Source organism: Diadema antillarum, unplaced genomic scaffold, assembly GCF_040938485.1.
Source record: "Diadema antillarum isolate AM-2024a unplaced genomic scaffold, OU_Dant_1.0 seq00001951_RagTag, whole genome shotgun sequence".
Taxonomy (NCBI): Eukaryota; Metazoa; Echinodermata; class Echinoidea; order Diadematoida; family Diadematidae; genus Diadema; species Diadema antillarum.
Window position 1 is genome coordinate 2,658 of NW_027272611.1, and position 260,148 is coordinate 262,805.

Consider the following 260,148-nt stretch of genomic DNA (forward strand, 5'->3'; position numbering starts at 1 on the left):
CTGACAAACTGTTACAAGCCAGTGAAATCCTTGCATCTGATTGGTTGAGAGCAAATTTGCCCGACAACTTTGTCGGACAAAATGCTTCATGAAATGCCCCCCCCCCCCCGATCTGTAGAAAGGTTTTCTACTTACACTACAGAGATAATTGATTCGTAGGCAGAGTAAAATAGCGCAACAAGTGACGTGTATCGTATTTGTATCTAGACAACTATAGTAAAGATGGACCAATAAATCGACCAGTCATGTTGATAGACTAAGCTACGGATGAGTTCGTTACAATTTTTTTAAAAAATACATCTGTAGGGCCTATAGGCCCTATATATATATATATATATATATAATATTTTTTTTTTGGGGGGGGGGGGGTGCTGTCAAAGTTAATTTGTGTCAATAAACAAAGCAAAATCAAATAAGCAAAATCATCTCTAAGTCCCAATACAATATATCAGATCCAAAACAAGAGTTCTGGAATTTCATGCTTCATAAATTGTTTCACCGAATCGTGATACGAGTCACAAAGTACAGTATATAGCCTACCCAACAGTTAACAGCAGTGTCGATGTCATCTACGAGTCGCTTCTCTCCAATTAGACTGAGGAGAAATATATCAAAACTAGTCATCAGAACTAGTTGCAACACAACTAAAATCGATGCAAAGATCACCAGTTTTTGAAATTTCATATATCAGTGTCAAAACAGGACATTTTGTGAAGATGACCTTGAACAAGAGGGAGAGACTTGAGAGAATATACTATTCATCTCATTGAATCGGCATAAAAATGCGGTTGCTCCTAAAATAACTGTTTCTTAAAAACATGCAAAACTTAAAGATTCCTTTCTCCAAACTTGATGAAACCTTAAAACCATATAGTCTTTTATCAAAACCAAGGTGAACATGGTGTGGGTGTTACGGGAAATTCGGCTTTTGGCGGAGGCGATCGTCGAGCACTAACCTCTGTGTTAAACAAAGTTTATTTGATGAAAATCGGTTTTAAAATGGCTGAGATAATTATCCAAAAGAGAAAGTACATAATTATGTAAAACAAGTGCTCCTAATAAAACGTGGGTCCCATCTTTTATTAGGAACTCTTTTCTTTACGATATCTTAGCCATTTCAAAACCAATTTTCATCGAATAAACCTTGAAAAGCTCTGTCTTAGAATGTATTATATGCTCTTTTCTATTTCATAAGAAATTTCTCTTTATCTCATAACGGAAAACCTGAAGCCCCATCTCAACCAAATCTATTGGGTCTACCATCCCTTTAGACCCCGGAGTCACTTGCCTATGAAACGCGAATTTATATCTTTGGGCAATGCTATAACCTCAACGTATAGATCTGCTACGTTGAGATTGGGTTAAGATTGTTAGAGAGAATTACGATGAGGCATCATTGTCAAAAGTGGCAGTACTCAGTGGCGGATCCAGAGGGGGGGGGGGGGGGGGGGGGGGGGCGCACTCGGCGCACGCCCCCCCCCCCTTTATTTTTCGTTAAAAACAAAAGAAATAAAAGAAAAAATGATATGAAACCCGGAAGTGGCACCAGAAATATTAGTTGCGCCCCCCCCCCCCCCCTTTACAGAATTCCTGGATCCGCCATTGCATGATTTGTTGTTCTATAAGCAGTATAAGAATTGCAGGAGTCTTTTTTTTTTAAAGCTTCCAGCGATTTTAAAATCATGCTAATGCCAAGCTTAACACGATCTAAATAACCAGGTGTCCATTGCAGTGTTGTCTTGTATACATATTAATCTTTATTCAATGAAGTCCTATCCAGACTGTTGCTTTGGACTCCACGATAATTTGTGATTTCGTGTAGCTCGCGGCTAATTCTTCAACATGAAGTGCATGTGAAGGCCTACTTCCTGAACACAATATTGACAACAATCATAACATCCCGGATCCTCGATCCCGGATCATTGTCGACTAAAAGGCGCACATCAATTTTGTCTGCCCCTAGCCCCCCCCCCCCCCCCCCCCAAAAAAAAAAAAAAAAAAAAAAAGAGGGGGAAAACAACAGCCATAACAAAAGGCGTAATAATAACGGCACTGTCAAGGTAAATGCGATAACTTACAGAATAAACTAAAATTGTCGTCGTGGTGTTTATCGAAAATAAAGAAGAAATAACAATTTGGGGAGCGAACTCCATAAAGAAATGCTGTGGTTTTACTTGATGGACCATTATTTTGTCGCTTCAATAAAAACAATCAAAATAAAAGGCCAATTTTTTTGTTTCCTTTCCGATATATTAGTTTGTCTTGTGCTCCATTCAAAGCTAGAATATAATGCCCACTTTGTTCAGTGTCGTTACAAGTTTAGGCCTATACCAGGGTATTTATTTTATTTCCTATACATAGTTGCTGTCGGGCCAATAACACACAGTCATTACCTCCTCTTGTGAAGTCCAGAGATAAAACTATCATACATTTGCTTTAAAGACAATCTTATGACTGAGCTGCTCATACAGGTTTGATGATAAACGGAAGAATAAATGTGCTTATTCAAACAGAAAATCACAATAAAACAGATTGATGATAATCAAGAATTGGGAAGCTCTGAATACATCGAAGGGTATTAGCAGTATCCACAAGTACTTAAGAATAAGACAACAAAATAAATGCATATTTTGCTACTATCAGTAAAGATTACTGCATGCACAAAACACAATACAAAGCAATTCCCATGCGCAGCTTATACTATACATCGGTCCCATGGTGTAATGGTTAGCACTCGAGACTCTGAATCTCGCGATCCGAGTTCAAATCTCGGTGGGACCTCACTCTTTTACTTGTTTTTCCAAACAGCTGGATTATCTCGTGATTAAAATGAATGGTCAGACAACGATCGTCTTTCCCGGAGATGCACATGTTGCTTTAATTATTTTTGCTAAATCCTTAGCTTAGTGTGTGTCCCGCTCTACGTCCATTGCTTTTATGGCATCAATTTTTTTTCGATTACAATATAATGTATGGAAGATATGATAGGTAATGGAAAATGAAAATCAGATTTAGTGTTGTAAAGCGACATTTTGTATGAAGATTTTTTTTTTCTAAATGCTATTGACAGACGTCTTGCTCATCCCTCACCCCTATAAAAAGTGTGTGTGTGTGAAGGGGGGGGGGGGGAGTGGTGAGTGTTCGTCTTTTAAATACTGTATACTGATGGATATAAATGTATAATCATCATTAATTATTGCTGTTACTAAAATGAAGTTCATGGGCAGATTGCACACAGTGTAAACGTGACAGCAGCGGGGGACAGTATCAAATAGTCGTATCTCAAGATGGTCGTTGTCTTCTGTTTGTTTGTTTGTCTGTTTGTTTGAGTTGGCAACATCTACATGCACACGTGGATCATAGTATCAAATCAGACTAAAATAGTGTGTAGCTTTGCTCTTTGATATCCTGGTTTGCTTTTTTTACTATAATTAATCACTTACTTCCTTCTATCATTCTCTGTATTAGGCCCTATTATTTTTTTTTTCTATTCTCTTGCAAGCGTTTCAAGGTTTACTCTTCAATACCGCGTTGACTGCAATTCAAATAAAAACAAAGCAACGTCAATAAATACTATATTAAAATGAGGATAATGGTAGAGGATTTATCAAAATCGGGCACCAGATGGGAAAGTTATTTCATGATTACATTGGTGTACATGTTTTTAAGGAAACAGGGAATATGTTGATGTAATCACCTCCTATATCTCCTGTCGAATTGTCTTGAATAAACTTCCCTTTTTTGTTGTTGTTGAAAAAAAAACATTACATCACATCAAGATCCGCAATGTTGAAATTATACCACGCGACACTGATGACCTTTTAGTGAGGAGACGAAACATATCAATCGTATATAATAACGTTTTTACGTATAATAGGCTTATAACGTTGTAGTTCAACTAAATGCCGGATTGGAGAATTGCAAAGTGGCATTTGTGGTTGCGACATGCAGCATTACAGTTTTATTTACACAAGTATGTGAAACTTCTCATTGCCTTAAAGGGTGTGTACAGTTCTGGTTGAGGTGAGGATTTAGCTTTTAACGTTTTGCGAGATATTCAGAAACCACTCGATGAGATGTCAAAGAGCATGCGATTCTAAGGGGTAGTTTAGTTGATGAAAATCGGTTTTGAAATGGCTGAGATATCCAAAAACAAGGTGAAACAAAGAGATCCTAATAAAAGGCGTGGCCTGTCGCCTTTTATTATTAGTGCTTTTTTTTGAATATCTCAGCCATTTGAACACCAATTTTCATCAAATAAGCATTGAATCCTTCTTAAAATTACATGCTCTTTCATATTTCATAAGAGGTTTCTCATTATCTCACGTAGGAATGTTCAAAACCTGAATCCCTACCTCAACCAGTACTGTACAGTTCCTTTAAAGGGATGGTATAGTATTGGATGAGGTGAGAATTCAGCTTTTAACTTTTTACGAGATACTTAGAAACCACTTTACGAAATGTTAAAACGTTTACAATTCTGAAAGGAATTCAAACTTGATTTTATGATAATCGCTTTTGAAGTGGCTGAGATATCCAAAATCCATGTAAAACTAGCTAAAGTAATCCTAATAAAAGATGGGTCCCACCTTTTATCAGGATTGCTTTGTTTCGGATATCTCAGCCATTTCAAAACCAATTTTCATCAAATAAAATTTGAATTCCTCTTAGAATTACATGCTCTTTCATATTTCAGAAGAGGTTTCTCATTATCTCCAAAAAAAAAAAAATCATCAAAAACCGTCAGAAACCTCAAGCCCCATCTCAACCAAAACTGATGTACAATCCCTTTAACCTCCAATGTCATGTAAAGGGGAAAATCCAGTCCAGATAATATAAGTTAGTCTGATAAGAAAGAGTAAAATATTATGAGTTCAACAGTATGATTTTGATCGAAATCGGATGAAAAATAAGGAAGTTATGACATTTTGAAGTTTGCTATTTTTCGGGGAAACAGTTCTTGAACAGTCAATATGAATATGCAAATGGCAAAGTGAGCATGTCATCCCCTCACAACTTTACCTTATATAGTTTGTACATACAATTTTGAAATTTCCAGTTTTTCATTCAAACACAATTATGCCCGAGGCTCAAATCCTTGTATATCTATGGCTGCGTTTATCAACTTTCCCCAGTTTAAACGACTTTCGAAAGCCCTTTCGATAGCCCTTTCGATAGCCCTTTCCATAGCCCTTTCGAAAGCCCTTTCCATAGCCCTTTCGAAAGCCCTGTCCACTCCCTGTACCATTAATGTGCCGCTTGTTTTCGTCGGCTGCGTTTATCAACTTTCGATAGCCCTTTCCATAGCCCTTTCCATAGCCCTTTCGAGAGCTCTTTCCAAAGCCCTGACTGCCTGTACTATTAATGTGCCGCTTGTTTTCTAAGAAGGGACGGCGAAAAGCAATTACCATCATAAAGACATATCTTCCTTTGAGAGTGAGGAGTCATGATACAATGCCGCATGAATCAATTGTCTTCCTATCTGTGAGGCAGCTCCAGTTTAGCACATACTTCAAATATTTCTGAGTAGCGGCATGAGACATGGGATCAAAGGGAATGAGACTGTTGTTACTTTATTTCTCAAACCTTGTTGGTGAGAGAAACATCTCCTTGTTCCAAGCATATGCGTGCATTACACACAGCTGTATGTATACACCTGTACACGTACTCGTGTGCACTTTACGTACGTGGCGCGCGTCTTATTCAGAAACTGGAAACGCATGGTTGCGCAACCGCAGTATAGGGCGACCTAAAGGGCTTTCAAAACAGCTTTGCGTTTATCAACTTCGAAAGGCTTTTACAAACAGGTTTCTGATAACCTGTTTAGGAAACCTGTTTGGATCGTCACAAATTTCGGGCTTTCGAAAAGGCTTTCCTAAAGGGCTTTCAAAACAGCTTTGCGTTTATCAACTCGTGAAAATTCCTTGAAAGCTGTTTGGATAACCTGTTTCTGCCGAGAAAGGAGAGTTGATAAACGCACCCTTTCGTAAAAGGCTTTCCTAAAGGGCTATCAAAACAGCTTTGCGTTTATCAACTCGTAAAAATTCCTTGAAAGCTGTTTGGATAACCTGTTTCTGCCGCGAAAAGGAGTTGATAAACGCACCCTATATCTGATCATTATTCTGAAGTTATTCAACCAGGGCCCCATTTCATAAAGAGTTGATATGATAGCAACTCTTGCTGGAATGGCAATTGTCATGGTAACGACAAGAATCCAGCTTCCTGATTGGCTGTTGCTATTGGAAGTTGCCATTCCAGCAAACTTTGCTATCCTATGAAATGGGGCCCAGGAATAACATGTTTCAGACTTCCATGAGAGAAACGTTGAATTTTTGTAATTTTTGGTACACGATGAATGGAAAATTGTGAGGGTATGACATGGTTAGCTCACTCATTTGCATATTCATATCCACTGTACAAGAACTGTTTTGCAGAAATTAGCAAAACTTCAAAAGGTCATAACTTCCTTTTAATATTTTTCATTCGATTTCAGTCAAGATGTTTACCATTGAACTCTTAAGATTTTACTTTTTTTTTGTCAGACTAACTTATATTTGGACTGGATTTTCCCCTTTAAAGGAGACCTCCGGGTGATTCTCAGATTTTTACTTTTGTACAACTATGAATTAGTTATACTGAGGACAGAGTTTCAGAATTTATGATAATTGGGATGAAGAATAAGAATATTTTCAAAAAATAGAACAAATTGCAATGAACAAGGATGATGACATGGCAGAGTCACCATAAGAATGCGTGAGTTGGGGCTCAATAAGGCATGCATAGATTATAGACAGGTGAACTCGCTAGCAAGCGGTATTGTTATAGAATTACACTGCTATCATTTCTGAAATATGTGAACCTTCTATGTCATCATCCTTGTTCAGTGTAATTTGTTTAAGGTTTTTCAAAGTATTGTTTCTCTGCTCAAGAACCACAATAAATTCCAAAAATCTATACAGGGAGTTATCGATTTATGTACTATATGATGTGAAATTATGAAAATCGTCTGGAATGTCCCTTTAATGACCTGTCTACCATAATTTTGTTTGCATGACTTGTATATTCCTATTAACTTCAACATCGAGTGGCAATGCACGGCATGCATGCAACAAGTTCGCAAGCCATCCAAGCCGGCGCAAATAAAATGATTGGGGTTTTCCCGCAATAAGATACACCAAGGTCCCATGGTGTAATGGTTAGCACTCGAGACTCTGAATCTCGCGATCCGAGTTCAAATCTCGGTGGGACCTCATTTTTTTTTTTCCTTTTCCAGCTCGTTCAGTTCAAATCGAAAGTTTTGTTTTGGTTGTTGTTGTTGTTGTTTTTGCTTGTTGTTGTTTTTTTACGGTCAAAAATTTCGAAAATGATTGCGATTTTAACAAAGTTATTTTACGCATAGGCCTAATTGTACTGTTGGTCAATATGTAGGTCTATAACGTTCCATTTGCATATGCACACTTCGAATCCTTAGATTGTTCTTGAAGTTTTAGAAACGATAGATATCTTAAGAACATTTCTTAATTTCCTTTAAAAAATGCTTAAGAATCTTTATATTCTATTCCTGTACAATGATTCATGCAATTCTATCATAATTGTGTTCACACTATCATGATTGTGTTCACATTCTCCTGCGGCCCAAACTACCACTTCGTTGTGACAATCGAGAGAGGTAAATTCGTTGTGATGTATATAGGCCTACAATGTCGCTACTTCGAGATGGAACAATATTTGTATAGGCCTGATCATAAAATAAAAAGCGTTTTTTATCATTATTATTAATGGATAAACAGTTGGAGTGTTGCTTGGATGATAGATTGAGAATGATGCCCCTTTTGCCGGCTACTTGTATTGAATGCCCCAACCGCTCCCCAACAATGAACACAGTCGGAGATAAATAATGAAATGGCATTATCAAATAATGGTGAGAATCTTCTATCTCCCACACGTCATTGGCACAAGGAATGAATAAAATATTCACTGTGGTGCTAGAGCATATTATTAATTATACCAAGTTAAATCCACAGGCAACACAGAATAACTCTGTTTTTTCCTATCAGAGATATCAGCCGAGACACTGTTTGAATACCAACGACCAAACAAGAAGTTATTATGGGGAAATCATCTACTAGTATATGTACAACATCAGAATGATTCTGCCGTGTTCACAGAATGGGGGCAATGTCCTTTTGCGCCGATTGTACAAGTTGTCTGTATAATGAGCATTGATGAGAGAATTCATCTCACGTTTGTTGAATGGCTTAGGGGAAAAAAACACAATGAGATGAGGGACCCTGCAGATGATTAACGCAAAGGAAATTGATCTAATTCTTCAAGCGCGAGGTCGCTCTAAATCGGCACTTTTGGCCATCCTCTAAATCTTATAAGACGGAACGCAAAAATTCAAATCAGAATTTCCGGTAATCATGTCTAAATTTAGAACAAAAAACAAAACAAAACACTGTCCGCAGAGAATCAGCTCAAAGTGACCTCTTCATGAAATAACAGAATAGTAAATCAGTCTGCGTTGTGGTTTATATAAGAGAAATATATAAAAATACATAGTTGTTGTTGACCGCAAGCATATTCGTAATTGAATTAGACACATTCTGTTACACATCTCGACTCAAATTGTAAATGCGGGTAAGCAAGAAAATTGCCTAACTAACTTTATCCAACAGGGGATGATGGAAATATAGGAATGATTTATAATTGCAAGTTTTGTACATCCATGACTGTATTGTCTTGCCTAATTCTGATGACATTCGCGTTGAGAAAGGGATACGAAGTGATTCGCTTTCTCTCAATGAAGCTCTTCCAGCTATACGAATTATGTGGAGATGATATTGTTTTCTGTATTCTAAACTCGTGCTCTATTCCGTTGATTCTTTTTTTTTCCCGGTCTCTACACGATCGTCTAAAAGAAAGAGGGAGGGAAAGAGGGAAAGGGAGAGAGAGAAAAAAAAACCCCTCAAATGTTATAGCTTTGCAACGTTACACTGAAAAACCACGATAAGAGTGGATTCGTGTTATTATTCTAGTCACGTACTCTTGTATATTTTCTTTGCGCAAATCGTGTCTGAAAAGCCGCTCATTACACGTTCGTCTATACCTCTCCTAATTCAGTTTCAGCGCTACATTCGATTTTTATAGTTCCTTGGTTGGACATAAAGCAAGACTTGAGCAACCTGCCTTAAATATATCTGACCTTGAAAAATGAAGTCGGTTACTAACAAATCCGGCTTACTAACAAAATCCGGCTCACTAACAAAAATAAGTTAAGAAATAAGAAATGCAATGATAGTTGAATACAGACAAATATAATGTAATTGCAGCCCGAGATCTCTACGTCGTTAATGTTGTTGTTAGTCATTGTTGATGAGTTTTCCCTTCTTTCTTTTGAGAGGTTATCTGTTGTTTATCTGTTGTTGGGTTTTGTTTTCCGCAAAAAAAAAAAGGTCTTTGCTCGAGCGGAATCCATTCCATTGTTAGTGTTCAGAGATTCTTTATTAACCTTATTGTTTCTTTACATGAGGCCTATAACGTATACAAATCGTGCTATTGACGTAGGATGCCACTATATGTTGTTCTAGATCTGCTATATCTTTCCTTCATTTTTTTAATCATTGACATTGTAATCATTATTGTTATCATATCGATTGTTATTATCATTTTCATCGCTATTGTTGTTAGGCGTCAACAGGATCTATATTGTCATTTTCTACTACAGACTGTGCATGCTATACTACTATTCTGTTCATTAAAACTGTAATTAAGTGCTCTGAAAAAGGTATATCGCAAATTAACCTTCTATATCAATCAATCAATCAATCAATCAATCAATCATTCATCCAACCATTCATTCATTCAGTCCATCAAAATATCAAGCAATCAATCAATCAATCAATCAATCAATCATTCATTTATTCAATCAATCATGCAATCAATCAATCTATCTATCTATCTATCTATCTATCTATCTATCTATCTATCTATCTATCTATCTATCTATCTATCTATCTATCTATTGTATCTGTCTCGTATCTAGCTACCTATCTGCCTATACATAAACCTACATGTACCTATACTTATCTATCGTTTTTCTGTCTTATTTTGAACTGCAGCCGAAAGCTCGGGGCGGGAGCAGCGCAAAGGCTATAGAGAAGCGGTTATAAAGACATCAGGCTGGTTGCAGCTGTTGATTAGTGTGTGTCAAATTACCGGCGGTGAGAATGATACACGGACTAACATTCCTGGCAGTCCAGTGAAGATGGACGCCATGTCATGTTTATCACCAGCAAAGCCATGCCGCATGGTCGGCACACACAAACACACACACACAAGACGATCTATCAGCCAAAGGGTAGAGGGGTTAACGACAAAGTAGGCGGCGTGAAAGAAAGGGGGGGGGGGGGAGCTGTCACACGAAGTTCATGGATGCACACCCGCGGGGGTGGGGGTCTCTCTGACTACTGGTATTACGGTAATGTGGTGAACTTAGCCTGTGCGGAATAAGCATGAAAGCTGTTCCATTACAACCGCTTCTGGGCAGAGGATCCGACAAACAATTTAAAGGGGGGGGGGGGGGGGGGGTTGGTAAACTAGAAATAGAATCTTTCAATTCCCTTTATCAAGACATACTATATTTTGATTAAATCACACATATTCTCATTCTTTCTCTAAGGAGACAAATATCTACACATACATGTATACATAAAACAGAAAGCACACAAAAGTATTAAAAGCACCATAAGGAGGCACCAGTTTCACTGTAGCTTTTCTGTTTTTTCTCAGATTCAGGTCACCGATAATACAATATGTGTATGTGAAATTATAAGTGATTACTGCCACCATGCACTCATCTTCAGACAAAAAGAGAACACAAAATCCTCTCGATGTTCTGGTAAACATAGCACACACACACAAAAAGAGTTGCACCCCCCATTAAAAAAGAGGACATTATAACTTACATATCAATCATTGACATAAATACATTACTTAACTATTTTATCTAAAAAGCATATGGTGCTCAACATCATTTCGATCATCATCATCATCATCATCATCATCAACCTTAATGTCATCATCATATTGAATTAAAACCATCATCATATTGAATTAAAACCATCATCATCATCATCATCATCATCACATACACAATTTTACTGGGTTACAAAAACTCGCATGAAGTCGTACTGGAACATGACCTCTTCCACAAATAAAGAAATTGCTCTTTTTTCTTTTTTTTTTTTTTTTTTTTTTTTTTTTGGCTGCGAGTCACATTAGAAGGATGCCCGGGTTAAGTGGTCTGACAGATGCAGGCTAATTGTAGCTGAAGGGGTATTGAGTCCTCATTTCCAAAACATCACATGCAGGGAGGTCTCTCTCAAAGAGATTGGCAGGCTGTAGCTTGAGTTATATTGATGACTCATCATGTACAAATGTTGATACATTCATGTAATTTGAAGTTTTGGATGTTTTTGTTTGTTTTTGCGTTCTTTCTTTTTCTTTTACACTTTATGACTGAACTTGATGTGGTAAATTGATTAAACCATTCCCTGTTCATACTGACTTCACTAATGATCAAAACTCATACAAATTGAATGGTTAGATGTTTCATAGAAGTAGTATATAGACAAAGAAAGTTATTCTAGAATTTCCCATTTGTTTTGCTGAAATTATGATATCAGTCGGAATCATATTTGCAAATAATGACATTGAGTTACAGCTTCCCGGTTTGGTTGTTAACAAAAATGATATCAAAACCATGTTTTGGTCATCATTGCCATGATACTTCTACAATCATTTGGATATGAAGTAAATAATCTAGTATCTTTCATTTCAATTTAAAAGAATGAAAATACTGGTGTATATGTAAATGGAAGGATTTGGGTGCACTCTGACCAAGGAAAAGTGCCGACTGAAGCAATGGAAATCTCAAACCCTATTGGTTTGTATTTGCCACTGCAACACACGTAAAATGATTTATGGAAACATGAAAGATTTTAAAATTCTGCAACTTTCTTCTTTCATGCCTATTCTCAATAGAACTTCTTTCCACTGTTTGTTTGAATTTACTAGATTCACAATTAGGCCAAAAAAAGAAAAAAATGGTTTATTTGCCCTTCGCGACCGACCGAAAATCACGGAAATTCCGGTTCGGTTTTGTTGTTGGTTTTTTTTTTTGTTTCTTTTTTTTGCTCTTTCAAGTTTATTTTTTCCCACAAATTTCATCTTCTGCAAATTTGTGAACGGTTTTAAACCCAAACTTATCCATTTTAAGCTAAAGAAAGAATTAAAAAAAAGTCTAAAAATGTTTTTTCATCTTATCGACCCGTCGTAATCGTGTTCGGGCGGGGCCGCAGGCTACGTTTTATAGCATGCATTGCATGCTAGCTACCTTTTTGGCTCACGTGTGCATATAGGTAATGCGCTAGCCTAGCTAGCTACAGTACCGGCCGCGGCGCAGCGCAGCGCGACTGCCAAGATGGCTACTTGTGCAGCATCCGTTACCAGCTCTCATGGCACCAAAACTGTTAGGAGTTGATTTGCCAGCATCTCACTGGAAGGTACTTTTTTGGAGCTGTTTGCAAAATTAAACAAAGGCTGCGTTTATCATCTTTCCCCTGTTTGAAACGGATTTCAAAAGCCGTTTCCAAAGCCCTTTAGAAACGGCTTCCAAAAAAGTTGCATTTTATCAACTCATCGCGAACACGAAAACTGGCCTTGTCACTTCGCTGCTGCATTGCGCAATTTGACTTAGAGGAGAAGGGGTCCATACTGTAGCCGTAGTAGGCCTACAAAGCCGTTTCAAAAGAGCTTGGAGTTTATCTTGCTTCAAAGGGCTTCTAGAAACAGGTTTCTGGAAACCTGTTTCGGAAACCTGTTTCTGAAAGCACAAATTTGCGGCTTTCGAAAAGGCTTTCTGAACCCCATAATCAAAACAGCTTTGCGTTTATCAACCCGTAAAAAATTCCTTGAAAGCCGTTTGGAAAACCTGTTTCTGTCGAGAAAAAGAGTTGATAAACGCACTAAAAGATGAACGTTATAAGTGTTTGTCAGTGAGTGTTTCTGCCTCGCCTATACCGGGCCCTGGCAAGACGTAAATTTGAATGAATTCCTTGGAGTTTTGAGCGCATTAAACTTGCACCACATCCTGTACAAAGTTGAACTAGAACTCGAAGTACAGTCAACCTCGCGTAAGTCGACATAATCGGGACTGAGAAAAACACGTCGACTTACGCGAAAGTCGACTTATAAATGAAAACTAATTTCCCCTATACAGAGTAAGATCACGATGCGGATCGCTGCCAAAGTCTTACTCCTTTTGCCGCCAAAACATACCTATACTGACATTAGCAACAATTATGTTTTAGTTCATGCATAAATCTCGCGCGGATTAGTAACGACAACGTACAATAATTCCCAAATCTCTAGAGAGATTTTGAGAGAGCGGGATCGGAAACCTGGGCCCGTTTTTAGACACTGTACGTTTTAAATTTGATTTGAAAAATCAAACGCATATTCCCCAAATTGCAAGCAACTTTGCGATTTAAGTGCGTTGCTGCGAAGATATGCGTGTGAATTCGTATGATTCTGTCGAAATTTTTCAGTGCCGACTGAATTGAAATAGGATGTGCGATTTTCCTTCCCTAAGTCGCCATATTTGTTTTGCTTAAATTTGTATTGCCATACTCTGAAAATTAATTGTTCTCTCGCTCCGATTCGCAACATTACCGCTCTGCACGGCGCGGCCAGTCTGAAATAAAAAGAAGAAGAAAACTTTCTTAATCCAAAAACGACATCTTTCGGATTACAACCTTCGTAAAAACAAATCTCTTTCCATCGTCGGACTAATTTAACTTTGGACTGAGATTTAAACCTTCGGCATAGCGAACTGTAACAATAATTTGCTACTATTTTTTCATTGACATTTCGTGAAGCAGCATGCGTTTCGGTAGTTTGAAACGTGTAAATGTTGAGATGTCATTCCCCTGCTACTGCAGACTAAGTTCGGTCACGGCGAAAGTTCCGTTACGAAATAAAAAACAATGCAAGTCTTTTCAACAATAAAACACTCTCGTATAGATTTTTATGCGTTTAAACGCAGTTTCTAGTTTCGTACAAACACCGCAAGTCTTTTCTGCAACACTCTTGTGTTTTAAATACAGCATTGCTTGTGATTTGCTGGACTTGCATTTGACTTTTAGAATTGCGTTAAAACGCAATTGAGTTTAAGTTTCTTACAACTTTCTCGTTTCGGAAGAATATCAAACGCAAGCCTTTTCAGCGTTCCGGGTGATTTGACGGACTTGCATTTGATTTCGGGGTGACGTTTAATTTTTAATTTTGCGTACGAAATAAAAAATAATGCAAGTCTTTTCAACAATCACGCACTTCCGTAGATGTTTACACATGCGTTTAAACGCAGTTTCTAATAGTTTCGTACAAAAACTGCAAGTCTTCTCTGCAACGCTCTTGCGTTTAAATATGTAGCGTTGCGTGTGAATTGATGGATTTGCATTTTATTTTTAGAATCGCGTTTAAACGCAATTGAGTTAAAAAAAAATTCCCTACAATTTTCTAGTTTCGTATGATTATCAAACGCAAGTCTTTTCAGCGTTCCGTGTGATATGATGAACTTGCAATTGCATTTGACTTTCAGAGTTGCGTTTAATTTTTAATTTTGCGTACAAAAAAAAAATAATAATGCAAGACTTTTCAACAATAACGCACCTCCGTAGATGTTAAGAGATGCTTTTAAACGCAGTTTCTAATTTCTTACGAAAACCGCAAGTCTTCTCCGCAACGCTCTTGCGTTTGAATACAGCGTTGCGCGTGATTTTGATGGACTTTATTTCTAGAGTTGCGTTTAAACACAATTGAGTTTCAGGTTCGTATTTTCTAGTTTCATATGATTATCAAAAGCAAGTCTTTTCAGCAACGCACTTGCGTTTATGTGCAAAGTTGCTCGTGATTTGATACACCTGCAGTTGATTTTTAGTTGCATTTAATTACATGTAGTTGCATTTTAATTAATTTTCTAAAAACGGGTCCAGGTTTCTAATACCGCTCAGGAATAATTATCGTTAGAATATTCGGATAAACGGGGAAACACCTACTCATTTCATGTTCTGATAATGATTCTCTACTAGGACCTGTAGGTGTACAAAATTTGTGCGTCTTGACAATAACAAGAAGGAGAAAAGGGGGAAAGTGAACTGCTTTGGGTATACTACATGTAATTCTCCAGTGTAAATGAGTGATTGCCCTTTCTATTCTGGCGTACAAGGCAATGGACGCAAGGCGCGAACGCTACCGCGCCGTACACAATTACCGAGTAGTAATGCTGCGAATCATAGCGGGAAAACAATTCTTTTTCAGAGAATGGTGATAAGATTTTGAGACGAGGGAGTAAACACGTATTTCAGCTCAGTTGGCACTCAAAAATCAGGTCGACTTACGCGAGTTGTCGACTTATAAATGTCGACTAAGACGAAGAAATTTTCAAGGAATAACAAAGGCAAAAATCGGGACTTTTTTATCCTGTCGACTTAAGCGAGGTTTACTGTATTGCCAGACGGATGAGTGTACGAGATGACCTGCCAAAGTTACAAAATTACATGGGTAAAAAGGTATTAAAAAAACAAACAACCGACCTACCGACCCTCTTGGGTTTTGACAATTAAGGGCAAACAAACTTTTTTTTTTTTTTTTTTTTTTTTTTTGCCTTACTATCATTTCATTTGCCAACTTTCATGGCGGTGGATCAATAATAAATCAGCACATTTACCCACTGGAACGTCAGATTGAATTCCTCTGGAAATTACTTGGGGATAGGATTGCAATAGATGGTTATCATACTTTATACATTATTCAGGGTATGGCAGGTTTCCATCTGTGCAAAACATGGGAGGGGGGGGGGGGCACAGAGAGTATGACCAATCACATGCCTACTAAAAATGTAAAATTCTTTGCACTTAGAGATAAACCAGTGACATTTATACCTTTCTAAAAATTCAAAGAAAATAAGAGATTGGAACTACATATTTCAATTTTGACTCCCGACACAAATAAAATGGGGGAATTCGATTGAAAAATTTGACATAAATTTGTCATAAACGGGTTTACTTCTATTCACCTTCAGAGATGCCAAGTTCAAAAAAAAATTATGAGTGAGATTTTCATAACTTGGCATTTCGGCATGCTAATGTGCGCGCGAGCGAGGGCGTGGGAGGTTTTTCACCCCTGTGGCCTCCCACAGTAGGGAGCTTTTTCAATTTTAGCTCTTAATGGTGCGATCAGGTGCATACTGAAGTGACTATTTTTTACTTATTTTGAAAGACAAAAGGAAAATATACCTTCATTTGCAACAATCACTTTAATCTTTTGAGCTATGCTCATTATCATAGGACCAAGTTGCAGACTTCGCCCGACAGTATGCGTGAGAAAAATGGGTGCCATGCGTGAGATCGTGAGATGGCCCCTAAATGCTTGAGTCTCACGCAGAATGCGTGAGACTTGGTAGCTCTGCACCTTTGTAATAACACATCAAATATTATTCTGTGGAAGCTAAATTCATTTAGGCTTTGTCCAATTCTATATATAAATTTTTGCATCCTATTTGCAGACTATTACAATATAACAAAAATATATCCTACAATTTCATATTTCCTACCAGGCCAGAAATGAAAGAGGACACCATACTATAACCCCCTTAGATGCCTCATTGGTTTGGAAATGGTAACTTACTAGATCCTTTTCATGTTCACTAAACAAAGTGATTGATTACATTAAAACCAGTGTTCAAAACTTGGTACATATGTTTAAACTTAAATGTACAGGTGACCAAATAGAATAAACAAGCAAGACATTGGGAGGTCAGTTGAAGCAAAATTAAAATTTTTATTTATCACAGCATGCTGCCATATTCTAAAACATGTAAATATAAACACGATCAAGACGTCAATACCAGTTAAAACCTTCCTGTGATCTGGGCATCATAAATATTGCATCTGTCCAGATAAAAGCTCTCGGCTGTATGGTCCTACCCGAAACTTGGTTGTCACACCTCACATGAATCTACCAGTCATCTCTTCAGGCAGATTCACCATAAATGCCCCTTTCAACGGTTGATGGATCTTGGGGTGCCAATATTTTGACATATTTCACACCAAATGCAAATGTTGCCCCCACAACCCTGACAAGATCTGCAATGCTGACCACAGTAATGCACAACATCATGAACATACATGTAGATCTTTACGAAGCCAGCCCCATCTAAGCAGTGCCTGTTTGCAGAACATACCCGCTGGAAATAAGGTAAGCAAACTACAACATACAACCAGTCAATAATCTTCAGGGAACTGACCTTTGGATAAATTGGTGGTGGTCAACGATGATTGTCTATTATTTCATTAATTGTCATGGAATATCATAAGAATATTGTATCTTTATGATGAAAAAAACCCCACATGCAGTATATCAAGACAGGTTTAAATTTGAATTAGTTATTTTGTTTCATTACTGAGTGAAAAAGAACAAAGAAAACAAGAGACTTGGTGAATTCATCAATTTCACACAGGATGCACATCCTGATAGCAATCCTGCACACACCTGCTGTTTTAAAAACTTAGGCCAGCAAAGGTCCGACCATATATCATGTGTGAATTGGGTTACAGGACTTGCAGATATAATCCACAGTGACCACAGAAAGGGTGGGAGCACTTTAATGTTCTATATTGATGACTGGTAGACTTTCACCTTAAAAAATTAAACTCTTTTTGTTTGCTTGTTTGTTTAATGCCCAACGACATCATTTCACATTTTCAACACTGTTCACATCCATTCAGCATGTGCGCTATTGTGGGAGAACATACTTTGGGTATAGCAATATCAAGTATGGAGTGCATGCACTTTGGAAAGCCAATATAGCAACAATTTTTGGCACTGACTACAGAGAACGACGATGCAGCGTTTGATGGAACTGCTCTGTGATATGTCTTCTCCAAGGCTGCAAACAGTCACACTTTTAAATCAGAACTTAATCTTTATTTATAAAGTCAATCTAGCAGGGCAACCAGTGATGTAAATAAGTAATGAAGCTCGAGAGATCGAGAAGTCATGCACATGATATGAGAATGTCAGACTACCCAAATAGGAAAATAGAGAAAACCATCCAGGAATAGTCTAAAGTCAGCAGGACTTGCAATTTACGTACTGGAAATTGCTTTCAGTGACAAATGTACACTGTAAATGTGCAAAATGAAACCACCATCTCATTTTTGTCGCACTGAAATTACACAAAGTTGTACTGCCCCACCCCCCCCCCCCCATCCCCATAGCAACCTACATTTGTAGTATCCCAAGAGCAACCTTTCCTGTTCAGCTCTCATGAAAGATCGCCTTTCTCATGGACCCTTGGTTTTCTACACCTGCGAGGACTGCATTTGTGACACTGTGTTACTTTCAACATGCCTCTCTGTGAGGTTTAGAGGGGGTCAAATGTGTTTCACGCTTGGACACTTTATTGTCCTTCCAACACGTTACAGCATTCCACGACAGCATACGTCAAAAGGCAGGCAATAGCACAGTGTATGGTATGTGAGAGAATATTAATACAGACAATTGACAGGAAAGTTTAAACTGGCATTGAGTGCCTACAACATTTATTCATTTTTTAATGTGTCAATGGCTTTGTGTATTAGGGAATGAAGACATGCGTATTTATCATCCATGTTGAAATGGTTGCGAGAGGCACAATTCACATTTAAAACTATTCTCTTTTTTCAGTGTGATTTAAAAAGAAAAACGGGATTTACCTGCAATATGACATCAAAGCGCACACAGCATCATCTGGTGAACATCTTTAAGTGGTAAGACTGTGAGGCAAGCTACCCATATAGCATGTGTCTGTTTAAAAATCACAATTTTCGTCACTTCCGTGCGAGTCTGATACAATCTTGCCATAGCAATTAGGTTTTGTCCTCATTCATACATGTGTGTGACGTAAGAAATGGAGAATGGAATTTACTGGGCTACATCTTGCACATTTTGTTTGTGTTCTTTAGAAATAATTTGCAATCCTATGCACTATTCTGTGAGAATTGACCACACTTCTAGTTTATTCAGATTTTCATCAGCATTTATAATCATGTAAATGTGTGTGTGTGTGTGTGTGTGTGTGCACATGTGTATTGTCATCCCTGCAGATAGCAATGTTAGTTTCGACATATAAGACCTATGTTAGTCAACAACAGGTGTTTTTTTCTTTAACTTTCCCTCACCTTACATTTTCAGTAAATTCCCTTTTCCTACCCAAATCTACAACTATTTGTAACAAGTTACAACAAGTAAAGTGTTAGTTAAGCCGTGGCAATTGATGGCGCTGTATATATTTATGTACAATTAAATTTCCCTTGAAAAAGTTCTCTCTGCATAAGAACCACTTTCAATTCCTCATTTGATAATTCAGGTTTGAATTATTCTAATCTAAATACATTCAAATTTCTCTGAACATCTTTGAAAAGAGATATTGTACAAATTATATTAGTTATGTACAAATTTTCAACTGTATATACACACTTTGTAAAGTATAGGTTTGTAGATAATACATAGCATATTATGTTGATAGCAAGATGATATAAGCGAACGTAAATTCAGATTGTAAACAATGGGGTCACATTAGGTTGTAAAAAGTATGCATGCTGGTATGTTGAAAAGCATAAAACATGTGGAATAAAGACATTAAGAGCAAGGACGAGAAAGTTACAATCAGAACATTTAAACAGACCGCATGAAAAGGTTGAAATGGCAGGAATCTCGAAAAATTAAGTTTCACATAAAATGTAAAAGCTTATGGGATGAGCTTCATACGAGACCAGAGTTCAACGTTTCTAGGTCCTTTAATATCATGAGTCTTAATCCCAAGGGTAAAACATAAAAATTGACATTTGCGAATTTGACTGATATTGGATTGGCTAAAATACAAATGTGAGCAAACATCATTTTGTTTCTGGAATATCTAATTTTTAAGTACTTGCTTGTCTTTAAAAATATATCTGAGAATTATTCATAAAACGTTCTATGTGTAACGACATGGCCTAACTTTAAATGATATGAAAACTAGGCATGAAAAACAGAGAGAGAGAAAGAGAGAGAGATGGAACAAGATGGACATGTGATTCACCTTAGATTACATAAAAACTTTGAATTACTCACTGTTTAAATGTACTCTTGCTTACACACAAAAGAACAGGATACTAGACGCATTTCAGTTAGTAGCAGCAAACTTGCACATACACCGAGAAATTCTTATGATACTTGTTTTTCTTCCCCCTCCCCAATTCTGACATTCCTGGGAATAATTGCTCCACCTGACACATCGATATCACAGACATGTAAAGTTTCTTTGCTTTGAAGGGTGAATGTTGTTTGCTAGAGGATGTACACGGAGCATTTCAGTCGACATAACGTTGGAGTGTCGACACAACAAAACCATTTAGTCCTAACTGTCATTTTCCCTTTTTTCTACTTAGCTCCTTGTTTTTACAGAACTACATGTAGATACCATGCACTCCTGTGAAGTTTTTTTATTACTATTATTATCATTATTCGATTACATGCACAAATGTCAAAGCTTGCATCAGCAGACTATGTTATTGAAATCATGCCGGACACAAATATTTATTTCTTGTTTTTTTGAAAAGTAAATTTCTTTCATCAAATGTCGCGTAGGAGACAATGACAACCTGTGCTTATCCAAAACTCTGATACAACTAGCAAATATTTTTGCTGGCAGACACGAGACTAGAAAGCTAGCTCTGGTTGCTAAGTGATCTTAAAATGATGACACGGTGAGTGCCCCCCACCTACCTGGCAGGATTCATCAGCAAAAACATCATCCACGCAACCGCTACGCCTCCCATTAAGTGTGTTTTGCACGTACACACCAGATTATTTACACTGGAACGGAATGATCTGCATATTACTGAATCTCATCATAGTTTCACTTCACCAATGTGCAATTTTTTTTTTTTTAGCATCTCTTTTCTTTTTACAGACACCATACATCACAAAACACACAAGAAGCTATGGGGTTTGTACATTGACACGTTTGTCTGTCTGTCACACACAGGTACTCAAATGGCTCCGTCTCAGATGGATGTAAATAGTGTTCCCCGTTTTTTTTTTTAATTCTTTTGCGTTTTGTATATTACAGAAAATCGTACATACACTGACAAGCAAGTAAGTTCTGCCATCAACTTTTTATGTTTGTGTCAGTTCACGGCCATCTCCAGGAAGGAAAAAAAGATGGTGATACAGAGAAGCACCATGCCGACTCGTTTCCTCTCGCTTCAAGAACAAGACCCCAAGACAGCGCAGGAAGCAACGTCCAGAGGATCTACCAGGCTACGGAATCTGTTGGCGGCGTGAAGCAAGGGGGAACGTTAGTCCACCTGGCCAGCAATCTGCCAGACGATGAGGTGACTGCGCTCGCTGCGCGCCGCCCTGGAGGAATTAGTCAGGACGTCACCATAGCTACCGGATCCCTCCTCCTCATCCTCTCCATCTCCTGTACACAGATTAAAAAGAAGCAGAGATAACTAGATATATCGCTACGGCTACTGATATGCCTCCGCCATAATGCATGGTTCTCCTAATAGGTCTATAGTACAATGTCTTGACAATGTGTGATGACAGTTTCACACAACTGGCAAAATATTAAAATGACAGGTTTGACACAAATGTGCTGAATGTTCACTTTCCTAGAACTAGGTTCCATTGGATGAATGATTAAAATGTCAGAGTGCAGGTATTTGGGGAACTGATGATTTTTTCTTGACTTTTGACCCTTTTATAAGTTTATGCATTGAGTAATTTTCAAGGTATTGAGAAAAAGTATAATTTCAGTATCAAATGGGAAAATAGCATTATCTAAACCTGGCCTTGGACCTTTGACCTCACAGTTCCAAAGAGAATCACTGTTAGGTTGAACATGCATAAATATGTAAGTTTCATGATGATACCTTGAGTTACTTTCGAGATATGGAGGAAAAAGTGCAATTTAGCACTTTCACTTGACCTTTGACCTTTTGACCTTTGACCTTTTGGCAAGAAACTTCCCCACAAATATTTATTGGGTAATACATGCCATACATCAAGTTTTTAAAAAAACACCTTCAGGCATATTGCATTTTAAGGAAAGTAGTGATATTTTGAGGAGTTGACCTTTGACCCCCTGACCTTTGACCCATGACCCCCAACTTCCCTAGATAATCACTGCCCATCGGTACAAGCATATATACTAAGTTCCATGAAGATACCTTGAACCATGTGCGAGATATGGAGAAAAACATGAAATTTCAAATTTTTTTTCACAAAATGACCTGTGACCTTTGACCTTTAACCCTGTGACCCTAAAATCCACACAAAGTATTATCCCCCAAGGATATACCCTCATACCAAGTTTGATGTAAAACCACCACACGGTTCTTGAGATATCGACCAAAACAAAACGGGACGGACGGACGTACGGACGGACGTACGGACGGACGTACGGAAGTACGGACGGACGGACGGACGGACGGACGGACGGACGGACGACCCGAAAACATAATGCCTCCGGCCACTTCGTTGCGGAGGCATAAAAATGAAATATCATTCAACACCTAAAAAGAATGTAGCTATCAAACTGGTCGATTGCCAATCATGTGACATTTACTTAATAGTACAATCGCATGCTGTGGCTGTCAGCTGTGCAACTTTGTTTGCGCAAAAATGGATAGCGCATGGCTGACATCACCAATTTTCATTGACTCTCGTGTTAAACTCACAACTGACTCAAAGTTTTTGTTCCATTGCACGGCTCTGATGTCACAATAAAGAAACATTTGCCGCATGCACTCAACAATTACAAGTGCGCTTGCAAGTGCATACTTATGATACTCATTTTCTACACAACTTCAACCGTTCGGTTTTGCGTATGTACGTACACGGTCTTTCACGGAAAATAGTTGCCATTTCTGTGCTAAATTCAAGAATCTGTATGGACCACATCTATTGATGTTCGAGGTGTTGTATAAAACAAACAGTATCATGGTCTTTACTCGTGCAATGGAACAAGATTTTGCACTCAGTGAAAGATGAGAGGCACCATTCAACTTGGCTTTGCCTTGTTGAATAGAGTGCCTCTATCTTTCACCTCTGTGCGAAATCTTGTACTGTCGCACTTGTGACCATTATGTTTTCTTCATTGCTTTTTTTGACAAGTAGCACGGTGGTCCACAACTTGAAATTTGAACATGTTGCAAGGTCTGAATGTGAAAATATTGCGGAAATTGTGGGCTCCGTCAAGCCTGCATCGCGCGCATTATTGCGCGACTTATTTCTCGTCGTGCTCTTTATATGTATGTTTGATGTTCTGTCTCATGTTTTGTGCACAAATTTGCTAAGTAGTTTGATGTTTCTCAAGTTTTGCATATTTTTTTAAACATGTTTGAACACATTTTATTTTGAACATGTCACCAATTTTCGAGGATGTTGCGCATTGCATGACTCCACCTTTCTGGGATGTTGCACAAGAATTTGAGCATGTTGCAGCAACATGCTCAAACCCCTCACGGACCAACCTAAAGTGGTATTGAATATTGCTTCCTGTGACAGGATTCATGACACACTTTTCTACCATAATTAGCATAAAATTAATCAAAGTGATCAATAGTAAAAAGTAATCAGGCTTTTATGAGTTTCATAACAGAGCACTGTTTACCACAGGATATGTACACAAAATCACAAAATTGTGCCCATTTGGGGGTTACAAAAATGGGCTTGGCTTTACAAAAGTATGCGCGGACGTTGCAAATTTGGTCTAAAAAGTTGTGCGAGACTTGAACAAAGAATGTCTAAAGCCTTGTGATGAGACCTTCTGGCGTTACAGAATTATAGCGCAAAACGTCGAGGGAGGGGGGGGGGGCGGATTCTTTTTAGCGAACCCTTTTAGGGTTAAGACACTCACCAAGTCTGAAATCGATGTACCCCTCCCCACCACTCAGCACCAGCATGTTCTTGGTTGCCAGGTTGTCCGGGGGTGGCTGCTCGTTGTTGGGTGGGGGCGGGGCAGACCCAACGCTGCCAGTTGCTACCCCACTCGGAGAACCTATCAATCAGGCAGCAAGCAAACCACGTTTGTGGACTCAATGTCATTTCATAACAGACAAAAGAGAATTAAATTTATGTGAATCTTGCATGAGTTAGAGTACTGTAAAACCAGAAATTTTTGTTGCCTAAACCTTTCGCAAATTTCATGAGGAGCCAAGATTCGCAAAAGTAAAATGCACACGAAAGCGTTTGTCTACACAATGCATTGAATGCCAGTTCTGATATGTGACACTTTCGTGCCACAAATGTTTCTGGTTTTACAATACTACTCCTCAATTCAGATGGACTTCACTATCAAATGCATGGATAGCTCTACATGAAGATTGAATAGGAAGTTCTGAGAGCAATTCAACCTATTATAAGTGATAGAGCAAGCTTTAAATCCTCGTAGGAAACTATTAGTATCTTTTTATTCATTCTATGAGAGACAATTCGTTACCACTGATTTTGTTTTTGAGAAGTACTATGTGAAATATTTGCTTATACATGATACATACAATGAAACTGCTGCACAGTTTATAGCACCTTGGTTATTCAAGAGGTCTTGCTAGTTATATCATCACTATTAAAACAGTGTTGAATTAAGGATAATCATATGTATAATAAATGTGAGAGATTCTTTCTTTATCTCTGTGTGAATTTCTAGGCATTTTCTACAAAGTTCTTCAATAAATAGGCAGCCTCTATTTTGACCCTTGGCACATTTTTCTAAAATATTGTCTAAATCTCAACGATGGCATTGTCACCGATAGTAAGACATAATTTCAACCATAAGTCTCTTCATGAAGTCTGGTTGACGGCTGATCAATAGCTCAGACAGTTTCCATCGAAACCATTGCCTAATAATCTCTAATTCTTTTATGACAGTGCCATCTACCATGAGGGCATAGGCTACTGATGATGAGAACAATATCTACTAGCTGAGAGCTGGCTATACCAAAGAACATCATGGAAAATTACAAGTGTCATTCCATATCATGTTCTTATTGGAATGTAATAAACGATGTAAATCCAAACAAATGAAATGGTAGAAGTTTCATCAAAACTGCACCTAAAAAGGCAAAGTTATAAAATTTTAGAATTTCACAATTTCTCACAAAATTATGATGTTGACTGCAACATGCGCATATTACACGAGTCAATGCAGTCAAAACCTCACAACACTACCACAGGTTTATGCTCCCCCCCCAAAAAAAAAAAGAGTACAAAAAGCATGGTTTTTGGTTGATATATTAGCACCTTCAACCAAACCACCTGAAAAAAAAATCATTGTTGCTAGATTCTGACAACAATGCGATAATTTGATGTGAAGGATACAGGATATTCTTATAGGTAACGGGTTTCATTTCAAACTTGGACATTTCAATAGTGAAAATCTCACATCTTCACCCCTCTGCTTTATCATCTCTCGCTTTCAACGTGAAACCACGAATCCTAATTTTCTGTCCAAATTTAATCAGACTTCTACCATTCCGTATGTTTGAGTTTAACTGTACCCATTTGCAGTCAAATTGAACATGAAGCTGAATTGCCCAAAATGAAAGACGATGATGATGAACACACAAGACAGAGAGGAATGTTTGTGCTTGGAGCCCTAATCAAATTCACTGCAAAAATGGCCTACGTCTCCTTGAAGTGTGGGACCTTTTGTTTGTTTGTTTGTTTGTTTGTTTTTGTTTCATTAAACTCTTAAAGGGAAATTCTGGACCAGTTAAAAGTTAGTCTCATAACAAAGAGAAGAATGCTATAAGCACAACAGTGAAAATTTGATCAAAATCAAATAAAAATTAAGAAAGTTATGAAATTGTGAAGTTTTGTTAACTTTACAATACACTTCTTGAAAAGCCCCCCCCCCCCAAAAAAAAAAAAAAATTATTATTGATATCAGTACCTGCTCTATGCAATGAAACTCACAGATTTCAATTGCGATCACATCCATCCAATTTAACATCATATTAATAGCCAAAACATTTTTAAACCAACTCCATGTGGACATAATGATATTAACTGTTACTGAAGTCAGATTTCAAGTTCGTTTGCGTGTTCTGGTGAGTGTGCAGAACAGATATGGGGTGGGGGTAGGGTTGGGGGTGGGGAGCAAAATTCAATTGGCAAGCACGCAAATCTGCATATAAAAAGCAAACAAAAGCAAACAAAGCAAAATGATGTGGTACAGGTCCAAAACCAAAGAGCTGTTTTACTGGAGGTATGGCTGCTCACTTAGCAATGTGTGTGTGTGTGTGTGCACATATCAATTTTATTGAAATCAGTATTTCCTGTGATATGTGTGTTTTATGGAATATAAAATCAAATCTGTACAGAAAAAAAAAGCCATTCTTGTAATAGGTGGCATGCTAATCTTGCACGCAGTCAGTTTTTAGTTTGGGGTTATTTTCATTTGTCTCTTATCTTCTGTCTTTTCTATGTTCAAGCCAAAGGGTGACTGTAAGGGAGAATACAGCGTGGGTCATGTGATAAGCAATAGGTAAGATATTCCCAGAAGTAAGATGCCCACCTCAACCTTAGGCAGGGGGAAAAAACATAGAGGGGTGTATAATTGTGGTCAGTGGACATTAAATATGTATAGGACATTTGGCAGGAAGTTTCTGCGCAGAGAGCAAATAAAGTGCAAAAAATTATACAGCAGGGACAGAAGTCTTCAACTAAAAAAAATACAGCAACAGAAACCAGAACAGAATTGGAAGCACAGAGGAACCAAGAGCACCGAAAAAAGAATATAAAGAAAAATCCAAACAAGGGGAGCAATGTAACGATAAATTGAGGTGTAAACGTAAAAAGTGTAGGAAAGGGTGTGGTTAATTCTCACCGTCCACGCAAACCAACTTACTGGGATTACCTGGGACAGACACAAAGAATTTGACGGCGTCGCGGTGGCCGTGGAACGAGAGCTGGGCCTGGGTGATGCTGCAGTAGGGAATAATGCTGCCCGCCCTCACACTGTCCGTTTTGTTGTCGGTGTAGACACGGATCACCCCTCCCGGTCGAGTGCCCCCTGTAGAGGTCGGTTTCTTGCCTGAAAATAATTTATGACAGTTGTTTTTGCATTACACATCTTCATCACACCATTGTCCTCTTAGTGGTTTAAAACTTATTGTAACATCAAATGGAATCAAATCTACATACACATTTGTACAGGGTGCATTACCTCACGTCCTTAGACAGCATTTCAGCGAGGATGCAACATTCTGAGGCATGCGCGTCAAAATTGGATACTGTAAATCCAAAAATTTTCGCTTTCATTGAATTATGCAAATTTTGCAAGAGCACAGATTTGCAAAATTAAAATGCACATGAAAGTTCTTGTTTACACTATATGAATTGAATGCCAGTGGCAATTCCCAAATATTTGCATGCCCGAAAATGGCACTCGGCGTCAATTTGTGAAAATTTTATGCTGTGAATATTTCTGGTTTGCAGTAAGCTGATGATCACATCACCACACATGTCTCCTGATCTCTTGTACACAAATCTTTCAAGGAATTTGCCCTTTCTTGACATGAAATCAAAGAGAACTCTAGCATCCTTTGCATTAAATCATCTTGATTGCATCACTATAATCAGAATAATAGTCACAACTGTATGTTTGTTTGCTTGGGTTTTTTTTGTGTTTGTATTGGAGGGATGATAGTAATATTGTCAATCAATAATGTCAATATTACAAACAAGAGTAATATCATTCATTTGTGAAAACACTTCAAACTTATAAGCTCCAATAACCTTGTTGTCAAATGTCCCATTTCCAGAAACTTCAATCACTCTATTATTCTGACTTTTACGAATCTGAAATTTTTGGTTAAAAAAAAAGTTACTTGATTTCACAAAACAACAACAACTATGAATTAGAACAAGAGTTGAATCTAAAAAATGAAGTTTGATTAACTGTGGAAGCTGAGATTAATATGTTGAGGTGATATAAATAGGTGATGTCACACTCATGAATAATCTTTTTTTTCATGTATACAGGAAATACTTCAAGTATACTTCCATTAAGAAAGGAGTCAAAATCATGTGTTGATATGTTTACAAATAACTGTTTATACATCTATTCATTATGTTTCTATATGTTTCTCTCTGCATGTTTGTGAAATTTTAAATATATGAAATGAAATGAAGTCCCTCGAAAGAGGATAAAGAAAAAAAAGATATCAGACTTTATTCCGTATAAGCTGGATATGGATTGGAGCCACACTGTAACTCCCGATATCCAGGAAGTTTTGGTGGTTTCAACAGTGATCCATTCCCCCCCCCCCCCCCCCAACCCCTATGTACTTACTCTCTGTGAGCGGTATTGAAATGATGACACCGTTTCCCGTTCCGACCCACAACCTGTTGCATGCCATCATGACTGACGTGATGCGGACGAAGGAGAATCCCAGCTTCCCGGTCCCTGGGTAGGTTGGCAGCGACATAATACAGACGATCTCACATCGTAAGTTCTAGTTAATGAATCATTTTGTGAATATTTCAACATCGCCTCTTCGAAACTCTGTAAGGGTTGCTAGACAGACATTGATAGTCCTGACAACACTGATAACATGAAGATTACTACTGACTTGATAATGTTAATAGAAATAACACATTTTATACAATTGTGTTTTGTTATGCTTGCAGGCTTCCCAGCATTTCAAGAAAACAAAAATTCTTTGATTTTTCCCTGATGAAGTCTCAAAACTCCATGATAATTATTTCAACTCATTTCCATTCCCAGTCATCCAATGGATGTTGTTGCAACAAAATACTAGAAAAGCACTCTGAAAGCGCAGACCTCCGCCAAGCATGCAACCCATTTCCACCCGCACTGATCTTGTTTGAGATTAGCAATTTCCACCCATACGTACTGCATTGTGTGATGAAAGCCGCCTGATTTACCAATATAGAAGCCTTTGTTACGTCATAAACCCTCAGCTGCACAGCGCGCCTCGCCCTAGCAGAAACTAGAGCACGCGCTTTCATAGTGCGCGCATGCAAACCTCAAATACGCGCAGCCTGAACTCCCTAGTTCATTGACCCTACCTGCCAAAATATCAAAAATCCTTCATAAATTCCCCCAAAATTCTCGGATCACTACCAAAAGTTAATCGTTTCTTACTTGTGTCATTCTTAACCTTTCCTGCAAGTTTCATCACAATCCGTTCACTACTTTTTTAGTTATTTTGCACACGGACAAACGAACGAACGAACCAACTAACAAACAAACCAATGGTAACGAAAACATAACCTCCCCCCTTGGCGGAGGTAATAACAGAGTCTGACTGACTACTTTCAATTTTCGGGCCAATCAAAATTCCCTGACTTTTCCCTGATTGCCAAAAGTAAAATAATTTTTCCCTGATTTCCCCGATGGACTGGGAATCCTGGCATGACAAAGCTATCTCTTCTTGAATATGAAATGAAATATCAGCATAGTTTCAGATTCCCTATTTGTCACTGCTCTTAACACAAAATTGAGATGATTATCCTCCTGTGATAAAATAAAGAAATCCTTCCACTTCAGTAATTCTAAATGAACACTTTGGCACTTCTGTCGCCATGGCTTATACAGTTCCTGAATATTACAGCTGTAAAGTATAAGACTCAACAGTGCATCTGCATTCATTCTATGTTTGACTGGGAACACAAAAATCCTTCGCGAGCAACCCCCAGTTTTGTTTCTCTGCCACCAGAGGGTGCTGTTTAGACTCACCCAGCATCTTGCTGACGTATGGCTCGATGTCAACGTCCTGTAGGTGCTGGTGTGTGTGTGCGTGGTAGAGGCGCAGGGTGCTGTCCAGTCGGATGGACACCCAGACCCCGTCACCTTGCCAGGCCAGCAGGCGCACTTGACTCTCCTTGCGTGGGTGGGCATCAAAGGATTTCTGGCCACAAAAAAAAAAATTGATCCACATGATCAAATTTAGAGATTTGAATAAAACCTCAGCAATTTGACAGCTGTGCAGAGTTGACAGGGATATCTCCACCATTTTATGCCTTCTCTTTACTCAGCCAAAAGCATGGCCACTATCAAGTACATCTAAATAAAGTTCATTGATCATGACCTTTCATCTTGGGAATTGACCTTTGACCCATAGGCGTGCACAAGTACTTCCTCATTAATTTCTGTACTTCCTACCACATGTCCATTTCACTTGGCTTTTTCTACTTGAAGCTGTGGGAAGAAGACATTTTTGTTGTGTGCTCAAGTTCAGTGACCTTTCGACCTTTTACCTGAAGAAACTTTACCCAAAATATAATCAACACATACACACTTCATGTAGCATATCTGGGCCAAGTATTAATCAAATAAATCAATAAAAATCTTTCTTAAATCAAGATAATGAGATCTGGGGGTGAGGGGATAGTAGGACAACAGAAATACCGGCTTGCACAATGGGATAATTCACACAAAGACACGACATTTCCTCCTGTGATAATTGCTCCAGTCTTATTTTCCGCAGGGACTTAGAGTTAGGGTTAGGGTTGTGTTTGGGTTTTTGGTTTAGTTTGATGTGAGATTAGGATTACGGTTGGGGTAATGTTTGTGGGTAGAATTTATGCTTGGCTTAGTGTGCACATGTATCATGGGAGCAATTGTCCCAGGAGCAAATGTCATGGAACCAAGTCACCCACTAATTTGTTGGGATCACAGCAAACAATCAACTTTATTTTGTCTGCCAGGGTTCAAACCACTGATGAGAGATGACAAGAACTTGCTATGAAAATGTATTCTATGAATTAATTGTTCTGTCTTCTCTCAGGCTTAAAGGGGCTGTACAGTACTGGTTGAAGTAGGGATTCATGTTTTGAACATTCCTAAGTGAGATAATGAAAAGCTCTTATGAAATATGAAAGAGCATGTAATTTTAAGAAGGATTCAACATTTATTTGATGAAAATTGGTTTTCAAATGGCTGATATCCAAAAAGTGCTAATAATAAAAGGCGACATGCCACAACTTTATTAGGATCTCTTTGTTTCACCTTGTTTTTGGATATCTCAGCCATTTCAAAACAATTTTCATCGAATAAACTTTTGATATCCCTTAGATATATCTATATCAGATATATCTGAATATCTCGCAAAACGTTAAAAGCTAAATCCTCATCTCGACCAGAACTGTACACACCCTTTAAGTCCTACAGAAAAAAAAAAATGAGATCATTCCCTGGGCAGATCAGAAATTTTGTTTTGTTTTGTTTTGTTTTTGTTTTTTGAGGGGGTGGGGAGCTAAAACAAAACATAGTAAAAAAACAAACAAAACAAAACTGTCAAGCCAGCAGATGTCAATATTTTTTAGATGAGGAAACTACTTCTCATTTCCATGTTTGCTTTACCAAGAGATATTATCTGAGACTTTCACAACTTGGCTATAATCTTGTCACAGAATAAAACTGACCTCCACTTTGAGGGTCTGCGGGTGGATGACGTGGATCTTATTCCTGAGTCCGCACCAGACCCGGTCCAGGACCACCACCATGCAGCGGATTGAGTTCTGTGGTCGGCCCAGGTCCAGTACATGGTAGTTGTTCATGTCCCACTGGCCATCTTCAATGGAGTGACAAAGACCGACAGATACTTGTTTGAATCTCAGACAATGACCGAATGTAATACATGATGTGACAGCATTCTGAATATCAACACTTGCTATACTTTGTAATCAGCAATAGCAGTGCGACAAGAGAGTTACAGAAATTGTTTCTACAGGAATCAAGTCTGCCTAAGTCAGTGCTTCTCAACCGGAGGGCAGCAACGTGGTCTTCGTATTAGATCTAACTCAGCCTCAAAAAAACTGCAGGAGCCAAAGTAGGTTTCAGGTTAGAAAATAAAGTTGAGAAGCACTGGCCTATAAAGTGATGTCTCTAAAATTGATTTGATCCAAAGACTTGCCAGTTTTCTATTCTCCCCACATGACAGCTTTTCCTGCCTATGTTCAGGCAACTGATATATTTGCCGATGTGTCATTGAGACTAGGCTGCTTAGCACCCTACTCATTCCAGGACAGATAGTGATCCTGCTATGCATGGGTATATGATGCTTCCGTATACTTTTTTGATTATTTCCCCAACATGGTCAAAACTGTACTATATACATATATAAGAGCTTACAGTACACAGAAAAGGCAGATAAGAGAGGGAGATAGAAAGATTCCTTACCCATGTCCTGGCAAAAACTTGTGAACAAATACCAGTAAAGAACTAGAAAAGCACTCGAAGAGCGCAGACCTCCGCCAAGCATGCAGCTCATTTCCACCACTTATCTTGTTTTTCCATAGAGATCAGTGATTTGCACCCATACGTACTTATAGCATTGTATGCTGAAAGTCGCCCGATTTCCCAATATAGAAACGTTTTGTTACGTCATAAACTTCCAGCTGCGCGGCGTGCCTCACCCTGGCAGAAACTAGAGCACGCACTTTAGAGCGCGCATGCAAACCTCAAATATGCGCAGCCTGAACTCCCACGTTCATTGACCCTACCTGCCAAAATATAAAAAATCCTCCATAAATTCCCAAAAAATTCTCGGATCACCACCAAAATTTCATCGTTTGTTACTTGTCTCATTTTCAACCTTTCCTGTAAGTTTCATCCAAATCCGTTAAGTACTTTTTGAGTTATTTTGCACATGGACAAACCAACAAACAAACAAACTAACAAACCAACGCTAACGAAAACATATACTCCTCCCTTGGCGGAGGTAAAAATAAGCTACCAAGAGGTTCACACAGCAGTATGTACACACGCACTCACCAGCAGATCGGTGGAAGACTGCGACTGTGCCATCAGCCAGGGCTGCTAGCACACGGCCCTTGATGTGTCTGCCGGAGTGAAGAGAAGTAGAAACAAATCAAATCTTATCATTTGCACGAAACAAGTATCAATCTCGTCTTGAATGTAGGAGACATTGGACAGGATTATTATACAAATGTCAATGGAAACAAAATTTCTATGTCCCATCACAGACCAATAAAAGATGAATCTAAAAAGATGAATCTGACATTTCTTTTTCTCTCCAATCGATAATGGATGCTAGCAAACACACTTTCCACATAATCAGTATTGTTCAGTAATATCACAGCACAGTTTTTCATGTTAATGCACTGCTTTCATGAACTGGATGCTTCTAATATTGAATCAATGAACAAGTGCCACGTGACAGAGGCGATGGGTTGGCAGGCTTTACAACATGAAATAAGATGTAATCTTAAAAAGGGGAAGTCCACCCTGAAAATGAGGTTCCATGACATTTGCTCCTGTGACAATTGCTCCCATGAAATATCTGCACGCTAAGCCAAACATAAATTCTAACTATAAACATAACCCTAACCCTAATCGTCACATCAAACTAAACCTAAAACCCTATTACAACCCTAACCCCAACCCTATGTCCTCGGAGAAAATAACAACAAAGCAATTGTCCCAGGCACAAATGTTGCGTCACTGAAAATTAGTTGATGTGAATAGAAGCAGAAAAGTGAAAAGAAATGTTTGAAAGTTTTGTCTCCTCCAGGACAGTAATTGAAAATTGGAATGGATAAAAGTCCCCTGCGAGGACAGGATCTCGACACTTACACAATGGCAAAGATGGCGTCCTTTAGTTTGATGGCGTGAAGACACCTCCTCCACTGGGACACGGCTGAGTGGACGTAGAGACTTGGGTGAGATGAAAGGAGATATGAACCGTAAAGAATAGAGTCATGGCAGTTTCAACAATGGTCAAGCTCAGGGAACTACTTTCACTTTACAAATCTGTTTTCATGCAGTAGTAACTAATCATCAGCAAAGTGGTTTGAAAGTGTCTGAAACTACCTGCATTAGTCCATTAGAGTATATCTTACGATATTAATCCTCCACCAAAGTTATGTTTTTGCCGGCATTTGTTTGTTTGTCTGTGTGCAAAATAATTCAAAAGTTGTGAACAGATTTGGAGGAAACTTGCAGGAAAAGTTCATAATGACACAAGGAACAGATCATTAAATCTTGGTGGTGATACGGGAATTTTTATGAATTTTTGAAGGATTTTGTACCATTTGGCAAAAAAGGTCAATGAACTTGGGAGTTCAAGATGAGCATATTTAAGGTTTGCGTATGCGCACTAAAGCATGCCCTCTGCTTGAGGCACCATGCCAAGCAGGAAGCTGATGAAGTATTACTAACACAAGGCTTCTTGCTTTTAAATATCACTAATTTTGGAGTTTGGGTAATTTTCAGCATACGTGTATGAATGGAAATTAGCTACTTGGCACACTGTATGTGCTCTCCGAGTGCTTTTCTAGTTTCTCTCTTTTTTTTTTGTGAGGATGGCCTATTCTGCAGTTTCTCCTTACAAGAGCTTAACACTTCATGGTGTTTGAAAACGAAAAAGACAGACTCAAAGAAGACTCACTTGAGATGTCATTGTGTTTAGGAACATTTGGTGAGACAAGAGCCTATTACAAGACGATTATTGCTGAACAAGATGGTCAGGTTTGTCAGTTTGTTGCTATGTGCATCAAACTAGTATCCATTCATTCACTATGATATCAGAGTGATTATTTCAAAGTTGATGAAAGTCTCACTAATGTAACATTAACAAGCTTAAAATGTTGTGAATAGCCTAGAAACTAGGAACAAAGACTTTCCTCTTTGCTGGCAATGTGTACATCATTAATACACACAAACAAAACATGAAGAAGGTCATTTACTCCAGCTTACTTTCCATTTTGAGCCCCCAGCCACATGGTGGGCTTGACGCTGGTCATCTTCTCCGCCACCTCGTGCATGGCGTCGCTGACCGGCGGCGCGTCCGACAGGCCGTCCTTCAGCAGGTCGCTGGACGTCCCGCGCCGCTGGCTGGCCACGATGGTCTCGGTGGGGATGGGTTCCGTGGTGGCGCCCAGGGGATCTGTGGGGGAGCCCTCTGTTTGATAAGTCATGGGGAGGGGAGATGGTGGGGGAGGGGGAGGGGGTTGATGTTTGATGGATGTTACATTGGTACAGTGCAAAAAAAAAAATATGTTTCATCATAAAAGACATAGGAGGTGGCCATTAGAGGTGATGCAATAGAGGGGAAAAAAGGATTCCATAATGATGGAAGGTAACACAAACATGAAAAAGAATAAAAAAATACAAGAAGAAATAAAGCAATATATAATAGAGAAGAAGATATACAGTACAAAGAATAGAGAGAAAAAGGGACAGACAAAGAAAGGGAAAGAATATGGAATAACTTCAACAAGCCCTTTACCACACAGAGAACTTGGTTTACAGCAGGGAGGTGTTAGAGAAGGAGAGACAACTACTGCTCTCCTTTGAAGTCATGCGCGGCACCGCCGAGAAGTTGTTACCCATGTGCTTTGACAACAGAGAGCATCAATAATCGGGACTAGCGCTCTCACATCAAGAAATACTTGCCCCTACTGCAATTCGCTCTCTCTTTCAATGTGATGGCAACAATGAATTTGTGTACCTTGAATTGGAGCAGCGAATCAAAATGCAGTGTAAAACTAACAATTTTAACAGCAAATAGTTTAAAAGCATGCTGGAGTACTTTATTTGAAAGATCAAAATATCCCAGATTAAAAGATAGAAAACTAACATGCGCAAATGTGCGCATTATAGCAAAATATTAGGTTTTTAAGAGGGCCTAATTTTCATTTCATTTCGATTTGCGCATTACGAAAAAACTAGAAATACATGTTTATGACATGGTATTCTCTCCTAAACTATTCTAAATCAATTCAAGTATTTTATTTGAAATTTTACGGTGAAATAAAGCTTGTAATGCAACGAAAGGTGAAATGCGTTCTTCGTCTATGAACTTCGTCTTGCAACAAGAGCGGTGCCGAGCATGACATCAAAGTGTAGTGGAATGCTAGACATCCCATTGTAATGCCTTGAACCCAAACATGTGTTTGCATGAATTATGACGAGTTGCCACTCCATCTCTGTAACACATCCCTGTTTACAGTTATAATCACTTTTTTCACCATCATGACTAATATCCAGCAATAAACATTTGGTGAATACCAGTCAACATGTGGAAACACAGGTGCAATCCTGGGCCCCATTTCATGAAAAGCTGATAAGCAACTCTCACTGGAATGCCAACTGTCACATTAACGACAAGAATCCAGCTTCCTGATTGGCTGTTGCAATTGGAAGTTTCCATTCCAGCAGGAGTTGCTATTCTAACATCTTTTATGAAATGGGGCCCTTTCTGGGGCCTTTTCTGTTCAGCTGTGATGAAATTTTGACCCACCAAAAGAAAACTGTTAGTCCTGAGGACTTCAGTAACAAACCAGCATGCATGCCACCATTTGATCATAATCAGCATTCCACCTTTAAAAAACAACAAAAGTGTTTATGCCCACTAGAGAGAAAACCATGGCGACAGGTGTTTGCAGCATTTTTACATCTGCACCACATCTCTCCACTCACGCACCTGGCACAGGGGCAACTCATAAAGTTCACGTTAACAGTGCATCAAGAAGCACTGATATGGCATAGCAATCCTGATTGTTAACAGTAGTTTTACAATCAGAGGGTGAAAAGGAAAGAATGTACATCGCTTTCCACCCTCTGGAATTTCAAGACTTTCCTAATTTGACAATGCCGCATCAGCTTTTATTGCCTGTAAATGAGCTCACTGGCTTCTTTTCAACATGTAGAAGAGGGAAAACCAGTAATATCCTCATATATCTGGACACATGTTTCCTTCTTTGTCACTGTAGGTAGAAAGCTACTAATCCCATAATTTTGAGACTTGAATAAATCTGTCTTTCTGTCTTTCAATACCTTTCTACTTCCCTAACTACATAAATATCAATTTGTTGCCTCCACAATTCATACCTCTCACCTTTCTCCCTATTCACTCAGCGACCTGTTGCTTTATTTCTTTCCTCTATCCATCTAAGCTCTATCAAAGCTATCTACCCATCTATACCCCCCTACCCATTTATTCTTCCAGATATCAATTTTCTTTTCTCTCTTCCTTTTATATCTGCCTATGATATTTGCTGTTTGTTGTATCATTCTCTGATGAGGGTTTAATTACTTACAAGCCAAGCATTTTAGTGGATCCCTCCAGTTCCATCACAATCATCAACTTGTACAACAGTGTATGATTACATTTTTGAACTAGAGAAGCACTCTGAGAGTGCAGACCTCCGCCAAGCATGCAGCTCATTTCCACCACTGATCTTGTTCTTCCATAGAGATATCAGTGATTTCCACCCATACGTACTTGTAGCATTGTGTGCTGAAAGTCTTCCGATTTCCCAATATAGAAGCCTTTGTTACGTCATAAACCCTCAGCTGCACAGCGCGCCTCGCCCTAGCAGAAACTAGAGCACGCACTTTAGTGCGCGCATGCAAACCTCAAATACGCGCAGCCTGAACTCCCAACTTCATTGACCCTACCTGCCAAAATATTAACAAATCCTTCATAAATTCCCCCAAAATTCTCAGATCACTACCAAAAGGTAGTCATCTGTTACTTGTATCAATCTAAACCTTTCCTGCAAGTTTCATCCAAATCCGTTGACTACTTTTTGAGTTATTTTGCACACGAACAAACTAACTAACTAACTAACAAACAAACAAACCAACGGTAACGAAAACATAACCTCCTCCCTTGGTGGAGGGAACAAGAATTATGTATTTTGCTAGTTTGGTTTTATTTCAATCTTTTGTATACCATTTTATACACACACATATCATATATGTGACCCTGCACCTCAAAACAAACAAAAAGTCGCCAGACATGAATTTTTAGTTAAGACCATATTCTGAAAGAGCAGACTTTAAGCTTTAAAATGATGTATAACTCAAATCAAATGGACTCTCCTAACCTATCTAAATATTGGAAAGAAAGCACAAACTCAGGAAAAGTGTGAACTGAGAAAAGAGGCTCTGAAGTACAGTGTCTATTCAAGCGCTTAATCTTTACCAAACCGTGCTGGCTGTGCGATGAATGGGACAAAAAACAGGAAGTAAACCACCAGAGTAACAACAATGAAGGGATTATCAGATTAAACTGAAATTAAGCATGCCTCATTAACACATTCTGTCCATAATTAATGCCAACTTTCAAAGCAGTAGCACTATTCTTTCAAAAGTTATTAGAGTTGAAAGTGAAGAGTGTGGACAAGGTTTTTCAGAAATGAAAAAGGGATTCTAGAGACACACCTAATCACACTATTCTCCCAAAAATGTTCGAGATAAACTGCTAAAAAAACACACTTTCCTGCCTGTTTTATGATACCAAATTGTAGCATAATGTAAAAGAAGACCCGCTCTTTCAGAAAATATGAAAAAGTCAAGTTCGGCTAGGTTGACCCATTTCACTTATTTTCAGTCCTCACGCAAAATCAGTGTGTGCAACTTTATGTTCGTTTTGAGATGCACGGTCACATATACAGTATATATGCCTGTGGAAAAAAAAAAATCTGTTGCTGATGGAAATGAAATAGACTTTAAAAAATACATTCTAGCACTTTTGAGACTCAGTGTCTCCCCACCTGAGTCGCTGCCCTCGTTTGAGTCTGTTTTCTGGAGAACGTTTTCCTTGATGACCCCCTCCATGCCCACGGTGTCTGGGAGGGGGTCGGCCGCCGCCGCGTCCGCCAGGGCCTTCTCCGCGTCCGTCACCGACTCGATGTTGGTGCTGACGTTGGCCTCGCTCACCTCTGCCTTGAACGTGGCCTCGCCGTCCTCTACGCTAACTCCTGCAGGCGAGGAGATGGTTGTGAGGTAGGGGGTAGAGGAATACACCAGTTTGGGGTTCCAATTAGCACATGAGCAGAAAAAGGTCATTTGTACCAACAGGGCATATTGGCTTTTAACTTCACTGAGATAAGCATCTGTGATATAAAGATTATCCAAGTGATCCTTATATAATTGGCACTTGGCAGCACATCCACCTGAGAGTAAAAAGTGGTACTTGGCAACATCAACAGAAAGAGAGTGTAAATACATGCAATGCAAAATGATGACATGGATGCTGTCCCGAGTAGTAACTAACAGACCATTCTGGTCACCTGGTCTATGCAAGTTGATCTTTGGTTGAACGTGATTAATGAATTGCATAAATTGTTATGTCAGGCAAGCACATGCATCATGTCACTTAGTAAACAAGTGAAGTGGGTGCCTAACCAACTGAGAAAAAAAGAAAGGTCAAAGATAAAGAAAAAAAAAACAACTCTTGGTTTGCTTCAGAGTGGATGAAGGAAGGGGTTAGATATAGTCTAAGCAACCAAAAATAACTAAACTAGCTAACTATGCTGACATTCATTAAGACTTGTTGTAGAGTCTGCCTTGCAAATCTATGAGCTCAATGAGCCCATTATTATTGAAGCTAACGGATTTAAAAGACATACTGGCAAATTTTCTTGACTCCTCTCTTACTTTCATTTGAAGCATACACAAACTTCCTTCATGGTACTGATATGTGCTGTACAAGCACTGTTCATTATCATTTAGAATTAGGTGCTATTTCATTTATGTATTATCAAACAGAGGATTATTGCAAATATCGATGAAGATTAATCTTTAACATGCTTTTTGTTTTGCTCCTTGATTGACATGCTGGACTGACTAGATATGCTGCAAATAAAGGGCCACTCATCAATCACTGTTTCTGATTGACAAAATTTATAAGAAGTTACAATCAGGGCCCCGTTTCATCAAGATAAAGTTAACGTCGATTGTGAAATCAATGATAATTTTGATAGACTTAAAATCCGCCATAACTTTCAATCGACAATAAGTTTCTGTTTTACGAAGAGACTTAATAGTCGATTACAGTTATAGCTGATCACCATGACTTATCATTGATTTAGTCAAAATAAAAAACACAGGACGAGGCTGGTTTCCGGTACTGTCTGCTTAAAAACAATACAATACATAAAGCAAAACAAACAACAAAACCACAAATGTACATGATGATTGTTTGCCACGGCAACGGAAGCGTAGTCTGTTAGTGCGCCGCAGTAGCGCTACGGCCGCTGAATTAGAAGTATGTTTGCAACAGAACTGCAAAATACGTTGCGTAGGTTGATAGATCTACTACACCTCGAGCTCAACAAAAATCTGCGTACGCGCTTACCGTGAAGATCCAGCACATCATACGTAGGATAACTGAATACTACATAATCATTGACATGGATAATCTGACACAGAGGATTTCTGCAGCGGGACTGAAGGTGAAGGTCGTGTATGCATTGTTTCATATCTTGTGTGTTAGGATTATGGAAACTTGGGAGAATGTGGTGACTAGCTTTTTTTTTTTTCTTCTTCTTCTTTTTTTACATCAACAAGCGTCTACAGCGCAGATCAGCTTTGTAAAGAATAGATCGCAAGTCTACATGACGAAATTCTAGACCTAGTACCTAGTAGTCTAACAGTGCACGCTAAGTACAAACGACCCGCTGTAACGTTAGGCCTAACTGGTGAAGATCTAGATGATAGATCTTAGTGTCATATTTGTTGCACTATCGAATAAAACTCTTTACTTTTTGTATAGGCCTATTAAACTATTAATTAGTATCTATTGACGAACTAGCTCTACGTAGGCCTACACGAGTCAGAAATCACTGTTTTCCTCGCATATTCTTTGGCAAGATATGCATTGTACACAGACGCAGTTCCAGCGCTCGGTTACTTGCCCTTTGCTGGCGATGGCTTGATAGGCAGGCGGGCTGAGGCGCCGGGCGCGCAGGATGGGATTGAGGCTGCTTTAGATTCTAGGTGTTTGCGTGCAGCAGTCGCGTAAGCAATGCATGCCAATCGTGAATTTCATGCAAGGGAAAAAACATAAATAGATGAAAGAAACGTAACTAAATGTTAGAAAAAGTCAGCAGTTAACAGACAAACATTTGTGACAAGACCCCAGCTAGACTTGGAAAGTGTGACAGTCATCTTTCTTCTGTAAATTGTCTTACAATTGAGTCTACCTAGACTGTCTCTATCTATAGTTGATTTTTTTATCAACTATAGAGTTATCATGGATTTGGAGCAGTTGTGAAAACTTATAGTTGATTTGGGAGAAAGTTAAAGTTGACTTCAACTTTTGGTCTCTTGATAAAAGGGACTTATCGTTGATTTGGGAGTTAATCATTGATTTATGGACTTATAGTTGATTTGGGAGACTAATTATTGATTTTCTGGACTTAAAATCAATTTTATCTGCTGATAAAATGGGGCCGAGGTGATTTACCATTGGCAGAAATTGTGAAATGAAATATTTTTGTAATCATTATAAGATGGACAGTACATTCTGTTGATGCTGTTACAGTGCACTGCCATGACCACAAACACAGCTATAATGAAATTCTTTATACAAAGAAGTAAAAATCCAGGCCCTAGAATTATCATCTATGTATGTTTACATACTTTCCTGTTCAGTTAGAATGAAATTTTGACATAACGAAAGAAAACTGGTGGTCCTGAGGACTTCATTTTAACGGGAGTTGTCTGTACTAACATTAATGGTATTGTTTACCATTGGGAGCAGTGATCTAAAAAATGTTCAAGCTATCAGTTGATGCATAGGGCCTATGTGTAGGTCAGTTGTATCACAAAACATCCTACAATATAATTTTTTGCGATAAAGCCTAAAAGGACATATCACTATTTTTCTCACTAAACCATAACTGTAGATGGTTTAGTGTAAAGATAATTTTATTACAACTATTGTTCACATTTTGTATATCAAACAATACACTACTTAACACTGATTATACTGATCAGCTTTTTACACTGGTTGTTTCTATCTCTAACTCACATTTTAGAACTATTTTGAAGCACTAAAGCTGGGGTTTTGTTTAATCTGCAAATGGCAAATAATGCCTCTAAGTTAGAAGAGATATGGTGTGTGCATGATTCAAACACTGAGCATATTAAAGTCACCCTCTAGAGCATGGCATTGCGAGCTTGACATGACGACTTACCCCGTTCTGATGTGGGAGAGGTTCCACTGGGTGTGGCTGGTATGCTGGCTGTTACCAAGGTTACTGTTCCAAAGCCGCTGTCACTCCCTCCACTGGACACTGATGCAGTGTCGTCTGTCGTTTCTGATGGTAGGTTCTCATCTGTAGGGTAGTCTGACTCCATTGCACCTAAGGGGAAAAAAAAATAAAGCCAAAAAAAAAAATACTTAGACGTACCAAAACATAACTCAATCCTTTCTGACCTAGGGACTTGGGGCAGTGTGTAGGGTTTTCTCTGCCAACCTACACTGGAAGCACAAAGACGGTTAAAGGGACTGTACAGTACTGGTTGAGGTGGGGATTCATATTTTGCACATTCCTAAGTGAGATAATGAGAAACCTCTTATGAAATATGAAAGATCATGTAATTTTAAGAAGGGTTCAACGTTTATTTGATGAAAATTGGTTTTCAAATGGCTGAGATATCCAAAAAAGTGATAATAATAAAAGGCGACATGCCACAACTTTATTAGAATCTCTTTGTTTCACCTTGTTTTTGGATATCTCAGCCATTTCAAAACTGATTTTCATCAAATAAACTTTTGATACCCCATGGAATTGCGTGCTCTTTGACATCTCATAGAGTGGTTTCTGAATATCTTGCAAAACGTTAAAAGCTAAATCCTCACCTCAACCAGAACTGTACACACCTTTTAATACCAAATAATTTGCAAATATAGTTTCTAGTAATTAGCTTAATTAGTGTGATGCTTATTCACACACACATGCACACAAAAAATGCCAATATGATAGAGATACAAGAACTTCAAGAGAGAGGGAGAGAGAAAGAGGAGGATCACAGAGAGGGAGAGATAGACAGAGACATGGAAAGAGAGAGAGAGAAGAAAGAGATAAGGAGAGATATATGCAAGATACAGAAAGAGAGAGAAAAAAATAATGAGAGATATATACAAGATACAGAGAGAGAGAGAAAGAGATAAGGAGAGATATAAACAATATACAGACAGAGAGAAGAGATAAGGAAAGATATATACACCATACAGAGAGAGAGGAAAAATATAAGGAGAGATATATACAACATACAGAGAGAGAGGGAAAGAGAAGGGAAGGAGAGAGAACCATCTCTCACCTGGCACTGAGGCAATGCAGAGGACGTAGGACGTGCTGACGGGGAACATGTCCAGGATGCTCTGGGGCTGGTTGGCGTCGATCACCGTCACCTTAGTGGTGCTCTGGTTGCTGGTGCAGATCCAGACCAGGGAGGAGAGCCGGTTCTTTCTCTGCTTGTCCAGCTCCTTCTGCTGTTTCTGTGTCATTCAGTGAAGGATCAGATGGATGAAGATATTGAGAAGAAATGATGACGACAAAGCAAAGAAAAGCAGATTGAAGAAATAGAACATCTGAAAAGTATACTAGTATGCTTTCCACTACTAGTGTGCTTTTTTTGAGTCTTTGATTTAAAAAAAAAAAAGGTGGTCTAACCCTTTTCCATTGGCAAAAAAAAATGAAGAAACTGACAAAGCTCCCTCTTTCAATAATCTATGCAAAAATTTGTTTATGAAAAGCAGAAGAAATAGAACATCTGAAAATTTTACAAGTATGCTTCCCAGCGTATTAGAAGAAGAAGCCATCAAACAAGAAAATAAAACTGATTTTGAGTCTTTGATTAAAAGAAAAGGTTTTTTTTTTCCATTGGCAAAAAAGAAGAAGGAATTGATGAAGCTCCCTCTTTCAATAATCTATGCAAAAATGTGTTCATGAAAAAACAAAACAAAACTGTCAATTCCTTTTGACCAATCAGATAGGCATCAAGGCTTTATTCATTAACCACATGATAAGAAATTAAATGATCTTTGAGTTTACAAACAGAATGCGTAACTCTCTCTTTAACAGTCTATATGTCTACCAAATCTTGCTGCATTACACATCTTACCAAATTCTGAAAATATTTACAAACTTTTTGAAGATGAGCATCTGTTTTCAAACATCTATGCATATCAGAGGTATCCAAGAATATAAGAATACTTACCGTGATTTCTTCATCTAATCTATCAAGCTCAGACCCCTCCTTGCTGCTCCTGTTGGAGACCTCTGCATCTGGGTCAGGGCTGGAGTAGAAGACGCTGGCTCCGATGATGGAGCCTCCGTCCCTGGTCCTTCCTCCGTTGAGATCTACTCCGGCAGCACACCAAATCTGTCCAAAAAGAAACGGCAAGTACAGATACAGACTGCCATGTAGGACACATCAGCGGTGGTATCATCTACATCTCTTTAAAATATTGAGGCTGATAGAAAGATATTATTCAGAGGGGTAAAGGTTCCTTTTTTTCGACATGTTTATCAATTTACAGATCAGCAGTTGCGATCTGAACAAATCTAATTTGTAGAGGGAGACAAAGTGAAGAAACTAACGCCTGAATATTGAGGCTGTAAGTACACTTGGATAGCATAGGAAAACACCTGTGGTTGGTATAAGGTCATAATTGATGTCAGCTTAGGACTAAAACGACATCAGAGTATGATGTGTTATCATGAGTTCTACCCTGTCCTTTGGCATCTCAAAGGATGGCAAGGATTTGTTAAACTTGGCGGATGAACCAGCTTGAATGGTGCATATGTTGCAAGCTGACAATGGTTATTTTTGCTGCTATGGGTTACTGTGGTTAACCATGATATACACAGAAAGATGTATACAAATATTCACCACACCAGTAGCACTAATATACCGAGGTATCTCCATCAAAATGTCGCTCAATAATTAAAATTATCCGAAAGATATCATGTTGGAAACGATTGCAGTGGAAAGGAGAGAGATTAGTGCGTAACTTTGTTGTCAAGAAGGGATAAGGAACAATTTCTGCTTCAATAATGGGACAATCCCACAGTGTAGTCCCATCTATGCATATTTGTGTGCTCACTTTGTAGCTCACAAAAATGATATGCATTACAAAGATTGTACAATAACATCGAATGGCAAGTGATTTGGGGAATTCACTGTAGGTATGGTATCCTCCAAGCTCTGAACATGAGCTTAAATATCTTAAGAGCTCGTAAGCTTTGCTGCATTAAAGTAAACACTATGGTGAAGAGATGTGTTTTTGGTTGATTGACAAGGTTCGTATAAAATTTTCAGTAATTCCAGTGCGAATACGCCTTTTGTTACAATGACAGTAAATATGATAATACTATGAAGTAGATATTATTCTGTATACATTGTTTAGAGTAACCGCACACCCATGGAATGAAAATGAGACACATCTATGGTGACTAGTTAGTGCATTAGCTCCTTATCATATAAAAAAAAAAAAGGAAAAAATGTACATTTGAAATTTGATGACAAATTTCTGATTTAATGGTTACTGGCACAACAACACCAACAAATGAAAAAGAGAACAAAAACAATATTAAACTTTTTCCTCCTTGTGTGACTGTTCTTGAACATCTTGACATTTCAAATGAATTTCCAGATTTGAACTTGGCAGTGTAATAGATCCATACACTGGCAAATGTTTTGAATATCACAAACAATACTGTGGTACAGCAAATACAGCAACAACTTTGGATATGGGAAAAAAATGACTATAACGTCAGAATAAATATAACACCTAATACATTTTTGCAAAACTCATTTTCCAAGGGTAAAATTATTTTTGAAAATTTTCTCCATGTCTTCTAGAAAACTGTTACAGATGAAGTGGTGTCTGTACAGTACTATCTTCAAAGAACTAATTGTACATGTTTTGTAAATTTTCATAAATTTTAGAAATGTTTAATATGACACATTACTGAGCACATTCATTCAAGGAAGAAATCTATGAATATGGTACACATAACTACAATGGTTAAATAGAAACATATTCTGACTTTTATGAATTTTTGGTTTTTGACAGTGATCTTTTATATAAATGTCAAAACATTCTAAATATGACTGACACACTGAACGTCTGAATCTGAATGCAGTCTAGATTCTGCTGATTTGACAGACAGACTGGTACAATTTGTTTAACAAATTATGTGACATAGTCTTCAGACAAAGTTATATCTTTTAACTGGTTTTAATGATATAAATATAAGGGATAGATGACTTTTGAAAATATATTTTCCATTTGTAGCATTCACTTTTAAAGCACATACATGCAGATCACTGCCTGGATTTATTTTATGGATGAAGATGTATACAGTTTATACAATTTGGAAATGTGGCAGTATATACGATGGCAAAATCTCCTAGATGATTTACAAGCTTTGTTGTGTTGCTTTTAGCAGTGACTTTTGTAAAAATGAGTCATAATCATGAGATGGTAAGAATTTAGTTAAGTTTTCTAACCATGATAGGGAATGAATTAGCAGTGTAAGAAGTTTAATGCAAGTGAAAAACAAACTCCAAAAGCACATCATACTAGGGTACTGCCAGAGTGGACTGACCCGGAGACAGATGCTACTATCCCTCACACGACATAAATTCTAGTGCAGAACTTGTCATGTGACTCCTTAAGAGCAACCTTTACCAAGGCGAGTTAGCATCGAACCAAAAATGTACTGGCTACAGAGCTAGATCCGAGAATTCTAAACAATATACACATATATACCAGGTGTACGTCACTGTGCATCACAAAACCAACAAAAAATCGCATGACTTAATTTTATGTGAGAACTCAAATTAGGTGAAATGGGTCCTGTAGTCAATTTCAGTTTGTTTTTGTTTTGTTTTGTTTTATATTTTGTGAAAGAGCATTTCTTCATTCATATAATTCTTAAGTTTGGGATCATAAAATAAATGAAAAATTGCTTTCTTCTTAAATAGTGTGATTGGGTATGTCTTAGAGGTCCCTTTTTATTTCTGAGAAACCCTTTACACAATCTTCACTTCTAACTCCAATAAGTTTTAAAAAGATGATGCTATTGCATTGGAAATTGGTTATCAGTCATGGAAAGAATATATTATCGATGAGTGTGCAAATTTTCAGTTGAATCTGATAATCCCTTCATAGTAGCTGCTATGGAGTTTGACAGCATTAAGCACTTGAAAATATCCTACACTTCTGGAAGGCCTTTTTTCATAGTATTTCCCTCTGTTCTCATCACTTTTCCAGAGAGGGTAATTTCTATGCATTACTGTATTTAGATGGGTTGTAGTATTACTCACACAACAAAACTAGTCGACCTGAAAATGACAAGGGCTGAGGGATAGAGTAATGATGTGATTATAGCAAAACGCTTTTGGGGCGACAAGACCTTGTATCTAAAAAATGTCAAATGTTCAGGAGAGCGAAAAAAAATGGCAGCCAAAGCACAATTTAACAAATGGGAGTGCCTTTCCTTTCTCATACCATGGTGGTTTAATTTTTTGGGTAAGATGGCCAGGATTTGGACAGGACATCATTTATCTGATTACTGACATTTAATTTAAAAAAAAAAAAAAGGATTTTCACCAAAATCTGAGATACATGGTCTCATCACTCCAGCAAAAAAAAAAAAAAAAATCATGAATCTTAACATTACCAAACAGTACTTCTCTTTCACTCCAAGCCTACATCCTAGGTAACTTGGTTTTGGTAACATGCTCATCCACATCCAACATGTTTTGTGATAAATCACATTGATACATATGACAACGCATTTTTCATTCAAATGGATAAAATGTGTACATTAATGTGTCGAGTGGAGAAACAAAGAAGCTATTGAATGAAAGCAGAGTGAAAGCTGATGTTTACTGTTATTCTTTTTTTTGTTTTTGTTTCAGCAAGAAACAATGTTTGTTTCCCCCTTTATAAAGATCAAGTTAGGGGTGTGCCTTATATACAACATTTTATAGATGATGGGTGATTCTGTCATGCAGCTTGTTTCTCATCCAGATCATCATAACACATTGCTGTTGTTTCCACAGTGTTTACACAAGTTTCTTCACTACTTGCACATATACATGTAGCTCAATAGACCCAAGAAAAAAGCCTTCTAAAGATAATAACTACAACATCTGCAGTGTGTGGAAGCATGTAGTGATTATGAGGGCACACAGAGCAACACACCACAGCCGAGAGCGTGGGAGAGAGTGTGTGGGAGAGCGTTGGAGAGTGGTGAGCATCGCTTCTAAGGCAGGTAATGGGAAGACAATCATCTGTCTTCAGTTCATACTCACACTTTTCATGGTGTTTTCAAACTGCTTCTTGATATTTGTGAAGTGGAAAGAGGGAATGCTTTGTTACATTTCAAGCATTGAGCATTAGTCAATGCAAAACCATCATTTTTGTCTTTAAACAACTGGATTTTAATCATTTGATAAAGATGTTATAAATTAAACCTAAATGTATAATCCTATCTCTTTGCAATTTTCTATTGAAATAGAATTAAAATATTTGATTTTGAGTGATTGCTTGTGTTGATGCGTGAAAGAGAATTTCTGACATGACCATCTCTATGCAGTACATGTTGACCTAAGTTACCCAGCCATCACTATTCCAGATCTATTATCATGACATGGACTAGCATGTGATTTGTCTTTGCATTTTATGTGCGAAACTTTACTCAACATTCAAATGATTATTCTGGCAAATACAAGAAATTCAGGACGTAAATGTTGATCCCTGTGACACAATTTATACCCATACCAAGCAAGATCCTGTTGCTAAAAGTGACAAGGACCAAGAGGAAGATGTACTTACACTCATGTTTCATTTCATTTCCATCACATTTGGAAAGTAAGCTGTCAATATCATGTAAATCATTGGTGTAAATAGTACAATAACAATGCCCTATGCATACCCCAATACAACATCTTTTGTTATACTGAAGAATAAATATGTAAATAGTAGGTATACATGATATGGCTTTATCATAGAATGAGAGAGGTAAGATAGTCTCGCACAAATTACAAAATTTTAGAAGGATGGAAAAGGCAAGGAAAAATGGGGCACCAAACCAAATCACAGCAGCACTTATTAAATTAACACCACTGAAACTAGGGCACCAATGCATCAGAAATTTTCCCAATTCCGTTAGCACCATTGTTTTCATGCTCCTGCCTGGCATCCTCAAGTAAAAACTGACAACTGAAACTTGATAAATAAAATCTCTCTCAATCTACCTTAATCATGGCTTTCAAAAGACTAACTCACAGAAAAGGGATATCAGGAAAGGGGTGTATGATTCATGTATTTCACGCAGATTATGACGACATCATGCAGACTTACTGGAACAACATCATCGGGAAACAAGCCATAGAAAGGTCTAATATACTCAGTAGACTTTAAAGAAGATGAAATGGTTTTCCACTGACAAAATGAGGACCTTTTTTTTTTTTTTTTTTTTTTTTTGGGGGGGGGGGGGGAAGACTGACCCATCTCCCCCTACCCCTCCCCCCCCCAAAAAAAAAAAACAAGGGGGAAACGTGACGTACCTTTGTGCCTGGTTCTTTCTCCAGGAGAGGTCTGCAGAAGACCGGCACCGGCACTCCCACCAGACCACGCCCGGTTCCACTCGTGCTGGCCCCAGTGCCACTGCTGCACTCAGGCTGGCCTTGGTTGGAGGCGGGGCTTCTGGAAGGGGAGGGGTGCTTGGCTGGTAGGCTCCACCCATAGGCCTGGACACGCCCATCATCCTTTCTGACATGGGCCTTCACCTTCTTGTACTGCTCCCGCTTGTCCTTCATTCGCTGACTCCCTTCACTGTCAAGACAGTTAGAAAATACTTTTAGAAATGTCACTGCTGTTTCTAATTGCATGAGTACTGTAAAAGCTTTTTATTTTTGCAAGGGTTTAATTTTTGCAAATTTTGGGAATCACTGTTGGGCTGCAAATTTAACAAGATGCACAAATATCATGAACAGACAGGCACTAGTGCAATCACGACAGCCTCAGTGTCAAATCATGAAAACAAAATCGTGTGAAAATGTCTATGACCTCCTCATTCGCGAAAATATCTGTATGCTAAAATCACTGCTTTTAAAATACAACATCTATCTTCCATTCTGGAACAAAGCATTCAATGCTCAATGAAGCCAAATTAACATACCCATCCTCAAGGAAGTCAAATGCTTTGGTCTTGTTGTCTAGCGAGGCAATCGTCTGGGTGCGCTGCTTGTTGTTCGGCGCCACGTTGCCCGTGGGGGCATTGTACCTCACGTTGGCGGCAGGGTAGTTCCTCCGAGGAGCCGTGGCCACTGCTGAAGACGACGTGGACGAACTGGTGAAGAGGTTGCTGAAGCTGTGCCAGAAAATAGGAAATAAGGTGCAAACTACATTTAAGCCAGCGATCATCCAGATCGCGAGCACATGCAACCTGTGATCGTGCACGCAATAGAACACGATTAGTGATTGCATGCTGAAATGTACTGTGAGCATTGATTAACATTTAGCAAATAGTGCCACCTGTAGGCATTTGTTGATAATTTTCTCCTTCCTTTTTTTTCTCGCAACTTTGGGTAGGATTCCAGACCACTCAGACCTGCTTACTTACATAGCATTGACTGAGCAAGTTGCACAAAGCTCTTAAAGCATCAAAACAAAGCACACTTGTGCGCCTGATTTTTTTTTTCGATTAAGTTGGTGAAGCATCCTGATTGTGATGATATTTTTCCTTCTTACACTACATTTAATCGGCATATTGTTCTCTCACACACCTACACTCATACAATCTTCACATTCACTGTGTGTAACCTTAACAAATCATGTTTGTCCATCAGATACTGCTGACATCTTCGTATTCCAAACTGATAAACTGGTACGGGTGACAAGCTGCTAAGTACACTGCTTGCAAATGCAGAAATCATAACAAAATAGGTTTAGATGACCAGCAGCATGGGATATTGACAGACAGATGATAAAAGAAATGTTCTACATTTGTACATGCCATACTTAGCAATATCATAGCCTGATTTCAAAAACTGCGATCTCACCAACCCTTCTCAGAGATGCAATCTCGACAAATAATGTATGCCTATAAAAATCAAAGCCATTACTACAATGCTGGCACCAATGTAACTAATAGTCACTGTTTGGTCATAAAATGAAATAGAAAGATCTTCACGTACAACTTCCAAATCGATGACTTGTTCTTCTTCCCCTCAAACGATGGATGCTCCCTTGATGCCCTGTAGACACAGAAGAGAGGGAGAGAATCAATGGTTAGAGAAACTGAAAAGACAATTTCTATATTCTGCTAATTCTACCTCCTCTGGTTTTTAATGAAGTGCATTTTACAACAGTTAAATTCCAACTGCGTGAACACATTAGAAACCAATTTCTTAACTTTTGTTCACAAATTCTGAATAGGTCTACAGCTTTCTACAGGGGAAAACAACAAAATCCCTTTTGAAATTGCAGCATGGAACCTGGTCTCGTGCTTCTAGGTCTTGCTACAATACAACTTTGTGTATCAGAAACTACCATGGCAACAGTCCTCATATGTTCATACTTCCTTGTTGTTACAATCATCATCATCATTTTGATGTGATCCTTACTATTGCACTCATCATCATCATCATCACCAGCATCACCATCATCACCATCATCACCATCATCATCACCACTATCATCACCATCATCACCATCATCATCACCATCATCACCATCATCATCATCACCATCATCACCATCATCATCATCACCAGCATCACCATCATCACCATCATCACCATCATCACCACCATCATCACCATCATCACCATCATCATCACCATCATCATCACCAGCATCACCAGCATCACCATCATCACCATCATCACCATCACCACCACCACCACCACCACCACCATCATCACCATCACCATCACCATCACCATCATCATCATCACCAGCATCACCAGCATCACCATCATCACCATCATCACCATCACCACCATCACCACCATCATCATCACCATCATCATTATCATCATCTTCTTTGTGCCACCCTGACCTGATCATCTCGGTCCACCTAACCGCCTCCTGTAGCTCCATCAGCCTCTCCTTGTACTGGTTCCTCTCCATCAGGACCCGGGCCATCTCCACCCGGGTGAACCTCTTCCGCTGCGCCATAGGGACGCCCTCCTCGTCATCAATTTCCCGCATCTTCTCGTTCTCTTCCCTTGCCCTGGAATGACAGCAAAGATGAGGAAGTAGAGCGAGTCTCCATTTAAATCTATGCATGATGGTTACTGAATTAAACAAATTCAACAATTGCAGTGTCCTTCAGTACTGCCAGTTTTAAATAAGATCCAGAAAGGCACTTATGTTGGAAAGTTTTCATATTCAACTTCATCCCAAATCCATTATCAACGTTGTATATGACAAGTTGAGAAGACACTCCTATACTTAACAATGTCTCCTTTTAGACATCTGTGTATCACATCCTCTGAATGTCAGAGGTCATGTAAAACTCATCACTCTCTCTTCTTGTTCTCCCTCATGGAACTTTGCACAATACAAGTGTATTTCCACGCATAATATATCTATCTATCTGATCAGAAAACCACAGGTAAAGAGAGAGAAGTGATAAAAATAATCTTCAAGCTGCTGCAATCCTTCAAAAACTATGATATAAAGAAATATTACTTGAAAACTGAAAAAAGAAAATTTTTTGAATGATGATGCAAACCTAGATACTGATAATAAATCACACCTTTCTAATTACAATAAGCAGCGACAGGAAAACTTGCAATGTTTTATACTATGTGCCCTCATTACTCTGAAAACTTGCAATGTTAGCTTCAACTAAAAAAAAATTGTGAAGTTTTGGAAAAATCTTGGCATGCCCAATTTACTCATTCACCATGCGCTAACAGAAGAGCTAATGTGAAAATCATGTGAGTCAAATTTGTGACTTTCTTGCTGTGTGCATTCTCAAAATACAAAACACTGCACACAGTCAGAAACTTCACACTCTGACTTGGGAGTTTTTAATCAAAGTCTCAAGTAATATTTGGCTCAGTTGCTTGGCAACTTTCATCCTAACTTGCCAAAGTTTTCTAATTTGGTGAGTTTTCAAGCCCAATGAGAATGGGCTAGTTGCTAGTAAAATTTGGTACATTTCCTTGGCAACTTTCATCCTAACTTGGCAAAGTTTTACAATTTGTGAGTTTTTAAGCCCAATGAGAATGGGTTAGTTTCTAGTAAATTTTGGCACAGTTGCTTGGCAACTTTCCCCCTACTAACTTGGCGAGTTTTCTAGCCCAATAAGAATGGGCTAGTTGCTAGTAAAATTTGGTACATTTCCTTGGCAACTTTCATCCTAACTTGGCAAAGTTTTACAATTTGTGAGTTTTCAAGCCCAATAAGAATGGGTTAGTTTCTAGTAAATGTTGGCACAGTTGCTTGGCAACTTTCCCCCTAACTTGGCGAGTTTTCTAGCCCAATAAGAATGGTCCTATGGAGGCCTACTTCTTCAGCTCCTCCTCCAGGTCAGCGATGCGGGTGTTGAGGCGACCCTTGCCGTTGTTGATGGTGACAATCTCCTGCTTCAGCATCTCCGTCTCTGACGTCAGCTCGTCCACCTGGGCGATCAGGTCGTCCTTCACCACGTTCAGCGCATTTCTGGTAGGTGGATAGAGCACAAAACAAAATGAAAATGCATAACAGTGCTGACAGTCCCACACCACGAGATGCTGAGCTGCTTTATTGTTGTTGTTTTTTTCCATATTTGAGTGTCATGGCAAGTGCAAAATGGATTTGGTTATTTCTATCACTATGGTTTGCTTCAGGTTCTCCAGTTTTTGAACTGTTTTTTCCCTCTGCGTTCTGGAAATAAGTGGTCTTTGGAAGAAAATAGAGCAATAGTGTGTCGCTAATACCATAAATATCAATTAATCAGTGTTTAACCGTGAGAGATAAAAAGTGTTGGTATACAAGAATTTGATATTTTCCAACGCATACAAGATGTACTTTGAGATGTAATTTTTCTTTTAAACGGTCACACCTATGTGCAGTGCTGTTAAGGTGCTTTTATTTTCATTGTTTGCACACAGACTCTTACCAATACCTTCTATATGATGTCATCATAAAAGTTTGAGTGTAAAATGTTTGCTGTGAGTATTAATAGTACAGAGTAGAAGACACCATTCTTGAATTAAAACTAGATATATCGCTACGGCTACTGATATGCCTCCGCCATAATGCATGGTTCTCCTAATAGGTCTATAGTACAATGTCTTGACAATGTGTGATGACAGTTTCACACAATTGGCAAAATATTAAAATGACAGGTTTGACACAAATGTGCTGAATGTTCACTTTCCTAGAACTAGATTCAATTGGATGAATGATTAAAATGTCAGAGTGCAGGTATTTGGGGAACTGATGATTTTTACTTGACTTTTGATCCTTTTATAAGTTTATGCATTGAGTAATTTTCAAGGTATTGAGAAAAAGTATAATTTCAGTATCAAACGGGAAAATAGCATTATCTAAACCTGGCCTTTGACCTTTGACCTCACAGTTCCAAAGAGAATCACTGTTAGGTTGAACATGCATAAATATGTAAGTTTCATGATGATACCTTGAGTTACTTTCGAGATATGGAGGAAAAAGTGCAATTTAGCACTTTCACTTGACTTTTTACCTTTTGACCTTTGACCTTTTGGCAAGAAACTTCCCCAAAAATATATATTGGGTAATACATGCCATACATCAAGTTTAAAAAAAACAACCTTCAGGCATATTGCATTTTAAGGAAAGTAGTGATATTTTGAGGAGTTGACCTTGACCTTTGACCCATGACCTTTGACCCATGACCTTTGACCCATGACCCCCAACTTCCCTAGATAATCACTGCCCATCGGTACAAGCATGAATACTAAGTTCCATGAAGATACCTTGAACCATTTGCGAGATATGGAGAAAAACATGAAATTTCAAAAAAAAAATTCACAATATAACCTGTGACCTTTGACCTTTGACCCTGTGACCCTAAAATCCACACAAAGTATTATCCCCCAAGGATATACCCTCATACCAAGTTTGATGTAAAACCACCACACGGTTCTTGAGATATCGACAAAAACAAAACGGGACGGACGGACGTACGGACGTACGGACGTACGGACGGACGGACGGACGGACGGACGGACGGACGGACGACCCGAAAACATAATGCCTCCGGCCACTTCGTTGCGGAGGCATAAAAATACCAGTTATCATTTTCAGCATCCCACTGCTATTTAGTTAAAGACGTCAAAACACAGATATCAATGCTTTAAACAGCCAGGAAAATTTCATCTGAAGAGTGGTTTACAAACTTTGTCCCATACCTTGTAAACTATCATCCAGACCAAACAACAAGCTAAAATATCTAAGGATATCTCGGTATATCTGACATAGCATAGAGGTAAAGAAAGCGACATCATACCCAAATAAGGCATTCCATGTATTCTTAACATTCAACACCGTCTATGTTTCTCCAGATTACACCACTATACCAGAGTGCACAAATCAATGATAACCTATCCCTCCTTCTAGTTTGTAGATTGACTTACTTTGTCTGTCTGAGTTCTGCATTCTCCATCAGTATATTCTCCACTTCCTTGCCCATTCCTGAATAATATCAAGAAAATGGAATAAAAATCCAAGAGGACAGAGATTATAAAACTGTACAATAATCCCACTGACTGAATTGAAAAAAAGAAGAAGTGTATTCTACGTCTGGAGTTATGTGAAGAAGTGCAGTTGCTTGTTCTCTTTGTGTTCTCTGTCAAATCAAAAGTAGCACTTATTTTTGGTTTGACCACATTATTTCCTATGGAATCTAGTCTGCCATCGCTGTGGGGTACAGTGAGGACAGCATATGAACATATGCAGAATACAAACTTCATCAAAGAATGCCAAACACTCACATCAAGATACTACCATGTCGGAAAAACATAGAATATAAATGCCTGCAAACGATATACAAGATAGACAGCTTTATTTGAGTGACTACATTAAAACCAAACAGGTGAAAGATATCGCCTGTTTGGTCATAATGATTGAAAAATACAAGTCTTTAAAAAGAGTGCACATACATAGAAAACTAACTTTGCACTATGCATGCAAAAAGACATCTACAAACATCAGTACACACTTTGACACATGGCAAAACAAATTTTTCCCCACTTTCCCAAAAGAGCATTTGGGCAAGCTTCCTACACATTTTTAAAGCAAGAACCCATTTATTTTACTTGCCCACTATAAGGTTTTAGTTGCCCGGGCAAACAGGCCTGTGGGTTTCGAGCACCCTGAGATGTATAGTCATATCATACAAATAATGCACATCAGTGAGAGCATTAGTAAGAATTACCAACATAAGGTACTTATGGAACAGTCTAACACGCCCAAGGTAAAAGCTGAATGCTTGGATTGTTCCAAAGGTACCGAGTGTGGGTAATTGTACTAATGCCCAAACAAACTGATGCGTATTATTTATTTTGTAAAATAAAGAAAGCGATCCTTGTAGCTGAAAGAATTTCAAACATGACGGGCATGCTAAATCAAATTTAAGTTAAGTTTAATCAAATAATGAAGTTTCGCTGGGTTATCATTGCGATGTGACAAGCTACTGACCAGCCATTATACCTTTTAATTTTCACTGGTCATAAGCAAAATTACCTATTAGGAAAATTACGTGCCTGGTCACATGTACGTGCTCAACCAATCACTTGATTAGGATCTGTTTCATCATTTTGTGGGGAACAAACATTTTAGCACAACGGGGAAGCTGTTCACAATGATAGGCTAAGACACTGAACCAAATAATTCCTCTTAACATCAGTACCCTCAAAAATTTTTAACAAAGCAGACAATGCATAAGCGGCCAAAAAGTCCTTTTGCTTGTGTTTATGTGTGTATATAGGTGTGTGCATACGTGTGCATATCTATGTTTATCAGAGTCAAGTGTTGGTATCAAAGTTCTGGGGCCTGTTTCATAAGAAAGAATTGTGCAATTATATTGTAAGATCCTGTGGCTACAGTTACTATGACAACAGCTTGAATACTCACATATAATTGGCTTTTTAATTTTACTGCTGCCATTGTCATTGCAATTATCGTTGCTCATAGTAAAGTGCAAACCTCTAAATGAAACAGGCCCAATGATTATGCAGCAACTGGTTAATTTCAGATCCACATTGATGGTACTGTATAAGCTGTTATTTTCGCGTATACATATTTTCGCGAATGAGGAGATCACAGACATTTTCGCGGGATGTTTTTGCGAATGGACACCAATGCTAACATAAGTGCACTATTACCATGGCGAATGGCGATATTTTCGCATGTTTTTAAATTTGCGGTCCAACGATGATTCGCGAAATTCACGATGATTCGCGAAATTCACGAAAATTAAACCCTCATGAAAATAACAGCGTATACAGTAACAGGTGAATTCAGGACTTGTCCATTAATACCGGCAATACATTCTAGACCCTGAAAACTGTGTGTACAGATGTTATTTTGTATCTACAATGTGGAAGCAATGTACACTATAAAAAAGGACAGTGGAGTGTGAAGTTCACAAAAATTTCCACATCACAAAACATTCCATCTTGATGGTAATGCTAATCTACGCATGCAACAAATAAACACATAGCCATTTATTCACATCTATACATCGCTACAAGCACAAGGCACAAGTCCACTAATTCTCTACACAAAATACACTGACAATGTATTTTTCTTTGTTCAAAGAAAATCATTAAATCATTCTTAATGGAAGTTACACAGCAGTTGATAAATGCTGCCGGTATAGAGATGTTTAGAATATGTAGTTAGAGCGAAGGAACAGCCAGCATAAAAGTTATGGTTTGTACTTATGAGTGGAAGATTTGGCAGGATTAGGGCAGAATGTCTGTGATTGCAATTAATATTATTAGTTCTTTTTTTTTCTTTCTATAAAATCAAACAAGACTAAAATGCAAATGATGTGGTTATGTAATCATAACAAAGAGGGAATATGAAAAAAAGTTTTTAATAGCATTTACTGAAAGAGAGAAAATTCAAAACAGAACAAACAAGTTGACACTTAATAGTGTATGATTTCTGCCCTGAAATTTAATCACTGTGTATGCACCAAAAGCAGTCTGCAAAATGCAGCTTGAATTGATAAAGAAAAAAAAAGACTAAAATTTTGACATGTACTGTGTGAAAGGAACTGACTTGGAGACATGAGTAAATGCTCTAGATAGAAGAGCAAAGAAGTTGTTCAAACATCAGCTGAGTAAATACTTATCCATCAATACTTGCAACTATACAACATACTGAAGTGTGCTATGCTAAATTAAGCTGCACATACACTGAGCTATGTAGAAACACACATCGAAGAGCTTTAGCCCCCCCCCCCATACCAGCACGATTGATAACAACTGCCCTAACTCCCAAACATGACACAGACTATTGCAAAAGAACACTTTGCCGTGATACATAACTCCCTTTAATAGCTCCTGTCACATTTATCAATGCATTTTAGACTTAAAGCTCAATTGAAATCAAACCTCCAGGAACAACATAAGCATGTTTAATACCAAATGATAGCTGTTAGATCCCATAATCACTACACATTCTTTTGCTATTTCTTCAGCACTCTTGATTTTTTTTTAAAAAGATGGCTTGTCAACAAATTTGAATCTTCTGGAGCAACAAGTGGCACACAAATTGATTTTGTTTCAAAATGAAAAATACATTTTTGCCAGGTGAGCAGAGACTTCTGTTTAAATATGAAGTAAAGAGATTAAGACTTTCAGACAAACTGCAAAGAAATGTCTGATCACACAGTACTTGCAAGGTACACGTGTATAATATACCATTTTCACTACATCTAAGGCTTCTCTTTTTATCTTTATAAAATAGAAATCATCTTTCTTTAATTTGAGCCTGATTGCCAAATGATAATTTTCAATAGAAATGACGTTTGCAATTTGATAATTTAAAATTGACCATTTCTTCAGTTTGACAGGGTTCTTCACCAATTTGCAACTTTTGGTCTGTCTACTGAAAAAGCAGCAAGAAAAAAGACAGACTACCCACGACCTACTACAGATGGACCAGACAAACCACTCACAAGAGAGACAGACAGACAGACATACAAACATACAACGCCTGCTGGCATCTTACCATAGAAGTTATCAGGGCTCATCACTGCATGTTTAACGTGTGGTAAGGAATGAGGTGAGAATGGGTGTGCATGGTGTGGAGTTAATAGAAATTATGCAAAACTGGTTAAACAAAAAAGTTTCAGAATTTACCCCAAAAATATGAGCAAGAATTAAAATGTCACATGTGTATGTCTGAATCCAAATGATTCCTTTCATTCATTTGAAAAACATATGAAACATATCTCTATGGGAAACTGGCTTGAGTATTTCACCTTTGCAAAACAAACAAACATAAGTTTAAGTAATCTGGGAATATCGATGTCAACAAGAGAGACCAACTTATAGGTACTAGTTTTCAACTGAGAGTTAGTAACAAGGTATCTGACAATATGTACATGCCTACAGGAAACCTATAGATTTTAGTCTAAAGTGTCCCAAAGTGTTGCTACAGGCCTGTTTGTCACACTCTATGACTAGACATCCCACATAAACCTATGCAGAGCCACATAGAACATGCTGAATTATAAAAGAGAAACCTAAAAACCATGAGAAAAAGAAAATGATAACCATGCGATACGGAGATCTAACCCTGAATGTTTGTGTGAGCCAGCTGCACCATGGTCAGAACTATGATACACATACACATGGATGCTTCTATTGCTTAATTTACATGGCAAAGGCAATAGAGCTACAGCACATCCAGTTGGGTGGTTCTAAGCATTTTTTTCCCCCTGAAGCTGACGTAACATGAAAGAAATATTCAAAACTAATCTCTGTTTATCTTGGTATATTCATGTTTAGCTAATTAGCAGTCAAAACCAGATATGATGTTTCCTCTCCTTTTTATTCCCGCAGACTTTGAGTTGAAGTTTACAGTTTTCTCTCTCCAGCTAAATCTAGTGTTAAACTCCTGTTACAATACAAGGCTTTTAACCATGGGTATAAATATATGTTTCATGCCCTCTCTGGATATTCCAAGTTATAAAGTATCCAGTTCTGCATGAAATTTCGTAACTATGCTTATCCTTTGTTTTCGACAATGATCAAGCTCACTATACCATGAATGGTTTAGTTCAGTGTATGATACAAACTCAGGCCCTATATGTGGCTATATACCAGTTACACACAATTACACAGACACCCCACACATATCATCTATACAGATTCCTGATATATGCCATCATATCAACATGGCTGTGAAAGTAAATACACTAAAACAAACAGCTAAGAAGTAGGGCAAACTATGTAGCAATTTCAAATGATATCCCTCCGGTGCATGATATATCTTATCTTTTCATTTTTAGGTAACAGCTTTTCTAACATTTCCAATACTTTGTCAACTATAACAAGTCAAATATCCCTGCTATATATGGTATGCTGATACACCAGCTTGTATGAACTGTCACCCATTTCTTGTGCTTTTAATGTATAAATAGATTCCATAACTTTGCCTCAAACTCTTGAGCTGTACTAGACTTTCATCTGAGGTCAGTTCATGAAGAGCTATTTAAAGTGCGATCTTTTCCATGTTGATACAATTTTGTCCATGACTTCAAAGTTGTCACTGAAACGTCAGATTTTGACAATGACAGCCATCTCTTTGCTTTTTCAAATTCATGAATTTGCTTTTTATAGTTATTGCATAGACAATAACTTTGCACAGGAAAATGGACAGCCTCCCCCCCCCCCACACCCCCACTAAAATCAAGAAATACCAAAGACAATAATTTATGAAATATCAAAGTAATACACTATAAACATTGAAAAATGGTATGCACTTGAATATTATCGTGACTGACATATATATATATATATATATATGCACACAACAAACCGAATGAGTTTTATTTGGAAATGTCAAAAGCAAGCTTTACACAAGCTGAATGTAATGCATGTATATATAGTACATATTTGCAAGTAAATGCTGCAACCATTATTACACATATGCAGTAAACAGGGATAGGACACTGAAAAGGGCATGGCTTGTTCTTGGATTTATCCAAAGTAGCTTCTTGAGTAACACAAAGGCAGTTTCAGCATAGTGCTCAGGTACAGCTTCCCACAAGAGGAAATGAAAAAAAAAAAAAATGGGGAGCGGAAGGGTGATACACGGCTCCATAAATCTTTTATGTCTCTCGTGCAGAGTTTTGGTCGTTTGCTGCTGTGTGGCACTATGGTTACATAAACACTATCACAAAGTGATAGGCAATCATATGGTGACTGTTAATCAGTGTGGCACAACTGGGTTGAATGTTATGTGTACCGCAAGCACATAATGCAGCTCTTTACATGATATGGAAGTAAACGAGGTTCCTTCTACGAAATTTTGACTGGATTTCTTGGGGTTTAAAATCAAACTGTGTTCTCTATTTCATTCGGCCATAATCTTGAATGTGTCAGCTTTGTATGCGCTGGGCTTGACACCAACTTTTTTTCTCTGGTGTTTGGGCCACTAAAATCTTTGAATTTGAAATTTTGGAGGCTCGAAAAAGGAAGTGCAGAGGCCTGAAATAAAAGGAAATGTGAAATTAATTTTGAATTTTAACTGCCCAATTGGGCCATCAAAAGATAGCCTTTTTAGAAATTTTGTGACTCGACATAATTTTAAGTGGCCTCGGGCTGCCAAGCAAGCCACCATTAATGCTGAGTCCTGGTATATGTATATACAAGGCTCGACACCAACTTTTTCTTTTCGTAGGCCAACAATGAAATTTGATGGCCCGATTGGGCTGCCAACACATATCTTTCCTCAAAGAGTGGTGGCCCAGCATCCATTTCTGGTGGCCCTGGGCCACCACGCCACCGGGCCAACACTAATCTCTAGCCTTGGTATACATGTAAAAAAAAAAATTTGCTAATTGTGCAAGCAGTGAGCATAACCATTGCACCAAGAGTGCCTCTATCTTTGGATTGCTAGGAGGAGTCAGGAAAACATGAGGTACTTGGGCAACAAACCTGACATCAACGCATTGTCAGACTCGCTTTCTTCGTCACTAGATTGCTCATCTTAGGAGGGAGGGCGGAGACAGAGGGGAGGAAACGGGGGAAGCGAAGGGGTGAAAAGACACATGACGTGGAGGCGTAAAACAAAATATAACAACATAATACACATGTTAGTGGTTAAATGAGGGATAAACACATGTGTAAAGAGACTGATACAAGATACACATTATTGATGTTCAAGATGGTTTGTATCATATATGTACATGTATATACACAATGACACATGACTTGAGAATTGAATACACAATGAGCTTTATGTGAAGCTACACACAAACAAAACAAAACAGAAGCAAACAAATTTGGTGAGACGACCAAGAAAATGTTGAGATAATTTTGAATCAGTTGCTTTCAGTCAGAGTGAACATCCATATGGTTTTTGAAGAGATATCATAGGAATTATTGGCCGTGCAAGTGACTATAAATGCACAGGTGCACTTGTGACGATCATGATCCTCTACGGAGTATGGAGGGCGTGGGAGCAAAAAGCTTGAGAAACTTGGTGATGAGTAGCATCCTTGATTTTAAGGTGGACAATGAATAAGGCAAGGGTACATGTTTCATGATAAAGGAGTCTTTTCGTAGTGCCCCATGGAGCATTAATGAAAAATATACAGCTACTACAACAGGCATACTACATTAGAACCCCCCACAAAAAAAAAAATGAAAAAAAAAATGTAAGTAATTAGATGGTGGAAAGTGATCTAATGAGCTTCATGATACAGAGAGAATTTGATTGTGTTCATTCTAGGCTACTCAATTCACTGGATTAAAAAATGAATACTTTCTTTTCACAGAAGATAAACAGTGAAAATATACCCACAAATTACATGAGTTGCAAAAGGTCAGAGTGACAGCTTCTCCTTATTCATGTAGAGGATAATGTCTTTCTTCTGCAAGTTCTGACATTTTCCAAACTTCATCACAGACAGGACTAAAATAAGATTAACCATTGGCCAAATTTTAGTTGAGGGTGGGTTACTCTGCATTCCTTTCATTTCCTTCGATTGTATGGCCTCATTTTAATGATTCCCAACAGCTACAAAATGTAAATTGACAAAAACACCTCAAGTTTTCATAAAAGAATTCAAGTAATAAAAATATGATAAAACTAGAAAAGCACTCTGAGAGCGCAGACCTCCGCCAAGCAGCTACTTTCCACCGATGATCTTGCTCTTTCCAAAGAGATTTTTCTCCTCTCCACCACTGGGGAAAAGTTCTTTGGGCTCTTCCATAGAGATCAGTGATTTCCACCCATAGGTATACATGCTAAAAAATTGCCCAATTTCCCAATATAGAAGCCTTTGTTACGACATAAACCCTCAGCTGCAAGGCGTGCCTCGCCCTAGCAGAAACTAGAGCACGCACTTCAAAAATGTGCAGCTTGAACTCCCAAGTTCATTGACCCTACCTGTCAAAATATCAAAAATCCTTCATAAATTCCCCAAAAATTATTGGATCACTACCAAAATTTAATCATTTGTTACTTGTGTCATTCTCAACCTTTCCTGTTAAGTTTCAAATAAATCTGCTGACTACTTTTTTAGTTATTTTGCACACGGACAAACAAACAAACCAACGGTAACGAAAACATAACTTCCTCCCTTGGCGGAGGTAAAAAAACAGAAAACAGATTTGGATACAATTTCTAGAGAGACACAATATCTAGACGAGGATTCATCTTGACACAGGTACAAAGATTCTGATTTTGTGCATGATTTATGCAAAACTCCCCCCCCCCCCCCCCCCCCCCCCCCCAGCAACATCCACAACTGAAAGGTTATGACTGGAAAATAATATGGCTGATGTCTGAGCGTTTGAATGGGGGCTGAGCAAATGGGATGAAAAAGGCATTATAACATTCTTAGTGCAAAGTTATATATTATTTCTTGCCATTCTGACTAGTGACCTACTTCTTGCTATAAACTAGTTATTGCCAGGCATGTGGTGGATAGGATCCAGTGCTGTCTTCTGCCATACATGCCAGACTTTAATATACTGTGACTACAAAGCTCATGCTAACATCATCACATAACAGAAAGGGCAATGGGTGGGACCATACTCTACAATTATGTAAAATGGCAGGGCTGCCAACCTCTGCAGATGAAAAATCATAATGATAATGATCATGATAATGAATAACATTTATATAGCGCTTAACACTGATGTTTCTAAGCGCATAATACAAACTAAAAAAAAAAAAAAACAAAAACATAGTTACTCTCAAGGCATTGAAATCCATGTAAAATTTGGGAATATTGCACGTATTAAGCATGGGTAATCAAAATAAATTTAAGCAAAAAAAAAAAAAAAGATTAAAAAATAAAGAATAAAGAATTTAAAGGAAGAGAAATCTAAAAACATATGATGCCATTTCCAAACCATATATTCTTCTTTTGGATGATGACACAAAATATACTAAATACGATAGAAACATTAAAGCTGGCAGCTCCGCACAGGGCAACTACATCTAGCTGCATCTACAGCCACAAAATGCACAATACTAATGGAACTACAGCTACAGGAATATAGTCACCACGGAGCACATGTGCAAATACACACCGGAAAATTCCCCAGGATCCACTAATTGGAATGGATAGAAAAGGTGAGATACAAAGACAGTCAGAGGTTATACAAACAGAGCATGACAATTTTGGCATAATGTCGAGTGACCTTTGACATATTAAAGGGATTACGACCCAAATGTACACTCGTGTCGGATATACAAAGGGTAGGCATCAACGGGATCCATATAAGTATGTTACTTTTAAAAAGCTTGTAATATGGTGTACAGACAGACAGACAGACAGACAGACAGTCCCCAAATTACCTTGCCCCTGGCACCCTTCTTGGGTGGAGACTAACAAAGAAAAGGTCAATGCACTCTAAGGTACTAGTTTAAATGAAGGACTGTGGTAAAGTTCACATGATACACTGTTACAGATTTTAAGATGAGGAATAGGGACAGATGACCAAATGACCCAGGAATTTCAATGCAATATCCAGAAAGACAGGCATGCGTTGATGAACACAGAGCGCATCACTCCATCCAAATGCTAGAGTTGATTACCGTAAGACACACGTATTCAAGTTTTCTCAGATGATAGGCAACAGAGAGTGCATATATTCTGTATGTTTGCATTCTCCCATAGATTATTATCAAGCCATGCACTCAACATAACCTTACTAGGGTACTCTATTGTGAATGCTACGGCTGAATACCGAAGCATTGCAACCACACATCTCTGAACATCCATACGAAGCTGCATGCTGGACAATGCTATGTTTTTCTACCATTCATATACAGTCAAACCTGTGTACAGCAACCAGTCAGAGAAAACTTGTAAGGTTGCCTTTATGGACAGGTTGGTAGCAAATCTCATTTTGTTACATAATATTTGTTATATGTGTCAAATATGTCCCCCATAGATGTCTGGTCATGAATGCAAAAGGTCATAAGAAGTTACTAGTTCTGGCATCTCAGACATAGAGAAGTGCAAAGGAGCAGTGGTGTGGTTTTAGCTTCTTTCACTTTCTGTGAATTATTTGACCCCCCCCCCCCCCCCCAAAAAAAAAAAAGAAAAAAAAGAAAAAAAAAAGAAGAAGGTTGTTTTGTGGGACACAGAAACTCTAGGAGAATTAGTATACAGACTGAGATTGAGATACACAGTGAAATATTATACATGGGAGATGAATTTGGTACCTGTTTTACATCTTAGACAGATGTCCCCAATATGTAAGATCTTTGACATATAATTTCTGTCTGAGGGAGTTTGTAAAGCAGGAGGACAGCTCGTCAAGTTATAATGACACGTTTTACTACACTACCTTTTTTAGATTTTCGCGTAAAACTGACCAACTGCTTTAATTATTTTCAGAGCATCAAAGCAGAAAGTTGGCAAGAATAGTTGTTTCCTTCTCACATTTTGTTTAGACTGTCTGGCCTTTTCACTTTCATATGCTCACAGTCCTGTTTACCCGGAAATTTGATATACAGCACTCGAAGATGGATAATATGTCCTGTATAAAAGTGAAATTTCCTCTTTATTATCAACATTTATACAAGTTTACCCATATCTAAAATACCATTCTCATCTCCTCAAAAGCAGTAACAACCAACATTGCTCATGAAAGATTTGTAAAAGATTTGCTTGCAGTTTTCACCCACTTCATGACATAAGGGATGTATGCAAAGTACCAGTACCCCTGATTTTACATTAATGCATGCAATCCAAGCAGATACATGTATGTATATATAATTTTCATTTCAGCACGTGAGAATTGCGCCAAAGAATTCTACTGAGAAGAAGAAGTAGAAAAAAAAGAGAGGCATGAACAAATGTTGTATTCTGCAGCACACAAAACCAGACATATCAGAGATCCTATCCTAGATTTTTTTTCTTTTTTTAAAGGACAAGTTCACCTTCATTAACATAAGGATTGAGAGAATGTAGCAATATTAGTAGAACAAATCATTGAAAGTTTGAGGAAAATCAGACAATCCGTTCAAAAGTTATGAATTTTTGAAGTTTTTGTGCAGTCACCGCTGGATGAGAAGAGTACTGCAGTGTATGATGTCACATGCATACAACAATATAAGGAAAATATAAAGAGAATTTCACAAAATTTCATCTTTTGAAAAAAGTACACATTCCCTTGACTCGTCACTGACATATGTTATGGGTAATATTATTCCCATTGCCTTTGGAAAGAGGCAAGTCAAGTGCTCTTTTATTATGCGAAAAAAGTGAAAATATGTTGAATTTTCATTACATTTTCTTTAATACTGTTGTACTCATATGACATCATGAGCCTTAGTAGTCTCCTCATCCAGCGGTTCCAACACAAAAGTTTTGAAAATTCATAACTTTCGCATCAATTGTCCAATTTTCCCTCAAATTTTCACTGATGTGTTCTACTAATATTGCTGCATTCTCTTAATCCTTATGTTAATGAAGGTGAACTTGTCCTTTAATAGGAAAGAAGTGCAGATGAGAGAAGCAGACATGGAGTAGATTTCCCTCTTGATCACTGATAGCCTTAAACTCTAAAGTTTCACTTTCCCTACTACTCGTCCAGGTCTAGTCTGACCACCCCAGATTACAGGTTAAAGGTATGGCATATTTTTAGTTTAGATGGGTATGTCAGATTTTAACTTTTGTGAAATAATTAGAAACCACTTATAAGAAATAATAAAGGGCATGCACTTCTAAGAGGAATTCAAAGTTTATTCGATGAACATTGTTTTTTTCTTCAAAACTTCAAAATTTTCATCAAACAAACTTTGAATACCTCTTAGAACTGTATGCTCTTTCACATTTTCATAGAGGTTTCTCATTATCTCACAAAAAAGTCGGAAAACTGAAGCCCCATCTCAACTAAAACTATACTGTTTCTTCAAAGGTAAAACATAGTTTCCATATGACTGCAGAAATTGTCTATTTTGCACTACAATGGGCACATATGCATATGCTGTGATAACACAATCTCAGATGGGCATGATGAAAATGTGAAATATTACCCCAAAAGCTACACCAGAAGTAATTGCAATCTCAGAGCATTCCCAATCGTGGTTGCTACATGATGGTTTTGAATCAATTACAGGATTACAATATATCGGGTCATAGCAGTATCCATTGCATGAGAGTGAATCGCAAGCACAGCTTGTTAGCCGCATGCAATTCAATACTACAGCTAGGACACGTTTCGATCATTATGCACCAGTAATGTTCAACCTACCCACAACTAAACAGAGATGGCACTTCAGGAATGAGGGTCAGAGACCCTGACTTTTATTATTCAAAACTTTCAATCTCAAAATACTCCAAACCAAGTCATTGTCCTATCAAATCACATCAGCCAGACAAGTTTCTTTGTAGAGCCTTTTGATGTAATGCACGCAAATTCCAAATGGTGGAAGATTTATTTCAAGCCCTTTTGAGAACTATATTTTACCTTTAACAAGACGCAAACTGACTATAGCTTCCATTCATATGCAGGATGTAGATGGAAAGGCTGTAAACCTCTACACATGATAAGACATACCAGAACTAATTCTCACAAGAGAAAGAAACTAAAATTTGGGAAGCAAAAACATGAAGCTCCGGGCTACATAATTTCATAACAACTCGGGCCATGTAGGGTTAATACAAAATGTAGTATGCACACCACTGTTTTTTTTCCTCCCTTTTATTTTTAATAATTAGTATCATTACTGTCATAACACTACTACAATGCATTTGTTGCAATATGGGAACAGGGTTTGCTATTTACTAAATTGTTGGAAATCTTTTTTTTCTCTCTCTCTCTCTCAAAGGCACGAGTTCCTCCTCATTACGGTCTTTCATCTTTTTTTTTCTTCTTTGTGTGTGTGTGTGTGTGTGTGTGTGTGTGTGTGTGTGTGACTTCCCATGGCAGCAGATACTCATTATTTCATTCTGGGTCTCTTCAAATATTCTGCAAACATGAGCACTGAAATCCAGCTCCATAACTAAGGCCAAGTAAACAAGAAAAGTTTTTTGTCCTTTATTTAAAAAAAAGGAGAATAAGGGCAATTTTTTTTTTCTCTTTTGTTTTTTCCTGGACGCTATTGGAGTAGTCTAAAATCCAGTCGTTTTTAAGTACAATACGATATGTAGGCTGTGCTCGTGTGTGCTCGTGTGAGGTTCAACAGCTGGAAACAGTGAAAATCAATCAAAATTTTGTCTTCTTATAACTTTTTTAATCATTATTATCTTCTCTTTTTTTTTTGGATGTGGCGGCAATAAACAATGACGGCGGGGATGAGTAACTAATATATATTTTTTCTACTTGGCCTAAAGTATTAGATCATAAGTGTTGAAACACACTGTTTTTCTCTGCCTCCAATGCTCTTCCATTTGTGATACTGAGTAAAATTTCTATGCCTTACTTAACTGACAGACCTACTTGTATGCTCAGTTATCCCACTCCTAGCTGATGCAACATCAGGACAAAACTTTCTGAGTAGATTCCTGACAAAGTATAATGTTGCACAGGCTAGGCCATCTACACAGTTTGAAAAGAAGCAGACTTGTATACCAATAACTATGATTTACACTCTGCACTCAACCACACACATGCTTTTGGATTTCATTCAATGTCGGTTTGTCCACTATGACATGCAAGAAAACCGCCATGCTCTGCGCATCCCGGCACCAACGAACCTGCCGTTATACATACCTACGATGTTTGCACCTTCGTCCATTTCACTGATGACGGATGGATCCAGCTCGTCAAAGATGGTAGCTGTTCTAGGATCACGGCTATCGAAAATAAAACATTCGATTGAAAATAAAACATTTAAAAAATTATCACGTAAGGGAAGATGTCAGTCAGGAAAACACTTGTGGTTAGAGATTTCTTCCTAAAAAAAAAAAAAAAAAAAAAAAAAAAAAAAATCACACAGCAACTGCAGTTCTTTGACAAACAGTAACTTCTTTAATACATGGAATCATTCTAGATAAGTAATGTCATATTAATTCAAAACAATAATTCTTATCCTGACATCATCTATGACTGCAATTGAAAATGTAAAAAAAAGAACTAGACAGGCAGTTACTTATATTCTTCAATACTCTAAGCCTTTGGCTATTTGTAAATTACTTAACACTGTCAAACTTTGTCTTAAAAACCTTGCTGCATGTGTGTATGGAACAGTATATCTTTGGAATAAATTGTAAATTACAACCCTGCAGTACAGCACTTCAGAAAAGAAATACATAAGTAGTATGTTATGGTCTACTGCAACAAAAGTCACAGTGCCATTTACAATTGCAGCAAATATTATAGTAAAGTCAAATTAATTACGAAATATGCAACATCCTGCATTCTATATTGCAGTATTATCACAAATACCTAATGTTCTTGATATAAAATATCTGGCATGGGGATATGCATGACAGTTTTGAGATACAATTTGTATATGTCCCTTGGTAAAAATGCGTTAGCTATTAAAAAGCATTAAAATCCCCTGGAGATCATCACTGCAACAAAAATGCTACAATTTTGACCTGGATAATCCATAGGATTTCTCACAACAGGTGAAAGGCACTGTTGTAAATCTACATGCACAAAGTGCACCAGTGAAACGCCACTTTCATTCACATTGTTACATATCTATTACGAACGTCACATCTTAAGACAATGTTTGGGAGTGAGTGCCCCACCCTTTGACCGGCAGGTTGGCTGGCCTCGATATACTGCCCTCGAGTTCTGGCGTGCTGGCGATGATGTCCCTAAGGGCGGGGTTCATGTGCTTGGCATCTGTCTGTGGTGTCATCACTGTTTTGATCGAGAGAGAAAAAGGAACACAGCTGTTATTTGTACTTGCTATAAAATATGACAAATCAAGAGTTTGCATTGGTCAAAATCATAATGATAATAGGGTGAGTGTCTTGCTGGATGGATGAAAATAAAGTAGAATTGAATTGGGGGGGGGGGGGAAGTAGCAAGGCACTAAAAACCCACCTGCCCGCTTGCCAAGGGCATCTAAGACTAACTGTCAGGAGAGTAATTTGAATGGATGCTTGCCAGTTCAAAAGTATGGCTGCCCTTGACTGTCCAAATGCTCACTTGGGCAAGTGGAAAAAATATCGTTTGTACCGCCCTGAAATAATAAATCCATCCATTTGGAGTGCATCTATTTGACAGAAAACTGTCCACATTGCTGGTGTAATTTAACATTACACTCTCAGTTGGGTGAATCCGATGCCTCAACCATGTTGTTTATAAAGAGGTCGAATGCAGTGAAAAAAGTCTTCTCACACATATGCATCCCTTCTTCACGCTTCAGTCGGCAGAAGCTGAGGGTGACCTCACAATCTGTAATCACCTTTATTTGCCGGCCTGCTAACCGCACATTTGTACTGGCAGGAAATTCCTAAAAATTGCAAAGTGGGGTAGGAGAGGGTTGTTCATCTTAATACCAAAATCTGTGTGCTGAAAGACAGTCTATGTCTAAAGAAGATCACTCTAATAATAAGTTCTGGTTGCATAAATATGTACAACAGAAAGTATTATGTAGTATGTTGGTAGGCATTCCAAATGATATTTCTCAATTACAGAGGCTTAGAAAGGTACAGCCAACATGTTTCAGTTCCTGCCTAGTTTCTGAGCACTGCTTGGCGCTTTTATGGCCATTATTACCCACCCTAAGAATATAACACCTGAAACAATGAGTGGGACTATGCACACCACAGAGACACTACCTTCATCTTCTTCATATGGCACACACTGTGCCTGGATGATACTGTTTGCTGACTATTGCTAGTCACCTGGGGCAAACCATGAGGGGTTTGCACCACTTGCCCATTTTATTTATGGTGTAGGCATGTGGGAAACCACTTCACCGGGTTGGCACCCTGCTCTTTGGGATGAATGAATGAAGTGGGATCTTTTACGTGCATGACGAGTCGTGAGTCCCTCATACACATGACCACCATTTAATGTCCTATCCAAGGAACAGAATGTTTCTGCCTCTTACCAGAAGGAATGGCATGATTACATATAACAGTGCTCAGCTAGATTAAGCGGGAATGAACATCAGTTGATTGTGAGGCAGACGACTGAGCCACCCCAGAGACACTAACAAAATAAAACCCACAAAGAGGGTCTAAGAATATTTTCCCCACTTCGCAGGGCTGGCCCCTACATTCGGGACTACAGGGAAATGCATGGATGAAAGGCTTTTGATGATGATTTATGGACTACTTCAACGCACAGCAATGTCCTCAGGGCTTACTTGACTGGATATCAATAGAGAATAATCAGGTAGATTATCATTACCTCGGTGATAGTATGTTTTCTTCTAAAGATTTTGATAACGGAATTGTAGATGCAGAGCTCACAAAACATGTGGGGAATGTTCATAGTTAAGTGGTTGCTTATAACTGAAATCATCACCAACACTGGATCACTTCAAACAAAACTTGAAGACCTATTTATTTTGATATCCCTATATGTGCACTGGACTTGCACTGTTGCTGCCTGGTAATTTGTATATATTTTATCTCCTATGGCGACCAGGGATGACATCTCATAGCTCTTTGTATCCAGTGGAAAAGGCGCTCTAAAAATGTCTACTATTATTGTTATTATTATTATTGCTTTTTGTGCCAAACTTGAGGCCAAAAGTTTTAGAGATAAACTATATTAGGTACCAAATATTTCAGCCTTCATGCAATATCATTACGCATGTCTGACGTCAATCATTAGACACAAAGAAAACAAAACATTTGGGTGTACAAATACCTGTTACAGTTACTGTACCAACACAGAACTTTTTTTTTTTAAAGGGCCAGAAGCTGGGGTATGATTACTACATGTGTGCAGTGAACTACTGTAAACGTCAATATTTTCGCGCGATTAATTTTTCGCGCTGAGCGGCTCGAAAACGTATTCGCGGGTTCTTAAATTCGCGCTCCGCAGCAGGTTACTTTACTGTAGTACACATTCACTGCTTTCATCCAAAGCCTCTGCTACATAGCTTGCTATGCCAGCGTACGACAAGCGACGTAGCGAGCAGCTCGACTGCGAGTACAAGCACTCAAATACGTAGTACAGCTGTGACTGTAGTACCGTAGTCACGGGGGAATGTAGCATCGGTGCGCGCGGTGCACACTGCATGCTACAGTACACAGCAATCTATCGTCTCTTCGCACAGTACTAGTAGCGTAAACATGCCTGTACATTGTACTACATAGCAGTATCATCGATGAAGCGCACACAATTCATCCCGTTCAAAATGTGCATAGAAAATTGTGAAGATATATTCGCACGTTTTTGAATTCGCGCTAGCCGAACGTAGCGCGAAATCCGCGAAAATTAATGTACCGCGAAAATTTCCACGTTTACAGTAGTCCTTGTCCTTGTGTGATAATGTCAGCACATTTCCAGAGACTGCTGCTAGCTCGTGTGATATTAGCATATGCTGCCTTCTTTCTTAGAATCATGACAGAATCCCCTAAAGACTTTGGTAAAATTTGAGATCCCTTCCAGGAGATAATTTGATGTCACCACCCTGCAGCTCATGTCTATGAAACAAATCAATGTACAGTATTATGGGGCTTTTATACTGCTTTTGATTGCGTGAGCACTCTCATTTCTATGGAAGATCAAAAGAAGTCAGAAACCAGATTCATGTTCCATTTTTTGTATACCTTAATGTTTTTACATATCAATTCAATTTTTTAGTTTGTACATACATTAAAGTCCATATCTATCAATTGTTTTATATTTACACCACAGAGTTTTCAGTGTGTAATTCAGTGTAATCAGCTTGGGTTATTGTGAAGTATAAACAGCAATTCAGCCTGTTGGCTGCTATGTTTTACTGTGTACATTTTTATCAATAAACCACTTCAATTCAATTCAATTCAATTCAATTCCATTCAATCCTAGGATCACCAGACCTGTCTCCGCATTGCTGGTTGCCACGGTAGCCTGCGTCTCAATTGTGCTCTTCTCCGTTCCCATGGTGATGGGTGAGGTCATCGTCTCCGTCATCTCCTTCTCCAGATCCTTGTCGTTGGTCTTCTCGCTGAACTTGTTGTAGTTGTTGGTGGGCGTGACGCCCGGCGACTGGGGATCGCTGTCGATGCCACGATCTTTGGTCGGCGTCAGCTGGTCGTCATCGTAGCCATCCACCAATTGGTGCTTCTGGATGTTTATCCTGGAATAAAGTGAGGTACAGCCATCAGAACTTGGTCTATTGTAAACAATCTCTTCATCTACTGTATACTTCCCACGCAAATGTACACCCTCATTTCCAACATTCGAATTCAAAACGAACCTTACTCCATAAAGACTTAGGGCATTCCGACATTTGGCTCATGACATGAAAGAAAATGCATTTTCTTCTCAATCATTTCTTTGATGGGAATCACAATGAAATAAAACATGATACAAACAAACAAATTTCAATCATTATGATTTAAGATGGAAATGAATTCATCACCTTAGAATCAGTGGTAATGTCATTGACGGGGTTGTGAATGAAGCTATGATATTGACTCTTAAACCCTACCATACTCAAAGATTACACTACTGCACATAATTATAATACAATTTTGAGACAGAGATGCTCATGTCATTGCAGATTTCTTTTTTTCCACATCATAACTGAAAGTCATATCTCACTGCTGTACTGTAACTTGACAACATTTAGGTAGTTGCTTAAGGCATGTTGCTTCTACATGAAGAAAATGTTTCTCTCCTATATAGCAACCATTTAGCACTTTATATCTCTAATTAATGGAAGACATAATTTCACACTTCCACATTTTTTCAGTCCACTTATATCTATCTTTTATAGCAGTGGGATATTGGTTACAATGTTATCTTGCTGTCATTTGAGAACATTTAAAAAGAATGTTGCAGCTGTACCTGACTGGCCAACATGAATACAAACTTGTTTCCGAGGTTCTCTGTTTATACGTCTTAAAATGATTAGGACAAGTTTGAACGACAAGCCACCCAAACGTAAAGTGCAAAAAGGTGCTAAATAAGTCAACTGCACACTATACTGAAATTAATTTCAGTGCTCGCAAAATACAGAGTTCTTTTGGCAAAAAAAAATATAGATATATAAATCAAATAAATAATGTGTTGCTTTTAGATAGGAATATTCTAATATTCCACAAGTAGTGCATATTTCTATAGCAACTAAAGAGTAGGGGGGTGCATTGTGTCAGGTGAAAAATTTGCAAAACAAAAACTGCAAATGATGACTGAGCAAAACCTCATGACAATGTAGCAAGTTCTGGTAAATATCATTAGTCATCAAAACAAGAGTATATTGTAATGATGGATTTAAGAAATGGGTGGTCAAATGAATTAAGCGCCAAATCATGGTTTCACTAGAGGATGGGTTCAACATGGCTGTTTGGTTTGAAGTTTCAGTCACAAAAGCACACATTTTGAATAGACTCAAATCAGCATACAAGCATAATACAGTGTACTGCTATTTGCAGCATTATAATTTGTAAACCCGAGAACAGAAGAGCGCAAAATGACTATCTACCCAGTTTATTGATTTATCCATTCTATTGTGAATGGTCTATCCATTTTTCATCTGTTGTGAGAACAAAGTCTTCTTAGAGGTTAAAATTGTACATTGAAATGCATTAAATATTGTTAATGGTGATTAATCAACCTTCAAATGTTGATGACATGTGAATTGAAAAAATGTCAGTGCAATGTGAGTTTCATTCAGACTAAAGTAGTCTAGACTGAGCAAAAAGAAAAGGGAAAAATGAAGATACATTTGTAATAACAACAATATAGATGCCCTGTTTGAATAGCATGGTTTAAAGTGCAGAATGCATAATGATAGACCACCACAAACATTATATGTATTTTTGCATTCTTTCGCACTCACAATTGTATACATGTTCTTATGTGCAAATTCTTGTCAGTTCCCTATTCCAGGTGATCCTATCATGAGAGCTAAACATTATTTTTTCCCCTAGCATGTTGCTGCTGCTTGCTGGCTACAATGTCTTGCTGAAATTAAATCCAAGGAGGGCAATTCACAGCGCACAAAATTGAATATGCAAATTAAACCATCAAAACATCGAGAAAAATCAAGTAAATTCCCTTTTCTTCCACCTTCTTAAATTGCAGAAAGAGACACAAATTCCCGGGAATGGTGGGGAGGGGGGGGGGGGGGGGGGGAGGGTCGTGCATCACAAACATGCCATGATGTGGGTCTATGATGGAAAGGTACATTGAACTTGCAGGTAATATGACATGTACTATCACCAATGCACAAAATGAGAGTGGAGTCATGCAACTGAGGTATAGTCACTCTACAGTATCAAATGGCCATGCTAATCCAAATGTATGATATAGAATGGTGTACTCTTCTAGACATTTTTCTTTTTCTTTTTGTTTTGTTTTGTTGTTTTTTTTTTTGGGGGGGGGTTGTCGATTTTGACATGGTCAAGGGTCTTATAACAGAAATCCATCTTTCTTTTTTCTTGATTGACATAAAGATTTTTTCAGAATCTGAATTTTGCTTTTTGACTTTCATACAACATGGACATGACAAGTGCAGACATATATAGAACAAGCATTGTTACACACTGACTTTTGTTCAGCACTGATCTACCATGGAGAATGTATACCATATATGCATCACATGATAATCAAATTTGGCCCCTACAGTTTTCCAGGGTCAGGCAAGATCATGGTGAATAACAACTGTACATCTCCGAAGGGGCAACTATCTTTAATCATTGCTGCCCATAGCCAATTTCTCAAGTTTCACCATGTTACTTTAAAAATACATGTGGGACTATAGGCTCTTTAGGACATACTTTTTAAATGCATGCTGCAAAATGGTTTACAAATGCGAGACTTGGTGAATTTTAGTACCAGTTCTATTGAAACTGATTTTGCCTAAAAGCTTTTATCATTTATATCTATTTCTCTGTTGAATGATAGGGATAGTTCAGCAAATTACTGAAAGGGGATATTTGATCATTCTCTATGGCTGACCAGTGCTACACATAATATCATCTTCGTCATTTAAAACAAATATTAAAGGATTTAAAAAAAAATAAAGAAAATGAAACAATAATTACACTTGATTTCCAACTTTTTTCTGTTTCATGTTTCTGTACTAGAACACACATGGGGCTGGACAAGAAATACCTAACAGCCTAAGAAGGATGCCTTTTTTTCATTACATTTTTTTTTTTTTTTTTAATTTGAAGTGAATACCTATGGTCATCAGATGAACATCAAATCATCATTCCACAACGATGCATAAAAAAAAAGATGTGCAATTCTTATATGCTGATAGATTACAATTGGCAATCATATCATCGTAAAGTTTAAAATCCCTATGAGCAAGACATCTGAAACATATGTATTTGTATAGAGACTGCCTGAATTCACTAGGTCTGAAACTTCCAAAACAGCTCAAACTTCAAAATCACATGAAACACACAGACTTCCTTTCCAGCATTTTGATTTTGATTTAGTTTATTTCTCCGTTTCTGCACAGTCGCAGGCTCTTGAGGGGGTCTGTCTACGAAAAAGTTGGAATCCAAGGAGAGACAAAACAAAAATAAATTCAAGAAAAAAAAAGAAGAAAATGAATACAATGAAATCAAACTTAGCCTTGGTGACTGAGAGCCAAAGAGTTGTAGAGTTAGTTATGCAAGCAGGCAGTGCATGTACCACAACACAAACATTCTCTCTTTTCTACATTTCTCTCTCATCTACATGAAGATCTACAAAATGGGAGATAATCTGCAAACAAACGAGAAAAAAGAACAAGTCGGTTGGAACAAACAAAGGAAAGGGGGAAAAAAGAAGGGAAACACTCATAAATACATGATGCATAAAAACAGAACAATAATGGGAGTTCTTTTTTCCCCCTTAATTCAACTTCTTTGCTCCCAACATATTACCATAATGACACCTGAGTAAATACAATGTGCATAATATGTTCTAAATGTGTGTTAGTAAAAAGCCCCATTTTTAAAGCAAAAAACTACACCATCTTCGAGTTAACCTTTATAGTAAATAGAGTAATACAAAGAAATGGGATGGTCAAGTATCATTAAGATTGAACATAAACTACATAACGCGAAAAAAAAAAATCTAAAATTTAAAATATTTTAATGAAGCAGCAATGGTGGTCAACATCTCCTATATCAATTGGACATTGTGATGATGTCATTACCTCATATGCCTCCTACTGACTTGAACAGATGTTTTCAAAGAATTGCCAAATATTTTGATAGAAATCAAGGGGAGTCAAGAGACTTATGTCAGGACATTAATTAATCAATTCATTCATTCATTCATATTAATCATTCATTGTACTAACATCAGCCAGGGCAGTTTACAGTCAGTACAAAATCACCAAAATGATCACAGATTTGTAGCAACATGGCACATGACTACATTTGAGAAGGAGATTATAGATTTTATTTTGATACCCAAACATACGAGAATTGTGAGGCAATATGTCACCATGAACCCATCTAATTTGCATTGGTGGTTGTGTTTAATTTCAACATTTTGTAACTTCCCTACTGAATGTCGAATTTTGATGCAAACCTGCACGATTTCGTTTGCTTTGATGTCATTCTACCCATTACGGTCAACTTGAACATGGAGTAGTTTTCCACTTTAAGATCAGGGGAAAGAACTGCTAGTGTAAGAAGGCACCCCATGACATTAACAGGCTAAAACGGGTGTATGCGGCCGGTTTACTAATGTATTCAAATTCATGCAGATTTCCGTCATTCCTGAAGGCCTTGTAGAGCACTGGTATTCAGTAGACCTGTACTTATTGAATACCTGTACAGTCCACGAGTCTATGTATTGTTACATGCATAAGCTGAAACTATGTTAGGCAAGCTTCCGGGCAAGCTTACTGGCTGCCAGGGACAACCATTGATAATGTGGTATAAATAAAATTTGAATATATTAGTGAACCGACTACTTAGACTGTCTCAGAGCAGGAACAAACAGATTTTCTTCATGATATAAATGTGATTTATATTTTCATGAGCAGCTGCTATTCATTTTAAAATGAACCTTCAGCAAAGTGAATAATAATGAATTTGCACATGAGCATTTAGCATTTTGATTTTATTCAGATCATGTTTGTATTTGTCAAATTAAACTGCTGCAAGTCAGTGGTGTACTTCCTTTATTCTTTCCCTATTTACATTTGTAATTATTATTATCATCAATACTATCATAACACTTTGTAATCATTATTAATATCATCATCATCATTATCAGCATAACTATTTGTTATTGTTATGGTTACTAGTCACTATTTTTACCCTACTTCTCAAGTATTTTCTTTAAATAAATATATTTTTTTATATAAATATATCTTTTTATTATATTTCCTCAGAGGGGTAATGTAAACTACTTTTTATTTTCAATTGGTCAATAGAAATATATATGTCTCTGGTTTAAATGCTTGTTGTCTTAATAGTGGTCATTTCTTCATCATTAAAAAGGGGAAGGGCCAACAGGTAGTACATTCACACATATCATTCACCAAAAAATGACATGCATTGAAAAAGACCTTTTCAGGTAGAAATAAACTAACCATATATTAGCAGCTTTTCCTCAATCTATGCTAGCTTTTGATTGCATCCTTTAAATCATTGCTACTGCTCCTTACAGATTAATATCTAGATGAATATGAATTGATAAATTCTCTCTAGGTGAGCATTGTTAAGGGTCAAAGATATATACACCAATTATGTGCCTAAAATATAATACTTATTCTAATTTTTGACAAAAGCTCCTAGGACCCCCAATATTAAAATGTTGCATTCGAGCAGCAGTGCCATTAGATGATTTAGTAATGGTGCTTGTGCAGAATGCTGGATAATGCAATAAAATGCCTGAAATAATTATGAACGTGTGAAGGAGCATAAAATATCCATTCCATAATTACCTTGGGCTTTTATTACTTATCAATTCAATTTGGGAAAAAAGAATAGGACAGTTGAGAGTATATGTAATCATTGACACTGGAATAAGGTTGCTTAAAAAGAGAATTAACTTAAAAAAATGACAAATAAACAACTCAACATGCTGCCATTGATATGTCAAATATACAAACATCACAATTCTGAAAAGTCAAAACGATATTGACTTAGGGCTACTCCTACATGGAAATCAATTTGACTTTCTACATGGAGTCAACAGAGTCTAAATCATATCAAACAATAATAATGACAAGATTTTTATAAGAATGTACAGCTAAAAGTTAACTTTGCTACTGGAACATAATAAATGGCTAAACAGCAAATGTCCATTCCCACTTTTTGAAGAGAGATATTCTACTAGACATCAGCACTCTTTTGGATAAGTAGAAAACTGTAGAATAAATATAATCTTATGGCATACCAATACTGCTTACTTCGAATGAAATAGATATTTTGTTATCCCCACATTTTCTCTTCTTTTCATTCAACTGCTGTATACTCCATGAAAATGTGTCATGTACACACATGACTTAATATCAAGACAAACAAAATATTGTGATGAAAATAAAATGAATGATTTGCAATTCATTGAGGTTGGCAAAACATCTGGTTAAATTCAAGACATGACAGAAACTCTGCCTGTCAAATTTTTGTCTTTAAAGGGTTTGTAAGAAAGGGTGTTTCAAGGAAATTGGCTGAAATCAATGTTAATCACACTGAATAAATATGTCACACAGTATATCTAAGAATGAAGTAAAGCATAAATTATTATGTTCAAGGAAGATTTCCCAACAAGGCAGCAGAAGCATGTAAGAGACCGACTTTGAGTCCAAGCTAGGGTTCAATTTTCTAGGATAATTGATATCATGTTGAATATTACTTTACTTGCTCGTTTTGTTCTAAACATTTTTTTTCTTTTTACGGGGGTGGGTTCGAAGGAAGGGTTGTATATAAATATTTTGATAGGATTCACAGCACAACATGAAATCTAATACACCTTTTATTAAGTGCCCATGGGGGAAGGAATACTACATGCAGAGTGGTTAGTCTCATACCTAAACCTTTGGTGTGAGGAGGTATCAGTTTGGCCCATTATCTTCACACGGTCCACGTATTCCAAGTACTTCTGGACAACCTGAGTTTCACAAAATGAGAATGGTAACATCACAGAGTAATAAACATTTGATGGTTATTAAACATTGATGATTTACAGAACATGGACTCCTGTTAAAACAAAGTGATGCCAGGAAATGAAATATTCACGAGAGATAAGAGAAAAGGAAAAATGGAGTGATGCACACACAGTTCATGGAGATCAAAGAGATCAAGTCCTTGGATTGATATCAGCAGCTAAGGTTCTGCTCTGCTCTTTTTAGATGAAGAAATTAAAACTAAGCAAAAACTCAACTCAGAATGTGCCTATTCTGATTATTCACTTTTATAGAATTGCTGTGTGAGGAGTTATCTCTACATCACATCTCTTTCAAATATCTCTTTCAAATATCAAGCGGTACTCACACAAGTGGAGGAATTAGACAAAGGAAGAATTATGTGGGCTTTAACTTTGACCAGCATATTTCTCTGTAAATATATAATTTCATATTTTCTAAGAGAGTGCAACAGTAAAAGAGGGAAATATGTAAGAGTTCAGTGTTGACCACTGTCTGCTCTGCTGCTCTGACAATACCGCAGTGAAGTACAGCTGAGTTGTGTTGTGTACACTGAAAAGGTTCTGTGTACAATACATCTCCACCGACGACACACAATGGTTGTGTGTGGCTCTGCACGGCACAAGCACACGCTGCACTCAAAATATGACTATTCATTAGATTCTGCTCATGAATATTCATGAGCTCCTCACCAGTGCACACTTGGGTACGGAAATGCTATCATTTCAGTGTGCTTTTAATTTTCCTTTCACACGCCTTCGCCAACATGAGTGCTAAATATATTTATGAAAACAATTTCATGGCTAAAGATTTACTGGTCAGGTTATACATATCATATATTGATTTCAGTCATACACATAGTTATGTGTAGTAACCACACCTACAATTTTATTCAGATATATATGACTTATGCAACTTCTCACCATTGTTTAAAAAGGGCTTCTGCCACTGCATGGCACATGGGGAGCCATGTGGTTTCCTGTGCGGAATCACTATCAAGAGATTTCGGAAGCATAATATTTGTAATCTGTGGCTGTTGGTTGCCTCTTGCACTGACGCCCAATAGAGTAATGTAAAAGACAGATCTTTACTAATATTGTGAAGGAATGGTTTCCATTCAACCAATGGTGAATTCAGACATTAAGTCAAAATGGTTAAAGTCAACCTTGCTCAATTCAACCTCACATAAGTCCAATAATCATCTAAGTTGAAGGTCTTTTCAAGAACTCTTCTCTTTATATTCTGTTGATTTTAATCATTCATAAGTCAAATTTTCTCTAAGTCAAAGCTATTTCTTAGTCCAAATAGATTCGCCTTGGCAAGGTTGATGTATATGCGTGTATGTGTGCATATGATTATTTTATGTTGCTGACTGGATTGCTACAACTTAACACAGACACCAGCACTCTTGCAACTTGCATCCTTACTGTCAAAAGAAGTTCCATGCACATATTGGGTTATTCAGTGATCTTCATGATTTGACTTTCATAAAGCAAGGTGCTACATAAGCACTTGCCTGACTGCCCAGGGCAAGTGAAAGCCAAAATTGGTCAAGTGTTTAGGAACAATGAGAACAAATGCTTGCCCAAATTGGGTAAGCCAAAAGTTTTAAAGCCACCTTTTTTCACCCCCCCTCCCCCAACCCACAAAGTCAACCATACAGAGGCCCAAAGATAATGCAATGCACTTCAATTTCATTTCAGCAACTTTTCAACACTTGCGTGAAGAAGCCCCAATACAACGCAACACCAACAATCAAAGCAAGTTTGCTGCTCTAACGTAATCGAAGCGTGCAAATCAATATGTGCTGTTTATCAAAATGATTGTGTTTTTGTATCAAGCATTTGATTTGACTTTATTGTTTTCACTTAAAGATATTTTTGGACTTTCTTTTCGGGCAAGTAAAATTCATGTTTGGGCAAGTGTTCTGCAAGAATTTGAAAATCTCCTTGCCTGACCTGGCAAGTGGTTAAAAAAAAAGTTATGTAGCATCCTGCATTAGGATGACTGAAGGATCATCATGATTTCATAATCTTATAAACAATGATATCAACCCCCCCCCCCCCCTCTTCCTTGCTGAAAAAAAAAAAGTGACCTTGTATAGAGCTTTGGTAGGGTTTTTGTTTTTGTTGTCAATGTCTGACATTTTGTTGTCACTATATGTACAGTATAACACACATTTCTCTGTAGCCAATATTTTTCTGTACCTTATTAAAATTTGCTCTGAGGGGAATGCATACTACAATACTGATTCTTAGCTTCCCCTCCATTTTCAACATTAAAGCAAATGTCATGCATCTTTGCTTTACAACCTTTCATATTGTGATTATAGTATATTTTGTCATATCTAGAATATATATTCTTTAAATTAGCATGGTATGTTTTATACATTTAGAATTTTATTGTTGAAAATGAAGATTAATTTAGTATAAATGAAACAAAATGAAATAAAACCACATGAATATCACTTCGGGTAAAGCATTCCTACGACTGTGATTTCTGTGCGACGCAAACTCCACAGGTAGCTCGCTGTCCCCAAGTACACACACTCCTCATTCGTCCCTTTAAGGAGGAAAAACTGGAGTGCTGAGTCAGTGCTCAGAATTTCGCAGACTGTGCATTCGCCACGCCACCGAGGGGGCTCCTGCAGGCCTGCGAAACGAATTCCGAATGCGGATCATCGAGTCCGAGTGAAACGGGAGTGGGACGTGTCAATGACTGGGGTCTGACCGTGATGGCTTTTGCAGAACCCCTCAGCGTCTGTCTGGGGCGGGGAGCTGGGAAAGCCTCATTGTTTTCTGCACAAATGCATTAAAACTACCTCTCCCTCTCCAACCCCCCCCCCCCCTTCTCTCTCTGCATTCTCTTTCATATTTCAGCCATCTCCAAAAGACTCTCAATTGCTTCTTCTTCCGACATCATCCATGTCCTCCCCCGTCTCTGTGGCTGTCTGTCTGTCCCTCGGTATGTTTTTCCATAATCCAATCTCGGCCTTTGTCCTCTACTGTGGGCAGCACATGCTACATTAATTCACAAGATGGAGCCGCGCGAGGGGACAGCACATAATGAGTCGATGCGACTCTTGATATTGACGCATGACACATGAAGGGTTTTACGCTGGCCACACTATCATGCCAGCAGGGCTGCTTACATACAACACTCCCTGCGGTCACTGTCACCCTGAATGAATAGTTTGTGCATTTTCTCTACTCAACTCAATCTGATATGTTGATTTAAGAGTATCTTCTATCATGATGCTATTGAATCCATTCTTTTCTTTCTCTTGTTGCAAGAAAAAACAACAACACAGTGCTAATTTCAATAGTAAATTGATAGGAAATCTAGGCTTGTTTTCTTTTATATTGTAATTTTGATGTTTGTATGTTTTGTTTTTGATATCTTATTATCAGATAGTGGAAATACATGAAATAGAATTTAAGAATGAAATTCAAAGAGACAAAGTCAAAATTGTGATGGTCTATAGGGGCAGCATTCTAACACAGGATTGGTTTTCTAACTCCAAAATATTCCATGTGAATTGAGCATATAAATGGAACTGTTAGACTGTCATGCTTGCATATTATTTTGTAGAACTAATAATAAAGTTCCATCATGCTCAGGTAAAAGATTTAATTTGGTTTGAATTACAAAACAAAATCAGATGTTGATCTCAGAATTGCATGGTTTTTTCAACAACAACAAAAAATCATAACAAACAATCAAGCCTAAATCTTGATAAAAGCTTCCATGCCAGTCCCTTCCCAACCTATATCTGCCTCCTCCACCATCCTTAGAAAGGGTGAAGTTTCCCCAAATACACATAATACTGTAAAACGAGGAATGTTTGCGTGCATTTTAATTTCGCGAGCGCCAAGATTTTCAAAATTAAAATGCACGCGAAAGTTCTTGTCTGCACTATATGCACTGAAGGCCAGTGGCAGTTCGCAAAAATTTCATGCCGAAAAAAAAGACTGTCAGCTCCAATTCGCGACAAAGTCATGCCACGAATATATCATGTTTTACAGTATGTGGATTCAATGAAAGCGCTGCCAGATGAGTTACCTGTTCTTGTCTTCTTCTTTGCATTTTTTTTGGTTTTTTGTATTCATCCCATTTTTTTCAAGATGTGCAGCTTCTACAAAAGTCAAATATGAAGCCTTTGCAAAGGACTAAAGGTACATGTATAATATGCTCCATGGGGTTAATGTCTTAGAACTGCAATTCAACTATTTATCTACTGCAAGTGCAGCATCTTCCTGTTCATGCCAGCTTAGTTCACCCACTGCTATCTGCCCGCATAGCTCCTTGGTCTGTACTTCCCCTTTTGTTCTTTGCTTAATTCCCAGACCCATGTCATCATCCCAAATACTTGTATTATAATTAATGACACTGGGATTAGACGAATGATGCTATCAAAATAAAATCCTGCAGAATTTAGGCGCCCGACTGCTATAATTGGCCACAATTAACCTGCTGTCTAATAGTCACCATTGAGACGACAGATGAGCAATCTAAATCACATGACATCATTATCACCTGATGTAGCAAAACACTTTGCCTCCAGAGAAGATGGTCATAATTTGAGATGGGGATTTTCCAGAAATTCTGTTTCAAATTGGCAAAAAAATGTAAAATCATTTTTTTTCATTTTTTTTTTTTTTTTTTTTTGGGGGGGGGGGGGGGGGGGGGAAGGATACAGACTTTGTACATTTAATGCCCCTCTTCCCCCCCCCCCCCCAAAAAAAAAAATACATTTACATATCTGCACACAAACATCAACCTGTCAAATATATTTCAATAATGATTCCAACATCACCAAATCAGACCTGTCTTTTAAGTTGTACTTTTGAACCTGTTTTCATGCTATGGCAATGGTAGAAGTGGTGATCCTGAGTAGGCTGATCTTTGACCTTTATGGATTTACAAAGGGTATATTATTTTCAATACAAGGTGAAGTCTCACATATCATGCTTGGATCCAACAAAAATCTTCACCCTGAATCTTTGCCCAACTTGCAAAGATCAGAGGCTAGGAAAATAAATGTAGTTGTTGTCATAGTTGATCGATAAATGATGCTACTGTACATTACCACCCATGTAGTGTACAGTATAGGCCTACCCCTATTTTGACACTACACAAAACAGGATAATCAATCCAAAACAGGTGAAATATCTACTGTAATTGTGAAAATATGGTTTTCTTTAAATGAAATAAAAAGTAGTATCTTAAATTCTATATTTACTGACATATTTGGCATGAATATCACAATTTTCCACATACAAATATGTGCATTTATGGCACCTCCCCCTTTAATGATAACAGACAATATTGTCTATGCCTAGAAATAACAAGAAGTATCTTAAATTACACATTCTACAGACATCTCTGGTGTTGAAGTCACTATTTCCACATATATGTTTAGGGACATTTCCCCTTTAATGCTAACAGGAGCTCTCTATGTCTAAATTGATTGCCAATTTTGCAGGACAGGCCATATTTGGAAGCTTGGACACCGGTAATGACCAACCTCCTCTCTCTTTCCCTCTATTTCTCGTCCCCTGTAATTGCAAGCTGAGAGAGCAAGATCCCTGTTGGGGGGCTGAGAGTAAAGATGACACCACCCACGATTGAGTCAGGTTCATCTGGGATGTGAGGTCATCCCAGGTCATCACATGTCTGAGGCCACAAACTAAAAAACAAAACAAAAACAAAACAAAAAAACCACCCCACAACAACAGAAAAACAAAACGAAAACACAGCTACAGCCCCTGCAAGTGTTACCACCTGCCAGCACTTAACACCTTATTTACCTCAATGTTTGTAGAAGTCAACATTGAACTTTCCTTGACTCTTTAAATCAATACAAATCACATCCAGATGTTTTTGTGCCATGGAAGAAAGAAAAAAAGAATGCACCTCAATTGCAATTCAGCTCTCCTATTCTCATCATGTCTGTGACATTTCAAATAACTGTTACTATTTCATCTGCATTCTGTGACGAAGATGGTGTCACAAATGTACACACTAGTAGTTATGTACAGTATGATGTACTGTATGCATGGCTGTTTTAATGTGTATGTACACAGGTTGACCAGATTAATGGAGAACATTCTATGTGGTATAGATATAGTACATACAGGCTGACCAGATAAGTGGAGAATTTTCTAGGTGGTATACAATGTAGCTATACAGTACATGCATGTAACAGGAAATACATTATAGCTCACTCAATCTAGAATGATTTCACCCATTCCAGAAAGTTCTGGGAAGTGCTAACATATTTGGCTGAGTGAGGCACTGTCCCTGTAGCCCAATGTGATTGGTAGTTATTCTTGGCAGTGATGTTTTGTACATAGTTAGGCAGTGAGTCATCCAGGTTTCCTTTAACTTAGACTGGCCAGTAGGTTGGAGAGAGTTATAGAATGTACTAGAAGGGGTGAATAGATAGTATATAAGCTAGAGAAATTCTGCAGTAGGCAGAGTACCTAACACCTCTGCTCTGAGAGTTACGTCACTTCTGGCTCTGAAGCGACTTGTTATAGTCATTCCTGTGTTACCTGCTGACCTGTTATGTTTGTGGAGATACTTGGCCTGGGAGACATTTTGCCTGCAGAGAATTAATGTGCCTTCATTGGACTCCATATTTTAATGTCAATGGACATTGCTACGGCAAAGCTGTGACGGGCTGGATTCATAGCTGGACAATATAAAGTGAATCATCATTCAACGCATCAACTGGACGTGGTCGTCACAACATTTGGACTCTGCACGTTTCGCCGTGGACGTATATCGTGGATTTTACCCCGGATCTACACCGTGGACTATATTGTAACCTGTGCCTCTGGATTTACGTCGCAGGAATCATTCATCGGTGCATCGCGGATCATTCATTTGTGCATCGAACATCATATCTGGACACTACCAGGGAACTGTAGCGACTTTGTGATAGTTTGGATGCATGTAAGTGATCCCATTACCGATTTGTAATTGTTTCTATTGATCATTGTTGTACTGATATGACGCCGATTACCAGTCTGTACCCTCAATATCACTGTTAATAAACCGCCTGAACATCAGTTGATTGTTTCTTTTGTGCGATCATTCTCAGAGTGATTTTGGTCGTAACAATGGTCTTTTTCTAAATTTGGGAGTTTTGATCAGAAGACGGCTATAGCTCAGCCCTATTCCCATTCTCTTCAAATCCTTTAAAAGTTTGTTGTTTGAAAGAAGACAAACAACATCAGACAGAACCTTTCTTTTCAAAGATTTGTGCATAGAGTCTGCCATTCCCTAATGTTTTTCAGTATTTGTTTGTGTGACCAAGTTTGAAAGCTGGAATATCACAGAACATGGGGTGAATGCCAGCTATACATCATTGCCCAAGGAGAGCAGTGGCTTAGCAATGACTAGTTTGAATAGTTTGAAACAGAAAATATGTTTTCTATGAACAGAGGGGGAAAAAAATTGATAAACTTTAATGCACATTAAAATCATAGCAAGAATGAATAGTTCACTGGAGCTGTGGTCTTTAATCAATTAACGTTCGACCCGTGTTGAGACTTGTTTGTATGTCTGGAAGTGTGTAGTAGCCTCATTCGATTACATTTAATTTGATGTCGCTCAGAAGGTAAACAGCTCGCGCTCTGTCTACTACTGCATACCTGCCTGACCCTGGACAGACTGGTACCATGCCACCTCTCCAGTCATATCTACCTAGCTGTTGGATCACTGGTTCACCTCGTAAACAGTGACCATTCTGTGTATCACTACTCCACATAATATCAATCACCATTAATCAGTGTGAAGAGTGTGCCAAAGCCCGTGTACAAAAGCGTGGGCTACACGTTGGTGTTGTGTACATTATCCTCTTCACATGTGATAATTGTTCAGACATGCAATTAAAGCGCTGTTCTGCTCCATCTTCCAGTTGACATCAGTCAATAGTGTAAAGCTGAATGAACAGAATGGTTAAAAGCTAAAATAAGGCATAATACAGTGTATGGAATAAAATACATACCAGGTAGACATATAAATTTTTTATTTAGTTATTCTATCATTATTTTATAGTGTCATTTTACGATTTCACCTGTTTTTACAAAATTGTGATACTTGTATCTGTCTCAATTACTAGTATACTTAATAACGATAATCATAATTATAATGATCACCAGACAGGCCTCCTATCCACTAGACCACTGAGCTTCCCCCGAAAGCCAGTGCTGGTTCTAATCATTATAGCATGTAGCGGGTACTGCATATTTATTTTACTTAAAATGAAATTCATTAACTCAAATTACAATAGTGTAATAGTTTAATAGTGATAATGATAATAATAACGATGATGATGATGGTGATGCTGATGATAATAATGATAATGATAATGAATAACATTTATGTAGTACCTAATACATATGTAAATTAGATGCAGAGATGCTATTGCCTCATGAATTTCTCATTGATCAATACACAAATCTGCACCAAGAGTTATATATACCTTTTGGAATGAACTATTACAAAACATATCTTTGGCATTATGTTACTATTGTGACATAATAACCAAAAATAATGAATTTCAAAGATAAAGGGGTGTACCACTGGGCAAAGACACAATCTTTATATATATATATATATATATATATATATATATATATATATATATATTATATTTTGTGAAAAAAAAAACCGATAAAACAAAAGGTTGAAAAACAAAGAAACACATAAGAAATTCATTAAACAGTATAATACATAAAAAAATAATTTTGATACCAGATTTTTTTTTTGAGGACATTTCTTAGGGATGCTACAAAGAATTTTATCACCAAAAATTAGGATTCCAGGAGCTTTATTTTCTGAAATGTATGATTTTATGCATATATCAGCATAATTAATCAATGAAAATTTCAATTTCTTTTTTTATAGTTTGGTAGATACCGCCACAGGTAATGTATGTGCCAATTTTCATGGTGATTGCACGATTGACGGCTGAGATCTCGGGGGGTGGGGGAGTTGATTCAACTTTCCTCCGGCCACAGAACAGCCAAAAAAGCCTGGACTGGTTAGAGTTGAGGTGGACTGCTGCTTGCACTAAAAATTTCACAAGTGTGACTCAAAGCAGATGTCATCTTTCCTCTCCAGTTGTTTGAAACATGGCATACATGTAGTGTGAAAAGGTTTCAACCTTAAAAAAAAAAAAAACCAAACAAACACACAAACAAACCTCTGAAAAGGGAAATGATATAGGAACAGAGCAAAGCACCGGATCAGGATGGCAAGATTACTTTCTGGATTCCACTTAAAACAGGAAATACCCAGCAGGGATAAAGCATGCGTTGTCAACTGACTAAATAACAGTCATCCTCCCGTACCCCAAAAACGTAAATTCCAAGGGAAAATCGAGTGACTAATTTTTCCTCTCGTCCTGCATTACAATGACTGATAATCGCTCTGCTAAATCATCGCTGATATTCTTACATTTTGGTTGGTTGTTGTGAGAATTTGATACTCAAATAATTGCTATAATACAGATCTGCAAATAGTGTACAGAAAAGTTCTTGGTCAAAACCAGTACAAACCACCTACATGTATGTCCTGATAGGGACATTCTGCACTACATGCAATTGCAATTATACTTTACTCATAGAATTTTACAAGAATTCTTTAAAATAGATGCTCATGCATCACAAACAACATGGTACTGTAAAAATAAGAATTTCAAATTTTGTTTGTGAAATTATGAAACAGTAGCAGTCATTAATGCAAATTGACTTGCCATATCCTTGATTACAGGGAATAACAAAAGTATGGCACAATCACACAACTTGCCTGGCCAGTTGAAGTTGCAGATCATTTTATTTTGTTAATTGAAATATATATTTTTTAAGAAACTGATTTCAAAGCAATTTTGCTCTCTAAACCTCATCTTAAGATATAATTTTTGATGTCACTTTTAGCATAATAAAATGAGTTTATTTTTATTTTATTTTTTTTTGGGGGGGGGGGGCGAGGTTGGGACAAATAAAAAAGAAAACAGATTCTAGTGGTTTTCCTCTCAAATTGAATTGAGCTATGATACTGCGATGTGTCAAGTTTAAAGCATCTGACAATTAAATCAGTAGAATTTTGAGGGAAAGAAATAATCTATTTCTCTATTATTGACCAGGAAAATATTTGTTGTCAAATTGAATGAGCCATAAGAGACAGATCTTACACAGTGCATAAATTAACAATGTGTATTTCTTTCACACATTGCAATGTAATCTGATGTGCTTTCATTAATTTTTGAGAAACACTTACCTGAACTCAAAATTCCTTCACTAAACATGTCAATGCCCACTAACAACACAAAGAGTTTTTACAATCAGCATCTCAATTTACGTAAGTGCAGTTTTCATATATTTTTCCCCCTGTTCTCCCCACCCCTGAGAACAATTCTATCTTGCAGTCAAATTCAATTCAAATCAGATTTTCATGACAGTGCCAAAACGAAGTGATGAAAAACATGTGAAGTGATTTTGCAGTCAGTTTGAACATGTACAGTAGGTCCATGGTTTGAAGCTGTAGAGTTGCAGAGGCAGAGAGAGCCGGGGAGTGACATTCGATACATCTGCCCAGTGGCGCTAATTGAATGGTAAACCTGCTAGATTGATGCACGCCTGACAGGAAAAATTAAATGATAATTAACTTGATGGTGGCTGTGCCGTACACGCGCAACCTTTTTCTCTCATAAAGGGCTTTCCTGTGGAGCCCACTGCTCAGCTTTAGTGTGGGCTCAATTTCGGTGATTATTATTCCAAATGAATGTCGGGGGTGACCTCTCCATAATAAACCAAAGGACACATCTATAGATGCGATGCTCTACTGCAATATCAACAGAAATTGAACTCAGAGATATGAGATGCTCAGATTGATCGCACATCGAAAAACAGACTGGCTACATCAGCCAAGCTAGACTGGACAAATATTGAGAAGGTCACTGTGTCTGTATTCCATCCAAAACTATTTACTATGAGATTGCTGAAATATGGCAGCACTGGTCTTGATACTGCTCGTGCACAAATCATTGTTTCTGTAAACAACAAAGGATTGTTTTTAGGATTCATTCGCCAGAATGAAAGAATGTGTAAGGACAATGAATCCTAGCTGTCTCATTCATGCCAAAAAGAAAACAAACAAACAAACACACCTTTTTCTCAGAAAATGTAAAATATGTGGCATTTCACATATACAAAAAAACCACAAAAAAAAAAACAACGAAAAGGCTGGAGTCATAACCATGAAACTGAATCACCTGCACGATGCCCACTGTATATCATCCTTTATCATCATTATCATTATTTTATCATCATTGTTATCAGTAGTAGTAGTAGTAGTAGTAGTACTTTCATAATCATTACCTTAATCATCATTATGATATTATGACTTATATATTTATTATTATCATCATTATTTTACTGCTAATTTTACTATCATTATTGTCATTGTTGTCATAGCTATAATCACTATCACTGCTTTTCATTCAACTGTAGAACAGACATCCAGCATTTACAATACAAGTATAGAAATTTGATAAATCTGAGAGAGAAGAATAAAAAGTAGGGAAACACGCAAGCCTGGGGGCCATGAAGCTAAATCTAGAGTGCTCTGTGTCTCCAGAAGGCATGAGACCTTGTACTCATTCCATCAACTCCCAAAATATAGCACTTCCTATGCTATGCACGCATGAAAAAAAAAATCAAATAAACAAACATTTTTTTCTTTCACATTTGAAGGTATTAGATGCGTTCCTAATATTGAAATGTTCATCACAACTGTCTTGAAGTATGTCTGATATTGCTCGAAACTAATCCTCCTCAATTGCCTGTGTTAAAAGGTTTGTGTGTGATAAACTGTACACGCCCTATATATTAGTGAATCTAATTTCTTGCGAACCAGAACTTCCCATCGATTCTGCGAGTGGTTAAATTGGAGCTCAGTAAATATGAACAGAGAAATGTACGCGTGCACGCTACATTCATGTTGGGATCAGACCTAATATTTTGCACATTGTTGAATGTGGAAATAGCACCCGACTTGCGAAGTTCCCAAAAATAAAAACCTCATGAAATATCCAGGATACATCTCTCACAATGGCAAACTTCCTAAAGAGGAGACTTTAAAGTGCATCATCCGTAGAAAACACTGTGAAGCTTTCCAATCAATTAAGGATGATTCACAACGTCAGAACAGTCCAGAGCCATACACACTGGAGTTTCAATGTAGATCATTCATACATTATAGGAATGTAATTATGTTATGACCAAGCATCTATGTTGGCAGAAACATGACTGCAAATGTTATGAACATGAGTTACCATGGTAAATGTCTGTGAACTAGATGTTCCCAGAGCATCAATGATATAAAATTAATTTGGCTCCAAGCGATAGTAGTTTTCATGGCTGTTGTGTGTAACACGTCTCTTGGGGAAAACAGTTGTTGCAGTTGCTCATATACAGATGTATAACATAATGTGTATGTACTGTATAGATGTTATTTGTGTATGTTCACTTGAATTTATTTGGGGATCTCATCTTGTCATTGTATGCTCATTTAGCCAAAATCAGCTAGATAAGCTAACAGAATAATGACAAAGACTTAAAAATCTACCTAGGTTGACATCATAGAGGAAATAAGATCTCATTTATTTTCCTTGTCTTTTTTGTTTTAAAGGATCAACTACAAGGTAATGGGCTTTCAAGACGACTCCTGATGATTAAATGTACATGATAAGCTAACCTCACATTTTTGCAAGTCATTGTTACTGAATGACTTAGTACTTGTTCATGATCATGTTTCCAAATATGAAGTTCAAAGAACAATATCATTTTTCAGTGTATCAGCTGTGGGGAGTTCACGATATAAGATTTGACACGCACGGCTGGAAAAATTAACGACATTTTCAAATATCAGGTGAAACTATATTCTTGGGAAGGAAGGCAAGTCTTGCATTTAATGTCATTTAAAAGCATCTTTTTAAGTGTAGAACTTGTGCTTATAGATACAGGGATGGAAGGCAGACACTCCAACTCTCCCGTTTTCGACGGGAGATCTCCCGCCGAAAACCCATTTTTGCGAAATCTCCCGTTCTCCCGTTTGAGATTTAATTTCTCCCGCCCTGGCTCAATGTCTCCCGTTGGAAAGGATTTCTTACTTATTGCTATTGTATGTTGAAAAATAAGCCTTAGTGTTACGACCAAAATCACTCTGAGAATGATCGCACAAAAGAAACAATCAACTGATGTTCAGGCGGTTTATTAACAGTGATATTGTGGGTACAGACTGGTAATCGGCGTCATATCAGTACAACAATGATCAATAGAAACAATTACAAATCGGTAATGGGATCACTTACATGCATCCAAACTATCACAAAGTCGCTACAGTTCCCTGATAGTGTCCAGATATGATGTTCGATGCACAAATGAATGATCCGCGATGCACCGATGAATGATTCCTGCGACGTAAATCCAGAGGCACAGGTTACAATAGTCCACGGTGTAGATCCGGGGTAAAATCCACGATATACGTCCACGGCGAAACGTGCAGAGTCCAAATGTTGTGACGACCACGTCCAGTTGATGCGTTGAATGATGATTCACTTTATATTGTCCAGCTATGAATCCAGCCCGTCACAGCTTTGCCGTAGCAATGTCCATTGACATTAAAATATGGAGTCCAATGAAGGCACATTAATTCTCTGCAGGCAAAATGTCTCCCAGGCCTTATCTCCACAAACATAACAGGTCAGCAGGTAACACAGGACTGACTATAACAAGTCGCTTCAGAGCCAGAAGTGACGTAACTCTCAGAGCAGAGGTGTTGGGTACTCTGCCTACTGCAGAATTCCTCTGGCTTATATACTATCCATTCACCCCCTTCTAGCACATTCTATAACTCTCTCCAACCTACTAGCCAGTCCAAGTTCCAGGAAACCTGGATGACTCACTGCCTAACTATGTACAAAACATCATTACCAAAAATAACTACCAATCACATTGGGCTACAGGGACAGTGCCTCACTCAGCCAAACATGTAAGCACTTCCCAGAACTTTCTGGAATGGGTGAAACCAATCTAGATTGAGTGAGCTATGATGTATTTCCTGCTACATGCATGTACTGTATAGCTACATTGTATACCACCTAGAAAATTCTCCACTGATCTGGTCCACCTGTGTACATACACATTAAAACAGCCAGGCATACAGTACATCATACATGTACGTGTACATAACTACTAGTGTGTACATTTGTGACACCATCCCCCATGGGAAAAAGAAAGCCTTGCTGTAGCAAGGGTTTCTTTTACCTTCACAATTTCTCATTGTTATTTGCAACGAATGTGAGGTAAAGTCCAAGTCAAGCAACAATAATCACATACTATCACATGCCTTTTGGATAGCTGTATTAATTCCATGTTCTCTTTTCATGGATACTATTTACAATGATATTGCTTGGATTCTCGGAGCTTATATAATCATATCAAACTGTTTTGCACACATTAATGAATATGCTAAACACATACACTGGAAACAATATGCGGTGAAAACTTTTCACCTTTGATACTCTCTTCATGTTACACTCTTGACAGAGCGTCGGCAATTACATTGTTTTTGCCTGCCACATGTTTGATTTTGAGTGCATATGGCTGCGTCATCATGCTCCATCTGAACAACCTGTTGTTCTTCATTTTGAACCGGTCTAAAAAGACCAAGGGGTTGTGGTCAGTATAGACCGTGATCTCCCCTTTGCTATTTGTCAAGTACACTTCGTATTGCTGGAGGGCAAGGATGAGACTGAGAGCCTCCTTCTCAATTGTGGAGTACTTCTTCTGGTATATGTTCAATTTTTTGGAGAAGTAGCTAACTGGTCGTTCAGTGCCTTCTTCATCTTCTTGGAGCAAAACCGCTCCCACTCCTACATCGCTAGCATCTATTGCCACCTTGAATGGCTTTGCGAAGTCAGGAGCTGCCAAAACAGGCTCATTAGCAAGGACTGCCTTTAGTTTCTCGAAGGCTCTTTGACACTCATCAGTCCACGTGTACTTCGCCTTGCCCTTCAGCAGGTTTGTTAGGGGGGTGACTACAGTGCTGAAATTCGGTACAAATTTCCTGTAGAAACCAGCCATGCCCAGAAATCTGAGCAACTCCTTCTTGGATTGGGGAATGGGAAAGCCTAGTATAGCCTCTACCTTGGCTTCTCTTGGCAATACTTGTCCCTGACCGACTACATGCCCGAGATACACCACTTTGGCCTTTGCAAATTCACTCTTTGCCAGATTAATCACCAATCTGGCCTCCTTGAGTCGATCGAAAAGTTGCCGCAAGTGTGTAATGTGCTCCTCCCACGTGTCACTATACACTAGGATGTCATCAATGTATACGACACAGTTGTTAAGTCCGGCAATGATTTGGTTTGTCAGCCGTTGGAAGGTGGCCGGAGCATTTTTCATGCCGAATGGCATTACTTTGCATTGGAACAAGCCATCTGGTGTAGCAAAGGCAGAAATCTCTCTGGCTTTGTCGGTCAAGGGCACTTGCCAATATCCCTTTAGAAGGTCTATTTTACTGACATATGCAGAATTTCCGACCCTGTCAATGCAGTCTTCAAGTCTGGGAATGGGGAAAGAATCTGTTTTCGTCACGGCATTTACCTTGCGGTAATCTATACAGAATCTTTGAGACCCATCCGGTTTGGGTACCATGACGATTGGGGAGCTCCAACTGCTTTTACTCGGTTCTATTATGTCATTGTCTAGCATGTATTGAACCTCTTCCCTTACTTTTTGCAGTTTGCTTGGGTTTAGTCTGTAAGGGTTTTGCTTGATAGGGTCAGCATCTCCTACATCAACATCATGTACAGCCAGAGGGGTGCAACCTGGTTTGTCTTTACACAGTTCTTTGTACTCATGTAACAGACTAGTCACATCTTTCTTCTGATTTTCAGGTAGGTAGTTCAGTGCCTCATCTACTTTCCCTAACATCTCTGAGTTAGACAACCTGGCACTAGAGGGCTCACTTCCATTCTCATCTTGAGTTTCTCCCTCTTCATCTACTTCTTCTTCTACCACCTGAGCTACACCTACCGGCTGACTAGCCTTTCTCTCATAGTACTCTTTCAGCATGTTTATGTGACACACCCTCTGATCTTTTCGTCTGTCTGGCGTACTGATCACATAGTTCACATCATTGAGTTTCTTTTTGACACTGTATGGGCCACTGAACTTGGCTTTCAGTGGTTCACCTTGTATGGGCAGCAGTACAAGAACTTTGTCACCTGGGTTGAAAGTTCGGGCTTTGGCATTTTTGTCTGCCTTTCTCTTCATAGAGTCTTGTGATACTTTCAAGTGTTCCCTAGCTACCTCACAAGCCTTTGAAAGCCTTTCACGAAACTTTGACACGTAGTCAAGTAGGTGGACCTCATCATCCTCAGTCATGAATTTCTCTTTGATGAGCTTCAGTGGGCCCCTAACTTCATGACCATACACCAACTCAAATGGGCTGAAACCCGTCGACTCATTTGGGGAGTCCCTCGTTGCGAACAGCAGGAAAGGGATGCCCTTATCCCAATCCTCGGGATACTCCTCGCAAAATGCCCTAATCATTGTCTTTAGGGTCTGGTGGTAGCGCTCCAACGCACCTTGGGATTGGGGATGATAAGCTGACGACTTCAGCTGCTTCACACCCAAACGATACATCACCTCTTGAAATATGCCTGACATGAAATTTGACCCTTGGTCAGACTGCACTTCCTTGGGCAACCCATACCTAGTGAAAAACTGCACTAGAGCATCTACCACAGTCTTAGCAGTGATATTTCGCAATGGGATAGCCTCTGGAAACCGTGTAGACACATCCATGATTGTCAAGAGGTACTTGTGACCTGACCTAGTCCTAGGCAAAGGTCCAACACAGTCAACTACAACCCGACTGAATGGTTCTTCAAACGCAGGTATCGGAATCAATGGCGCCGGCTTCACCGAATGCTGTGGTTTACCAGCCACCTGACATGTGTGACAAGTCTTGCAAAACTCAGCCACATCCACATTCAACCCCGGCCAATAAAAATGCCTCATGATCCGATCCTTTGTCTTTCTGACGCCTAAATGGCCGCCAACAGGTAACTCGTGAGCAATTCTCAAGATCTCACCGCGGTAACTAGGAGGGACAACAACTTGACGGACCACCGTCCAATCCTCATCAGCTGGCCTATGGGGAGGTCTCCACTTCCTCATCAAAATGCCATCTTTGACATAATAGCACTCAGGGACCTTTTCAGCCTCAGCCTCAGAACACGCCGTCTGAGACAAGCCTTTCAACTCAGAGTCTGCCTGCTGTGCTTCAACCAAGGAAGACTTGCTAAACAGCCCATCACTGTTAGCCTCGGAGCCTAATACAGCAACCCCATCATTTAAATCCTTGAAAAAGGTTTCTGCCAACCAAACACCGGAATTCTCCTCCACATCAACAGAATCCGCATCATCTTGAACAGCTCTACGAGCCTGAGACCTAGTCACAACACAATCTGGGAAAATCCCAGGAAATTCCTCCTGCAACTGCTCAGTTTCAGCAACCACCACTGGTTTCTCCGAAACAACTGGAGACGCAACCACCTTGTCCCCAGCCAAGTCATTCCCCAACAAGAAGTCAATGCCTGCCATGGGCAACTCAGGAACAACTCCAACAGTGACAGGACCAGAAACTAGGTCACACTTCAAATCCACTCTATACAGTGGCACTGACATATAACTGCCATCAACAGTCTGAATCAAGACTTTTGCATTAACTGCACTATCTGGTGGAAAAGTCATACCACCATCCACCATCAACGACTGAGAGGCCCCCGTATCCCGCAGGATGACCACTGGCTTACCTGCCTCACCAGAAGTACATGGGGTCACCTCACCATCAAACAAAAAGCTACGATAGCTCTCATCCACCTGCTTCATCCTATCTTTGAATTTGGGAGATTGACTTTCAATGGCCTGTGTTTCACTGAACGGGACACTGTTTTCGGGTAGGACACTTTTTGACATAACAAATCCCAAGTCCTTCTTTGTTTTGTTTTGCAACTTCCAACATTGTGACTTTACATGCCCTATCTTGTTACAGTGAAAACATTTGATGACATTTGCACTTGTACTGGACCCTTTGTCAGATTGAGGCTTTGGTGCTGATGAAGTTTCAGAACTCGTGCCTTTTTCAGAACCAACATTCTTTGGACTGCTCGACTGAATTTTGTCTCTCTTGTTTCCAGAGAAATTCCTGAAAGGTGGTCTGTTGTCATTTCTGTGGGTCAGCTCATACTCATCAGCCATCAAGGCTGCTTTATGCAAACTTGTCACTTTGTGATCATCCAAATGTGACCTCACACTGAAAGCAACACTCTTTTTGAATTCTTCCAAGAGAACAACCTCGCGTAGGTTATCAAAGTCCTGATCCACTTTCAGGGATCTGTACCACCTATCAAACATCATTTCTTTTTCACGAGCAAACTCAACATGTGTCTGGCCTGGTTTGCGGTACGAATTTCTGAACTTGTGTCTGTACGCCTCTGGCACCAACTCATAAGCATTCAACACTGCTTTCTTGACTGTAGCATAGTCACGTGATTGCTCTTCAGAGAGAGATGAGTACACATCGGCTGCTTTGCCGACAAACACACTTTGAAGGAGCAAGGGCCAAAATTCCTGTGGCCAGTTCAAACTGTTAGCCACCTTCTCAAATGACACAAAATATGCATCAACTCTGTTTTCTTCAAACTTTGGCACCAATCGAATGTTCTTGGCCAAATCAAATTCATGGGGAGCCCTTTCACGATTTCCAACAGTCTGTGCATGAGTCAATTCCATCTCACGCAATTTCACTTGCTGCTCCACTTCAAATTTCTTCTGTTCCATTTCAAGTTTCTTTATTTCCAGTTCTTTTTGTTCTTTCTCCCTCTCTCTTTCCAATCTCATCTTCTCTTTCTCCATTTCCATTTCTTTCTCCTTCATTTGCAATTTAGCAAGCTCAAGCCGTGTCTGATCTGAAATTTGAGCTTGATCAGGAGTAACAATTTCTTCTTTGAGCTCCATGTGACCAGCTACTAAGTCAAGAATCTCTGCCTTTCTTGCACCTTGTGGAACATCAACATTTAAATGCTGTGCAATAGCAGTCAAATCACATTTGCGTAACCTTTGCAAATCTTTGAGGGACAAATCTGTCCTCTGAACAAATGCCTGAACATCCATTGTACTGATTGACATTGTCACAATGTATTACACACAATATACAATTGAACAATCAACTCAACTGGTATTTTGTCTGTACCAATATTCTGGATTCCGGAACGTTCCAAATTCTAACTTTTGGCTTTAAATTCACTTCTCGGACACAAGCCCCCAATTTTGTTACGACCAAAATCACTCTGAGAATGATCGCACAAAAGAAACAATCAACTGATGTTCAGGCGGTTTATTAACAGTGATATTGTGGGTACAGACTGGTAATCGGCGTCATATCAGTACAACAATGATCAATAGAAACAATTACAAATCGGTAATGGGATCACTTACATGCATCCAAACTATCACAAAGTCGCTACAGTTCCCTGATAGTGTCCAGATATGATGTTCGATGCACAAATGAATGATCCGCGATGCACCGATGAATGATTCCTGCGACGTAAATCCAGAGGCACAGGTTACAATAGTCCACGGTGTAGATCCGGGGTAAAATCCACGATATACATCCACGGCGAAACGTGCAGAGTCCAAATGTTGTGACGACCACGTCCAGTTGATGCGTTGAATGATGATTCACTTTATATTGTCCAGCTATGAATCCAGCCCGTCACAGCTTTGCCATAGCAATGTCCATTGACATTAAAATATGGAGTCCAATGAAGGCACATTAATTCTCTGCAGGCAAAATGTCTCCCAGGCCTTATCTCCACAAACATAACAGGTCAGCAGGTAACACAGGACTGACTATAACAAGTCGCTTCAGAGCCAGAAGTGACGTAACTCTCAGAGCAGAGGTGTTGGGTACTCTGCCTACTGCAGAATTCCTCTGGCTTATATACTATCCATTCACCCCCTTCTAGCACATTCTATAACTCTCTCCAACCTACTAGCCAGTCCAAGTTCCAGGAAACCTGGATGACTCACTGCCTAACTATGTACAAAACATCATTACCAAAAATAACTACCAATCACATTGGGCTACAGGGACAGTGCCTCACTCAGCCAAACATGTAAGCACTTCCCAGAACTTTCTGGAATGGGTGAAACCAATCTAGATTGAGTGAGCTATGATGTATTTCCTGCTACATGCATGTACTGTATAGCTACATTGTATACCACCTAGAAAATTCTCCACTGATCTGGTCCACCTGTGTACATACACATTAAAACAGCCAGGCATACAGTACATCATACATGTACGTGTACATAACTACTAGTGTGTACATTTGTGACATTAGATAGCACCAGAGAGCATCTAGAACCCTGGGAATTTTGCGCTTCGCACACATCAACTTGGAATCTCCCGTTTGCTAGGGGTTTCAGGCGGGAGAATCTCCAGATCAGAAGGTGCTTTGGGTTGGAGTCTCTGGGAAGGTCACATGATAGAGTGCAGAAGCTTTCATGGTCTTCACCATGGTGAAAACATGTTTAGAATTTGAGCAATCCTTGAATTGAACCCATACGGCTGGTACACGTCAAATCCTCCAGGCTATGTTAACCCTATGTTATCAAATGTGTTTTGTGTTTACCCATGTGCACATGTCTGCAATGCCAAATAAATAAATACATAAATAAACAAATAAATAATAATAATAATAACAATAATAATAATTATAATAATAACAACAACCCTTTTTGTGTCAGGGACTTTGGTCAGTGTGTACAACTGTATGGGGGTTTTCTGTGCCAATCGGCACTCACAGCACATTATAAAGGATTTTATAAAAATCCAACAACTGTTTCATATCTGCGACTGAAAGTAGACCAGTTAATCACAGAATGATGTACATAATGCACATCTATCCCTTGATATGGAGCAGCCAGCAGCAGCACAGGGGCATGGCTGCTTTCTGGATGGTCAGGGCAGTAAAATATCAGACACACTTTCGATCAAAGTGTAAATATTTACCTCATTGTGTCGCTTCTGGAGAGCCTGGTACTCGATCTTCATGTCTCCTTCTCTGTGCTCGAACCTTGAAACTGTACACAAAATAAAGACGGAGAAAGGAGAACAGTCTCCCATGTTAATTGTTTGTGTACATAAAAAGAGCGAAGGAGGTAAAACACACTGCACAAGGCTGATATGAGGAATATATCAATGCTCATTCATTACGTTGAATAATTCCTCTGTTTACACTGATTATTATTGCAAACATGCATGCATCTCAGAATAATTACTCCTGATTTCACATAAAGTAGACATTTACTAGTAATGAGATGACGACTTATGGATATTTTGTGTGGCATACACACCTTCTCCCAAAATTTCACAGAAAATCACATGGGGTGCCTTACACAGGGTTCAAAATGATCATTAAGTTAAAATCAATTTTGAAAAAGATGGTATGCTGTGTGTGTCTTCAGTGATATTCCAACTTGAAAATTAAAATTACAATTCTGGACACTTTTCCATGCAGCTATTGATGTGTTGTACAAACTAAATTAAGAAACAAAGGATCTTTTCTATAAATTCTGATAAACAATTTGAAGTAAATTCTGAAAACATTAATAAAAACTGAACAGGGAAACCAATGGCATAGCATTTAATCTTAACTGTAAGATCATTTTAAATACTTTGTGTAACATCATATGGATGCCTAGGGCAGGGCATGGCATTGCAAAAAGACATTACTTCTCCCAATTGCCCAGTAGTCACTGGGGCAAGGACCCTGTACTTTTCCCAGGCAAGGCAACCAGTGTCCATTCATTTCACTTGTCTGAAAGTGAGTTTTAGTTGCCCCCACAGGCAGGCTAATGAGTCTGTATCACCCTGCTATGTGTTAGCCACTAAACAGTTGCAATGAGGAATATAAGTTGAATTCATCTGTCAAATGTGACAGAATCATCATAAAATTCCCATTGTGTGGGAGTATTATGAAAAAAAAAACAAAAAAAACTCTTTCCTTGATCAAGTGGACAAGGCGGGTGGAGGGGAAGTATAGGTCTTTACTGTACTTAATTAAGCATTACAAAAGATCTTGTTTACAGTATGTAAGTACAATTGTACCAGGTATATTTATGTATTAAGAAACACATTTCACATAATAATGCAGTTATTTGGTAAGTCAGAATAAACACTAAAAGCATTATTTCCCCAATGTAATACTGTGTGATCAGACATGGAACCGAGTCTTTTCACTGATTGCTACCTGCGATTACATTCCACGCAAAACTGCATCACTGTGTGTGTCTGCTGGATGAGCGCACAACATGGGGGCAGTGCATACAAGATTGAGGTAAGTTCCACCTCCTCAAACATTTCTTTGGAAGCTAAATGGCACAAAATTGCACTGGTCTGGATTGGAAAACAACTCCTGTGGACCGTGACTGGCCAAACATGATTTGAGAAATGTGTTTGGGAGGAACAAAATTCACACTGCTTTTAGATTTGCTTGGCATGAAGTGTACCTCTAAAGGGTAATGCAGGGCTAAGACTTACACTACTATACACCACTCATAAACATCACAATTATTTTCATCTCAGAATTCCTATTGCCTTCACAAAAGGACAATATTCATAAAATGTTTCAAAGGGTGGAACGCTCTGTAATTATATCATTACTCCATGCAATTGATATAACATAGAGCCATACATATCTTTGACCCTCACTGCACTTGGTCACAAACACTGCACGTGCATGCTGTCACAAATGTACACACTGGTAGTTATGTACACATACATGTATGATGTACTGTATGCCTGGCTGTTTTAATGTGTATGTACACAGGTGGACCAGATTAATGGAGAACATTCTATGTGGTATAGATATAGTACATACAGGCTGACCAGATCAGTGGAGAATTTTCTAGGTGGTATACAATGTAGCTATACAGTACATGCATGTAGCAGGAAATACATTATAGCTCACTCAATTTAGATTGATTTCACCCATTCCAGAATGTTCTGGGAAGTGCTAACATATTTGGCTGAGTGAGGCACTGTCCCTGTAGCCCATTGTGATTGGTAGTTAATTTTGGCAATGATGTTTTGTACATAGTTAGGCAGTGAGTCATCCAGGTTTCCTGGAACTTGGGCTTGCTAGTAGGTTGGAGAGAGTTATAGAATGTGCTAGAACGGGGTGAATAGATAGTATATAAGCTAGAGAAATTCTGCAGTAGGCAGAGTACCCAACACCTCTGCTCTGAGAGTAACGTCACTTCTGGCTCTGAAGCGACTAGTTATAGTCAGTCCTGTGTTACCTGCTGACCTGTTATGTTTGTGGAGATGAGGCCTGGGAGACATTTTGCCTGCAGAGAATTAATGTGCCTTCATTGGACTCCATATTCTTATGTCAATGGACATTGCTACGGCAAAGCTGTGACGGGCTGGATTCCTAGCTGGACAATATACATTATTAAGTGAATCATCATTCAACGCATCAACTGGACGTGGTCGTCACAACGTTTGGACTCTGCACGTTTCGCCGTGGACATATTTCGTGGATTTTACCCCGGATCTATAACGCGGACTATTGTAACCTGTGCCTCTGGATTTACGTCGCAGGAATCATTCATCGGTGCATCGCGGATCATTCATTTGTGCATCGAACATCGTATCTGGACACTATCAGGGAACTGTAGCAACTTTGTGATAGTTTGGATGCATGTAAGTGATTCCATTACCGATTTGTAATTGTTTCTATTGATCATTGTTGTACTGATATGACGCCGATTACCAGTCTGTACCCACAATATTACTGTTAATAAACCACCTGAACATCAGTTGATTGTTTCTTTTGTGCGATCATTCTCGGAGTGATTTTGGTCATAACAAAATTGGGGGCTTGTCCGGGAAGTGAATTTAAAGCCAAAAGTTAGAATTTGGAACGTTCCGGAATCCAGAATATTGGTACAGACAAAATACCAGTTGAGTTGATTGTTCAATTGTATACATGTATTGTGTGTAATACATTGTGACAATGTCAATCAGTACAATGGATGTTCAGGCATTTGTTCAGAGGACAGATTTGTCCCTCAAAGATTTGCAAAGGTTACGCAAATGTGATTTGACCGCTGTTGCACAGCATTTAAATGTTGATGTTCCACAAGGTGCTAGAAAGGCAGAGATTCTTGACTTAGTAGCTGGTCACATGGAGCTCAAAGAAGAAATTGACACTTCCGATCAAGCTCACATTTCAGATCAAACACGGCTTGAGCTAGCTAGATTGGAAATAGAGAAAGAGAAGATGAGATCGGAAAGAGAGCAAAAGGCTAGGGAAATGGAAATGCTGGAAAGGGAAAAACAAAGAGAAATGGAAATGAAGAAATTCGAAATGGAGCAGCAAATGAAATTGCGTGAGATGGAATTGACTCATGCACACGCTGTTGGAAATCGTGAAAGGGCTCCCTTTGAATTTGATTTGGCCAAGAACATTCGATTGGTGCCAAAGTTTGAAGAAAACAGAGTTGATGCATATTTTGTGTCATTTGAGAAGGTGGCTAACAGTTTGAACTGGCCACAGGAATTTTGGCCCTTGCTCCTTCAAAGTGTGTTTGTCGGCAAAGCAGCCGATGTGTACAGTACGCGCAATAGAAAACGCCCGACGAAAGTGCGTCCAAATTTCGTCCCAACGCTTTTTTCGTTGTTGATTTCGTCGGGGACGTTTTCAACGCTTTTTGCGTCCAGACTTCATGGACGGATTTTGGACGAATTCAACGAATTCAACGAAATCCCCGAACGCTTTTCCGAAGCTGTGGACGCATTCAACGCTTTCAGCGCTTTCAACGCTTTCAACCCTTTACACGCGATCACACACACACAGGAAAGTTAGCTCTAATCGCGAATTGCTAGCTCTTCTTTCGTCGAAGTTCTCTAGGTTTCCCGTCCATTTCTCTCATTTTCTCTCTTTTGCTTTCGTATCATTGTATCCCTTTCTTTTCAGAGTACAATCATACTTTAGAGAGTATTTTTTCTCATTTTTATTAAGTGATTACCGTGTTTGCCACAATTTGGGGTGAGTTTTTGTTCGAGTGTTTGTTGAGTTTTTCGATTGAACGATGTGTCGATTATCTTCGTGTGTGCGAGGACATCGTACCCACTCGTTTGTTTCCGTGTAAGTATTTTTACCGTAAAGTGTCTTCATCGTTCGTCTTCACGCATTGGGTTTTCACCCTAGTTTTCCTCATCGTAGTTTTCCACATCCATTTTTTTTTTCCGGTGCAAGATACTCTGTGTATTTTCTGCTACGGTAAAATGCCATCGTCGATATTTTTTGTGTATTCATCGTAGTTTTCCACCTCCATTTCATTTTTGTGTGCAAGATGTGTAGCTAGGTCTGCGATGTCTGAATCGTTTACAGATGTGTTTTGTGAGAGTATTAACCACGATGATTTTGAGGATTTTGAGGGTTTCGCGGTGGATGAGATCGACTGGAATGATAGTGATAATGATAATGAATCTACACTATCTAGTGGTGTTGATATAAGAGCTCTTATGATGATGCAATTTATTTCGTGTGACCGACCATCATGACGTTGGCGATGACGAGTACGAAACGAGTAGCCTATACATGTACAATGTAGGCCTGTAATGATCTAAGACGAGAGTGACACTGACGACATGGCCTGGCCCTGGGGGCTGTTTTAGTGTTGCCTGCTGAGTAGGTGTTCCATTCTATCCTTTCAGTTATCTTTCTATCACTTTCTTCTTTTGACCCTGGATGAAAAAAAAAAACCCTATCTTGCCATGTAAAGACAGAACACATACCATCATGAAATATCATGACATTACTAAAGTAATAAAAGAAATAAGTAAGCGATGAAAATTCTTGTTTGTAAAATCATAAATCAAAGGTGATTTCATATGAACCAGCTCTTTGAAACGTATTTAATTTGCCTATTGATACTTGCTTTGCAAGTATACATTTTCTCTCCCATGGACTTTGTGTCCCCCCCCCCTTTTTTTATGTGCTTTAATGATTATTCTAATTTGTTTTGTCAATATCATCATTATTGCTGTATTAATATTACCATACTTTGATATGGTTAATTGCATTTGTTGATTGACTCTAACTTTCATTTTGTTGCCTCCTCTTGGTACTTGTACAGATCCTTTCTAGGGCTTGCTGTTTGCTCACCCCCCCCCCCCCCCCTTTGCTGTTGCTATTTCACTCTTTACCTTTCTTTGTCTCTCTGTTGTTCCTTATCTTGTTTGATGTTGCCTCCATATTCATCCTTTTCCTTCAATGGTTGCCCCCTGGCCCTCACGACCATTACTAACCTTCCCCTGCCTTTTGTCTGTCCATCCTCCTGCTCTAACCCCCCTCCCTTTACCTGTTGGGCTCCTTGCCCATGACATCCTACCCTCTCCTTTTGTTTTCTTTGTTCCTTGTCCCTTGCCTGTTCCTGACTGTTCTTGTTGTGTGAAGTCGCTTTACATGTGTGTGGTTGCTTTTTCTGCCTATTTGCCATTTTTGCTTCTGACGAAGATTCTGCTATGATCGAAAACTTAGGTCCCTTTTGACTCTATCCTAAAAACATTCATGTACACTCCCAAAACTTGCTGGGCTAGTAATGAAAACTTCCATTATCTAGCAGGGGAGAGGGAATGCTTTCATTTTCTCAAGAGAGCTTTTGTGCGAGAGAATGCAAAACTTGATTGAGTGTTGCCAAGTTGTTTTCAAACTTCTTCATTTTATTTGATCTTAAGCATAATCACTTTCGTAAGTACATGTACAGTATTACGATTTCTTCTCCCCTGACTGTAATCGGAAAGTTTGCCATAAGGACGATCGCTAATGTGTTTGGATGTGCCGATATGCGAAACACGTGGTTCAAAAGAATGCACCATGTGCTACTTACAGTTGTACTGCCTTAAAGGTTACTGCAAGTTGAATGGATCGAATGCGCCATAGGCTTAGTTACGGTAAACAGTTTACGTTCGATGCGAATAATTATTACGTCTTTCAGGATCGAGGAATAATACACACAAAACATGCAAACAAACAAATCCACGAACGAGTGTTGATAACCAAAATTCATATGAAAAGTAATAGGCAGTTTTGATGAGCGTGAAATTTTATTGTCATGATTTTGCCGTTTAATCGGGTGGTGGCTGCATCACATAGGACATCTCAGTGAATTTGTCTAGGCATATAAGACTTTTCATATAAATCTGTGATTGCATTTTTGAGTGATTAATCAATTCCTTTTTACAGTTCGGGAACCAGAACATCAGAACATCTTTGCAATGATTCCTTTAACTCAACTCACCCGCGAGTTCTTCGATCGATATACTACACCAAATGCGCGCATTCTTTCGTCTGGCACCTGGGGTCTGGCACGCACCTGGTTTTGTGGAAATTTCCACAAAGGGAGAGGGTGGGGTTTTTCCAATCCCAAGAGACCGCATTATACACAAGAAGACAATCTCGTCGCTTCTATCATTTTCCGTCACTCGTGTTTTCCCCTTATTCTTTGCTAATAATGAACATTTCGATTGAACTTAACGATGGTTGTTCACACGTGGTTCCTTTTGTTGTGAGGTGTAGGTATTTTCTTTTTTTATCATTCTTGGGAGGGGAAAGAAGAGTAAAAGAGGGAAAACTTATTTAAATAAACGAAGGGCACGTACGCTCAGCATCCACAGCAAGCCGTCTTTTACATCAGCATCGTTGATTATCATCACTTGCACTATCATCAGGCATCACTCGGATAATTTTGTCCTTTTTTTTTTATAAACATTTAGAAACACGATCACCATCACTCGAGATAAACACGTAGCAGTGGCAGATCCAGAGGGGGCGCATGAGGCGCACGCCCCCTTTATTTATCGTGGAAAAAAAAATAGAAGTGAAACCCGGAAGTGGCACCAGAAATATTAGTTGCTTCCCTCCCCCCTCCTGTACAGAATTCCTGGATCCGCCCATGCCTGTACGAAAATAAATGTCAACAGACAAAGTATCAACAACCTCCCTGACAACCACATAAACATTACCACAGAGCACACCGAAGCGGCTGGCATCAAACACCCTTCGAAATACTGCAGCAAAGCGCGAAATCGCCGTTACGAAAATGCATGTATATATACACAGTGCGAGGCAATTGAAAGATTACCTTTAAATATTTCAGAATATGAAAGGAACAAATAAAGTGATATGAAACGAAAGAAATCGTACACCAAACGAAAGGTATAACGACCTCCAATAGGCCCTTAGCCGCAGCATATCAATAAACATGACGTATAAGCACACGGAATATGCGTGTTTCGGATTCCTCCCTTCTATATTTCTTTCCTGAACTATTCCCAATGCCCGAATAAAATAATGACTAGTTTGTTACACTGATTTCTTCTTCTGAGGTAAGGAAGTTCGTTCGTCCGAAAACAAAAGGATTGACACTCCGAAGGTTTGCTAATCGGGCAATGCCCCCCCCCCCCCCAAAAAAAAAAAAAAAAAAAAAAAAAACAGCCCACAAAATGCTCGTTAATCAAAACATTGGTTAATAATGTTAAAGACGATAATAATAATAATAATAAAAATAATGATAATAATAATAATAATAATAATAATAATAATAATAATAATGATAATAATGATAATAATAATATAACAATAGACAGAAATAAAACAATATATGGCCCCCTATAGCAATTACCCGCAGCATGATTACATTTTCGAATCAACAAACATGGATAGGCACAAGGAATATGCGTGTTTCGGATTCGAAATAACGCCGTAACCATCGGAATAGCGCACCCGTTTTCTTTTTTTCGGAATAATGAACACCACGGAAATGAATAAATGATTTCAAACTAAGAATCCATCGTAATTCTTGCCTTAAAGATTTTCCTCCCTTCTATATTTTATTCCTGAACTATTCCCAATGCCCGAATAAAATAATGACTAGTTTGTTACTCTGAAACATGGTGTTGTGAGTTAAGGAAGTTCGTTTATCCGAAAACGAAAGGATTGACACTCCGAAGGTTTGCTATACCCATCGAACAATGGGGGAAACAAAATAATAGTAATACATTTTATTTTCACACTAGGTACGAACATCTACAAGGTGTAAGGAATTTGCGTGTTACGGAACATTTTATCACTTTCGCATCAGCGAACTTTACGTGCATTGGGTACTACAAAAATGCCTCCCCCCCCCAAAAAAAAAAAATGTATATATAATTACACCAACGCTTGAGCATAACAACAAACAAGCAATCAAACAAACAAATAAACAACTTAAGATTTAATCTCATAGCTGCTTTGAATATTTCACGTTCCGTCTGCATGACTGTAAATACTTCTTTTCAGAATTATCTCTCGCTTCCCGCTTCACAACTAGGAAATAAACGATGTCAAACTACAGGTATATAAGAATTAAACTTATTGTCTTACTCTGAATATAAAATTCATTATTTCAAAAGTTCGTTTATCCTTGAATACAACAGGCTCGATACTACAGTACTCCGAAGGTTTGCTAATCCGACAATAACGCACCTATCCAATCACAAACATTCGTGCATTTTCGAATTATGAATCATAATTTGACTATCACATTTACGAACATCTATTTTTCGTGTAGGGAAGTCGCGTGTATCTGAATGTTTCATTTTCGTCCTAATGAACCTTATGGGTGCATGGGTACAACGAACATGAACCTCAAACCCCCCCCCCCCCAAAAAAAAAAAAATAAAATAAAAAAAGAAAGAAAGAAAGAGCCAAGTCAAACTAAGAATCAGTCTGAATTAGTCGCTTTGAAAATTCCACGTACCGTCTGAATTATCTCTCTGTCCAATAAAGAAATAAACGATATCAAACTAAGAATTAAACTTATTGTCTTGTTTTGAATATTACTTTTTTTTTTGCTTTTCTGGGGCCCGTTGCATAAAACTTACCATTGAATTTCAATAGTAACTACCGTCAGCATCAATGATTATAAAATTTACCGCTGATTTAAGACTTACCGCATAGAAAGGAGCGGTAAGTCCAGCGGTAAGGGTTTTATGCAACAGGGCCCTGATTCAATAAAAAAACGGGCAATGTAACGCGCAATTGCTGAAGAAAGAAAATATATTTAATGACCAAATAACGGCGAACAAATCCTTCTAATTTCTTTTTTCCTCTTTTTGGGGGTTAATTTTCTTTCTATACTCAAATGGATTTTACGTACACGCAATTTTAGTGAAACCATTTTCTTTTTGGTCGGCATTCTACGATAAGGTTCCTGTGGGTTCCTGTGGGTTCACCCTCGCCAAAATTGCGTGATTTCTCTTAAATACTATGAACCCGAATGATCTCTGATTGGTAATTTAGTCTATTTCATGATCAACAGTTGTTTATTTTCTGCTTGTAAAAAAACAAAAAACAACACGTGAACAATTAGTAGGCCTTATACTGGGTCTTGTCATGTATCGTACATCTCTGTTTCGTTCAGCCGAGCGAGCCATGCCATGGCAATTGCGACGCACATACGGCGCACTCGCCTTTCCCACACGTGCACATTCCCTGGTTACATGCAGCCCGCATACCAACATGTGATGTATCAGGTGACTTACAAATGCAGTGAATAATCTGCTAACGGTGCCGTACTTACAGCTAGGGTAAGGGAAACTAAAACTTTTACAAATTGCTTCAATGAAAACGGCATCGATGTATGTATACATGTTACCATTCTTAATAGTATTATGTGAATCAGGTGAATTCCACGCCTGTCTACTGTTCTCATTCCCGACCGCTGTGCTATCTTGCAGTGATTCTTGCCGGCTAGCGGCTGTGGATGTGGCCACTACACACACACGTGTGTACTGTATTCCATGTGCGCCTTGGATCACGGACGCTTTTAACGAAATTTGGACGAAACTGCCGAGCTCCGAACACGCATTTTCCGAACGAGCAACGCATTTGCCGAACGAAAGTGAGCGGGCGGTCGTGCGTGAAATGCGTCCACAAAGCGTCAGAATCGTTGCTACTGGATCGATAACGAAATTTCGTCCAAATTTCGTCCAAATTTCGTTGCTACTCGATCGATAACGAACTTTCGTTGGAAAACGAAATTGACGGAGGCGTTTCTTATTGCGCGTACTGTACTCATCTCTCTCTGAAGAGCAATCACGTGACTATGCTACAGTCAAGAAAGCAGTGTTGAATGCTTATGAGTTGGTGCCAGAGGCGTACAGACACAAGTTCAGAAATTCGTACCGAAAACCAGGCCAGACACATGTTGAGTTTGCTCGTGAAAAAGAAATGATGTTTGATAGGTGGTACAGATCCCTGAAAGTGGATCAGGATTTTGATAACCTACGTGAGGTTGTTCTCTTGGAAGAATTCAAAAAGAGTGTTGCTTTCAGTGTGAGGTCGCATTTGGATGATCACAAAGTGACAAGTTTGCATAAAGCAGCCTTGATGGCTGATGAGTATGAGCTGACCCACAGAAATGACAACAGACCACCTTTCAGGAATTTCTCTGGAAATAAGAGAGACAAAATTCAGTCGAGCAATCCAAAGAATGCTGGTCCTGAAAAAGGCACGAGTTCTGAAACTTCATCGGCACCAAAGCCTCAATCTGACAAAGGGTCCAGTACAAGTGCAAATGTCATCAAATGTTTTCACTGTAACAAGACAGGGCATGTAAAGTCACAGTGTTGGAAGTTGCAAAACAAAACAAAGAAGGACTTGGGATTTGTTATGTCAAAAAGTGTCCTACCCGAAAACAGTGTCCCGTTCAGTGAAACACAGGCCATTGAAAGTCAATCTCCCAAATTCAAAGATAGGATGAAGCAGGTGGATGAGAGCTATCGTAGCTTTTTGTTTGATGGTGAGGTGACCCCATGTACTTCTGGTGAGGCAGGTAAGCCAGTGGTTATCCTGAGGGATACGGGGGCCTCTCAGTCGTTGATGGTGGGTGGTGGTATGACTTTTCCACCAGATAGTGCAGTGAATGCAAAAGTCTTGATTCAGACTGTTGATGGCAGTTATATGTCAGTGCCACTGTATAGAGTGGATTTGAAGTGTGACCTAGTTTCTGGTCCTGTTACTGTTGGAGTTGTTCCTGAGTTGCCCATGGCAGGCATTGACTTCCTGTTGGGGAATGACTTGGCTGGGGACAAGGTGGTTGCGTCTCCAGTTGTTTCGGATAAACCAGTGGTGGTTGCTGAAACTGAGCAGTTGCAGGAGGAGTTTCCTGGGATTTTCCCAGATTGTGTTGTGACTAGGTCTCAGGCTCGTAGAGCTGTTCAAGATGATGCGGATTCTGTTGATGTGGAGGAGAATTCCGGTGTTTGGTTGGCAGAAACCTTTTTCAAGGATTTGAATGATGGGGTTGCTGTATTAGGCTCCAAGGCTAACAGTGATGGGCTGTTTAGCAAGTCTTCCTTGGTTGAAGCACAGCAGGCAGACTCTGAGTTGAAAGGCTTGTCTCAGACGGCGTGTTCTGAGGCTGAGGCTGAAAAGGTCCCTGAGTGCTATTATGTCAAAGATGGCATTTTGATGAGGAAGTGGAGACCTCCCCATAGGCCAGCTGATGAGGATTGGACGGTGGTCCGTCAAGTTGTTGTCCCTCCTAGTTACCGCGGTGAGATCTTGAGGATTGCTCACGAGTTACCTGTTGGCGGCCATTTAGGCATCAGAAAGACAAAGGATCGGATCATGAGGCATTTCTATTGGCCAGGGTTGAATGTGGATGTGGCTGAGTTTTGCAAGACTTGTCACACATGTCAGGTGGCTGGTAAACCACAGCATTCAGTGAAGCCGGCGCCATTGATTCCGATACCTGCGTTTGAAGAACCATTCAGTCGGGTTCTAGTTGACTGTGTTGGACCTTTGCCTAGGACTAGGTCGGGTCACAAGTACCTCTTGACAATCATGGATATGTCTACACGGTTTCCAGAGGCTATCCCATTGAGAAATATCACTGCTAAGACTGTGGTAGATGCTCTAGTGCAGTTTTTCACTAGGTATGGGTTGCCCAAGGAAGTGCAGTCTGACCAAGGGTCAAATTTCATGTCAGGCATATTTCAAGAGGTGATGTATCGTTTGGGTGTGAAGCAGCTGAAGTCGTCAGCTTATCATCCCCAGTCCCAAGGTGCGTTGGAGCGCTACCACCAGACCCTAAAGACAATGATTAGGGCATTTTGTGAGGAGTATCCCGAGGATTGGGATAAGGGCATCCCTTTCCTGCTGTTTGCAACGAGAGACTCCCCAAATGAGTCGACGGGTTTCAGCCCATTTGAGTTGGTGTACGGTCATGAAGTCAGGGGCCCACTGAAGCTCATCAAAGAGAAATTCATGACTGAGGATGATGAGGTCCACCTACTTGACTACGTGTCAAAGTTTCGTGAAAGGCTTTCAAAGGCTTGTGAGGTAGCTAGGGAACACTTGAAAGTGTCACAAGACTCTATGAAGAGAAAGGCAGACAAAAATGCGAAAGCCCGAACTTTCAACCCAGGTGACAAAGTTCTTGTACTGCTGCCCATACAAGGTGAACCACTGAAAGCCAAGTTCAGTGGCCCGTACAGTGTCAAAAAGAAACTCAATGATGTGAACTATGTGATCAGTACGCCAGATAGACGAAAAGAACAGAGGGTGTGTCACGTAAACATGCTGAAAGAGTACTATGAGAGAAAGGCTAGTCAGCCGGTAGGTGTAACCCAGGTGGTAGAAGAAGAAGTAGATGAAGAGGGAGAAACTCAAGATGAGCATGGAAGTGAGCCCTCTAGTGCCAGGTTGTCTAACTCGGAGATGTTAGGGAAAGTAGATGAGGCACTGAACTACCTACCTGAAAATCAGAGGAAAGATGTGACTAGTCTGTTACATGAGTACAAGGAATTGTGTAAAGACAAACCAGGCTGCACCCCTCTGGCTGTACATGATGTTGATGTAGGAGATGCTGACCCTATCAAGCAAAACCCTTACAGACTAAACCCAAGCAAATTGCAAAAAGTAAGGGAAGAGGTTCAATACATGCTAGACAATGACATAATAGAACCTAGTAAAAGCAGTTGGAGCTCCCCAATCGTCATGGTGCCCAAACCGGATGGGTCTCAAAGATTCTGTATTGATTACCGCAAGGTAAACGCCGTGACGAAAACAGATTCTTTCCCCATTCCCAGACTAGAAGACTGCATTGACAGAGTCGGAAATTCTGCATATGTCAGTAAAATAGACCTTCTAAAGGGATACTGGCAAGTGCCCTTGACCGACAAAGCCAGAGAGATTTCTGCCTTTGCTACACCAGATGGCTTGTTCCAATGCAAAGTAATGCCATTCGGTATGAAAAATGCTCCAGCCACCTTCCAACGGCTGACAAACCAAATCATTGCCGGACTTGACCACTGTGTAGTATACATTGATGACATCCTTGTGTATAGTGACACGTGGGAGGAGCACATTACACACTTGCGGCAACTTTTTGATCGACTCAGGGAGGCCGGATTGGTGATTAATCTGGCAAAGAGTGAATTTGCAAAGGCCAAAGTGGTGTATCTCGGGCATGTAGTCGGTCAGGGACAAGTATTGCCAAGAGAAGCCAAGGTAGAGGCTATACTAGGCTTTCCCATCCCCCAATCCAAGAAGGAGTTGCTCAGATTTCTGGGCATGGCTGGTTTCTACAGGAAATTTGTACCAAATTTCAGCACTGTAGTCACCCCCCTAACAAACCTGCTGAAGGGCAAGGCAAAGTACACCTGGACTGATGAGTGTCAAAGAGCCTTCGAGAAACTAAAGGCAGTCCTTGCTAATGAGCCTGTTTTGGCAGCTCCTGACTTCGCAAAGCCATTCAAGGTGGCAATAGATGCTAGCGATGTAGGAGTGGGAGCGGTTTTGCTCCAAGAAGATGAAGAAGGCACTGAACGACCAGTAAGCTACTTCTCCAAAAAAATTGAACGCATACCAGAAGAAGTACTCCACAATTGAGAAGGAGGCTCTCAGTCTCATCCTTGCCCTCCAGCAATACGAAGTGTACTTGACAAATAGCAAAGGGGAGGTCACAGTCTATACTGACCACAACCCCTTGGTCTTTTTAGACCGGTTCAAAATGAAGAACAACAGGTTGTTCAGATGGAGCATGATGACGCAGCCATATGCACTCAAAATCAAACATGTGGCAGGCAAAAACAATGTAATTGCCGACGCTCTGTCAAGAGTGTAACATGAAGAGAGTATCAAAGGTGAAAAGTTTTCACCGCGTATCATTTCCAGTGTATGTGTTTAGCATATTCATTAATGTGTGCAAAACAGTTTGATATGATTGTATAAGCTCCGAGAATCCAAGTAATATCATTGTAAATAGTATCCATGGAAAGAGAACATGGAATTAATACAGCTATCCAAAAGGCATGTGATAGTATGTGATTATTGTTGCTTGACTTGGACTTTACCTCACATTCATTGTAAATAACAATGAGAAATTGTGAAGGTAAAAGAAACCCTTGCTACAGCAAGGCTTTCTTTTTCCCATGGGGGATGGTGTCACAAATGTACACACTGGTAGTTATGTACACATACATGTATGATGTACTGTATGCCTGGCTGTTTTAATGTGTATGTACACAGGTGGACCAGATTAATGGAGAACATTCTATGTGGTATAGATATAGTACATACAGGCTGACCAGATCAGTGGAGAATTTTCTAGGTGGTATACAATGTAGCTATACAGTACATGCATGTAGCAGGAAATACATTATAGCTCACTCAATTTAGATTGATTTCACCCATTCCAGAATGTTCTGGGAAGTGCTAACATATTTGGCTGAGTGAGGCACTGTCCCTGTAGCCCATTGTGATTGGTAGTTAATTTTGGCAATGATGTTTTGTACATAGTTAGGCAGTGAGTCATCCAGGTTTCCTGGAACTTGGGCTTGCTAGTAGGTTGGAGAGAGTTATAGAATGTGCTAGAAGGGGGTGAATAGATAGTATATAAGCTAGAGAAATTCTGCAGTAGGCAGAGTACCCAACACCTCTGCTCTGAGAGTAACGTCACTTCTGGCTCTGAAGCGACTAGTTATAGTCAGTCCTGTGTTACCTGCTGACCTGTTATGTTTGTGGAGATGAGGCCTGGGAGACATTATGCCTGCAGAGAATTAATGTGCCTTCATTGGACTCCATATTCTTATGTCAATGGACATTGCTACGGCAAAGCTGTGACGGGCTGGATTCCTAGCTGGACAATATACATTATTAAGTGAATCATCATTCAACGCATCAACTGGACGTGGTCGTCACAACGTTTGGACTCTGCACGTTTCGCCGTGGACATATTTCGTGGATTTTACCCCGGATCTATAACGCGGACTATTGTAACCTGTGCCTCTGGATTTACGTCGCAGGAATCATTCATCGGTGCATCGCGGATCATTCATTTGTGCATCGAACATCGTATCTGGACACTATCAGGGAACTGTAGCAACTTTGTGATAGTTTGGATGCATGTAAGTGATTCCATTACCGATTTGTAATTGTTTCTATTGATCATTGTTGTACTGATATGACGCCGATTACCAGTCTGTACCCACAATATTACTGTTAATAAACCACCTGAACATCAGTTGATTGTTTCTTTTGTGCGATCATTCTCGGAGTGATTTTGGTCATAACAATGCATGATAATCTAACTACTCTATACCCACTATGTGTGTGCACATGACCAGTGCTTTATTTCAAGTGATCAATGGACCTAATAATCTAGCAGCAATAAGCACTGACTGTATGCATAATTAAAACACACTCATAGAATCTATATTATGCTCAAGAAATTCTGTAAATGCCACTAGTACTTCTGTTTCCTCCTCAAAGAAATTATAGCCATGTTATACATGCCTCATTAGCAAACTTAGTTTACAGCAAAAAAAAAAAAAAAAGATAAGCAAAAGCCTTCCTTAGCCCAGCTGTCCCTTTTATTGTGTACATGTTTACAACCTAGTTATTTCCCAATCTGAATGGGCTCAGCGATAATCTCTACCTACAAACTGCCTTGATGTGAACGATGAAAGTATGTGTAAGTGTTACACGCCACACATGGAAGTGGCAAAAGTGACATTTTCTGCCTTGATACGGTATGCCAGCGGGTGAACACAATGCCATGTCATCACCTTGGTACGATTCCGCACAAAGACAAATCGCTCTATGCTCTCATGCCTAAACATCTCACAGTCCATTGACTCCATTCAAGCCAACTCTTAACGACTGGTATTATACAATACCATCCCGTCGAGTCTAAACAGGCAAGTCACCATCCATTCCCACTGTGCTGGCACTCCAATATTTGTCAATAAGTGTGATATGGGCACCCACTTCTTCTCCTCCTCCTCCTCCTCCTCACTTTTTGTTTTGTTTTGTTTGTTTTTTGGTTGCTTTTTATTTGTCTGCTTTTTGTTACTGTTTTTGTTGAACACTTCATAATGCTCCCAAATATACTGCAGCAGCGTATAAATCTATTTGCATTCAGAGTGTCGATGTTACAGTTAGAGAATTTCTGGAATGTGTTGGGATTGTGTGGGACAAATGACTGCAGTGAACGTGAAGTATGGATAATCAACAACAGCATACTGTGACAGTTTTTCTGTCAACTGACAATGGGTAATATATAGCATTAAACTTGTGTTTGACTTTGCCGATCCATGCATACCAGGTAACCTTACACTGACATCAGCTACTTCTATACATACATTGTATCTAAAGAGATACAAGAACAGTATTTTCTTTCACTGAATGTTGTAGTTATTTCTTCTGCATGCACTGAATCTGGCATGTCTCGTCTTATTACCTCCACCAAGGGAGGAGGTTATGTTTTTATCAGTGGTGTTTGTTTGTTTGTTTGTTTGTTTGTCCATGTACAAAATAACTCAAAAAGTTGGAACGGATAGATGAAACTTACAGTAAAGGTTGAGAATGACACAAGGAACATTCTAATTGTTAAAGTTTTGGTAGTGACCTTGGAATTTGTGTGGATTTTACGAAGGATTTTCAATATTTTGGTAGGTAGGGTCAATGAACTTTGGAGTTAAAACTGCACATTTTTTAGGTTTTGATAGGCGCACTAAAGTGTGTGCTCTAGTTTCTGCTAGGGCGAGGTGCGCCATGCAACTGGATATTGATGATGTAACAAAAGGGTTGAACCGGTTCTATATTGGGAAATCGGGCGATTTTCAGCATGCATGTACATGTGGGTGGAAATTACTGATCCCTATGGAAGAACAAGATAGTGGTGGAATGAGCTGCTTGGCGGAGGTCTGCACTCTCAGAGTGCTTCTCTAGTTGTACATGATAAATTACACATAATTTATGAAATCAAATAAAAAAGAATGGACTACAAAACAGCCACTTGTCAGAAAACAGCTGACAACAGTTGGTACATACACAGAGGTCAAAGCCTGAATAATATCATAATGTAAATAGAATTTTTGTTCAGGATGCTCGCGATGAAATGTGCATTGACTGTGGGAGAGGAGATACGATACACAGATCAAGCAATCTTATCTGTGTATTGATCATTCAAACTGCTGCCTGTCAGGTAGAACAAAGACGTTCAAACTCGTAGAAAATTATCTTTGTGAACGTAATCAGTGTAGAATAAAGAATGATAGCTTCTTGCCAAGTATCGTCTACGATTTGATTCTTTCATTTACTCCATACCGACGCTTTTCTGTTGATTCTTTCATGAATGACCATGGTACTCCCTTCAAATGCCTTTGAATATTGCCATCAGCAAACTTTCATCACCAAAATTTGGGTTATCTTTAGGCTACTACATTGTACAGTGTATCCTCACATTGACACACACTCTTCAAATGCTTTGTGTTTTGTTTTTGTGTTTTCAAACTGGAATTGATGAATATTTGTAGTCGATCTGCAGACAAATGTTTGTTACCTTAAAAATTTACACATGCATGATTTATATCCTTCTATCACATTACACAAATTCATTTCACAAAACACTCAAATTACATATATTGTATGTAACAAATTTCTTCATAAGAAAATTAAAGGCCAACTTTCATTTCAAGCATTTCTAACTTAGAAACAGTGTGCATAAAAAAATAAAGGAGAAAGTGAAAAGTGTAACTGGCGTCTGCCTTTCTTCAATGAATGTGATATAAATAACAAACAGCTGGAAATGGATGGAAGGGCTGTTTCTCTCTTTCCTCTTTTATGCTACATCCAACTTGTTTTTACAGCTATACTCTGAGCCTGGTTTGACAAGATAATTCTCACGTAATCAAATCAATTTCCCTTTCATTTCCCTGCCACACACGGCATCATGAACCGCTGGGACTTATGCAGGAAGAAGGTTGCAGAGTGGCCGGCAGCAGTACTTTTTGGCATTGCTCCTGTAATTAGCTAGTGCTCGGTGAATCAGGTGTATTTAATGTAATTTCTTAATGATCAACATCAATTATATGTGAACCTTGGTGGCTGCACAATGTCAAACCTAATGTGGTCACCTGGCTATTCACCACACATTAAAAAGCCACATGTCTCTTGCTGCTTAAAGGGAAACACTCCCATGATTCAAGGCGGCACTACTGCATAGACCCAAGCTCATGCAGCTGCCGTGTTCCAAACATTCAAATAAAACCGATCTGTGCAGGAAGTCTGTCGAACATGGTCAAAATGATAGCAATCTCAGTCCATCTCTTGATTTGGCTGTCATTCCTGGCCGGTTCTGCCTACCACTAGTACATAAAAATCCTTCAAAGACAAAGTTTGCTTGCTAGCTGGCCATGAATATGAGTGAAACACAAGGCTCGACACTGACTTTTTTCTCTGGTAGCCCATTTGGGTCACTGAAATTTTTAAATCTGAAATATTGGTGGCCGGGAACAAAAGCAATCGTAACAATCCGTTCTGAATATTAGGTGCCAGATTGGCCACCGAAAGATAATCTTTTTTGAAATTTGGTGGCCTGACATCACAGGCCCCGGGCCACCGGGCCACCGCTAATGTCGAGCCCTGGAAACATGAATACGTAGACCTTGTGTACAGGAGACTTGTAAGGTAATAACATCATCACTTCCTCCAACTACTGTAACTGGTTGCTCCTTGATTCACCATGTCATACAAAACATAAAATGTCATAATACTTTATGATCGCACACACACACACACACACACATTATAGACATGTAATACATAGTCCCATTTTGAAAACACTTCCACCATTTTGTTCACCTGGTTTTGCTCTTTTTATTTAATACGGTCAACTAAAAATATGGTGCAGACTTGTACTTTAATGCAACCTCCCTAATGAACTGCTGTGCATATACTGTAAACGTGGAAATTTTCGCGGTACATTAATTTTCGCGGATTTCGCGCTACGTTCGGCTAGCGCGAATTCAAAAACGCGCGAATATATCTTCACAATTTTCTATGCACATTATGAACGGGATGAATTGTGTGCGCTTCATCGATGATACTGCTACGTAGTACAATGTACAGGCATGTTTACGCTACGAGCTGTGCGAAGAGACGATAGATTGCTGTGTATTGTAGCATGCATGTGTGTGTGAGTGTGGTCTGTGTCCTCGAACATGTTGTAAGTATTGTGCGTGTACGTGTGTGTAGCGTAGAGAGCGACGCTCGGCTGAGTTTCCGGCCGCGATCCTCCAATCCCATTGGCGCAAAAAAAAAAAAAAAATGTTGCTCCCATTGCATGCCCCCCCCCCCCCCCCAAGCTGAGGAATGTGGACGACGTCGTGCATTTCAAGACGTACTGTAGTGAGCGCGTACCTACATACCGTGCATTCCGATTGGATTGTATGCGTGTGTACGTTGTAAGTATATTTATGTGATGAAATCGTTGTGTGTCATGCTAGGCGTACCGGTATGCGGTACGGTATGCGGTCTATGTATGCAACGCGCATGCACTAGATTCCTAAGAGTGTTTGAATTTTTCCCGGGATTTCCTTCCGTTGGCAATTCGATCTTAGCGAAAATGCTTCGTTATTTTAAGCCAGTATCGAAGACAGATAATCTACAGCTTTTTCCAAAGCCTGCCAACAAGATCTTGCAAGAGGATGGACTTGATCCAGCATCCATCCGATCAGCAAATGAGGAGATTTTGAAGAAAGTGGAAGAAGATTCATCGGACCAAACGCTTGGGTCTACGTTGTCTGCCGCTAGTTCTACTAGTGGCGGCAAAGTGAAACCCAAGCGTGGGCCGTATGGAGTCTACTCCAGCCAGCTTCGTGCAAAGATTGGCAGATACGCAGCTGAAAATGGCATTGTTGCGGCGGCAAGAAATTTCACCAAGGAACTCGGACGCCCTGTCAACGAGAGTACGGTGAGAGGGATGAAGAAGGCCTACCTCGGAAAGCTGGACGAAGCTATCCCTGGACCGATCGACGAACTTGCCCGTCAGCACCGCGGCAGACCTCTCATGCTTGGAAAGGAGATGGATTTGAAGGTCCAAAAATTCATCAGGGCTTTGCGCGAGAGTGGAGGACCTGTATCAACCCCTCTGGTGGTAGCGGCAACGAAGGGACTGTTGAAAAATGAGACCCCTCCAATTCTGTCGGAATTTGGGGGACACCTAGTCATCGAGAAGACTTGGGCACGCTCTTTGCTACAGCGCATGAACTTCACGAAGCGGAAAGGCACGAAAGCAGCTCGGAAACTCCCTGATGACCTTGAGGCATTGCGGGGGAAGTTTCAGCGGCGGATTGGCAGGCGTGTCCGGAAGTACAACATCCCAGACGAACTGATCTTGAACTGGGATCAGACTGCCGTGGAAGTAATTCCATCTGGGAGCTGGACAATGAATCATCGTGGGGAAACGCAAGTGGAGATCAAGGGAGTGGATGACAAGAGGCAGTACACTGCCCTTCTTGCATGCACCATGAGTGGCGAGCTATTGCCTCCTCAGATTATCTATCAGGGGACCACTGAGAGATGCCATCCAAACATCAACTTTCCTCGAGATTGGGACATCTGGCATAGCGTCAGTCACTGGAGTACAAGCGACACCATTGTGCGCTACATCGAGCGGATCATTGTTCCATATGTTCGGCGCACTCAGGAGAGGCTGAACACCACCGCTCCTCCACTTCTCATCTTCGATGTGTTTGCTGCCCATCGTACTGATGACGTTAGGAGAGCAATCACGGAAGCAGGTGGTCTGTGCGTGTTCGTTCCACCTACATGCACGGATGAAATGCAGCCTCTCGATGCTACTGTGAATGCCAAGTACAAACAGGTGATGCGCACGCAATTCCAGATGTGGTTTGCCGAAAAAGTGGCAGCAATGGTAGCGCAAGGGCTTGGAGCGGCTGACATCGCGTCTCGATTGGATTTACGCACGGCCACCATCAAGCCTGTACACGCCCAGTGGCTTATCCGCACCCAAGCGATCGTGTCAAGCGAGGCAGAGATCATCAAGGAGGGGTTCAGGAAAACTGGAATCGTGCAGGCGGTGTACGATGCTCGTGCAGGTCCCGTACCCCCATGTGCTGACAGTGACGCCGAAACAGGCGAATGGGATGACGAGTAGACATCTCCCCAACTTCTTCGTGACTTTCAGTTCTAATTTGCCTGTTGTTTTTGACTTCGGATGTAGGCCTACTTGTTTTCTTTTTTTTTTCTGTGGACGCATCCAGTGATTGTTAAGAGTTGTCCATTGATATTGCCGTTGCAACATGTTCAGAATGGAAAGTTATGTTCCAACTACGAACCAGATCAGATGTTGAATAACGTTACTGCTGTTGTTAGTGTTCACTCAGCATGTTTGTACTGTAACCTGGAATCAACTTCAACTGCTTGATGAGCTTGGAATGCAGCAATTAATTTGGAATACAATGTATTTACCTAGCTTTGACTCTGAGCAGCTGCCGTAAAAATGTTCGGTGTGGATGTTTTTGGATAAACTTTGGAAATATTACATCTCCAATCTTTGGAAATGAGCTGGAGGCAGTGGAGCATCTACACTAGTATTGGTAAGTTAAAAATCTGAAACGTGCCAAGATTCATTGTTTTTGTAAACGTCTACGAGTACAGTACACATGTGCTCTCTAGCTCTGTGGCCATGCGTACCGGCCTAGCAATAAAGTACTAGTAGCGTAGCAACATAGCACTAGCAGTATTATCGCACGCACCGCACGCACCGCACGCACCGATGCTACATTCCCCCGTGACTACGGTACTACAGTCACAGCTGTACTACAGTCACAGCTGTACTACGTATTTGAGTGCTTGTACTCGCAGTCGAGCCGCTCGCTACGTCGCTTGTCGTACGCTGGCATAGCAAGCTATGTAGCAGAGGCTTTGGATGAAAGGAGTGAATGTGTACTACAGTAAAGTAACCTGCTGCAGAGCGCGAATTTAAGAACCCGCGAATACGTTTTCGAGCCGCTCAGCGCGAAAAATTAATCGCGCGAAAATATTGACGTTTACAGTAGCTGAATCCCATATATTTCACTAGGAGTAGTATCACAAAATCATCGCGAACATGGTCAAATTTCCAGCTAGCGTATTTCCTTTGCTGGGCTTATCAAAGGCGACCAAACAGCTTGACCAAGATTGGCCATGACTGACCCCGATAAATCTTTGACTGCCAGACAGGTCTGGCATATTGCGATCCAATTCCAACAAGAGGAATGGACGTTCAGAGAGCAGTTAAATTTATACTTTCTATCATCAGAGAACTTGTGTACTTAACATATCTACAACTTTATGCACAGATCTGTTTCACAGAAGTCTCAATGTCAAGCATGTACACTGTACACCCTGTTTAACTACAAATGTCAGCAATACACTCGTTTAAAGGAAAATTGGATTAAATCACTTTTTTCTTTTTATTTATCTATTTAGAGAGAGAGAGAGAAAAAAAAAACAGCACTGCAACAGATTTCAGCAGTTTTCCAATTTCATGAAGATGTATGAAAGAAATGTTGTGATTGTCATTGTCCGCCCCACCTTCCACACACTGTGAACGCTAGCTACTGGTTCTATGATAAGCCGAATTGTCGCTGGTTTCGGTATCTCTGAGAGTGCAAAATGATCACATTTTGAAAATTGCACGGGTTGACAAAAATGGTCCTAAAATCATAACACATTAACCAAAATTAAAGAACTTGATGTCATTGTATTGGAAAAGAATGACCTTTCCAATAGTATGCAAAATAATGACATATTTGCAACAATATTGCTGAAATTAAAGATCTTAGGTGTTCCGTTCTTTTTGGGCCACCCTGTATATTCTCATGTGATATAGCACATACTACAGTGTATATCTGTGGAAAAATTGTAATACCAAGTAAAATCGTCAATACTACTTGTTCATGAATTCAAAGAATTACAGCAAATATTTAACACTGAAGCAAATACAACCTCTCTCAAGATACCAAAAACACATTCTGACGTGAAAAAGTCAGCAAATAGTATCAGCCCATTACATCATGCCAAATAAATGAAGTATGATGTACAAGTGTATTATTAAAATTGGAACAGATTAATGAATGAATTGCTTCCAACATGAAATAAGATACATTGTATTCACTACCGTACTGTAAAAGGGGTTTCTTTTGCGTACAGATATTTTCGCGGTTTCCACCGGTGCCAACTTTTTCGCATGTGTTTAAATTCGTGGTCGGCAAATCTGTGAACTCACAGTCGGCAAAAACTGTTTTATTTTAAACTATAATCCAATTATTCTTTTATTTATTAAATAGAAATTAAAATTAAAAGCAGGCTTACCTGAAATCCCGTCTCTCAAGTACTTTATAACATGCTTGTAAAGTTGTAATATCCATCATTGCGCGGTATCGCTGTGTGTATGTTGACCATCAATACACTCAATGCGCGGAATCTTCATGTGTGCATGTGCGCAATTATTAGAGTTGTCACAAGCGGCGAGTTCAAAACATTTCCTTGTGTGGTTAATTTCGCGCGACTTTTCAAAACATTTTCGTGTGATGTTAAATTCGCGGTTCAACCTCAAAGCGCGAAAAGCGTGAAAATAAAACCACTGCGAAAGAAACCACTTTTACAGTATTCTGATCACCCACAATTTCATTTTGTACCACTATTTATCACTGTCATCTTTAACATTAATATTACAAGTATATAAATCTTAACACATGTAATTAAGTTTATCATTTCCAGGCTTACAATTATCATTACTGTCATCAGTACAAACAATGATATTGTAATTGTCATTGTTTGTATAAATTTCATATTCATCATCAAACAAAGTTCTGTGTATTACATGTATGTAAGTCATCAGCATCATCATTCATTAATGATTACTTCTTCTACTACTGCCACTGTAGGAGTGCAAAAATTAGTCACAAATGTTGACATGGTCAGCACAACCAGCAGAGACCAGCTACTTGAAGCATAATCATAACCATCATTATTGCTATCAGCAGCATACTTTTTCATAATCTCTTTAAGTCTTATCAATTTGTTCCTATGAATTGTATGTCAGTATCTGCACAGCTATCATTTGTGATATTACTATAGTCATCACACTCATGAGTGTCAGTGACAAGAAAAAGAATATATTATTTGTGGTACTGTATAATTCATCAGAATAACATGAATTAAACTGACACTCATACAATCATTTATGCAACTCTGAGAAAAATAAAAATGCATAAATAGCCCAGTTTGAACAAATAAAGATTATATAAATGCATCAGAAATCCAATTCTTGAGTATTATGTACGTGACTGTATGAAGACATTACCATATGGTGGCAAATATTACCATTAATCCGTATTCTCACATGCATGCAGTCTTGGAGGACTCTTTTAGCATTGTCTTTAAATGGATGAGGGACCATACAGCAAAACATATTCTCACTTCTGGGCTGATTGGCGATGATACAGCATCTCATGTTTAGCCACTCACACTCTCACTCTCTCCTATCATCAACCTGTGGCCATCTCAAATGAGGCTGACACCAGGCACAAAGCCCAGATGACGACACATTCATACATTATGCAACACGGTGAGGTGGCCGCGTGAAGAGCTGGGGGGAGGGTGGTGCGGAGAATGCACACGGCGGGGAGGAGGTGCAGAAGCGTGCAGCGCTGCCTACACAACACCACCTGCAGCCCATGTACGAAGGAAGATGAACGCTTTGAGAAAGCGAAGCACAGAGAACGAGATGCGATGGAACTCCGGAGATAATGACAGTGAGATGCACATGTATGCACATAATAGTCACACCATCCTCGGTGACGTGAGAGATGAGTGGACATAGTATGGAGAAAGTGAGAGAGGAGAGTGTCAGAGATGGAGATGGAGGGATAGATAGAAGGAGAGACAGAAGGAGAGACAGAAAGAGAGACAGAAAAATAGACATGTGTGTGTTTGTGTATGTTTATAACATATTGTGTACCATGTATATTTGTATGTGTGTGTATTCGTGTTTGAGTGTGCATGTGTGTGTGCATGTGTGTGTGTGTGTGTGTGTGTCTCATATATGTGGAAGAGGAAGGGAAATAGATGGTAATATGCAGATAATGGAAGTGGCATCTACACAGTAGAATGTTACAGCTGTCCATAATACAATTTGTTTATCCAGTGGAGAAAAAAATGGACATGCAGTAAAAGGGAAAGACAGGAGGGACAGAAAGAGATATTAGACGTGTGTGTGTGTGTGTGTGTGTGTGTTTACTACATACGTGTGTGTGTGTTGTAAATGTGTGCATAACTGGTAGATATATGTGTGTGTGTGTGTTTGTGCGAGTGTGCACGTATGTGTACACACTGTATGTGTGTGTGATGGAAGAGGGGGATAATAGACAGTGACGCAGATGATAGAGGTAACATCCAGAATGTCACAAAATATTTCTTGTTTTTGAATATCCAGTGACGAAAAAGAGAGAGAGAGGAGATTGTTGTGGAAGGACAGGGAGGGGGAGGGAGGGAGGGAGAAGGAGAGATGGAAAGAACGTTGGAGTGTGCACATCTGACAGAAGAAGAGGAGGCAATCTCGACAATCATGCAGATGATTGGAGTAGCATCAAGGACATCATTAAATACACATAACGTCCTTCTTGCTTTAATATCCACTGGTAAAATAATTTCACGAAAAAAAAAAACGAGGTCAAGAGAGGCAACACATGGACAAAGAAAGGGGCAGTTGAAAGGGTGATTGTGTGAGCGAGGAAAAGGAAAAAGTGGGGAAGAGAGTGGAGAGGAGATAGAAAGATAGAAACCTATCCTAATATCAAAGATATAATATCACTTGAAGGAGCTATATCGGATACTAACAAAAGAAGGAAATGATAAATCATCAGAATAAAGTCAAACATCAAAGACATTTTAAGAAATGCAAGAAAAAATAGGATACGGAAGAATGTGAGAGAAAATCTGTATACCACAAGACCCTCATTGCTGCATCATTGCTTTTGCAGATCTGATGCCTAAAGGTCATTAATTTCATTCCAAACATCACCGTTCCCTGTAGGGTAGTTCCCCTTGAAAAGTACAGGCACACGGCCTAATGATGAAGAAATAATAGCAAGATATCAGGAATGTACTTTCTTCCTGTCATTTAGATGGGGTCTAAAGGATAAAAAGATATGTTTTATACCCACTGAACACAATATTCTTATGCACTTTTGAGAATGATGTAAACAAAAAGCACAAAGTTGAAGAAAAAATGAGCACGACAGAAAGGACTGTGAACTCGAAGATTTGAAGCCTCATACAGTGTACCCAATTTGCATCATATCTCCCATGTGACTCTGAAAGGGTTTCAGAATTTCAAAAGAACTTCCTTGTAATCATATTTCTAAAATGCGTCTCTATGAAAGTGTTTTGAATCACAGAGTGTTTCACATGCCAAAATTAGTCTCCCCGCTGACAGCTAATGTAATTGCAAATGACATTCCATACAGCATTACTGATATCATGAACTCCAAGCCTGCCAATCAAACATGCGATCGTTAGTACAATGTTGTATGCTTCCATGTGAGAATAGATACTTACCTGCATAATGGCACAAGTGTTTACGAGATCAAGCTCAAACTACATGTGCTGTGTACACCTCTACCTCAGCATGTTATGGAGGTCAAACCGTTGATATAAATAATAAAGACAGACTGCTAACATGCATCCAGAACCTAGCAGAACTCAAATGGAAAACATATAATCTCTTCACCACACACATGTACGTCATGGAGAAACATGTTTAGGAACAAATGTGCCTAAGTTTGCTTTCAGACTGACTAAATAATCTGATTAGCATGGTGTATGTGGCTAAACAGGTTTACATGCAAGTTCTTTTCAATGTCTGAAACCAATCTTTCATAACTCAAAATTCCTTCATGCTGTCGCGCCTAGCATAGGCCACAGGATTGTTATTTCTCTGACACACTACTGGCATCTTATTCAATTTTATCCCACTGATCTTGTGATGGAGTTGGAAATAAATAAGGAACATGGCACCAACGAGAGTGTGCATTTATAAACCTGTAATTGCGTAAATGTAGTTTGGAAGCTGTCTTCACTTCAAAATCTGCATTTGACGTCGAACATGTCGTTGAATGACAGTTAACACCTTTTTGGTATGGCAAGCCTCACTACGGTGAATGCTAAGTTTACTACAATCATGAAAAATTGTGTAAACCATCAACAATGCAAGAAACCTTAACAGAGCAGATATTCTACTACACATGCATGAATCCCTCACAAAATTACAATCTAACATTCTGAATGTGTTCCAAACATTAAATTTGATATGAATATCGGGCATGCAAAGAGCACATGTTGAATATTCTTTTCTTTCTTTCTTTCGTTTTTTGCAACTTGCTGGATTTATTTTCTACAAAAATGTAAGTGTTTTTGTTTGTTGATGTTTACTTATTTTACAGCCATAAATATCAAGAAGTATTTCTTATCATATGACATCATCTATTGATACTTCACTTTTTTTATGCTGAAATATCCTGAATACAGACCCACTGCCTCTATTGTACAGCAATAGCCTAACACACAAACAACACCCATTCAGGGTGGTTTCATAACTCAATGTAAATGTTCCTATTTATATACAGTGCATCCTTGAGTTTCACAGTGTCTGACAGAAGGCACAATGTAAGGTGTATCACACGAGTGAAGGTAAACTGCATACAATGTATGAATATTGTAAGATTCATAAAGACTGCTTCAGGACAATGAATTAAGATCTCTTTATCAAACTTTTTTTTTTCATTAATAAAAATCTCAATCAGAATACATCCTTACAAATACTGCGTATACTTATGAAATCTAACAATGCCTGGATACGAGTATACAGCTTTTAATGCACACGTATACAATGTTTCTTTTAGCTTCCTACATGCAAATGTATACAATTGTACTTCGGTATCCATACAGAGTAGCTCACCCACATCCAATGCAACATTTTATTGGACTAACTGAAAAACAGCAGTGGCTGATGTTAGTCCCAAGACTAAATAAAATGAATTAATCAATGAATGAACATTTGAAATCAATATTTGTTCTATTACCAAATATCTAAAGAATGAATATCAGATTTTACAAAAAAACTAGAAATGTCGCTATGGCGACTGGTATGCCTCCGCAATAATGCATGATTCTCCTAATAGGTCTATAGTACATGTGGACAATGTGTGATAACATTTTCACAAAATTGGCAAAATATTAAAATGACATGTTTGTCACAAATGTATTGAATGTTTACTTCCTTGACCTATGTTTAATTGGATGAATAGGAGAGCATGTATTTGGGGATTTAAGAACTTTAACTTGACTTTGACCCTTTCATAAGTTTATGCACTGAGTAATTTTCAAGGTGTGGAGAAAAAGTGCAATTTCTGTATTGAACAGTAAATTGTTATCATTTTCATCTGGCCTTTGATTTATAAGAGAATCACTGTCAGGCAGAACATACATAGATATGTACTAAGTTTCAAGATAACGTGAGCCACTCCGAGATATAGAGAAAGAAGTAAGTTCAGCACTTTCACTTGATCTTTGACCTTTTGACCTTTGACCTTCTTGGCAAAAAAAAAAAATCCCAGAGAATCTCTATTGGGTTATACATGCATACATCAAGTTAAAAAAAAAAATCATCCTGCTGGCATTGCATAAATATAAGGAAAATAGTAAAATTTTGAAGTATTGCCCTTGACCTTTGACCCCTGACCTTTGACCCATGAACCCTAAATTCCCTAGATAACCACTGCCAGTCAGTACATGCATATATACTATGTTCCATAAAGATACCTCGAACAATTTCCAAGATACCTCGAACAATTTCCAAAATACAGAGAAAAAGTGAAATTTTAACATTTTACTTGACCTTTTGACCTTTGACCTTTTGACCTCATGACCCCAAACTTTCACCACAGAATCTTAATTTGGTAATACATGTATACACTCAGTTTCAAGAAAATATCTTCAGGCATTGCATAGATATGGGGGAAATAGTGAAATTTTAAGCATTTGACCTTGACCTTTTGACCTTTGACCTTAAGCATGTGCTTCCAAAAGTTGATAGGCACAACTTCACCCCCTAATACACATACATGCCAAGTTTCATTAGGATACCTCAAAAGGTTTTGGTAGTTACCCTGTCCACAAAATTCATTACGGACGGACGGACGGACGGACGGACGGACGGACGGACGGACAACCCGAAAACATAATGCCTCCGGCACCACTTCGTGGCGGAGGCATAAAAAGACAATTGTGTTCCTACATTGTATACTGAGGTCTTGACATTTACTGGTAGTGCCTTGTGTGTGTATACATGTGTGTCCAATATCTTTGCTCCATCATTTGTGTGTGAATGTGTGATACCAGATATTTTAGTGTGTAGGTAAAAACAAAAGAAAAACAAAAACAAGACGACAGCTGTTCTAGTGGAGTCCCTCTGGCAGAGTCACACCATGCCTTCATGGCTCCGGATGTGACCATATGTTCACCACATACACAAGACTCTTCAATGGGAAACTCTAAGGAGCTTGCTTCAGTACATACTGTAGTATGTGGGTCTATACATTCGTGACATTTTCACATACGCTGCACGCCTCATTACCACTAACCTACGATGCCTGAATGACTCCCTTGATAACCCAGCTTGCATCATCAAGCTTTGTTTTGTTTTGTTTTTTTCCATCAAATGGGTCTAGATTATTGCTATTAAATGTCTCTTTTCACTCTGTTTCCTTCTTCTTCTCTATCAGCACAGCATGGATGAATCTACCAACTTCCCAAGGATGCCTCTATATTTAGCTGCTAGCCCCCTTCTCTTGTTTCCTGGGTGGAATGAGGGTAATCAAGGGGCGTGACGTTCCCTACACATGTCCTCATTGCAAGGTGGTTAGTGATGTGTTGGACATGACTGCTAAAGCCATCATTGCCATGCCCCCATATGGTGTCAACAATAGCCTTTGTTCAAGACTGTGAGTATGAGGGTGGGAGGAAAATAGGTCGCAGCCTGGAAGTCAGGCTAACACGGCTACAAATATCCCTCCTCCTTTGTAAATCGTGCCTGCATTAGCTACACCCCTCGTTTCCATGAGTCTGTTCGCAGCTACCTGTACATGTATCACGCACATGTACACTGCCACATTCATTAATATACACCTGGAGTGAACCCTAGAGCAGAAACTGTTCCTTATTCTTTATGTTGAATGAGGGAGAGCAGTACGTTTACTACTTTTACAAGCTGGGGCAGCCTTTTATTCATTATGTTTTATTCTGTTTATCTTCACTCTACCTGTTCACACATATAGACAATGGTACTACCAAATGAGCTGTATCCAGTTCATGGCAGTGATACAATAAATGTGGAACACAAAGCCAAATGCCTTTATCGCCTCTTAATTATTCTCTCTGGTAGTATCAATAATGCAGTTAGTATCGAGAAAAAGACACGCTACCATATATATGAACAAAGAAGATTATGCTTTGCGGAAAGTGTGTGAAAATTTGTTATGCAATGCATACATGTTTACCAGTGCTCTCTGTACAAGTAAGTGCCAGGCAGTATAGTAGTACCCACAGACTGAGCTGAAGCCACATAGCAGTGGCATAAAGAACATGGAACACATGCTGAAAATACTCAACTACTCTCCCTACAAAAAAAAAAGATAAAAAAATAATAAAAACAATAATAACGATCACAATCATTTTGATTTTACACATTTGTAACTGCACACAACAATACTCCTATGCAAAAACAATCCTCTGTATTCGTGAAACCCAACCTCCTCCTTTAGCCTCCTGGTGCCAGGGTATGCTCTCCATTAGAGTTCAATTGAGGATCATAATATAGACTTCACACATCGGTGAAGGTACGATACACAGTGTGGCCTGCGTGGCATGGGAATATTTTACAGCGATGACACCATGCATTTACTTGCGTCTCACAACGTTCCTGTATTCTCCGTGCCTCAGCACTGCATCCTTCAGTGAACTACTCATGATTCATCACACTAATCCCATGATGGCATGCACATTTTCTCTGGAAAATTGAGAGCCTGTAATATGGAACTGCCCTGAAATGCCCCTCTGGCATTTAATATACACTTACGTATCATACAGTATATAACTCTACTACTTGTGTATATGAAGCCTGTGTGGAAACTGGGAGATCTTATCATGCATTTATCACTTGTTCTGGTACTATGCTTCTCTTTTAAAGGACAATTTCACCTTCATAAACATAAGGATTGAGAGAATGTAGCAATATTAGTAGAACACATCATTGAAAGTTTGAGGAAAATCGGACAATCCGTTCAAAAGTTATGAATTTTTGAAGTTTTTGTGCAGTTACCGCTGGATGAGAAGACTACTGCAGTGTATGAATAACTTAGATGTCACATGCGTACAACAATATAAGGAAAATATAAAGAGAATTTCACAAAATTTCATCTTTTGAAAAAAGTACACATTCCCTTGACTCGTTACTAACATATGTTATGGGTAATATTATTCCCCCTGCCTTTAGAAAGAGGCAAGTCAAGTGCTCTTTTATCATGCAAAAAAAGTGAAAATATGTTGAATTTTCTGTACATTTTCTTTACCGGTATACTGTTGTACACATTATGACTCACAAGCTGCAGTAGTCTCCTCATCCAGCGGTTCCAACACAAAAATTTTAAAAATTCATAACTTTTGCATCGATTGTCCAATTTTCCTCAAACTTTCACTGATGTGTTCTACTAATATTGCTGCATTCTCTCAATCCTTATGTTTATGAAGATGAACTTGTCCTTTAACTATGTTTTCACCTGAAAACATTGAAATGAATCCTTATTGTGACAAGTGTGTTCACAAGAGTGTTTTTGCAAGATACCACAGTCCTTCAAGCATCAATAGTTACCACTACACATTAACGTTGATAACACAACTGGTATTATACTTACAGTATCTACTGAAAATCCAGTTTAATACTGTGGTCCTCAATCACAAAGTGAACTGTATACAAAATTAAATACAAGTCCTTTTTTTTTTTTTGCAAAATAAAATGTTTGCAAAATATATGGTCTGCACACGATATAGCATAACAACTACTGAAGTGCTGTAAGAGAAAAAATAAGGGTAAAGTAAAGTAAAGGTGAAAATTATCAATAATACACAACACTGAAAACACTACTGATGATAATGATGACGCTGATAATACAAATGAATTATACAATTGTAGTATAGTAGTGGCAGTAGTAGTACCGTAATGATATGGGCAATTTGATGATAATGATGCTACTACTTATACTACCATTACGACTACTACCTACTACTACCAATAGGAAGACTATGATAATAAAACTGACTGATAATGATATCATGTTTACAATCATCATGGCTATAATGAAATTACAGTCATAAAGGCAATGAATTTTACACCTTACCCTGTATATTTGACATGGTACAAAGTGTATGATGCACCCATATTAGCTGTGATTCAAGGAACAATCACTTTTAATGAATATGACAAAATGGTTTCAAACATTCCATCACCTTTGAAAAATTGTAGATATTTGCACTGTTGTCATTCACTGTAACTTTTGCCTAAAACGAGAACCTCCTCAAATACACTATGTACCTCACACTTTTTCCTTTTAACAAGTGTTGCTAAAATACAAGTGAAAATGAGCGAAATATGTGAGCATATTTTATTATCATTTTATTTTATTTCATTATACCCGAGATACAGTGTACCACTTGCTGGCATGAGGGACAGCTAACTGTAGAATAAATTACCTGGTTTGCAAAATGAAATACCACCTAAATGCTACCATTCCGTACCAAACAAATACATATGTACAATAGCACAAGCAATGCACATGTCTGCCAAAGTAGGGCACGGCAGCGGGAAAAGTCTGCACGGCGTGGAAGCAATATGCATCCAGTCACATCTGATATCAAGTTGCAGCTTCAACAAGCGTTACCATCTCTTTATATTCCTTGATCATATGATTAGGCCTGCTGATGTATTGGCTGGGACTAGCCTAGTTATGTCACACACAATACAGAACATGAGTGTCATCCAATCTAAGAAGAGCAAATTTCTGGTGATTTTCAGAGAATCTGTAGCATGCATGGGTGTGTGTAAATTGTATGTGTCACAACACTGTGACATGAGAAGTATGAAAACAAACCACCTAAACTGAGTATTTAGCAATGTCTTCCAGTATGTGTAGATATATTATTAACCCGTTGAGGATGGGCTGATTTTGCTACTACACGCATTTCCCATAGACACTTGCCCAATTACACTCGGGACTCGTCTTCAACGGGTTAACAAAACAAATGACCTACAACTTTCTCTACATCACTGCAATTTACACAGCTACAGTATAGAAATTTACTGCCCTGCTGCAGTTAATGCATAGCTTCACTTTCTCATCAATCCAATAACTTTTAAAAAATGAAATCACAAATAAAAATCAAATCAGTAAAAATCAACAGTAATGATTCAAATACATTGTTTGAATACGAGTCAGTGATATGAGAGTTACTAATCATGCTACAGACGTCTGATGATCAACTAGACTTCACTACTGGATTAAAATGGAGTCAATTGTTTATTTTTGTTTTTAGGTTCTAGTTCAACTGGCATTAGATTGTACATTTCAAACATGTGTACATCAACTATTAAAAAGATTACTACAGTATATGGCATTATAACCAATTGCTGTATATACAGCGAACATCATTCATGTACAATGTATTTTACGGATTGGGACTTATAACATGACCCTGCTAGTAGTTAAATTCAGAAGCGAGAACCACCTGAGGAATATGTTTAAAAGTAAAGGAAGCCACCCATGATTTCGACCATAACGCCATCCAAAATTTGACTGCCTGCTAGAAATGTAGAAACCTATATGCTTTTGCGAGTGGTAAAATTTTGGCACGGGGGGTTGGACCTTGGAGCAGGTTTTTTACTGTTCCTTTCCAGATGAACATTTGGTGATTTCCCACCTTGGAGACAATTCAACAGCGAATATCAATCAACTCGCAAAATCTGTGAAAATAAAAATGTAGCAAAATATACCACATTCACAGAGTATGATGTACAGCGATGCAAGCAGTATGATATTTGGTAATAATGTTCCATAACAAATCTACAATTGCCTTGGCACTGACAGTTCTAATGGATCGCATTGTGTGTATGGCAATTAATTATGGACAAAATTTTGTGCCCTTCAATGATGGATTAAAGAAGTCTCTGCTATGAATGATACACACTTGTCCCACTAAGAGCCTCTATTGGGTGGGTTAGTCTTGTCTCCAGGCTTTGGGGAGTATCTTTTCTGGCTATCATATGGTGTTGTTAGGCTTATAATGAACAGTCTGCGGTTTTGCATCATGACTACCTAGTGTGCCAGCAACAGCAGCGTAAATGAAAGCAAAACTCTACTCTGTGTTCAAGTTGACATTACCAGAAGAATTAAAAGTCAAAGAAAATAACCTTCATTCAGTTTTTTTATTTCATTTGCATGGTGACTTTAGCTGATATACCTCTCCTAGGAAAAACATGTCAAATTTTTATATTTTTTGTGCGATTTTCAAAACTTCTTATGCCATCTGTTTTATTTTGCTTCATCACTGGTATCAACTTGATAATGAAATGATAATATGATGTTATTTTTGTCATTTGGAATATCAACAGATGTTATTTAAAAGAAAAAATTGAATATGAAATTAATTTTGATTTCTTATTCTGTAATCAAGCTATGTTGGAAATATAACTTTGAAAACAGTGTCTACTAGAGAAGTGAATACTAAGGAGAATTAAAATGAAAACAAACCACTGAAGAGTTAGGCTACAATGTACAGTGTAGATCTCTCACTGAATCACATACATGTATACAATGTAAGTACCATGATTGATGGAATAATGCTGCATTATCATCAGATACTCCAATCAGCCTCAGCAAAGAATACACAGAGGTGTATGGCAAAACAAAGGAAAAACAATAAAGACATGTAATGACATGTGAGAACAGGAACCTCATTACAGACGGGCTTTTTTTTTGGGGGGGGGATTAATTTCTCGACATATATCGAGATTCAATACTGCACATTTACTGGTCTCACTTTTGATTTTGATGGTGGAATGTGATGACTTTGCATCACACATTACATGTATACAAACATACAAACACACATACACACATACTATGCCATTTACCAAGTGATTTACTGTACATGTTTAAGCCATGCATTTTGTGGGGTCTTAATTTTCAAGAATTTTGCAAGTTGGGTGATATGAACTCTGATCTGGACATGAATGTGACATGCACACATACGTATGTACATGTACATTTCTCTGTTCATTTCTCTGTACATTGCTACAATGTCTACTCATAACTGCAAATTCAAACACTCACGCAATTGTTTGGAAGTCTAGATGAGCAAAAATCAGACTTGCTATTATACATACATGTAAACCCAGATATAGAACGGTGAAAAGGGGATTTTAAAAATAAAGGGAAAAAGTATGATATCCCTCTGGACACAAAGGCAAAGACCACTGCTCACCAAGAGGGGTTTTACACACCCTCTACACCTTTACTTCTTGGGTTCCACACACAAGCCTTATGTAAGGTGTTATTCAGAGGTACTTAAGCCTGGTGTAAGGTGTTATTTACAGTAGAGGTATGTATACACACAAGCCTTGTGAAAGCTGTTATTTAGAGGTCATCCACATAAGCCTGGTTTAAGGTGTAACAGAGGGCTACTCACTCTGGTCATTGTAGTTCTTCAGCTTCAGTGTCGTCTGCTTCTGGCTCATCTCCAGCTGGTCCACTCGGGCCTGTAGGAGGCGCTTTTCCTGATCGTTGGCATCTTCGTACTCGAGGAATTTCTGCATTTGGCACAGCATCAAGAAAACCAAAAGAGATTGTACAAATCATTACAAGAGTACAGCCTTGAGATGCTTTGATAGAAAGTCTGTTGAAGCACAAACCTGATGCTACCCGTCAACATTTGCGAGTAAGGTACAAGTAGCATTGTGTGACATGAGTGGGAATATTTCATGTTTTGTCTGGGAAACGTCTGCGAAATTTCAAGAGAAATGGAACCAAGCTACTTGTAGTGATACAATTATAGTGGCAACAGCCAAACAATGCTGGAGTGAATACTTACGAACACATGATATGGTATTACTGTTTAGGCCAAATATTTCACAAGGTTTTTATGTTTGCCAATTTGCGAAAGGGCTACAACATGACTTACAGTGTACATGTATTCTCTGTGGAATTTTGCATCATTCTATTATTGCCATATGGATGGTAGTAGTCTAGTACAATTATTTGTAAATGATAATAGTGTGCAGCTGTATAACCATAATTGTACACTGAAGATTCAAGGAAGTATATCTCTCAGTTAATACCATGAGACTGGGATTATTGCTGTATTAAACAGCCTTTCACTTTTTAATACAGTACATGCACAAACTGGATGAGTGTGAACGATCACAACTCATAAAAGTTTAAATGCATAGCATACGATGGTTAATGCTGTTTCAGTTTTAATCCATTTGGTCATATGACTGCTACTACTGTCTTGAGATACACAATGATTTTATACCATTCGTTTGTGGCATGAAGACAGAACAGGTAAAAATAGGCATCAAAAATTTATCCTTGAGCAGTTTTCTATTGTTGTTGTTTTGTTTCTTTTTTGTTTCTGGTTGAATGCATTCCTCTTATTCAAACTTCCTGATTTGGGGAATACTGAGACAGAGTAAAAGATAATAATGAAGTTAACAATACGTGTGCTTCTAGGATGTCGCAAGATACTGTGTAATATAACCCATCATTGCCCAGAGGACTGGCTTCTAATTTGCTATATACCACTTGTGCTATTTGGACGAAGATGACGACACCGTCTAACCAGCATGGACATGGTAGTGATTCAACATGAGTTAACGAGATGCATCGCAGACCAGTTTCATCCACAGCAGACAAGATGTTGTGATAATCACTGCAAAATTTGATGAAGGCTGGGGGGGGGGGGGGGGGTAAATTTGACATCAGTATTAAGCATCGAGTACATGTAAGTATCATCTGCGTGGTGTAGCAGTGGTGGGGGAACAGTCGATCTTTCCTTGCATTCCTGAGATATCATTTAATATCTCTGATCTGCCCCCAAAGGGGCCGCATTAATGCGACGTAGTTGTGTTTTCCAAGCGACACGCTCTTGTGCACGGATGTGCAATCCAAACAGGAATGAGAGATGTTCCATGTCGGGGCAACTAATAGCTGATGAAATTTCCTTCTGTGGCGTACGAAATCTGTTGCGGTGGTGGATGTGGATTTATTGGTGCCAGTATTGGGCTAAGATGTCCTCTCCTGCTACTGACAAAAGTACAATGTAGAAGCTTTTCTCTCTTTTTTTGGGTTGGGGGGGTTGCATCATATAAATACCTACCTGTATGTATTTTGTGCATCAATTATGAAATCTTGTGAGGTTTAAATACAACAATAATTTGATTGTTTTATCAATGTTAAAATGAACACTGCAGCATGCATCAAATCAGACATCCCATTTATCGCAGAATCATCAAAGAGCAGAAGAATCACATACATTGTAGTTTTGTTTATTTGTTGGGGACACTAGTACTACTTGTACTATTTAGTTGCACTTCAGGCTGAGTACAGTGCAACCTCGGTTATCTTGCAATGTCGGAATTGAAATTAAAAGTGATATTGCTGGATAAGCAAGATACAGTATATGCTCAAGCTGCTATTGCTCTATACAATGTTACATACATTTGTACATTTAGAAATAATTCATCAAACAAAAGTTACAATGTGGTCTGTGTGTATTGGTAAACAACTCAACTCACTGGACAAAGTTCACATTCATTTTGCTGCATACACCTACTCTACATCAGCCATAATACACTGTACAGTCATTAGGCTGGAAAATCATTGTGCACTAAAAAAAAAAAAAACAACAAAGAAAAAACAACAAACAAGGAGAAATGATGAGTGTGATACTCAGTGGGGCTACTCAATTAATGAGCAGCTGAGTACTGGTACTTACATTTGTACAATGTGATTGGATTTGCATGTTATGAATGAGAATTCTGGTATAACAATTGTACCTCAAGATGGGAAATGAATTAAGAAAACCTACAAGATATTAACATTGTCAGAATTTACTGTCATTACAATTAAGAGGGCAATAACTTTTTATTTTTTAATAAGATGTTTACAGTCACAATTTATCTTTTTATACCGGTACCATGTTTTCCTTTCACTGTTCAAGAACTCTCAGAGTGCACTGTACGGTAGCACTACTCTGGCACATACAATTGTACAGGCTCGTAAATTACAAACATCTACATATTTTCAATGTAGAAAATAGCAGCAGAAGTATAATGTTATCACCCATTTATCCGTTTGAATTGTGGACAACTGTACACAACGTCACCTTTAAAAGACATATATGATCATCAAATTTGTGCTCTAGATAGATGTATTGTATCAGAACAATCTGCCACCTGTAATGTACTTGTATGGGCACAATGCATTTAACTGCAGATACGGTGGAGGTGCATAAAGCACAATGTACAATGTAGACTGGTTATTAGGGAGGAACCATTTGTGCTACTGGGGCCTCATTACTGCTCCACTAACACGATAGGCCTGGCATGTTCATTACAATGTTTCTCCCTGCAGCATCGACAGACATGGCAATCACAACATACATTGTAGTGCACATACAGTTATACATGTACACAGAAACGTGTCATTGTGGGCACATTCATGCATTGACTTTATCACAGTGATCATCATACTGAATTACGTAAATGTTAGCACTCAACTTACAGTGTACCATGGAAATAATAGTGTATTAAATATCTTGCCCTTTATCATTCATGTAAACAAGATAAACTTGAGAGACCATAATCCCACTGAAGATGGCATACAAAATGTATAGTAAAATGGTATGGCAATGAATAATTAATATCCTCATTTCATGAACTTAAAGTATTTGAAAAATATGAACTATCTGTCCTGGATTCTAAGTGGCAGGCATTCTTTCTGATTCCATGCTGTCTCAGTGTAGGTTACAGACAAAGAGATTACATTTTCAGGGGACCTTTCATATGTAAATGCACAAAGTTAAACAAGTGTATGGTATACTGTACATCATAATTGATACATTACAACAAGAGCCATAATCGAATTACAAATTTGTTTTCAGTCACATTTCAGTGAATTACGTTTGCACATCTACACTTCGTAGGGGGACAGACAGGATTCATGACATTAATTTAAAGTACTAGTACGTAATTCTATAATTTTATTCTAATCATTGTCTGATCATAAAACATGGTGCATAAGAATAAGATGGCATCTTTCCCACTGACCTTATTATGCACAGCCTCAAGCTGTATGAGAATGCAGATGGAATGAAAAGCCTTAGAATGCAAAACACTGCCCTTCTTTCAAGTTCAATTAGTGTCTGAATATAAAATTATTATCCATAAAAGACCTTGCAGGCAATGGGCACATGGCCAAAACCTTTCTACACAGAGTGAGACTGTTTCAGAAGGGAACATTTTATGTACAGTGTGCATTGTACAGTATGTACATTGTACACTACAAAAATGTACATCTGCTATGTGAAATGATAGTGAGCCTTGTTTCAAGATGATGAGGGCCTCCTTGTCACAAATCCTTTTTGTTTTGTTTTTGTTTTGTTTTTTGCCAATACATGAAGGTGATAATAAAGGATGACGATGATGATGATGATGAAACAGCATTTACATGTACAATTGTATATTAATAGCCCATTTATCTGTAGAAACATTCAAAGGTGCCCAGCTCCCACAAAGTGTCACACATCATTCACAAAGTTGCTGGAAAAGGTAAGTCTTCAGTTCAGACTTGAAGGTACATGTATTGAGGCTGCTGCAATGCCGAAGCTGGACTGGTAGAGAGTTCCACAGACGTGGCGCAACAGAAGAGAAGGCTCGATCCCCATACATTTTTAGACGGGTATTGACTATTCATGGGAACATGGAGAGTCAGGTGATGTCTATTCTTTTTAAAACATAAGTTACCTACACTGTATAGACTGCATATTACCCATGTAGGTCTATATACACGTGTTGTAGTCAAACCGAGTCTCAATTCACCTTTGTATCCAATACAGCATAAATACAGCTGTACTTTACACACACTCTATACTATCACATGGACATTGCAATTAACTCAAAGCAGCACTAATTTCTCTTCAAGGTCACAGCATATGGCATGGGTACATGGTAACCCACGATCTTAGCGACCTCTGATTGTGATAATATGGGATATCCATGCACACTGCAGGAAGAGCGATGAGGCTACCTTCATACACACTGTCATTCACCGGGAAAGGAAGTCTTCATTGAAGTTGGCATTAACAGCACACCTCGTGACAAGTTCATTACAACCACAGAGTACAATGTACTTGTACTTGAAATCACTCAGGGCTTCCTTTTGTCACAATCATGCACTCATTTTTGTACCTCGTGGGAGGAATGTTCAAGTTCTTGCATAGATCACAGTGTGAGTGTGACACATTCTGACTGTAGCAGGATGGCATGAGCACTGACAATGTACATCGTAGGGTTGTGCATCGTACAGTACCTGGACTTTCATTACAAGGGATGTATGTAGTACAATGTAATTGTGGTAATTAATGCAATCTACATTTATTATAAGAATCCATTGTTTTCTTCTTATGCAGCTTGAAGACTTTTTGTTTGATGCAGCTTGAAGACTTTTTGTTTGATGCAGCTTGAAGACTTTTTGTTTGTTGCAGTATCAGGGGAAGCATCAAATGCTGCCATGAAAATACAAATGTACCCTGAGGTGTATTTTTTTTCCTACTGAAAGCCAAACACACACATACAGTTTGTACACACACACATTATATAGACACACACTCACACACACATACAGCGTACATGTACATTTGTACAAACATAGACTAAAGAAAAGACAAACTGCAAATGTGAAGCACTGACAGGGACAAGTGTACAAAGTGTACAATCGCTGCGAAACAAATTAATGTATTACGTAACATTGTACTGTACTGTAACTTTACAAGCAAATGGACAGAACATCTTAAAAAAGAATAAATATATACATTCAATCATTGAACAATACAATGATCATTCAAATGATTACACACAGCCTTCTACAAATATTTGCCTGACAATGCTCACGCTCAGTCACCTGATTTTTTGCCTGTTTCACTCCATTCACAGAATATGAATTTACCATTTGATACACTGTAGGTACAGTGTGTAGACTGTACATATAAATACAATAGTTTGTACAATACATATTCCCCTGCAGACTTCATGCAGGCACATAACTTATGTACATACATGTACATTGTATTGTACACATGCCATTTGAACATTGATCATGAAGTTTGGATTAACCATGCTACAAATGTAGATATAATAAAACAAGGACGTGGTGCCAGCGCTCTTCGTTTAAAAAAACAAACAATTGAGGCACAGATTGTGTCATGTGATGATATAAAACATGGAGCAACACGCGGCAAGCCACAGACAGCAGACTACAAGCCCTGTATAGGAATGACTCATGCTAAAACTCTCTCTCCCTCTCTCTCTCTCTCTCTCTCTCTGTGCTACACTGTATACTGTGTATTCAATGGAATCAATGAGCAAGTTCTGTGGAAATGGTACTTCAGTATTTATAATGCTTTCTAATGATCAACAGATTTGACCTTTCTTCTACAGTGAGAGCAGGATTGCTACAGTGTACAAATGATAATTTGATTCATGGAATGTGGCCATATTCATCATGTACACAATTGTAAAGCAAAGGGTAAGAGTCATTTTCTAAATCATGATGGTTGATGGTAATGGCCCATGGCTGCTGTGCCTGTTAAATATACAGTGGAAATATCATAAAAGAATTTGCTAATTGAATGACTATGTGCTCTGAGACATTTCTTTTCATAAGCACACAAATGCTCCGTTTGAATAGGGTTGCACCAAAGTCATTTGACATATAATGTACATTATACAGTACTGTACACATACATACAATACATATCATTCATGCACTGTCTTCTAAAAAACCAACAGCATAAAGGATAAACAATGACCATAAATTCTAGTGTGTTGGGAGGAATGGAGGGGGAACCTACTTGTACACAATGTACAACATGTAAAACTCATTATGCACACTACGTGTGACCTCAAGCCTACTGTATAGCCCTTTTTACACAATATTATTGTGTTTCTTAACCCCGGACTTTCTCTGACCCAGGACTATCGTTAGTCCCGTACCAATTTTTTCAGCTTTTTACACTGGCCAATTAGTCCCGTACTATCTCTTGTCCGGGGCTAAGGAGAAAACCGACCTTTTTACAGTCCCGTACCAACGGTGGGGCTAAGGGGGGGGGGGGGGGGGGTGGGGAGGGGGGGGGCCTTAGCCCCACTGTTGGTACGGGACTAAGTAAAAATTTACAAGTGTAAAAAGCCCTTATGAGGTTTCCTGCAAGAAGGTCACTATTGATGCAGATACTTAACCTGTAAACTGCCGAGGGTATTTTTGGCATTTTTAGTTGTAGGGCCACACAGATATTATGGAAATTATTGAAAAATATTATATTTCTAGTTTTTATATGATGTTATATGTCATTTTGAAGAGGATAGATTGAAAATTTGAACTAAAAAAATAATTTTCCAATAAATGTTGAATATATTTTTCACATTCTATGCCAAAAACAAATTTTTGTATTGAAAAATACCGTAATTGTTGTCTAAAATATGAAAAATTACGCCATATTTCAAAATTTCCTTTATCGTTTTCCAAATTTTCTACCTAATTTTGTACATTGGTATGTTGTAACACTAATAAAAGAAATTCAGGTGTTTACCTCTTTTTACTGCTGAGATATTTGAATAATTGTGAGTAATGTAATTAATGTCCGTGTAGTCCCATATATTGATTTTACTGTGGTACTTTGTTCAAAAATGTATATTTTGACATCTTTTTTGGCTATGAAATTTCACTTTTATGATAAAACTTATTTTTTCTGCTTTGGTTTGTTAAAACTAAATGTACCCGGTATTTCAGTGAAATAGCATAAGTTTTCACTTAAATACTTGTTTTTGATAACAAAATGAAAAAAAATGTAATTCAAGGCCACTAACGTGGCCTTCAGCAGTTTATGGGTTTTAATAAGGCATACAATGTATGTAGACAGGAAGTTGACAGCATCATAGCCAGGGAGGGCTGCACACCAACCCACTTTTTCTACTGGTCCTACCTGTCTATCGGACCAGTAGGTACTTAGTTTGTCCATATTTTATTGGTTCATACCTGAAAAAGTTGCTGGTCCGACAGTGATTTCTACTGGTCAGGGACCGTCAGACCTGTGCCAGTGTGCAGCCTTGTCATACATGTAGCAATGCTCACAATACCGCTTTACATGAAACACTCAAAAAACATGCCTAACATCATGTACTAAAAAAACACCAAATAAGAATTACGGTAGAAAGTCTCACGTACAGTTACAGTACAGGTACAGTCTCAGTACAGCCATTCTTTCTTTTCTTTTCTTTTGCTTTCCTAATGGCAATATCAGAGTGTGCATTAGCATGGCCGAGTTGTGTAGGCATTTAACTCACAAGTATTGGTTTACTACAAAATTATCAAAATTATCCAACCTCAGTACAGGGAAAAAAAAAAATCCAGAATGAACAAGTCTTCAACACAAGAAGCCACACAGAGGAAAGTGTACACTGTACAAAAATGATATAAGGTACAGTGTACATAAACAATGTACACTGATCTCTTTAAAAGGGATCAGTGTACATAAACAATGTACACTGATCTCTTTAAAAGGGTCCCACATGTACATTTTTACATTTCCAGAAAATCACCGGTGCACAATGATTGCAGAGAAGTCTGTAAGCTGCAGAAAGCATTAATGTGTACAGACAAGAGCACATACAGCATGAGAAAAAAATGAGATCAAAACAAGTAACCAGTGTACTAAAATCAAAACAGGCACATCTCAGACAAGTGCAGTGGGCCACTGCTGCTGATCGTTTTTAAAAATGGCTTTATTTTATTATCATTTGCCTGGCCAGGTTGCCCCGCAGTCAAAGGTTCCACTCATGGCCTAGTGTTCAATAGAATTCACTCGTACTTTTATGTTGTAGAAACCTAAAACACACATCAATAAATTATGCCTCATGTAGTTTTAAGATATTTGGTTTTTCAGTATAAAATGAATAAATGAGTGTGAAGGGTGAATGCTTGTGTTTGTTTTTAGGTTGCATGTGCGAAAGTTGTTGACCAAAATCCTATTTTTTTATTTTTCTTAAAAACTATGCGGATTCACATTTAGATTCTACACTAATGATTTATACAAGAGTACTGTCTATTCCCTTTCAGATGTTTTATTATGAATTAAATTGACTCTACGCAATAGCAAGATTGCATGTGATATTGTGATGTAGCTACATGACAGGACAGAATTTACATAAAATGGACATGGGGGGGGGGGGGTGTTTCATCAACGTTTGTCAGCGCTGACAATTTCAGCCAAATCCTTGGTTTTGATCAGCTGAGATGCTCTGGTCACTGACTGTTACTACGGTGATTCAAGTTGTCAGCGCTGACAAACGTTGATGAAACACCCCCCCAAGCATGTGGATGGGCAGCAAAATGATGCTTACGTGACACTGACAGGCATACAAAGTACTGGTACATGTAATCACAAGGCGAAATGAATGTCTAAGGAGAAGTCCATGGGTGGCTGGGTCTTTTTATCGCACGCGATTGACATGCTCAGACAAGGTCCGGCTGTCGTGATTGACGAAGACAACTGGTTGCCAGTGGAACGTGGACGATGCGATTCGGGATGATGAAAAGGGAGCTTGACGAGATGTGTCAATGCCGCGTTGAGGCTTGTGGTCGAAGCAGCTCGTTGCATGGAAAATCTCGGAGGCTTGAAGAGGTGCTGGAGAGCCGTGTGGAGGTAAATGAGATGATGATTGATAATAACGATGACGATGTCAGCTATCAACACTTATTTGACAGGACAGCAAATCACCTGTGGATGTTGTGTCGATAGTTGTCAGGATGATTATTGGCAGTGGTGAGTCGTGCCAGTAGTCTAATTGCTGAGATGGCCAGCAGTAGCAGTGAGTCATGCCGAAAGAAGCCAATATTAGTGACATTTGAGGCAAGCAGTGTGCCAATGAACAGGTCAAAGTTCGTAACATGCATGCTGCGGTAACTGAGCTGGGCTTCGAAGTAACAACACCGGATCTTCGTAGCGAGAAGAGAACAGCAGCTGGGTTGAAACGTCTCAGCTAGCAGTTGATGCAGAGCACGACGATGACGGTATTTACTCAAGCAAGATCTTAGTGCAAATGATTCTATGGCATGGCACGGAGGGTTGCGTAGTGGTGTTCCAAACGTGCGCCAGTTGAGGTGCGAACCTCAGGTCGCCATTGGTCAAAGGTGGACATGCATATTGATGATGGAACTTGATACACATAAATAATAACTGTGATTGGATTATGGCTTCCACATGAATATCAAATTATTGCAATAATAGACCTGACCGTGATCTGGTCTAATCCAGAAAGAAAGGTCAGCAAACTAAGTGTGGAAATTTCCACTCTCACTGTCTGAGGCTGGGGTATGGGGGAAAATTTTACTAAAATCTAGCGATACTTCAACAGGGACAAAATACAAAGAATCGAGTACGAATACAGTAGCAAAGATGCTACATAGTAAATAAACACCAGGTGTTGACTTCTAGTATCTGCATGTATGGGGATACATAATACACTGTACATAAAAATAAAAACTAAAAAGTTATAGGAACATTCCCTGGTCAGTTAACAATACTGTTTGAAACATATAGACATAGATTGCCGAATCCATGATTCAACCACAACGCAGTTCAAAATTTGACCGCCTGCTACATGTATTCTAGAAACTTAGAATAGAATCTATGGACCATTGGATGATGGTATGGCATTCTAGTCTCGATATGCTTTTGTGCATGGTCAAACCTTGGCCTTGCCCTTGGCAAGGGAGGTCGAACCTCGGCGCAGGTGCTGATAACTTCTAACATCAGACATTACTTGTATTGTTGTTATAAAATGCAATATTGCAATGCCATGGTCCATAACCACACTTACAGTAGGCCCATGCTGTTGACAGTTTGACAGTCTAACATTAGACTCTACTAGATTCTATACTAGATAGATGTAGGATTAAGGAATAGGTTCTATCACTCAGATAAGTTAGTCTACACTAAAATTTATGAATATGAATACAATAGAAAATGCCAATTATGATCTGCCCATGACAAAAAATATTGGATAAAGTTAAATTCAATCTTTCGCTATCCTTCATCAGCTTCATGACTTATACATTTATTAGATCTACAACGTGACAGCAGCAGTGATTGTTATCATATCACAGCCGGCTATTAGCAACCGGTATTACCGGTAACCCACGCCCATTTTGTTCAAACCACCCACCTGTTCCGATTGCTTTCGAAGTTGTTTCTCCCGTTCATACTGTGTGATGAGCTGTTCGTTGTCGTCCTTTATCAATTCCAGCTCTACTTCGTGCTCCTGGTTATCTGTGACTGTATTCTCAAGTGTTTCGAGGACGTTGACGACGAGCGGCATCAAGTCTTTCACGACATCTTCATCGTATGTTTTGATCATACGCTCGAACTCGCGGTAGATGCTAGCCGCAATCCCCTGGACCCTCTCTGACATCACCGAAGGGCCTGTCTCGTCCCCCGTGCCGTACACGGTCTCCAACCCATCGTCCATCATCTTGCCTCGTAAACCTTCTGCTGCTTGCTCTGCGACCAAATCCTTGCTTAAATCCGAAAACTAATCCAGGTGAGGTATCGTAGAGGTGTCACCACTTTTTGTTAATGCGTTCACTGTAATTTGCGGCTTTAAAAAGAACAAAATGGGTTCGATTATTTGCCGGCCATCTTGGCAGTAGTTTCGCCAGAATGCAATCCACCTTTGCGTACGTACAGTATGTTCACACACAGCTAGCTGCATGCAATGTGTAGTGGGAGATGTACAGTAGTGTACAAACTTGGTCAGCCAACACAGCGCATATAATACTGCACACACAGCTTAGATGTTGTGTACTGTAGTACGTGTAGCAGCGCATTACATGCATGCGACCCATAGGATTGTCAGCAGCGCAGCGCAGTCGCAGCGGAGCGCAGACTGCTGGTCGCTCGCTCGCACAATGTGTAGGAGTGTGTACGTGTGTGCCGTATATACTGCGTGTACCAGGGCGTTACACGATACGACACGACACGATACGACACAACACAACACAACACGACACGACACAAGACAATACAGCACGACACGGCACGACACGACACGACGCGAAACGACATGACATGTCAAAAGATGGCGCTAGACCACCAAAAAGGGTAGACAGAAAGATCCGCCTGTCCGGAGGAGTCTTTTATTTATTTGACGTTATGGCTCTCCTAGGGAGGGGATCCGTGAAGCCAGACGCCGTCTCCGCAGAACATATCCCCGACGACGAGATACAGACCGATCTTTTGGTCAACAAAAAGGGCAGAGCCGTAAGGTTGGATCAGCAGACTCGGAGATATATAGCGTTTTCTGCGATTAAATATCAAAATTCTGGGCACTATTTTATGAAAGTTGTCAGCCCTGACAAGTTTTCATTCTCTGACAATTACCATAGTAACAATCAGTGACCAGAGTTTCTCAGCCAATCAAAACCAAGGATTTTACTAAAACTTGTCATAAAAAGGGCTGACAACTTGCATGAAACAGCAGTACCATCCTTTACAGCATTACAACAATCGGGAACTTCATTTAAGGACTGTATTTTATGGAGAGTTTCTTATTTTTGCAAAAAGTGCTAAATCCACTTTTAATGGCAAGGACAAAAACCTGGATTTTTATTTCACAACTCCTAAGAGTGTCATGCAATGACTTTATGTGCCATAGGAGTACTCCATTTATATGATAGGAGTTAGAACATGTGCCTCAGAAAAATCTATGAGTCTTCACTGAATTAATATTCCAAGGGACTTTGTGGATCTATCACCTTTTGGACCAAACTTTTAGCATGGTGATGTGCAACATGTAAATGTTCATTCAGAGACTAGTTTCTGTGACTATGTGTATTTTTCTGGGCTGATCTGTTATTTTTACAAATTGTAATGTTTTCTTCATCTCTCAAAAGAATTTGTGATAAATGCATAGAAATGAAATATCTCACAACTAATGATCATGAAATAATTGGGTGATCTGGGTGTTAGTTATAATCTGGAATTACTGGGAAGGGGGAGTGAAGTCAAACATGCACGGTGATGTCTGATTAGATCCCGCTGGATTTATCACCTATTGTAACAAAACAGAAATGGATATTAGATCCTTTTGTAACGAAACTAATTTTTCATCACCTGATTTCTCCGTTTACTCAGAATTTCAACTCTTAACCCATTTTATACTGAATTCTGAAATCCGCATTGACTTCATACACAAGTCGCCAGGTTCCCGGAGGGAACAGGTTAATGAAGAGTCTGCTGTACAGCACTGCTAAAAATGAATACAGACACTGTACTTTTTTTTTCTGAAAGAAAAGGGAAATTTGATGAAAAAGTTAATGTAACACCTTTTTGGAAAGAAACTCTTCATAATTATATTCAATAAGACAGAAATACTTTCAGTTTGAATGAATGACATATGGACATTGTGGATTTTTTTATTAAATAAAATTGTTGATATATTGATTGGTCTGTACTTTTTCAGTTCAGTGACCTGTACTGTAAAGAGCATATAATAGTTTATTTGGAATGTAAGATGATGAGTCCCATTTCCTGTGTTTTGTTTGTTTGTTTGTTTTGTTTGTTTTTTTTTTTTACTTTTGTGAAGATTCATACACAGATATTGTTTTCTTTAGTATCGTAGCATGAGACAAAATATAATTAGATACCTAGACCAATCACTAGAATTTTCCTGAAGAATGCAGATATTTTATCATGGTCAATAAAAACCTAAAAGTCAAGGTTTAGGTATATATTGTTTCAGGTTTGATTTTGCAGCTCCCAAAAGTGCAGAGTACTAGTACAATGAGTCATACAAAACACTCTCATCACATGCAAATTTAAGGAAAATACATCACATCATGTCTCCATTTCACTTGTACACAAATCTTGATTTAATTTCCAGTTTTATATAAAATCACAAATTACATGTTGTACCTTTTGTGCACAATCATTGTGATATCTTACCAATAATTTTCAATGCACAAATTGGTTCATATCATGTGTTTCCAAACCTCCTCTAAAGTTGGTGTGTGGTTGTGCATCACTATAATGTTTAATGAAACATGCAAAACGTTAAAACAGATTCCACAAGTTTCTTATTTGATACCCCATTTGTATGAAACTTCTGCCCATTATTTTCCAACTTCTCATTCAATGCAGTCACTAGGAATATGGCATGGCATGGCACAAAATTCACAGAAATTACACAAATCAAAGGAAAGGATGCATTTTCACACACTTTATCTTACACACACACACACACATCTTGTGGTTTAGGGCCCAGAAAGGTTGTAACTTTCTCATTCCCTTAATTAGTTTTAACACCTCAATGAAGACATTGTTGTTCTTTTGTTTAAATACTTTGAAAGCCCTAACCCTTTGACCACTATATACACTTTTACAGCTTTTACTTGAAGACTGCTAGTATAATGTAATGATCAAATAAGCGACCAACCAAGACAGTGATATACTTGCATTTGGAGTTGATTAAAACAACACACACACATATAATATACATACCTGGTATACACACACACACACACACACACACACACACAATACTTACACTCACACTTAGATCTGGTAAGTTTGACAAGAGTTCTTCTTCTTCTTCTTCTTTTAATTCTTAGCAGTCCTTAGCTCTCCCTCAAGCATTCTGTTCTCAAATATGATACTAACTAGATATATCGCTACGGCGACTGATATGCCTCCGCCATAATGCATGGTTCTCCTAATAGGTCTATAGTACAATGTCTTGACAATGTGTGATGACAGTTTCACACAATTGGCAAAATATTAAAATGACAGGTTTGACACAAATGTGCTAAATGTTCACTTTCCTAGAACTAGGTTCAATTGGATGAATGATTAAAATGTCAGAGTGCAGGTATTTGGGGAACTGATGATTTTTACTTGACTTTTGACCCTTTTATAAGTTTATGCATTGAGTAATTTTCAAGGTATTGAGAAAAAGTATAATTTCAGTATCAAATGGGAAAATAGCATTATCTAAACCTGGCCTTTGACCTTTGACCTCACAGTTCCAAAGAGAATCACTGTTAGGTTGAACATGCATTAATATGTAAGTTTCATAATGATACCTTGAGTTACTTTTGAGATATGGAGGAAAAAGTGCAATTCAGCACTTTTACTTGACCTTGACCTTTTGACCTTTGACCTTTTGGCAAGAAACTTCCCACAGAATATATATTGGGTAATACATGTATACATCAAGTTAAAAAAAAACAAAACCTTCAGGCATTGCATAAATATAAGGAAAGTAGTGATATTTTGAGGAGTTGACCTTGACCTTTGACCCCTGACCTTTGAACCATGACCCCCAACTTCCCTAGATAATCACTGCCCATTGGAAAAAGCATATATACTAAGTTACATGAATTTTCAACCTTTTTTTTCACAAAATAACCTGTGACCTTTGACCTTTGACCCGTGACCCTAAAATCCAAACAAAGTATTATCCCCCCAGGATATACCCTCATACCAAGTTTGATGTAAAACCACCACACGGTTCTTGAGATATCGACAAAAACAAAACGGGATGGACGTACGGACGGACGGACGTACGGACAGACAGACGGACGACCCGAAAACATAATGCCTCCAGCCACTTCGTTGGCAGAGGCATAAAAAAAAAACTTGCCCTAAATACAATACAGTCAACCTCTCCAAAGTCGAATTTATCTGGACTGAAGAAATAGCTTCGACTTAGAGAAAATTCAATTTACAAGGGATCAAAATCAATAGAATATAAAGAGAAGAGGACTTGGAAAAAGGCAATCATTTGACTTATGCGAAGTCGACTTGAGCAAGGTTGACTGTAGTATCTAAGCATTGTAACACAATTACCACCACTATCAGAAATGCACACATTTTTTACTTTTGCCGTGCCTTTATTATCCATCTATTGGCATAAAAAGAACACCTCCTGTACACCTTCATCACAGACACTTACAAGGTAACATACTTTGTGAGGTTGTGAGTAAATAAAATACAACTTAACATGCTGTAAATAGTGTAGATATAATATGAAAAACATGAGAATTAATATCAATGTATTCTGTTGCAATCTGGTGTCATTCTTTTTTTCAAGGACCAAAATCGGTACAAAATTTTCTGATCGTCACACTTGATACAATCATGTCATTTTAGATTATGGCAGTTACTAACAATAATGCCATATTTGCATAAATATCATAGCAGCACACTCAGTACAGCTTTCAGATGACATATTTTCAAATACTGTAATAACAATATCATTTACCTTCTCCCAACATGAAAGAATATCAGCAATCAATGTACTGTCTCAAAAAAAAAAAAAAAAAGCTCCATCAACTAGATAAGATATATGCCAATTGTAAAGTTCTTGCACAAAAAAAAATGATGTGTTACTCACCATTTGCCAAAATGTAAACTACTGAGTGATTTTGCTAAATTATGAATATTCAGCGTCCTACACTCATGACAACGTTCATTCATTGTGGCATCTCCTCATGAACAATTTCGAAAGGAAGCCCAGCAGTACGTCTCCCACGATATATACAATTTAAGAGAATGAGAAATCTGTCTTGGGAACTATAATTTCTGAGGTCTCCAAACTGGCATACACACCAATACGACATTTGCTGAAAGGCAGGGAGATAACTAATATCATTCTATGGGATGACACTGTTTTATCTACTTAAACAAACCAAACTGTCCATTGCATCACATTCTGTCGCAAAATTTTAACCAAAATATGCCCATGTTATCTTAAATACACCTAGTACAGTGTAGCATGAGATGATTCAATCTTATTATCAAATAAAAAATATGTGTCCATGCAACTTCACTGCAGGATTAAATGAAGTGAGCTGGTGACCTCTGACCTTTATTGCTACCAGTAGTTGAAATGCGCACAAATTCCTATAGCACTAAGTCTGATACCACAAAGTCTGGGCAGATGGAGTGCCTTACTGGATCTACCCAACAGTGGGAAAATCCTCAAACATTTATCTATTGGAGCACATGGAGGAGAGAAAATATCTAGTTCAAGCACCCCCAATTTTAATCAAGATTCTTCAGTATCTCCTTGGCAACCAAGAAGCATGGCATGATGTCAGATTTCCACAGAGAAGACAATGGCATGTTTTCATCAACTGGACTCGTAGAAACCAAGCTGATCCAATATGACAGGAGCTGGAAAGAAAGATTAAAAGTAAGAGTAACAAATAAAAACACATACTGGTAACATAATAGTGTATTGATAGCCAATCCTGACTGAAAAACAAGACAAAGTCCTCAACAGCCTAATTGCCACTGTGTTTCGAAAGAGATGGTTGAAGAAATTCCCACTTCCATTTTTAACTACAGCTTCCATTTTCAACTACAGAAATCTACTTATTACAGGTATTTTTTTTTTTTAAATATGAGGAAATCATGAGGGCTCTATTCCACGCTGATGTCATAGTCAGTATGAAGTACAGAAGAACACCACTGTGATCAGGTCAATGGAAACTGCTTAGTGAATAGTATCTCACTTAATGCAAACATATTATTTGAGTCAGTTACTTCACTTCTTCTGCTTTATTATACAACAGATATATTGTGTAGTTTTTTGAAGCCTTCACATTCTGGTCTCATTGAACATGGATGAGTTCATATCCTGAACAATCAATCTGATCAATATGAGAGCAATGCAGCGATATATACTTTTACAAATGATGTATGTACTAGAAACTACCTTAACACAAATGTTCTGTTGAAACTTTTTAATCTCATGCAATTTTTTTTTCTTTTTTTTTTTTTTGGGGGGGGGGGAAGGAAGAAGGAGGGGAGAGCTTGTCACTGAAATCTGTTCAAGAGACTTGTGTGTGTGACAACAATAGGCTCCACAAAATAAATTTACAAAGGATAAATGGAAAATTGCACTACATTATTTACATCAACTGTGTATATATCAAATATGTTTTGGAAAAAGTGGGAAGCTGTCGTATTCATAGCGAGCTGCAAAAGAACAATGCAGACATAATTTTCATATGGGCTACAACACTTACTTAATCTCAGTGCTGCAACTACAACTGAAAAGATGACCAGGTTGCCCATGACAGATTTTCTCATCATTTCCTGTTCTTCCTTGGACTTTTCCGGAGGTTGTCCTGGTGTCTGCATCCGAAACATGGTTCTTACTTAGATTACTCGCACCTTGCACCTGCAATACAATCAACAAGAAGGGATATTAGTGTGTATGATTTGATTTTATTGTTGCTTTCTTACATGTAAATAAAAGCACACTTGCACATATTCTGCAAATGACAATGACTGTGCCTTAACGTAATGAGTGACTGCATCATACATTGTATATACAGTACATCGAAGCTGAAATTGATGTATACTTCCTGTAATCCAATGTCATTTCAATTCATGTGCACTATCCGATACAGTACAGTACATGTTACACTGTTGGAAAATATTTTGTGAAATATTGATGCAGTTTGGTCCACGTAAACCCGAGATATTTGCTTGAATACGAAGCCACATTACCGTACCATAGAAAATACAACTGTTGCATATATATTTTGGGCTTTGATGAACGCGAACCGTGGGGATCATAATTGTGTATCGTAAGTGCCTCTGCTCTGTCTTATCTGACCAGGATCAAAGAGCAGGTGTATCTAGCCGGGGTCAAAGGAAAGGTCCACTGTCTGTTGAGGAAACTTTTCAGCTGAATGTTCAATGCAAACAAAGATAGGCAACAGATATAAAGGATCGGCATTATAAACATCAGTCTCCCTACATACAGTTGAACAGCTTAGCATCTGCTGTATTATCAGTGCTTGCATCTAAATTCTATTCACATTCTTACACAGTCAAGTCAAATGCATACATGCAGCCATTGCATTAAAATCTATTTTTTATCAAACTTATCATTTCTATCCAAATAGTAGGCAACTCCAAAATCAGAACCAGTAAATAAAAGTTAAAAAAAAATTAAAAGATCAAAAATATTTTTTTCTTGCTCAAAATTCTTTCATCGTTCAAAGTTGCAATATGCCAATAGGCTAAAACTCCACACCAGGGCACCAGACATGGATGCAGTCACACAGCAGTCATCAGCTAGTCTCAGCTAAGAAGGGAAAATTTCAACTTAAAGGACAAGTTCACCTTCATAGACATGTGGGTTGAGTGAATGCAGCAATATTAGTAGAGCACATCATTGAGAGTTTGAGGAAAATCAGACAATCCGTTCAAAAGTTATGACTTTTTGAAGTTTCTGCTCACTCAAGGCTGGATGAGAAGACTACTACAAAATTGTATACCTTGTGATGTCACATGAGTACAACGATATAGAGAAAGAACTTGTAAAGAAAATTCGACATATCTTTACTTTTCTCGCATAACAAAAGAACACTTGACTTCTCTCTTTCAGAAGGCGGGGGGAATAATATTACCCTTAACATATGTCAATAACAAGTCGAAGAAATGTGCACTTTATTCAAAAAGTAAAGTTTTGTGAAATTCTCTTTTTATTTTCTTTATATGGTTGTACGCATATAACATCATACACTGTAGTAGTCTTCTCATCCAGCAGTGACTACGCAGATACTTTAAAAATTCATAACTTTTGAACAGATTGTCCGATTTTCCCCAAACTTTCACTGCTGTGTTCTACTAGTATATCTGCATTCACTCAACCCACATGTATATGAAGGTGAACTTGTCCTTTAACATTGTTTACTGTTTAAATCAGTTCTTGATTTCTTGAGAAAGACAGGATCAGGAACCGCCAGCCATCCGTCCCCTAAAGCAAAAACATCTAGACTATTGGTACAGACCAAAACTCATTCAAGACTCAACAACACCATGTACCAAAACTCATTCTTTCCTAAAAACAATACGGTATAGGTCTCGGAATACCGAATGCCCTCTCGGCCCAGACAATGTGGTGACAGCCAGCCTCCTCAGTCAGTGCCTTTCATCTCCTGCTGACGGAAGGCAGCAGCAGCTAGTTTCGAGGCAGTTTTTACTTGCACCTTGTAAATTATTGGCACATGCACATCACATGCACCCTACCAGTACAACTACAGCACTGCACTGTCACCAAGAATCAAGATCTTTAATCTGCAATATTCGAAAGAATCTCCATAACCACTCAACCAAGGACAAGGTTGAAGGAAGTAAATTTAGACTATCGACAAGAAGAAGAAGAAGACAAAAGAATAACGATACGAGGAGGGGATATAAACAATGTCATGGCATGCCACTACTGCAAGCTGCTTTCACGTCTTTACATCCAAATTTCAAGTAAAGCTATTTAAGTTAGGTTTATTCTACAACGTGTCATAACAATTATCCACACCCTACGCAATTATGAATACGCCGGACTGAAGACACGTTCCTCGCTGTGTCGGTAGTGGAACATGTGGGTAGTGTTCTACATGTGGTGCATACACTCACAGCTACGCCTACGGATGAGTTTACTCCAAAGAGATTAGCAGTATAAACAATAAACAATAATCAATAATACTGGCGTGACATTCATATCAATAAATAAATTATTCACGTTTTACCACTCACTTGGCCTATTCGAAAAGGTACAATTTCTGATTCACTTCTGGATGTCGACGGCGAAAAAGTGTGTTTTCAACCACAATCCGGGCCGCGGTCGGGGGAACATGTACACTGTACCGTTCGTAATCATGTATCGGCAAGCTACTGCACATACAGGTAATTATAATGCACCACTACCACCACTACATACCGCGGCCTTTTTTCCGTATTACACATTTGTGTGGTCGACTGGTCGGCAGTAATTTTACGAAGTTTTTTTTTCTTTTTTTTTTCTTTTTTTTTTTTTTTTTGGGGGGGGGGGGGGGGGAGGCGTTTGTTTGACTGACAAACGCAACCCCCCCCCCCCCACACAAAACAAAACAAGACAAAACAAAACAAAAAACAAAAACAAAACAAAACAAAACAAACCCAAAACCCAACAACAATAACTATGAAACAAATGGTGTTAGGCAGCAAACAACCATCGACCCTGCTAAGTAAAATATGTCAACACACACAATACTCTCTAAAAAAATCGAGTGAAAATATTCACTCTTAAAGGAGTGAATACAAAAAAAGAGTGAATTTAGAGTGAAATTGGAGTGAATATTGAGTGAAAACGTTCATTTTCACTCGTTTTAGAGTGACCTCAGGGATCACTCCAAAATCTTCGAGTGATCACTGAGGTCACTCCAAAATGAGTGAAAATGAACATTTTCACTCAAAATTCACTCCAATTTCACTCTAAATTTACTCTTTCTTGTATTCACTCCTTTAAGAGTGAATATTCTCACTCGGTTTTTTTTTTTTTTTAGAGAGAGTAGCTCTAACTGGCCAAACGTGATGGTAAACGTATTGAATGCTGGATGCTAAATCTAAGTGAAGTTTCAATGCATATTATGTTTTTTTATTTTGTCATCAATAAGCACAAATGGAAGGCAGGGGAGGATCTAACTTTTTTTCTACAAGGGGAAAGGGTTTACCTAATTGCAATGGGTCATGACAACAAAGTAAAGCAAAATAAAATGGTCTCCATATTTTTTCGTTGCTGGCATTCCTCCCGAAAATCCTCTGACAAGCAAAAAAAAAAAAAAAAAAAAAAAAAAAAATATATATATATATATATATATATATATGATTATGCATATACATATATATATATATATATATATATATATATATATATATGTATATACATACATATTATGAATGACCCCCTAAACCCCAAAACAAAGCAAACAAAACAAAACAAATAAACAAAAAGAGAAGCCCAAGGGGGTTTAAACCCCCTAACCCCCTCCCCCTCGGATAGTGTTCTACCAGTATATACTTACAAAATTATAAGGGATCTATGCAGTGCACATCAGCGCAGACATTAATAAGAATTATCCACACAAATTATCTTTCGGCGTTGGGACAGTAACATGCCCGAGGAGATAGCCGCGAGCTTGGTTGGACTGTTTCAAAAGTACCAAGTGTGGGGAACAAAGTAAAAATTGCTTTGAAACAAAGTAAAACTTGCCTTGAAACCACCCAGAATGAAAAAGAACTGATGTTAACTACGATATATCTTGGTTTGGGAACATGCTTTTACTTGTATTAGCTAGAAATATCAATTTGTCTAAATTTCATATTACACACAAAAAAAAAAACTTTGTAAGGGTATGACGTCATCAACTCGCTCATTTAAATATGAAGAACTGGTCAAGAAATGTTTTCCGAAAAAATGTGAAATTTCAAAATGACATATCTCTCGTATTTCTTATCAAATTTTTGTCATTCAATCATCATTCTATAGGGGATATTTTCTCTTTCTTTTGAGGATTATTTATTTATGGGGTGGATTTCTTCTTTAAGGTCAAAAGAATTTCAGTGTAGGCGTTTTGAATTCCGAAGCGGTCATGTTCACAAGTAAATGAATCAATGAAACTTCGCCCATCAGTCAATATCGCGATGTGGAAGTGTTAATGGCCGATTATGAAATAACGACATGTTAAATGTTTTATAGGCAAAATAAATGCCTGATGGTCATTATGCTCTAAAATAATCATTGGTTTGGAATCTGATCTGCTTCGTTATCTTATAATCTACCATTATCTCCACAAATCCACATAAGTCACTGTCTCAGTCTTAAAATTCTGATTGACTGATGATATGACTTATGCTTGAATTCCTGCATGACTAAGTATCTGACTGCATCTTTCTGTGCAGCAGGGTCGGCTGCTCCAACAATGTCCTGATAGGCGATGTACAGTGAAGACAAACAAAATGGAAAATGGGATGAATTGCACTATAGGTAAAAAGTAATTCCAGTTTTGGTTTGTTTTGTTTTTGTATACTGGCTTTTATACCTAGTACTAAAGTAAAGATCATTACTAAAACCTCCATTGTGCACAAATTTTGGTGCAGGGCTATCTCAGTGTGATCAATCCTTTGACCATGAAATCAAGGCTGAAGGTTTGACACTATCGGATCTACAATACTTAATTGTCGAAGTTTCACTTTACACTGCCTACCTTCAATGGTCTTTTTTAAATTTTTCAGATATTCCACAACTTAAGTAAAACTCATCGTTTGTAAAGTGTCAGGCAGGTATCTGGTTATCGATTTACAAAACGACAAAAGGCATGCAGCAGATAATGGGAAATTACAGAAATGAAAATCAATATCACGACTATGCATACTTATGAGTGACTGAGTTGTGATATTAAATCATTAAAAATGAATGAATGAATGAATGCATACACAATCAACTCGCGATCTACACTTACTACTCTGCAATTATCCCTGCATTGTGCGTGTGTGTGTGTGTGTGTGTGTGTGTGTGTGTGTGTGTGTGTGTGTGATAGGTATAAAGGGTTATGCATATGAATTTTGTCGACTGCTTGAGTTTGATCAGTTTGCTTGACGGGTTTGTGTTTGGATGTTTTATGTAATGGAAGTGGCTTCATCAGGGGAAAAGGTGGTAGGCCCTATCGGTTCGTGTGTGTGTGTGTGTGTGTGTGTGTGTGTGTGTGTGTGTGTGTGTGTGTGTGTGTGTGTGTGTGTGTGTGTGTGTGTGTGTGTGTGTGTGTGTGTGTGTGTGTTTGTGTATGTATGTGGGTTGGTGGGTGTGGGTGTACAAGGTGTGCTTCTGGTTGTGGTGAATTGGGGGTTGGTGCGATTTGGATTTGATTTGAAGAAGGAGAGTTAAAAATTGTAATGAGATATTTGGTAGGATTAAATATCAAGATGAAGATTTGTTTTGGTTGGGAGGGGGAGTGCTGTTGGGCTTTTAATGATTTCATTCTAGAGTTGTGTAATGTATTTTTTGTTTGTTTCTTTTTTATGCATATGCTCTTATAAATGGAGTAGTATGAGTTATATGATCCGTAGGTGATATTATGTTTGGCGTATATATTTTCTCGTAAAGAAATTATTAGAGGGATTGATTAGTAATTGAGTCATTCATGTTGAAGAGAGATTCTGGATCTGGATCTGGATCTGGATCTGTTACTCTGAAAAGCTCAGGTTGAGCATCACTCAGAACGTGACTGTGAATGGAGTGTCGTTTAGTCCAAATGCAAATGCTTTTGTAGAGCTGTTTTGAAAGCATTTGTGCTTGTTATTGATGTAAGTTCTTCAGGCAATTTGTTCCACTCTCTTGCCATTTGGGGGAAATATGAGAATAGATGGGGTTGACAGTTCGATCAGGGAGGTGGAAGAGAGCTCTTCCACCTCCCTGGTTCGATCGTGGAATCACCAGTTGTTCAGGTTTACAGCTCCTAGTTCTTATCCGGTTGTTTATAACAGATTATTTGCAGAAAGAACTGAAAAAATGATTTGTCTGTGTTTTGAATTGTATTGGCATTGTCTCATCTTCATGTCACACCCAGAATGGATGAGTTGACTGAAATCAATAAAAATATCAAGGAAAAAAAAAGAGTGTGTGCATTGTACTATCGCGCTTCGTAACTGTATTATGGTTTTTGCACGCTTACGAGACCCAGATGGACCCAGACGTCAACAACTTGGCTCCTACAAGTGTTACTGTCTGTTATTGGTCAAATAAAATAGTCTACGGTAATTCTGACCAATCATCGAAGCTATCGCTTACAAGCCAAATTTGCATTGCTGATGTAAACATCGTAAAGGGTGGGTGGTATCAATCTTGCCGAACTGGCGAGAGCGAGAGCGCGGGTGGGGGCTGGGGGATCGCCGCGCCGCCACGCCGCTGGCGGCGCGGCCACCCTATCAGGTTTGTGTGCAGAAAGGATAGCTGTGCATGTATGCATTGAGTATTACTAACGAAGCGCAGAGCAGATTGACACGGGAAGACGATAAGGAGAGTCCTGAAGGGTGCTGGATCTAGGGATTGCCGATCGAGTCTGTCCTCTCTACTTCTGAAATCACGCGAAATTCAGCTTTTGTCAGTGTCAAACTCAGCTGTCTCTCGCTAGTAAAGGATTTGAAGAAAGAGATCAAGGTAGGTGTGTCATTTGTTTGTGTTGACAATGATTTGACGAAAGTTTTGCTCTTGACAAGTTTCGCAGCTTGTCCGCGGAGCAGGACTTTGCGGGGTTGATAAAACTGGTGGTATCCTTTCCATTTACAATGCGCTGTACGGCGGCGATGGAGCTCCGGGGCACTCCGTTGTTGTACACAGTTATGCACACAGAAAGGTCTCAGTTTTGTTATTGCTGTCAACGCGGCCAGGAAACTTGGGTTTGGCTAGCTTTCTCCAAACATCTTTCGGAATGCTGATGTTTAGTAAAATTTTAATGCAGAAATCCTAATTATTAGCCATTATTATCTGGCTGGAACATTGGTGAAAGTTTGTGGAAAAGTGGACAATCATTTCATTGGTTATATTCTGTCCTCAAGACTGGAACTAGACAGCAACTGTGTTGTCACATTAGAATGAAATAAAGATAAATACGATAAAGGGGTGTATTAAACTGAAAAAAAAGAAGAAGAGAGGATAACATGATACCATATTGCCCAGAGGCTGTTTCCCGGCTAAGTAAATTGTCTATTGACAATGGTCTCCTCCACCTGTGCCAAAATACATTTTATTGTACAGACAGGTTTGTGTGCCGATACTACTGTGTGATGTATCATGTATTTCTTTAAAGAACTCTTTAAGCGCTCTTATTTATGACTATATTTTCATGTGACTGTTGATATGTTATAAAGAGTAGCCCAGTTGTGTAAGTGGAGAAATAAAACAAACTGAAACAATTAAAACAAAAAACTACCGGTAATCAGAAAGGAATTTTGTAAGAACGCTCATTTGATATGAAACCCTATTGATATTCATTCCCTTGACCCGAGATGTGTTGAGACAAACATAATTCTTATTTCATTGTTTTAGGGGAGATGATTTTTTATTTTTATTTTTATTTTTTTTTGGGGGGGGGTAACATTTGTAAACATTTTCATCATGTTTCTACTACTGTGACATCACAATTTGTTACGGAGGATTTTACATATTTACAGAGGGTATAACCCAATAACAATTAGCATATTACCCGAGGCCAAACATGTAATAAAAATAATTCATACCCTTTGAACAGATTCTCCGAGTTTCATTGTCTATTTTACTAATATATTTTTCCCCTGCTTATTTGCTGAATACTCAGTATACCGGTACTGCATTAAGAAACTTCCCATTTGACCTGTAGAATTTTTTATTTAATATGGTACATACATGTACATCAATTAATGAGCTACTTTACTTGCGTGGTAAGTAAAAATCGATTATCAATAAATTCACAGAGTTAACGACATGCTTTCCCTGGGTATTCAACTTACCAAGACATAGAGCACTGTTTGTGAATGGTGCCATCATTGTAGTGAACAGGCATCATTGACCATGCTCTGCATATTTAGAGGCTATCATGTCCTTTGCAGCAACCAGAGTAGCCCATTTGCATGTGAAATTTGAATTTGATATAATTTCTAATTCACATCTTGATGGTGAAATCTGTGACTTAATTTATATTTAGTTTAGATTGGTTCAAGTCAGTGCATTTCTTGTGCTTCTTATATATTTCTTTTTTTTTCCCCGCATGGTGTCTTATTTTGTTAGTCTTTTTTTCCCCAAAGATAATGGGCAGAGGTTCATTCTACTTTTCAATTTTTCCATTCATCAAGGGTTTCTTTTTCCCTTTGTTTGATCGCTCCTCTTTAATTCAACTCTTGTAAAAGCATGCTTAAATATAATACTGTGAAGCAAAGATTTTCTAAAGGGTGCGTTTTGTAGGATGAGCAATTGTGGCTGTTTTCCTATCTCATATGGTATCAAGTCAATAGTTGACCAAATTTTGGAAAAACTATTTTGTTGAAACTGTTTCCCATATGTAATTGAAATTCAAGATTGTTAATGTACACTATACATCTGAAATGAATGAAGAATCGATAATCAATCTTATCTAGCTTCGTGAGTACAAACAGTACAGTCTGTATGCAAGATCTAGCACTTAAGAATACAATTATCTTGGTTGTTAAACTTCAAAGTAGAAAAAGTCTAGATAGACACATATTCCTATCAAGGGTCCCTGACATGTAATTTAAAGGGCATTAACACTTTGAATGGGGTCAGTTTGAGGCTGTTGTGCTTCGCTGGTCATGCCAGACCAGGTAAATCGGTGTCCAGTTCATTGTAGTCATGGTCTACCACCCAAGATTGATCTCCATGCTTGGAGGAGAATAGTCACAGTAATTCTTACACAAAGCTTCTTTTCTTACTTGAGGGGAAAGAAAAGATTTCATGCATGGGTGCTGTCTGCGCTGTCTGTGTCATAGTTGTGAGGTTTTTTGTTTGCTTGATATTCTTGTGTATATATTGTGTGTGTGTGTGTGTGTGTGTGTGTGTGTGTTGACAAGACCTTATGTACATCACCAGATAGGTTCCATGACATTTGTTGCTGCGACAATGGCTTCCATGAAATATGCACGCTAGAAGCCAAACATAAATTCTACCCACAAAATAACCCTTCTAATCCTTATCCTCACATCAAACTAAACCTTACTCCCTATCACAACTCTAACCCTAACCTACTTGTGTGTGCAAGTCCGTAGAGAAAAATAAAACCGGAGCACTTGTCGTAGTACTAAGCAAATGTCATGTCACCCACGTGATAAGGTTTGGCAGCACATAAATGTATGTTACATATAGCCTACAATTTATGTAAAACAACATAGAATTTCATTGTTTTTGTTACTTTTTCCCTTCTTTTTAAGCAGCTGTGGAACATGTTCGAGTGATCAGTGTCATACACTGGAATACATGTATACCAGCACATAGTAGGCCCTACCTTGTTTTATGCATGGTGTATTTTGCTAGCACTTCTGCCTTTACATAACAATCTGTATTTAGGCCTACTGCTTGTGGTCAAATACAATCATTTCTTGCAAAACACATCGCATTGCAAAACATATCCTATTGCAAAGCATATCATATAGAAACTAAAATGTTTTTTGACTTATGAAACACTAGAAATGAAGAAAAGATTTGAGATAAACGTTTAGATACAAAGCGTGTAGGCCTATTTGTTCGTGATGGTGGTGTTGAATGCATGTCCTACGTGTATAGGTAAAAGTCACAAGATCCAACAAAATCCAAATAGTACATGGGTTTTAACATCATAAATACATACAAAATGTAGGAGTGTACTTCTCTTCATAGTGTAGACATAAAGGGACTGTAGGTCATCCTTTGGAAAAAAAAAGTTTTAATTTACGTTAATGAGAGATTCACTGAAAAAATATGATCCAAAACAAAATGATTGAAAATATGCAACACAATGATCTTTGTTAAAGTTTGAGTCCAAGCAGTAAGAATGTAAAAATCTTTTATATTGTTCTAGTCATCATGTAAATTAATTTCAGTTAAATTAGAAAATAAATTGTACATGCACCTGCTAGGCTTTTGAGGAAATCTTTATTTCAGAAAGTAGACAGGACATTCTTTGGGTTTGAACAAAAATAAAACTTGAAATGAAGAAAAACAGAAGTTGATGAACTATCAAGGTCATCTGCATACTGAGTGCATATCTCTGTTTTGCAGTAGGACACAGACAGCATTTCAGAATACATGTATCCTCAATCCCAAAAAGTAATGTGTGGTTATCAAACAAAGTCATAAAAGTACAGTTGAGAAAGTTCAACCTTGGTGTGTCAGAGTTTTCTCCAGGGATTTATAGCCACCCTCTGGACTGACCTCACTCTTAATCATCAAGTTCCTCATATAAGGGCAGAGTGACCTCCACAGTGCCATGTTGCTCACTGAGGAAAGGTGTGAATGAGGTGGTATGTACCCATTTGTGAGGTTTGGAGAAAAAATTGTTCCTTGTACAATGTATTCAGAGTAGATTGGTGGATACAGGAATATTTTTTTTTTCGCAATAGTGATACGATGGCTTTCATATGGATCACAGATTGACCTCATTTAGTTTGCAACAACTGATAACAATTTATTAACAAAAGAAGTTGTCATGTAGAAAGTTTATCTAATAAGTGGTAAGTTCCACTTGAACTATAACTTTTCAGGATTCTTTATCTCAGACACAAGAGCTTTGTGAATTTTAGCAATGAGCAGAAGTGTGTAGATCTATTATGCTTGTATTGTGGTACTTGTACAACCTTATGACCTCACAATATTAAAATCGCTGTCATCATCATAAACATTGTACAAATGTAATAAAGCCTGTTTAGTGTTGAGTCGAGCAAAACATGGCAATACATGCAACTGCATATTAGCCATAAAGTCCTCTAAGGTACCATACTTTTCAGCATTTTTTTAATGCATACATACAGTATGTTTTATAGTTGCCTCTTTCTAGATCTATTGTAGTTGCTGTAAGTACTAATGTTTGTCTGTGGAATGAGGTGATATGTCTTGATTGTGGAATTCTTGAAATATTTATGTGACCATTGGTCTCTGAACACTTTTGTAAATCCTGGAACTTCACAGACTTGTCAGATGATTATTCTTTGAGAAGACTTCAGTATCAAACAAAACTATTCCACTATTCTAAGTTAAGGGTCTCTCAAACTGTACAGGCAAAGTAAAAGAGGAAAAGTCATATGTAGGACTTGGCCTCTGTATCATCCTTCTTCATGCAAACTATTCCCCAAACTAGTGAAATGTTGAATCAAAAGTCTAAATTTGCAAAAGAAAAAAAAAAGAAAAAGAGAAAGAGGTAGTTGTAAATCATAATACGTGCGGTCAGACTGGCAAAAGATCATGAAGTTTAAGAGCGCGATCTTTAAGATCTCGAAGATTTGCCCATGTGACCACAAACTTCCCCCAAAACTTCCCGCAAAACTTTGCGCGAAACTTCCCACATCCACTAGGGATTTTTCCCCCACCCCCTCCAAACTTCTCGATCTTTTGCCAGTGTGACCGCGAGAAACTGAAACTTTGCAATCTTTGTCACATGACCAGTCCACCACCTGCTTGCAGGTAGTGTCTCCGAAGTGCGAGGCGATTGTCATGTACAGGCGTGCATTAGTACGTCACAATCACTAGCCATCAGAGGGCATGTCTTTCTTTTTGTCGCGCGCGCGCACTAATGACCCAGTGTGACCCCACGACAAAAGATCGCGAAGACTTTGCGATGTTGAACTTCTCAATCTTTTGCCAGTGTGACCGCGCCTAGTGAAAGATGCTCATTAGAGATGGTGTGTGTGTGTGTGTGTGTGTGCTTGCATTTATGATTGTTGTGATGATGACAGGTGATGCTATTCTCAACTTGATGGATGCCCTTTGACCTGTAGGCCTATTTCTGTTCTCTGTTTTGTTTCAACAGACACCTCAACTCTCTCTCCCTCACCATGGTTCGAGCCTTCATTGTTCTGACTCTGGCAGTCACCTTCTACTTTGCCCTGGAGGCACAAGGTGAGGTCTCTTTCAAAGAAAAACAAAAGTTGTAAATGTATGTTGTTGTTTTTTTGTATGTGTGTGTTTATCAAATTGTGTATTGCAGTTTCTTTCAGGAAGAAAAAATAGTGCATGTGATATATATTTGTATATATATATATATATATATATTTTTTTTTTAGCAAATAGTTCACCATATGTAGACCAAGTTTGCTGACTTAATAAAACAATATTGCATGTCTAATTGACAAAAACTGATGCAGCTTACAAATAGGCCTGCTAATTTACCTCTACACTGTATCATATATTTAATGCAGTATTATAGTCCTGTAGCAGAAGCCAAGCTCTTAGCAGCATTAACTCGTTCAGAGATTCATTTTAGAATGGCAAAGAGGACAAGCTGGGATGGTATTCACTTATTTGAAATATTACTCATTTTATCATAGAATGTTGTCAGCAGTCCATTATTACATCACATCAAACATTATTGTGTACATTTTCTGAGAATGCTATGATACAGGTTTACATTGATCTGCTGTCCATATTCGTTTTGTATGTATAGTCTGATACCACATTTTCTTTGCCTTTTTTTTTATTAGTACTCCCCCACCCCACTCCCCCCCCCCCCCACACACACACTTCTTGTTTTTATTGTAGTCTTTGGTGTCCAATGTATGTGGACACTTGCCCTTTGAAGAACTCCTAGTTTGTAGATATTGTGTGCAATGTTCATGTACACAAATATGGACATTGCTCCTTTAAAAAGCTCCCATTTGGTAGTTCTAGTATCCAGTGGACAGTAGCCCTTCTCCTACTCAGTTTGCAGTTTTCTTGTCTGGTGTATGTGGACATATATTCCTTTTAAGAGCTTCCAATTTGTACATTTGGTGTCTGATGTATCATAGTATGTGGACACATGGCCCTTTAATACTAAAGAGCTCCCAGTTTGTAGATGTGGTGTCTGATGCATACTACACCTTCATACTTGTTTAGACTGTGGAGTATGCCCTGTCTGGAGGTCAGACACAATAAGCGCACCCCTCTGTGTTGTCCCTATCATTGTCCCTACCAGAAGCTGGGTGTGGTGTTGTGGCACAGTAATGTATGCCAGTAATTTGACCTTCTCCATGGAGGTGTCTGGTGGTATCTGAGCGAGTCCCTGACCTTGCCGATAGGGTCATTGAGTAGTCTTTGAAAACAGACACTGTTAGCTGTATTCATACACAGGAGTCATTGACCTACATTGCGAACCAAAAATTGGTCTTATTTGCCATCATTCACACAAGGCAAGTACATTGTACACTGTAAAAGAGAGATCACTTTTGATTGCTGCAAATGAAGTGTGCAAACAATGACTGGAGCATGACCCTGAGTACCCAAGTATCAGAGACTCCAACCCCAAGCACCTTCTGATCTGGAGATTTTCCGCCCGAAACCCCTAGCAAACGGGAGACTCCAAGTTGATGTGTGCGAAGCGCGAAGTTCCTAGGGTTCTAGATGTTCTCTGGTGCTATCTAAGGCTTATTTTTTCAACATACGATAGCAATAAGTAAGAAATCCTTTCCACTGGGAGACACAGAGCCTGGGCGGGAGAAATCAAATCTCAAGCCGGAGAATGGGAGATTTTGCAAAAATGGGTTTTCGGCGGGAGATCTCCCGTCGAAAACGAGAGAGTTGGAGTCTCTGAAGTATGCGGACATAGTGTTGAAAGTTGCATTATGGGATTAAAATATGGATGATTTCTTCACTTTCCATCAACACATTAGGTCAAATTATCGCGAGAGGTCTAAATCAAGGTGGACTGATTTTTGCAATGTGATGCATACTATTAGTGTCAATTAACTTTATCTTTAGTAAAGAATTTTATTGATTTTCAACATTGCATTCCTAAAATACACTAAGATCTTCAGAAACCATTGATTTAGGATGTGTGTAAATTATGTGGCTGTTCCAAGCAGTGGCCATAGTGTATGAAGACATTGATGTTGAAAGACCACTGAATATTAACCAAGAGGATTCGGTACAGACTTACGGTATGTTACAAACAGGAAACATTGCAATGTGTGGCAAAATTGTAGTGCCCACACTCTTGAAATTGAGACTATGTGTTTGCCTTCAGAAACTAAACGAAAATGGATAGTTGTCAGACTGCATTAATATTGTCATGGCAATTATCAGCATGTAATTGACAGTATTTTACATATTATGGAAATCATTATACTTGGAGGTGCCTCATATTGATGCATCATACAAACTGCACACAATGAGAAATATCCATTTCAGGAAGTAAAGTTAGCAATTTCTCACAACAGAGATGAGTTCCAACTGTACTCTGCATAAATTATGCAATTGGAACCAAGATTTTGGTGTATTTTTAATTTTGTGAAACAGTCAATCGGCAAAGTTGGTGAAACTAAAATTACCATAGAGTGTGTCATAAAAGTAATACAGTATGCGTACAGTATATATACAGGGAGTGTGTTGAGGTAGACTTTATAGAGCGAGAGAGAGAGGAAAAGTGAGAGACATGGTAAAATGTGTGGAACAGATGGCCAGTGTATGTTTCACCACAGGTTGGAGAACTAGAACTCACAGTGGGGGTTGGCAGTTGTGTGAGTCATGATTTGGGCATGTGGGCTTATTTGAGTCTCCTTGGAATGTAGTTTGACCAATTCAGAAAAAACTTAGGCTGGCTAAATATACCATGCTATACGCTGAGTATTTTGTGATGTTTAAATTTTCGCAAATTTCACGAGTCGGTTGCTATTCGCAAATTTAAAAACCCATGAAAATATCAACTCTGATGCCAACATGAATGTGACGTGCTTGCATACATTTCTCCATTCAGTCATGCACTCCACAATTGTGAATGTGACCACTTGCGAAATTCTCTGAAAGTCCAAATCTGCAAAAATTTAGACTCGCTATTATATGGTGTTTCCAGTATCCTCTGGAATCATCTACTAAATATTCTCTCACTGTTGTGTTCTCTTTGCAGCGGAGGAGTGTGACAGTCCCAGGCTCTTCAAAGGGTGCAACATTGTTGGCCAGCAGTGTCACTGTGACCAAGTGACAGTGTGTGAGAATCCCTGGCAGTTCAAGAACAGCAAGAAGTGCCGCCGTGCACTGTTTGGTAAAGGCATCACTTTAAATACTCATATATTCGAACAGTTTAAAGGGATGGTGTAGTTGTGCTTGAGATGGGGCTTCAGATTTGTATATTTATTCATTTATTTTTAGTTGGGTTTTTTTTTAGATAATGAAAGATTATGAAATATAAAAGAGCATACAATTCTTAGAGGTATGCAAAGTTTAATTGATGAAAATTGGTTTTGAAAAGGCCAAGATATATGAAACAAGCAATCCTAAATAAAACTGGGACCCACATTTTATTAAGATTGCTTTGTCTTTGATACATTGTTTTTGTATATCTCAGCCATTTCAGAACAGCTTTTCATCAAATAAACTTTGAATCCTCTAAGAATAATTGTATGCTCTTTGATAATATTTCATCTAGGTGGCTTTGAATTATCTCGCAAAAACTTGAAAGCTGTACCCCTATCTTAACTACAGCCATACTATCCCTTTTAGATGATAATGTGAAAGACCACTTGTGAAGTAGGTCAAGTAGACCATTTTTTTATAAATCTCTTGCTCAGTCATGCTAGCAGGAGTATTTTTTTAAAGCTCTCTGTCATAGAATGCAAATCACTCATTGTAGTGAGAAAATGTGTTGCAAGTAAAGTGATGAAACACCAAATTTGGTAGCATTTACCGTAATGTTTTTAAATATTTTTTTTTCTCTCTCTCGGTTTGTAAAAATACCAGATAGGTCATAACATGCATGGCAATGCTTTGTTCATGAATATTCAGTATATCTAGTTTGATTTTTTTTTCCATTAGCGGAATATGAATTTGTATCGACTGTAAAATGGGATGGTGAGATTGCTCAATCAGTAGAACATCTGCTTTCATTGAAACGGCTCTGGGTAAAGCCCAACAGAGCAATTTTCTTGTGTGATCATGTTGTTCTTGCTATATAGGAAACAAAACACTCTGTCCCTTGAGTAGAACATAGAATAAAGGTGCTATGGATCAGACAGGCATAACTCATGCAAACTACTGTACAAAAAGTAGCTCCTGCTTCATTTACCTCAGAAAGAGGAAGGTACCCCCTACATTGTATGTAGTGGCCCATCCCTCATACAGACACACACACACCGGAAATTGGCTGAGTGATGCCGACCCCTTGTGGTTTAGCACCAGGTGACTAGCCATATAATCAGCAAATGATATCAACCATACACTTTGTGCCTAATGAATGAATGAATCCATCGATCATGTACTTGTGCTACAGTGGTTTCATCTATACCTTTTTACAGAAGGAAACTACATTTTGTTGTTTACTACCTTGTTGTTCTTTAAAGGCATTACTTACCGTTTGCAGATGAAAAACAAACAAACAAACAAACAAAAACCAAGAACCCAGCTTTAGTGCTTCAAAATAGTTCCAAAATGTGAGTTAGGGATAGAAACAACCAATGTGAAAATTTGAATCAGTCATACAAAGTGTGAACAATAGTTACAATGAAAATGTTTCCAGACTAGACCATCTACAGTTCGTCGGGTGCCCGTGCATTGGCCGCTAACGCAATACAAATTGTATTGCGTTAGCGGCCAATGCACGGGCACCCGACGAGTTATGGTTTATTGAGAAAATCATGATATCTCCTTTATATATTTTAGGCTTTATTGCAAAATTTTTATATAGTAGGGTGTTATGTGAATCTCTTCCCACTTCCCTGATACAACTGTCCTAGGCATGTGCATCAAATGTGATAACTTGAACAGTTTTCAAGTCACTACTCCAAATGGTAAACAGTACCTTTAATGCAATGCTACAGATGTCATAGTCGATACCAGTGCTTCTGAGTACACCTGTTGAGGAGGATATAGGCATAGGCCCAACCTGAAATATGTTTGTAAGTCAAATGTTATTTAGTATTTAAACTAGGATTTTAAAAGCCATGCAATAAATGCCAGACTTTTTCATTGAGTAGGGCCTACTGTCTGTTTGTTCTTATAAAGTCTTTTCAACAGTAACAGACACTGTCTATGCAAACTTGTGGCAAAAGGAGCAGTTTCCCCTACCATGGACTGTATTTTTTCGTGGATGTCTGATTCAGTACCTGTGTGAACGTATGCATAACTATTGTATCTACTCAGGACAGACACAAACCCCACTTTGCACTTTTATGGTGATAATCCAACAACAGGGAGTCATACTGTAGTATTAGGTCAGGGTCATGCCAGCTCACCTTTTTTTTTATAGCAGGGGAAATGACAACTGGTCAGACATGTCTGCTCTCAATCTAGCCTTCGTTTCAGCTGTACATTGATTAGTGTAAAACATGATATATTCGGGTAATTCCATGGGGTTGGGACTGAAATTGTGACATACAAGTTGAAAATTCAAGTTGGGTAAATTGAAATTTCCTTTTTCCCCCTGATTTGTTACTCCCATTCTTCAACATATTCCACTAGAAATCTGTTTATTACTTCGCACACTTTCAGTCAGCATGGGTAAACAGGTATGGCAAAATACCTATGTTACACGGACTTCATTTGTTGACATCCTTCATCATTTTGTGTTCTGAAATGATAACAATGAACACATCCACGTTTTTTTCGTCCATAGCACATCAACATGTTAGTTAACAGGCGCATGAGATCATTATTAGTAAGATTGTATGTTCTGATGTCAACTGCAAGCCACTTTTATTAACATGTTTTTTTCTACAAACCATTAACAATTTCAATCAAAGGTTTAACTTTTTCATCAAGAGTGACACAATGACAATATTCTTAAAAGCACCACAATTGAAGCAAGTGATTTGTATGGGTATTCAAGTGAAAACATGATTTTATTGTTATAATCAGGGGTTTTCAGACAACAACCTCGCCCACGGTGTACTACCTATGTTACACAGACAGTATGTCTTTGTAACATAGGTACACTACGACATATCAACTGATTTCCTTTATTGTGGTGCGAGATGTTAAAACCTACACATATAGACTTTATGTATGTTCCCACAAATAACACTATTGTAACAGTTCTTTGGAATTATATCTACTGCACACCTGTGGAACAATACCTATGTTACACAGACTTCAATTCTTTGTAACTCTGATATGAAAGAAGGCAGACTTAATCAGAAGAAGAAGAAGAAAGTGAAGCTTTACACAATTTGACCTAATATACACTAACAACATCATCAACTAGTTGTCAACTAACTAAGAAAACTAATAAAGAGAAATCAGACAAGTCTTCTTGTCTTCTCCATGTTCTTTGTTTGAAATTAATTTCTGCTCTTTTGTCCAACGTCCATTTAGCCCTCGATTTTTTGTTTTTCTTCTGTCCATTTTCCCTCTGTGCAGTTTTCTTCTTGTCTAGTTTGTTACATTCGCTCTTCTTGGGTGTTGCTTTGTCGGCTTCCTCTCTGTTTGTGGAGTGCTGTGGATGTGTCCTTTTCACTCTTTCATGTAGTTTAACATGTAGCGGTGGTAGAGGAGGAGCCATGGCAGATTCACCGACAAACTGAACAAAAGGTGTAAAGAGAAATAGAATAAAAAAAATCAAAGAAAATTTTTGTCGGGGTTGACTATATATTCCTGTTGATGTATCTGTGTGTTTATGAATGGAATTAAATAATTTTAACAATTTTGCTTACATTTCTACCTCTTGGCATACCCATTAGCTAGAGTTCCATGTGTACAAGTACCTCCCACCAAAATTGAAAAAAAAAATGGGTTATGCTTAAAATGATGTAAATATTAATAATAATAATATAGCATGCAAAACATAGGAAAATATCATTTTCATACTCTATGCTAAAAACTTGTTTTCAGATGCAAGCTACACTGTAGGAAGGGCAGGTTGCTGCCCCCAGTGTCCTAGCTAAGGTTAGGGCTAGGGTCAGGGTTATGGTTACGGTTATGGTCCTTAATAGACTCCCAAAATAATACTAGGCCCTATTTTATATTCATCCCCCATCGAAATTGTCGCCCTCTTTTTGAATGATAGTGTAGAGCAATAATAGTCCAATTTTGATTGGGGTTCATAATTTTATTGAAGCCTTTCCTACCCACTACCCACCCAAACTGAATAGGACACTGGCATTTTAGCTTTGAGATTTCACACTTGGGTGAACATGGAATGGAAATGGTGAATCTTTGTGAAATGTTAACAACTTCATCAGAGCATCTAACAGGTCAGTGAAATCTTGGAAGGAAAACATTGACATTTTCGAAGTAAATCTGTTAAAGAGAAAGAATTTCACAGCTCCTAGTTCCCTCAATATCACCAGCAAAATAAGGCAAACTCTATTTCTCTAGTTCAGATGCAGTCTGGACATCTACGTTTTCCAACTAGTATATAGTGATTAATACTAACTCTAGCACGTCTACCTTGGTAGATACCTAATGACAAAAGAGTCCAAAAATTCACAATAATCGGGAGGTAAAACAATTTTATATTGCAGTGAAGATACACTGATATACTTTTGTATGGTTTTCTAAGAGAGGAATATATGCTCCTTTTGCAGAGACCGGCATGGACAGAAAATTTGGCAATCAAAATTATGAACATGAACCTGTAACAAATATCTCAGTATGTGGGACTACAGTATCATCGTCCACAGTATTTTTGGCCGGTTCAGAGGTATAGATGTCGTTTTTTTTCCTCTAATAGAGTTACAGAATATGACAAATGTTATTATTTTCATAAAACAGCGTAAAAGCTTACCAATTGACATCAGAAACATTAAAACTCCTGTACCTACGTTACATGGACAACGGCAGAAAAACAGATCTTGCGCTGTCCAGGTAGGTGTATATTGGCTGTGAGTAGTTTTTCTGCCATTGGGGGAGGACTGCCAGTGACATGAATACGATTGCTGAAGTTAGTAGCTCTTCTTTTTATCGCGAGAGCGTCTTTCCTTACCTACGTTACACGAAGAGGCCGGACATCGCACTGAAGTACAGTGATATGTTCCGTATTTTCTCGTTTATTTTGAGGATTTTGATGCTAATTTTTGGATAAGAATACTCCTGAAATATAAATCTCATTATAGAAATAAAGTTTCTAATCATATTATGATTGGAAGTGTATGTAAAACCATGCTATACCTATGTTACAACAAAAATTGCCATGGACATCGTTTGTAACATAGGTATGAGGTTGCTTGAAGATGCTCTGGTGTTCTTATTTTGTTACAAATGTTTATGTGCCTTATAGTCTTTGTAGAAGACACCTTGCCTCTCTTAATTATGATAGGCATAATGCTGAAAGGTTGTATATTCCTGTTTTACATTGCCATGAAAATGGCATATATTTATGTCACAACATAAACCACAAAAAACCATGGGACATCATTAGTGAAACAGTCATAGACAAAATACATTTGTACACAGGCTTGTTTTTTTTCATCAAATAATTCTTCACACATTTCTCTCCAAGAATAACTGCAAACCACGGACAATTATTTGATAAATTTTTCAGAATATGACTTTTATTCCCTACACAACATGAAAATCTAGAGAAGACCCAACCCCATGGAATGACCCATTCGCGGCATGAATATTTCGTGAATTGGAGCCGACGGCCTTTTTCGCGGCACTGGCATTCAATGCATACAGTGAAGACAAGAACTTTCGCGTGCATTTTAATTTCGCGAATCTTGGCGCTTGCGAAATTTGCGAAATTAAAATGCACGGGAACATTCCTTGTTTTGCAGTATTATATGCTTTTGATTGCAATTTGCAAGAACTTTGCTGTAAAACAAATATTTTGCTGTTTGTTTATAATGCTAAATGCTTTACCCACATCCAAGTATGAAAAAATAAGTGGAAGTGCAATAATGTCATCAAATAAGACTCCTAAGTTATGGATCTAACAAATCAAAATGACATATCCTTATAAAAATTGTCAGTTATAGGGAGAGACAAAGGTAGATTTCAAGTTGATCATGGAATAGATTGCCAGAGCATTAGGTATCATAGTTTTGTTTGTTTGTTGTTGTTTTATCATAAGGGCATTGTTTGAGAAAGAAGCCTGTAGGATTAAAGGGATCGTATAGTTTTGGTTGAGGCCTAATTTCAGGTTTCTAACATTTTTTGTGAGATAATGAGAAACCTCTTATGAAATATGAAAGAGCATGTAATTCCATGAGGAATTCAATGTTTATTTGATGAAAATTGGTTTTGAAATGGCTGAGATATCCAAAACAGAGCGATTCTAATAAAGTGTGGGACCCACACTTTTTTACGATCGCTTTGTTTTACTTTGTTTTTGGATGTTTCAGTCATACCAAACCCGATTTTCATCAAATAAACTTTGAATTCCTCTTAGAATGGTATGTTCTGTACCATGTCATAAGTGTTTTCTTGGTATCTCGCAAAGAGTTAAAAGCCCAATTCCCATCTTCACCAATACTGTACTGTGAAAGCTGAAAATAAACTACAGTGTAAAGAAATGTTCGCTGTTCTATTACATATACCAGGTTGTAAATTGTGGGGCTATATTTGATCATGATTCAACCTTGAAAATGACCCTACCTGTTCAGTGTGGGAAATATTATGGATCCTCCTGCCGTGAAAGGTGCAACCGCAGACAGGCTCATGTGACAAACCTGGTGGATACTCATCATAAAAGTGGCTTTATCACAAAATTTAGGGTGATTTGATCGTACACTGTGAGGGAGGATGGAGTGTACAGTGAGACTTGTCAACGAGCCAGATTGTCTGGGATGAAAACTTGGTGGTAGGAAGTCAGGGGTGGGAAAAAACAATCACACAGATGGGAAACAGGAATTAATCAACTCAAAACAGTTTCAACTCCACTAAAAACACCCAGTAGGTAAAATAAATAGAAAGAACATTTATAAACAAAGAAAGGGAGGAAACGAAAGTGGGATAAATGATGAAAGATGTATGCAGAGAGTCACAGAGAGACCAACAGATAAATGATAAAGCAATAGAGCTGGCTACAAATGCAATCTGTGTATGAATTGAGGCAACAATCATATTAAAAGAATGTATTTGTACTGGTATTTGTTTTTGTATAAATGGTGTATGTACAGTATGTATCATATCTCATAACTAGTGTATTCAAGAGTGTATATGTACCTAAACTCAAGAGTGCATTTCTGTAGAAGAATACAGAGAGATATAGGGTAATTGGTAATTTGACTTGCAATGTGACTGAAGAATGCAATTCTATTCCCCACAGAATGCTTCAGGTGCCTGTTTCAAGTGTTCAAATGAGCAAAATTTGAATGTTGACATATCATACCTTGTATGATGTATTTGATGCTTATGACTGAAGCTTTAAAGTTACTATCCAGTTTGTATGCAGTATATCTGTATTTGGGCTTATTGGAAGTACAACGTATGAGATTTATTTTTCTCACAGTAGTGTTGTGCTTGTATGTAATTTCAGTGTGGTGTTTTCCTTGCATAGTATATGAATATGTACTTTGCCTAGACAGTTTCTGGGTAAAACTATGGGCAGGCAGAAGTGACTCCAAAATAACACTTTTCACCAAGAATTGCACCTCGGAAGTGAATAGTAACCGTTAGAGGTACAGAGGCGTATAATTTTAACCAAAAACTTGAAATAAGGCGAAGTTGTTTTATATATTAGAACAAAAGTTTACATAAAAGAAGGGGAAAATAAAGCGAAAAGTCAAGTTGTGAATGCAAGGTTGTGGAGGGATCCTACAGTGATCGAAGGAAGCAGTGATGATGTTACAATATTTTAATGACATTATTTCACATAAATGTACTATTTTTAAAGTGACATCATAAGAAGTGATGTCAATATTCCAGATACATATAAGACCATGGAGTGTCAAGCATGCCAACATTCTGAAATAGTTGACAATACATAAATCATGTGAGGCTTTTTCAACCAATCATTGGAGCAGCTTAATTATTGACCCAAAATATAGCAAGTATTTTGTGAGATCTGATATTCATTCCTTTGAATAATGATAATTTGTGAATGCCATATTTGAAACTTAGCCACTAGTTTGGTGGTTTCACAAATTGATAGATTTGTCATACATTTACAGCTGTATAGCTGTAGTGATTGGATACACGCCGACACTGTGCAACCATTTACGAGTTGCTTCAAGTGTTGATACTTCATCAATTTGTATACTTGGTAGTTTAGAAGAAGTTTTCAAGAATACTGCTCAAATTTGAACATGAATATTTGATGTTGTGACATGGCAAACGTCACAATTTTTGTCTTTTTATTTCTCTGTCCTTCCTTAGGTGACCCGTGCGAAGAGAATCCATGCATGAATAAAGGCATCTGTGTCCAGCACAAGGATGGACATGCTGAGTGCAAGTGTGCTGGAACTGGTTACCATGGAGAACTGTGTGAATTGGGTAAGCTTCGGAATTCACCCAGTTTCCCATCTGACTTAGGTTATACTGTAAAACACGATATTTTCGTGACATGAAAGTTTCGCGAATTGGAGCCGACGGCCTTTTTTGCAGCATGAAATTTTTGCGAGTTGCCTCTAACATTCAATGTGTATAGTATAGACATGAACTTTTGTGTGCATTTTAATTTTGTGAATCTTAGCTCTCACGAAATTCGCGAAATTAAAATGCACATGAACATTCCTTGTTTTACAGAACATTGTGGGTAACTAGACACATGAATGATCCTGTAGTGCACCGTGGATTTCACTGGTAGTTTTATGCATACATGTAGTTTATTGCAAGTTCAGTGACATTCATGAAATTTATGACACACCAAAATTTAGCAGCAAATGTAGTGTATTTTGTGTACAAGGTGGGGAAATAGATCTCTTCTTTAAAAGGGATGAGATGTATTTCTCATTGTATTACTTGGTGAGTTTTAATGTGAAATCAACCACCTGATTAATTGTTCTTATTCGTCCCAATTTTCAAAATATGCAGAGGAAACATGACTAAACAAAAGTTTTCTGTGCTTGAAAATATGCCAAAGTGCTGTACAAAGTCTATGGATTAAAGTCTTAAACTAGGATTGCATCACTATAATGACTACCAAAGTAATTTTCCATTGAAAGTTTTTTATAGTCACACTGTCCAAAGTTTGTACAATGACTATGATGTGCACAAAAACTTTTTTCCCTCATATTGTAGCAGCAAATTGAACTGCAGGATTTCTACATGGGAATCTGTCAGCCATGCTCCTTGCATTGAGTTACTCTGTGATGGCCAGATTGTGTGCACCTGCTATGTGGTTTGACCCTTGACCTTTAGAGTACTGTCAATTGCTGGGATATCTCTCACATCATGATGACCGTGAAACACATTGAGACTGCTTTCCCACAGAGAGCACTCCAGTGCACTATTATTAAAGGGTGTGTAAAGTACTGGTCGAGGTGAGGATTTAGCTTTTAACATTTTGCGAGATATTCAGAAACCACTCTATGAGATGTCAAAGAGCATGCAATCCTAAGGGGTATCAAAAGTTTATTTGATGAAAATCGGTTTTGAAATGGTTGAGATATCCAAAAACAAGGTGAAACAAAGAGATCCTAATAAAAGGCGCGGCCTGTAGTCTTTTATTGTTATCACTTTTTTGGATATCTCAGCCATTTGAAAACCAATTTTCATCAAATAAACGTTGAATCCTTCTTAAAATTACATGCTTTTTCGTATTTTCATAAGAGGTTTCTCATTATCTCACTTAGGAATGTAAAATACATGAATCCCCACCTCAACCAGTACTGTACAGCCCCTTTAACTTGCGGCTGTCAGAAAGTGGTTACATTGATTGGAATCCACCAGCCCCCAGTAGTCGCATTCACACAGACAATATAGTCGGGTACTAATCACGATCCAAATACTGAGATTTGTTTTCCACCCGCTCAAATGGAAATATCGTGCGAATTGGTGATTGTGATAATTTGATGATTAAACTGCCAGTAAACATGCCAGAAATTTAGTGGAATGGTAATCCTTGCCCCTGTGTTCGTGCACTGTTTTATCATGCATTTTTTGATAAACAGATACATGTATAACAAATCTCAAGATTCTGTGCTCCAGCATTCACACGCTCGGCACACTGAATTATTATGCTATTCCTCAAATTATCACGATAATTCCGAAATAATTGCAAAGTTTCTAGGGATTTGGATTATGGTGCTGCAGGTGCTAGTTAGTGAGATTTTTATGTGCACACAGGCAAATATCTAAAGAAACTTGTATTATGATGGAAATCACAAGATTTATGTCCTGCTAATTTGTGTCAATGTGAATGCCACCATTGATTAAAATATACTAGCTCCCAGCATGTGTCATTGGGGGCTGTGACCTGGGTGAAGAAAGGGGGGGGGGGGGGGGAGAGGGGAGGTGTAAAGATGGGTGATCACTTCATAGAAAAGAGCTCCACCTGCAGTTGTGAAGGTACATGTGTACATTGTAGCCGGAGGGTCCTTGGTATTCTCACCCTGAGGCTAAAATGTGACTCAGGAATAACCCTCTTGCATAGTGATTAATACAAACCAGACCACAAGCTAGAGGAAGAAGTGGTTAAAACAGTTGGAAGTGTTACTGTTTAAATGGAGTTCAGATGTGATCTCTTTCATCACATTCATTATAGTTTACAAGATATATTTATATATGTATATGTATATATATATATTTGTTGTTGTTGTTGTTGTTGTTGTTGTTGTTGATGGTAGAAACACTTTTTTTTTTGGGGGGGGAGAATTCTGGAAATAGTATATTTCGTAGCAACATGTGCTGTTATTCACCCATTCCAGGAACTGGTGCAGAACAGCGCTGTTTTTTCGCAGAACAGAATAAATCAAGCTTTCATGAATATTTGAATATTGTGTCCATGTACAGTGTCAAATGTTCTAGTTTTTTCAAAATACCCTTAGTAATACTGTAAAAGTGGATATTTTCGTGCGACTAATTTTTCGTGCTTGGCCGGGTCAGAAGAGTTTCGCATGTTTTTAATTCCACATAATCAAGACATCACCCACAGGAGCATATGGCAAGCAAAAATATTTGTGTGCTTTTATTTTTGCGCTAGTTTCTGGTTGCGTGAAATGGGTGAAAATTTCAACACCGCGAAAATTTCCACTTTTACATTATTACTGTTACAGAGAGCAGATGATAAAAAATTATTGCTACCTTATATATATTTTTTTTTTGGGGGGGGGGGGAGGTGTGAAAGGCAATTATATATATATATATTTTTTTTTTCAGTGATAGTCGAGTTTAGCTAAAAGCCAGATAGGATAGGAACAGAAGACATTTTTATTGTTTATCTGTTTGTTTGTTTGTTTGTTTGTTTGGTTTTTTTTTGGGGGGGGGGTGGTTCTGTGCATATGGCAATATTGTAATCATGCTAAACACATTTCTGCTTTAAATATCTCATTTCAGCTTGCGATGCAACAGAAACCAGGAAGAGGCTGAATCTGCTGCCAGAGGCTTGTATCATCCCATAGAAAGAGCAGAGCGCCCTCTCCAGTCAGCTTGCTGGTCAACCCTGCTCCATCAGGCCCAGCTCTCTACATCCTGAGCTTTTGGAAACTTCCATAAGCAATGGACACAACTCTTTAAACTTTCGCAGCTCTGTACTGCCTCTCACTAACAATTGGACAAGGTGCTCATGAACTATGCATGTATGTGATTAGATTCTTTCATAGTCTACTTCAACTCTATGCATGCCTTTTATGAAGGCCAGTGATTGCACTAAGCAAATATTGTTTTACCATTTTGTTTAAAGTATGGATGTCACACTTTCTGGACTAGTTTTCTTACCTGTCATGCATTTTATGTTTCCCACTTCACACATTTATCTTGACATGACTGAAGATTTTAAAAAAAAAAAAATCAGATAAGAATCAACTGGTTTGAAAACGTGTACAGACGGTTTTCTTAACTGTCATCGTGTATAATATTATGGTCTTCATAATCATGGCAGCAAATAAGAAGAATGTTCTGAAGTTATGTATTATGGTTTGAATATGATATGCATGGTAGCCAACCTGCCACAAAAGCGCACTTGTAATGCACATAAAACTATATAAGGCATACACATGCTTTCCAAATGGTGCTTCTTTGTATTAATACAAGTGTATCTGTACTGCCTTGTAGCTAAGAATTTTCTTCCCTGTATATTTTTAAATGTTATATCTTTTTAATTGGTGCTACATTCAAAGGATGGCATTTAAGTATGACTGTAAAATTTTGTGGAAATAAGTCCATATATGATAAGCAGCCTCAACCTATGTGTACTTTTTATGTTTACAAAAATATATTGATTGTGATGCTTTCTGGACAGTTGGATAACTGTATCATAAATCCTGCCACTCATACCTCGTAAATCCATTCATTTCAGTACCTGTATTAGCACCTTATTTTACGTTTTGATTTCTGCAAATATTGCGTTCAGTGATATGCTATACAAAATAACATATATTTGTATTGTATGTTTATTCACGTTATAAAATAATTTGCACGACACCTGTATTAACCGTTCGGCAACATTTTTTGAAGGAGAGAAAAATTGAGCAGCAAATTATGTCCAGTGCCTTTTGAAGAGCAACTCTCAGTCAGAATACAGCATACTACCTTGGCTCAGTCTTCCAAACAAGTTTCTATACTGTATATGCATGGCAGGTCTTGTGTGTGTCACTATAAGTAAATTATAGGCATAATTGTGTGAATGAAGAGAATGGTGCTACCAATAGGTATTTATACTTAGTAATGTATACATCAAAAGAGGCATTAGTATGCAGTAGATTACAGGTGTTTTTATATTTCGTATCTGAAGCTTTTAACTTATTCAATCGTATATATCATTGTATATTGACTAAGCTATAGACAACTGCAACAATAATTGGGTACTTTGTGAGAATTGTTCAGGAAACTTTAACCCAGTGAGGAAGTTACTGTGAGTGAGTCTGGGTCATCTGGATGTAAGAAAGTCATTCACCATAATGTGAGGGGACTGCTGAAGGGCTGTTGTTGTTGGGAGAATGTGACTTTACTGGCATTCTTAAAAAGACACAAATGTACATATGTCTTCATTATTCTGCCCAAACCATTATGTTTGTTATTGTCAATGGTCGATCTGAATACACAGCAAACAAAGACCAGGAAGAGACATCAATGTCACATGATCAAAATGAATAGCATATGACTGGACCCGAAGGGGATCTCACGTCACTTGACTTGTAGATATATTCAAATAGTCACACTAAGTCATCAATGATTAGATGGCATTCATATTCACATAGATCTGTTGTGTGCATTTTGCCCTCCCGCTTTGCAACAACCTTTTCTGTGGGGTAAATCCCTATTCAATACCGACTGGGTCTAGTGATGTAATGTAGCTGTACAGTATCCCAACATTTCTTTGTGAAAGGCCCACTTTCCCAAACTCCCAGTGGAAGAATGAGGGAGATACAGGTTGCAATACATTAGTGATGGTGAACTCACGAGCACGAGGCAGTTGTCTTGATTGTTCAGTTTTTCATAAGGTGGGTCTTCATCAGCTTGAGCTTGAAGAATAGCCGGCTATTTCTGATCCAAAGAATTATCCCGATCAGAAAATAGCCCGCTAATTTTGCAATGAAGACTGAAATAGCCGGCTATTCCTATCGGAAAGTAAGCCGAAGAAATCTTGGACTTATTTGCAGAATAGCCAGCTAAGTTGCAGAATAGCGGGCTAATCTTAATGCGTCTTCATCAGCTCATCGGCAGTGCATGCGTTGCGCACCACGCAGGAATGTAGGCAGTTGGGTGGGAGGGTGTTAGCATTGAGCTTATAAACCTGACTGTGCTTGAAGCTCCAGCTGGTGAAGACGCGATTGTACATTTCAGCTGACTTCGGGCTTATTTCTCTGATCCCCCACTAGCGAGCTATTCTTCAAGCTCAAGCTGATGAAGACCCACCTATAGTGTCAATAATGACACTCTCATATCTGACCGACAACATGGTTTTCAGTTCAGCATCAAATGCCCACAACAGTGTGAAATGTGACTGGCATCAGACTTCTCCGTTTTTAAATCTCGTTTCTTTTGAATAGAAAAATGTACTCTAGTAATGTAGTGTGTGAAATCTTACTTCACAATTTATTACTTTTTATTCATAGTCTTTGTTTTGCATTTTTATACTTTCACCAGTACTTTTTTTTTCCACAGCATTTTCCCTGAAATTAGGTTGTTTTCTTTTGAAATGAACTCGTTTTTGCATATACTTTTGCCTAGCATTTATATATTCAGCATAGTTCTACTTACAGTGGTACCACTAAAGTTTCACTTATTATATAGTTCATGTCAGCATGTTTTCTAATAAAACTCACTCCATTTTAACTGATAACAGTTGGTAGTCTATTCAAGAATTCATTTTGACTGTACGGCTTAAAATGTATATTTGTCAATATTAATTTAAGCCTGAAATCTATGTACCGTACACACACACATACGGACATACATTACCATACATACAAATTTATGTACAATCACCATGGTGTACATACAGTCACTCTTGCTATGCACATTTTCATTCGACAATTGATTTCAACACATGCAAACTCTTGTTACTTCGCTTACAAACTAATATCAAATTCAACTTGAAACATGGCAATTCATTTTCCTTTTTAAAAAGCCTCCTGCCATTGATTTTTGTACTCTTTTGCATAATGTTCTTTAGTTAAGGGTAGTACATCATATATCTGACATATTAAGTATCCAGCAAGCCAACACAAGTACCTTCGCAACTTCACACGTTTAGAACAAAATGATGCCACGCGAGTGTAGAATTCTTTACCTTTATTGATGAATGAAAACATTGGTGTTAAGAACAGGAAACACACTTGACAGTAATAATAGCTTCGGAGTCCCAGGACATTATTTTCAACCTCAATGCAGCAATATACATTACATGTATTAGTACGGGAAAAGAATATTAAATGTATATACACACACAGGAAAAAGAACCCCACACATTTTCACAGATATATCTCGCTACCATCATGGTGTCCCTGAATTCTAAAAATAACTTAATGATTGTGTATGACACACAAAGGAGTGCTAGGGATAGATATGGCAGGTGGTATGAAGATGAGAGAGATAAGAGGACAGGAGGAGAGACAGAGGAGAGAGAGATGGAAGATGTGAGATGGAGGAGGGAGAGGAAGTGGTTTAGAACAGTGTGCAAGGATGCCAACACCCACACGTCAAAATCAAGAAAGTTCCAAAGAGCATTTGGGAAGATACTTGGGTTACAATCATCTCAGATGCCCAATTGAGGAGGCTTTTATTCTTTTGTTGGGGCATGCATGACAAGATATTGCTTCTTCTTCTTCTTCTTCAAAGGGCGTCCTGTGGAATCTGGGGACCATTGCAGGTCTGCAGTTATGTGGTGTGGTGTAGTATGACATGGGGGGGGGGGGGCAGTGAATGGGATTAACGGAGGCTGATACAGCTATGCTACCATGTAGATATTGGGTGACATGACATTTGCTCCTGTGACAATTGCTCCAGTCTCAAAGGACATAGTGTTGGGGTTAGGATTGTCGGGGTTTTGGGTTTAGTTTGGTGTGAGGATTAGATCAGGGGTAGGGTTATGTTTGTGGATAGAATTCATGTTTGGCTTAGCATGCAGATGCAACTGTCACATGGGCAAAGGTCATGGAACCAGATATTGACCTTGAGGTCAAGAATCCAGTCAGGGTTGACAATCCAAAATCCTAGTCTTTGGGCAGCTAGATCACACAGGTTTTGAGAAGTGCTGAAACTGAAAAAGGTCAGCGCACTTTGCTGCATTCTGATGCCTTTTGGCCCATGCAAGGTTGACAGTGTTTGCGCTGATTATGGGGGGGGGGGGGGGGGGTGTACTGGTGGTGGTGCATCATCAGATATTAAGGTAAAGGAGGGAAGTTGGAAGGGGGGCGGGGCGAGGAATGACAAGGAAGAATGGTAATGACCCATGTAGGGAATGAAACAAGAATTGAGAGAATAAAATGAAATGTAAATGAACACACACTCCATAAAAATTTATGGGGAAACATCACAACACATGAAAGAGTGTGAAACATACACACTCTCTTTGAAGTGTAATTATACGGTATTTCTAAAACAAAACAAACAAATAAGAGTCCACAAGAAGCTCCTGCAGTGACTGCCTGCTCATGAAAAACAAACAAAAAGAAAGAGAGAAAAAAAAAAACTACCTTGTACAAACAAATTGCTATTTCTATTTGACACATCTTGATATTGCCACCTATATCACTTGTGGTACATATTCTGTAAGATCTTATTCAGCAGTGGTCTCAAACTTGAAGACAATTCATACACCTAGCTTGCCACATATCACAATTATGATGATATAAATAAACACAAGTCTGCATTCAGTGTACTCTACTGGTGTACACAAACCAGCTTTTACTTTGTATAGTTGACCTGTAAGAAGTGACATTCATTTGTATCACCTCTTGCTCTAAGTGACTTTACTACACACAAAAACAAAATTTGACATCATGCTACATTTTCTTAACACACAGATTAGCAAAAAAAGAAAAATAAATAGATAAATAAATAAAAACCAGAAAAAAATTCCAACAACCCTAACACAGAGTTGTAGTAACAACATATTCTGGATCTCTACATTATTTCAGACAAATATCATTCACTCATCCCTCACAGAAAAATAAATGCTGCTTTGCCAATGCAACCCTTCACCTAATTTTTTTCCCCCCACAACTGAACATGCTCTCATTATTCCCTAAGGTGCATTTCAAGCTTGTTTCTCAAAGAAATTTTTGGAATATGGGTGGACACTTTTCTTATATCACTAGTCAAGAATCTCGGAAATTAAGTATAACATGTTATTATGATCCACATTAATAACTTCCGATCACATGCTCATTAGCCAATCTGCATTACCCATACATAAAACATTACTCCACTTGACTGTATACTGTTGGCAAATGGACATTGTGACCAAATTATAGGAGTAAAGTCAAAACATAGTTGTTGTGTGCTTGCAGAGTGTTAAGGCCCTACTGAGGACTTTAAATGTGCTCTACTGCACTAACACACCGATCGTGACAAAATATTGTTTGTTCTGTTCAACTCTTGGAAAGAAATAGCACATCCACATAAGAGAACAGCCAATCGGTTGAATGTATACATTGAAGGGACTGTAAATTTTTGTCATAGCTTTGAGCAGTAGTTCACTCATACCTGAAAGGTACCCCATTGTGCGGTGATTTCAGTGTCAGCAAAGCTAGTGCCGAAGTACTTTCTATGTCAGACGCTTTTGTCAGATTTACAAAAGTTGTATTCCAAGCAGGCAAACCTCTCAAGAGATGTAATTTTTTGACTTTACAGTCCCCTTAACATGATGCTAAACATAAACACAAAAGACAGATAAAAGGATATCAGAAGTACTGTGTATGAGCTATCATAATGATATCATTATGATATTATCATATTTTGCTTTTGCAATCAGCAGGCTCACAGAAAACACAACTTGTATGAAATGAAGCCACTGTATCAAACTTTGACTGTCCTACAAACAGCTAGCAATGATGCCTCTACCAGATAACATCCAATACATCAAAATTTTTTTTTTCAGTTTTTTGAAGATCTTCCAAGGTTTTTGCATCATTTTCAACATAATTCATCATTTTTTTTTTTTCTCAATGTGATAATTTGTACGCAGATGGCAAATATGAGCACATGCAGAAAGAAGCAAGAGCCAAGTAGTTTTTCATGTGTCTGAATAAAACGTGTTAATAATTTACAAAATCACTACACAATCAAAAGGATATCTGTGACCCTGCTGTTGGACAAAAATTCTCCATGCAATTTCTATGCAAATTTGCTGGCTTTCTTCAAGAATAAAACTATAAAGAAAAATAATGAAGAATGTTTATGACCCTCAGAAGGAAATCTGACATGTAAACATATCAAAAAAGACATATGAACACAGCAGGTACTGCAATTATGACTTTTGTGCCTGGATGACTGGGATCGGATGCCTCCAACTTCTGACACAATCATTTTGCCCTGCCCATAGTATTGATCATGACCTTACACCTTCTTGAGGACTGACCTTTTACCTAATTTTACATAGGAAATGCCCTTTCTTTGAAATAATTGCCTATTTGTGTCTAACTCTCCTACCAAAATCATGATAAGAAGATCTTAGGACAGAGAGACAGACAGACAAACCCTCTGAGACGGAGGCCTATTACTTCAGTCAACTTTTCAGCTACAGTATACTAAGTGCTATTCACCCACCAAAATCCTCTAGAAAGGCTTGTGCTACACAACAAAATGATATAAATAATCAAAGAAAGTAAATGGTAAGTCTAAAAAATGCTGATGATGATGGCGATGGTGGATGCAAGAAACACAAATTCAAGGAGCATAGAACATTACTAAAATGTCGTTGAAGGAGTCTAGTTTTTATCTACCCTGAGGGAGCTGTATCTAGAATTGGCTCTGAGAAAATATCAAATTTAAATATTTCAAAGCAATGCAGGGCAATGAAATGCATATGATACTGCAGATACTACAGCTTATATCCTTTATCAGCCATCTTAAGCATTTGTTTTTTCCTTTCTACGGCACAATAAACTGTGCTCATGACAACTGTAAAATACAGCCAGCTGGGATGAACACAAAGTCAACTCATCCATACAACTGGAACAAAATATAATTCATGGACATATTTCATACAGACACAATGATGGTTTAACTGGTTGGTACTTTTCATCTATTTACATCGAAACTTAATAAGAAGCCGGTGCACCACTAAAGCGGCACATGACTGAAGAGATACGAGACCGACTCGCCGTTGTGCGTCCTGCGGATGGCTTCTGCGAGCATCATTGAAATGTCGATGACCTGTGAGGAAAGAGAGAAGGTCAAAGAGGCGTGAATTGAAGAATATCTCGGTCAAGGGGGCATTGAATGTAAGTTTTCAATGGCAAAGAGTGGAACACATACTTGATAGCTTCCCCCAACACAACAAACAAAGCATGAGCATCAAAAAAATCTCTTGACATTACCATATGAACAGAGTTTACTCAAAGGCAATAGGCATATTTTAACCAAGGTCTCACTCATTCCATAGCATATGTTATGACAGCAAATCTGGCCAGAATAGAGACTTTTTTCAGCAATTACATGTACAATCAGAAAGCATGATTCTCGCCATTATCATTACACCTGCTACTGCAGCAAGGTTGGCTACGACAGCAATGTTATGTGAAGTGAAATGGAATGGAACATAGAACTGTAATTCTCTATACCACTATACATAGCAGGAAGATTAATTAGGCTACATGCTAACATCAATGACTCCATCACTGTGAAAAAGTATGAAAACCTTAAACCACAACAAATTTACACGTAATAAATCATCTCCTTTCTTGAACGGGCAAAGGACCGACTTATTGAGCCATATTTCAGCATTTATTCTAAATGGGACATAAAACAAAGAAGCTCGCTTGGTTACAGCCCAGGACTGAAACCACATCCCTGCAACACTCACTGCAATCTTGCTGCTCTGTTTACACTTGTCTTCCTGGGGAATGGTATTCGTGACGACGACCTTCTCAAAGCAGGCGTTGTTGATGCGCGAGATGGCGGGGCCCGAAAAGATGCCGTGGGTCAGGATTGCATATACCTTGATGGCACCGGCGTCCTTTAACCTGGAGGGCAAAGCAAAGGTGGAGATGCTTGGTTACCCTTTAAACATAGATACGTCACATTCAAATTTTCCACACAAGGCTGTGCATCACACACTACCCAAAAGTCGCATGAATCAATTTCATGGTAGGTACAAAAATTATACCATAATATCATATGTATTTCAAATAAAGTTGCTTTCATGTATATTGTGCAATCCTAACTTGGACTAAAACAAAAATTTGAATATTCTAACTCCCGGAAGTTTATTAACCCCACCTATGACCTTTGACCTTGTGGTGACCTTCAACTTCCTAAGGGACATTTACCAGCCAAGTTTGGTTACAAACGGACATAGGGATCAAAAGTTAGGAGCCATAATCGAAACGCGCTGTAAAAACTTAACATTGGGCCCTAAAAGTTTGTTGACCCCTGTCTGTGACCTTTGACCTTGTGATGAACTTCCACTCCCCAAGGGACATCTACCTTCCAAGTTTGGTCACGAACGGACATAGGGATCAAAAGTTATGAGCCGTAATCGAAAAGCGCCAAAAAAACTTAACATTGGGCCCTAAAAGTTTGTTGACCCCCGTCTGTGACCTCTGACCTTATGGTGACCTTCAACTCCCCAAGGGACATCTACCATCCAAGTTTGGCCACAAACGGCCAAAGGGATCAAAAGTTATGAGCCATAATCGAAACGCGCCGTGAAAACTTAACCTGTTCCGTACGGGAACCTGGTGGTCTGTGTATTAAGTCTATGGGGATTTCAGAATTCAGTATGGAACGGGTTAACATTGGGCCCTAAAGTTCATTGACCCCTGCCTGTGACCTTTGACCTTGAGATGACCTTCATGTTTGGTTAAAGGTGCATAGTCCCGGTAGTGTAGAGGGCGCTGTTGATGATACTGCCGATCACCGTTAGCATTGACACGAAGATTACCGAAGTTGAGCTGTCATCAAGAGTAAAGTGCGTAGGTGTTAGCTAAGTTTTCTCTGCGCATCGCGCAGCCTGTAGTAATGCCAGGGTGCGTGCTTATGTGCTTGTTATTATGACATCACAAAAGAAGTTTGCTAAAGCTGTCATCCCCCTTAGCCGAATCATGAGCCGAACTGTGATCCTGTAGTAATGCCAGGGTGCGTGCTTATGTGCTTGTTATTATGACATCACAAAAGAAGTTTGCTAAAGCTGTCATCCCCCTCAGCCGAATCATGAGCCGAACTGTGATCCTGTAGTAATGCCAGGGTGCGTGCTTATGTGCTTGTTATTATGACATCACAAAAGAAGTTTGCTAAAGCTGTCATCCCCCTCAGCCGAATCATGAGCCGAACTGTGATCGGACCACTGACTACAGTGAATCGGACTTCTTTGGACTCGGGGAAGTGGGCCACAGCGTAAGCGCCAAAGAGGAGTCGATAGCGTAGGTCTCTATAGGAAACTTGCGCCGTGCACCCGCCTACGCATTTGACTAAAACACCGGGACCATGCACCTTTAAATGTGTAACTTTATATAACCACTCTTCCCTCCAAGTTTGATTGACATTGAAGTCTTCTGTAGAGAGTTATTCAAGTTTTTGTAGCGTAACAGACGCCGCAGGCAATCCCTTGGTCTCCCCTCACCTCTGGTGGGCTCAACAAAAACATGTTGGCAGCTGGCAGTTTGTCATTTCACACTTTCAGTGTACAGTTTTTTGGGTTTCTTTTTTCTATTTGTTTGTCTGTTTGCTTGTTTGTTTGTTTTTTGCCTGCTTGCCTACAACTGTTGGAAATCGATAACTGTGTTTTTCTTACTGCCTGCCCTTAGCAGCTTGTAAACATCACATTTGCTCACAGCCTGCCTCACAGAAAAAGGCTCTGAAGTACTGGACTCCATTCACCACACTCTTTTCACTCACAAATTTCACAGGAGCTTAACACTGAGACCAGACCAGCAGGTTGGGAACTTGTGCTTGAATAATGTAAAAGTGGATATTTTAGCACTAGCAATTTTTTTTTTTTTTTTTTTTTTTTGGGTGCTCGGCCGAGTAAGATGAATTTCAGGTGTTTTTAATTTTGTGAACTTAAGACATCAATTAGTGGAACATTATAACAAGAAAACATATTCGTGTGCTTTTATTTTTGCACTAGTTTCTGGTTGCCCGTAATTAGCAAAATTTACTTTTACAGTATAAGACACATCCAAGATTTTGGGTATTTACCAACCTGGAGAAAAGTGTGTTACCACTCACATGACTTCACACCACAGGGTTTGGCCAATTCTGTTGAGTTCTAAGTTGAGGTTGTAGCATGTTCTTATTTTTGTCCGTGATTTAGCCACAGGTATTATGACGTATGTACCTGTATTTAAGTTTTATGCGCATTCTATTATTAAGTAATAATGAGCGCTGCGCTATTTGAGGCGTGCCTCTTTGTGCGTTGTCTGAGCGCATTGCGCTCAAGTTTTAGTATTGTTATGTCGTTGCTAAGACGTGAGATTCTATTAACGCATTGTCTTGCGGACATTTTTTTAAGAAAGAGATAGATATCTTGTTTCATATACACACACTCACTCACTTACTTACTTACTTACTTACTTACTGGTCAATATTCAAGGCAGGAGATGATCCTATAATTTCCCGATATTTTTATTTATTGTGGAGAGAGCTTGCCACCGTTTTTTTTCCTTCAGAGACACTTACATTTCGGACTTTGTTGTTCATCATCACGCGATTTCTTTGATCTTATTACGGAGAGAGCTTGCCACCGTTTTTCCTTCAGAGACACTTTCATTTCGGACTTTGTTGTTCATCATCGCGCGATTTCTTTGATCTGTCTGGCAACATCTCATTTCATCTCATCTCTTCTGCGAACATCTCATCTCATCTCTTCTGCAACATCTCATCTCACCTCACCTCATCTGATATCATCTCATCTCATCTAATCTCATCTCATCGTTTCCTGACTATTTCTGAACTCTCCCTCATCACTATCTTGTTTTCTTTGGAACTGTTACATCACTATCGCTATTTCAACTGTTGCATCGCTACCTGTTGCATCGTTACCGGATCGCTACCGTTTATCGCCGCGCACTGTCTCCTATCTGCAACGTAGTTATTCCAAGGACATTTATTTCTCATCAGAGCCTGATCTCTCCTGGCCACCCGTTCATATATAGATCTATTTAATAATATTTTCAATTATAAAAGATTAACATTCAATTGCTTTATTTTTAGGGGTTATTATTAGAGCATTCCTACAGTGTAAAGTGATCTATGTAAGGTTTTAATTAGATGAGTTTATATTGAAGTTCTCAGAGAGTGTAAAACGTGGTCTCTTATTTTTATTAGATTTATTTTGAATCTTAATACAATTATTAAGTACTCAATTTTTGTCATTGTTTACAAACATATATAATTTCAAGTTCAGGTTTAAAAATCCACTGGAGAATCTGATATTTTATTGTTTTCATAATAAAAGAACATAATCGATTATTCAATTAATTCCTTTGTTTACATTTGTTGATATTTGTGTTGTCCCAACCGATTACTTTTTATTTTTGGAGGTTAAACACGAAAGAATATTTATTAATATACTGGATAGTTTAAAATCCTCCACAAGGTATTTACTGATGAAACAGTCGCCCTCACATTTAATTCTGTAGAGTGAATGAATTGCTTTTAGCAGTTTTGTGCTAGAAGTAGGTTTTCTCCAATCTGATGTCTGCTGCGGTTGCTACTGTTTGTCTTTCTCACAGCCATGACTAATTCTGCAGTAGAGGTGCTCACATAAAACATGGTTACAACAAATCTTGTTGCAACAAAATAAAAATTCAGGTCCCAAAACTGTTATCACTAAAGTCTATGGTGTGTTATTCCATTCCACTATAACAAATTTTGATAGAACGGAAGAATACTGCCAGTCCCTAAGACAATCCCAAAGGTGACTGTGATGCAGTCACCTGTATCACAATGCATACTCTGCTGTAGTGTGTATGTGTGTGTGTGTGTGTTTAGGCTGTGGTATCCTTCAATAGGTCCAAATGATATCGTTAAGGCTCACTTAGTACATGGTTTCAAATCAAAATGAGGGGGAAGAAAAAATAAAAGGAACATTATCATCACACTGTGCGGTGCTTGCAATGGGAAGATACTCCTGCTATTCCCAATAGACATATCTGTCACAGCTTACTTCTCGGCTGCGTGACAGATTGTGCCACATGTGTCTGCCATGTCATCGACCAGGATGGCCACGCGGTCCTTGACGTCGCCGACAAGGACCATGGAGGCGACTTCGTTGGCCTTCTTGCGCTCCTTGTGGATGAGGGCAAACTCCACGTTGAGTCTGTCTGCGATGGATGTCACCCTAGTGGAGTCAAGCAAAAAGAAGATTGTCAAGAAAAAGAAGATTGTCTCTATCTTAACAGTGCTTTTGATCTTTGGAACATTGTCTTGGGGCCATGCTTCTGACAAAAGCAGGGTCAAAGACAAACACCCCCCCCCCCCTGCTCCTGAGGGCCTCAATGTAGAATGCAAACATAAATTCAAATTTTATTCCTTCTACACACTATCCAGGTAACTGACTCTTCTCAAGCAGATATTTTCTAAAAGAGGTACAAGTGTTAAACTTGACAATTTGCTCTTCCCCAAAATGTATTTATCTTCTTGTGTCATTTTAATGAACCCAGGGAGATGTTTATAATTTACTAAACACAATTAAACATGATGGATAAATGTATAGTGTGAATAAACATGTGTCCATGAATTTATGAACATGTTTCATCAGATAAGACTCTGACTGAGGAATTCTGAGGTGGATGAAATACCAAGATTTTCTTTTTTTCTATTGACAGATAGCTGAAAATGCTCTCACTGGTTTTCATGGGTGAGATGTCAGACTAGGAGATAAGCCTACTTATGAAATGGAGGGCTTGGAGGCAAAATATCTACCGGTAATCAAACTTCATCACCATTTGAATCAATGGACAAGACTTGTTCTATGGTCTCTGGAGATACCTTAACTTCTTCTTTTACCTTTTTGCACCACCTGCATCCGGTGAGACGATGATACTGTTCCCCCACTCCGGGATGTTCTCCTTAATCCATTTCAGAACTGCCGGTTCTGCGTACAGATTGTCCACGGGGATGTCAAAGAACCCCTGGAGTGATAAAAACGAGACAGACCAGCAAAGTGTAAGAGCATGGGAACCTTCAAAGAACTGTACACCATTGGCTCCCTTCACAGAAGATGCCAGCACTGCGTAGCCGAATCAAGGACATTATCTTTTAGTGATCGTGAATTCTGTAATCTCATTGGTCAATTAACCACTTAATATATCCCGTATTACGTGGATATGACGTCATGATACTGTATTACACAGCCAGCTGCGCGTGTACCAAAGACGCTTATAGGAAAGTGCGCGCTAATCCTGTACAAAACAAATGGACAGCGCACGGTCCTCAAGCGTATTGCGCACATAACCTGAGACCACTAGACGCTTGATAAACAACAGCAACTTATATCTATCTGGCTACTGCACTGCAGTATCTTATGGCGTGTACGTACATGCGCGCATCGCATGCAGTAATCAGCTCGCGAGACGTAACGTATAGGGGCAATTCCACGGTAACTGACGTTACACGTAAGGATTTTCATGAAATTGTTTACCTTGTAGTTTTGTGAATGAAAGCACCTTGGGCTTGCAATTAGCATTGATGAATAAGTTCATGAGAATGAAGAAATAGGTGGAAAGTTTTTCTCTCAAACTGCATTTCTTATCACATAGCAAGTGAAAATGTGTCGGTAACTGACGTTACGGAAAAAGGACATGGGAAATTATGGTGTAGATGTAAATGGAAATATCTCATGTCCCTGACTTTTAGCCTTTATGTGTTTAATATGGCAATACACCTAGGTTCTTAGGAACAGGTGTGCAAAATAATGTGCACTTTAGTTGTCTCCTTTTACCACCATGCCAATTTCAGTGAAGGCATGACGGTAACTGACGTTACGTAACTGACGTTACGCTTACATTTGCCATAGGGTTTACACATGCAAAATCATGATTGGGAATAGCTATGTGATATTTCATAATTCTGACCATTCAGAATGATTTGGTTGATATGGAGTCATACCTTGGTTCATCAGTCATAAATACACAATGAAATGAAACAGTAGTCCATTTTCTTTGTGTTCTATGAAAACTTAAAGGTAAACATGTCAGTAACTGACGTTACGTAACTGACGTTACACATACTTTGCCGTGGGGTTTACAGAGAACTAATTTATTTAACGGGTTATTATACTGCTGCAATGTACCAGTGACAATCCCAGGCAACTACAGCAACAAATTAAATCAAAATCTAAAGACACAAATGATATTGGGTGGGCCCTTAGGGGGCACCCCCCCCCCCATGCCATAGCACAGTTGGGTAAAAATAATGTAAATGCACAAGAGGATATTTCTTGACATTTGTCTGAAGATTTAATTTTTATTCAACATTTATGATTACACAGAGCCATTAATAGATTAAGCAGTTCCAAGTATAAATATATTGACATGACTAAGGGCTTTTTTGTTTGTTTGTTTGTTTGTTTTTTAATGAACAGGAAAGTTTTTATCTACATAGAGTGCTCCACCCATAATACCTTGTAGTACTACACAAAACATGGATACTTTTGTGCTTGAAAAAAATATCAAAATATCTTCCAGGTCATGAGGAAAAAACATGTATCAACTCATAAATATGCATAAATATGTATGAAATCAATTGTGATATATTTCTCCTTCTTTTCTTTATTTTACTCCTGATGATCTCCATCAATTGATTTAAATGAAAAGTGTCACACTTTTAATATTTCTCTGTGAAGAAGAAAAATAAATGCTTTTTTGGTCAAAAGAGCATTATTGTTTTATTCCTAGCTTGAAGTAATTTAACTGTTTTTCTTTTCCTTTTCACTGATATATCACGGCTTGCAAATACATTCGAGATACCAAGAAATCGGACTTTGCAACGAAAGAATACTAAAATCAATATAAAAAACTCTTCCTGTTCATAATTATTATGTGTTGTATTACAAAATGTCCCTGCATGAATAGAATAAAGTAATCAACAAATACACACTGTATGAATTTTTTTTTTTCAAACCCTATAATCCTCTCTCACTTTGAGCAACATCAGTGTTAAGTTTCAAACAATGAGTACATGCCTTACGTACCATAATACAAGATGAGCCATGTTAACTACACCACATATTTAAGTGCAAGAGAAGAAATATCTGTTTGTGCATTTGCCTTGAGGTAGAAACTTGACTAAGCTTCCTGAAAAAAAAAGAAAAATGCCAGCAAAAGCAGACATTGGTGAAGATTGTTAAACTGTTGGTATACAGCTGTGCAGAAGTTTTTTTTTTTTTTTTTTTTTTTTTTTTAGAAAATGTGGTTAACATGCAATCATGTCACTGATTAGGCCTACAAACTTTGGTAGCTTTATCATCGCGTAGGACTGGGAATGTACTAATTTGAGTGCATATACTGCATGTGGCAAACTAAACTTCCAGATGATTTAACCTTAAACTTGTGCTGAATCAAAAATCGAAAGCTCAAGCCCCCCCCCCCCAAAAAAAAAGAGATAATCATGGTAAATGAATGAATAAATGAATTTAGAAATAAAATTTAAAAAAAAATATCCATGGACATACCATAGTAATGACATCATTTCCTATGAAAGGGATTGCTGCTCTTTGTTGTAAGTTGACTTCCAGATGTATTGAAATGGCCAAAAGTAAAAAAATTTGCCTCAGTTATAATTACTGTCATGGTAACTGACGTTACATACTCGTGTATGACATTTCGGTAACTGACGTTACACATTTTGTAGTGTTCATTTTGACTCTCCAGTATGCCAAGTATCCTTATTTCTGGTATTAAAATAAAGGCATATGGGCATACATTAGAAATCCCAAGTTACATCATACAGCTCACTTCCTTTGATGAATAAACTTAAAAATTCCTTGTTTTTGGTAACTGACGTTACATCCATCATTATCAAAGTAATTAATAGTTTTTATCAAATTCTTTAAAGCTACCAGCTTTTTTTTCTATCGTGTGGTAAAAGACTTCTCTGGTAACTGCATACATATGAAAGATTGTTGTTTAGAGTACTAATAAAGTGGATATACAGAGAGTAAGTTATGCGACAATACACTCTTTTCACCATTGAGTTATAGGCATATTTTGGCAGCCATTTTGAAAATCAAAATGGCCGCTTTTATTGAAAAACATAATGATTCTTAAAACTTCAACTCAAGTACTGTCTGAAAATGTATGGTGTTTGAAACAAATATCATTTTGAATTTTTGGCACCTGTGTCCTAGTTACCGTGGAATTGCCCATAGGCCTAAGTCAACATGGTCATGGCTGACAGCCGGCGATTTCAACATCACTCACGAGGGGAAATCAGCGAGAAGAAGGTTAGCACTTACACTAAAAGATAAAATCGTTACCCCCTGCTTGTTCTTACGAAATACGGGAAATATCTACGGTCTGGTGCCATATTCCATTCGGCCTTCGGCCTCATGGAATATGGCACCAGACCGTAGATATTTGCCCGTATTTCGTGAACAAGCAGGGGATAACTAATAATATTACAGGAATCAAAGATGGGTATTAAAAACATTGCCTAAAAGAGTGACATGAATCAAAACCTCCCTGCTTACATTCAAATTATGATAGCTGTGTTACCAAGTAATTTCCGAAGGATGTGGTCTTCAGAATATAAATGGAAAACATAAAATATGCACTCTAATGTATTAAAATGCTGATCCTTTCAGTGAGGGAACTCCTAATATTCTACCATTTAATGGAGCACTGTTTTCTTCTTCCTTACATATTAAACTTTAGTGCTTTTTTAACCTCATTCAGAAACTTATGGCTCCTTTCAATCTTGCCTAACATAAACAAACACACATAAACAAACAAAAAAGACACACACAAACACAGACACACACACACACACACACACACACAAAGTCATTTGAAGAGGGAGCTAAAGAGAGAAAAGTTGTTACCATGTATGCAAAATATGAGTCTTTTTTTCTTCACTAAATGAAATGAACAACACGTGAGAATGAAGCATCACACGACGATGGGCACGACACTGCAGGCCACACTGTGTAGTCCCACAAACTGTGTCCCACTGCCAGTTGGCAAGTATTTACTCTTTACTGCGGCAAGCAGAAGCCTTCTATCTGGAATATGTCAGAAAATAGCCATCATAACCACGGAAATTGAATTTCTCGCCTCTTGTGTCTAGTTTTTGTGTCTAGTTTTGTCATTATTTTGAGACATTCTTGAGGGACGAGTAGTGTTTTCAAGTCAAAATGTGACCTAATTAAGAAGGGCTGTAGTCCCACTGTGTAGCGAAAAGAACACATTAGGCGCATTTCACATACATCTTTACTGCACTTAGGCAGTGTTCCTGCGGTGTTCCAATCAAAAAGTCAGGCCTGTAATGGCACAGTTGACATGAGGGTCATACTGTATTGACTCAATCCTGGCCTGGGACACTATTAAGGAAGTTTGGCATCGCAATTAATCTGATACTATCAGTAACCAGTCAAAGTGTCATTTAGCCTTCTTTAACACTTTAACAAACTCCATCAAAAGCATCTTGTTAAAGCAGCTTATCAGGAAGCGTACTCAATGTATACTGGGAGAAACTGTCATTTTATTTTCCCTCAGACACTGGGCCTCATTTTAAAAGGACTGACAGTTTTACAATAGCAAGCTGATACTGGTACGTCCAGTGCCCTGTTTTATGAAGAGTTATAATTGATTATAGTTTATTTCTATGGTAAGTCTATGGCAGCCTATATGGTGAAATTTATTATCGATTATATCTTTTGATAAAATGGGGCCCAGGACTATGAAGTCACACCACTGCCCCTGAATTTATAGACAAAATAAGAAATCTGAAATCATTTATATTTCGATGAAACCAATGTAAAGCAAATAAAAAAAAATAATAAACACATCTATACAGATGTGAATCACCTCTCGCATTCATTCCTACAGAACAATTTACATTTAGCAGTATAAAGGGAATGTTTGTTTTACGTTGACATCTTCTCCAGCACAGCCCTCCACTGAACACCAGTAAGTGTGCATTCATTTTTCAAAATCCATCCCAACCCCTGAAGTGCATAACACGTCACAAAAAACAGATCGTGAGCAAATGTACACCAGGTACTTGCAGCATTCAAACATAACATGTGATAATATTGGCAAGCCATGTGACTGCTACATCTAGCTCATGTGCAGACCACCAGCCAAAATGTCTCATAGTCTCTGTACTCTAGACCTTTTCTTTTGTTTTTACTCTCACAAAGTTATCTTCTAGGACAGTTCTCAAACCGATAGTCATCTATACATGTACAGTACCATCGTGAAATCCACATTCTTGTCAGAAAGCATTTGCCATTTATTGTGGTACATTAATGCTCTGAAACTTATTCACAAATAGCTCAAAGCAAATAAAATTGCCAGACAGAGGTGTGTGGTATAAGGTTGCGTGTGCCCCTCCTTGTGTAGCAAGGGGGAAAATCAGAGAGAAATATTGCCCAGACAGACATCTGCGTGCTCTCTGTTGTTTAAGTGAGGCCAGCTGTCAAAAAGGATTGCAGATGTTTAGCAAATACTATATAGTGTTTTATCTTTAGCATCCAACATAAAAAAAGTACAAAATGCATTTACATTTATTTGTCATCTGATTTTTTTCCTTTTTTTTTATTAACAGAGAACTCCATTTAGCATTGATCTGGTGAGGAGCAATATGGTAGCAATGTACGTTTACTAAAATATTACAAGAAGAGAATTCAAGCGACAAGCTGCCAGATGATCTTGCAATTATGTATAAAATTTAATTTGTGCTTCAGATGAACAGCTCAAGTTCTGATGCAACAGCATAGAATAATAGAAGGCATATTTGTACTTTGTTCAAAACACTTCTAGCTCTAGGCAGTGCAGGTCGAAAGAATAAAGCATGATGCAATATCACATAGATCAATCAATACCAGCTAGTTCTACTCCAGTTGGAGAAAAGTTTGCGGTAATCAAATGGCATACAATTTACATACATTCAAAGAAGGGAATGATATTTTCAGCGCAAATTGAAACATTTGTGTGTGTGTGTGTGTGTGTGTGTGTGTGGGTGCAATAAAATGCTAAAACTGCTCTTGAAAGCGAAATTTCCTGACAACTATGATATGTGCCTGAGGAAAGCAGCATGGAATAAAATTTGGTTTCACACTGCACACATGAGGTGCAAAGGCTGTGCTGTACATGTTATTGGATTGTTATCAATGGTGCAAAAATGAATACAACAAAAAACACAGGAATGTGCCATTGGCAACATAGTCTGACTAACCTATCAAGTAAGGCTAGAAGATATTATAAAATGGGTTCAAGAATGTAGCCAATAGGAAGCGCTGAAATGAGTCACGTAGGCGTTGTTTACTTTAGTACCATTGCACTGCGTGTGTTATCCTATGGTAAATTGCCGATCGTCTGTGCGCGCGGCTCCTTTGAATTGCATGCAATGCTTATATGCAAAGGTTGATATCGCGAAATCGATTGCCAGCAAAACGAACGAAAAAATGGCTGCCTCCAGCTCAGATCCGTTGCAGGCACAGTTTGAACTGTTGAATGACGAGGATAATTGTGAAATTGGGTTTACCAAGACTTCATTGACGGATATTTCCCGTGAAAATTTGGATCAGCTACTGTCAATCAAGAAAGGAGGACGGTACGTCGTACAGCAAACGTAGTATTCAGACAATCAGGTATGCAGTCCAGTACAGTAGTTAGTAGCCCGACCAGACGCTGTTACTACGCTACGCGAAAACAGCCACATATCTACGTACAGCGACTGGGCTGTGTATAGTTAAGTAGTCAGTAGATTCTACAGTAACGTTACTTACAGTGTTAGATCTACTGTTAGTAGTATTCAGACAATCAGGTATGCAGTACAGTATAGTGTTAGATCTACTGTTGCAGGTGAAGAACATAATCGTCATGATCATGGAACAGAGTCAGAGGAAATGTCAATTTCTATTCACAGTTCTCAGACTCGGAGTCTCCGTAAGACAGAACTCGCCTCATGTTCGTACACCTCACTTCCATTGCCACAACTGTGAGCTTGAGGTGCATTTCCACAACACAATGACATTGGAACTTGTACATGAGTTGGTGTTTAGTCTTCACTTCCCTTCACTGTTCATCTTGAATTTGGTCGACGTTTGACTTCTGAGCTTTATAAAGGTAGAAGTGAAAAATAACTCATAGACCCATTTTATAAAACAAATGATGCACAGGATTATTGCGCCTCGTGCATGTTGCACCATTGTCAATACTCTCGAGTGCGCCGCACCTTCACTAACGCACTCTATCCTGTGCATCATTTGTATAATAGATGATGACTTTAATTGTCGGAAAAAACCCTCCAGCAATGTTCAGATTTCAAGGTCTGATTTGCCATTTGGGGGAGGCTTTAAGATTACATACTGCAAAACATACCACATAACTGTAGATACTGCATATGCCATACATTTAGTGAGTCATAGATCGGTTACACACGAGAGAAAATGTGTAACTTGAATCATCATTGTAATGATGATTGCAATTCGTCTTTAGAATTATCGGACCTTACACACGCTCGCTCGAAAACTGTGATTAGAATTCAAATTCTCGAGCTAAGGCGCTACGTAATCCTTGGTGACTTGTCAATCAAAACGTACGATCGAGTGCATGCATGCGGCACGCGTATTATCTACGGAAGTGCTTGAAAGGTCACGTAAGCTCCGCCCCTCAAAAGATGTTTTGGAGGTCAAGCATTACACACGCAAATTTCGCACCGTAATTCGAGTGAAACTTCACTGGAATTCACCTCCAGACTAGAATTTGAATTCGTGATTGTAATTAGCATTCGTGATTCTAATTTGCTTCCACACGTGCTAAAAATTTGTCATTAGAATTATTTTTCACTGGAATCATCATTCAAATGACGAATTTTTGACCGTGTGTAACCGCTCTAAGTTTTTGCGAATCTGGACATCCCAACAATTTTGCAAGTGGTTAAGTTTGCGATCATGGAGTACAGTAATGAACAGAGAAATTATGTATGCGTGCATGGTGCAGTCATGTTGGGATCAGAGTTAATATTTTACTGTGTTGCTAACTTTGCATTTAGTACCCAGCTCAAGAAATTCACCAAAATAAAACCTTGTGAAATATACATTGTATGGTGTACACAGTAATCTACACTGTAGATTGGCTCTCCAATAACACAAGGTGGACTGCATCCCACTGTAGAAAGCATTCCTAATGGTTTTCTCCTTGTCCACCTCACTTTAGTTACTGGTATATCTCATTTGCAGGGCCATTAGATTTTCCACTTGCGTTTCCCCATTTAGCCACAGTAAAACACAGGTAACAAGCTTCATTTGGACCCAAGTATCTTGTGAGTGATGCAGCACAGAGTATGGCATTCGTCTGGATTGTCAGCCTTCAGTGTGCAGTTCTGTCAACACTCACAGCCCACACTGGTATTCTGTTTCTTGCATATGATACTAGCGTGACATTATGGGAATATTAAAAAGTTTCTGTTAATAAAATGTAAAATGGTGTTTAAAGTAGTAAACACTACAGGAATATACAGTATAAGAATAGGAAAGCCGAAACAAGCCTCTTGGAACAAGTATGCAAAATAGTCAAATTAGATAGCATTGGCTGCATGGAATTGACTAATGGAAATGAAGGATTTTTCAATATTTCAAAAACAAACATGACCAACAATAAGTTGCAATGTGACTGCAAATGAGAAATTTGATGGAAATAATTGATACTTGACAAATTAAGCAAGTTCTATCTGAAGGTGAGAGGAGATGTTACTTGGCTTAAAAACAAGCACAATATTGTATTTGTTGTTGACGGCAAAAAGCACATCCATTTCTACATCCAGGCTCCTTTCTTTATTTGTTCATTCTTTATCTCGGTCTTTTCCTTGTCTTATTAATGCCCTGTCCTCCTGTCCCTACCTTGTTCCTCTCCTGTCCCTGTCTTGTCCCTCTCTTATCAATGTCCTGTCCTTCTCCTGTCCCTGTCTTGCCCCACTCTTACCAATGCCTTGTCCCTGCCTTCCCCTGTCTTGTCCCTCTCTTACCGATGCCTTGTCCCTGACTTCCCGTCTTGTCCCTCTCTTACCAATGCCTTGTCCCTCTCTTACCAATGCCTTGTCCCTGCCTTCCCCTGTCTTGTCCCTCTCTCATCAATGCCCTGTCCTCCTCCTGTCCCTGTCTTGTCCCACTCTTACCAATGCCTTGTCCCTCTCCTGTCCCTGCCTTTTCCCTCTCTTGTCAATGCCATTCTTCTGTCCCTGTCTTGCCCCTCTCTAGTCAATCCACTGTCCCTCTACAGTCAACATTCTTGTATTTCACCTGTTAGTTTTATGGAACCTCCCCTGTCAGGGGTCCTTTCCCGGTCCCTGTTGCTGTTCCCGATCCTGGTCATCTCCATCATATGTCCTTGTCCCTACACCCCATACCTGTCCGTAATCCTTATTGTTGTTCCTCCCTGTCCCTGGCTCAAGCTTTCCCTCCCCCCTCTTTCAATCTCACCTGGATTTGTGATGCGTGAAGGTCCATTGTGATGATGTGGTCAGCTCCAGCCACTGACAGCATGTTGGCCACCAGCTTGGCTGAGATTGGTGCCCGGCTCTGATTACCAACACAGATTTAGGAGAGTAATAATGAGATCAGAAGAAGGTATAAGTTTCATGTGATGCATCATAAAAACACAAATACTGTAACAGAGTTCTGTCAGGATGAGTTCCCTTGTATGTCATCTCTTTACTCAGTTTATATTTATTAACCCCTTTATGATACCACATGATAGTGATTTACAATATTTTTTTTTTCAGATCATTTCCTTTTCACTCTCAGCCATTTCAACATTTGCAATACTGGATTGAATGACAAAACTTTGTTTTTTTAACTTATATATTTCCAAACCTACAAAATGATAAAAAGATTTGTATATATCACAGGCCTCGAATTACCCGGGAGGCAAAAAACAATTTGCCGCAATGCCCTATCTACTTGCCGCAATGCCTCTCTCAAAATTACCATGCTTACTGCAACTTTTCCTTGCTGCCCTTAAAGAATTTAGAGAGAGAGTGCCCCTAAAACCAAAAATTGCCTGTCCCTAAAACAGGCAAAATTTGAGGCTTGATATCACATATGAAAAAGGTGAAGGATGAAGGAATTGACATCATCTGTCTTCTATCCAGGGCATAACCCAACAATGCTTTTAATTTTACAAATCTGAGCTGTACTGTTCTACTTAATACTGGTGTTCCTCGTGTGAACATGAAGCTATGAAAACAAATCAAAATCATTATCAAATGCTTCAATAAAGTGAAAATTTTCCAATAGCAATATGTCACAAATCTTTTGGAAAATGGTTTGCTGGCATGGTGATATCTGTCCAAAGTTATCTCTGTGGTGACAGCTTACTTGTCAAAACTATGTATATTTGAATGTTTCTTAATCAACATTAATTTCATGATATACAGCTCAGCAAGCAACTATCAAAACTGAGCAACATAATTTCAAACTGTGCCTTTAAGACCTTTCATACATCATATATTGTTATTGTAGCTTGCACAAATGAGGAACTTGCTTCATGTACTTGCGTCACACCTCTGCTATACTGAGAGAGAAGGGCTACAGGTAACTAGCATCCCCTTGCACTCTGTCGTCCGAAACAAACACATAAAACCACTCGTACATCACTGTCGCCCTCTGATTATCAGACGACCAATCATGACACCACATTGGTGTCTGTGCATCTACTTCAAAGGCTGACAGACAGTCCTCCGTGTACCTGTCTCGGTGATGACACATTTTTCATCTCTTGGCGTCATCACTCACCATACTTTGTTGCTGCCTATAGACAGCACTCTCTAATTGAAAAACATCTATGATCAGAACACATTCTTTCATCACATATAGCCCTGACATAATCAAGGTTACCCAACAGTGAAGATATCTACTGTTTAGAATTCCAGAGGGGAGAGCTGAATTTCGGAAAGTCAAGAGAAGTTCTGACATTGTCCATAATCATTCACGTTCCATGAATTTATTACATTTTTCCCCCAGCCATGCAGAAGAAGGAGAGCAGGCTTTTTCCTTTGTCAACTTTCAATCTTCGCAACATGTACGAATGTAAGTCAGTTTTCTGTCTAGGAGTTCAAACACGCTTTTGTTCTCAAAAGTTAGCATTCACACTCTGATAGCTTCCAGTCACACATACATTGTACATACAATACATAATATCAATTATCTCCATTGTCTGTTCTAGAATTGTACTTCATCACTACAATCTTACTGTAAAACCAAAAATTTTCATGTTCATGAAATTTTCGAAAAATTTTACAAGAAGCCAAGATTCACCAAAGTTCTTGTCCACGAAAAAGGCCGTCAGCCACAATATGCAAAAATTTCATGCTGCGAATATTTCAAGTTTTAATGTATTTCAAAACCTGCCCACCCAGGGAACTGCCCCTACAATGGATACTTGTGTGCCTCATAACATAGCTTTTAAAGGGAAATGAAAACCAAACATACCTGTGAATTGAGAGAGTGCATTAACATTTCATGTAGCAGAGCATATCAGTGAAAGTTTGAGGAAAATCAAACAATTTGTTCAAAAGTGAAGAATTTTTACAGTTTTGGTTGTTAACGGCCATACAGGATGAGAAGACTAAGTACTACAATCTGTGATGTCATGTATGAAGTAACGATATAAAGAAAGGTTTTAACAATTCTTTTTTTTTTTTCTTGAAAAGTATACACACCCTCAACTTATGTTAAGGGTAACATTATTCCCACTGCTTTCTGAAAGAGGTTTAAGTCAGGCGCTCTTTCATTATAAACGCTAGAAGAGTGAAAATATCTTGGAAATAAATATGTATTCCTGTATTTTGACTGATCTGATTGGAATGATGTATTTTGAATTGGAAAAAAAAAATGAATTGTAACTCAAAGCGACCAACCTTGTCCTTCTTGTCCTGGCGGGCGTAGGGAAAGAGAGGGATAACTGCTGTGACTCGAGAGGAGGAGGCAATCTTGCAGGCGTTGATCATGATCAACATTTCCATCAGGTTGTCGTTGATGTCGCCACAGCCGCTTTGGACGATGTAGACATCCTCCCCACGTACACTCTCACCAATCTCCACACTGAAAGGTGAAAAGCACAGTAAATACTAATATTTTATCAGTAGTAGTAGCACTCGTGTAAGTTGGTGGCATGACATTAACTCCAACAACAATTGCTCCAGTCTTATTTTCTCCATGGACTTAAGAGTTGGGGTTAGGGTTGTGATAGGGTTTTAGATATAGTTTGATGTGATGGTTAGGGTTACAATTGTATGTTTGTGGGTAGAATTTGTTTGTTTTAGCATGCAGATATTTCATGGGAGCAATTGTCGCAAGAGCAAATGTCATGGAACCATGTTGTGGCTCCAAGTTGTAAGGGGCAAAGGTGTGTATGGTAAAAGCATCTGCACAGACTCCAACCCCAAGCACCTTCTGATCTGGAGATTCTCCAGCCCGAAACCCCTAGAAAACGGCAGACTCCAAGTTGATGTGTGCGAAGCGCGAAGATCCTATAGGTTCTAGATGCTCTCTGGTGCTAACTAAGGCTTATTTTTTCAACATACGATAGCAATAAGTAAGAAATCCTTTCCAACGGGAGACACAGAGCCAGGGCGGGAGAAATTAAATCTCAAGCGGGAGAACAGGAGATTTTGCAAATATGGGTTTTTCGGCGGGAGATCTCCCGTCGAAAACGGGAGAGTTGAAGTCTCTGCATCTGCTCCTGTGAGCTGGTTGACTAACATACAGGGTATTAAAAAAAAGATACACATTACTTCTACATGCCTGAATGGGCATTCAAACAAATGCTCCATATCAATTTTTTTTTTTCATGTAAGTGCCCATTCAGTTTACTTGCCCAATGATAATTTTAGTTGCCCAGGTCAAGAAGACAATTGAGTTTGGGACACCTTAGCAGTTTGAATACACCTTGAAGGCAGTTTCAAAAATGCAGAAAGGAAACTAGGAGGTAACAGAAAAGCTACATGTAGGCATGAAATATTTTTGACATGTCAGAGGCGCTGGGGGAGTGAAGCAATTGAGTGTGGGGTGGTGTGCCCCCCCCCCCCCACCACCCCCATTGGGAGCTTTAAAGCCTTTTTGAACTATAAATCATGTTGTCATAAATAGGAACCGGTATGCAAATAAATGCATACATGTATGATTCGTTTGAGGAAACCCACCCGGTGTGAAGCTTCCACAGAAAGAAGACTCATGATGCTCAAGACTAAGAAATAAAGTTGGTGCTTAATGATTCTGCATAAAAATTTTGGCGGTAATGTACAACTGTATCTAAGCTTTCTTGCTGTTTTGCGTCACTGAATGGTGCGTGTGATGTTGACTGTCACCATGTGATCTGGTGCACTCTTAATATAATTTTTGGCTCTGACTTTTTGGCTTCTGATTTTAAAAATGATATTGTCTCAAAAGGTTGTTAGTGTTTGTTTACTTCTTTTTGTGAGGTGTGGAGAAAGGCATGTACAGTACAGTACATGTTGATGTATTACTGTGAGCATTAGAAAGACGTCCAAGGTGTGATTCTTGCACCTGATTTGTGACTCTTGGTACAATGTATACAAAGGTCTAAAATGTACAGTTTGTAATACATGGAGGTTAGGTTTGGGGACTTTTGTTGTTGTTGCAAAAACATAAGTTAACTAGATATTATTTACAATGTAATTTGACACAAACAATGATTCTTTGATGCAGTTTGTCAATTAAACATATGCAATTCTGAAATTCAACAAAATTTAAGAAAAAACAAGTTGAAGTATTTCATAAGGATTAGATCTAGATTCTATTATACAACAAACCAAATAAGACATTAAAGTAGAAACATTTTTCTTGCAAGCTAACAAAGTGGTCAGTATGATAAATGAAAACAAACAGACAAACAAGGCAAACAACAAGCGATGTCTCGCCTGCATGCAAATTGTATGCTGCAGTTTGAGATCATAGTGTTTTTCAATGTAAGTTCATTGAACTTTTGACCTCTGACCTTGTCTGACTTCACCAATATTCAGATGTGACCAGCATCTTTAGGTGATGTACCTGTGCTGTAAGTTTTATGGTCATAGCTCAAAAGAAGTGGAAAGTTACATTGTATCGAGAGCACACAATACATGACGCTTTAAAAATCAGGGAAATTTCATTGACATTTTGACTTTTGAGGTTGTCAGACTTCACCCATAATATGTGCTGTAAAACAAGGAATGTTCACATGTTCAGAACCTGCAAATATGTTTTTGAACCTCTTAGCGTGAAAAATTAATCACACAAAAATATGGACGTTTAGGCTGAGGCTCTACAGTATTTGAACTTGACCGGCATTTTTAGGTTATGTAAATTGTTCTACCCGTGGTGTGAGTTTGGTGGTCGTAGGTCGATTCATTAGCGAACATACAGGGACACAGACAGAGACCAGTGATGTGGGGTAGCCTGACCAGACCACTGTGCGAGTCTTGACATATACTAGTGTTTAAACGTTGTAAACGATCGTCGCTTTTGACTGCAAAATCACATAAAATGTCTTTTATTTTGTTTGATTTTAACAGTAAGATGATTTTTACCACTCACCTACATCATATTTTGCTGATGGTTGAGTTGAATTTGGGGTTTTGTTGGTATCCAGACCTTATTGTTGAATTTTTCGGAGTAGATTGTGCGATGATTCACAAAATCAACGAACTACCCAAACACTCAACCGGAAGCACCATGGTAACATTTTACGTACGCCCGTGCGTTTTGTGTGTTACGTAATGCACTTGTCAATGTAATGACGCACCCCACTACCCCCGGACATGGGTGCGTCATGGTCATTTTTTGACTGACCACACGGGGTTTTTGACGGACACCACAGTCACTTTTTTGACGGACATAACGCTGCAAGTGACGAACACCACAGTCACTTTTTTGACGGACAACACGTTGAAAGTGACGCACACCTCGGTCACTTTTGTGACGGACATCCTCGGTACATTTGACGCACCCCCGTAAATACTGAAACGATTTTTGCATACGTTTTATTCAAGCAATTTCATTTTCTTTTGGTTCTAACACGTAATTTGTAAAAGTTTCGGCAAGTTTCCCTTACCATGTAAGCACCGTATTGTCATTCACCGCACATCACGCTGCTGCTACGATATTCCGAACAGTAGTATGTACATGTGTATTCTGTGCATGCAATCCATACATGACAATCACACCCAATCACATGTGTGCAGAATGCGCTGTGCGTGCGCGGCCATTGCTAGTGCGGTGGATGCATACTGCTGCAGCGCAGGTAGGTACACACCAGTACCACGCCACGGCATTCATATTCCCGCTCGAGTACTGCGTAACTACAGCCTAGTCGCGGTACGTAGAGATTCGCACAGCGTCGCGCGCGCGTCTGGCCAGCTGGTCGGGCTATCCCGCGAGCAGAGAATAGCATGCGGCAGGCAGTTCTTCTGCTGCCGTTTCGACAGGAAAGATTGAACTAAGTTGTTACATCGCTGAACAGTCCCTGGTTTGAGATTGAGTATGCATGATTTCATGAGTTTGTTGGAGGGAAAATCTAAGGAGAAAGGGTGGCTTTTAAATTCTTTGTTTGCCAGATTCTGGCAAGCATTTTTTCCTCTTATTCCAAAACGCTTCCCGACTTTGATTTTCACTTGCCGCGGGAAAGCGCTCACTGTAATTTCACTCGCGGTACGTGTATCCGGTGCGGTAGCGTGCAAAAATGCGTGCAGTTTTCCATAGCCAAGTAACGTACCATGACGCACCCCTCGGTTCAAAATAATGCGTGTTATTTTCCATAGCCAAGTGACGTACCATGACGCACCCCTCGGTCAAAATTTTGACCGACAATGATGGGATTTTGACGCACCCCTCGGTCAAAAATTTGACGGACAAAGCTGGTAAAATGACGAACACCTGGGTCACAAATTTGACGGACCAAACGAGGAAATGACGCACCCATGTCCGGGGGTAGTGGGGTGAGTCATTACATTGACAAGTGCATAAAGCTTGTCGTCTGCTACGTACATGTATTTCCGCACGTGCTGCTCTCATGATCTGACCTTTGCTGCATCACTTCGCTCCGACAAGGTCATGACCTAGTCGGGGCGACTAGGTCATACAAATTTTTCCGACTCGCTACTTTGTAGTATACGAGAGTGATTGCCATTCAAATAACACGCAGAAGATGAGGAGTGCAGCAATATGGATGCTTACAGACCTGATTTTAATCACAGATTTCGATGGGTTTTTGACATAATTTTTTTTTTTAAATCACGTACCGATTATTGAATGAATATCATAGACCATGGGGATTCCTTATAGTTTTCTACAATATTCATGAAGGAAACGTACACCCACTGCTGAAAATTACGTCTACAAGAGGGTATTACTTAGCCGTGCAGCCGCTTCGCGACAGCGGCTGCATGTAGTTATGTCAAATGTGGGGTATTAATAACATATATGGGGTTCACATGCTCCTTGATGAAGTGCCAAACTAGAGTAAAATATTTATGGAACAAGTTAAATTCCAACAAATCCATGTCCTGCATGAAAATCATTCAAACTTGATAATCTCTAATGAACTTCTTCTCTTGTTGGCATGGTTGGTACACGTTTATAGTCAATGAAACATTTACTAACAATTTCATTTTCAACAATAAACATGACCATGAAAACTGACATGACCATGAAGTGATGAATATTGCCATGAAAGACTAGAGTCAGCTGATGATTGATGGGGATAGTCACTCAACTCAAGCTCAACAAACATGGTTCATGTTAATCATGACGGAGATAGAATAAGAAGTAAATTTAAATTTATTTTAGAATCTATCACTAAGTAGTATCAGTATCAGAATAAGCTTACCAAGCTTGATGGATTTACACAGATCTAACTACAGTACAAGAAAGATGAAAATAAAACATTGGCAAACCTGAAGAACTTACCAAGTTTCCTGATTGCTGAATTTCTTTGTGACAACTTTGCCAAGGTCGTAGCCCAAACGACTTGCAATTTTCTGGGCCAAATCCTGGTGAGAAGAACCACTAAAAACTTTGATGTTCGGCATTTTGGGAGGCTGATGTAACGGCTCTGCACAAATCCCTTCGGAAATGAGAATATCTACCATATGATCGGCGCGGAAAGATAAGAAACTGTCAAATCTCGTCTACCGTTCACAAGCACAAAGAGATGTTTATGATATGATAGCGCCTCCGTGTGTGCAACAACATCGACCATGTGTGTGCTCCTCATGTATGTACAATGCATACATGCGGCGCCGGCGACGACTCGCTGTGACCTACTATGGCGAATCTGGCACACGCTGTAATAGCGAACCGTCACGTCTCACGGGCGGAGCAGCGCGGGCAAAAGCATGGGGTAAACGCCGGCGATATCAAATTCAAGTTATGTGTGCTGTCGCTGTGTATGTTGGCTTTCGTCGTACGCATGAATGCGTGCCAGAAGCGCGCGTTTTCACGTCAGTGACTCGCGCGAAATCCAGCTTCAAAACTTAATAAAAGTTGTTTCACTTCTTTAAAGAAATATTTTATTTTTAGTATTATTGAAATTTTTACAAATTATAAACAATTTTTGGTTATGAATAATTTATAAAAATCATAACAGCTAAGACAATATATTTTTATCTTTACGCAAAGGGGACCTATAATAATTATTTGTGAATAAGGATACGCAACTTCGAGCTCGCCCTTTGTGATAAACCAAGATTTCTCCCAGCATGAACTGACAGCCTCGATGTTTCCTATACCACTCGAACAGGATGATGCACGGAAGAAGAAGGATTTATAGTCCTTCTTCCTAATCCTGATGCTGTTTCCAGTTTGGAATTATTTCTGACATGCTAAGTGTAGGGAAAAGAGAATGCAGAAATTTAGTGAAATCCTGTGTGGATAGTTTTGGTACAATCAGACCATCAAGTAAAAAAATTCTTATTCGTTTTTAATTCCACGTGAAGAGTTTGTTTGCAAAAACCGATAAGTCCATATTTGCCAAATGGAGATATTTGCGATTAAAGGTCAAGAAAAACAGAGAGAATAATAAGAAAATTTTTGCTTCTTTTGACCATAACTTCAAAAATTTATCTTTATATGTATTGACCGATATATCATTTAAAAGGTATGATTTTGTGCTTTATGACAGAGACCGTACTTCAAAATCTTCAAAAATGGACTTATCGATTTTTGCGAACAAACTCTTCACGTGCTACCATCTTTATAGATGGGAACTCTGCACAAATCCGTGATAGCATGGTACGAGGATAATAAAGAAACTAATGGTATGTAAGCAGAAATTTTGCAAATTCCTAATTTGTCAAAGTTACACGTTCCCAGATGTACAGGTTGATAATAAATTCCCTTGCCCTCTATTGACCGATTCTGTAACGCGTTATGTGTATTTTTGGCATGGGCAGCGCCATTACGCGGTGTCTTAGCCGACCCCCCCCCCCCCCTTCCCACTCCCCACCTCTCTCCCTACATTAACACGCGCGCAGAATGAAAAACTGATGCATGGTTGCTTTAGCCAATGGGCGTCTCGTACTGAGTGCGCGAATGCTTGCTTAGTGCGTGAACCTCTGTTACAAGTGCGCGATAAACATGTTGCCCGGGGGGTGGGGGAGAGCAAGGGGGGCGGGGGGGGGGGGTCGGCTGAGACACCTCATGGCTGCGCCCAGTGCCATAAAATGTCTGCTGCCCTCAACGAACCCGAATCGGTCAATAGATGATCAAGTTGGTCGAGAGCGTTTTTGATGTCGACTGATCCTAAAATGCATTTTGATTTTTTTTTATCCATTTTATTGTTTGATTATTTGCATGAATGAAACTGATGTGTGCAAGCTGCAATGATGCTGTCACATTTTGACACATGCCAATAAATGGTGAATAGAATAATAATAATTCAGAGAACAGGAACGTTTCCAACTCTCTTTCTCCCCGCTTTCCCTTCCTCCCCCTCTCTCATTGTTTGAAGTTCGCAGTATATCAACAACAGCAACATGTAGGTAAATGATCAATGAGTACATGAATAAATTACACGAATGCAAAAATACATGAATGGATACAATAGTATAGGTTTGCACATAAGTCAAGTTAAACAAAATTAAGATACACATATATGTTAACATTGAACTAAACTGATTTTCCGGCAATAGAACATATTACATGACGTATAGAACAAAATTAATGAAGAGTTTGTTCACAAAAACCGATAAGTCCATATTTGCCAAATGGAGATACTTGCGATTAATGGTCAAGAAAAATAAAGAGAATAATAAGACAATTTTTGCTTCTTTTGACCATAACTTGAAAAATGTACCTTTATATTATGTAGTGACCAATAAATCATTTAATAGGTATTATTTTGTACTTTATGACAGAGACTGTACTTCAAAATCTTCAAAAATGGACTTATCGCCACGGGTTTTTGCGAACAAACTCTTCAAATACAAAATCAGAAAATGAAAAAGAAAGAAAAAGAAGAGAAAGAGAAACGTGCACTAAAATTCAAACATACAAGAAAAATCATGAACGGGTACAGCTTACATTAATCTCCGAAATTATGTTCCCCAGCCCAAATAAAGAAAGTTGGGATTGAAGGGGAGCTGTGAATGACCCTAGTCCCATGCAACCATTGGCACTATCATGTATACTTTTCATTACCCTCCTCCCCGGTCCATGAAAAACAACAAGATAATACACATGTTTCACAATAGAAAACAGAACGCAGAAAGTGTACAATTTTATGTAAGGTATAGGTGAATTGAAAGAGAGGGAAATACACTTTTACTGGAAGCCTGAGCGCAATGTGTGAGCTAGGTTTTATCAAACCTTTGTTCTTTTTTATGCGATTGTGGTGGATAACCAGAATACAACAGAGACGGATAGAGAAAGAGAGTGAGAAAGTGAAATATTTTGAAATGCACAACCGATAATTAGCAGTGAATATTTTAGCACTAAGTATAGCACAATGCATTTTAGCATCTCACTGAACAATTTTTGTGACAGACAACATTATCAAATCTGCGCATCTCGCACCTCCCGATTTATACACGACCTGTCATTCGACGTAGATTCTGATGACCGTACACACCACCACCGCGCCGTGTTCGCTCCGACCGTAATGCCGTATTCATTCAATGCATAGATCTACTGCAGTCAGATACGCGGAGTGTAATGGCCAGGGCCTACCATTCCATGGCATGCATAGGTTTTTAAAGATTATGTAATAAAACGGTGTAGATAGGCCTACGGAGTCGCAGACACTCAGCTGCAAGACCGTGTTTTTGTGTACGAATTTGTGATGCGTGGAACTCAATCGTCTTTGGCAGTGTCGTCATTTCACCAGTGAACATGGCAAATATTGCGACAAACAGGATACAACGGGAGTTGAAAGAAGTTATGAGCAGCGACGAGGTACATTTCGAATCGAAACGTTTTCAATGCAAATGGCATTCAATACACGACTGTAACCTAGGGTTTCTACTGCAAACTTTGTTACTGTGCAGTTCTATCTCAGTATCTGGTCTAGATGATTTTTAATCTAGGGAGCTCTTTACTAAAATACAGCTCTTCTCTTATCTGTCCAACAACGCTAGTTAACTGAGCCCAGTCTGACAATGCGATATTTTTTTTACACAGTACCCATGCCCATCTCATGATGAAGTAGAAATATTCAGCTAAGAATAGTAAGAATAACGCAAAGATTATCAAATCATGAAGGAAGATGAAGTCATTTCAGACTCTGTTCCATGCATTCTACCTCAATTACTAATGTAATGTCAATAAGATCCTCATGCCTTTGGCTTTGCAGATAGGATATAAAATGAAAAAATGGAGGTCCCATGTGTGAGAGAGTCGAACTTGTGCATTCTTAAAATAAGATCCTGAGCGCTTCATTTATTCATCGCAAAGAGCAGGGTGTGTAACCTGGTGAAGTGGTTTGTGTTTCACATCCTCGCTCCACCCTGCATTGCCATTGGAAATGGCCAGATCTAAGTCTGACTTAGACCAATAAAGAAATAATATTAAGTTCTGTGATTTTCGTGCATTGCGAGTTATTTATATATTATATTGGATGGCCATGAATGGGATACCAGGGAATATTGCACGAGTTAGGGCCAATATTGCACGAATCGAAGATGAGTGCAATATTGAACTTAACGAGTGCAATATTCCCTGGTATTCCATGAATCAAGGCCGTCCAATATAATTATTATCATCTATACAATCAAGTAGAGCAAGCATAAACTGCACAAAATTACCCGGCTTCTACTCGTCTTGGAAGTTGAGTCAGCAGTCACATCCCAGCGCTGAAAAGGGGAAGCCCCTAAAACTGCGTATGAAACGAAACAACTAGCAAGATGTTTGCGCGCTCGTGAATTGTAACAAAATGACGCGCACTAGTAGCAAGCGTTTGCGCATTCAGCAAGCGCTCGCACGATAGATGAGACAGAATTGAATATGGTGTGATCTTGAACGGCAAGTAACAACGGTAGCCTATGGGGAAAATAATACGTTGGCCTATGCGTTTCGTTCAATATGCTCTGATATTGAACGATAAAAATTGAGCGGACTACAATACACGTTTTTAATGCGCTGCTAAAACGCTCTATATAGATGATGTATAATATTGATCACAGGAAAGTGGAAGCCATGCAGTTATGAGGAAGATGGAAGTTTCTGTATGTTGACATGCACACTTGGCAAAATTAACTGACAAGGTGTTTGCTTTGTAATAGTATGTCTCGCATGTCTCTGTTCCATGGCATGTAATATATATAGTGAACTACTGTAAAACGAGAAATGTTTGCGTGCATTTTAATTTCGCAAATTTCGCGAGCGTGAAGATTCGCGAAATTAAAATGCACGCGAAAGTTCTTTTGTACACTATATGCACTGAATGCCAGTGGCAGTTTGCGAAGATTTCATGCCGCAAAAAAGGCCGTCGGCTCCAATTCGCGAAAAATTCATGCCGCGAATATATCATGTTTTACAGTATAATGTGCACTGTACATACATGGAGTTGGTTTAATACTTACGTACAAGTGAAAAAGCTACAGTTTGCCTTAGCAAACCATTTGTTTATAATTTATAATTGGATACTATTCTGCCAAGTGGCAAAGTTGGAGCAAGGGGCGATGAAAAACCAAGAATAGATGATCATGGTTCCAGTTGTTAAACCAAACAAATCACATTACATTGTTAATTAGATTTATTATACTAACCCAGCTTCAGTGCTTCAAATTAGTTCAAAAATGTGAATTAGGGATAGAACAACCAATATGAAAATGTTGCTCAGTTTAATCGATGTTAATTACATGTATTATAAAATGTTAACTGTGAACAATAATTTTATCGAAATTGTTTCCAGAATATTTAAACTGTCTACAGTTATGGCTTATTGAGAAAAATAGCGATATCTCCTTAGGCCTATATCTTGGCTTCATGTTGCAAAATTTGTATATGGTATGGATGCAACTGACCTACACATATGCATCAAATGTGATGACTTGAACATTTCTTAAATCACTGCTCCCAATGTTAAACAGTGTCAGTGGCTTGAATGTTTGATAGAGCAACATTCTAAATGTGGTAGAGTGATTTCACAATATCTTGCTTCACTAAATAAACCCTGTGAGAAATGATAATTTGTTAGAGTAAGTTTTTATGTCTAGAAAGAAGTCTTGCAGCCCAAGTTCATTGCTGGAAGCAAAATATAGCAGTTATGTTACAAAACCTGTCAATCATGCAACTCTGAAGTGATAATGACAGTTAATCCCTTTTAGAATTAATGCACTCATCTTACAGTAGTTTCGTATGTGGATGTTGGCACCTAATCAACTTTGTGAGTGCTCATGTATGTACACTTGTTGTAGTAGAAGTTCTAGGGTCTGTTGCACAAATATGCTGCTGATAGACCTTGAAATCAGAGCTCTGCATGTTGTGCCCATTTATTTACACATCATGTTCTTCTTTTACAAAATTCTCAATTCTTTCCTGATGTAGAGGGGTCACAGTTACAGTATACATGGTGTATACTTATAAGTTGTGTATTTTTCCACCATCTAGCCATTGAAGTAACAGATTCGTACAACTTCCCTGATAGCGAATTGTACTGTATTTTGCCCAGGCAAGTGGTCGGGTTTGTTAGAACCTTGAGGAAGTTGATAATATCATTATGTAAGACTATTTTATGTTTACAGACTTTTTTTTTAAATGTGTTTTTGTTTGCTTTTGCTGTGAACAACTTTTGTTTTGATCTCTAGAATGTAAGAAAAAAAAAGTTAACCTGTATATGTTGTATTTGTTGATAATTGTTGCGTTTCAGTCATAATACCATGAGCTCAATATCTTGGAAGTTTGGGATGTATTTAGTCTGTCAGTAAACCTTTCCAGCATACAGTCAAATACAAATTTAATTCTGACCAGCCAGGAACATGATAGTTGATGTTGTATTGTTTTAATATCAATGCCAAGGAGTTCTTGAATCCTGACGGATCGATACTGTGCAATTTTTCATTTCTTTTCTAAAATTTGTCCCAAGGCCATCAAGAACCAGATCAAGATAGTTCTACCCATGGATGATGACTACTCGGAGCTCCAAGGTGAAATCATAGGGCCACCGGACACGCCCTACGAGGGGGGCAGATTCAAACTTCACATCAAAGTTCCTGAGACGTACCCCTTCAATCCTCCTCAGGTAATGAGAGGGAAAAAAATAAAACAACAACAACAATGACAACAACAACAATGAACACAACAACAACAACAGCAACAATAACGACAACGACAACGAAAACAACATCAATAACAAAAACAAGCCAGTTTTTTAGTTCCTCTTTGTGCATGAGCAGAAAAATGCAGTTTGTCCCACCAGGCATGTTGGTTTATAAACTCTGAGATAAAGCGTCAGTGACGTCCCGTGGTACTGTAAAACCAGAAAGAGCTGTGGTATGACACTTTCACGAATTGGAGCCAACAGCCCTTTTTTCGGCATGAAACTTTTTCAAGTTGCCGCTGGCATTCAGCGTATTGTATTAAAACAACAAATTCCACCTGCATTTTACTTGTGAACCTTGGTTCCCTGCAAAATTTGTGAAAGTTTCATGCAAGGGAAAATTCCTGGCTTTACAGTATTTAAAGATTGTTCCTGTTAGCTTTATAAATCGTGCTTGCCAGCACATCCACATGACAGCAAGCTTGGTATTTGGCAATGTTAATAGAAAAAATTTGTTCATACATTCAGTAAAAATATGCTGAAATGGATGCTTCCCCTTGTTTATATTGATCGACCATTCTTGCCACCTGGTCCCCCATGCAAGTTCATTCTTTTATTGAACATGATTGATGAATGAAAGCAAGAGAATATTGATCAGAAGGGTGAAGGTTGAGGTGTGAATTTTCTTCAATTGATTGATGAATTCCATAAATTGTTACACCATCGGGCAAGCTCATACACTCAGTCACTTTGAAGAAAGATGAGTTGCATAACCAACAGGGGGAAAAAAAATCTTGTTTGTACTAATGTGGGCATGAGCTAACTCCTAACTGGCTAATTATTTCATGACCAAGGTGTCACTGTGCTATTCCTTTTCTCCAACCACCATTTTGACAGCCTTTGCTGAGTGCATGTGATAAATACCATCACCCATTAAAATGGCTAATGAGTAATGAATGTAATTTTTGTTTGCCTGTACATCCTATCATACGCTTACCAATTAGTACCTGGAGGTTGCAATGTGAACCTTTACTTTCTTTAAAAAAAGGGAGCAGTGGTTTTTCACTCTGTAATCTGAGATTAAATTACAGAGTAAAGTGATCCAGGGATGACATAAACCATGCACATTTTTTTTTTTCATGCACCCAAACTCTGCACACTCCCCGCATTCCTACACACATTCAGAACATAAGAAAAGGAGAAATGATAGTCTGTGGCAACATTTAAAAGCAACAGAGGGTCATCAAAGTTTGTGGTGTCCTGTATTGATCCCCCTCAGGACTCATTTATGATGAATGTATGGCAAAACCTGTATAGATGAAATGTTTAAGTTACATATCAGTTTGTACACTGGTGACTGTATTGTTGTCACCTCCAGTTGTTGCTGCAAGTGTTATCAATATGTTGCAGTTGTCATCAATACACATTTTCAACTAATGTTAGATACAATGCTTGTGTATCTGCCCATAATATTAAAAGAAGAAGAAGAAAAAGAAGAAGAAGAAGAAGAAGAAAAGGATTATGACACATGGATTGATGTCAATTTTCATGTATCCTACTGATCTATCCTTTGACTTAAGAGATGTTCATGCTAAAAGTTCTATGTGTATAAACGACAGGCTACCCTGGATTAAAAAAACAAAAACAAAAAAAAAACTTATTATTATTAAACTGTGATTGTCTGTTACTCAAATATGTAGCTGATAATGATGAGAATATTTCAACAATACTGAAACAGCAAAGTTATTAATTGGTTTACATAAAGACAGATGTAATTTGTATAACATATTTATTGAATCCGCTGACATGTGATGACGCGAGAGTACAACACATGCCCATTTCCTTGTCCACCAGAATTTTTGATACATGTATATGGGCTGTGGGCTGTTTATTTCCCAGTTTTGTGGACTGAAAGTGATTCGTAATGATTGTGAATAAAAGAGAGGATGGCAACACACACACACACTGACAGAGTATGGAATTGTATGGAACATTGATCAGGAAATAAGTAGTATGCAAAGCAGGAAAACAAAGATGGTTGTGTTTTGTACTTTCAGGGTTTTGCACTCATAAGGAAAGTGTAACACAAACTAAAACAAGAACAACTTACATACATTTTGTTTGACCATGAGAAGAAAAAACTTCTTTATTTCATTTATTTTGTTGTTGTTGAAAATGTACAATTTTTGTATTTATTCTGCTAGAGAGGCGCAACAATGTTGAGCCAGGCCTTTGTTTCCAATAAGTGACCCTTACATTCCACGCATGCTTAGTACCCTGGGGGAAAACTATATTAACAACAAGACAAAATACACACACACACACACACACAAAGATGGTGTCTTATTTCCTTTTCATTTTGTGATAGTCTTATACAAAGTGATCTCGAATCAATGATTTTGCCAAAATTATCAAAATAGCAAAAAAACAGAGTCCAGAAATATTTGCTTTGTTTATTTTTTTTTTCAGGTTTTGAGGCTAAATATCCCCCAGCTTAAATTGCCAGAGTGTTTCTGTTTCATAGTGTAGCTATTCAGTGCATAATTGCCTTCAATGCTCAGTTACCAGGCATTATAAAGGAATAAAAGCCCTCTTCCTGGGCGCTCCAAGTAGCTTCGATGTATATTCTTCTCAGATCTTTGGTAGGTAATTTCAATACTATCAGAACATTCACAGAGCCACATCTGAGATTGAATTGTGTTTTCATTTGGCACCATACAAGTATTTTAAAATCTTGTTTATTTCCTCGTGATGCCATAGATCCCTTTGTTGATGAACATATTTGAAAGGAATATGAAAATCATACAAGTAGCTGTGCATGAAATGATAGTGACACATCAGCCACTTTACAGTATCGAGTACTTCTCAGACTGCAGTATGCCTGGTTCTCTGTATACACACTCTTGTATAAATGCTTTACAAATGAGGACTGTCATTGGTGTTGGTGCTACACATGCACTTCATGGTGGTTTTATTTTGGCAGAGCTACCAAGTCCCATGCATTCTGGGTGAGACTCATGCATTTAGGATCCGTCTCACGATCTCACGCATGGCACCCATTTTTCTCACGCATTGGGACATATAAATCAAAGGATTATGTGATAGTTGCAATTAAAGGTATATTTTCCTTTTGTCTTTCAAAATAAGTAAAAAAATAGTCACTTAAGTATGCGCCAGATTGCACCGTTAAGAGCTAAAATTTGAAAAAACCTCCCTACTGTGGAGGGGGAAACCCCCCTCCCACACCCTCCCCACGCTTGGTTGCTTTGCCCCTCGCTCGCGCGCATGCGCACGCGCCGAGACGCCGAGTGATGGAAATCTCACTCATAAAATTTTTTTGAACGTGGCATCTCTGTTTTGGGAATGTCTTGAGTTGACTGATAATTAGCAAAAATTGTCAATATGCCAAAAATGATACCTCCTATATAAAGAATGAAAATATACACTCTGCAAGGTGGGTAGTACTAACTCTTTTCTCCAAAAAGGGTAATATGGCCTACATTGTACTTATTCCCCATTGCTGTGGTGTTCAGTTGTAAATCCTGACAAAATGGTCCTACAAGTTCCCATCCACAAAAGATTGTCCGTGTGAAACACAATGGCATACATGGTATATATTTCACAAATTGTTTGAGTCAACTAATGTTGACAGAATTCCCCATGTGCCTCTCATAACGCAAATGCAATGTATCTACTCCTCAGCGCAAAATTGCTTGTTATGCAGCCTAAAAGGGGATGATAGCTATTTCTCATTATGGCACTGCAGTTTTGTATCTGCAAACTCCACCACTTACAAAATTGTTTTACAAGTCCAAATTCACAAAATATTCTCATACATATAGCTAAATATATTGCACATGTGTACAGTACAGTATCCCTGAGCTGAACCTCCACGGCAAGTGTCACTTCAAATGATATGTTCCTCAGGAATTGAACACAGAATAGGAGTGACTATTTTGTATACTATACATGAATTTGTCACAATCAGCTGTCACTAATGCACCCTGGATCTCTTCCCAAACCTTTTTCTTGAACCGGGCAGGTGAAATTTGTGACCAAGATCTGGCACCCGAACATTAGTTCGGTTACGGGGGCCATCTGTCTGGACATCCTGAAGGACCAGTGGGCGGCGGCCATGACCCTTCGCACTGTCCTGCTCTCCCTCCAGGCACTACTGGCTGATGCGGAGCCCGATGACCCCCAGGATGCAGTGGTGGCCAAACAAGTGAGTGTTTAGTGCAGACTATCAGTATAATTATTTCTGGATGTAGCAAAAACGCCCTCATCATGAAGCCAGGGACAGTATGAAAAGTGCTATGATAGACCATTCCTGTCACCTGGTCCCCCATGCAAGTTCATTCTTTTATTGAACATGATCAATGAATGAAAGCAAAAGAATATTAATCAGAGGGGTGAAGGTTGAGGTGTGAAAAAAAAAAAAAAGTGTTCCATTCATTCGTGTCGGTATATATTCAGCTTGCGTGTGTGTGGATATGTGTCATTTGCACACTATGGTAAATATGTGTGCTTATTTTACGTACAGTCTGTCCACAATTACATGTGTACAGTATGTCAACATGCACAATGAATGGGAGCACCTCATCTACGTACTTCCGGTAGCTTTAAAGTTGTGCATGCGGCAGTGTATAGCGTGCACATGAGTATTTCTATTAAGTGTGTTCAAGTTGACATTTTAAGGGAAATTCTATCCTGATGTCATAATGTTTTGGATTAAAGCAGAAAAATCAAAGAAGTAGATCTGTGAAAATATGGGGGGGAACAGACACATCAAAAAAGGATTTTTTTTTTTTTTTTTCAGACCTGTTCTTGGCATGTAATAAGAGTAATACTTCGTTGCATTATCCTCCTCAGCAGATACAGTGTAGGTTCTGTTTGTGCCCAAATATGTGAGAAAAATGAAAATAACAGAAATTTTGTGTACAAACCATATGGAAAGCTGCTTATCACCCACATCATACAGAGTTACCTATTTGTCTTTAATACTCTCTATTCCATTTGAGATCACCATTTTATGTTTTTCCCCCAAATTTTTCATTGATGTACATAATACTGCTCTGATTTTCTTCTTATTATCTTACTAAGCAACATTATACTGGGATGAAATTTCCCTTTAATAACAGAAAAAAAAAAAATTATGAACAGGTTGGTAGAAATTTCAGCAAAAGTTTACATTAGGTATTAAAGACATTTATGGCAATTTATGAGTTTCACATAATGTTGTAATTTCCCCCCTAAAAGTCATCAGTACCAAGTTATTGCGACATAATGAAATATTTATGCAAAGGATATTGGTTTGGATTTTGTCGTTTTTGTTTTTGTGCAACCTGATAACCAATTTTATGTGAAGGATACAATTTTATTTATTTGTTCTTTTCATGTCAAACAAGAAGTTAAGTGAAAATGTTTTTGCAGTTCTGTGGGAGGAGAGTGAGATCATGACATCCTGATTTCATCTAATTTGCATATTTGTGCTTGCTGCAGGCATCAGTAGGGAGCTTTAGATCTATGACGCGGACGTTTATGACGACGATTGCGTTGGCCGTTCTCCGCTCTCCCTGCTTCGTGTTGCAAAGTACATTGTAGCTTTAGATTACGCGAGGACCCAGCCTAAACAAAGTTAAATGCCACCCCCATAGGATCATCGCATCAAGTAGCTCTCTGCGATGTGAATTTGAGCGGACGCAAAAATAGCCCAGAACGGAATGTGCAATTTCATATGACACTAGGTCGATTTTCATAAGCAGGTTTTTTTCCTCTGGATGTCCACATCGCGAAAACCTAAAGCTCCCTATTTTGTTATAAAAAAAACATGTGAAACATTACAATTCTACAACTCTTAGAAATCCAGTTTTGATGAAACCTCTAGTTTCCGCCAATTTTGTTTGTGTGATCATGCTCTGAAGTCGCGAGAGTCACCGTGAACATGGTGTTTGCACTTTACACTTATCTCTCTGCATCCTGAAAGACATATTACACTACCAGTTTTTAGGAAAACTGCATCAAAATCTTGTATCAGATTTGAAACACATGTGAAAGACAAGGTTTTTGAAGATCGCCTGAATCCATACCAACCACACCGTCAATATCAAATCTGTCAGCCTGCCCCTTTTCAAAGTGGCTGTCTTTCAAGTGACCGTGCTGTTGTAGGAAATGTCCTGTGTAGTCGTCGATGACGATGCAAAGTAGTTCAAGTGTCCTTGAAAGCATAGTTTCATTTATGACACAAGAACATCAATAAACACTATACATGTAGACAAACAATATTCAGTGCAGTGTTGAAATGTATGCTACCATATAGATTCAGGAAGCCCTACTTGTATTTAATTCAAATGAGCTTGGTACACAGTTGGACTATTCATGCAACTGCCTTTGCTGCTGCTGCTGATGATGATGTTGATAATGATAATAATGATGAAGATGATGTCTTCTTTATGTTGCACCATTGCTATAGGAGGAAGTTTTTTTATTTTGTTTTGTTTTCAAACATTTGTATGGATTCATCATGAGTACCGATAGCATGGGAAGCACTGGTGAAAGTGAGGAATATCAGACAGTCCATTCAAAAGTCATAAATTTTAAAAGTTTAGATTGATTTTATGTGTTGCAATCTCTGGATTGCACCAATTCATGATGTCACAATAGTAAAGCGATATACAGAGCATGTGAAATTGTAGGTATTTCACCACCAAAATCTTCAAATTTCAGGATTACTACATGGCATATCAAAAGAGCCCCTCTCGCCTCAATATACAGTGTACAAGATTATATGTTACAACTGATTGACAAATTGCCCTACATCGACGTAAATAAGCACTGAATTGATAAGTGTTTTAGTAGTAGCCATGATAAAAAATCATGGGCGTACATACGCGAGCAGGATGCGAACCTACGACCTCCTGATCACTGGACAGGCGTCATCTCCACTAGACCACCGAGCTTTCGCCCGAAAGCAAGTGTTGGTTCTAATCCTTATAGCATGCAGCGGATACTGCTTTGTTATTCAAATTCATGAATTTCTTCCGTCGAGATTCTCAACGGAAGAAATTCATGAATTTGAAGATTATATGTATCTCAATAATCGGAAATGTGTACTTTCAGAAAAAAAACCCACAAATTGTGAAATTTCTTTTCATTTGTAAATGTCGTTCTACTACTGAGACATCCCAATTTGTCTTGCAGATCCTGTCTATAGAGGTCAGCACATTACATTAACTTAATAAATACTTTTTAAATTCAGGACTATTGATAAAATTGTTCAGTTTTCCTCATACTTTGACTGAGCTTTGTATAGTCAATTTAATTACTATGTGTATGGAGAAATCCCCCTCCCCCCCCCCCCAGTAATTCAGTCCTGCTTTCCCTGAAGCATTATTTATGTGTACATTCACAGAAAAGAATGAAACTGAGAGAAACAAAATTTCCCCTTAGTGTCACATTTCACCAGCCATTTATATTTGCATTTCATGGACATAACTGTTATGTTTGTTTGTTTTTTTCCACTTGACTTTCCATGGATGTTTTGCCTGAGTTAGCTGCATGTGTTTATTCAATTTCTCTTTTCCAGTGTGTGATAACATTACCTGTTAATGGGATACATTCAGGAGGGAAATAAAAGGCCAGTGGGTAAAGCATGTTCATTTTTCACAAGAAACGACAGGAAATAAAACATGCAACAGGAGATTTATGTTTCTTTGGGAATATAAAAGCGAGTGACTGTGATAATTATACAACATATCTCAAACAGTGTGTATTTCTACTATTAGCTTATTTCTTCTACTGTATAGATTTGTACCAAATTTACCTGTTCCTGGGGGGTGTTTCATGAAGCTGTTCGTAAAGTTACGAACGACTTACGAGCGACTGGTGATCAGTTCTTGTGCTGAATTATGGAAATTCTGATAAGTATAGCACATCAGAACTGATCACCAGTCGCTCATAAGATGTTTGTAACTTTACGAACAGCTTTATGAAACACCCCCAGGGACCAAGGTCTGCCAAGAGAAATGCCATGCTTGAGTACTGTAAAACATGATGTATTCACGGCACGAAATTTTCGTGAATGGGAGCCGACGGCCTTTTTCATGGCAAGAAATTTTCGCGAATTGCCTCTTGCATTCAATGCATATAGTGTAGATAAGAAATTTCGCGTGCATTTTAATTTTGCGAATCTTGGCGCTCGCGAAATTCGCGAAATTAAAATGCACGCGAACATTTCTCGTTTTACAGTAACCCAAACGACACCTTGCCTTGATTTTAAACATTTCATAGAAATATGTATTTGCTATCAAGATACCGAAAATACCACAGTATGATGATATGATTTGTATACATGTGTGTATGCAGTGCACACATAATTTGCACTCTGCGTGTATCTGTACATGCGTCAAAATGCAACCTTGTGGGTATATTTATCAGCCATTTCTGGAGAGAAAAGATAAAAGGAGATCGATGTGCCTACTCTGTTTCGTTATTGCCAGTTACTTGCTGTGTTACAAGATTTGTGTGCCTCTCCGCGAAGTGTCGCCAGAGACATTGTGCTTTCTTGATGTCTGTCCATTCATCCTTCCAATTGTAATCAATTTTGTGGACGATGTAATTTAAGAACCATTTGTGATATCCATATGAAACTGTGTATATGTTTTGATTTTGTGTACCAGTCTTTTTCGCTATTATCAAGTGTGTTATTGTTTTCCCCCACCTCTTTCCCATACATACAGTACAAAGATGACCATGAAGAATACATCAAGACCGCGAGGCACTGGACGTCGGTCTATGCTGGGGGTAGCATGAGAAACGGCGAGCTCGAAACAAAGGTCAAAACGATAGTAGAGATGGGATTCGAAGAAGTGAGTGTTTTATTTAGACTTTTTTTTTATCATTCCAGTTGATGGAGAAGGTTGCTCTCTTTGGCAAATCCTTGAAAACTTACCTGAGCTTTGATTAATATAGGTATGCTGTCTTAATGAATTAGCATGCATTGTCCCATTGGCATCTTGTTCATGCAAGAAATGTTATTGCCCAGTGTATATTCCTACATTGCTTTTATTACAGACATTTGTCCCTTCTTTTTCTGTTCAATGTAAATCGCAGAGATGTCTAGGAAATCCTACCACGACCATGAATGATAATGGTTTGTCATGTTCAGGCGAAAAGTCTTTTTTTTTGTAAGTTTGGTGCTAGTGTTGGGTGTGGTGTTACCACTTGAGAAGCACTGCTTTATATGACATTTAGAATGTCAAACATGGAGCAGTCCTTGTGTAATGGTTAGATGACAGTTCCCACAACCTACCCTTATGACAATGTTAGAGAGATTACTATGCTTTAACCCTAAAAAGGCTATTTTGGAGGTTTTGAGGACTGGGAAGGGGGGGGGGGGGGGTGGGGGGGGGGGGGGAGGGAGCATGATGGGCCCCCACTAATGTCCGATTGTCGCCAAATTCGTCTTGCACCTAGTTTATGACCTGCCCTACAAGAATGCATAGTTAATTTGACTAAAATTACCTTAATTTTAAAACAATTACTGTAATTTTGTAATTAAGGCTAGTTAATTATGCAAATATGCTGATTTTTATGGATTTTTTTTTGTGCCAATATGGTTGTCTAGTGACCCCTTAATTATGAATATGTGAAAGAAAGTTGTTAACATGTATTTGTAAGAAAACTGATTGTCTAAGACCAAAAATTAGGTAATTAATTAAACAAAATCATAATTGTGTATTTCCATTTCCAGATTTTCTATGTTTTTCTTTATTTCTATTTCTTATGTCAATTATTGTTTTTATTTTATATGTTTTTAGATCAGATTTTAATAGCTGAAAAACAGACTGTGCAAGGAAAGCAAAAGTAACACAGAATCTTGCAAAACCTCATTCATTTTACACATAAACACATACAAATATGCCATTTTTTACTGACATTGTGACCGTAAAATGCTACGTAACACCATAACCGCTGCAAGTATGTACGCAAATTAGGTATCCCAGTCTTTTTAGGGTTAAAGCACTGTACACCATGCTTACAGAGTATAATGTGACGAATCACATACTTGATGGAGTTTTGACCATATGCCACTTTCCGTAGATATTGGTTTACCTCAAAGTAGCGAAGACGTAACTGCTTGCCATAATTGTTATCATTCTCCCCCGTTTGTTTCCCCACGATAGACGTGTGCGAGAGAGGCACTATCGTCGTCATGTTGGGACATCGAGAAGGCTATCGAGAGTCTGACCAGTTGAAAGCGGCTCCCTCGCCCGTCTTCTCTTGGATTTGTTTTCTTGTTTATATTTAAGAATTTCTTTCATGGGCCATTGGATAGTGGACGATAGTTGGCCCGTGGCTTTTGCCAAAAAAAAAAAGAAATGAAAAAAAAAAGTGAGAGAAATATTGGGCTGCATCGTGAAAGTAATCCTCGTCTGTGAAAGGGTAGTAACTGAGGGCCAACCAAGGATATGCCAATGGACCACTGAGGGCGCCCTTCTGATCGTGTGACCCGTATCGAGTTCTGTCCATCTCCCTGTGCCAGTCCGGCGTGGATGATGTGGATCACTGAATGACGGGCTTTTGTGGGAATCGGTTTAGGAACGGAGAGCTTGAAATCAGAGGCACAAAGACACTACCAGATTTCTATCTTTTGATTTTTTTTTAAATTGAATCTTCATGGACCATGCTTAAAAGGGAGGGGGAGAAGTGGTATGAAGGAGGAGGGAATGTGATGCTAATATATAGTGGAGGAATGTTAGAACCCCAGTTTTCATTCTCAATCATAGTGCAGTGAAACAGAAGCTACTACTCTTCCTGGAAAGCATACATGAAGAGATCTTTCTGGTCTGTGATGGAGGCAGTGGCCAATCGAATCTGTCATTATTGTTTGCGTGCGATCAGTGACCAACAGAGTGTAGGACAGCTGCAGCTGTTAACATAGCATTGATAGTTTTTCCAGTCAGTGATAATAATAATTGTTGTAATGAATCGAAAACTTCGAGACAGCAGTCGAGACAGCCAAACCTAGGCTGTGGAGATGGTATTAATGTGTGGCACAGAAGGGAATCACTTATTAGCAAATGTCACACTGTTTATCTGGTATACTTTATTGTTGGCTCTTATTTCAAAATCAGATATTTCTGTCACTGTACCTCTGCAGAGGAGATATTGATGATTCTTGTAGTTGCTCAGGGGAGCATTTCATGAAGCGTTTTGTCAGATATTTTTTCTGACAAAATTTGCTCTCAGCCAATTAGATGCAAGAAGATTTCAGTAGCTCATAACAGTTTGTCAGAACAAAAAAAAATTCTGAAAAAGCACCTCATGAAGTGCTCCCTTGGTATCAGCCTTTGCAGGGAACAGCAGTGGCAGTGAATTGTACATTATAAAGGACTCTTGGTTTGGTGAAGTCTTGCCACAAAAAACTGCTGTTATCCAGTTTCCTAGTGACTGCTACATCAGAAGATCTAACATAGTATTTTGAATTCTTATCCAACTATGTAAAACTTGATATGATCTCTTGCAGTGATTTGCAAATGCAATTCTAACTTTTTAACTCTCAGTGTGAAATTGATTGCTTTCTGTGAACAAAAAGCCTACATCATTCTAATCAAAGGATATTAGATTCAAAGTCGCATTGAGCCAACCAGCCCAGTGTCATGGGGCACCTGAAATATGATTTTCTTCATGTAATACTACAATTTCATGCTGGTTTCAGTCTTGATTGTTTACGACGACAACAAAATCAGAGACAAAAATGGCAGGATCTGTCCTCATGTTGTCTTCAGTGAAGTGCTTGTGGATATGATATGAGGTGCTGCTGCAGTAGAATTTTGCAAACATGAATCTTAAGTTATTGATGACAAGTAGTCCAGATTGTGTCACAAAAAGTCTTATTATATCCCAAAGCAGTGAAGATTTGGCAAGTCAGCCACTTTGCCATGAAAGCAACTACATCTGTACTTAAACCTGTTGAACACCAGTCCCGGCTAGACTTGGGCGTGTGTATGTGGGAAATGCATGCTATAGTAAAAATCAGGCCGCCCTCAATGGGTTGATAAAGCCTGTAACGATCCTTTAAAGTGTTTGCTGCTGCCGGTAGTGGTTGCCCAGCTTGCTCCGCATGTATGTCTGTTTTTAAATCCATCTGAATACACCCCTCCCTTGCCCCTCCTTCACCCCTCACCTTCTGCCCACTTATTTCCCCGCCTGCCCAGCCCCCCTGTCAGTGTTCAGATTTTACCATCAACGGTTAGATGCCATACCTAGAACTCATCATGCGGCTCTAAAATAGGAATAGAAAAGTAGAGGTTTTACTCCTCCATGTGTCATTGTGCTTGTTTTTTAAAGGTTGCATCAACTCCACATGACAGCCTCTGTGATCCGTACCATAGCAGCCCACTGTTTGATCCACCTCAAGTAGTATTATGTTATCTATGTCATCAAAGTCACATCTGAACGGATATGTTTGGGTCCCTCATATTCATTGTGTCGGATGTGCTAATGATAGGACATATTCTTTATGTCACCATTTCGATTTATTTTTAAATTCTTTTATTTGCGCAATGTCCGCCACATGAGAATGTAACAGTATCGTGCATAGATTATCCTAGGTTTTTAAGGCAGGAAGTAGCGTAGACTAGGTAAAAGTAGTTTATACATAGTTCTAAACTAGACTGCTCCATACTTGTAGTCAATTTTGTATTTCTATCATTTATAAAAAATGAAAGACAAAAAAGTTGATGTAAATTTTGTGTATATTTGTTAGGTCAGTACTGCCGATACTGATTCAGAAAATATATATATAATAACGATGTAGATGTTATGAACAGCATGTTTAAAATATGAGGAGAGATGACGTTAAACAGACTAACGTTGATTAGAGACTGTAAAGAAATTTGAGTGATATGTATGTGACAAAGACCCATTTGTTTTTGTTTTGTCTGTCTGTCTGTTTGCTTGTGTGATTGTTTTTTGAATAGGGGTTCATCTACATGCAATGGAAACGTTTGACTCGTTGCTTCAATGCCTCGTTAACATTTGTCTAACAGTGACTGGTCATATGTTCATGCATTGATTTTTATGGATACACCTCTCTTTCTATATCCCTTTCTCTCTCCTCTTTTGACTAGGATGAAGAGGGTATGTTGGGATAAGGAAAGATGTATTCTGAGGTTGATTTGAAGCATGTGTAAAGTTTTTGGACTGAATCAGCATGTCCTCTTTTTCAAAGAAAAACCAACAACAGCAAAGACTGGAAAGATTGTAGGGAATCTCCTGAATTGCTGTTTTTTTTCCCCATTATTCTACATTCTGTATCCAGTAGATACAAAATAAAACTTAAAAAGAATTGATCCTCTGCTATGTTATTAGGGAGCTTTAGATTTGCAGCGCGGACGTTTGAGAAGACAATTGCACTGGACGTTCTCCTCTCTCCCTGCGTCTTGCTGAAAAGTAGCTGTAGATTACGCTGAGACGCAACCTATAAAAAATAAAATGGCGCCCCCATAAGATCAGTGCATGAAGTATCTCCTTACGTCGTGAATTGAGCAGATGTAAAAATAGCCCAGAACGCGTATTGAAAAACTCAGACGACGTGAGCTATAAATGGATCGACTTGACGCGCGTTTTTGTGCATGCTCAGAACGTCCCCGTCGAGCGTCGCGAAAATCTAAAGCTTCCTATTGAATTAGCAGGAAGACTGACAGCAACATGAGTATTGGGAACTAGCAGTTTGTGAGTATAGACAGATTTTTTTGACTTGTAAATCATTTGTGTCAGGTTGGAATTTGTTAAAAGATTTTGTGTCCTACAGCAGAGCATTGTTGTCATGTCTGTGTATGTGCTATTTCATTTTGAATTGCCTTTTCTGTGATTGTGAAATAAAAGCATGGCCTAGGAATCTACCGGTAGTTTTCATGCAGTTTAGCATAATGTACAAGGGTTTTATACGCCCAGGAAGGTGTTAAAGATGGAGAAAGAACTTAGGCTGTCATTTGAAGTCATGCGCAGCACCACCCAGAAGTTGTGTGCAAAATTACAGGTGGCACCGATGTGCTATGACAAAAGAGAGTATAGGAAATCGGGGGGGGGGGGGGGGGGGGGGGGGGGGTTCACATAAGTCGAACTTAGAAGTTAAGATCGGCTTGAAATTATGGTATGCCATTGGTTTCTCTTTTGAGTTTTATCTAATGTTTTCAGAATCCACTTCAAATTGTTATCAAAATTTATGGAAAATATCCTTTGTCCCTAATTTTTTTTTTTTGCTAATTTATGCTTGTATGAAAATGTCTCCAAAATTTTCGTTCTAATATGAAAGTTGGGATATCATTGAAGTCACACACAGCCTGCCATAGTTTTAAGATGATCATGAATGTAAGATTGACTTAAATTTTTCGTGAAACACCCCCCAGGACTAGCGCCCTCACAGCAGAAAAGACTTCCCCCTGCAGCAGTTTGCTCTCTCTTTCAATGTGCTGGCAGAAATGAATGTGTGCACTTTGAATGGGATAGCAAATCAAATGCAGTGTAAAAATCACACTTTTAACAGGAGACAATGAAAAACAATGCTGGAACATGCTTTAGCAGAGTAATTCATTTGAAAGATGAATTAGGCGAGATTAAAAGGTGAAAAACTAACATGCAAATGCAGTCATTTTTAAGAGGAGCTGATTTTCATTTGAATTCAATTTGCAATTATGAGGAGAACAGATTTTCAGATGTTTATAACTTTGAATTCTTTCCTAAACTGTTTCAAGCAGTTCTAGTATTTTATACAAAGTTTTATGTTGAAATATAATTTGTAATACAGTGAGTGTGAAATGTTCTCTTCACCTTCAAATTTCGTCAAGGAGCTAGAGCAATGCTGAGCATGACTTCAAAGCATAGAGGAATGTAAGACATCCCATTGTAATGATTATAGAACCCAAACATTGTTTGCATGACGTACGAAGAGTTGCCACTCCATCTGTCAGACCTCATTGATGCCCCACTGTATGGGGCAATTGCTGATGGCTCCTGCTGGTACGAAAACCTCAATTCAGATTGTTTCAGTTTTATAGATTTGAAAAATGTTTAGTAGTATCAGTATTGAGTATCCCTTGGCTGTTATGCAAACATGCAAAGAGCAGTTCAGTTTTTGATTAAGGGACTGTCGATGCGTGATGATGTACAAGGGAACATGTGACATGTTTTGTATCGAATAAAATCACTTTGATGTGAATGTGAGCATGAATTGGACCTGCTGTAACATTATTTCCAACATGTCTGCTGCCAGGTCGAGAGATATTGGTGGTCAAATGCGGAGCAATGAGGGCAGTAGAGTGTGTGAAATTGGCTACCATGCTTTAAAGCACTGCACTACCGTGCTCAGGAATATAATGCGACGACTCACATACTTGATGGGAGTTGTGGCCTTGCGCTCCTTTCCGTGGATATTTGTTTACCTCAGATAATTAGCAAAGACACGATTGCTTGCCATAATTTGTATCATTCTCTCCTGTTTGTTTCTGAGCAATTCAGTATGAAATGTGAAATGTTTCCTTTTGCCTCCACATTTTGTCTTGGAGCTGGAGCACATTGCAGGAATATTAGACTTCCCATTATGATGGCGGGAAATTGGCAGGGTTGAATGTGTTTTTGGACACGTACAGTGTAGTTGCAGTGGTTCCCTTCCCCTGTTTGTAGCTGACTGTGCACACTGCTTGCAATGAGCTGTCGATCTGTCATTGATGTGCATGAAAAAAATAAATCATGAGTGAAGACGTTCCTGTTTCTTTTGTATTTTCATGTAGGTATGTTTGGAGAAATTTTGCCAGAAAACTGTAAAGTTAGGGTAGCAGTGGGATGCTTGTTTCCCTACAGCTACCACCCCTAGCCGCATGTCTTCATTTAGATGACATGCCAAAAGGAATGGCAGTGTCCTGCCTTCAAGAATTCTATCTGGATCATATATGGAACTGCACAGCTCTTTTTCTATAGCAGCCCAGTGAACTGACTGTGTAATAGTCAATGATTGGCCAGTGTTTGCACCCTGATTAGGGCATGTAAAAGTCGTGAAAACCGACTGATGTCATAACAAGACTTGTGTAACTTATACCATTTCATGTGTTTTGCATTTCTTTGCTTTCAAATCAGTGTGTCATTTTTGCTTGGAAGGCCCCTTGTATGTGACAGGTTGTATGTTAAGGGAAATTTTATAGATCTGCAGTTTGCAGACTTTCTGATATGTGTAGAGAGTTCTATACATGTGTGTATTCTCTTTCACAAATAGTTGTAGCTCCAAAATTGATTATATGGATGACTGCTGTTTGTGCATATTTACCCTTCTTTGTGAAGATTTTCTGGTCCAATGACAGTTTTATACCCTCATTTGAGGAGGACTTTATGCTGAAAATAAAAACATTTTAAACAGAACAAGTAGGCCTATCCTTGCATTGAAATTTTGCTTATATGTGACGCCTGCATCACATAACCCACAAAAAGTAGCCAGGTTAAAAAAAAAAGATATCAAAATAAAATAATGAAAAGTAATAGTAACAAAAATTGAAGGTCATGTTCTGAAAGAGGAGATTTCAGCTTAAAATGCATTCCTAACCCAACATATATTGGTGAAAAAAAAGGAACATGTGAAAATTCTGCTTTATATGGTATACTTCATAAGTTCATGATTGCATTTCTTTATTAAGTGGTCGTAACTCCACAACACATGTTACGGATACACAATTTGCTGAGATGCATGTACTTCAAGTATGTGGGCTAGTATGGAAAACCATCTCAAAGCATATAGTATGCATCTTTATTGAGTTTGCGTGAAAAAAAGAATAGAAAGTTAATGCAAAAATACCAGAGAAAACTAAGTATGCCTTTTATACAGATACAGCTACATGAGGCTTCAAAAGTCAGATATTCTTAAAGCCTTTTTAGTGATATTATTGTCATGTGACATCCCTGTCGATTGTTCACTTTCATATGTGAGTTTCTGATTCTTTAACTTGGCTACATTTCTCCTTTAAGTAGTCAAGGGTAGAAACACTTAGACATGGGTGTGTCATCTTTTTTGTTTTGTGCTGACAGCAACAATTCCAGAAACGTTCATCCTTTTGTTTTGTGCTGAGAGTAACAATTCCGGAAATGATCATCAAATACATATACCCAAGTTCAGCACTGTGTAATGTTCCATGCCACATTGTTGTGATCTTATTGCAGTTGACCTTCATAAAAACATGTGAAAAAACCAGTAAGAAATGGTGATATCGTAGTCAAGAGATGATTTCTTTAACTTTTTTTTTTGTGTGTGTGTGCAGGTTTATCTTCCACATGATCATGTGAAACCTGCCATTTTAGAAATGTCCAAGAACAAAAAAGTTGACTGAATCTTGTACATGGCATGTTAATCAAAAGTGATGGCTGTCAAGTCATGAATCAGAATGCAAATGACTTTGTATTGTCGCATGTTGTTTGCAAGGAAGATTATGGAATATGATTGCTGGGTAACAGTTAAACCTGATAAACTTTGGTCCGCTGTTCACTCCATGTTTCTCTTCATGAAAGTAGTGGGCATTGCAACAGTTTCATTTCTGTTGAAGACAAGACTGACATGGCATTACCTTTGTACAATGTAATGGTATTAATTTGAGTCCAAACTGAAGTGTGTGTTTTTTTTGATAAGTCAAAATGAGTCATTTAGAGCTACTACATAGTTCAAACTATGATATCTAACATATGAAGACGTGTAATACTTCTGGTGGAATTTCTTACGGTATGACATGGAGAGTAAAATCATGATATGAATAATGAGTGTCTCCATTCCTCTATCAGCCAGAGATGTACAGTGGAACCTGTTAGATTAAGGTGGGAAACAAAACCCTATTATGGCAAAGCCATTTTGCTGGTCCCAACTCTTTATATTCCATTGTTTGTTTGTTTAGTTGTTGCCCTGGTAAAACAAGGTTATGTTTTCGGTCCAAGGTCCTTGTTATAATGGGGTTCCGCCATACTATGTCTTTGGTGCAAGAGTGTACCAAGAAGGTTTATGTCTTTGTTTGTTTGTTTGTTTGTTTGTTTGTTTGTTTGTTTGTTTTTTCTTTGCTTTGATGATTAATACTTAATGTTGAAGCAAGAATGTGATATTATCCATACACCAGACAAAGTGTGTATGTCTTGATGCATCATAGTTCCAATAAAGATATCCTATCCAATAGCATAGCCAATGTCTGTAGAACAGTTGAACACAAGAAGGTGTCAATTCCGTATGTAGTCAATGTTGTTAGAATCCTTGTGATTCACAAGCTTACAAGTTGTCATTTTTTTTTTAATGAAAGCATACCTCATATGGGACCGTTATATCTTGTCTGTAATATCCTTGCTTTTCATACAAGCGAATGAACAAAATAATGTGCAAAGGGGAACGTGTTCTTTGCAGATTTGTTTCATCTTATCGTAGTTCCTCATGCTCAGTCCCACATGTACCATAATTATGATGCCATGTGTTTGAATAAAGAGAAAATTTACTGTGAAGATGAAAGCTGCTTTGCCTGGCTGTGCTGTGACAGACTTTGTGTTTGTTCACCCCCCCCCCCCCCCCTCCACCCTTCGCCAATTTTGTGATTGATGATGACATGAAATGGCCAGAGCCCCTTTTTGCAATTAAGATATAAGTGTCAGAGAGGCACCACATTGAACCAGTAGATCTGCAATCTGTCATAATGCTTTATTTTTTTTTTTGAAAGATAGATACATGTGCATGTATATAAGTGAGAAAATAAATAGATTGTATAAATGCTTTACATGAATAAGTGAATAATTCAATCATGAGTCTGGAAACCAAACAGATATCACATGCTTTAGTTGCTTTAGTAATTCCCTTTCCCAGGCAATCTACACTTTATACAAACCCATATTCCTCAACTCATATAGTTGCAGAGGCACACTCTTTTCATAACCCACAATATCAATAATAATAATAATAATAATAATAATAATAATAATAATAATAATAATAATAATAACAATAATGATAATAATAATGAAGAAAGTTACCTTACTAACCCATATTTGTTTGAAAACTCACATTCCATGATATCTTGTCCATTGTGATAACGTCATGGCCCCATCCAAAACTACTCGGCGGGCCGGAGCATTTTTTTTTTTTCGGGGGGGGGGGGGGGGGGAGGTGGGGCGATGCGCACTGTGCCTCCTGATTATTCCAGGTGACAAACTTGAAAGGGAATTCGCATTCTACATTGTTTATTGACATTAAAAAAAAAGGATAGCCACTGATACGTAATAAATGCACAATAATGCATACGTAATTATGATATAGAATTTGAAATTTTTAGTGACGAGCACCTCGACAGTACAATCTTGCATTACCTACACTCACACAGAGTAAGGAGTATCTTTTCATGTAATGCTTTACGGTTGTAATATTTCAAGACCTTGAAAGTCGACCAAAATTTCCATTCAGATAGGTGTGTTCAATAAAGAAACATATTTTAGCAATAGACAGACACGTATTCATCAGTTCGGACTGGCATGCTGTCCTTAAATTGTATTGAACTCCCCGAATAGTCCGTCTGGTGCGATTCCGTTTCGACGTAAAAGTCGTAGAAACGAGGAAACTTTGACCTGGGTTTACATCATTTGAATTTGATTCGAAATGAGATTGATATAGAATAGTCCAAGAGCATTAGGTCAAAAAAGGCCTAAACCTGGACATTTTTGGTAACAAGCTAATTTTTTCAGGATAGGTCCAGAAAAATGTCTAGAATAACATACTAAAAGTCCTCATGAATCCTCTTTGAGCGTTTTCCGCAATCCAAGATGGCGTCCAAAATGGCCGCCATTTCCAAAAGTTCTTATAACTTTTCAACCAGAGAACCCAAATACAAAATTTAAATGTCTAAATATATGTTTTGAAGCATGAAGAACTCGATAAAACACATATCAAGAGATGTTGATGCACGCAAGTACCGAAATCCAAGATGGCGTCCAAAATGGCCGTCATTTTCTGAAATTCTTATAGCTTTTCAGTCAGGTAACCCAATACGAAATTTAAATGTCTAACTATATGTTTTGAAGCATGAAGAACTCAATGAAACACATATCAAGAGATTTTGATGCACGCAAGTACCGAAATCCAAGATGGCGTCCAAAATGGCCGCCGTTTTCTGAAATTGTTATAGCTTTTCAGCCAGGTAATCTAAATACAAAATCTAAGTGTCTAGATATGTTTTGAAGGATGAAGAACTCAATAAAATACATATTAAGAGATGTTGACGCACACAAGTACCGTAATCCAATATGGCAACCAAAATGGCCACCATTTCCTGAAATTCTTATAACCTTTCAACTAGAGAACCCAATACACAATTTAAGTGTCTTTACAAGTTTCGAAACATGAATAACTCAATAAAATACATATTAAGAGATTTAGACGCACGCATGTACTGATTTTAACGCTCGAGCTCTTCCTAATATGGAAAATGGGGTGCAAAATGTCACAATTTTATCTCACAATTATGTAAATAAATGTCAATATATTTCATAAGAAAATTTTTATTTAAAATATAGTCCTTATGTGTAAAGTATACGAATAAAAGCATTTGCATGTTAACCTCAAGGAGTGTGTCCTTGTTACGAGAGAAATATTTCACCAACAGATTTGTTGCTAAACAGAAAGCCTACTAGAAGGCAATATCTGTTTACCACATGGTCTATTTTCGTCACCTTAAGCACATGAGATGAAAATTTAGCGCTAGCCCCTTTTTACTACCAATGCATTTGATGTCTACAATGAGGTGAGTTCCACTTGAAACTGTCAGCTATCACTTGAGAAGTAAAAACAATTCTTTGAAAAGCAAAGTTACTGGTACATGGAGGATGGATACTCCTCTACCACACGAGGGACCTTTTTTCTTTCTTGTTTTTACTCGAAAGTGAAATACATAGTGCAAACGTTTGGTAAGATATTGAATTATTTCCATCAAAGAGTAGGAAATTGGATATAAAGTAGTATTCAGGGAAATGGGCAATATGATTATGGAAGGGTGTGAAGGGGGGGGGGGGAGTCCCCTCCCCCTCCCCCCCCCCCCCCCCCAACATGCAGGAGATTTTGCATTTTCAGACCTGATATTCAGACATCTGATCAAGGAGCTACGAGCTCCTTGATCTGATGCACCCTATTGGTGAAATATTAAATTTTCGTTTCCATCAAAAAAGGAACAAAAAGATATACAATCATAGAAGTGCGCGGTTATAGGGTTGCCTGCTCCCACACGAGGGAAAATTTCGTATTTTCGGACTAGAAATTCACAGAGCTGTTGCATCCATTTGGTGAAATACCCGATATTTTTTTTTCTACTTGAAAACGTTAGGAAAAATATATATTCAGGAAAGTGTCGGGGAGGGAGAAGTGTGAGAGGAGAATACTCCTTCCCATACCTCGGAAATTTTTGGATTTTCCAATTTGAAATTCAGAGATTTAGCGCACTCTTTGGTGAAATATCTGAGATTTGTTTTTGTCCTAAAAGTAAGAAAATATGAAGAGCTTGTTCGCAAAAACCGATAAGTCTATATATTTTCAAAATGGAGATATTTGCGATTAAAGGTCAAGAAAAATAAAGAGAATAATGAGAAAATTTTTGCTTCTTTTTACCATAACTTAAAAAATGTACCTTTATGTAGTCACCAATATATCATTTAAAAGGTATTATTTTGTACTTCATTACAGAGACCGTACCTCAAAATCTTCAAAAATGGACTTATCGGTTTTTGCAAACAAACTCTTCATATATACTTATGGAAATATGCGGGGGAGGTGTATGAGGTGATGCACCTTTCCACAAAATGGAGATTTTTTTTTTTTTAGATTACAAGTTTCATGGTGCGCTCTGTTGGTGAAATACTAGATTTTTGTTTCTATTAAAAAGTGTAAGTAGAATAAAGACTAGAATATTCAAGGCAATGAGCTAGTAGATGATGGGGGGGGGGTCACTTTCGACTGGAGGGAGTTTTGCATTTCGATGATCGTCGTTAAAACGGCCTAATGCACCTTTGGCGTTATATAGAGAAAATTATCCATCCTCGAAGAGTAGATAATAATAGTCTCAATATCCCCATCCTCCACCGAAACGAGGGAGCTTTTACACTTGAATAGAAATGAAATAATTATATCATTTACACACATTAATTTTGATGGAATATTTGGGAATTGTTAATCAAAAGGGGAATTTAATATATATTGGGGGAAGTGAGCGGTTGAAGAGTTAGGGCAAATTACCCTTCAATATGAGGGAACTAACTTTTGCATTTTGTAAGTGAAAGATCTAGTGCACACTTTTTGATGACAGATTCGGAAATTTGTTAATCTCAAAAGTGTACAAAGTCTATGGAAAGGGGCCGAGCGAGGGACGTTTAGCATCTTTATGATTGCAACTGAATGACAAAGTGCTGAATGACAAAGTGCAAATACTTCAGGTTGAATACTTGGAAAATAATGATGTACAGGCCACCACCTTCCCCAAGGAGGAGGGGGGGGGGGGGTGCATCCAACCCAACCTATACCTGTTTTGTGCACATTGTGTGCACTTCCCCCAATATATATTGGGGGAAGTGAGCGGTTGAAGAGTTAGGGCAAATTACCCTTCAATATGAGTGAACTAACTTTTGCATTTTGTAAGTGAAAGATCTAGTGCACACTTTTTGATGACAGATTCGGAAATTTGTTAATCTCAAAAGTGTACAAAGTCTATGGAAAGGGGCCGAGCGAGGGACGTTTAGCATCTTTATGATTGCAACTGAATGACAATGTACTGAATGACAAAGTGCAACTACTTCAGGTTGAATACTTGGAAAATAATGATTGTACAGGCCACCACCTTCCCCAAGGAGGAGGGGGGGGGGGGTGCATCCAACCCAACCTATACCTGTTTTGTGCACATTTAAGGGAAAGATTCCTCTGGACCTTCTGAGTTGTTGAATCTCGAACATTATGTTGAATTTCTTTGTCTCTTGAAACAGGCTAAAAACAGCAATTTTTGATAAACAAACGGCAGCCATTTTGGGCAACATTTTGTTTTCGGGAAGAACTCACGTGGTTTTATTTGTAGTTATGTGCCTCATGATCTGTAAAAAAGTATTTCGTTGGGTTCCTTAATGTCTTAAAATATATATGTATACATTTAAGTGCGTATCGCGATTACATAGGTGCAGGGTTATGAGAAAAACAGGAAATGGCAGCCATTTTGGACACCATTTTGGATTTCTGATAGTGCTCAAGTGCTTTATTTGTGTTTCAAAATCTCTGAATAAGTATTATATTTGGTTCCTTGAGACTCAAAACGTATATTTCGACATTCCAAGTGTGTACAGTTGAAATCTACTTGCAAAATTATGAAAAAAAAATCAGGAAATGGCGGCCATTTTGGACGCCAAAAATGGCCGCCATCTTGGATTACGGTACTTGTGAGCTTCAACAACTCTTAATATGTACTTTATTGAGTTCTTCATCCTTCAAAAGATATATGTAGACATTTAAATTTTGTATTTAGGCTACCTGGCTGAAAAGTTATAAGAATTTCAGAAAATGGCGGCCATTTTGGACGCCATCTTGGATTTCGGTACTTGCATGCATCAACATCTTTTGATATGTATTTCATTGAGTTCTTCATGCTTTAAAACATATATTTAGACATTCAAATTTTGTATTTGGGTTCTCTGGTTGAAAAGTTACAAGAATTTCTGGAAATGGCGGCCATTTTGGACGCCATCTTGGATTGCGGAAAATGCTCAAGGAGGATTTATGAGGACTTTTAGTATGTTATTCTAGACATTTTTCTGGACTTATCCTGAAAAAATCAGCTTGTTACCAAAAATGTCCAGGTTAAAGCTAATACTCTTGGACTAGAAGTGGACCGACAATGCAATGAAATGTCCAGAAAATTTAAGACAATTCAAATGAGAAACTATAGGAGTAAGACCATGAGGCTTTGTATTTATCTCCATCGCGATATCTTCATCGCCCCATCCAAAACTATTGGACGGGATATTGGCACTTCGGTGGCATATGTACTTCTTCTTTTCCCCCTTATTGTTAACGTTTTAAGGTATAGATCGATATTGTATGAAAATATTTCAAAGCATGTACAGGCGTTGTATGATAGTGAAAATACGCTGTCATTGACGTCGGACACACTGCAAAAAGTCCGGTGTTAAATAGTGAACACCGAGCTGGTGTTAAATTTTCGGTGCTCATTTATGGTGTTAAATTAACACCTCCGGGTGTCATTTCCAAATATAAAACTGTTTTTTGAAGAGTTTCTTAGTAACTGCACTTCTTGTTGATTTTTAATTTAAACAAGACGATCAAGAAATTTACATTAAAGTACTAGATTTTTGAAAAAATGTGAAAATAAATTTACACCACAGTAACACCAGCTGGTGTGGTCACTTATTGAAGCTGGACGGGTGTTAAACCATTAATATTAACACAAACAAATATCAAATCAACACCATGTGGTGTCATTTTTTAATTAACACCAGTACAGTGTCAAAATATCACCAGGTACTTTGTCAAATTAACACCACGAAGTATCAGTTGAACACTTTTCAACACCATCACAGTGCATTTTCTACACCTGTGGGTGTGGTCCTCTATTAACACTTGATCGGTGTTAAATTTAATACCCATGGTGTTCAATCTAACACCGATGTTTTTACAGTGCAGCGGGCTTGAAAATATCTTTGAGGTGTGTGTGTGTTTTTTTTTTCAGGATGGCTTCATTTCATATTTAAGTAATAAATGATATAATTTGATATTCATTTGTTAAAAAGAACCACCCATATGGTTTTATTTCTGTCTTACTATTTGTTATCATTTTTAATTTTTTTTAAGATGCGAAAGATGCGATCTTCCCAAACAGAACATCGTGGGTGTCGATCTCGTGGGATGACCTCATGCATATTCATGATGAAGGTCATGATGAGACAAAACCGCATCATTCTGCACATGAATCAGTCAAGTCAAATGACTCATTCATGACTTTTACTTATGTATATGCAATGTCTGACATATATGAAATATTCACAGTGAAAAAACAAAACATAACAATTGCTTGTAAATGTCCGAGGGTAAGTCATCCAAGAATGTGTAATTCTCATGCATCTTAATTAGTAAAAATATTTAAAACGCCTACACGAGTGAAATCTATGCTAGATTAGTTGTTATTGTTGTTGTTGTTGTTGTAAATGATGCAAATATTGACATTGATAGATTGCGTTTATCATTCATTCACACAATCAAATAGAGTTCAGGGTAATGAGAACAACATAACAAAGAGTTGGAAAAAAAAAACAGAACAGTATATTTGCGATGCAACTTGCACTATCTTTGTGATTGCTGTGGCATATTATGCAATCGTTACTATTTTCTGCTACAAAAACACAAAATATATAAAGAATGTCAACGAAACCCAGTTACAGAACGCCATAGACTGATATCATAATAATCAAATCACTAAGATACACAGTACTATTTGAAATACGTTTACAAATTATGACCATCCGTATGAATGTATATATACATAGGCCCTACATACATACATATTCAGTTCACTGATACTTTTTTGCACTATAGATGAAGACCGCATGACGTTGATTTATTATCAGAACAAAAAACAAAAAACATGACTATTACAGGCGGACTTTTTAGATTGGTGATCGTCTTGTTCTGTCCGATTTTAGGCGTATTCATGCCAGACTTCAGTGCATAAGGGACATCGGTAAAAACATGGTTTATTGTTCAATTGGTGATCAGATGCGCTAATGCAGTTTATCTTGCTAGAAACCCCCAAAATAATCAAGGAAGTTGAAGATGAAACTCTCCAGACCAGTTGAAGTATCAAATCCTAACATTGCGTCCTTATGCACTCAACATCGATGTCTATACGTACGATTTATTCCTTCAGAGGTATTATGCTTCATATTAAAGGGATTGTATAGTTTTGGTTGAGACCTAATTTCAGGTTTCTAACATTTTTTGGTGAGATAATGGGAAACCTCTTATGAAATATGAAAGAACATGCAATTCTATGTGGAATTCAACATTTATTTGATGAAAATTGGTTTTGAAATGGCTGAGATATCCAAAAAAGAGCGATCGTAATAAAGTGTGGGACCCACACTTTATTACGATCGCTTTGTTTTACTTTGCTTTTGGATGTTTCAGTCATTCCAAACCGGATTTTCATCAAATAAACATTGAATTCCTCTTAAAATAGTATGCTCTGTACTATATCATAAGTGTTTTCTAGGTATCTCGCAAAAAAGTTAAAAGCCCAATTCTTATCTCCACCAATACTGTACCATCCCTTTAAGCATGATGTTATCAGTCTTTCTGTAGTGGTCTGTTACACTGAGAATACAAACTATACAGGTACATCTAAGTAAATCTCATTCCGCATCTGCTAATTGTCTGATCTATTCTGTGTGTGACCCAGAAATGCTTCGCTGTAGTCACTATCTGCCATGAAAAGGGTTATGCAGGCGCTAAACTGTCCCGATAATGAGCAAAGATGGACACACGATAAAGGAAATTAATGTTCAAATTCGGCTCTGATCATATGAAACATCGGGTCAGTCGTGATGGTATTTTATTTAAAGGGATGGTATAGTTTTGGTTGAGATGGGGATTAAGCTTTCAACTTTTTGTGAGATATTTACAAAAGTTCATAATCATGGGATATTATAGAGCATATAATTCTAAGAGGAATTCGAAGTTCATTTAAAGGGATGGCTAGTAACTGATCAGTGGGAATCTGTGGGAATGCTGGGGGATGCTTGTTCCAATCCTTGTGGGATTTATTTAAGAATACATTACATATCTATTGTTGTGTACAAATTACTTGCTTCAAAATTGTCTCATATTCAATAATGTGCAGTTTAATGTTTCCAGGTTAGCATGCCTGTAGCATGCCTGTACAGTGACGGGGCGATCGTTAACCTGGAAACATTAAACTGCATTTTACTTGAATATGAGACCATTCTGAAGCAAATAATTTTCACACAACAATAAACTCTTAAATGAATCCCACAAGGATTGGAACAATCATCCCCCAGCATTCCCACTGATCAGTTACTATAGCCATCCCCTTTCATGAAAAATTGTTTTGAAGTGGTTGAGATATTCAAAAACAATGTAGAACAAAGTGGAATAAAAGGTTGGTCCCACCTTTTATTAGCATTGCTTTTCCCCCATCTTAGCCATTTTGAAACCATTTTCAGCTCTTAGCACCTCTTAGCACTATATGCTCTTTCATAATTATGTATAAGATATTTCTCCTTACGTCAAAAATAGTTTAAAAAAAAACACGCCCTAAAGCCCCATCTCAACCAAAACTATATCATCCCTTTCGATGCCATCGTACGACATTGACGGATTCCTCAGGATCCGGCAGCAACTTACATGTTGCTGCGCATGGGTCCCATATCGTACAAGCTGTGCTTATGAGGGGGACCCATCCATTTCCAATCCATTTCCATTCCCATCCTTGTTCAATTTGTATTATGCATATTTCAAAATACAATTATCCTTTCTTCATTTTCTTACTCAATTTCACATGTATTTTGTTAATTCACGCTTTTGAAAGTATTACAAATATGTCCTGCTTATGCATTGTATGATTTCTCTGTTTTCTTGATGGAAATAAAAATTAATGTGAACTTTGAACTTAAAAACTTTTGAACTTCGTGAGTGGCGACAAAATCTTGGGCAAGCCAAACAAAATGGCCGGACGATCTTGCTGAGGTTCACCTCGTATGATAAAGATTCACATCTTCGGACAGTCTTTCGTGTCATCGTGTGACTTTCTGTAGGCACTGGCTGTTGATTGGCTTTTTTTTCTACCAAGTTCGGGTCAAACTTCGTGGGAAATTAAAAATACTTTATTTACATGGTCATCTTGTGTCAATATCGGGACAGCGTGACGCCACCAGCACAGTTCGCTACTCCCAAGTTTCGTTTATCCCAATATGAAATAAGGTTCGTAATTCCGATGGTTCGTTACTAGGACCTACACGCATCGTCTTTTCTCTTTGGGATTCGCGAATAATGAACTTTATTTGATTTCGTACTCACCATCATGTGGAATAACGAACCTTATTTCATTTTCTGATTCGCGAACCTTCGGAATTACGGCTCATAATGTTCGGACAGTAAACGAACGTGGGATAGGTATTCAATTTTTGTGTTTCGGTTAGCAAACCTGCGGAATGACGAACCTTATTTAATTTTTGGATTAATGAACCTTCGGAATAACGAACATTACCTGTGAAAAGCATTGTTACTTTATCACTTCAAGTCGTAGGGGGTTTTGCTCGAGAAATTATTGTTTTTTTTTCATCATCTTATTGTCACCTTTCAGCCACATGACTTTCAAATGGGGTCACCCCTCGAGACCGACACCCATGAGTCATACGGTTCACGAGTTCGACACTGAAAACAAAAGGTCCAGGAGCCATACAACCCACGAGTCATACAACCCATGAGCCCGACACTAGGCAAATAGGGTCCATGAGTCCGACAGTATACAATATTAAAGCCCACAAGGGGGCCACGAGACTGCGGGGCTTGATGTGTCGGTCTCGTGGGCCTTTTTTGCTTAGTCGAGCTCATGGGTCTTACTTGCCTATAGTATGGACTTCATGGGCTGAATGACTCGTGGGCTGTATGACTCGCTGACTGTAAGACTTCTGGACTGTACGACTCGTGGGTGTTAGACTCGTGACATGCACCCGTTCAAATTCGATCAGTTAAAAACGTATTCAAAATAAATCAACTAGATGTTGATACACCAACATATCCACACTTTTTATACAATGATCAGAGTCTTTCAAGACACCCGAGTGAGATGATTAATTTTGACAGTAAACATTACATTGTACAATTTAAGATTACACTTCCACACAATGTTCAAGTTGACTTTGATAACCAAAATAATTAAAACCGGGCCTGTTTCATAAAGAGTTGCGATTGATCTTAAGGTCGATTTATTGAGCGTAACTTGTTGAATTGAGCGTAAGTTCAATATCGAGCGTAAGTCCATGTTTCATAAAGGCAACTACGCTTGATTTCTACAAAATTCAATAACTCTCAGTTCATTGAGCATTACTTGAGATCAATCGAAAAGTTGTGATCAGTTTGCGATTTTGCGATCAATTTGCAACTTACGCTAAGTCTTTATGAAACAGACCCCAGACAAGGAGACTGACAGAATTTCTATCACAATCAGATACTTATATAAAAAGATGTATATAGTTTCAAATTTCGAATGTTTTTTATCGGATGTCGATAGAAATACCACATTAATTTACCTGAGATGATTTTTTTTTCCATCAACTCTCTTTCACTCAAATTGAATCTACACGTGCGTTGGGTTACTAATCTAGAAACTTGATAATTCTTTCCCCCGAAAATTGTTACTGCCGGGATTAAATTACGATATACCAAAATAATTGATGAGAAGGGCATTTTGTTTTTCTCATATCTTACGTCGAAGAGGGTATTTGAGTGATTATAGTATTAGTATAGAGGTCAATGGGAGACTTTGAGTTCACATCATCTCGTCATCTATGTTGTAGGTCCTATATACCCGTTTCTGGTATCACTATTTTGTGATGACCAAAAAGATCCATAACTTTCTTAACTTTGTTTATTACACGAATATCGTCTTTTAGAGTCCAATTTTGATGAGAATGCTGATATCTTACCATTGCTAATCTGGTTTTACACTCTTTTGATCATTTTTTTTTTTCAGATTGAAGATGGAATAGTGATACATTTGAAGTCTATGCAGATTTGTTGCTTGTATAACTCGCTGTCAGTAGACGCAGACGAGTTGATTCTCGGGGTTGGGCTCTCCAGACATGCAGGGGAACCGGGAGGGGAACCCTCTCCTCAGGGAGGTGGGCACCTCCCTGCTCTCCTTGTGTCTCGTAGAAGTCTTCACCTTACGTCTTTACGAAGAACACAGCCAGCAGCGATGCGACTCCGAGAGCCACCCAGAGCACAAACCCAACCCAAGATGCCGTCTGATGGAACCAACACAGAATTATTTGTAATCATATAAGTTTCCTTGGAAGGATAATTTGTCCACATACATGCACACACAGACACACACACACACACACACACACACACTATTGTGTATGCATTCATAATGTTATCACGTATCAGTCCGAGATGAGCTTAAGAAGACGAAACGGATGACCCATTATTGTTTACTATAGGTCTGAGCATTTGCACAAAAAAGATAATACTAATTCTGTCTTCTTGTACTGCCGCTGCTCAATCAGATGACCCTGCCATTACCATCAACCCAGCATTACCAGGTACATTTTTTTTTTTGCCGATTTATACACCTGGACGGGGAAGGACTTGGAAAGTAAACACATGCATCTTTTCCATTGACATGATATCATAGGCACTTGATGGAATTCGAACTAGGAACCTCCTATAGAAAGTCAAGAGTCTTATCCACTATACGTCATAATATAGTGCACCAAACAAATACTGATATTGTTGATTTCACTTCTAAATGGAATGATATCTTAGGAAAATTGGAAAGCAAAAAGAAGGAGTTTTATTTGATGGGCAATTTTGATATTGATTTATTGAATTATGGGAGTCATAGTAGAACAAACAATTTTGTTGATATGCTGTTTTCTTTTTACTGTGTTTCCTTTGATATCGAAACCGACTCGTAAGATTCATCAACCAGAGCTTCTCTAATTGGCAACATTTATGCCAACACTACTGACAAGAACATTTTCAGTGGAATATTTTATGACTATGACGATGACGATCAATATATGTTATATTGAGAGGTAGACATTGTTATCATAAATCGTTAAGGAAAAATGCGCAAAGAAAATGATTATTTTGATAGCGAGAAAAATTGTTGTTCAAAAATAGACTGAAGACTTTTGATTGTGTTTTTTTTTTGTTAAAGAATGTTCAGATGTAAATGACAGAGTAAGTTTATTGGAAAATTAAATATGTTTATATCGTGAATATTTTTCTCTTTAAGATTATTCGTAAAAGAAAAATAGATAAAGGAAACCTCGATTTTCTCAAGGCATACTCAAATCTATAAATTTTAGGAATAATTTGTATAAAAAGGGCAGGTCTTAAGTATCCAGGTGTTAAACATATATTTCGATATAAGAAGTACAAAAATAAACTTTCCAATCTTGTTCGTTATTCTAAACATAAGTACACAGTGAAATGGTTTCCTCAACACGTAATCTTATAAAACAAAACAAAACTGGAGGCATATTGATATCTTAGGGAAGAAAAACAATGTTAGGCCACTGCTATTTTTAGCATATGTAAATGATATTATGAATTGTTCCAAAATGTTAATTTTTTCACTTTTTGCTGATGACACCGTAGTATTATATTCTCATATAGCTTTGTAAACACACTTAGATATTTTGAATAATGAATTACAAATGTTGAGTGAATGGTTTAGATGTAATAAGCTAGGCTATATTGAATTTTAAGAAAACAAAATATGTCTTATTTTACTCCAAGAGAAATAAAAGTCCTTTAAATTTGAATATTTCCTTTGTATAAATCTTGTTTTGGGCCCCACGAACAAGCTCTACAGTTTCTTCGAAGGGGTCCCATATTGATTACACTGGGCAACAATTTTTAACTTTTTGAATGTTGTCTTGATTTCTACAACTGATTCAGGGTATTTTTGTAGTGCTGAATCAGGAAATGGCATCCGTTTCTCTCCATCAGGTCAAGTTTTTGTGTTAACCCTTTGAATACTCAATTCCGTAATTCCCATAGACTTTGTACAGGGACCACTCGGTTCAAGTGGCCCACAGCTTAAGTTGATTTGAAAAAAAAAAAATAGATCTTGTGACAAAATTGATTGCATTTTTGTGGTATTATCAGCTGATTTTTGTTACATATCACCATAAATATATTTTAAAGAGAAAAAAAAATGTTTTTCCAACAACAATATTGATTACCTGATCTTAGAAACATCAATTACTGTAAACTTGAATGGTGGGCATTGATAAAGGTAAGTAAACGCGTAAATTGCATGTTGCTTCACCATTGTTCAAACTTCAGGGCTTGTACTTCCGTTTCTTCGAACTCCTGGAATGCTCAGCATCAGGGAGGTCTCTCTTCAGAGCCCAACATTAGTCAGCCATCATGACTGCGTCCCAGCGACCCTGATACCTGGTCTCCATCTCTTTCATGTCCTGATGGAATCTCTCTCCCTGCTCGTCACTCACTGAACACAGGTTCTCAGGAAACCGGTCCATATGTGAAAATAGGTAGTGCATCTTGATGCTCATGTTGCAGCCAAGGTTTCTGAAAGCAGTCAGCATGTTGTTGACAAGTTCTGCGTAGTTTCTGGCTTTAATGTTGCCAAGAAAGTTCTTCACTACCAGAACTAATGCTTTCCAAGGTTCCAGTTCCACTTCATTCATTGAGTTTTTGAAGTCTGGATCTCTGATGAGCTGATGGATCTGAGGACCATCAAAGATGCCAGCTTTCTTTTTCTCCATGGATAATCCTGGAAAAGCCTGGCACAAGTAAGTGAAGCAGTCACCATTCTTGTCCAGAGCCTTGGTGAACTGCTTGATTAAGCCGAACTTGATGTGCAGCAGTGGGAAGAGTATTCTGTCTCGGTCCACCAGAGGGTCGTTGATGACATTCCTTTCTTTGCAAGGCACCAATTCCTCTCGCACAGGCCAGTCCTTCTTCGTGCAATGCTGAGCACGGTCCCTACTATCCCACATGCACAGAAAACCTGGGTACTTGGTGAACTCACTCTGTTGTCCCAACAAAAGTTCACCATCTTCAGTTCAACACAAATAAACCACTTATGCTGATCATAACCAATTTTTCTCCAGCACATACTTCACCGCTTCATACTTCTCCTTCAGTGTAGTGAGTGAGTGATGGAAGATTTCAAGGTTTTTATGACTACAAACTGATCCCTTTTCGACATAATCACCCAGAACTATCGAACCCGAATACTTTTTGTCATTAAAATAAACATTTCCAATCAAAACAATTAATCAAAATGGCATTTTACCCCCACCGACTTCTTCTAAAATGCTCCACACATGCCTTAATGTGAACAAAAACGTAAAAAACGATATGTGGCCGTAGCTCAAAAACTTGACCTGATTGAGCAAAACCAATGTGATTTTTGGATTCAGCGCATCAGGTTTACCCTTAATCAGCTGAAAAAACTCAGACAACAAATATGTTGTTGACCAGTGTTATTAAACATGTGCATGTGATACGCATTGTCTTTGTATATTTTGTACATAGTGTAATTCCTATTTCTTATGCCGAAGAAATTGAATTGAATTGGAAAAAAAAAATTGGATTCACATACACTGTATAGCTGCATAAGTATGTCTGCACTTTTGTTATTGATTGATTCGCTACAATTGTACTTACTTCTGCAGATACGAGATAATCGAAGAAATGACTCCAGGGACTGTCATCGGGCGATACGTCTTGGTAAGCCTTACACCTGTTGCATGAGACCAATTTCAGTCAAGACTCAAGAACGCTAAAAACGGTCACAGGAAATCGTCCATGTTCAGTAACATTTTTCTTAGATGGAGTATTTTTTTGTATGTTTTCAGTGATCTTTTTATTAATTCCATTTCCTTTGAAAATATAACGTTTCAAATGAAATACATATCAAAAAATACATATACAATGGAGTATGCTGTCATATTTAACACACACACACACACAAAACAACAATACAAACAACAACAACAACACACATGTGTTGTATACATACATCCGGGCTCGACACTAACTTTTTTTTCTGCTCTGGTTGTCCATCCGGGCCACTATAATCTTTGAATATGAATTGTTGATGCCCCTAAAAAGAAATGTAGTCGGGCGGAATAAAAGGAAATACAAAATTTCATTTTTTATTTTAGCTGCCCGATCGAGTCAAAGATATTTTGTCAGTTTGTTTTTAATTTGGTGGCGCGTGACATAGATTTTAATCACCTGGGCCCGGCCACCGAGTCAACACTAATGTCAAACTCTATATGTTTCATATATATATATATATATATATATATATATATATATATATACATGTATATATATATATATATATATATATATATATATATATTACATAATTCATTGTAGAATACAACACAAAATTAACCTAGCTTGTATGCTATATGTCATAGTTACACTTTATGAGTGTTCACTTTTCCAGAGGGAAAGAGTGCAGAAATGAAACTTGAATAAAAAGACAGAAAAAGAAAGATTTAATCTTTTCTCCTGCATGGAGATGTCATACAGTATTCATATCACAAAGTGGCCCTATATTCTTAATAATGTTCTCATCAGGTAGATTCTGTTGACCTCACATCCAACTGGACCCCATGGAAGACCAGCTTAAAGTAGCTGAATATGGGCTATCCAGCCATCTTCCCAGATGGAAATGAACAAACAAACAAACAAACAAACAAACAAACAAACAAACTGTAAATGCTAACTTACGTATAATATTGTCCTTCGAATGTGACAGAGTCACACAGCTTCTTGAAGCCCACGGCAATGATGCAGGCAGATACAAGAAGGAGAAGACCAACGAGGAAATATATTGCCGGTTTGATGATTGGCACCGATTCTCTGATTGGACAATTGAAGTGAGGTGATGTAGTGATGGATTATTTACAGTCTATTACGAATAATAATTTTGGGCTAGACGCAAAACGACAACACAATTAAACATACTATTTTTTTAATGTATTATATAATCATAGCCATACAAAAACTCTCAATTTCTCACACATTCTCCCACAGTACTGAATGTACATAGTTTTAGATGAACCAATCACGAGTTAAGATTAAAACTCTAAAATGCCCCCTGACTGGACGGATTTACTGAAGTTGAAATGAAATTGAAAGTTCGGAAAATAAGTTCATCGACTTACATTAGAGAGAGCGGTTTCCCCTTTCGAATCTCCCAGACCTGCAAACAACCGAGTGCAATAGCTACGACCAAAGCAATAACCTTTGGAGAAATTAAGAAGTAGACACATTTAAGACGTGAGTAACGAGAAAGGCATATAATCTTTCTCGTGAAATGGAACTGAAAGGAAGCTTATATAGTGTCATCACTGTTGTTCTAAAGTGACAATATTTCTACAAAACATTACTCCAAAGGTAAAACACTATACATTTTGATCTGTACAATTATGAGCAAGCAACTTTTTGCATGTCGGATTGACTTGATGTATTACATGCTTACTGAAATATGTACTTCGTTCTTTGCTCTCTGCCCTCTGCTTCAGTATTGCCAATAGGAATGCGCGTGCCTCAATTATGCATATAATTATTATCAGTGACGTAGAGTTGTAGCATTCAGCTTTATCTCTTCTTTACCGCTGCTTCTTTACCTTAGTGGCTCTACAATATCCAAAGGACCAATTTGCCTGCAAAATGAAACTGTAACTACATGTATATGTTATTGACTTTGTACATTCATGTTGTTGGGTTTTTTTTAATCGAAAGGGGTCATCCCACGTGACCGACACCCACGAGACATACGGGACATGAGTTCGACATTGGAAAAAAGGGTCCATGAGTCATACCGCCCACGAGTCATCCCATGAGCTCGACACTATATGAATTTGGCCCATGAGTCCAACAGGAGGCAAAAAAGGCCCACGAGACCGCACATTGCATCATAATGTGTCGGTCTCGTGGGCCTTTTATGCTTAGTGTCGAACTCGTGGACCTTTTTTTTTTTTTGCCTAGTGTCGGACTCATAAGCCTTATTTCCCTATCAGTATCGAGCTCATATGAGCTGTTGTGACCTGTGGGCTGTATGACTCCTTAATGTCGAACTCGTGACGTGCACCCTGTAAGAAATACTATATGACAATATTCATGTATAAGTTGTAATGTACACTATAATACTGGCATAAACAGAGTATGCATATTTGGACTGAATGTATTTGACCCTTGAATCCACAGGACTTATGAACAGCCGTGTTTCATGTACACTGATAAAATTTCTTTGTGTAGTCTGTGCAGTCAAAAAAACTGAGAAGGAAAAAGAAGGAGTACAGCTAAACTATTTCACTTAGTGATTATAGATGTGATGATTGATGATATATTTATACACATGTATTGTGCACATAATCATAAACATGTATATAATAATATCATATATAATACACATATATTTGTGTTATATATATATATATATATACATATTATTATGATATTATGTGTGCGCGTGTGTGTGTGTGTGTGTGCGTGTTGGAAAATACTTGCTTGCCAACAGTCATTACTTTTTATTTACGGAAAGCAGGCTAATCCAGGAATGAAAACTTAAGTATCGATATCAATCGTGAAATACGACTCTTACATTGACACCAATGACGTAGTTGCAGTTTGAGTCTTTGCCTGCTATGAGCACCCCAACTCTCCTTTTGGTATACAGAATGCATGCGTCGAAATCCCCCTGCAATAAAGATGCGAAGACAAATACATGTATTGTCATACTAGCTTGTAAAGGAAACGATGGAAAGGCAACAGCGTACGTCATCCTAGGTTTAGATGCAATATGCTTTCATTTATCAGATCAAGGCAAAGACACAAGTGTAAACAAACGATACAAGAATAATCATAAAACTACACGATATCGAATTCTCTGTCACATAAGCGCATTTAACGGTATAAATCGAGAGAAATGATTTATTATGGAATAAGAATTGACCATATGTAAAGTAAAGTAAAATGATGATCACATTATTGAGATAATTGGAATAATTGCTTGAAAGATGCACGCACGATTATTTCCTACACAGTACATGTGTATTGTGATGTGCTGAGCTGAACAACGGATCTTTTTACCATCAATCGATCAATAAATCAATCAATCAGTCAGTCAATCAATCAATCAAATAATCAATCAATCAATTTATCTACTTATCTATCCACCCATCTATCTATCTATCTATCCACCGATGTGTTGGCTCAGTGAGTAGAGCGGCTGCCCTCACAATCGGGAGGTCGTGGGTTCGAACCCCGGCCGCGTCATACCAAAAGACGTTAAAAGATGGGAGTTGCTGCTACCTTGTTTGCCGTTCAACAGTTGAAAAGGTTAGAGCAACGTCGATCTGGCGCTGCTCAGTGGCTGCCGGGCCCACGATCAATTGGGCAAAAAGAATTTCCAATCTCGGACAATAAAATTTGGAGTTTATATCCAAACAATTATTATATCTATATGTCTTGACGTACCTTTAGGAGTGACATAATGATGACCACAGCGAGGGAAACACCCAATATACTCAACAGGGCTGCAATCTCGAGGGCCCCGAAGACAACTCTCTTGGACGGCATTGTTAGTGTCTTTCACTCAGTCATGTAGCAAGTGGAAAATGTCAAGTCCTATAATATCCCACACTGGTCTGCGTCTAACGATTATTTCAATCCTTTTGATTCCTTTATAGCCGAATCTTAGGTTTGTCTGTCATTTACGAAGGCTAGTATACCACTGGCTACTGTATGCTGAGGAGTGATGTATGAGTTATTGTAAAAATAGATATGATCCCGTCATTACGGAGATAAAGGGCCGTCATACAATAAGGTATACAAGATTAGTATTCAGTGTTAGGCCAATGCCGAGTTTCGGTTTAATCATTAATTCATCTGTAAGACAGGGACCGCAGAATGTTTTAGTAGTGAGTGCGTGCGTGTGTTGTCACAAATGTACACACTAGTAGTTATGTACATGTATGATGTACTGCATGCATGGTTGTTTTAATGTGTATGTACACAGGTTGACCAGATTAATGGAGAACATTCTACGTGGTATAGATATAGTACATACAGGCTGACCAGATCAGTGGAGAATTTTCTAGGTGGTATACAATGTAGCTATACAGTACATGCATGTAACAGGAAATACATTATAGCTCACTCAATCTAAAATGATTTCACTCATTCCAGAATGTTCTAGGAAGTGCTTACATGTTTGGCTGAGTGAGGCACTGTCCCTGTAGCCCAATGTGATTGGCAGTTAATTTTGGCAATTATGTTATGCAGTGAGTCATCCAGGATTCCTGGAACTAGGACTTGCTAGTATGTTCAGGTGTGTGGCCCCATGTTGGAGAGAGTTACAGAATGTGCTAGAAGGGGGTGAAGAGAAATTCTGCAGTAGGCAGAGTACCCAACACCTCTGCTCTGAGAGTTACGTCACTTCTGGCTCTGAAGCGACTTGTTATAGTCAGTCCTGTGTTACCTGCTGACCTGTTATGTTTGTGGAGATAAGGCCTGGGAGACATTGGCCTGCAGATAATTAGTTTGCCTACATTGGAGATAGACTCCATTTTTGTTTCGATGGACATTGCTACGGAAAAGCTGTGACGGGCTGGATTCCTAGCTGAACATTATTGAGCGAATCATCATTCACCGCATCGACTGGACGTGGTCGTCATAACGTTGGATTCTGCACGTTTTGCTGTGAACATTATACCGTGGACCTATAACATGGACATATACCCTGGATCTATACCGTGGAGTATTGTAACCTGCACCTCTGGATTTACATCGGAGGTATCATTCGTCGGTGCATAAAGGGCCATTCACCTGTGCATCGAACATCGTATATTGGACATCACCAGGGGACTATATGAACCTCGTGATTAAGATTATGCTGTAATGCATGAAAGTGTTTTGATTCCACTACTGTTTTATAATTGTTTCTATTGATCATTATTGTACTGATGTGAAACCGATTACCAGTCTGTACCCATAATATCACTGTTAATAAACCGCCTGAACATTAGTTGATGGTTTCTTTTGTGCGATCATTCTCAGTGTGATTTTGGTCGTAACAGTGTGTGTGTGGGGGGGGGGGGGGGAGGGTTAAGGGTCAATGATTCCCCCCTCCCCCCACTCTACTGACACCATTAATTATGATATGACATTTTACTTACAATGGAAGACCTTGGTGGTTCAGAATGTACATACAAAACAGAAAACATATATGTTTAGTTAAATTGGCAAAACTCCAGCTTACAATTACATAAATATGGTGTTCCACAAGATAATAGTTTCTTGCTGCTTATGATGTAATCATCTCAACGATTTGAGCAGATCATCAGATGTCCTTTCGTTTATAACCTTTGCCTATGATTCAATGTAGGCCTACTTTTGTTCATGAGCACCCCAACACTCCTGTTTACATCGTATTTCTATTGTCTCAAAAAAAAAAAAGGTTACTCATGCAGGGGGTGAGAGCTTTTAAATTATCACTTAATCTTCACAAACAAAGTAGATGCTTTTAAGCAATAGCTTAAAAGATTACCCATAGATATCGTTTTCGATGTTTCTCCAGTAAAGATCATAGTTATTTCTCGGAATTATAATCAACAATAAATTCTCGTGGAAAACCTATATCATCAATATTTTAAAAGTTAATTATCCTAACCCTGATATTGCTCTACTGTTTGGGAAACTTTCATCAATACTGATATCTAACAGTATAATGCTACTGTACATATACAAATTGCTTCATTTGCATTATTTATTATATAGCAAATAACGGGCAAAATATCTGATCCGCTACATATACTCCTTAGTAGGAAAGAAACTTGAGTTGTTTCAGTCTGAACATCGGATGATATTAGTATAAAGAATTGCAATTAATGCAGTCTCATGCTTTTTACACTCTGGGGCTCCGCACTAGCAAATCTTTACACAATCACCCTGCTAGGAGGTCCAACAAGTTCCGTCTACACTTCTAATAAGAACACCATTAGTATATAATTATATAGTAGGTTCCCTTATATAAAACGCCGGTCAGAGATTTTGAAACTCGCGAAAGTGACTTCACAGATGATTGATTACTGAACATTATTCTTTTTTTTTCTCCTTCAAAATTTATTGATCAAATCAGTAAACGAATCATACAAATCAAAATGATTATTTACATGATTATACAAAGCAGCATATAGAAAATATACATAAGAGTCACAAAACCTGAATTCAGAATTGCAACAAAGCAGTCTCTATGTGGAATATAGAACTTTCACCTGTAGTAAGGATGTAATGTGATATTGTAATTTTTCCTTGATGTTCAAGGAAAAACGATGTCCTTGGCATAATTATTCAGGTGAGGTTTGAATTCCACGATAATAGGTTATTTATTATCAAATTTGCAACAGTGGACATGATATTTTATATAGGACTAGCAAAATTGAAAATTTGTCACCTTAAATTCCACACATTTTCTC

General features: G+C 38.4%; 4 protein-coding genes, 1 long non-coding RNA gene and 3 other non-coding genes across 8 annotated transcripts; 5 read left to right on the forward strand and 3 right to left on the reverse strand.

The window, feature by feature from the left end:
• Positions 1–2,709: 2,709 nt before the first annotated feature.
• Trnaq-cug (transfer RNA glutamine (anticodon CUG)) lies at positions 2,710–2,781 on the forward strand. The gene has a single exon. It is a non-coding gene; the product is annotated as a tRNA-Gln (tRNA).
• Positions 2,782–7,178: 4,397 nt separating this feature from the next.
• On the forward strand, positions 7,179–7,250 carry Trnaq-cug (transfer RNA glutamine (anticodon CUG)). Its single transcript has one exon. It is a non-coding gene; the product is annotated as a tRNA-Gln (tRNA).
• An 11,608-nt stretch (positions 7,251–18,858) lies between these two features.
• On the reverse strand, positions 18,859–149,457 carry LOC139713355 (C-Jun-amino-terminal kinase-interacting protein 4-like). The gene is made up of 28 exons (XM_071625096.1): positions 148,949–149,457; positions 138,139–138,259; positions 101,940–102,010; positions 80,658–80,737; positions 73,540–73,799; positions 70,297–70,411; positions 69,311–69,393; positions 64,673–64,693; positions 59,130–59,153; positions 55,523–55,580; positions 53,433–53,585; positions 51,973–52,146; positions 51,107–51,166; positions 50,089–50,280; positions 49,475–49,742; positions 44,108–44,272; positions 43,208–43,385; positions 42,079–42,246; positions 38,650–38,856; positions 34,844–35,048; positions 33,722–33,802; positions 32,900–32,967; positions 31,549–31,697; positions 29,861–30,032; positions 28,451–28,564; positions 27,014–27,190; positions 24,014–24,154; positions 18,859–21,571 (listed from the first exon to the last, which is right to left on the reverse strand). Exons 1-28 carry the CDS (start codon positions 149,252–149,254, stop codon positions 21,447–21,449), a joined length of 3,936 nt encoding a protein of 1,311 aa, XP_071481197.1. The 5' UTR covers positions 149,255–149,457; the 3' UTR covers positions 18,859–21,446.
• LOC139713356 (U11 spliceosomal RNA) lies at positions 81,703–81,834 on the forward strand. Its single transcript, XR_011709635.1, has one exon. It is a non-coding gene; the product is annotated as a U11 spliceosomal RNA (small nuclear RNA).
• A 4,252-nt stretch (positions 149,458–153,709) lies between the features above and the next one.
• LOC139713349 (uncharacterized) lies at positions 153,710–158,451 on the reverse strand. Its single transcript, XR_011709634.1, has 3 exons — positions 158,335–158,451; positions 155,814–155,968; positions 153,710–154,956 (listed from the first exon to the last, which is right to left on the reverse strand). It is a non-coding gene; the product is annotated as an uncharacterized lncRNA (long non-coding RNA).
• A 9,675-nt stretch (positions 158,452–168,126) lies between these two features.
• LOC139713348 (cysteine-rich motor neuron 1 protein-like) lies at positions 168,127–182,697 on the forward strand. The gene is made up of 4 exons (XM_071625091.1): positions 168,127–168,195; positions 171,179–171,305; positions 179,513–179,629; positions 182,633–182,697. Exons 1-4 carry the CDS (start codon positions 168,127–168,129, stop codon positions 182,695–182,697), a joined length of 378 nt encoding a protein of 125 aa, XP_071481192.1.
• A 6,702-nt stretch (positions 182,698–189,399) lies between these two features.
• On the reverse strand, positions 189,400–213,420 carry LOC139713350 (ribose-phosphate pyrophosphokinase 2). Its single transcript, XM_071625092.1, has 7 exons — positions 213,036–213,420; positions 207,989–208,172; positions 205,551–205,649; positions 195,914–196,038; positions 195,072–195,245; positions 190,767–190,926; positions 189,400–190,117 (listed from the first exon to the last, which is right to left on the reverse strand). The coding sequence occupies exons 1-7, from the start codon at positions 213,215–213,217 to the stop codon at positions 190,025–190,027; spliced, it is 1,017 nt and encodes a 338-aa protein (XP_071481193.1). The 5' UTR covers positions 213,218–213,420; the 3' UTR covers positions 189,400–190,024.
• Positions 213,421–216,274: 2,854 nt separating this feature from the next.
• Positions 216,275–232,443, forward strand: LOC139713351 (ubiquitin-conjugating enzyme E2 K-like). The gene is made up of 5 exons (XM_071625093.1): positions 216,275–216,518; positions 219,649–219,804; positions 223,865–224,047; positions 228,561–228,689; positions 230,007–232,443. The coding sequence occupies exons 1-5, from the start codon at positions 216,456–216,458 to the stop codon at positions 230,076–230,078; spliced, it is 603 nt and encodes a 200-aa protein (XP_071481194.1). The 5' UTR covers positions 216,275–216,455; the 3' UTR covers positions 230,079–232,443.
• Positions 232,444–260,148: the final 27,705 nt, after the last annotated feature.

Bases quoted from the DNA above. Each gene is read 5' to 3' on its own strand.
- LOC139713355 (XM_071625096.1), bottom strand. From the start codon at position 149,254: ATGATGGACGATGGGTTGGAGACCGTGTACGGCACGGGGGACGAGACA. The intron at 31,698-32,899 runs GTGAGTGCGTGT...ACTCCATTGAAG, and splicing joins AGTCTTCCACCGATCTGCTG to ATGGCCAGTGGGACATGAAC. The intron at 28,565-29,860 runs GTGAGTCTAAAC...CAACCTACCCAG, and splicing joins ATACGTCAGCAAGATGCTGG to GGACCGGGAAGCTGGGATTC.
- LOC139713350 (XM_071625092.1), bottom strand. From the start codon at position 213,217: ATGGTAGATATTCTCATTTCCGAAGGGATTTGTGCAGAGCCGTTACAT. The intron at 205,650-207,988 runs GTTGGTCGCTTT...GTTGGTAATCAG, and splicing joins GCCAGGACAAGAAGGACAAG to AGCCGGGCACCAATCTCAGC. The intron at 195,246-195,913 runs GTAAAAGAAGAA...TGACTCCACTAG, and splicing joins GATGCAGGTGGTGCAAAAAG to GGTGACATCCATCGCAGACA.
- LOC139713348 (XM_071625091.1), top strand. From the start codon at position 168,127: ATGGTTCGAGCCTTCATTGTTCTGACTCTGGCAGTCACCTTCTACTTT. The intron at 168,196-171,178 runs GTCTCTTTCAAA...GCAGCGGAGGAG, and splicing joins CCCTGGAGGCACAAGGTGAG to TGTGACAGTCCCAGGCTCTT. The intron at 179,630-182,632 runs GTAAGCTTCGGA...ATCTCATTTCAG, and splicing joins TGGAGAACTGTGTGAATTGG to CTTGCGATGCAACAGAAACC.
- LOC139713351 (XM_071625093.1), top strand. From the start codon at position 216,456: ATGGCAAATATTGCGACAAACAGGATACAACGGGAGTTGAAAGAAGTT. The intron at 216,519-219,648 runs GTACATTTCGAA...ATTTGTCCCAAG, and splicing joins AAGTTATGAGCAGCGACGAG to GCCATCAAGAACCAGATCAA. The intron at 228,690-230,006 runs GTGAGTGTTTTA...TCCCCACGATAG, and splicing joins TAGAGATGGGATTCGAAGAA to ACGTGTGCGAGAGAGGCACT.